The 288,358-nt window shown below is 40.6% G+C and overlaps 1 protein-coding gene and 2 non-coding genes across 4 annotated transcripts; 2 read left to right on the top strand and 1 right to left on the bottom strand.

Annotated features, from left to right (window-relative positions):
• The first annotated feature begins 36,324 nt into the window (after positions 1 to 36,324).
• LOC126005055 (small nucleolar RNA SNORA51) lies at positions 36,325 to 36,457 on the top strand. Its single transcript, XR_007494237.1, has one exon. It is a non-coding gene; the product is annotated as a small nucleolar RNA SNORA51 (small nucleolar RNA).
• An 81,928-nt stretch (positions 36,458 to 118,385) lies between these two features.
• Positions 118,386 to 278,012, bottom strand: AUH (AU RNA binding methylglutaconyl-CoA hydratase). Of its 2 annotated transcripts, XM_049769573.1 has the most exons (10): positions 277,780 to 278,012; positions 262,006 to 262,073; positions 261,810 to 261,897; positions 216,531 to 216,617; positions 183,397 to 183,489; positions 180,805 to 180,861; positions 125,782 to 125,969; positions 123,746 to 123,796; positions 122,447 to 122,494; positions 118,386 to 119,008 (listed from the first exon to the last, which is right to left on the bottom strand). In XM_049769573.1, exons 1-10 carry the CDS (start codon positions 278,003 to 278,005, stop codon positions 118,931 to 118,933), a joined length of 984 nt encoding a protein of 327 aa, XP_049625530.1. In that variant the 5' UTR covers positions 278,006 to 278,012; the 3' UTR covers positions 118,386 to 118,930. The 2 variants fall into 2 exon arrangements, with proteins under 2 accessions (XP_049625530.1, XP_049625531.1); XM_049769574.1 differs by lacking the exon at positions 180,805 to 180,861.
• Positions 259,545 to 259,648, top strand: LOC126004809 (U6 spliceosomal RNA). Its single transcript, XR_007494058.1, has one exon. It is a non-coding gene; the product is annotated as a U6 spliceosomal RNA (small nuclear RNA).
• Positions 278,013 to 288,358: the final 10,346 nt, after the last annotated feature.

Here is a 288,358-nt window from a genome sequence, read left to right as displayed (position 1 = left end):
TGATTCCAGGAGCCATTTCCCTTAGACTCCACAAAGCCAAATCACAGGTTGAAGCTGTGCTCTGGATCTTACCCCTCCGATGACTATTTCAAAAGACTTAAAGGGGACATATACATCTCCTTTGAATATTTCTTTAGATATATTTATTCAATAGGCATAACCATTATTGAATATTTTCTTTTTTTTTTTTTTTTGGTTTTTGGGTCACACCCGGCAGTGCTCAGGGGTTATTCCTGGCTCCAAGCTCAGAAATTGCTCCTGGCAGGCACGGGGGACCATATGGGGCGCCGGGATTCGAACCGATGACCTCCTGCATGAAAGGCTAACGCCTTACCTCCATGCTATCTCTCCGGCCCCTGAATATTTTCTTATGTAGTTGTAATTTCCCCCATCCTCAGGAGATAAGTTTCTGTTTAAAGTTCATGTAAGATAAAGGTTATGGGGATTATTGGTCTTGATACCTCAGTCCTCACATGTACCAGTAGTACCTTGTGGCATTGCTTTTTTTTGCATAGACACATTAAAATGGGAAAAGTTTACACATGCAAACAGGTTCTTATCTAACAGAGATAGGAACACACACAATTTTACACTGCGTTGGGACCTTACACCCTGAGTATTTGGCATAGTGACTTGGCTTAGACTCCAGTAGTTCAGACATTGACCATTAACCCCTAAACCATGGTACCATCTATGAAAACAAACAGGGTTTTCTACACCAGCACCAGGAATAAAAGTTTTACCAAGGAAGGCTCCACTACTGACGTGGCACCAACTTACTCCAAAGATGGTTTTTATGACTCCCTGATGACCTGGTAACAGCAACAATCTGCTTTTAAACCAGGATTCTCTGCAATACTACCAAATGGTGAGATGAAACCAGAAGATGTTACAGATCACCCAGACATCGACATACAACCTGTACAGAAACCAGAATCTATAACTTCAGAAACCTGTCAGCAACAATCATAAAGGTGAAGAACTCTTAATGGGAACACAGAGAATGACTATGGGGTTGGACAACCTGGAGTTGGTCTTATGTAAGAATACTTCAGCGGTAAAATTTCTGTTTTTAGGCCAAAGGTTTTTTCTTCCAATTTCTTCCATATTTTGCTGTGCCTGTGCAAACAGCAACAACTGCCACAGACACACACACACACACACACACACACACACACACACACATCTTTTACTTAGTGTATTTCTGATCTAAAAATAAAGGGAGCTTACTAAACCTTCTGCTATTGTATTAATGACTTTATTGGTGATACAATAATTTTCACAAATATACCTACTAATGACTCTTCTCTTTTTCCTTTCATTTTTTTCTTTTTTCGATTTTTTATTTACTTTTTGTTTTTTAATAACTTTGCCTCCTGTCATCCTGAAACAAATGTACTATGATTAGCTACGTCAACTATGTAATGCATTTCCTTTACATAAAAAAGTAATGTTGAGCATTTTTTCATGTACCAAAGTAATCTGTATGCCTGTAATCTGTATACTTTGGTGAATTATTTTCTCAGAAATTCTTTTCATTTTTCAATGTTTATTTGCTTCATTGTTATTGTTAGAGTTAAGGTTTTTTGTTTTTTTTTTTTTTGCTTCATTGTTATTGTTGTGGTTGGAATGTTTACCTTTTTATGTATCTTGGTCTTTGTCAAGTATGGGAATATTTTCTCCCATTCTACAGGATGGTGTTTTTGTTCTAGTAGTAGTTTCTTTCACAGATCAGAAATGTTTAGTTTCATGTAGTCACACTTATTTTTGCCATGTCTTGCCTTTGATTTCCTTGACAATGGACTCAAACCACTGAAGACACCACTGAGGCCAGTACCATGAAGATTTTGGCTATGATTTCTGCAATGTGTCTTATGTATTAGGGAATAATCTCTAAGTCTTTAATTCACATTGAGTTAACTTTTGTGCATAACGTTAGTAGTCCAGTTTCATTCTTTTGCATTTAATTCAACAGTTTTCTAGAGACTTTCCTTCTGTGTCCCTTTGAAGTTCACTTCTAATTTCAGTGCCTTGTGATCTGAGATGGTAGTCTGTACAATTTATGTCCTCTTGACTTTACAGAGATATGTTTTATGGGCCAGCATGTGATCTATCCTGGAGAATGACCCATGTGCATTGGAGAAAAATGTGTATACAGTTTTCTGGGGATGGAGTGCCCTATATATATCTACTAGTAAACTTTCCTCCATTTCTCTTTTCAAAGCTAATATATTTTTGTTGGGTTTCAGTCTGGTTGACCTATAAATGGGATACAAGGCAGTGTTGAGGTCTCCCTCAAATATTGTGTTGCTATTGATATCTTCTTTCAGATTTATCAACAATTGTATTAGATATTTTAACAATATGTAAGCCACTATGATCAAAATAAAAATTATATTAAAAATATCTTGCTGGTTCCTCATTGGGTGCATATATGTTTAGGAGTATGATTTTTTCCTGTTGTACATTTCCTTTGATTAGTACAAATGTCCATTTTTGTCCCTTATAACTTTTCTGAGTCAAAGGTTAGTGTCATCTGATATTAATATGGCCACTCCAGCTTTTTTAAGGGAATGTTTGCTTGGATGGTTGTCCTTCAACCTTTTTTGAATTTATGTTTTTATGACTATTCAGATGTGTTTCTTTTAGGCAGCGAAATGTTAGGTTCAACTTTTTGATTCATTTTGCTACTCTGTGTCTCTTAAGAGATGCAATTAGTCCACTGATGTTAAGAGAGATAATTGTCATGGGATTTAATGTTATATTTGTGTAGAAGTTTGGTGTGTCTGTTGGTCTGCCTTGTCTTAAAGTAGACCTTTCAGTTTTTCTTTTAAGGCTGATTTTGAGTCTGTAAAGTTTTTGAGCTGTTGTTTATCTGTGAAGCTATATATACTTCCTTCAAACCTAAAAGTGAGTCAGGCTGGGTGCAGAATTCTAGGCAAAGAATTCATTTCTTTCTAATATTGAACTCACCCCTGCTTTTTTCTCAAGTAGTTATACAAAAAGGAACCTTGAAGGATCAACTGGAGGATGGGCATACTCTGTATCATTGTTATATCAACAATAACTTCATTATGATACTGAACTATTTTTTGCAAGCTGCTAACATTGGAGAAAAAGGGTATATGGGTTTTTTCTGGATTATTTTTTACAATTGCATTTAAACCTAAAAGTATCTCCAGAGTTAAAAATTGTAAAATTTAATGTGATTAAACAGAAAATTTAATAAATTTCAACCAATAGATGACCAATTTACATGTGAAAAATGCTTATTAGTACTTATTGTTAGGGCAATCCACATTAAGAGAACAATGAGATATCATCTCACATCAGTGAGAATGGTACATAACAAAAATATTAAGAGCAATCTGTGTTGATAGGATGTGGTGATAAGGGAACATTCATCCACTGCTGGGTGAATTGTTGACTGGTTTAACCTTTAAGAAAAATAACTGTAGAAGTCTCCTTAAACTTGAGCTATGATCCATAAGTTCTACTTCTGACTATCTACTTCCAGGACAAAAATGCATTCATTCAAAAAGACATATGCACACCATTACTCATTTCAGCATTTAGTACAATAAATGCTGGGAATTACTGATAGGGAATCAATAGACAAATATATCAGGAAGATATAGTATACATTCACAATGAACTACCACACCAGTATATAAATGTGCTATGTGTTGCAATGGAACTGGAAGATATCATGTTAAATGAATTAAGTTAGAAAAAGGACAAAAATAAGATTATCTCACTTACCTGTGGTATATAGAATAAATGGTCAAGGGAGGGTAATATATAAAAGAAGTGATATCTAAACCACCATTGGCCATAGAGTACAGGGAGGAGAAGAGAGAGGGACAAAAAAAGAAATAAATCAGGATGGAGAAAAGAGATATATGAGAAACAATGAGGAACAAGTGTCAAGATAATCTAAGTACATCAGTGCTGTAGAGGAATGTTACAGCTAAATATCCAAACCATAATAAAAAAAAACACTGAAAACAAGAGATCCAAGCTTTAATGACCAAACTAAAGAAATGTATCTGCCAAAGTAGCAGATTGGGTCAAGGGGGACAGGGAGAAAGGAACCTGGGATTCCTAGTAGAAAAAAAATAAAGTGTGTGTGGCTATTGGTTCTAGAACATGGTATGTCCAAAAACTAACTATGACCAACTTTTAAAATATGGTATTTTCATAAACTTTAAAAGAATAAGTTAAATAAATTCAACTATCATGTTTATTAAAAGGGCAATCGTTTTCTGAATATTACTATATAATAGCAGGAGAAAAATAAAAATTGTTATGTGAAACAGACTATCTATAAACAATAGCTACTTAATAATTGTCAACATCCTTTTTAACTCTCAGAAAAATTTAAAAGGCTGTTTTATTTACCCTCAAACTTAAAGAAATACTGTTTGTCAAAGCCTGTATCTGTTTCTACTATAGAATTCTAGATCGTTTCTTTAATTATTGGTCTCACTACATGAGAAACTGAGCCAGATTGTCTCAAACAATACAACATGCTCAGATTGCCAGAAACATTACTAACTTCACATGACTTCAATCATTTCACCAATAGGTCTTGTTTTACAGCATTATAGTTGACAGCTAGGAATGTGAAATCAGAGTAAGGCCCAGTTGAAAGGCAGACAACTGAGGAATTCTACTTACCTAGGGATGTATGTTTTTAATCTATTCACACTTTCAACTGACTGAAAGAGACCACAACACTACAGAAAGCATCCTGCTTAATTCAGTCCACCAACTCAAATATTGATGTCTATTCAAACCACCAAGAGATTCATTTGAAATCAAGCTGGGACAAAAATCTGAGTACTAGGGTTGGAGTAATAGTATACCACATAGGGCAATTGCTTTGCCCAGGGCCAACTCAGATTTTAACTTCAGTATTACATTTGGTTCCCTGAGCCTTGCAGGAGTGATCACTAAACACAGATCCAGAAATAAACCCTGAGCACCAATGGGCATAGCCGAGAAACAGACAAAAACTATGGATGCGGAGTGGCCCAGTAAAAACTGAAAATTATCTATAATGACTACTATTTCTCTATAATACATTCATTTTAATAGATTTGTCTTCCCACTGAGGCATTTTACTTTGCATCCACCATCTGTAACCACGTGTAATTTCTCAAATATACCCACAACCCTGCCTTCATTACCTTCGCCATTTCCTACCACTGAGTACATAAACACCTGTGTTTAAAGAAATATTTAATATGCAAATATTTTAAAATAAAATATTGGGGCTGGAGTGGTGGCACAAGCTGTAGGGCTCATGCTAACCCAGGATGGGCCATGGTTTGATCCCCCAGAGTCCCATATGGTCCCCCAAGCGAGGAAAGATTTCTGAGTGCACAGCCAGAAATAACCCCTGAGCATCACCAAGTGTGGCCCCAAAACCAATACATATACTGTATTTTCTGGCGTATAACATGACATTTTAACCCATGAAAAACTTCTTAAAAGTCGGGAGTCATCTTATATGGTGGTATAAGGCATGCTAGAACTTACTCCAGCTTCAGGGACAACTGATCAGCCCCCCTCTTACCACCACATCCCATCCAGCAGCCAGACGTCAACACTCAGTCCTCTACTTGTCCTGATCAATCTGTCAGGGCACACAGAGGAGCAGAGTTACTGAGCACTGCATCCCAGCCAGCCTCCGGGTGTCATCGCTGGTATGTGGCTTTCCGACTTTCTGGTGTTCAAACCATATATATATCTTGTTTTTTAAATAATTTTTTATTTTGACCACAGTGGATTACAAATCTTTCACAGTAATATTTTAGGCACATAGTGACATTGAATCAGGACATTCCCACCACCAATGTTGTCCTCCCTCCACCCCTGTTCCCAGCATACATCCCATATCCTCCTCCTTTGTCTCCCCGGGCTGCTAGTTTAAATGGTCCCCTCTGTGTCTAGCTTGTTGTAAATTGGGTATAGATTCTTTTGTCATTGGCTTTGGATTTGGTGTTTAAGTCTGATCACTTTTTATTTAGACTCAATGTTCATACGACTGTTTGGTCTTGGTACCATCCATTATTTCTCCCTCAATTTGTGAGGCAGAACAAGATGATTCAAGTTATGTGGTTCTGTTAGAAGGAAAGAAAAAAGGGGGGCAAAAATCAAACAAGCAAAATAACGGGAGTAGTCCTTCTAGAGGATATAAATACTAATTTAAGAGAAGAAAGGGAAAAGGAAAAAAAACATAACACGAATACAAAAAAAATCAAACAAACAGAAAAAGAAAACCCAAAAAGCACCACAGCAATAAACACCACAGCAATAAAGACAACAACCAAACAATAACCACAGTCCTGAGATAAAAACAAAACAAAGCACAAACACAAACAAAAACAAGCAACAACAATAACAAAATTTAATTTGTGCTTTTTTTTTTTTTTTTGCATAGGCACAGAAATGTCCTTGGCCTAAGAAATACAGAGTTTCTCCATCCTTGAAGTATACTGTCATGGGAATAACTACAGGCTCCGTACATGCTCTTATTCTATCCCCTAGGTCCTTTTGTGATGTCTGCAAACTTTCTGCTCAGTCGTGGATGATAGAATCAGGCCTCTGTAACTAGAAATCTTGGTATTTGCACAGGTCATAGGATGGAGTCTTTATGGTTCTAGAAGTTCTGTTGCATCACTGTTGTTTTAATCAGTCTTCTGTAGTTGGTAGTCTTGGATTTTGCACCAATCCTAGGGTGAAGCCTACGATAGAGTCTTTTATTATGATCTACTCAGTTGCAGTTGTCACAGTCAGACCTCTGGAATTAGAGATCTTGGTTGTTGTACAGGTAGTAGGCCAAAGCCTAGACTGTGGGTCTTTTATATTGGTCCCGGGATAGGTTCTGCCTAGTCCTGGTTATCATAGTCTTCTATAGTTAGTGATCTTGGCTTTTGCATTGATCAAAGGATGATGTGTCTGTTGATTTCATCTTATTGTTAGGTGGTGAGGTAAAACAACCTGTCTTAGACCAATACAAGGGCACCCCCCACATGAACATATGTCATGTGGTCCCAACTTAGACTTCAAGTGGTTAGACAGCGACCATCCAACCCCAAAATTTAGATCTCAGACATAGTACTGACACAGTTCTCCGCAACAGCTCCAGGAACCAAACTCCCTCTGGGACATTCTTAATACTGCTCTGACACCAACAAGCACCAGTTTTGATATGACATCAAACCCTATATTTTAACAGGAAAAGTAGGGGGTCATCTTATATGCCTAGTCATCTTATATGCCAGAAAATATGGTATATATTGCTGTATCTTCTCTTCCAGTAATCCTCAGCCAGTTACTAAAGGGGTCTCTTTAGATGTCGGATCAAGTAGTGTTTACCATGGACCCAGAATTCAGCACACACTCTAGCTTGATTAAAATATTTTCTCCATAGTATCCTAAGATAATGTACATGATCATATTGTCTATGGTCAAGTATGTCCCAACATAAATATTTCATTATTTTTCTAGTCAATGTTATCTTCTACTGTCCAATGTTACTTAGTTATCTAATGCTAATTTCTTTTTTTCATTTAAACATGTCTTTAAAAAAAAGTGTTGGGTGCTTATAGTTGCCAAAAACGAAAGTTTTTGGAAATTCACTCAAATATGCTCATTGATACAATTCACTGGGTTCATTGTGCTGAGTATTTTCAGTATGCAGTGATCTTGCACTGGCACCTTTGCTGTGTCTTGTCCATCCACTTCCATTATCTATTTTTGTTATTAATTTATTTCTATTATTGGTCTAGCGTTTCTCACTCAGAACTTCTCCTTCCCTTTGTGAGGTTAGTTTCACTTTAGCTTTCAACCAGATTCAATTCTCACTAAAAGTTATTCCTTTATTATTCACTGAAGTCCTAAAATATTGAAAACCACCATTTTATTTTCAAGATCTCTTGTGAAGAAATCTGATCTTTAAGAAAAGCTCCTATTTTTCTGGTTTTATTTTTTTCTTTTTTTGGGGGGGAGGGTCACATCTTGTGGTGCTCAGGGCTCACTCCTGGCTCTGCACTAAGGAATTATTCCTGGCCATGCATAGGGGATCATATAGATGCCAGGGATCAATCCCAGGACAGCCATGTGCAAAGCAAGTGCCCTATCCCTTTTATTAAAAAGTGTTATTGATTCATTTGTTTTTTATGCCATACCTGCTACAGTGGCACATAGAAGTTACTCCTGGATTTGCACTCAGAATCACAGGAACCATATGGTTTTTGGGGATCAAAACCAGGTGAGCCAAGTGACAGTAAGAGTCCTACCTGCTGTACTACCATGTTTCCCTGAAAATAAAACATCCTCTGAAAATAAGACCTACTACCCCTGAAAATAAGGTTCCCATAGGCTCTGTCTCGGAATCCTGATGTCACTGCTGTGTGAAGGCAGAGCTGAGGTCGGGGTGAGCCATGAGTGGAAGAAAGGAGGAGACTTCCACAGATGTGTGTAGAAGAACAGGAGGATCAGAGTAGATGGGACTCAGCAAAGGTGTGAGTAAATTCTTGATACTGTCGGATTCAGTTTGTCTGTTTTTTGTTGACAACTATCATACTACCATACAATATACAGGTAATAAATCTCCCTTATTTTCATTTAACACTAAATGTGTATGGTATTCTTCTTTGTGGAAAAATAAGACATCCTGTGAAAATAAGACCTAATGTATCTTTGAAAGCAAAAATTAATAAAAGACACTGTCTTATTTTCAGGGAAATGAGGTATCACTCTGGTCCCTCCTATTTTTTTGTTTGTTTTATTTAGCTTTGGTCTTGAATAGATAATATACAGTGGTACTTGGAAAGAACTCTGGGATCAGTGCTCAGGAATCAATCCTGGCAAGGTTGGGGTCTATGTGACCTCATGGTCAAGTCTGTGTTCTTGTATACAAAAACATGCATCCCCAGACCTTTAATCTGCCTGCCTGGTTCAGGACTCTTATGCTTAGGAGGTCTTTGAGTGATTCCATCAGTTCTCCAGAAAATCATCTTAAATGTTCATCATGATCTTCAATTTCCTCTCCTTGTTTCAGCAATAATATGCTTTCAGGGTTATGTATGGGAGTCCCAAACTGGAAGAATTCAGTTACAAAAACAGAAACAGGGTCTCAGGTGCAGAGAAAGCTGGCCCCTTGCTGTGTCCTTCAACTCATCACAAAGCTCTCATGACAAAATCTAAAACTAGCTTGTTTGAATGTCCCATTGAAGGAGCAGAGGATGCCCTGGCTGTTTGGACCAGATTTCTCCTTTGTGAAATACTAGTTTTTAGAAGAATTTGATCCTTTTTAGCCTTGCAAACAAATCTCCTTGAACTTGACTTTTATACCAGCTTCAGATCAAGGGGCCTACACAGCGCACTCACAGTCACCTCCCACAGACATCCCTGTGAATGGATGAGACTGTTGAGTTGGGTCCAAGTGAGGGGAGCATCCTGCAGGACTCAGAAGACACTGTCTGGGGACAGATGTGCTGGGAAGTGGGAACCCATTTCCAGCCCATGTTCAGCTTCGGGGGAGATTGTCTGTTTCATCGAAGAAGAAAAAAAAAAAGACAAATAGAGCCCTGCCCTCATTTTAAACAAAAGAAACCTAAGAGTAGAAGCCCCAAAGGGGGCAGTTGAGTCTGGGTAACATGATATAATCATGGAATTTATCCAGGATGGCCTTGACATGGTCATAGTCTCTCACTTTGTATACTTGGTCAGCTGGGAAAGTACTCAAGATACATTCATGTCTGAAGTGGCCAATATCCTGCATGGTAGATGATATGTTTGAGAATTTCTGCTTCTGTGCTCTCCTGCCAGCTTCCTGTAAAACCCAGTCCCCATCAGATATTCTATAAAATGTACTTCGCATCTTTGTTTGGGGCCCAGTTTTGGAGCAGAAACTCTGATGTATTCACTTGTTTAATAAATCAAATTCTCCCATTTCTCAGAACATGCTACTTAGTATTTTGCTTGCTCTCAGTGGAATTTCTACAACACCTTCACCCAAAAAGGGCCCTCTTTCTTAGCAGACATGTAGCTCACCTATGCTAGTCAGGCACCTTTGTCTTCTTTCTGACATTTCCTTCAGAAAGTGGCAGGGATACTAGAGCTTCACCACCAGCCAAAGAGACAGTGGTTCTACTGTCAGATGATGATAATGCATGTAACTGGCTCTAAGAGTTCAGGAACATGAAGATGTACAGTAGAGTGCCCCTGTGGCTTTGTAGCTGACCAACAGCTTATCTCCCCAGGAGAGAAGGTGGGGGATACTGGGTCAGGGGTCTCTGCACATGCCCACAATCAGTTGCAAGGGTGAGACAAGTTCCCTGGTGACCTAAAAGAATCATCAATGGGAAGTGAATTTGAATTTTTATAAAAAAAAAAAAAAATAGAGCTGCAGCACAGCCTTCCCTAATGTTGCAACTGTTGAAAAATATCACTCTCCAGTCTGTTTTGCAAGGTGTCCATTAAAAAAAAAAAAAAGATATTTCGGAAAAAGGCCTGGGCGGGTCCCTGCTCCCTCACGCGGGCGCCTAGCCCGGCACATCCCCCGGAGACCCCAGAAGCTGGCCCGAGAGGCCTGGGCGCCCTTGAATACAAAGGGCGGACAAACTAAGATGGCAACTCGGGATACCACACGAGATACCATACCTTGCTTGCACTACGAGAGGGCCACAAGAAAACTCTCTAACATACACTTTATCTCTAGGTTATACCTTCTTGTAGGAATTGAAGCACGTGACCAGTCAGACCACCGAAGCAGTGCCTGCGATGTACAGACTTAAACTACAGGCTCTATTCTTCGAACACATTCAACCTAACCAGCATTCCCTTGCTATTCTCTCCTCTCTTCTCACTACTTTTTTTTTTTTTAATTCTATTCTTCTCTTTACTTTTTCCCCTTTCTCTTCTCCTTTTCTTTCTAAGGTATTTTCTCTTTTCTCTCCCTGCATACCCCTCCCATATACCTTCCCCTGTCTCCCCTCTGGAAATCCAACTATCCCTTCACCCCTCAATTCCATCCAGATCTCCCACCATATTAAAACTCTTCACCCTCAGTCCTTAATCTATTAGGCATCAAGATCGACCTCCTACCCAACGAACCAGTACCCAGCACCCAGGCGAGGGGACACCCAGTTAAACCCACACCTCATCTCCTGCAAGAAAAGACAGCCAACTCCCCTGCGGACTCATGCTGCGAGGCCCTCCCTACCAACTCCCCCTAACGCGGACTGTTTCTTGAAACCGAACCTAGGTCCAAAAGTATCCCCAACGCAAGAACTCTTCCAAGACCTCCCTGCCGCAAATTTTTACCAATCTGAAGAAGGTCAGGGGGTGTGATAGGAAGATGCCTGGGAACCCACCCACACACCACAAGAAAAACCCAAAAGACAATGGGAAAAACTGTACCTCCAACATAGGCATAAGACCGGTAATACACCACCTCTTTACCTGCTCTCCCCCAAATGTAAGGTAGTCTTTTGCACCATTTTGGTCCTTTAAAAACCTCACTAACTCACTTTATTTCTTTTTTTTTCTTTTTTTTTTAATTTTTTTTAAATTTATTTATTTTTTAAATGTTTGTCCTACATATACATTTGTGAGCACATACATTTTTATTTCTTTTTTTTTTCTTTTTTATTTTTTTTTCCCGTTTTTGGGTATGTGACCTGTTTCTGTTATCCCCTCTGTCCATCCACAGATACACCGACATTATAATGTAGCACCACTTCCCCCTGCAAAGGCACACCAAATAAAGGGGAAATCTTACATATAAAAAAAAAGAGCTCTTATCTACTAGAGATGGGAACTCATAGTTGTTTACAATACAGGGATATCTCCTACCTTGAAAATATGTCATGTGGAATCAACTTAGACCTCAGGTGATTAGATACCATTCATCCAGCCTTGAACCCTGGATCCCAGACATAGAAACGGCACAGTTCTTCACAACAGCTGCAAGAAACAAATCCCAACCGGGACAGCCTTAATACTGCGGGGTCAACAACAAGGGCCAGCTCTAACATGATATCCTGACAATGAGGAAAATGCGAACAACCTGACCTTAGAGCAGATTAACCTACCTTACCAGCTAACGACAAGACAAAACCAGAAGTCTTGGCACCCTTTGGTAGGTCCAAAAGCCAAGATAGTGATTTATAGATGACTGGCTGCTAGAACTATGACCAGACGGTATACATCTTGGGACCAATAAAAAAGCCCTAGTTTAGGGTTTGAACTATGACCTGCACAATAATCAGGATCCCCAGTCCCAAAGGTCCGGCAGAGAAAATTGTAACGGAACGGGGCTTTTGGAAGCACAAAGAAAGACGCTATCCTAGGTGCCACCCTAGGTTCAATGCAAAGACCAAGATCACCAACCACAGAAGATGGATTAAAATGACACTGAGGTAACAGAACCTCTAGAACCACAAAGACTGACTTCATCATAAGTCCCACCTCAGGATCTGTGCAGATACTGAGACCTCTAAACACAGAAGCCTTCCACACACCAAAAAAAAAAAAAAAAAAAACCACCACCGGGAGAGTAAAGGTTCCTGAGCAAAGTCTAGAGTTGATCCCATGACAGTATGCTCCAAGGACGGAGAAATCCCATATCTCTTAGGCCAAGTGAATTCCTTTTCAAATGACCCTAATATTTACTGTGCCAGGGCAGGAGGGAAAAAACAAAAATACAAAAAGCACAAAACCTTGGTTATTATATATATTTTTTTACCTCCATTTATTATTGTTATTATTATTTTTATTTACCTATCTATTTTGGTTGATTTCTCTGTTTGGGTGTGAGTATTGAAATTGTCCCCAATCATACTTATATTTTCTCTTCCTTTCTTTTCTTTCGTTATGAGCTATGCCATGTTTCTCATTTCAAGACCATGGCATGTTTTTTTGTTTGTTTTTGGTTGTTTTTTGTTTGTTTTGCTTTTTTTGTTTGTTTGTTTGTCTGTTTTGTTTTTTTTTTTGTGGTGCTTATCGATATAGCTCAAGCCCTCTCTGGATATTTGACACTTCTTTTGGTACTGGTGGAGTGTTTCACCTTCTTGTTCTCCATCTCTCAAATCGATGATGAGAGCCTCTAGAAGGATTCCGCCCAGTTTCGGGGTATTAGACCCTTACCCCAGTTTATTACTTTTCTCTTTTTCAAACAAAACCACGCAACTTGAACTAGCTAGTCCTGCCTCCAGTTAGAGGGGGAACTAAGGGAGGCATCAAGACCAAACAGGTGCAAGACTACTAAGTTGTGGGTTAGATACAGAGGGGACCACATATTCTAGCCGCCCTGGGGTGAGGGAAGAGGAAATGGGAGGTAGGACAGAAACGGAGGTGTAGGGAGGACAATTTGGTGATGGGAATCCCCCCTGATTTTATGTAAATATGTACCTAAAATATTATTGTCAATACTATGTAAACCACTATGATCAAAATAAAAATTAAAAAAAAATTAAAAAAATAAAAAAAAGATATTTCTTAGATAAATTAACTGAAGTTAAACTGAGGACTCAAACTTGAAGACTGTTTTCAAATTTCTCTGATTGCCATATCATCCCCCATTTCATTGGTCTATTTATCTGGGTAAATTACAGGAAGAGAAGGAGAACATCTGGGTCAGAAAAATCATACTGGGTGAGAACCTGAACCAACTCATCAGACCAGCTTAAGCCCAAGATTTGGTCTCTAGATCTCCTAGCTGGGAAGGTCTCAATAAAAGAGTGAGAGAGAGAGAGAGAGAGAGAGAGAGAGAGAGAGAGAGAGAGAGAGAGAGAGAGAGAGAACGAGAACATGAAGAAAGGGAACATTATTATTTTGTCAACAAATAAGACTTGTCCTTAAATTCTAACACTTCCAATTAACGAAAAGAGATTGGTCTATAACCTTTTGGGTTCAGGGTGAACAATAAAACTATTTCATCATCTCAACTCAACGAGAACTGTCTACACACAAGAAGATGTAAGGATGAAAGGTATCTGAATATTTTGTTTTGCGTTGGGATTTTGGTTGGTTGGTTAGTTTTAGGGCCACTCTGTACTCAGGAAATACTCCTGGTAGTACTCAGGGAACTGGAATCAAAACCAAGCGGACCACATGCAAGGCAAATACCATATCCACTGTACTATTGCTTCAGCCCAACACCTGATTTTTTTTTTCCTTGCAAATATTCCTCCAGCTGTGAAGGCCAAGCAATGTAATAGGGTGCATAAGCCATGCTTTTTTCTGTGTTCAAATGCAACAGGAGAGACTCAAACTATGGGATTTCCTAGTTTTTCTTGCTTCTTACCATTAAGCTTGAAATAAAACTTTTTTTTTTTTTTTTTTTTTTTTTTTTTTTTGCTGATTCAAATTTCTGGAGCAGGACCTGTCAAAGCCGAGAAGATATTTCCAACTGAAAATACAATTTTTTTTTATTTAAACACCTTGATTACATACATGATTGTGTTTGGGTTTCAGTCATAAAAGGAACACGACCCATCACCAGTGCAACATTCCCATCACCCAAGTCCCAAATCTCCCTCCTCCCCACCCAACCCCCGCCTGTACCCTAAACAGGCTCTACATTTCCCTCATACATTCTCAATATTAGGACAGTTCAAAATGTAGTTATTTCTCTAACTAAACTCATCACTCTTTGTGGTGAGCTTCCTGAGGTGAGCTGGAACTTCCAGCTCTTTTCTCTTTTGTGTCTGAAATTTATTATTGCAAGAATGTCTTTCATTTTTCTTTTTTTTTTTTTTTTTTTTTTTTTTTAATTTTTTTTTTATTTAAACACCTTGATTACATACATGATTGTGTTTGGGTTTCAGTCATAAAAGGAACACCACCCATCACCAGTGCAACATTCCCATCACCCAAGTCCCAAATCACCCTCCTCCCCACCCAACCCCCGCCTGTACCCTAAACAGGCTCTACATTTCCCTCATACATTCTCAATATTAGGACAGTTCAAAATGTAGTTATTTCTCTAACTAAACTCATCACTCTTTGTGGTGAGCTTCCTGAGGTGAGCTGGAACTTCCAGCTCTTTTCTCTTTTGTGTCTGAAAATTATTATTACAAGGGTGTCTTTCATTTTTCTTAAAACCCATAGATGAGTGAGACCATTCTGCGTTTTTCTCTCTCTCTCTGACTTATTTCACTCAGCATAATAGATTCCATGTACATCCATGTATAGGAAAATTTCATGACTTCATCTCTCCTGACAGCTGCATAATATTCCATTGTGTATATGTACCACAGTTTCTTTAGCCATTCATCTGTTGAAGGGCATCTTGGTTGTTTCCAGAGTCTTGCTATGGTAAATAGAGCTGCAATGAATATAGGTGTAAGGAAGGGGTTTTTGTATTGTATTTTTGTGTTCCTAGGGTATATTCCTAGGAGTGGTATAGCTGGATCGTATGGGAGCTCGATTTCCAGTTTTTGGAGGAATCTCCATATCGCTTTCCATAAAGGTTGAACTAGACAGCATTCCCACCAGCAGTGGATAAGAGTTCCTTTCTCTCCACATCCCCGCCAACACTGTTTATTCTCATTCTTTGTGATGTGTGCCATTCTCTGGGGTGTGAGGTGGTATCTCATCGTTGTTTTGATTTGCATCTCCCTGATGATTAGTGATGTGGAACATTTTTTCATGTGTCTTTTGGCCATGCGTATTTCTTCTTTGTCAAAGTGTCTGTTCATTTCTTCTCCCCATTTTTTGATGGGGTTAGATGTTTTTTTCTTGTAAAGTTCTGTCAGTGCCTTGTATATTTTGGAGATTAGCCCCTTATCTGATGGGTATTGGGTGAATAGTTTCTCCCACTCAGTGGGTGGCTCTTGTATCCTGGGCACTATTTCCTTTGAGGTGCAGAAGCTTCTCAGCTTAATATATTCCCATCTGTTAATCTCTGCTTTCACTTGCTTGGAGAGTGCAGTTTCCTCCTTGAAGATGCCTGTAATGTCCTGTAGTGTTTTGCCTATGTGCTGTTCTATATATCTTATGGTTTTGGGGCTGATATCGAGGTCTTTAATCCATTTGGATTTTACCTTTGTACATGATGTTAGCTGGGGGTCTAAGTTTAATTTTTTGCAAGTGGCTATCCAATTGTGCCAACACCACTTGTTGAAGAGGCTTTCCCTGCTCCATTTAGGATTTCCTGCTCCTTTATCAAAAATTAGATGGTTGTATCTCTGGGGAACATTTTCTGAGTATTCAAGCCTATTCCACTGATCTGAGGACCTATCCTTATTCCAATACCATGCTGTTTTGATAACTGTTGCTTTGTAGTACAGTTTAAAGTTGGGAAAAGTAATTCCTCCCATATTCTTTTTCCCAATGATTGCTTTAGCTATTCGAGGGTGTTTATTGTTCCAAATGAATTTCAAAAGTGTCTGATCCACTTCTTTGAAGAATGTCATGGGTATCTTTAGAGGGATGGCATTAAATCTGTATAATGCCTTGGGGAGTATTGACATTTTGATGATGTTAATCCTGCCAATCCATGAGCAGGGTATGTGTTTCCATTTCCGTGTGTCCTCTCTTATTTCTTGGAGCAGAGTTTTATAGTTTTCTTTGTATAGGTCCTTCACATATTTAGTCAAGTTGATTCCAAGATATTTGAGTTTGTGTGGTACTATTGTGAATGGGGTTGTTTTCTTAATGTCCATTTCTTCTTTATTACTGTTGGTGTATAGAAAGGCCATTGATTTTTGTGTGTTAATTTTGTAGCCTGCCACCTTGCTATATGAGTCTATTGTTTCTAGAAGCTTTTTGATAGAGTCTTTAGGGTTTTCTAAGTAGAGTATCATGTCATCTGCAAACAGTGAGAGCTTGACTTCTTCCTTTCCTATCTGGATTCCCTTGATATCCTTTTCTTGCCTAATCGCTATAGCAAGTACTTCCAGTGCTATGTTGAATAGGAGTGGTGAGAGAGGACAGCCTTGTCTTGTGCCAGAATTTAGAGGGAAGGCTTTCAGTTTTTCTCCATTGAGGATAATATTTGCCACTGGCTTGTGGTAGATGGCCTTCACTATATTGAGAAAGGTTCCCTCCATTCCCATCTTGCTGAGAGTTTTGATCAAGAATGGGTGTTGGACCTTATCAAATGCTTTCTCTGCATCTATTGATATGATCATGTGGTTTTTATTTTTCTTGTTATTGATGTTGTGTATTATGTTGATAGATTTACGGATGTTAAACCAGCCTTGCATTCCTGGGATGAAACCTACTTGATCGTAGTGGATGATCTTCTTAATGAGGCATTGAATCCTATTTGCCAGGATTTTGTTGAGGATCTTTGCATCTGCATTCATCAGTGATATTGGTCTGTAATTTTCTTTTTTGGTAGCGTCTCTGTCTGGTTTAGGTATCAAGGTGATGTTGGCTTCATAAAAGCTATTTGGAAGTGTTTCTGTTTGTTCAATTTCATGAAAGAGTCTTGCCAAGATTGGCAGTAGTTCCTCTTGGAAAGTTTGATAGAATTCATTAGTGAATCCATCTGGACCTGGGCTTTTGTTTTTCGGCAGACATTTGATTACTGTTTTAATTTCATCAATGGTGATGGGGGTGTTTAGATATGCTACATCCTCTTCCTTCAACCGTGGAAGATTATAAGAGTCCAAGAATTTATCCATTTCTTCCAGGTTCTCATTTTTAGTGGCGTAGAGTTTTTCAAAGTAGTTTCTGATTACCCTTTGAATCTCTGTCATATCAGTAGTGATCTCTCCTTTTTCATTCCTGATACGAGTTATCAAGTTTCTCTCTCTCTCTTTCTTTGTTAGGTTTGCCAGTGGTCTATCAATCTTGTTTATTTTTTCAAAGAACCAACTTCTGCTTTCGTTGATCTTTCGGATTGTTTTTTGAGTTTCCACTTCGTTGATTTCTGCTCTCAGCTTTGTTATTTCCTTCTGTCTTCCTGTTCTTGGGTCCTTTTGTTGAGCATTTTCTAGTTCTATTAGCTGTGTCATTAAGCTACTCAGGTAAGCTCCTTCTTCCTTCCTGATGTGTGCTTGCAAAGCTATAAATTTTCCTCTCAGTACTGCTTTTGCTGTGTCCCATAAGTTCTGAGAGTTTGTGTCTTTATTGTCATTTGTTTCCAAGAACCTTTTTATTTCCTCCTTGATTTCATCTCGGACCCACTGGTTATTGAGCATGAGGCTGTTTAACTTCCAGGTGTTAAAGTGTTTCTTCTGAGTCCCTTTGGAGTTCACAAATAATTTCAGAGCCTTGTGGTCAGCGAAGGTAATCTGCAAAATTTCTATCCTCTTGATCTTATGGAGGTATGTTTTATGTGCCAGCATGTAGTCTATCCTGGAGAATGTCCCATGTACATTGGAGAAGAATGTGTATCCAGGTTTCTGGGGATGGAGTGTCCTAAATATATCCACTAGGCCTCTTTCTTCCATTTCTCTCCTCAGGTCTAGTATATTCTTGTTGGGTTTCAGTCTGGTTGACCTGTCCAGTGTTGACAAAGCCGTGTTTAGGTCCCCCACAATTATTGTGTTGTTGTTGATATTATTTTTCAGATTTGTCAGCAGTTGTATTAAATATTTTGCTGGCCCCTCATTCGGTGCATATATGTTTAGGAGAGTGAATTCTTCCTGCTCTACGTACCCCTTGATTAATATAAAATGTCCGTCTTTGTCCCTTACAATCTTCCTGAGTATAAAGTTTGCATTATCTGATATTAGTATGGCCACTCCAGCTTTTTTATGGGTGTTGTTTGCTTGGATAACTTTTCTCCAGCCTTTTATTTTGAGTCTATGTTTGTTCTGACTATTCAGGTGCGTTTCTTGTAGGCAGCAGAAGGTTGGATTGAGTTTTTTGATCCATTTAGCCACTCTGTGTCTCTTAACTGGTGCATTTAGTCCATTGACGTTGAGAGAAAGAATTGTCCTGGGATTTAACGCCATCTTTATTTCAAAATTTGGTGTGTCTTTTGGGTAGTCTTGTCTTAGATTAGGTCTTTCAGTTTTTCTCTTAAGACTGGTTTTGTGTCTGTGAAGTTTCTGAGCTGTTTTTTGTCTGTGAAACCATGTATTCTTCCATCAAACCGGAAAGTGAGTTTTGCTGGGTATAGTATTCTGGGTGAAGCATTCATTTCATTCAGTCTTGTCACAATATCCCACCACTGCTTTCTGGCATTGAGCGTTTCTGGTGACAGGTCTGCTGTAAATCTCAGGGAAGCTTGCTTGAACATGATTTCCCCTTTTGATCTTGCTGTTTTCAGAATTCTGTCTCTATCTGTGGGATTTGTCATTGTGACTAGGATGTGTCTTGGGGTGGTTTTTCTGGGGTCTCTTTTGGTTGGTACTCTTCGGGCATGCAGGATTTGATCACATATATTCTTTAGCTCTGGAAGTTTCTCTTTAATGATGTTCTTGACCATTGATTCTTCCTGGGAATTTTCTTCCTGGGTCTCTGGGACTCCAATGATTCTTAAGTTGTTTCTGTTGATCTTATCATAGACTTCTATTTTCGTCTGTTCCCATTCTTTGACTAATTTTTCCATTGTCTGCTCATTTGCTTTAAGTTTTTTGTCCAATCTCTCCTGCTGTATGGAATTGTTATGTATCTCATCTTCCACAGCACCAAGTCTATTCTCAGCTTCTGATACCCTGTCCCAGAGCTTATCCATTTTGTCATTCACTTCGTTTACTGAGTTTTTCAGGCCTGTTAGTTGACATGTTATTTCAGTTTGGAGTTTTGTCATTTCTGCCTTCATATTTTCTTGGTTCTTATTAGTGTTCTGTTCAACTCGATCCATGGTTTCTTGGAGTCTGTTGAGCACCTTCCATATTGCTAGTCTAAAGTCCTTATCTGAGAGGTTGATTAGTTGTTCAGTCATTATCTGGTCCTCAGAATTGTCATCTTCATTCTCTATGTCTGATGCTGGCCTGCGCTGTTTCCCCATTGTCACATTTGTATTGTGGGTTTTTCTACGTGTTGTAGTGGTATTCATTGTCTATATGATGTAGGCAGCACACTCCTCTGGCTCCTCCCTTTCTGGATGGGCTGACTTGCCTCTAAGGGAGGGGAGTCCTCCGTGGATGAAGCCTCACACTGGGTCAATTCTTAGGCCCGAGCATGTAACAGAGAAGACAGTCCAGAGAGAAATGTTTGCTTCTGTGATATAGCGCCGTTCTTAGTGTGATTTTTCCTTCTTGTTGTAATGGAGTTCTTTCCTTAGAAAGAGTGCACGGCCGCGTAGCGAAGCGGAGCGGCCGTGCTCCTCTGAGCCTCTTTTTGCCCCACTCGCAAGAGTTTCACGCAAGAGGACAGTAGACAGACATAGACAGGTCACACTCACAGTCTTTCACAGCTGAGCCCCACTGGGCCGGTGTACTTTCGCGGATTTTCCCCGCCTGGTGTCACACACAGGGAGCCAGCTTTTGCAAAGGATAGCCGGTTTTTATGCTCTGAAGTCCCTCCCTGAAAATGGCGTCTGGGCGAGCGAGGTTTCTGGAGGCTCTTTTTGCCCCACTCGCAAGAGTTTCACGCAAGAGGACAGTAGACAGACATAGACAGGTCACACTCACAGTCTTTCACAGCTGAGCCCCACTGGGCCGGTGTACTTTCGCGGATTTTCCCCGCCTGGTGTCACACACAGGGAGCCAGCTTTTGCAAAGGATAGCCGGTTTTTATGCTCTGAAGTCCCTCCCTGAAAATGGCGTCTGGGCGAGCGAGGTTTCTGGAGGCTCTTTTTGCCCCACTCGCAAGTGTTTCACGCAAGAGGACAGTAGACAGACATAGACAGGTCACACTCACAGTCTTTCACAGCTGAGCCCCACTGGGCCGGTGTACTTTCGCGGATTTTCCCCGCCTGGTGTCACACACAGGGAGCCAGCTTTTGCAAAGGATAGCCGGTTTCTATGCTCTGAAGTCCCTCCCTGAAAATGGCGTCTGGGCGAGCGAGGTTTCTGGAGGCTCTTTTTGCCCCACTCGCAAGAGTTTCACGCAAGAGGACAGTAGACAGACATAGACAGGTCACACTCACAGTCTTTCACAGCTGAGCCCCACTGGGCCGGTGTACTTTCGCGGATTTTCCCCGCCTGGTGTCACACACAGGGAGCCAGCTTTTGCAAAGGATAGCCGGTTTTTATGCTCTGAAGTCCCTCCCTGAAAATGGCGTCTGGGCGAGCGAGGTTTCTGGAGGCTCTTTTTGCCCCACTCGCAAGAGTTTCACGCAAGAGGACAGTAGACAGACATAGACAGGTCACACTCACAGTCTTTCACAGCTGAGCCCCACTGGGCCGGTGTACTTTCGCGGATTTTCCCCGCCTGGTGTCACACACAGGGAGCCAGCTCCAGGGCCCAGGAACTTGAGTAGAAATAACGGTGGCGGTCGATAAGCATCAATCAGCCTACGCCCTAGGGGAAGAAGCAGTGGAGCAGTCTTCCCCTGGGGACTGACTTAAGGCAGAAGCACCTTCCTGCAGGTCACCAATGACACCCTGAGTGGAGTTGGCTCTCTGCCTGCCAAGGCCAGTCCTAGACTTCAAGCCCAGGCTCCGGAGAACCCGAGACTCGCGACTCCATACACACACACACGCACACGCTCCCATTTTTCTTAAAACCCATAGATGAGTGAGACCATTCTGCATTTTTCTCTCTCTCTCTGACTTATTTCACTCAGCATAATAGATTCTGTGTACATCCATGTATAGGAAAATTTCATGACTTCATCCCTCCTGACAGCTGCATAATATTCCATTGTGTATATGTACCACAGTTTCTTTAGCCATTCATCTGTTGAAGGGCATCTTGGTTGTTTCCAGAGTCTTGCTATGGTAAATAGTGCTGCAATGAATATAGGTGTAAGGAAGGGATTTTTGTATTGTATTTTTGTGTTCTTAGGGTATATTCCTAGGAGTGGTATAGCTGGATCGTATGGGAGCTCGATTTCCAGTTTTTGGAGGAATCTCCATATTGCTTTCCATAAAGGTTGAACTAGATGGCATTCCCACCAGCAATGGATAAGGGTTCCTTTCTCTCCACATCCCCGCCAGCACTGTTTGTTCTCATTCTTTGTGATGTGTGCCATTCTCTGTGGTGTGAGGTGGTATCTCATTGTTGTTTTGATTTGCATCTCTCTGATGATTAGTGATGTGGAGCATTTCTTCATGTGTCTTTTGGCCATTTGTATTTCTTCTTTGTCAAAGTGTCTGTTCATTTCTTCTCCCCATTTTTTGATGGGATTAGATGTTTTTTTCTTGTAAATTTCTGTCAGTGCCTTGTATATTTTGGAGATTAGCCCTTTGTCTGATGGGTATTGGGTGAATAGATTCTCCCACTCAGTGGGTGGCTCTTGAATCCTGGGCACTATTTCCTTTGAGGTGCAGAAGCTTCTCAACTTAATATATTCCCATCTGTTAATCTCTGTTTTCACTTGCTTGGAGAGTGCAGTTTCCTCCTTTAAGATGCCTGAAGTCTCAATGTCCTGGAGAGTTTTGCCTATGTGTTGTTCTATATATCTTATGGTTTCGGGTCGGATATCGAGGTCTTTAATCCATTTGGATTTTACCTTCGTACATGATGTTAGCTGGGGGTCTAAGTTCAAATTTTTTTTTTTTTTTTTTGGTTTTTGGGCCACACCTGGTGACGCTCAGGGGTTACTCCTGGCTATGCGCTCAGAAGTCGCTCCTGGCTTGGGGGACCATATGGGACGCCGGGGGATCGAACCGCGGTCCGTCTCCTAGGCTAGCGCAGGTAAGGCTTACCTTACCTCCAGCGCCACCGCCCGGCCCCCTAAGTTCAATTTTTTGCAAGTGGCTAGCCAGTTGTGCCAACACCACTTGTTGAAGAGGCTTTCCTTGCTCCATTTAGGATTTCCTGCTCCTTTATCAAAAATTAGGTGATTGTATGTCTGGGGAACATTTTCTGAGTATTCAAGCCTATTTCACTGATCTGAGGGTCTATCCTTATTCCAATACCATGCTGTTTTGATAACTATTGCTTTGTAGTAAAGTTTAAAGTTGGGGAAAGTAATTCCTCCCATATTCTTTTTCCCAATGATTGCTTTAGCTATTCTAGGGTGTTTATTGTTCCAAACAAATTTCTTTTTTTTTTTTAATAATAATAATATTTTATTAGCATCAAAGCTAGCACTAGAGTAGCCAATTCTATAATTCTCACATAATGGGACCTGATAGGTATAATTTACTGTTTATTTTTTTTTTTGCATATTTTTTTTATTTAAACACCTTGATTACATACATGATTGTGTTTGGGTTTCGTCATAAAAGGAACACCACCCATCACCAGTGAAACATTCCCATCACCCAAGTCCCAAATCTCCCTCCTGCCCACCCAACCCCTGCCTGTACCCTAAACAGGCTCTACATTTCCCTCGTACATTCTCAATATTAGGACAGTTCAAAATGTAGTTATTTCTCTAACTAAACTCATCACTCTTTGTGGTGAGCTTCCTGAGGTGAGCTGGAACTTCCAACTCTTTTCTCTTTTGTGTCTGAAAATTATTATTACAAGGGTGTCTTTCATTTTTCTTAAAACCCATAGATGAGTGAGACCATTCTGCGTTTTTCTCTCTCTCTCTGACTTATTTCACTCAGCATAATAGATTCCATGTACATCCATGTATAGGAAAATTTCATGACTTCATCTCTCCTGACAGCTGCATAATATTCCATTGTGTATATGTACCACAGTTTCTTTAGCCATTCGTCTGTTGAAGGGCATCTTGGTTGTTTCCCACACAACATCAATAACAAGAAAAATAAAAACCACATGATCATATCAATAGATGCAGAGAAAGCATTTGATAAGGTCCAACACCCATTCTTGATCAAAACTCTCAGCAAGATGGGAATGGAGGGAACCTTTCTCAATATAGTGAAGGCCATCTACCACAAGCCAGTGGCAAATATTATCCTCAATGGAGAAAAACTGAAAGCCTTCCCTCTAAATTCTGGCACAAGACAAGGCTGTCCTCTCTCACCAAACAAATTTCAAAAGTGCCTGATCTACCTCTTTGAAGAATGTCATAGGTATCTTTAGAGGGATAGCGTTGAATCTGTATAACGCCTGGGGAGTATTGCCATTTTGATGATGTTAATCCTGCCAATCCATGAGCAGGGTATGTGTTTCCATTTCCGCGTGTCCTCTCTTATTTCTTGGAGCAGAGTTTTATAGTTTTCTTTGTATAGGTCTTTCACATTTTTAGTCAAGTTGATTCCAAGATATTTGAGTTTGTGTGGCACTATTGTGAATGGGTTGTTTTCTTAATGTCTATTTCTTCCTTATTACTATTGGTGTATAGAAAGGCCATTGATTTTTGTGTGTTAATTTTGTAGCCTGCCACCTTGCTATATGAGTCTATTGTTTCTAGAAGCTTTTTGGTAGAGTCTTTAGGGTTTTCTAAGTAGAGCATCATGTCATCTGCAAACAGTGAGAGCTTGACTTCTTCATTTCCTATCTGGATTCCCTTGATATCTTTTTCTTGCCTAATCGCTATAGCAAGTACTTCCAGTGCTATGTTGAATAGGAGTGGTGAGAGAGGACAGCCTTGTCTTGTGCCAGAATTTAGAGGGAAGGCTTTAAGTTTTTCTCCATTGAGGATAATATTTGCCACTGGCTTGTGGTAGATGGCCTTAACGATATTGAGAAAGGTTCCTTCCATTCCCATCTTGCTGAGAGTTTTGATCAAGAATGGGTGTTGGACCTTGTCAAATGCTTTCTCTGCATCTATTGATATAATCATGTGGTTTTTATTTTTCTTGTTGTTGATGTTGTGTATTATGTTGATAGACTTACGGATGTTAAACCATCCTTGCATTCCTGGGATGAAACCTACTTGATCATAGTGGATGATCTTCTTAATGAGGTATTGAATCCTATTTGCCAGGATTTTGTTGAGGATCTTTGCATCTGCATTCATCAGCGATATTGGTCTGTAATTTTCTTTTTTCGTAGCATCTCTGTCTGGTTTAGGTATCAAGGTGATGTTGGCTTCATAAAAGCTATTTGGGAGTGTTTCCACTTGTTCAATTTCATGAAAGAGTCTTGCCAGGATTGGTAGTAGTTCCTCTTGGAAAGTTTGATAGAATTCATTAGTGAATCCATCTGGGCCTGGGCTTTTGTTTTTGGGCAGACTTTTGATTACCATTTTTATTTCATCAATGGTGATGGGGGTGTTTAGATATGCTACATCCTCTTCTTTCAACCGTGGAAGATTATAAGAGTCCAAGAATTTATCCATTTCTTCCAGGTCCTCATTTTTAGTGGCATAGAGTTTTTCAAAGTAGTTTCTGATTACCCTTTGAATCTCTGTCATATCAGTAGTGATCTCTCCTTTTTCATTCCTAATACGAGTTATCAAGTTTCTCTCTCTCTCTCTTTCTTTGTTAGGTTTGCCAGTGGTCTATCAATCTTGTTTATTTTTTCGAAGAACCAACTTCTGCTTTCGTTGATCTTTCGGATTGTTTTTTGGGTTTCCACTTCGTTGATTTCTGCTCTCAGCTTTGTTATTTCCTTCTGTCTTCCTATTTTTGGGTCCTTTTGTTGAGTACTTTCTAGTTCTATTAGCTGTGTCATTAAGCTACTCAGGTAAGCTCCTTCTTCCTTCCTGATGTGTGCTTGCAAAGCAATAAATTTTCCTCTCAGTACTGCTTTTGCTGTGTCCCATAAGTTCTGATAGTTTGTGTCTTTATTGTCATTTGTTTCCAGGAACCTTTTGATTTCCTCCTTGATTTCATCTCGGACCCACTGGTTATTGAGCATGAGGCTGTTTCACTTCCAGGTGTTAAAGTGTTTCTTCTGAGTCCCTTTGGAGTTCACAAATAATTTCAGAGCCTTGTGGTCAGCGAAGGTAGTCTGCAAAATTTCTATCCTCTTGATATTATGGAGGTATGTTTTATGTGCCAGCATGTAGTCTATCCTGGAGAATGTCCCATGTACATTGGAGAAGAATGTGTATCCAGGTTTCTGGGGATGGAGTGTCCTATATATATCCACTAGGCCTCTTTCTTCCATTTCTCTCCTCAGGTCTAGTATATTCTTGTTGGGTTTCAGTCTGGTTGACCTATCCAGTGTTGACAAAGCAGTGTTGAGGTCCCCCACAATTATTGTGTTGTTATTGATATTGTTTTTCAGATTTGTCAACAGTTGTTTTAAATATTTTGCTGGCCCCTCATTTGGTGCATATATGTTTAGGAGAGTGAATTCTTCCTGCTCTACATCCCCCTTGATTAATATAAAATATCCATCTTTGTCCCTTACAACCTTCGTGAGTATAAAGTTTGCATTATCTGATATTAGTATGGCCACTCCAGCTTTTTTATGGGTGTTGTTTGCTTGGATAACTTTTCTCCAGCCTTTTATTTTGAGTCTATGTTTGTTCTGACTATTCAGGTGCGTTTCTTGTAGGCAGCAGAAGGTTGGATTGAGTTTTTTGATCCATTTAGCCACTCTGTGTCTCTTAACTGGTGCATTTAGTCCATTGACGTTGAGAGAAAGAATTGTCCTGGGATTTAATGCCATCTTTATATCGAAATTTGGTGTGTCTTTTGGTCAGTCTTGTCTTAGATTAGGTCTTTCAGTTTTTCTCTTAAGACTGGTTTTGAGTCTGTAAAGTTTCTGAGCTGTTTTTTGTCTGTGAAACCATGTATTCTTCCGTCAAACCGGAAAGTGAGTTTTGCTGGGTACAGTATTCTAGGTGAAGCATTCATTTCATTCAGTCTTGTCACAATATCCCACCACTGCTTTCTGGCATTTAGTGTTTCTGGTGACAGGTCTGCTGTAAATCTCAAGGATGCTTGCTTGAATGTAATTTCCCCTTTTGATCTTGCTGTTTTCAGAATTCTGTCTCTATCTGTGGGATTTGTCATTGTGACTAGGATGTGTCTTGGGGTGGTTTTTCTTGGGTCTCTTTTGGTTGGTACTCTTCGAGCATGCAGGATTTGATCACATATATTCTTTAGCTCTGGGAGTTTCTCTTTAATGATGTTCTTGACTGTTGATTCTTCCTGGAAATTTTCTTCCTGGGTCTCTGGGACTCCAATGATTCTTAAGTTGTTTCTGTTGATCTTATCATAGACCTCTATTTTCATCTGTTCCCATTCTTTGACTAATTTTTCCATTGTCTGTTCATTTGTTTTAAGTTTTTTTTCCAATCTCTCCTGTTGTATGGAATTGTTATGTATCTCATCTTCCACAGCACCAAGTCTATTCTCAGCTTCTGATACCCTGTCCCAGAGCTTATCCATTTTGTCATTCACTTCGTTTACTGATTTTTTCAGGCCTGTTATTTGACCTGTTATTTCAGTTTGGAGTTTTGTGATTTCTGTCTTCATATTTTCTTGATTCTTATTAGTGTTCTGTTCTATTCTATTCATGGTTTCTTTGAGTTCTTTGAGTATATTCCATATTGCTACTCTAAAGTCCTTATCTGAGAGATTGATTAGTTGGTTGGTCGTTAACTGGTCATCAGAATTGTCATCTTCATTCTCTATGTCTGATGCTGGCCTGCGTTGTTTCCCCATTGTCACACTTGTATTGTGGGTTTTTCTACGTGTTGTGGTGGTATTCATTGGTTATATGATGCAGGCAACACACTTCTCTGGTTCCGCCCTTTCTGGATGGGCCGACTTGCCTCCAAGGTAGGGGAGTCCTCCGTGGATGAAGCCTCACCCAGGATCAAATCTTAGGCCCAATCATGCAGCAGAGAAGACAGTCTGGAGAGAAATTCTTGCTTCTGTGATCCAGCACAGTTCTTAGTGTGGTTTTTTTCTTCTTGTGATGGTGTTCTTTTTTTAGAAAGAGCGCACGGCTGCATAGCGAAGTGGAGCTAAGTGCCTTCTGGAGCCTCTTTTCAGCCCACTCTCAGGAGGTTCACGCAACAGGATAGCAGAGAGACACACACAGGCAGCACTCACAGTTTTTCACAGTCGGGCCCCACTGGTCAGGCGTAGTTTTCACTCGCTCGCTGGGCAGCTTCAGAATGCTGTATTTTTGGGGTTCACTTCCCAGGACTCTGAGGAGAGTCACTGGCTCGCTGGGTAGCTTCCGAATGTAGTTTCTTTGGGGTTCGCTTCCCAGGGCTCTGAGGAGAGCTTCCAGAGTTCAGGAAAGACAGAGAAGGGTAGGACAGGGCTCCCTTCCGGTGCTCAGTTCCTCAGAAGAAGCACAGCCCGGTGGAGACTCTGCAGGTAGAGCAATCAGCACTCTGCCTGGAAACCCCCACCTGCAGCCATTTCTCACTCACTCACTGGCTCGCTGGGTAGCTCCCGAATGTAGTTTCTTTGGGGTTCGCTTCCCAGGGCTCTGAGGAGAGCTTCCAGAGTTCAGGAAAGACAGAGAAGAGTAGGACAGGGCTCCCTTCCGGTGCTCAGTTTCCTCAGAAGAACAATTTTTTTTTTCTTAGATCACACTGTGAAGAAGAGGCTTGGTGCCTTCTAAAATTGGTCATATTTGCTCTATCACTTCAGCCTGGGCTGATTCAGATTCCTGCCAACCTAAATCCAGAAAGCCAAGTACATTTATTTGTGATCAAAGAATTCCAAGAATATAGATTCAGGTAGAAAACCTGGAGCATATTTCTCAGAGGGACAAACCGAGGGATTCTTCTGGGAGAAAGGAGGAAAATAAGGTAAGTCATTACCTTAATTAACCTTAATTAGCTTCTATCTTAATTAACAGTGTTCATTAGTGCTAAGAGGCTTAAACTATTCTTAGCTATATATAATTGGCTACTAATTCCTCAAAATATGAAAAGGAGCTGAATGACCTTTCTGTTTGTGAATATCTCCAAGTCCCCATTCTTAGGGCCCAGTACAGAGGTGTCTGGTCCAACAACTTATCTCCCTAGGAGAGAAAGTTGGGGGTCCTGGGGGCAAGTGGGGGGTCTAACAGGGAAATCCCTGTTCCCTTTGGAAATGGTGCATTGAAGTCAATTTTCACCCTATATTCCATCTTCCCTTTAGATGAGTCATTTTTGAGAGTCCATGACCTGTGCTAGAGATATGAGTTCCTGGTATTCTTAATTTTGGTTCCAAAGTGCCTGCTCTCCATCCCCAATAATACTGGTCTCAGGATTTGTTCAGGACAGAGCTATATGTGGTTCAGCGACTGGCCTCTCAAGTTTTCCAGCTGCCTAAAAGCTGGTTTGCACACTCAAAGGGCATATTTTATTTCTTCCTATGCATTTTATTCTAATTCAACATCTGATTCTCTTTTAGTATTCATTTGTTTAGGATTCCAGGGCCAGAAATTCAATCAAGAGATTCATAGATTCCAGGCAATTACTTTGCCAATGAGCCACATACTCAGACCCCTGATTATCTCTATTTGAAGAAAATATTCTTCTAAAGATCTTATGACCCCTTATACCAATCAAATAATCCCATCCCTCAGCATCACTGGGTCTGAGCACCAAAACACTGTCAAACCTACATCTGAGTATTTCTGGTCCTCCCAGAACTGCTGGGGTACCAACACACACACACACACACACACACACACACACACACACACACATACCTCCACTGCCTGCAAAATTCTTTGCACTTCACCCTGTGTGATATTGTACAAATTCAAGACTAGGCCACAGATGTTTAAATTTTCCCATTCACAACCCCCTTTTGCCAAGAAAAAGCACATCAGAAACACCTCTAGAGATACTCAGGTTCACCACACCTGAGTACATTTATTTTAGGATCACTGGACATTCAGAAGTATTTTACTACATTGGGGCTAGAGTATTATTATAGAGAGTAGTGTATTTGCCTTTATACAGCCAATCAGGTTTGATACCCAGCAACCCAAATAGTTCCTCAAGTCTGCCAAAAGTGGTTCCTGAGCACAGAGCAAAGAGTAAGTCCTAAACCATTGATGTGGTTCATAAAACAAACAAACAAACAAAAAAATATTTTACCACTGAATTGAGCTCTCATAAGACTCAGAAATCCCTCTTCTGGGTATCTGCTGCCCTCAAGTCACAAAACATTCTTTCAAAAAATACATACATGCACTATTATTTATTAAAGCATAAAGTACACTAGCTAAGATAGAATCAACCCAAGTGTCCAATGATTAACAAGTGAATCATAAAGATACTATGCAGTTGTAAAAAAGATGAAATCATGCAATTCACTGTAACTTGGATGGCACTAGAGAGTATTATGTTAAGCAAAGTAATTCAAAAGAAGGATAAATACAGGAAGATCTTATTTATAACTGGGTGAGGGGATGCACAATCTTAAAAGGGGATACTTAAATTACCCTTAACCCTGAAAACAGGAGGAGACAAACACAGAGGAATCAAGAGAGCAAGAAATCAAGGAAGTAAGAAATCAAGGGAGGAAGTAAGAGGAGGAAGACAAGAAATAAAAAGGTAGAGATTGAGAGCCTCAGACATATTGGTGGTACAAAGGTTGATATAACTATATGCCAAATCACAGAGCTCACAAAACTGAAAGCATGAGATCCAACTAAACGTAACAATGTTCCTGTCAAGAAGGCAGGCTAGGGGAGGGAAGGTAAGTGAGGACATTGGTGGAAGGAAGTTGTGGGATTGGTGCTAAAGTAGTTTATGCCTAAATAACTTTGTATAAATAACTTTAAAAAGTATCTTGTGTCTTGCAATTTCTCAAAGAAGAAATACAATTGCCCAGAGGTACGTGAAAAAATGCTCCACATAACTCATCATCGGGGAGATGCAAATCAAAACAAAAATGAGGCACCATCTCATGCCTCACATCACAAAGAACAAGAACAATCAGTGCTGGTGGGGTTGCAGAAAGAAAGAAACTCTCATTCACTGCTGCTGGGAATGCTGTCTAGTCCAGCCTTTATAGAAAACAATATGGAGATTCCTCAAAAAAACTAGAAATTGACAGAGCCAGAGAGATAGCACAGTAGTAGGGCATTTGCCATGCAAATGGTGTTTCAAATACTAGCATCCCATATGGTCCCCCATGTCTGTCAGGAGCAATTTCTGAGCAGAAAGCCAGGAGTAACCCCTGAGTGCTGCCAGGACAAAAATAAAATGAAAATTGAGCTCCCATATGATCCAGCTATACCACTCTGGGGATATACCCTAGGAACACAAAAATACAATACAAAAATCCCTTCCTCACACCCATATTCATTGCAGCATTATTTACAATAGTCAGCTAAGGTGTCTTTCAACTGATGAATGGCTAAAGAAACTGTGGTACATATACACAATGGAATATTATGCAGCTGTCGGGAGAGATGAAGTCATGAAATTTTCTTATACATGGATGGACTTGGAAACTATTATGCTGAGTGAAATAAGTCAGAGGGAGAGAGATACACAGAATAGTCTCACTTACCTATGGGTTTTAAGAAAGATAAAAATATTATTAGAATAATGCCCAGAGACAATATGAGATGAGGGTCAGAAGGACTGACTGATGATATGAACCTCACCACAAAGAATGGTGAATGCAGTTAGAGAAATAACTACACTAACAACTATCATGACAATATTAATGAGTAAGAGAAGTAGAATGCCTGTCTTGAATACAGGCAGGGGAGTGGAGGAGGAAGGAGATGGGAGCATTGGTGGTAGGACTGTTGCACTGGTGAAGAGAGGTATTCTTTTTATGACTGAAACCAAACTACAATCATGTTTGTAATCATGGTGCTTAAATAAAGATTTTTTTTGGCGGGGGAGGGGAAGCGGGGATTTTGGGCCACACCCAATGATCCTCAGGGTTTACTCCTGGCTATGCACGCAGAAATCGCTCTTGGCTTGGGGGACCATATGGGATGCCGGGGAATCAAACCTAGGTCCCTCCTAGGCTAGTTTGAGCAAGACAGATGCCTTACCCTTGCGCCACTGCTCTGGCCCCAATAAAAATATTAATTTTAAAAATATTGTGTCTTAAAACATTTTTAAAGAAACAAATTCTTCTCTGCTGCCAATTTTCCATAGCCTCTATATTCAGCTGGCATTCTCATTTTGGGTTTCTATCCTTAACTATGGAGGTCAGGTACAGCGCTTCCCTTGGAAACAGGGAGAATTAAACTATATTGATAAAGAATCTATAGTCTATACACAGAAGAAATGAGTCGGCTCATTTCATAAAATTCTGCAGATTCCTGATACATGGAAGGTGCTAGATGGAAGGTGCTGGGGGAAGCTAGTGAGAATCAGATAAAGAATATACTCTCTCCCTCTCCTCCTCCCCCTCTCCCTCTCCCTCCCCTTCCCCCTCTCTCTCTCCCTCTCCCCCTCCCCTTCTCCCTCTCCCTCCCCCTCCCCCCCTCTCCCTTGTACAGCCCATAGAGAAGATGACAAGGACAAGGTGAGGAAAGGACATGGTGAGAGTGGTGGAGGGAGCTGGAATTCTGGTGTGGGTTTCATCTTGGAACATATAATGCTGGAAACTCTCCTATTAGCAGTGCCATAAACCACAGTGCCCAGAAACAAATGGAAATAAAGCAGCAAAGACACTAACAGCTCCCCTATTCTCAAGTGAGAATAGACAATCAAGATTCAAGATTTCTTTACAAGGCCCGGAGAGATAGCACAGTGGTGCTTGCCTTGCAAGCAGCCGATCCAGGACCTAAGGTGGTTGGTTCGAATCCCGGTGTCCCATATGGTCCCCCGTGCCTGCCAGGAGCTATTTCTGAGCAGACAACCAGGAGTAATCTCTGAGCACCGCCGGGTGTGGCCCAAAAACCAAAAAAAAAAAAAAAAAAAAAAAAAAGATTTCTTTACAGTCTAGGTGAAATTGGTTGGTTAGAAGCCAGTTGGGGGATTGAAGCCTGGGAGAAATGAGAAGTGAGAGATGCTCTTGGCCCCAACCTGGGCAGGCAGCATGGGAACCCATTTTTAAACCATTTTACCCATTTCAGACCCTGGACCAGCCCTCCTCCTTCAAGCTCATCTGCAGCCTCAGAAGACACACAGAGCAGTGAAGTTTATAATGCATTCATGGTGAGAAACAACACCAAGTATGCCAAGTAGAAGCACATGTATATATGCATGTACACTTAAGTGCTTACACACATGTGCACATGTGCATACATAGGCTCCCCCACTTGCATACAAACTCAGATATGCTCCTAAGCATATCAACCAGGAATGAACCTATGAGGCAGGGGTTCTTTCCAAACAGTCCATGTGATAAAAAGGAACCTCCAATTCCCCAAAAAGATGACATTGTTATCTATTATTCTGGAAAATTAGAGCAGAGGAGGGCTAGCCAGAGGATCCCTGATCTCATGTGAAGAGGCCCAGTGACCCTGCCTGAAGCTCTTTGAAAAGCTTTCTAAGCTTTGATTAGAAAACATTCATTTAAAATGTCTCGCAATTATTGACACATTCATTAGCTCTTGGCAGGACTAAGGCATCATTCCCTTTGCATGTATTTCCCAAAAGAACTGCAGAATTTGGAGAGGAGTAAAACAAGAGACAAGGATATTTTGCTTCAAAATGCCTATCATGGAAAATTAATGACTCCAGAAATAAAAGAAGCCTAGATTTTGTTTGTTTGTTTTTTTGGAACACATTAGGTGACACTCAGAGATTACTCCTGGCAATGCGCTCAGAAATCCCTACTGGCTTGGGGAACCATATGGGATGTCAGAGGATTGAACCAAAGTCCGTCCTAGGCTAGCACCGGCAAGGCAGACACCTTACCACTCCGCACCACCACTCTGGCCCCAAAAGAAGCCTAAACTTTTATTACCATATCGGCATCTGAATCTGAGTTATTCTCTCTCTCTCTCTCTCTCTCTCTCTCTCTCTCTCTCTCTCTCTCTCTCTCTCTGTCTCTCTGCCTCTCTGTCTCTGTCTATCTCTCTGTCTCTCTCTGTCTTTCTCTCTCTCTGTCTCTCTCTCTCTCTGTCACACACACACACACACACACACACACACACACACACACACTTGAGCTCAGCTGGGCACCTATCCAAGTGATTCATATGAAATTCTAGCTATATTCAGCACAAAAGTCATCTAACATCAGAAGATCAAAGTTACATCAACTAACAGGCACCAGGGAATTGATAAGCAGCTAAAATTAGGTCATGGCTCTGCAGCCGTGTTTGATGGATGGAATGAAACTCAGCCTTGGATCTGCTATTTAAAGATCTGTAACAGCGTCCTTCCTTGCAGCCCAAACAACCAACGCACAAAAAGGGCTGAGGTTTGGGAGAAATATACAGACAGGGATACTGCATTCAGGAACTCTGAGAAGAATTCAGGGGTTCTGTCACCATCTGTGCCCACTAAATTCTCCCCGGTCACCTTAATGCACTAAAAGTCACAAGCCAGGCCCTCAGACAGGGCGGCAGCAGCTCCTCCTGGGAAAATCCTGTGAAGATATTTTCATTGCATTTAAAGGCTGTCTCCCCAACACTTCAGGCTTCAAAACTTGGTTCAGCTCAGGCTTTAAAAATCCTTTTTCCGGGGCCAGTGAGGTGGCACTAGAGGTAAGGTGTCTGCCTTGCAAGCGCTAGCCAAGGAAGGACCACGGTTCGATCCCCTGGCATCCCATATGGTCTCCCCAAGCCAGGGGCAATTTCTGAGCACTTAGTCAGGAGTAACCCCTGAACATCACATGGGTGTGGCCCAAAAACAAACAAACAAACAAACAAGAAATCCTTTTCCCACTCAGAGCAAACAGGATATCTAGTGCCAAGAATAGCTGTCACCTATCCCAGTGACCTCTGTTTTTCTGCTTCATCCTTGGGTTAGAGAATCACATGCTCTCCTGCATTGGTTCTGTCTTTTCCTCGCCAGTTTATTTCTGGACACTTCAAGAGGAATCTTTCTTGATCAGATGGTGGTGTGAGGTTTATAGGCCTGTCCTACTATGGTTACCACTCTGGTGAAGAGCCTGGGGTGGATTGGGGTGCTGAGGCCTGCAAGGGTCAAGGGCCAGTGGGTAGAGCTAGGGGTGTGGCAGGTAGCACAAGACCCTTTCACCTCTGCTCCAAGAATTATACTAAGTGAGGAAAGATGTCCAGGAAAGATGTTCGGAAAGGCTGAAGAGGACTTTGAAGGAAAATACCTGGGCCATCTTGGAATATGATGGCTCAAGTCAGGCAAGGGTGGCCTTGGTAATGGCCCTGGATTGAGGATGGCAAGGACAGGACAGTGTCTGCAGAGTGGCTGCCCTAGACCTATACTCTCAAAAGCTTCTAGGCCTTTGATAAGTACAGTAGGGACAGTGGGGATGTCTACAGTTCTCACTGAGTCACCTCTCCCAGCTTCTCTTAGGAGGAGAAACACCATTCCTGGGTCTATCCTCATTGACAGTGTAGACACTCAGATATCCATGTCTGTCTTTATCCCCAGACTATACCTCTGCTCTCTTTTCTAACCAGACATCACTGCTCAGGAGGAGAAACTGAGGAGAAACCCTGGAGGAAGCACCCATGAGTATGAGTAGCAGGTTGAGGTCCTAATAAGCTCTCACCACAGAGGGTGTCTGTCACCCTGGCCAAGGATATCCTGGAATCGAGTACAAAAAGGTCAGCTTCCTGAAAACATGAAGTACAAGTAGATCATTTTTCTCTTAAGGATCTTGTTTGTAGCTGCCACATGGGTGCCAGGGATGGAAGCCAAGGCCTTGTGCACTGAGACCTTACCTAGCAAAATGGCATGTTTGTGGTTATTCATGAACCCTGGGTGGAGATGGTACATGCACATGAATTATGTGACACAGGAAAATCCCTCAGAAATCAGGAGGCCACAACAGCTGATGCAGGCTACTGTGACCTTGGACCCAGAGGGAAAGGCCCTGAACAGGAGGTACAGAAGCTAGAGAGCAGGGATCAGCAGACCCTGCACTTCCGGGAAGGAGCAGTGGATTCTAAGTGAGGGCACAGTAAGGGCTCTGCATTCATTTTCAGGCTTTTGTAACTGTTTTAGTTTGGGAGCTACACCCAACAGTGCTCAGAGCTTACTCCTGGTTCTTGCTTAGGCATCATCATTTTTGGTGGATTCAGGGAACCATATATGGTGCTGGAGGTCAGACACAACTTAGCTGTGGGTCAACCCTGCCCACTGTACTATCTCTCCAGCACCTCCTCCTGCAATCTTTATGCAGGTCACACTTTCCAGCACAGTGCCTCCTCACCTTTCTGCAATACTCACTGAGATTTACAACCTTTCTGTTGGTCAGATGCACATGTATCTGTCTTCAAACAGACTGGAAATGACTTGGGGGTCCTCAGACTTATGGGGGAAGGCCAGGCTCAGGCTCAGGCTCAGCACATGTAGTGGCCCTAAGGCCTAAATTTACATTTGAGTAGTCCCTGCTCACCTGCTCTGTGTGTTTTCTTTTTCTTTTTATAAAATCACCATGATTCGGCCTCCCAATGCTTACCACAGACTGTGTTCTTTACACTGACTGTATAGAAAGAGGAGGTACAGTAAATGTACCCCATATACACCTCAGCCCAGGCCCTTTGCCTGGTTTGTATTGTGAATGGGGGGACATGGAAAAAATCACCGTGATTTACAAAGTTATTATAGTTGAGTTTCAGGCATACAATGTTCCAACACCAATTCCAGCACACATGTTAACTTTCCTTCACCACTGTCTCCAGTTTCCCTCATACCACCTAGCCTGCCTCCTTGATAGGTACATGTTTCAATTTGATTGTTGTAGTTTGGATTCTTGTGTTTTCATATTTGTGGGTTCTGTGGTTCCAATATATAAAATAACACTACCCTTCTACCTCACCAATATGTATGAGGCTCCTGCCTCCAATCCGTCATCTCCTGTCCACCTTTTTCTACTTTTCCTTTCATCCCTTCAATCCCCTCCAGTTTCTTTCCTTTCCTATTCACAGTTCTATAACCCAAGGTACAGTATTCCTCCCTCTGATACTCTGCATTCCCTTGTTTTATTAGTCTATATTCCACAAATAGTGCACTCTTACACACATAGCAGAGTTATCCAATATCTGATTTTCTTAGTCTGACTTATTTCACTTAGCCCTTAAGATGCTCTGTCTCCTATGGCTACAGTGGCTTTGCTGAGTACTCTCTGGTGCTACTCAGAAATTATTCCTAGATCTGAATTAGAATTTACTCCTGTCAAGCTCGGGAAACCATATGGGATGTCAGGGATTGAACCCAAGTAAGCTGTTTGCTAGGCAAATATCCTACCCACTATGCTATTGTTCCAGCCCTGATACCAATGAGCTTTTAACACCCATTTGTTTGGAGTTGGCCACCTGCTCTATCACCGATGTCATCATGGTGTTTGGGACTTCCTCATCTTTTGCTGCTCTGATTGTACTGCAGGGTGGGATGGAGAAGCAGAGGGAAGCAGAGGAAACATTTCAGAATTCCCTGTAGCATCCCTCTCAGCATTTCTCAGGCTCTTCTTGGCCTTGGTTTGGAATTTACCTCGTACCTCTCCTGGAAAAGAACTGAAGTCATTAAAAAAAGGTCAAGTTGTTTTCAGAAAACTTCTTTCAGACAGGAAGGAAAAGCAGAATAAAACTGAGGAGTTATTTGTTCCCCTAATGCTTATGCTTCCATGCAATGTGAGACTATCTGGAACTTTACTAGAAGTGTAATTCTCCTGTCTCGAGGACTGCATAGGGGGATAAGCGTATGTGTGTTTGCAGTCAAAAGTTCCCTTTACAAATGGGACATATCAGCGCTCCTGACTCCTCAATCCCATGTCTTAGGGTTTACTGAAGAAAGTCAGACAGGGCATGCTGCTGGCAGTTCTGTGTAAGAGAGCTGAGGAGCAGAATCTGAAAGGATGGTGGCCATAAACAAAGTAGGGACAGGATGCCTGGAAGAGAAGAATAACCAGCCTGTCTATAAGTGGAAGGTAAAAAATGATCACTGGCTTTGAACGTAGAGAGTCTTGGGCATATCTGCTCCCAAGAGAAGTTCAACTGATAGTGAGGCTTGAGGGTAATAGCTACAAGGTGGAGAGGGAGATTATGGAGAGTCTGGATGAGATAGGAGCTGCCAGGAGCCAACATCAACCCACTGTGGGGTCAATTACAGAAACAGTTTATAAAATCTGCACAGTGCTGAGAGAGTATAGCAGGTGAGGAACTTACCAGCCTGCAGCCAATCCCTGTTTAAATCCCCATTACTAAAGAGGGTGCCCGGAATCTTGCCAGGAGTGATGCTGGAGCATAGAGAAAAGGGTAAGCTGAGGATGGTCCCCAAAACGAAAAGGTAAAAATAAAAGCTGTAGCCCAGAGAGATAGCACAGCGGCGTTTGCCTTGCAAGCAGCCGATCCAGGACCAAAGGTGGTTGGTTCAAATCCCAGCGTCCCATATGGTCCCCCGTGCCTGCCAGGAGCTATTTCTGAGCAGACAGCCAGGAGTAACCCCTGAGCATCGCCGGGTGTGGCCCAAAAACCAAAATAATAATAATAATAATAATAATAATAATAATAATAAAAGCTGTAAACAAGTGAGAGAGGTTGTCCTTGTCCAGATGATCAGGAAAGCACGTTCTCTTGACTGTAAGACCAAACCCTGGGCTCTGGTTCTAGAATGATGGCAGAATGTAAAATTTGCCCTATATGTAGAAGCCTCCCAGATGCAGACTTCAAGGCTTCAATACAGCATGACCAGGAATCTAGTACCTGCCAGTGCTGTTGTCATGTTTGAAGGGCTTGCAGAAAGCCAGTAGGGCTGGAGACACATTTGTTGTCAGAGATGATATTTCCCCCAGACCTCCTTTGGTTCCTCTGGCTAATGCAGTAATAAACTGGCATCAGTAAAGCATTCACCTTGCACATGACTGAACCAGGTTTTATCCCCGGTACCACATATAGGTCCCCCAAGGACCACCAAAGTGACTCCTAAGCACAGAACTAGAAATAATCCCTGAGCACACTAGTGACCCCCAAAACAAAACAAAACAAACTGACACAAGATAGATAAACACACACACACAGAGGCTAATTTTCTTCATGTAAATGTCCTTGAGAAATAATGAATGAGTTCACTTCTAGAGCTTTTAGACAAGAGAAGCTAGATTTGTGAAAACAAAGACAGAACAAAGACTTTCTGGGAAGTTTAGGGTTGAAAGATTCATTCAGGGGCTAGGAGAGCATGCTGATACCGCCTGTTCTCTAGACTCTGAAGATAAGGTATCTCTATGTCTCTGTGAGGAACTCTTGCAGTGAGATATGGTACCTGCTTACAGGAAGATAGTCAGAAATTTCCCATTTTGCTGAGTCCCATTTGTCTAAAAGACACAACTAGCAGTGCTCAGGTAATACTCTAAATCCAGTGTTTGGGAACATTCCCAGTGGTGCACTGGAGCTCAGGCGGTGACAGGAATTTGACTCAGACTCCCTGCATACAAGATGTGCACCCCAGTCTACTAAGATCTCTCTCCAACCTCCAAAGCTCTGGGGATTGGGTACTGTTGCTTGCCTTGGAAATGACATGTACTGCTGCATGGGCACTTGTTGGGGAGACCTGTCCATGAATACCTGCCACCTGGAAGCTGTGAGACCTGGAGCAGGTGCCCAAGCCTCAGTTTCCTGAGCATGTACCAGTTTCCTGGTATAATACCAGTTTCCTCAGCATGCCATGAGACTAGAAACAACCAAAGTATGCTCACTTATATAGATGTTGATTTATTCATTGACAGGACACAGTGTGCTGGGGACCTCTGGGCTTTATCTGCCATAGATTCCCAAGGCCTTGCACCAGTGAAGCCCACCTCTACATAAATCATACAGGGGGACAGGTATTTGTACAGCTAGTGCCCCACAGAGAAGCATTGCCAGCCAGGTTCTGTCAAGCGGGGACAAAGTGATAGCACAGTGCTAGGGTGTTTGCTTTGCATGCTGCTGATATGGGAACGGATCCAGGTTTGATCCCCAGCATCCCATATGATCCCCTGAGCCTGCCAGGCATGATTTCTGAACGCAGTGCCAGGAGTAATCCCTGAGCACTACTGGGTGAGCCCCCTAACCCCAAAATGTCTGGTGCTCCTGTGCAGGAGCAGTGGGAAGGTGAACTTTTCAGTTTTCTCTCCCTATAAGAAAACACCACAGTATTGAGAGATGAATGTACTGATGCTTTACATATTATATGATCATTGCTTTTTCTTGTATTCTTAAGAGGGGTCCTGGGCCACTATGCTGCCCCTACCCCTACTATATTGTTCTTATTTTCTTTTCTTTCTTAACTTTATTGGGGGGGGGCACTCCAGCAGCACTCAGAGGTTACTCTTGGTTCTTGGAAGGCTTGAGGACCAATGGGATGCCAGGAATCAAACCCGGGTTGGCCTGTGCAAAGTAAATGCCCTACCCATTGTGCTATTGCTCTGGCCCCTTAACTTTTTTTTTATGAACAGAGGGTACTATCATTTACAATACTGTTAATAAAATGATAGTTTCCCAATTATTTTCCATAATTCCAATACCACATCCCCTTCCCCCAATTCAGTTGTGTGAATCATTTCTCCCATTATGTTGTCTTTTAACCCTTGTTGCTACCTTGCTGAATCTTTAAATCCCACTAATAAGAGATCATTCTGTGTCTATCCCTTTGCTTCTGACTGACTTCGCTCATCATCATACCCTCTAGTTTTATTTACATCGTCACAAATTGCATTATTTTGTTCTTAGAACTGAATATATAGATCACAAGCTCTTTTTTTATTTGTTTGGTTTGAGATCACACCTGGCAGTGTTCAAGGCCTATTCATGGCTCTGCACTCGGGGATCACTCCTGGTGAGGCTTGGGAGACCCTATAAGATACTGGGATAGAGTTCCATGTTAGCCACATGCAAAGCAAGTGCCCTCCCCACTGTACTCTTCACTTTAGGACTATAACTGCCTTATTCATTCATCTGCATGTAAGCATCTTGGTTATTTCCATCTCTTCACTATTGTCCTAAGTGCTGCAATGAACATAGACTGTTTGACTACAGTCACCTTGATAGGGGCTGGAATCCTGTCCAAAGATCCTTCACATGCCTGTTTGTGAGAAGTGCCAGTTGTCAGCTGGTGAGGAATCTGGATGAGATGGGTCCATAAATCAGGAGACCGTGGGAGTATGGGATGGATGAACCGCTGTGTGCATGTAGCCATACACACACAGGAAAAAGGAAAGTTCATTTTCTCTTGGATTTTATGAGGCTGGGCCCTAGATATGGTCTACACATTATGGGAATTTCTCCATTATATTCTCAGCCATAGCTTCCCCAAAACAAAAGGAATCTATTTATTTTCTGTGAACCAACATGTCAAAAATCCTTGAAGACTTGTAAATATCTAAATACAATAGTTAAAGCAACCCTGGTGAAAAAGAATATGGGATGCATCACTTTCCCCAACCTTAAATTGTACTACTAAGCAACAGTCATTAAAACAGCATGGTACTGGAATAGACAGACTTTCAGATCAATGAAATAGACTTGAGAATTCAGAGAATAACCTTGCCTACCAACCGGGAGGGCTAGCCAGAGGAGACCACTGGAATTCGGGTTTTCTAGCACCTTCTATGCCTCTTACTAAGGGTCTTATCTGAGAAAAGGAGAACAGAGGTCAATTTAGCACAGCATTTTATCTGAGGCTGCTTTAAGCTGGCTGAAAAAAGGAATCTTTAATGCCTATGTCAGGAATGTTTTACATTGTGTGTATGTGTGTTGTGTATGTGTGTGTGTGTGTGCAGCCACATACTGCAGCCACAGTGAACATTCACTTTTTCCCCACCGGGACTCAGGTGGACTAAGTCCAGGAATCTGTTCCTGGGGTTCATGACTCCAGAGAAGGACCACACTTTATGTGCTGTTATCTCCCAAATGTTACCTTGCTCTGTGCCTCAGTGACACTGGTCTCACATAGAGATGGACCTCTATTTTCCTTCTAGCATAAGGAATGATTTCTAAGAATTTTCTAGAAGTCCTAGAAAGGTGACCTTTTCCAGCTCACGACATGAATCTCACCACAAAGAGTGATGAGTGCAGTTAGAGAAATAACTACATTGAGAATTATCATAACAATGTGAATGAATGAGGGAAGTAAAAAGCCTGTCTCGAGTACAGGTGGGGGTGGGGTGGGGAGGAGAGAGAATTGGGACATTTGTGATGGAAATGTTGCACTGGTGAAGGGGGGGGGTGTTCTTTACATGACTGAAACCCAACTACAATCATATTTGTAATCAAGGTGTTTAAATAAAAATATTAATTAAAAAAAGTAAAGAAAACAATTCACCTAAAAATAAAAAAAGAAAGATGACCTTTCATAGAGGTGATCTCTTTAGAAGAATGTGTTAAATGTCACCAATGCCCCAGGCCCAAGATCAGAAGGCAAAACTTCATCATATCCTTATTTCTTTCCTTAGATGCCTCCTATTCCCTCAGCTGGAACAAGGTCGTTCTACCTCCTCATAAAGACCTCCTCATTCCTTGACAGATTCGGGCGCTGCTCAAGCCTGCCTAGATCAATGGGGTACCTGAGTTCCTTTAAAACAAACCAGGTTGAGTTCAAGGGAGGAAGAGGTTTTTCCTCTCTCCAAAACTGAGAGAGGAAAAATCTCAGGCAGAAGAGGAAGGAGGCAAGACCCTCTCCACTCCACGCTGGCAATCCCTGCAGAGGCTGTTGCTTCTCATTTCCATCCTAGTTGCTTATTCTATTTTGAGATCCTCTGGGGGATTTAAGAAATGTTGAAATATGCCAGTTGTGAAGCTGAAGTACTGGAGGCAGCAGGCATGGAGACAAAACATTTGTCAGGACCCCCCTGCAGCTCTTGGTACAAAGGCTGGAGGTTCTGAAAAGAAGGTCTCAGAGGGCCCTGGATTTACAATTGGTGAGTAAGGAGGATTGAGACCCAGGGAGCTAGATTTGGGGGGGGGGGGGAATAAGCCTATAAGTAAGGGCAAGCCTATAAGGGTAAGTTGATACTAGTGGTATGATGGAAGTTGGAACATGGTCTGCCCAAAACTCAATAATTATGGATGCACACATTTGTAAATCACAGAACCTACATTAAACAAAATTATTTGACAAATAAATAAGGGTACATTTCCAAAGTTCCTAAACAGAGCAGGGGGTCCTTTCAGTGGAAATAAAGAACCACAGTGTTACTATACAATTGCAAAACTGCAAGAAGTAGATTCTTGGGCCCGGAGAGATAGCACAGCGGCGTTTGCCTTGCAAGCAGCCAGTCCAGGACCAAAGGTGGTTGGTTCGAATCCCAGCGTCCCATATGGTCCCCCGTGCCTGCCAGGAGCTATTTCTGAGCAGACAGCCAGGAGTAACCCCTGAGCACCGCCGGGTGTGGCCCAAAAACCAAAAAAAAAAAAAAAAGTAGATTCTTCTGGGCAAAGAAAGCAAATTAGCAATCAGGTTCCAGAGGATTCTTTTTCACTCACTCCCAGAGCTGTAGGAAGAGGAAGACAATGACAATAGAAGAAGGAGGAAGAAGGGGATATGGAAGAAGATAAGGAGAAAGAAGAAGAGAGGGAAAGGATAAAGAAGAAAAGAGGAGGAAGTGGAGGAAGAGAAGGGAAAGAAGGGAGAGATGGAGGAAGAAAAGGAGGCAGAGGAAGGAGGAAGAGGTGAAGAAGTTGAAGTAAAAGGAGAAGGAAGAAGGGAGGAGGAGAGGAGAAAAGGAAGAGTGAAGGTTAGGCTGTGAAGACTGAGAGACAGACTGAGCCAACCAGCAGTGTTTCCATCTGAGATGACAAGGTTTCTTGTAATGACAAAGCCTCTAACATCACTGCCCAGGACTTGTCCCACTGCACCTCTTATAAACCCCACTGCAAAAATCAATACAAAAATGGTCTGAAATTGATAAGCAGTATAAGAAAAGTACATGATAAAAAAAGGCCTCTTTTAGGGGCTTTTCAGGCATTTAAGCATGTTTTTCATGCTCTTTTTTTAAACCACCCCCGAGTCCCCCTTAGGCTCTGTAGTATATTTCTGCATTCCATGTAACCTCGGAAAATATACAAAAAGTGTTTCAAACACCAGAGAAGCTGCCAGGCATTTCTTAATTTGTATTTCTTTCTTCTTTTTCACTGTTTTGTTCTTTTGGAGGGGGTGACAGATCATCAAATGAAAACCCAGTTGAGCCACAAAGGAAGTGACATCTTACATTTTCTTGGCTAAAAGCTGACTTGTTAGACTCACCGAGTTCCAGGTCTACTTGGTCAAAAACCAAATCAAAGGGAGACATGAATTGAACAGATGCTCTCCGGTTGCTGGGAATTTCCCAAAATCTTCAACCTGGGGTGGTAATTTAACACAATACAGACAATCAGATCAGCACCTTAAACCTCTGTCTAGCAGGGTTGGTCGTTGGTTGCTAAGAATGAGACAGACCAATTCTGTGGCATATCTGGACTGCCAGCTAGCTTCAGTATCCTCTGAACTAGGGGACAGTTCTGCTTCCCATGTGAATTCTTGGCTTCATTCACCTTAGCCATTATTTAAGTTGACAGATACATTAAGGACAGTTAGTACGCACATTAAGTACATTAAGAGCAGAGGATGTATACTTATGTAGCCCATCAGGAGGCATTTTTAAATTATAGTATAAAGTCTAAAGTCATGATAATTTCCTATTCTATTTTTGCCTAGGCACGCATTTGCTGCCCTTATTATCTAAGCTACACTAAATCTGTTTTATTCTATTTTTGCCTAGGAGATTTGCTGCCCTCATGTCTTATTTTGTTTGTTTTGTTTGTTTGTTTTTGGTTTGTAGGCCACACCCAGCGGCACTCAGGGGTTACTTCTGGCTCTTTGCTCAGAAATTGCTCCTGGCAAGCTCAGGGGACCATATGGGATGCAGGGAATTGAATCCAGGTCCATCCCTGTCAGCTGCATGCAAGGCAAATGCCCTACCACTGTGCTATCTCTCTGGCCCCAGCCCTCATGTCTTAACAAGCTAACCTGGTTTTACCCTATTCTATCTCAAGGTTTCTGTTAGGGGGTGAGTTCCCACAGCTTGGGGTTCTGTATTTGCCCCCATTTTTGCTACTAGGCCCCAGATAAAACTGATAGACACCCCTTCACACACACACACACACACACACACACACACACACACACACACACACACCACTTCTCTTTAAGAGCTTTGCTTGTCAGAGAGACAATGAGTCATGAAATGATTGGATTTAACTCACTTGAGGCTAACGCTGCTTTCGCATTTCCAGTTAGAGACTGGAACCCTACTGACATAAAAAGTCCCTGACTGCATCTATTCAGAGCTATGGATTTCCATAATACTAGTGTTTCTCTTTTCTTTAGAGAGAAAGTGCTAAATATTTAAACGCTAAAAGTAGACAAGAAACCCATAAATGCACATCCAGAAATAATTTCATTCCATTTTAAAATTAGAACTGAAGAGAGTCAAGAGAACTCAAAACAAGTTGTTCAAAGGAATCCTGATTTGGGATCAAGTCTTTTTTTATTTGTTTGCTTCAGATTCATTTAATGACTCTTCACAAGCCCAAAGTGGAGGTGACTCATAGTCCCCCCCACACACACACACCAACTTAGGTGATAAAACCAGGTTCTGAGGGTGGGATCACTTCCTCTAATATGGTTCGCACAATAAGAAATACAATCTGCTCTTTTGAGCTGGCCCCTCACCAACCATTCTGGGAATGCAAATGGCCTAGATGATACTTTCATGCTTTGGTGTTGGAAGAAGCATTCAGGAAATGTTCCTTAGTCATATTTGGTTTGTTGAGAATGCCACAAATACGGTTGGGCAATGGGAACTTAATATAGCATTGTTGTTTTTCTATGGAGCTGAATGGTTCTTGGATCTTAACAGCTCTCTAAAGGAACAACAAAAGGCAGTATATTTTTCATTTTCTAAAAGGCAGAGAACTTGGCAATGATGCTATTTAGGGAAAAAAACAAGACTGTCAATAAACCCTCAAAACAAGATTCAAATAATATACAAGTTCCTGAACAAATAAATTGTTACAGACACTGCAGAAGACCGACCCATGTTCCCATGAACCTCACACAACTGGGCTAGGCATTGGCCATGTGGACACAGTAATGAATTTACCATGTTCTTGGTGCTTTCTCTGAGTTCATTACATCTATAAATGCATCTTTTTCCATAAGTGGATGGAACCTAATTTGTTTAACAATTCTCCTGTTGAAAAAAAAAAAACAGTTTTTAAGATAGTTCCCAGACCAGAGAGATAGTAAGGTGGTAAGTACTTGCTTTGCATGCAACTGACCCTTGTTAGATACCTAGCAATGCATATAACCTGAGTCCTCCAGAAGGGAGCCTGGAGCACAGAGCTAGGAGTAAAGCCTGAGAATTGCCTGATATGGCCCAAACATGCTGCTTTCCTCTCCCACCCCCAACTTAGATTAAATTTTAGTTTCCATCAACAAAACAAATTATGTCTTATTTGAATCTGCCATTCAAGAGTTTACACATCTTTATCTTTTGTCTATTACCCACTTACATTCCTTTTTCTGATTATGTTTATTTTGACAATTTGGTCCTGTAGACACTCTTCTATATTGGATTTATTTCTTCATATATGAATACACTTAATTTTTTTTCCTGTCACATATCTTCTTTAATGGTTTCAGAGCACCTATTCTGCACTTCCTTTTACACATAAACTTGAAATGTTGTCAGTCCCAACTTGGACTTTGATTGTGGTAAAAATGTTTTTCTTTCTCCAAAACACTGAGTGAATTTCTGAGAGAGAGCAGAACAAAGGGGATTCCTGAGTGTGGAAGTAAGCATATGTAAAACAAACCATAATAGGGCCTGGAGAGATAGCACAGCGGTGTTTGCCTTGCAAGCAACTGATCCAGGACCTAAGGTGGTTGGTTCGAATCCCTGTGTCCCATATGGTCCCCCATGCCTGCCAGGAGCTATTTCTGAGCAGACAGCCAGGAGTAATCCCTGAGCACCGCCGTGTGTGGCCCAAAAACCAAAAAAAAAAAATAATAATAATAATAAAGTGAATTTATGTTACCTGGAAGAATGGAAATCTTTATCATTTTGTGACAACTTTTTAGAAAAGTGATATACTGGTTTAATGTCTGTTCATTTCTTCTCCCCATATTTTATAGGATCCATAGATTTTCTAATATTAAACTAATCTTGGCACTAATACAACTCGAACTCTACACGCTATTTTACTCCTCTAGTAAACAGCTGGAATCATTAATTTAAAATTTATTTTATTAATTTTAAAATTATTTCCTATTTTCACACTAAAGTTGAGACCTATGTCTCATTTTTTATTTATGGAAAAAACACATAAGGCAAGGATTACCTCTTCCTTGTAATCTTGATAAAACGGACTTGCATCCATTTTCTCAGTCTGATGCTATTTAGGATATAATAACAAAATACCACCAAATAGGTGGTTATGAACCAAAAAATAACCTTTCTAAGAAATACAGAGGCTAAAAGTAAGATTCATAGAGCAAGTGGTATGAACAGGTAAGACCTGTCCAGAATGAATCTTCTCCCCATGTCTTCACCAGGAAGATGGAGGAGTAAGCTCTGGTCTTTTGTAAAGTTAGTCATTTAATCCACTAGGACCTAAGACCCCACCCTCAAAACCTTAAAGCTCAGACATATACCACACACCCACACCCACACCCACACCCACTCACACACACACACACACACACACACACACACACACACACACACACAAACAATACCAGCTCATTGGGCATTAGAATTTCAATTTACATTGTCAAGGGAGAGCCAAAAGGAGGTACAAATGTCCACTCTTTTGAAAGGAAAGGACCACTGTAAATTGGATGTGCTAGCAGCCCATTTTCTCTGTTTACTCTTGCTTTCATGCTCAGTGCTAAATATCTACCAGAGGCCTACAGTTTTAGTTCCCAAATCTATTTGGGATAAGTGTGGCTATTGAAATAGTTAGTTTAAAGGACTTTTATAGAAGCCAATGAAATAAGTACCCCACCCCAGAAAAGATTATTTTTTGAATGAATAAAGAAAATTTAGGAAGATAAGAAGAAACTGAATCATAGTTGATTTAGATTTGTGTGCAAATAGTGCTGGAAATATGGGTAAAGGGGTCAAGAATTATAATTCTTGAGCCCCCTGGCCAGCTTTTGGGACAGTCAAGCCTGCAATGCCTGCTGTCTCTTAGAGAGTCAACCCCACTGAACTTTCTCAGCGGCACATGGGTATTTTCAACAAGATGCCTCACCGACATAAAGACACATTCAAATTGGGAGATCTCTAGTTCAGAAGGATTCCACAATTCTTTGCCTATGAACATTTTGACAGTATACTCTGCATTTTACAAAGAGAAACTGAAAGGATGGAGGTGCAGTGTGGGTGCAGTTTGTGAAAGAAATAGAAGGCAGACAACTGCACAGCAGCCCATCTTCAAAGAAAAGGCTGTGACTTGACAGGAAAAGAATAATGTATGGGTTTCCATGCTATTGCAAAATAATGCAAGTCTACAATAGCATGTTATCATGGTAAAGTCACTTTTTCACTTCCCAAGACACTGCAGGTTTGGACTTTGCAGAAGAGGTGTGCTGTTATAATTGATGTTTTCCTAGGTTGTCATTCATTCTATTCATCCAGAGTTTCAAAAATGAGGCACAGAGTGAAATTCAATTATATAATCTTTTCCATAATTGCAGTTTTTATATGTTCATTTCCTCCTTTTTTGATAGTTTGAGCCACATCTATATGCTTAGGAGCTACTTCCAGCTCTGTAATCAGGGGTCACTACTGGCAGTGTTCAGGGGACCATGTCGTGCTAGGGATGAAACTGGGGGACTGCATGCAAACCACATGTTCCAGTCTCTTAAGCGGCCTCTCCTTTCTGACTTTTTCTTTTCTGAATGTAAATTGTCTAAAATATGATGTTTTTATATTTTCATTTGTGATTTTGGTGGTAGGTTTTTTTTTTTTTTACTTATTTAGGCTAACCCAAGATTTATTTTATTTTTTATTTTCAAAGCACCACCATTAAAATAGGGATTTAAATTTTCACGAGTATCATTTTATGTTTTAAATATTTTTGTTGATTTATAATTCTACCTGTTTAAGGAGTGCATCAACACACCACAATAAGATGTAATGAAGCACCCACTACCAGAGTTCTAGTCCATTCATCACTGTTCAATTCATCACCACTCATTAGTCCGCCAATTCTCTTTCTCCTATATTTTCTTATGCTACCATCTTTGATTTTATTATCTTTCTGTATCTCCTGTTTTCTTCTACCAGTACTGAGAGCTACAAATGTTACTCAGATAACTGCTTAATCATGTCTTTCATTATACAGTACTCTCCAACTCCACAATTTTTAATTTTCTTTGTACTTCTAGGATTGTTTTTAAACTTCAAAGGAAAATTGTTTTGCCAAACTTCGTATTTCCATGCTATTTCCCCCAAATTTTCCCAGAGGACATAGTTCATTTTATTTCTACATTTGGGCATTAGATTACATTAGGTAATCTTTGTGCTTAAGGGAACAATAATCTTTGTGCTTATTTGTATTGGAAATATATGTGTATACACATATATATAGCTTCTGAAGCATAAAAGACATTTATAAACAAATATTTTCTAGCCAAATATATTCTTGCTAATGCAATATTCAATATTTTCTATGTTCCTTTTAATTTTTGTCCACCATTTTAGCTGCTCTCCCAACCATTCCACAGCATGCAATTTTCCCAAACAACATGTTTTTCTTTAGATTATCAATATTTACAGATGAAAAGATAAATCATGATGAATTTGGGCCAGATTTCTTTTTTTATTCTTTATGTAAGCCCCATGATTGCATACATGATTATAGTTGGGTTTTAGTCACAAAAAGAACACTCCCCCCCTTCACCAGTGCAACCTTCCCACCACCAATAGGGCCATATTTCTTAACAGAAGCTGAGCTTGACATGCTGGTATAAGAATATAAAACCTAGAGCAATGTCATCCTTCTTGTAACCCCTAGGTATCTTTATTCATCCAAGTTAAGTAGTCCAGTTGCTTATTATCATTTTTATTTATCTTAAACATATATTTTATTTTGCTGGTGTTTTAAAAAATTACATTGTTTTAAAGAGTTACTCACAACTATACCCAGGGGTAATACATTTTCTCTAATAATTTCTGCCAGTTTCCTATTATTCCATCTCATTGACCCTTAGCCTGATTTCCCCTAGCCCTCCTGCCTATTTTTTTCTCCACTATTGTTTGTTTGTTTTTTAATTTTTATTGTGGCCAAAGTGAATTACAAATCTTTCACAGTAATATTTAAGGTACATAGTGACAATAAATCAGGGGCATTCCCACCATCAGTGATGTCCTCCCTCCATCCCTATTCCCAGCATACATCCCATATCTCCCTCCTGTACCCCCCAGAATACTAGTATAACTGGTCCCCACTTGTACAGCTTGCTGTGGGTTAAGTATAGATTCTGTTATCATTGACATTAGGTTGATGTTCAGGTCTGATCATTTTTTATTTCTACTAAATGTTCATGTGAGTGTCTGGATCTGGTACTGTCCATTTTTCCCCTCAATTTATGAGGCTGAACAAAATGATTTAAGCAATGTGGTTCTGTTCGAGATATACAAAAAGGAAAAGAAAATGAAGAAAGAAAAAACTAGGAGTCCTTCTAGGTGTTATAAATATCAATTTAGAAGAGGGAAGGGAAAAAAATAAGTAAAAGATAAGAAAACAAATAACAAAAAACACCAAAGCAATAACAAGAAAATTACAAAAAAAACAGAACCAAAAATACAAACAAAAACAAAACAAAATAAAAAACAAACAAAATAACAAACACAGCACCTATGAAAAAGATAAAAAAGTAGAACATAGATAATAATCTTCTGAAGTAGATAGAGAAATAATAACTCCATCTGATCATGTAAATCAATTATTGATATTCTGTGCTTTTACTTCTTAAATTATATTTCAGATTATATACTATGTTATATATTTAATACATAATATACATTATATTATATATTTCAGAATATATTATATATCTTTCAGGTTATTTACTTCTTGGTTTATATTTCATCTGAACCCCATCATCTGATACCCTTTAAACTAAACACCTTTTTTGTAGGTAGGTTTGTAGCCAAAACAAAAAGACAGAGCATGAATACCCATTACACCTGAGAACACTAGGTCTGGCATCCAAAGTTTCCTGCCTTAGGTCTGCATTGCAATCTATTGGACAATCTCATCTCAATTCCAGATAATAATTTCTGAAAGCAAAAATTCATTCTCAAAGGTATGTCCCAAGTAGACATACTTAAGTAGACATATTTAAGCTGGAAAAATGTGGCAGGGTCATGAGGCCTCTCTGTCCTCACTCTACAGTTTACTTTTATTTTGTTAATTTGCCATTCTTCCTGTCTTCGGGGATCTAGCATGAAGAACTCAACATTAGAGCCCACTGTAGATTCTGGGATTTAGATTTTATCAAAACATTCCAAAATGTGCCTTTCATCCCCTGGAAAACACCATATTCCCACAAGTGTGCCTTAGTGAACATTGTGAGACCAGCCAGAACATGAGTCAGAAAAGCGAGCCCATGTAGTTAAACATCACAGTTAAGTGTATGAGCCCCACAACCAGGCACTTGAGTAGTCCCTGATCATCACTACTACATAAATAGCAATAAAAGGAATGAAGGGAGCTCAGAAAAAAATCCATTGAAAACAAACAAACAAACAAAAAGCTTGGGACCAAATTGATAGATAGTACAGCAGGTAGGGGGTCTGCCTTATAAACAGCCAACAGAGATCAATCCTTGTCATCCAATATGTTCTCCTGAGTACTGCCAGGAGTGATTCCTGAGCACCGAGCCAGAAGTAAGCTCTGAATATCATCAAAAAGAAACAAAATGCTGCCATATTTTTGTGTTATCAAATAATATAAGGGGTTAGAGAGATAGCCCAAGGGATAGGATACTTGTCAAGCATGTTTGGGAAGCCTCAGTATGACACCCAGCACCACATGTATCCTTCCTGAGCCCCCCAAAACTGCTGGATTTAATGTTACTCATAAAAAAGGCTTTTAGTACAGTTGCGAGTTGTTTATTCACCTACAGTTATTGAGTTTCAACTTAATGTTGCTCAAGAGTAAGAGTGAATAAAAAACTCCACAAACATGAGTGTAGTCTTGGAGCCAGAAATGATTCAATACCAGTAATTGCTGATTCTAAGATGTACATTTTAAGACCTGAATGGGAAAAGAAGGGTGTAGGCATCTATATCTACAAACAGACATATGGAGACACACAGTTATCTACAAACAGGCAAAATATAGACATATGCTTGTCAAACTATGTAACTGCGTACATGTGTACACTCATTTTTTTCTTATTATGTGTGCATGTGACTCTGTGTACACAAGAGTTTGTGTGGATGGGAATGTGTGTACATCTGTAGGATCACCTTAGGTGCATATGTATTCATTTGTGCACATTTTATGTACATGTGAATATAGTTGTGTCAGTATGTTATGTTTGTTTACATCTGACTCATGCATGTGATGATACATGTATTTTACATGTACACAGATTGGTTTGTACATGTGTATGGGTATCCAGGCATAATCCGAAGCAGATGACTGTGTATCTCCATATGTTTGGAGAGTTAGCACATGGTATAGAAAAACCACTTCATACCTTCAGCCAATCTCAGTCTTACAAAGTTTCTCAGTTTAAAAAAAAAAAGCGCTAAAACTCTTTGTCAAGAAAAGCCATGCTGACATTCATTCAGTGTCCAAAAGGATGTTCCAGTTGTCTTGACAAGGTTTACATTAGCATAAATATGACATTATCGGTGCCCTTTAGAATGTGCTGATCTCCCAGAAGACTCTGCAACACAATCTTGAAACACTTAAGTCTGACATATGTGTACCACATTTAAATAAAATGCAGAGACAGCTCAGTTATGTGACAGATAGAGAGGGGGTGGGAGGCACCAGATTACCATTTCTTATTCAAGAATTTATTCTTCAGATATTTACAGCTCAATTTTCTATACTGTTTTATGTTTATAGGGAAAATTCTTTTAAACATCTTTCATATCAATGTCCTAAAGCCATATCAATTTTCTTTCCATACATTTCAACAATTCTTCAAGTTGGGATGATTTGTAGAATCTCTCTTAATCTCTTCTCTCTCTTAGAATTATTATAAAATTCAATTATGATCTGATATTCAGTACTTTCTGTAATTAGAGAAGCTGCCCACAAAAAGTCAGACTGAAATTTGAGTATTACATTTATCAATTAGTAACACAGACCTCTCAGCAAAGCAGATATATTTTAACTGTAAGTACAATCCAGATCATCATATAAAACAGGTATGTATAAGCAAAATATTTTAAAACTGTGCACTTGATGAACATGTGTTATACATACCTGAACAAAATAGAACAGAAGGTTTTTTTTTCTTGATTCATTGGGCTTCCACAGACTGGGTTTATGTAAAAAAATGTTTGTTTCTATTTGTCAACACACAGGTCTAGATGCTAGAAGTCTAAGATCAAGAGAATAGAGAAAATCAGGTCTTTTCTCAGACTCAAATACCACCATGGGGCCCTACTTCCAAGATCTCATAATACTATTACCTCCAACAACTCCAAATAGCATGACATTGTATTTTAAGAGTTCAATATGAGGGCCCGGAGAGATAGCACAGCGGCATTTGCCTTGCAAGCAGCCGGTCCAGGACCAAAGGTGGTTGGTTCGAATCCTGGTGTCCCATATGGTCCCCCGTGCCTGCCAGGAGCTATTTCTGAGCAGACAGCCAGGAGTAACCCCTGAGCATCGCCGGGTGTGGCCCAAAAACCAAAAAAAAAAAAAAAAGAGTTCAATATGAATTTGAGGTTACCAAAGATTCAGCCCATTAACACATGTCAAGTTTATTGTAGCTTGCAAATCCACCGTATTTGTTCATGTTGCAAAGAAAATAATTAAGTCACATTACTTTAAGTAGGCATGGCAAAGTGAAAAGGTGAGGGGACTAGCTTCTAGAAGCTAGCTAGAGGACTAGCTATCTACCCTAGCTTCTGAGAGCCATGATTCCTCTACAACAGAACCAGAACATACAGCCCACATTCAATTGACAGCTGCCAAATTTGATGCTCATGGCAATCCCTTGAAATGCAGAGAGTAACCTGCATGTTGTTCCAGAAAGTCAGCATTCAATAGAATCAGTACCCTGAAAATTAACCTCTTCCCTGCTGGCCTGCAAAACCAATTCCTTCTCTTCTGACTCAGGGCCAAGTGAGTCTTGGGAGCCTCAAAGAAATGAATGGCAACACCAGCATTCACCTACAACTTCTGCATCTACAGAGAAGTCTAAAAGAACCCATTTTCTCCATCTGGCCATATTCTAGGAGCCAATAGAGGCATTACCTCTGGGACTGTATACAACCATTCCCTTACAGATGCTAGTGTAACATCTAGGAATGTTATAAGGGACAGAATGTAGAATGTGGCACCATGTGATAATGCTAACTATGCATATGGCTTGGGTGTACCTGAAAGGGATCAGGTATAGGTGAGAAGTTCACATCTAATTCCAAAGACAATAGTGAACAACACCTCTCATGAACAGCAGCTACACTGATGACATGTTGAAGTAAACAAATGTAAGGTGTATAGAATTAAAGAAAATGTGTTATTCAATCAATTTTATGCTCCAAAGAGATAGGACAGTGGGTAATAAGATGCTTGCCTTGCATGAGGCTGAACCATATTTGATCCCTGGTAACCCATTTGGTTCTCCATGCCATACCAGGAGTGATCCCTCTGCAGAGAGCCTGAACACTGCCAGGTATGGCCCCCTAAACAAAACCCCAAATATAAATTTTATATCAAAGTGGGTAAAGAAAATAGAGTAATCAATGCAAATATGATTCATCCTGTTTAAAAAGAAAAGAAATCTGGACACTTGCTGCAGTATGCATGTCTCCAAAAGACACTACATTGAGTGAAATAATCTGTCATTTTTTAACTCTCAAAATAAATTGTTTTCCATTTTATGGGATAGGCCAAAGTTTTGGATGCTTTTTTGGATATTTCAAAACTATAAGGTTTAAGAATACTGTTTTTCTTTATTTACCCCCTTTTAGCAATTTTCCCCTTTTTAAATATTTTTTTCTGCTTTGTTTCTTGTGTTTTGAAGTGTCCTTCAGGGAACTGACTTTTATTGTTAATAACTTTAAAGGACTATTCCTTAGATGGGATCACTTTATGTTTATGGCAAAGAATTCTTCATAATCATGAAGGCATTGTTATTTGAAAAGAAAATTCTTTAGTTTTCTTGGAATGGGTTTATGGGAACCTTCTTAGCACGACTGGGTTCTATCAGACTGCTTCCAGTCAACCTGGCTGAGTGGCACAGGATGGCAAACTTCAGGTTATGATGGCCATACTAGGGCCTTATTTGGCAGTGTTGGGAGAGGTAGTGGGTAGTTCTGGGGATTGAACTCTGGGCCTTGCATAAGCAAAGAATATATTATCGTGACAATAAGATGTGCCACTATAAGTCTTATAAACTATATCACTTACATATTCTCTCACTCTTGTACAAATAAGGAGATTTAAGAGGGTAAAATTTCTAGGGAGGAAATGTTGCAAAGACATTAGGAGAGCCCTCTAATAAGCTCTTGGGAAATAATAAAAACTTTAAGAAAAAGTTCCCTAGCCCTGAAGCAGCTCAGAGATCTGAAGACCATGCATGTCACTTTAAGAATCAAATTCTGATTCATTCAACTGTTTTGGACATCTAGATTGATTCCAATTTTTAGCTATTGTACTGAGTACTGTGACAAATAGTGGTGTACATATGTCCTTTTGGATGAACATTTTTCTGTCTTGGGAATCTATACCCAAAATGATCCATATGTTGGGTCATATGAAAACTTGATTGTGAGTTTATTGAGAACCCGCCATACTGTTTTCCATAGCAATTGAGCCAGACAACATTCCCACCAGCAGTGGATTAGAGTTCCTACAATATATACAATGGAATACAACATGAATGATTGGAAGTAATGATGCAATCATGCAGTTCGAAGCAACATGGGTGGAACTGGAAGATATTATGTTAAATGAAGTAATCCAGAAGAAGGATAAATGCAGAGAGATGTCACTCATATGTAGTATTTAGAATAACTGAACGAAGAAATGCAATGTTTTTAATGGGGATTGTCATGAATACTCTTGGCTCCAGAGTAAAGTGTTGAGAAGGAAAGAAAGTGAGTAGAGAATGAGAAAGACAAATGTGAAATACTAGAGACAGGGGCCAAGGGAACTCAGGTGCATAAGTGGTGTCCAAAAAGGATAAAATTAAATATCCAAGACACAGAATCAAAAACAATAAAATCATGAGCCCCAAACTTCAACAACTAAAATTTAAAAAATGGGCCTGTTTTGATGGTAGGCTGGGGCAGGCCCTGCTGGCATGGGAAGAACTCTGTAAAAACTGGTGGAGAGATGTTGACACTGGTGATGGGGTTGGTGATGGAAAATTATATGCCTATAACTCAACTATAAATAACTCTGTAAATCACAATGATTTAAATTTAAAATAATTTTTAAAAAGAAGAAAATCCTGAATTCTTTCTTTGGATATGAAAAAACTCAGGCCCTACTCAAAGAAAGGTGGGCCCCTCAGAAAAGAAAAAGCTATCGGAGAATCTAACAGTCATTATTAGGATATGAATGATCCTTCAAGACTGCAAGGAGTTCCCTGTGACATTTTTATGCATGCCAAGAACTTCAAGATAATTTGAAGAAATTATATCCAACCTTTTGCCAAAAGGTATTTATTGATCTTTTCTTCCTTCTATTATCTTGCTTGAACACATCTTTCTTTCTCTCCTCTCACACTTCTCTGAATTTCTTTCATAAGCCTGTATTTATAAGAAAAACATGAAGGGATGAAGGAAGGAAGGAAGGAAGGAAGGAAGGAAGGAAGGAAGGAAGGAAGGAAGGAAGGAAGAAAGAAAGAAAGAAAGAAAGAAAGAAAGAAAGAAAGAAAGAAAGAAAGAAAGAAAGAAAGAAAGAAAGAAAGAAAGAAAGAAAGAAAGAAAGAAAGAAAGAAAGAAAGAAAGAAAGAAAGAAAGAAAGAAAGAAAGAAAGAAAAAGAAAGAAAGAAAGAAAGAAAGAAAGAGAAAGAGAAAGAAAGAAGGAAGGAAGGAAAGAAAGAGAGAGAAAGAGAGAGAAAGAAAACAAGAGAAAGAAAGAAAGAAAGAAAGAGAAGGAAGAAATAAAGAAAGAAAGAAAGAAAAAAGAAAGAAGGAAGAAATAAAGAAAGAAAGAAAGAAAAAAGAAAGAAGGAAGAAAGAACAAGAAAGAAAAAAGAAAGAAAGAAAGAAAGAAAGAAGAAAGAAAGAAAGAAAGAAAGAAAGAAAGAAAGAAAGAAAGAAAGAAAGAAAGAAAGAAAGAAAGACAGAAAGAAAGAAATAAAGAAAGAAAGAAAGAAAGAAAGAAAGAAAGAAAGAAAGAAAGAAAGAAAGAAAGAAAGAAAGAAAGAAAAAGAAATAGAGAAGAGAAAAAACATTCTTACAGAAGATTCTAAGATGAGGAAAATAAAAAAATTTTTTTCTGGGGCCGGAAGGGATAGCATGGAGGTAAGGCATTTGCCTTTCATGCAGAGGGTAATTAGTTTGAATCTCGGCATCCCATATGGTCCCCTGAGCCTGCCAGGAGCAATTTCTGAGCATCTGAGCGTGGAGTCAGGAGTAACCCTTGAGCGCTGCTGGGTGTGACCAAAAACCAAAACATACATTTTTTTTCTTCTTTTTATGGGCCACATCTCATGATTCTCAGGGATTCCTGGATCTGTGCTCAGGAATTACTCCTGTAAAGCTTGGGTAACCTTTGGAGTGCAAAAAGGGATCAAACTTGGATCAGCCTTATGCAAGGCAAGCATCCTACTACTCTACTATCTCTCTTACCCTAGTTTACAAAATCTATTTCAAGCAAACAACTTGGCTTCTTGTTCCAAGCAAGCTCTGCCAATTGTTCACAGAGTAAAGGACATTTGTAAACTATCAAAGTATCCTCCAATGCTTATTAATTACAAAGGGAACGATAGTAATGTTTGTTCTTTCTCATATTTTCTCTATAACTTCTTACTCTTTATTATGCATATCAACCCCCAAGCCCCTGGACACCAATGGGTGTGACCCACAAACAAACAAAAGAATTGTAATCTCCTTATCAGTCAACATCCTAAATTCTGAAGAACTGGTCTCTAAATGAAGGGGGGTTACTAAGACAAGAAGATACACATTTCTACCTGAATCAACACTCTCATTTTACTTTCTATGACTTTTTAGCAACCTGTCCTCCTGTTCACTGCTTTCCTTTCAGCAGGGAATTGAAGCAGAAGCCTCAGGCCCCAATCCCAGGGGATTGGAGGAAAGCAGAGATGGAAGCAAACTGACACAGGAAATAGTCCACACATGATTAGACTGATAAAAACATTTCAGGGACTTCCACTGCAAGCTTCTGTTCATTAACCCTAAGACCAGCAAGCAGGAAGTTCACAGTAATGAAAAACTGAAAACTCAAGCAGCTTCTCCCTGAGACCCCAGAAGCTTTATTGGGAAACCAAAGACAATACCCAGGGGAGGAGAACAGGTGGTCTAAGACACCAGTCCAAAAGATGCTTCAAATCAAAGGTGCTTCTATCCAAAGGTACATACCCTGAAACTGATGGAAACCAGTTAATCCAAAGGGAATCTCAATATAGAATATTCCACTCAATTAAATTGTTTCATCATATATTACTTTTCCAGATATACCTGATCCCTATCTGGCACATTATTTTGTCTCATTCGGTTCCCCCTGAATTCTAATCTGTTTTGATCACAGTAACTTTTCCTTAAAAAATATTTTTAACTGGCATAATAGTACAATGGGTAGGGTGTTTGCTTACACATGGCCGACACAAATTAGATGACCGGCACCCCATATGGTCCCCTTAGTCCCAAGAGAAGTGATTTCTGAGTGCAGAGCCAGGATTAAGGCCTGTGCACCACTGAGTGTGACCCAAAACAAAAAAATAAAATGACTATATTTTGATTGATATTCTCTAGTTTATAACACGATTAAAATGGTTTCTCATGCACATAATTCCAACACCATGATCATCACTGGTGTACCCATCTACCTTTTCAAGAACCCAAACACTTCTCCACTTCAAAACCCCTAATCTCAGTTGTATGAGTCAATGCCTTTGGACTTTTGTTGGCACCTTGCTGTGTATTTTGTTGTTGCTATTTTGGGGGGGGGTTGTTGTGTGTAGGGGGGGGGATCACACTGGGCGACGCTCAGTGGTTACTCCTGGCTCTGTGCTCAGAAATTGCTCCTAGTAGGCACAGGGGACCATATGGGATGCCTAGATTAGAACCACCATCCATCCTGAATCGGCTGATGCAAAGCAAACTCTCTACTGCTGTGTTATCTCTCCGGCCCCTTTGGGCCACACCTGAGGATTCATTTTGTATCACCTCTTTCCCACTGACTAACTTCCCTTAGCAGGCTATTCTCTAGTTTTATCAATGGTGGGACAAATAGCATCATTTTGTTCTTTCTTACTTCTGCAAAGCATTATTTTGTGCATATACCAGAACTTCTTGATCCATTCATCTGTAGTTGGATATTTTCCTAAGTGTGGCAATGTACTTAGGGATGCATATATATTTTCAAATTAATAATTTTGTATTTGAGGGTAGATGCAAAGAAGTGGTATCACTAGGTCATGTGGAAGTGAAATTCTTATTTTTTTGGTCATATTAACTTTTGGTTATGTTTAGCAACATATGGCAATATAACTCCTTTCTAAAATCTTCTTTTGGTATCTCTTACATATTCATTTTTTTAAGAGAACTAAAATAATACTACCAATATCAACCAAACTCACTGAGTTTTATTTGGAATTTCATAGTATCATAAAATTGATGGAGAAAATGTATTGATATTTTTGGCATATGAAACATTATTTATTAATACAAAGTCTAGTTATCCAAAATATATATACAAATATCAAAGAATTGTATTTTTAAGATTGTAACACTTCTCTGGAAAAATGCTCTGTCTCTCACTTTCTTTGAGAATTGATTCAGATCCTAGAACAGAAATAAATAGCTTTCTTTGGCTATATTTTGAATTTTTACTGTAGCATTTGTTTTTTTTAATCACCATGAATTACAGATCTACAAAATCCTTCATGACTGGATTTCAAGTGTACAATGTTCAAACACCAATCCCTTCACCAGATTCTATTTCCCTCTACCAATGTTTAGTTTCTCTGGCTCTCCTAGCCTGCTTCCATGGAAGGCACTTCCCCCTCCACCATTATCCTAGTGTTTCCTTCCCTAACTTCTTTTTTTCTGTGATTTTATGCCTTGAGTGACATTAGATCTCAATCTCACAAGAAAACTAGTTGCTACTAAAAAATGAGAATCTACACTTGTTTTTAGATTAGTGATTTTCTTTCCAGCCATCTTTTCAAATGTTCTCATTTTTTTTAACAGACAACTTTAGATTTTCTTTTTTTGGTTTTTGGGCCACATCCGGCAGTGCTCAGGGGTTACTCCTGGCTGTCTGCTCAGAAATAGCTCCTGGCAGGCACGGGGGACCATATGGGACACCGGGATTCAAACCAACCATCTTTGGTCCTGGATTGGCTGCTTGCAAGGCAAATGCCACTGTGCTATCTCTCCAGGCCCTAGATTTTCTAAATATATAATCTCATCACCTTCCAGAAAAGAATAAAAGTTCTTTATATTTTAAGTATTCAGTTCATATGATATAAGCTACTTGAGGGCAAAAACTTGTGCATATGAGCTAGAACAGAAATTAGGGTTCCATGTGCCTGTTCTGGGTTTAATTATCAGCACCACAAAGGTGTCCTAAACTTTGCAAGAATAGCTCTGGAGGCCCTCAGCACCATTGGAGTGGCCCCACTGGTTCCCACTGCAAATCTAAGAAGTATCCCATCCTTGGGTTCTTGCATTGAACAACTAGAGTAGTTAGAGAATAGTTAGCCAAGAATAGTTAGAGAGGTTCCCAATCACCTGGTCACTGGTTGAGGTTCCCCAAGAGAAATGTGTGCCTGATTTTTCAGTATTATATACTAAATTTGGTACACTAAGGGTTCAGAATCCTCCTCAATAAATATTAGTCCTAAGAAAGGGAGGAATATAAAAATAGAGGAGGTTTAGAGGGAGGGAAAATGAAAGAAGCTTGAAAATATCATTTTCAGAAGTGCTATCCGTGGTTTTAACAAGTTGTTTTATCTTCATCGGATACAGATTAAGATGAATTTAGCAATGATAGAAAGTCATCTGCGCCTCTTTTCTTAACAGGATGAACGTTCATCCCCACACTTCCTGCTTGCATCTTTCTTTTCTGGAATTAAATAGAAAATAGAGCTCATTCTCTATGTCTTAGCTCTGTACTAGCTCTGTCCTCAGTGAATATTCTAAATCTCTAATTCTCACCTAAAAGTCTGCAAGGTAGCTCATATTCTGGTTCGTAAGTATTTATTCTTGGAGCCAGTGACCACTTTGATTGGTATTATCAGTTTCAGAAGAGTACTTAACTAGGAGAGATGACACAAAAGAGAAAAGTCACCTTAAATGCTTCTTCACATTCTCTCATTGACCTTCTACCTTCTTCACCAGATTTGCTTCCAATGATGTCATTATTTTAAAAAGGAATCCAAGATAACAAAAGTTATCCTTTTGAATTAAGTCTAAACAACAGTTCTCCTTTTGAACTTAGTCTAAACAAAATCTTGCCCCCCTAAAAGCATTTTTGTATTTTTCAATAAATTTCTTTAGTTAAATGCCATGTACTACATAGTTGCTCATAACATACTTATTCTACGACTAATCCCACCATCAATGTAAAACCCCTTCACTATTGTTCCAAGATTCCCAACCATTCCCAAACCCATTTCCTTGGCAGATATAAAATAATATATTTTATATTACTTGTTTACAGATACATGCTAATAAAATTATTTTTTAGAAAGTGGTGCAGTAAGAAAATTTGTAAAAAATTAATATATCTCGCAATTAGGTCACTATATCATTGTTAGAAGGTTTGCTAAGCGATTTGTTGCTAGTTTATTTTATGTTATTTTTGTTTAGTTTTGTTTCTGAACAAAACATGGCTTTGAATTTATATTGGTATGTTCCTACAAGAAATTACAGTACTAAAAAAAGTTGGACTATATATAGCTGGATGGCCCAGGAATTCCAAGCTCTGTGGCTAATATGGCTTTTGTGAAGGTGTGGTTTCAGCTGCCAGGGCTTCCAGAAGTACAAAAAGGTGAGGTAAAAATGCCTTCACTTACTCTAAAAAAATTCCTGAAGATGCCAGCACAAATACTGGCATACCTGGAGTATGGTTGATTTGGCATCTCTGCAGAGCTCTGTGGTTGAGTAGTGAAACTGGGTCATTGGTAAAGTGGTGGTCGTGGGTGATGGGTGCAGCTGTTGTGGCTTTGCCAAGGCTCACCTTCTCCTCTGAGATAGCCATTTTCAGCGATATGGCCAGTGTACCCATAATTTTTCTTGACTTGGTATACATCTATTTTGAGTATATAGTGACTTTCTGGAGCTGGCCAACTGAAAGCATTTTAAATGCCACATTTTAAAACTAGTTGAATATTCTTCTAAAAACAGAATTTCTATCCAATTCAGCCATTTCACTTCTGGGTTTTGCCTTAAGGAATTGGAATAAAGGATATAGGTATTTGCACAAAAACTGAAAGGCAGAAAATGGGCTGGAGAGTTCATCCAGGGGTTAAGAAATTTTCCTTGCACACACTAACCCCAGTCAGATTTTTGGCCCCATGATTTCCTGAAGTGATACAATATGGAGTCATTGCATTGTTGTGGTATGTTGAGATTTGTTGCTTCATTCTACGTATTTCTAGTAAATGGAGTTAATCTGGAGCTAACCTTATAAACATTCCATCAAACACTGCTTTTTTGTTTGCATGGATTGATTTGTGTGTATGTGTGAAGAATATTGAGGCCACACCCTCAATGTATTAATATATATCAGGGCTCTGCACTCAGAGATCACTCCTGGTGGTGCTTTGAAGGTTGAGGGGCATACTGGACGCTATACGTTAAACTTGGATTAGCCATGTGCAAGGCAAGTGCCTTACCCACTCTACTATAACTTCAGCTCACATCAAATATTTTTGCTGAAAAATGTTAATAGCTAATGCCATAACCTTCAGTCCCTTCACAGTGCATCACATGGGAGTGAGAACAGCATGCAACATGGGAAGCAACTCTTCTTCTAGGCATAAAATGGCACTCTAGGTATGAGTCAGTGAGCATACCTCCTTCCCTCCCTCCTTCCCTCCTTCCTTCCTTCCTTCCTTCCTTCCTTCCTTCCTTCCTTCCTTCCTTCCTTCCTTCCTTCCTTCCTTCCTTCCTTCCTTCCTTCCTTTTCATGGTTGGGTTCCATTAGATGGGAATGATTGATCTAACAACTAGAAAACTAAGTGGACTTCCTGGAAATGGGGACATTTAGATTTGGACATAGAGCTGATTGTCAGGCAGGTTGGGCACTCTGAAGCTCTGAAAAGTGCAAGTTACAAAGCCACCAGCAAACAGGGGAACTGAATTAAGATGAAACTGAGTGGTGAGGAGTAAGGAGTTTACGCTCAAGAAATAAACTGAAAAACATGTCATAAAATCAGGCATGACCATAACTTGAGGAGAGATGATCTGAGCACAGAGATGTGTCACTCCACCAAGCCTTCTCTGCCCTTGGAAAACTCCTTCCTGGGCATCCCTTCATCTGTTCAGGAGATCAGACACTTATACAAGACAGATGAAACCCAGGAGAGGCATAATGAAAGACCAAATGCATCTGCACCCCAACAAAATGCCTTGGGCTGGTGACCTTGGGGGTACTTGCAGAGAGATTTCTTTTCTTTAATGTTTAAAAATATTTTATGGGGCTGGCGAGGTGGCGCTAGAGGTAAGGTGTCTGCCTTATAAGCACTAGCCAAGAAAGGACCGCGGTTCGATTCCCCCCGTGTCCCATATGGTCCCCCCAAGCCAGGGGCAATTTCTGAGTGCTTAGCCAGGAGTAATCCCTGAGCATCAAATGGGTGTGGCCAAAAAAAAACAATATATTTTTTTATTTTATTTATTTACTTTGTATATTCATTAAATTGTTTTTTTATTTAAACACCATGATTACAAACATGACTGTAGTTGGGTTTCAGTCACAAAAAGAACACCCCTCCTTCACTAGTGCAACATTCCCACCACCAATGCACCTCATCTCCCTCCACCCGCATCCTCTTTATTTTTTAATATCTCTATTTAAGCACTTTTATTAGACATGATTAGGTAGTTGGGTTTCAGTCATATAAGGAACACCTTCCTTAATCAGTGCAACATTCCCATTACCAAAGCCCCAAATCTCCCTCCCCACCCCTCCACTTATATTTGAGACAGGCTTTCTACTTCCCTCATTCACTCACATTGTTATGATAGTTGTTAGTGTAGTTATTTCTCTAACTGAACTCACTACTCTTTGTGGTGAGCTTCATATCATGAGTTGGACCTTCCAGCCCTCATCTCTATTGTCTCTGGGCAGCATTACAATAATGTATTTTATTTTTCTTAAAACCCATAGATGAGTGACATTATTCTGTGTCTATCAGAGAGGAGCTTTCTCATTGTTTCTTTTTCTTTCTCTCATGCCTGAAAGCAAAACCAAGAGGACAATAGAAGCAATCAGAGGAGACATTGGCCCCTCACAAAATCTGGAGACTCAGGTTGATCAGGTTGGGACCCTTTATCTCACCACATAGTGAGAGGTTGTGGGTATCCTAAGAGAGAGAAATTTTCCTCTTCAGTTAAGGAATGAGATATTCACAGCTTTATGTTCCATTAAATGGGAAAGATGCTGTGTATCTTCATGTATACCCCAACATGGGACCTAGAGAGAAACCCAGGACATGTCTCCAACAGCCCTGTAACTCATCTCGGGGCTGAACTGGCCCACAAAGAGATGCACCAGTTGCCTATCCCAGACCTAAGGCACCAGGACATTTGGTACCTGGGTATCATCATATGAGAAGAAATATAGCCACCACTGCCAGATTTTATGAGTAAATTTCTACTGTCACCAAACCCATCTGCTCTATTGTCCCTGCTTCTGGTACAGTAGCAAAGTAGCTCCTGGGTTGTTTATTTTTGTTGTTGTTGTTGTTTTCTTTTTTTGTTTGTTCTTGAGCCACAGCTGTGGTACTTCGGCTTTCTCCTGGCTCTCAGAAATTGGAAGACTGTATATGGTGCCAGGAATCCAATCTGGACCATCAGCATGAAGGTAAGTGCTTTACCTGCTGTACTATCTCTCCAGTTTCTCCAGTTGTTTCTTGTAATAGATGTTATAACTGCAGAGCCTAAGATATTTCTCTGGTGCCTTCTCACAGAGTTTGCCCAACCCTATCTTCCAAACAACGAATATTTTTTTGTTTTTTTTGTTTTTTTTTTTTGGGGGGGGGGCACACCCGGCGGTGCTCAGAGGTTACTCCTGGCTGTCTGCTCAGAAATAGCTCCTGGCAGGCACGGGGGACCACAGGGGACACCTGGATTCGAACCAACCACCTTTGGTCCTGGATTGGCTGCTTGTAAGGCAAACACTACTGTGCTATCTCTCCGGGCTCCCAAACAACAAATTTAATATTAATAATTTTTAAAGAAATAGTTTACCAAGTCTGAACCATAAAGCGAAAAAAGTTTTTTGATAGATCACAAGAAGAAAAACTAAAACAGTAATCAAAATTCTCCCAACAAAATTCCAGAAGCAGGTGGCTTTATGAGTGAATTCTACCAAAACCTCAAAGAGACTGTGCCAGCTTTTCTCAAACACTTGCCAACAAACAGGAGAAGGACAACTTCCAAACATGTTGGCTAGCATTACCCTAAAGCTGGAACTAGACAAGAGCTCTACAAACAACAAAGAACTGAAATCATTAAAAAGTACACCCTACTTCACCAGTGCAACCTTCCCACCACCAATATCCCCCAACTCCCTTTCTCCCACCCCCTGTCTGTCTTCAAGGCAGGCATTCTATTTTTTTTTTCTCTCTCACTATCATTGTCATGATAGTTGTAAATGTAGTTATTTCTCTAACTGCACTCACCACTCTTTGTGGTAAGCTTCATTATGACTGAAACCCAACTACGAACATGCTTATAACCATGGTGCTTAAATAAAGATATTATTAGAAATAAAACTAAATAAAATCCAAAAGCAGTTAGGTTTCAAAAAGTACAGTTCCACAGAGACCAGTATCTCTACACACACACACACACACACACACACACACACACACACACAATTTATTAGGGACTTATTAACACCAATTTACATTCCAGTAAGTTCTATGGCTGATTTTATATATTTAATAAAAAATGAGATCATTGTTTTGATTTGTATCTCTCTGATAATTAGTGATGAGGAGCATTTTTTTCATGTGCCTTTTGTCCACCTGTATTTCTTCTTTTTTTTATTTCTTCTTTTTTTAAATTAATATCTTTATTTAAACACCTTGATTTCAAACATGATTATGGTTGGGTTTCAGTCATGTAAAGAACACCCCCCTTCACCAGTGCAACATTCCCATCTGTATTTCTTATTTGAGAAAATATCTGTTCATTTCTTCTCCCCAATTTTGGATGGAGTTAGATGTTTCTTTCTAAGTTCAATCAGTGACTTGTATACCTTAGATATTAACTCCTTATATGATGGGGATGGGTATTGGGTGAAAAGTTTCTCCCATTCCGTGGGTAGCCCTTGTATCCTAGTCACTACTTCATTTGAGGTACAGAAGCTTCTTAGTTTAATATAGTCTCATTTGTTTATCTTTGCTTCCACTTGTTTGGCCAGTGCTGTTTCATCCCTTAAGATGCCTTTAGCTTCAATGTCATGGAATGTTCTGCCTACATTTTCCTCTATGTATCTTATGGTTTCAGGTCTGATATCAAGTTTTTCAATCCATATTGATTTGACCTTTGTGCATGGTATTAAGAAGAGGTCTAGGGGCTGGAGAGATAGCATGGAGGTAAGGCGTTTGCCTTTCATGCAGAAGGACAGTGATTCAAATCTCGGCATCCCATATGGTCCCCCATGCCTGCAGGAGCGATTTCTGAGCGTGGAGCCAGTAGTGACCCCTGAGGGCTGCTGGGTGTGACCCCCCCAAAACAAAAACAAAAAAAAAGAAGAGGTCTGAGATATATATATATATATATATATATATATATATATATATATATATATATATATATTTGTACGTTGCTGATCAATTTTCCTAGCACCACTTGCTAAAAGGCTTTCCTTGTTGTTACACATTGTATTTCTTGTTCCTTTCACTGCTGGTAGGAATGCAGACTGGTCAGCCTTTCTAGAAAACAACATGGACATTCCTCAAAAAGCTAGAAAACTGAGCTGCCATATGACCTAGCAATACCACTCCTACAAATATATCCCAGGACACAAAAACACAGTACAAAAATACCATCTGCACTCCTATTTACAATAGTCAGAATCTGGAAACAATCCAGGTGCCCAACAACTGATGAGTGGCTAAAAAAACTATGGTATATCTACACAATGCAATACTATGCAGCCATTAGGAAAAATGAAGTCATAAAATCTGCTTATAAATGGATGGACATAGAGACTATTATGCTGAATAAAAGGAGACAGAGGGAAAGGGATATACATAGAATAATCTCAATCATTTGTGCTATATAAGAAAAACAAGAGATAGTATCGTAATAATACCCAGAGACAATAGAGACAAAGGTTAGGAGGTCCAGAACAGGGTAGAAAGCTTACCACAGAGAGCCATGAGTATGGCTAGATTAGAGATGAGTCTACTAAGTCAATGATAGATGTAACTGATTGCTCTGGACAAGAACTAGGCACTTAAAGTACAGAAACTAACAGGCAAGGCACCTCTCTATTAACAATAGTGTAAACCGCAGTGTATAAAAAACCGTGCACGAGAGAGAGAGAGAGAGAGAGCGAGAGAGAGAAAGAGAGAGAGAGAAAGAGAGAGAGAGAGAGAGAGAGAGAGAGAGAGAGAGAGAGAGAGAGAGAGAGAGAGAGAGCAATTTGTCTCCTCTAGACCAAGGCAGGGCTGGGGGTTTAGGGTAGGAGGGAAATGGGAGACATCCATGACTAGACGGGTGCACTGGTGAAGGATGTTATACATTGTATGACTGAAACTAAACAATGAACAATTTTGTAACCACAGTGCTTAAATAAAACAATTAAAAAAATAAAATCACATGCCAGCATCCCTGGGTATAAAATGCCTTGAGCTGATTTGCTGGTTGAGAAAACTCACAGTCCAATGCAAAGACTCCATGAAGGCATTTGGGGTCACTGGGGTTACCCAGAGTCTTGTGTCCCAGTGCCAGAAAAAGGGCACTAGACTATTCAAATGGGATGGCCTAAAGATGCAGGCCAAAGGGCATCAGTCACAGAGCTGGCAAGAAAGATCACTTCAAGTCACTGTGCTTGCGTGATCATTATCCAAATCAAACTGGAATCTATGCCACCTGTGTCACCCCAACTCATTGGGCTGTGATGATGAAGATGGAAAGAAAAAAAACCAAAGACCAAGGAACAATGGACCTGAAAGCAGTGGCAAATTCATCTGCGAAGCTGCCCAATAACAGAACAGAGCTATCTGCCTGCCCTGTTATTCTGGAGAAGCAGTGTCACTCATCCTGAAACCAGCTTCACCACCACAAACTTCTCTTTCCATCCTTGCACACGTCACTCTGCTCCCGGCAGCAGCGTGACCACATTTGGGTGTGTGGGTTTTTGCCTTTCAAATGAGTTTTGTCATGATGAAGTGTGTACTGACTGGACAGGATCTTCTCGGCCTGATCAAACTCACTGTCCACTGACAACAGATCATCTCTTTCAATGCAGCAAGACTGGGTTCTGAATTCTTGAACTTCTTTGGAAAGAAATAAGACACCTTCATCAATATCTGGAGTTCAAAGTATCTCTGGCCTCAAAGAGACAAGGTGCTGCACCCTGTCTGTGGTCATAGCACTCTGCTCACTGAACATCACTGAACATCAACTTTCTTGTTTAGATAGAAAGTGAACATTACCTTTAACCACCTTTTGTGGCCAGTAGCAAAAGCCAGACTCATGTCCTCCAACCTGTTTGGGGGGGTCGTTACCCACAAAAGTCAGGTGATTGGTGAGTGGACGTTACAGGAATTCCCTATAGATGGCAAGCCAGTGCTAGAGTCCTTCCCCAGATGTGAAACATCAGGCAGAAAGAACCCCTGTTGAGGTAACGACAGTTGAACCTGGACACCCCCCTTAGACATACCTCCTTGTTATGCTGAGTATAATTGGAAAAACTTGAACCTTTGCGGGGGGGGGGGGGGGCGGGGGTGGAAGGGCATGATAGTGACCAGAGCAGTGCCCGTTAATCTTGGGGGGGGTAGAGATAAAGCATCAGAGAGGTGCTGCCTACTTTGTATCTATCTATTCCTTTCTTTTTCTTTTTTGAACCCAGGCTTTCCTCCAGCCACCTCTGGCTGGTGAATTTCCATCTACCTCTCCCTCTTTCTCAGAAACCCCCAGGTAGCTGAGGAAAGCCTCACTCTCCAGTTGGACTATAACGTGTACTTAGTTTCTCTTTCTCTCTTCTCTCTGTGTCCCAGCAAGCTGTTGCTACCTGTTGGCATCCCTGGGTGGGCAAGAAGCCCCACCTGGCAGCCGGGCCCCATGGGCCTCTGCGAGCCTTACAGCACTGGGCCGTGATATCCTTGGGCCTCTGCTGACCAACATGCCTTTGCTCTAAAGCTAGAGCCTGCGGCTGCTCTGATTCCAAAATAGGCCCCTCTAGGTTTGGTTGTGGTTTCAGGGTTCGAGGCCATGAGCCTGAGTGTACACTGAGCTTGCTGGGCGCAGGCTGGAGCAAAGGATACAAACCTGATGCAGTAGATCTTCAGGAGCTGCAACCAGCTAGTACACAGCAGCAAAGGGCAAGTCAGCTGGACCTGGGACTGGGAACAATACACCTAGTGTCCTCCAGAGAGGCTATGGGAGTCAGAAACTCCCATGACATGGCCTAGGCAGGAGAAAGTCTGCATGTGTATGATGTCCTGCCCTTCCTGGGATCTGTCTGGGATCTGCCCTCCTGCCTGGGGGTCACCCTTTCTTGCCTGGGATCTACCTTCACATGCCTCATGATCCACAGGCCCCCATGATTCTGGGGTTGAGGAGCTGTCTCTAATAAACACTTTGTTTTTGTTTTTGTCAAAAGGTAGAAAAGTTTATAAGAAAGTAGAGAAAGAGGAAAGAACACCCACATCCATTATTGGGAGGAACTTGGCATAGGATTAATTTCACAACTACATTGTTTTAGGTAAAAGTAAAATGCATTAAAATTCACTGTACTTTCCCCACAAATCTACTTGCCTTCAAGATGTTGTCTGTTCTAGAAGTTTCCATCCTACACTGAGAACTAGTGGAAGCGAGGATTATCATATAGTCATCCTCACAGTATGGTCCTAGTGGTCCTAGGAAAGGCCTCTTTATTATTAGAGTTGAAGACCTGTAGCCCAGAGGGATTTCAGAATGCTTCGATCCTTCTCCTCGCCCACCTGTGACTTCTTTCTCACCCATATTCCACCTCTCTGGGCATTCCTCTCATATTCCTCTCATAATTCCACCTCCTTCCCTTCTACCCAGCACAGACAGCACAGTCCAGAGGTGACTGTCCACTCACCTATGAAAACTAACAAGGCCCCACAGCATAGAGGCAACATGCACAGAGGTTTCTAGAGTTAACACTGTGTTTCATTATTTTTAAATAATATATTACTTAGCTTGGGGCCCAGAGAGATAGCACAGCGGCGTTTGCCTTGCAAGCAGCCGATCCAGGACCAAAGGTGGTTGGTTCGAATCCCGGTGTCCCATATGGTCCTCCGTGCCTGCCAGGAGCTATTTCTGAGCAGACAGCCAGGAGTAACCCCTGAGCACCACCAGGTGTGACCCAAAAACAACAACAACAACAACAAAAACCCAATATATTACTTAGCTTTACATTTGCCTAAGGGAGCAAATGTTTGAAAAGGTGATAAACACAGATGAGAAAGAGCCTTCATTCCTGAAAACCTGGTACAGTGTAAAGGAGTCTTTGAAGCCAACTAAGCCAGTTCTTTCTGGGCCTGAAACTCCACCCAGAGAACATTTAAACTAATAAAAAGCTCAATTTACAGACTGGCATCTACCACAGTCAGGCATGAGGCCCAGGCATGATGCTCTTAACTGTGCTGTATCTTCCATTTGTCAATTGGGTCTCCCCCTGCAGTGTTTGGGCAGTCTTAGGACTTGCTCCAGTTGTTCTGTCTAAGGAAGTGGACCTGATACTGTTCTGTCTTTGGGTGTGGCTCTGGGATATTGTGCTGCTATATATGTGCTGGCCTGGGAGCATGCAGTGCTGGGAATCGAACCCAGGGCCTCATGCACCTAGACACAGGTTCCACTTATAGCCCTGTTCTGGTTCTTTTTTTTTTTTTTTGAGGGGTGGTAATTTTGGGCCACACCTGGAAGCTCTCAGGTGTTGCTCCTGGTTTTGCACTCAGAAATTGCTCCTGGCTCAGGGGACCATATGGAATGCCAGGGATTGAACTTGGGTCTGTCCCAGGTTGGCCGTGTGCAAGGCAAAAGCCCTGCTGCTGTGCTATTGCTCCAGCACCACCTGCTCAGGTTCTTAATCTCCCATTTACCTCCACATCACTTGGGGAGATCCTGAATTCTTGAAGAAATGTGCTGGGGCCACAGGTGGTCCCAGGATTAGTTTAGGGGAGATAGAAAACACAACTGGAAACTGGCTACTTTGTGCAACTAGCTTTTGTCTAGGCCTTTCTGGCTGAGGTACCCAAGTCAGGGCAGACCCCAGGCTGAGCTATCTCCCACTCATTCATACCCTTCAACCTGGGCAGGTCAGAGGCATAAATTCAACTTCCTCTTCCTTAGCTTCCTGCTAAATGCTCCATGCTCAGCCAAATGAACAGCTGGCATGGGAAAGACACTGACAGAGCAAGGGAACCCCGGAGTTGAGCTGAGACTTTCCAATGTTCTGAGCAGGGATGGGAGGGCGCCGGCAACAGCAGCCAGCAGGCACAAAGCTTATGAGGCCCTCTGCACTCATTTCTTGGATTATTGGCTGTTTTGTTTTTGTTTGTTTGAGGGACACTGCCATGTCTCAGGGGCTATTCTGGTTCCAGAGTTGAGGATTACTCAGGATGCCATGGCCTTGATATATGAGTGGGACTTTGACATTGAACTCATCTCTAAACCTTTCTGCCTTGTGACCCTCACTCAGCCCCATGTCATCTGTGTTCCCTGAGGGAGGCATATGGTCCTCTGCAGTGGGGCACATTCCTGACAGTGAGGGATAAGAACAGGCTGCAGTTAAGGGCATGGGTCTAACCCTATACTGGTGACTCACAGATGTAGGTATCTCAGGCTTCCTAGCCTCAGTTGGTCCAATTAGTGCTCAGCAACACCCGTGATGAGAAGAACCAATGCTGAGAGGCAGCACAAGGGCCTGGTCATGATCCCACGAAACCTGATTCACAAAAACCACAGAGGGTTGCACAAAGCCACAGGTTGTGATTTCTGACCCTGGTCTAGAGCAATGCTGCCCAAGATTTCCCAGTTTGCCATTTGTCCCCAGAGATCTTGAGCAAATGAAGATTTGGAGTGAGAGCCAGCCAACAGAAATGACAGACTCTTGCACAATTCTAAATTTCTTGGCAACCTGTTTTACTGTATGTTTTTGTTGGTGGCCGTTAAGTTTGGGGTCACACCAAGAGTGCTCATGGGCTACTCTCAGCTCAGGATTCTGGGGCTCCTCCCAGTGGTGCTCAGGGCACCATGCTGAGCTGGGAATTGAACCCAACCCTTGTCTTTGCAAAAAACAGATTCAGCCCAGCTCAGCACATTTGATTTAAGTTCAAAAAACAAGTGACCTTCATATGAATAGGATCTTGGCGTTCAGCTAATAGATTCAAAATATCATAATTTCATTATGGGACTCCATTTCAAATGACACCACTTTGGAGTTGCTCACAATTCCGTGGCCTGTAGTGTGGCTCAGCGACAGTAGTTGTGATGGTTCCATCACAGTGAACTGAGGCCAGGAAGCCCAAGGGTTTAGTGTGCTGGCTTCTCCCAAGGCCACTAACAGTCACAGAGCTTTCAATCCCTGTTCTGAAGATTTGACAAATTCTACAGGTGTTGGACCATGATGTAAGTGTTTTCTCAGAGCTCAAGAAGCATCAGATCCCTGCTCCCATCATTATGTTAAGAGCCACTGATGTGTCTCCAGCTGTCTTGGCTTTGTCTCAAGCACAGGCCAGGAAATGAAATTCCTTTTTCTCGAGGTCACAGAGAGGCATATGGCAGTGAGTGGGGTACACATGACCCACAGCCATGACTCCGACCCTACACCTCCCCTCTGACTGGCCAGATTCTCTGAAGAAGCAGAGGCTGTTGACTACATACACATGGTTCATGATGAGAAACTGAGTTTTGTGGATTGGAAATTGGAAGAGGAGTGCAATCTGTCATCTGCAGAGGGAAGGCCTGTGAAAGTACAGGGGACAGTTCTAAGAGCCAAGGAGATATGTCTAAAAGACTATGCCCACCCAGCATACTAAGACAGAGCAGTAGCCTCCCTCCTCTGTTTTTCTAGGTTTGCAGCTAGTTAGATGGGGCCATTGGAGAGGAGATATGCCTTATTGCCTACCGATTCAAATGTACCCCCATGGACACACCCTTACAGTCACACCCAGAACCACTTAGAGCAAATAATCTGAGGCCTGGTGACCCCATTAAGCTAACACATATAATTCAGTAACAAGCAAAAAAAAAAAAAACCATGAGTGACAATCCCCACCCAGTGAGAGTGTCCAGACTCCAGCATCACTGGAGGGGAGGCAGACAAACAACTGACACAGACACAGCTGGAAACAATATGCTGTGCCTGGGCCCCTGTATATGTCCATTTCCGAGGGGCATATCAATGAGATCCTTTGTGGTCTAAGCACAGATGTTTTTATTGTAGCACCTAAACCATTTCTGCAGCCTGCTCAGGTCCAGCCCATTAAACTTGTGCTCATCGGCTCAGCTAAAGCTTATTTTAAGTGTGCCAATGTGGTTTCCACTCTACACACTGCACCCTGGGTTTCAGGGTCTTTTTACAGCAAGACTGACATTGTAGACTATTCTCACCAAACTTGAAATTACGGGGTACCCTTCCTACCTCCACCTTCCTTCTTCACCGACTCACCTCCAATCTTACTTCCAATTCTGACTTCACTTGCATCCATCTGTCACCTATCTCTTCACCAAATCCCATGCATGTTAGCTCTGTGGCCCTTTCTCAGCTAAACTGTGGGACACTCAGTAGCCCCCCCTTTTATCGCCCCCCTCTCACAAACTGCAGTCTCCTATGACCAGCATCTCTTCCTTATGCATTTCTCATATACGTGGTAGCAACTCTGTGCTTGGCTCTCAGCCTGAAGATTTATAGAAGAATCAGGGCATGGGAGAAGACCCCCAAAAGTAACAGCTATGGTGCAAGATGAATTCATCCCCTCCTAAACAATTCAGAAAGCTACTCTTCCTAGTTTTACAAGCAAACAGATATTTGAAGAAGCTTTTATTCAGTGATTCAAACATATAAAAGTCTCTGACCAGCACCAGCCAAAGTTCTGTTTCAGCTACTCAATTAGTGCTGGTGTGAATACAGGGTAAAGGCCCTCTTATTCACTGCTGGTGGGAATGTTGACGAGTCTAGCCTTTTTGGAAATCAATATGAACATTCCTCAAAAAATTATGAATTCAGATTTCATATATCCCAGCAATTCTACTTCTTGGAATATTTCCCAAAAGTCCAAAAACTCTATTCAAAAGAGACATTTGATTGGAGTGATAAAAACAGTGTGTGGGGCACTTGCTTTGCACACAGGCAACCCAGGTTCAATCTTTAGCAACCCATATGGTTCCCTGAGCCTGCCAGAAGTGAGCTCTGACCATAGAGCCAGGAGCAAGTCCTGAGCATAATTGTGTCCCCAAACACCATCCTTCCCCAAAAAAGACATTTACACACTTACTATAATACTATTCACAATACCTAAAATCTGAAACAACTCAAGTGCCAAGAGGAGATGAGTTGATAAAAAAAACTATGGTACATATACAAAATGGTATATTACTTGTCTCTAAAAAAAATCTGATGTCATGCAATTTGCTCCTACATGGATGGATCTGGTGAGTTTCGTGTGAATAAAGTAAATCTGAAGTAGAGGAACAGACACAGAAGGATCTCTCTCACATTTGGGATATAAAGAAACAATGTAGGGGTATGACAAATGCCTCAAGGCAACAGAAACAGAGAACTGGCCTTTATTGAAATATTTACTACTGGAAAGAGACGGGGGATGTGAGGGTGACAGCAGTGGAAGTGAGTCTGGTGGGAGGTGTGTTGCTGGAATGATTTATGCATGAAATCCTTCCATTAACAGTTGTAAACAATAATACCTAAAATAAATATTTTTAGAAGAGGCTAGCCTGTATCGCCCTTGGCCCCAGAGCATATGAAGAAGAAATAAACAGGGTAGAATTGAATGGGGGAAGAGACAGATGAGAAGAAATGTAGGTAAGGATCAAGGGACTCAAGCACATTGGTAGTGGTGCTAAGAAATGCTAGACCCTAAATATTCAAACCACACCATCAACAACACTGAAATAATGAGACCCAAACTTAGCAACCAAACTTAAAAAGATGTCTGCAAGATGGCAGACTAGAGATGGGGTTTGGTAGGGAAACCTGGTAACATTGGAGGAGGGAAGTTGGCACTGGTGGATCAGTGCTCGTATGTCTAAAACAGTTTAGTATGTCTAAAACACAACTATAAAGAACTTTGAAAATCATTGTGCTTTAACAGTATTTTAAAGCATAAAAAAGAGGCCAGAGTGATAGCACAGTGGGGGTTTGCCTTGCAAAAGGCCAATTCGGCTTGTTCCCTGGCAACCCACGTAGTCTCCTGAGCCTGCCAGTAGTGACTTCTGAGCAGGAGTAACCTCTCTGTGCTGCTGGATGTGGCCTCAAAACAAAACAAAACAAAAATATAGTGATTTCTCTAATAAATTATTTTGTTCTCTGGATAAAAAAAGAAATTAGGTGAAATGACCGTGATGGACATCTGGCACAGCTGTTTTCCACCCACTGCTGCTTCTATGCCAGCCAATTCATGAGCCATGCATAACCCCGTACAGGCACTGAGATATTCAACAGGCTAAATACATTTTCTGCATGTGGAAAATTCAGGTTCCTACCAGCAGATTTCAGCACTGCATGGTTCCCTAAGCACTGCCAGGAGTCACCCCTGACTATGCCAGGGTGTAGGTCCCCCCCAAACCAAACACACCTTCATGAGGGGCCCTAAACTCTCATTCTGAGGAGTCACAGGTCACTATTTGTCTATACAGCCATGCTCAGGGGCCACTCTGTCCAAACTGCTTGTGCCTCAGAAACATTCTGACTTTCAGAAAAGCCACAAGGGCCTCCTGACAGCCAGATGTGATCAAAAACCCACAGCAACAGCAGTCCTAAGAGTGAGCATTGGCCAGCAAATGCCAGAGATCTCCCCAAAGTAGTCCTCTAACTGGTCTGTCATTTCTCATAAGAACTGGGGTACTATTTTTCTTTTGGGTGGGGGAAAACTCCCAAGCAGTGGCCAGGTGCCAGGGAGTCATTCCTGGGGATACTCAGTCAGTCTGCTGGATGACTTAGTATCCAGACCCAGCCAGTACTGCTAGGGCCACCTGGACTACACCGATCAATGCTTAAGGAGAGAATTCAAGGTCTTATGTATGCAAAGCATGTACTCCTGCTGAGCCCTGAGCTACTACCCCAATCCATTGGTCTAAATTAAGATACTTGGCCTTTTCCTTGTGTTGATACCTGGTTCTCCAAAAATGCTTAAATCTGCATTTGCAGATTTCTTTGCTAGTGAATATGGCCATCTTGACACCTGCAAGCTCTCCATAACATCCAAGAAATAACCAAGTTATAAGGGGAGCACTTACCTGGAATTAGGACTGGAAAAGGGTCCATAGCCAAAGGATAGTCCCCAAGGTCAATAAAGAGTGTTTTTTGTGGGTGAAGTCCATAATGGTGGTAATGGGGGCTTCATCCTACTTCTGTGCTTAGGGAATCACATCTAGTGTTGCTGAGAGGACCCGGTGACTCCTAAAGTACATCTCCTGGGGGCCGGAGAGATAGCATGGAGGTAAGGCGTTTGCCTTTCATGCAGGAGGTCATCGGTTCGAATCCCGGCGCCCCATATGGTCCCCTGTGCCTGCCAGGAGCAATTTCTGAGCCTGGAGCCAGGAATAACCCCTGAGCACTGCCAGGTGTGACCCAAAAACCAAAAAAAAAAAAAAAAAAGTACATCTCCTGCTACCATAGAGGAGTTTTAAAGGGTCAACCAAGGCGGTGATCTGTGCTCAGTTTATTTAGAAGTTTTTTCATTTTTTGACCGAAGTGTTCAGTGGGAAGCTGTAGAGTGGGGTAGGGTGTCTACCCATAGCCAGGATTTTCTGGCCCCTGGAGGCCTTTGTCTGACAAAGACTTCTCCTTTGAATCCATTGATACTTCCCTGGCTAGTTGATTTCCCACATAAAAGTTCTCTTTCTAGGCCCACAGAAGTAGCTCAAAGGGTCAGAGACTATACTTTGCATGACATAGGTCCAGATTCAATATTTAGGATTGCATGGTCTCCTGAGCACTGCTACGAATGACCCATGAGCACTGTGCCAGGAGTTATCCCTGAGCAACACTGGTTGTACTGCAAATAGTAGGGGCAGCAGAAAATTCTCTTTCTGCAGGCTGGTGAGCTGTGCCTTCTTTCTATAGATCTTCTCTGTCACTTCCTCTTCCCTCCTTTAATTAAGGGAAAATGACGATAGGACATGACCCCGTCACTCAGCAGGCTTTTTAGCCTGCTACTGCATCTTTCTGTGAACTAAGGGAGTAGGGGGCCTCACTGGCTTCCTCTCAGTTCTTCCCAGGCTCACAGCAGTCCATGACTTAGGCCTCTCCCAATTGACATCCCTTCTAACATCACAGGGGCCTGGCAGGGCCAGAGCATTCAGCATGAGTTCATCTCCACCTAAAACAAGGGGAAGGTGCTTAAGTATTGGGCTGAGGTCAGCAGCAGGCACCAGAATTCCCACAAGTGCCCCTCCTCCTAACCATGTGTATTGTTGAGATTGTCAAAGGCTTGTTCACTGCACCTCTGTGTCAGGAGAGAATGCACACAGAGTGGTCAAGGCCACCTCCCCCCTCAGCTCCCACGGCCTGAGAACAGGACACAGCATGCCAGTGTTCAGAAGGGAAACTCAGCCCACACTCCCAAACCACAGCCTTGTTCTAGAAGCAGGGACACAGATTTAGCTAAGGATGTTTGTGGAGAAATCAACATTTTGCTGTAAATAAAATTCTGCAAACCAGAGAGTTTAAGCTGAGCAAGGCAGAAACTTAATTTGCCTGTTTATTGGCAATAGAGCTATTTTCTTAAAAGCAGTACAGAATGACTTTTTTTTTTTTTGAAAGATATCCTTTATTCTGGGGGTCTGGTAGTTTTTGGCAAAAGGGTTTTTTCAGGAAAGAATGTAGAGAAAAACAACCTAAAGAATGTAAAAATTTCCCTTGCAAATCAGTAGTCTGTCCTGATTTCCCCCAGGTAAATGGGGTAGTTTCCCAATGGTCACTCTGAACTCTGCCACATTTTTTATGTCTATGGGAACAGGCTGCCATTTAAAAGAGTTGTGTGTTCATAGAGGTTTAGAACTCAGATTTACAGGGCTAACAGCTGATTCCTGCTTTGGGGCTGACCAGTAACAACTGCCTGTACTTCAAGTCTTGTTACAGACACAGCAAACACATTCCTACATTGCATGCCTCTGTGTCTAATTGTACTGAGCTGTACTTTGACTCCCTCAGCTCTCAAATATGTGTGATCGGCTATGTGCTGGCCATGTTTCCAAATAGCCCAGTGAAGAGTTGAAACCGTTACTCAACAGAAAACAGAGGTGGAGAGAGCTTTAGGAGAGCACATGTGGTCTGTGTGCACAGGTGGAAGCTGTTTAAGTTCTGTGATACTCTTGACACAAAAAGGAGGGATCTAAGTTCTCGCCTCATGACCAACAGAAGTACTGTGTTTTGACTTATGTTCTAGACTCAGTGACCAAAAACTATCATGCTTCTGAGATGACTTAAAAGGCCAATTCATCTGCTTCGCATAAGAGAAGCCATGGTTTAATCCCCAATACCACATGGTCCCATTAGCACTGTAAAACTGCAAGCATTTTGTTATTGTTTAATCTCTTTGTTGTTCTTTGTAAAGGAAACTTCATCATTGGCTTATATGTATAGGGAAAAAGACAGTTTAGAACAGTTTTTCTCCCTTTTCCCCCACCAGAGCCCTCTTCAGACTTTATTTCTTTCTTGTGAAATAAATTTATTTATGTTGTGATCCCTAACTCTTTTGCCTTACTCCCTTCCATTTACAGGATCTCCGCATCTTGGAATATCCTGGCTCACAGAGGGTCACGTGTGCCCCAAGAACATGCTAAAAGCTGTATGAAAACAGAAATACTGGTATACATGGCAAGTTTCTGTTCTACTCATAGATTAGGAAGTTGTGCTACCAGCAGCTGTTTACCTGCAGAGGGGCTTCGGCATAGGCAGGGCACTGCTACGAAGGTCCAGGCACAGCTCTGGGCAGATACATGAGCTCACTGAGATTTGGAAAATCCAAGACGTGGGAAAACCAGGTCATTTGACAGGTTTATTAAGAAACTGTCAAGCTGTTTCTGACAGCATTTGTCCTTCTTTGATTCCCACTGAGACTGGCTGAGTCTTGTTGTCTTTGATTTCAGCTGTCCTGGTGGGGGTGTATATGGTGGCACCACACAGAGGTTGTGTTTGCATTTCCCAGACATGTGATGTCAAATGTCTTTTCATGTGTTTATTGACCAGTTACAGACCTTCCTTGGTGAAATGTCTGCTCATCTTTTTTTTCTTTTTCTGCAACCATTTATTGTGTCATTTATCCCTTTAGCAATTCTGTTGTAAGTTCTAGTCGCATAATCTGTTTACAAGTCATTTGTCAAATGTAGATGCCGCTATTATTTTCTTCAATCTGCAACTTGTGATTTCATTCTCTTTAGGCTGTCTTTTTAAGATTTTTGCTAACAATCCAGTCTATTAATATTTGATGGTTTGTTCTTTTAATGCTCTCTGTCAAAAAAAATTCCAACTCAAAGTTTCAAGAATTTTCACTTCTATTTTCTTCTGAAAGTTAATGTCCACAATATTTCAAGTTAAGAGCAAGTTAAGGTTTGATCTTTAATTTTTCTGGAGACAAATATACAATTGTTTAAGACTTTCCTGTCTCCGTTGATTTTTTCAGAGACCCTTGTGAAAATCTGTTTGCTTACTATGCTGAATCAGTCTAGGCCTTGTCCCTCCTCACACCCAGCAGACCAGAACCAGATTAATTGTCTACTGTTTTTTACAAGAATTCTTCAGTTGATCCTGGAGGTGATGGTCCTTCAACTTTAGGGGTTATTTTCCCCTGAGGAAGTGGGCACATTTATAATGCTCAGAGATTATCCCAGCAATGGTCAGATGGTGCCAGTGATTGAAACTGGGTTAGCAGTATGCAAGGCAAATGCCATAGCCCCTGTATTATCTCTCCACCCTCAGTTCCATTTTAAAAACTTTCCTCAAAATCTAAATTTAAAAATTTAAAGATACCTAAATGGTGTGTGAGTGTGTGTGTGTGTGTGTGTGTGTGTGTGTGTGCTTGCATACAGAAGGCCAGTTTTGTTCTCTGCCACCTCCTGATCCTCTAAGCACAGAACCAGGAGCAGTACATGGCAAACCTGTGAGTGAGGTTCCAAATCAACAAATAAACCAAAAAATTGCCTTGATTATTCCATTTCGATTTGCCTTCAAGTACATTTCAGAATTATGTAATTTGCTTAATTTTTTGTACACAGTACTGCTGGCATTTTGGATGTGATTAGCTTGAATCTTGAGATGAATCTGAAGAATGATGGTCCCCACTGTTCAGGGTCCTTATACTGTCCTATCTCTTGATATATTTCTCTATGCACGTTCCACTGTTTTCTGTAAAAAGCATTTGTATAAAATTGAGAAGAAAACAAAAAGAATAGGGGCCAGGGGTCAAGTTGTCTCAGATGTATTGGTGGAGATAAAAAAAGAACAGAACTAAATACCCAAGCCAAAGTCAACAATAATAAAATCAAGAGATCCAAAGTATAACAATCTATACTTAAATTGGGCCTGTTGCTCTGGCAGGCCAGGGGGAAATGGGTGTAGTTATAGATGCACACTGGGAACTTTGGTGGAGAGAGATCAATACTGGTGGTGGGCATGGCCCTAATTCACTGTCACTAAATGCCAATATCCAACTATGAAGGATTTGTAATTCACAATGGTCTCAATAAAATCATTTTTCATAAAAGCATTTGTATATCATTTGTTAAATGGACCTGCAAGCACCACTTGAACATCACTTGGTGCTGTTTAAGTGGGGATTTTTAATGTCAGTTTCCAATTATTTTTAATACAGACATGCAAGTCACTTTTGTCTGTTAATCTCTATTCTGCAAGTCATACTAATGATTTATAGGTTAACATTTTTCTGTTATACCATGTCATATGCCAATTACATCATGCCAAAAAACAGTATTATGTATTCCCACCAAACAATGCCTTTATATCTTTTTTCTCATTTTACTGTGATACCTGATTTCTCAATGTAATAATGACAAGTGACAATATGTCCTTATTTTGTTCCTGACCATCCTTGGGGTAAGATAACCAGTATTTCGATATGTTAAAATTATTTAAACTTCAAGTTTCTTAGATATCCTTTATCAGATAAAATGAGTCACTTCTTTATTTAGTTCGCTGATGACAAAAACAATTCTACAACCATATTAAGAGAGATTAATATTCCTTTCTTAGAAAGTTATTGTGTAATTAGGAATAAATAACAGTAGACAGATAAAGGAGTTGAACATTATTATTATTATTATTATTTTTTTTTTTTTTTTTGGTTTTTGGGCCACACTCGGCGATGCTCAGGGGTTACTCCTGGCTGTCTGCTCAGAAATAGCTCCTGGCAGGCACTGGGGACCATATGGGACACTGGGATTTGAACCAATCACCTTTGGTCCTGGATCGGCTGGCAAGGTTTGCAAGGCAAACGCCACTGTGCTATCTTTCCGGGCCCTGAACATTATTTTTTAATTTATTACTTATTTTTAGTTTTTGGGTCACACCTAGCAGTACTCCTGGCTCCAGGAACTATTCCTGGAGGTGCTTGGGGGGACCATATAGGATGCCAGGGATCAAATTCAGGTTTGCTGAATGCAAGGCAAACACTCTACCCACTGTACTATCTCTCTGGCCTAACTTTACTAAATAATTAACATTATCTTTTATCTTAATTGCCTATAGATACCAGATATTTTTTTCAACTACACAAAAGGAGTTCACCCAGGTTGACTTATGCTTCTGGGATAAAAGCAAGACTCAGAAATGTTAAAAGATTTGAAAAACCAGAGCAGTGGCAAAGCATAGGGTATTTGCCTTGCACACAGCTGACCTAGGATGAACTGCAGTTCAATCCCCCGGCATCTCATATGGTTCCTCCAAGCCTGGAGCAATTTCTGAGTGCAGAGTCAGGAGTAACCTGTGAGCAACACCAGGTGTGGTCCTCCCCCCAAAAAAACAAATTTGAAATCATATGGAGCAGATTTTGCAGAATTAAATTTATAAATCAATAGCAATAGGATAGCCATGAAATCTTACAATATTTTAAAAATTTGAATACCATGTATTTATAAAAGAATCACAAAGAATTATAGATATTTAATAGTGAATAATGTTGAAAATATATCACATCCAAATGTATGGGGCTCAATTAAAGCAATGCCCAAAGGAAAATCCATCATTTAAATGCTTTGTAGGAAAGAGAAAATGTCTAAGATCAACAACCTAAGATTCCATCTCAAGAGGCTAAGAAAGAATGATAATGTAAATCCAAAAACTTCTTAGTAGAAAATTATTCATAAAAATTAGGAAAGACATAATAAAGATCAGAAATCAATACCATAAAAAGTAAATATTACAAAGAAATTACAAAGTTAAATCCCAGCATTTTAAAAGTAAATAGAGTTTTCTTTTCCATTCTGGACAAGCTAGTGTTCTCTTCTGAATATGCTTCTCTAAATAAAATCTATAAATAAAATTACTTATTTAATTATATTTTTAAAATGATTGATCATGAATGACAAAGTTCTTCATGATTGAGTTTCAGTCATACAATGTTCCAACTCCAATCCCTTAACCAGTGTCTCCTTTCCTCCATCAGTATTTCCCAAACTATTTTTAATTAAAAAACACAAATCTATAACAAGTTAAATAAAAAAAATAGCAACAGAACACAAAATCATCTAAATCAAGAATAAAAGATGATGGATTACCACCTCAACAGGAGAGGGGATCTGGGCCAGCCAAGCTAATCTTACTCAATTTGGCATTTAGTGCAATGGTTAATTTCCTGGAATAATACAGAAACGGTCAGATTCACACATTTAATATGCAATGAATGTAATACTACCACAACAAAAAGGCTTTCTGTTTTGGAGCCATATCTGGTTATGCTCAAGGGTTACTTCTGGCTCTGCATTCAGGTATTAACTCTTGGCAGTGCTAAATGGACCATAAGGGTTGCTTGGGATCAAACCAAGGTCAGTGGGGGCTGGAGGGAAAGCACAGCAGTAGGGTGTTTGCTTTGAATGCGGCTGGCCCTAGGTTCAATCCCCAGCATCCCATATGGTCTCCCGAGTCTTCCAGGAGTAATTTCTGAGCACAGAGCCAGTAGTAAACCCTGAGCACTGCCAGGTGTGGCCCAAAAGCCAAAAAACAAACAAACAAACAAACAAAAAAAAAAAACCAAGTTGACTGTGTTCAAGGCAAGTGCCTCACCTACTGTACTATTGCTCTGACCCCAAACAATTTAGCTTTCTCCTGCTAAAATGAGAAGGGTAGCTTAAGGCAGTGAGAAATAACTTTACGTCTTAATTTCATAATAGCAAACCCCACCCTCTCATTTCCTTCCAGAATCTTTATTGCCTTAGTTGGGAATACATTAAAGCAAACGACAAAATTTAATTCTGGGCAAAGAAACAGTAAAACCACATCACTGGTTTAGCTCAGATCCAAAGATAGTAGCTCAGCTCCTAGAAAACCTCTGTGTTGAAAAGGGATTTTAAAAAGACAGTGACGTAGGTAGAAAACTCCAAGAGGGAAATGGCGGCCAAGCAATTTGGTTAGCCTTGTCATGCAGAACACTGTTCTGGCACCTTCCATGTCCAGCCCTGATCTAGCGAGCATCCAGCCCTGTCAGTGGCTTTTGAAGCAGGCATTGCTGTTCTCCCCACTTCTCAGCTCAGGCAATTGTGTCTGGTAGCAGAGCCATGACCTGCCTAAGAATCCATGGACAACATTATGGCCAGAAACCTGGCTCCAAAGTACTAGCAAACACAACAGGCAAAATTCTTCAAGATTCTTTGCTTAGGACCACAGCATTTTTTTTCTTTACTTTTTGCATTTCTTTTGTAAGTGTTGTTTTGTTTCAAGCTATTCCTTTTAAATGATGGAAGAAGTGATACTTTGCCTTCAGGGTAAGAAGGTTTGTGGGGTTTCTCCTCCTCCTCACGGGGTGATGTAAGTGGGTCTGATGGAGAAACACAATGTAATAATGCCACAGCAAGTTATGCAAGCAGGTGTGCATTTCACACAAATCACAGAGCACCTGGAGACACTGATGAAATCTAGGGTGTCAAATGCTGTCAGATGCGGTTTTCAAAAAAACGAAGAGGAATACACCAGGCCCACACCCTGACTTTACAACCTATAATTAATTAGGGAAAAGAGGGAGATGTGTCTGGTTTCATGACTTCAACTTTCCACCTGGCCCCTGCCCACACCCTTTTTTTCCCATCCTTTCCTGCTTGCTCTTTCTTTTCCAGGCCTTTTGCTTTCTATTTTCAGGACTGCTACCAACATGCAAATGCAAACAGACTACTCTGCATAATTCATAAGCCGTAGTACAAATGCTCAGTGGCACTATGGTAGTGCCACCGCACACACCAGCACATAGGGACAGCCAGCTGCTGTGTCTATCACTAAGTCAGCCAAGCTTGCCTTCAGCTACATCCACATCAGCCTTCGTCCACTGCTGAGCTCAGTTTCCACATTTATTTCATGAATCTGGAGAGATGAAGCTGCTATCTCATGTGTTCCATGAATGAGAACTGTTCTTTTAGGGAGACTGGCTTCCAAAGACTCAGTCCATTCCTATGCCTTTTCCTAGACTGGGGACCCAACACCTTTCTTGTTTACAGCTGAGTGTGAAAAAAAATTAAAAGACTTGTGTTGACATTAAACTCCTCATTCACTCACTCACTCACTCACTCACTCACTCACTCACTCACTCACTCACTCACTCACTCACTCACTCATTCGCTCATGATCCTTCCTTAGAGCTACTCTGATAACTTGGGATGTTCCAAACTATCCCTGCCTGCACCCCTAGAGACAGGGTCATCATGAGTTTGAAACCTCACCCTACCCCTGGAAAGTTGGGAAGATGGTACAAACAGTAGAGTGCTTCCTGCCATGTGCTCCTATCCCCAGCACCACACACATCCCACAGGCCCATACTACCTATGTGAGAATCCCTAGGAATGATCCCTATGAAATAATCTTGCCAGAGGCCAATAATTTGCAGACAAGGACCAGAGGTTTTATGGAAGGATCCCCTGGAGCAAATGTCCGAACTGGAAGTTGTTGGCTAAATACAGGCAGAGAGAACCAACACCATGTGCCACATGGTGGCCCTGTGGCTATGGGCCAAGAACTTTTAAGAACCGTATGTCACTTCAGATATGTCTGCCTGTTTCCAGAGGCATGGAGCTTCTCCAATAAAGTAGAGAAAGGGACCCATGCCTGGCAGACTAGGTCCTGGCATAATTTTTAAGATTCTTGCTGCCTGAACTCACCCAGGTCACTTAAACCAGAGCCTGGGTTGGTTTCCAGGCAGAGGAAGTTTACTAAAGTCCCTGAGTAATTGGCATGGTGTAGCCACAAGAGTGATGGATATTAAACATTGTCATGTATGTAATCCCTATGAATTACCAACTTGGGGTGAAGTAGAATGGTTTTACTTAAAGAAATTTACTTAGATAAACATGAGGGATGGAGGGAGGGAAGTAAGTAGGAAGGAGAGACAGAGAGACAGAGAGTGAGAGACAGAGACAAAGAGAGAAGATACACTTTTGAGAGAATACAGGCTTCTCCAGAGGGGAAATAACCTAAATAAGCATTTTTACAAGTCCAACTCGGGGCCAAAGAGACAGTAGAGGGGTGCCTCTCATGCTATGTCTGCCACTGAAACCTGTTCAATTCTCAGTACCACAGGGTCCCTGTAGTATCAAGGGTGGCTCTTACTGCCCTGAGGGGTACACTGGAACCCCAGCACTGCAGGGTCCAATTATTGAGACTTCCTTAGGCTCTTGCATATAACCAATGACCCAAATGGCAGAGAATTGTTCCTGAATACATCTGGGGGAGTATTAAAAATGTAGACAAGAAGGCCAGAGCAATAGTATAGTCGGTAAGGTGCTTGCTTTCATGCAGCTGACCCAGTTTTGATCCCCAGCATCTCATATGATTCCCCAAGCCCTGACCATAGGTTTCCCTGAGCCACACCAGGAGTGATTCCTAAGCACAAAGCCAAAAGCCTAGCATTTCCACCCCTAAACCAAATCATAGTAATAGCAATAACAATAGTGATAAAATACTAAAATAGAATGTCTTAAACTCTGGGGTTGAAAATGGAAAGCCTAAGTAACCATTTTTTTTAAAATTCCACAACCAGAAGCTGAAGTTACAGTACAATAGGCAGGGCAACTTTGCATGTGGCTGACCTGGGTTCAATATGTGGTATCCTATATAGTTTTTCCAAGCCTGCCAGAAGTTATTTCTGAGCACAGAGCAAGGAGTAACTCCTGAGGAAACCCCCCCCCCCCAAGTAAAATAAACTCCTACAACTAAAAGCAACCCAATGAGTGATTCATAAAGCCATTAACAATAGAGGCTGCTCTGCTTTCTTCAGTGTCTGCAAGAGTTAGCTCCTATGACATCAGCCTGGGCCAGAGCCAAATGCCACATCAGTGCTCTTAGCAGCTTGCTGCCTGTCTGTGTCCAACACAGCCACCCCAGGTGCTGGAAGGTTCCACCACACCTTCTCTCTACCCAGGGTGGAGCATTGCCCCCAACACAGACCACAACAGGGGACATGGAGGATACAGGCTTGCCACCTCTGGCAGCGAGAGGAAAAGGTCTGGCCCTCACCTTACAGCCTTCCTTCAAATTGGCAGCTTGGTCTATAGTTTTAATGTCCACAAAACCTGAGTCTGAAAAAGGAAGTCACTTCCCCCTCAGCTCTGCTGCTGGTGATGTCTGACATGAATCTTCTATAGTGAAGACAATTGAAGGATCAGAGTTTCTCTGTTCATAACAGAAAAAAAGGAGAAAACAGGGCCAGAGAGACACCAGTGGGTAAGGTACTTGAAAGAAGCTGAATTGGATTCAATCCTTGGCACCGTACACAGACTTCTGAACTTTATCAGGAGTCATCTCTGAGCACAAAGCCAGGAGAAAACCCTGAGCCCTGCTAACAAAGGGAAAATACAGTTTTTAGCTCCACAGGTGATCTGAAGTCATAGCCAGTAACGTTTGGAGAGGGACTGAGGGGCTGATCACAGTGAGACATGTTCAAAGGCCCTTTATGCTCCATTTGAGGCCAGAACCTCAGACCATGCCCTGTTCTGTGAATAGAACCAAATGGTTAAAAACAGATGTGGAAATCCAGAATAAGAAATGAACAAGGATGAGACTGAGTTAGTTTCCAAGAATGATGGGAATCCCAGGAATGACAGAAATTCCTGGTTGTAGAATTGAAATCGAATCTTGTAAGCTGAACTCCAACACCATGGAAGGCCAGCACTGCTGCTTTTCCAAGCTCTAGTTGGCTAGTGACACCACATATGGTCTTTCTTGAGTACCACCAGGTGTGAAACTAGAGTACTGTGCCAGGACTTATCCCTGAGCACAGTTGGATGTACTCCCCCCACAATATCCAAACCTGAAGCAATGGTGCTAAACAGCTGACCTTAGAATAGGGGTTTCTATAGGAAAGTCCACTTGCACCACACATGAGGAGACCACAGAGGACTGAAAGGGCATGGGAAGGGACCTCAGAGGAGCCATGGAGTGATCACAAAGAAATCATGGGGAGGCTGGGGCTACTATGGAGCTAAAGATTAAACATGAGCATGGTGCAAACTGGTTAGTGAGTGAATAAGCAGCTCACAGGACTGTGGGAAGTGCAGATGCCTCCCAAGCCACCAATACTAGGCACCACAGCAGCATTGAGGCCTTCAGAATTAGCTGTGACTGAGCCAAGCAGTGTCAACTCAGATGCCAGGCCCAGTGGTGGCCTCCAGGCCACCACTAACACGAACCACATCTTCCTTGGCCTCATCCCAGAAGGCAGAACACCTCATCCCAGAACACCGGTGTGTGTGTGTGTGTGTGTGTGTGTGTGTGTGTGTGTGTTTGCATGCGGGGGGGGTGTGTTTATGTGGATGCGTGTGACTGTGTGGGAGAGTATAAGTAATATTTGAGCATGTGGATGTGCGTGCAAGACAGAATGTGAACGTATGAGTATAGGAGAGTGATGTGATAGTGTGTGAATGTTTGAATGTGAGTAGTGAGAATGGATGTATGTGATGTGTGGATGTGGATGTGAGTTTGTGAATGTGAGTTTGTGTATGAATGAAAGGATGTGTGATGTGAATACTTGGATTATGTGTGATATGTATGAATGAGAATATGTGGATGTGTGAGTGTTAAGTATGTGTGAGAGTGGATAGTGTGAATGTGGGTACATTTATGGGGAATGTGGGTGGTATGGTATGAATGTGCAGCTTATTTATATGTGGCATATATGCCTTCTGTGTGTGAGGTGTGATAAGTATGGGCAGCATGTATGTAATATACAAAGTGTAGTGTGGGTGTATACAAACATGTATGTGTTACATGTAGACATGTGAGGCAGTAAGCTCTGTGTGTGGCCTCCGTGTGCAGATATGTGATGGATGTTTTTATGCAGTGTAGGATGCAACAGCTAAAAGTGGTGCGTGTGCATTGTACATAGGCTCTGCTGTGTATGAACTGCATTTCATGGGGGAGATGAGGGATGTGGATGAAGTGATATACACGTGAGTGTGTGCTATATGTGTGGCATGTATGCTATTTTGTATTGTATATATAATCATGTGTCTTTGTGGGGGGTTATATATATGCACACAGTTCGGATATTTTAAATGTGTTATGAGGTAGAAATAGTTTTGTTATTTCAAGAAAGAGGGGTTTAAATGCAGAGAGGCTTGGGAGACAATACCGCAGAGAAGGCGTGTCAGGTTCAATCCCCATATATTATCCTCCAAATATTCCAGGAGTGATTCCTGAGCACAGCCAAGGTGCGGCCAGCCTCTGCTCCAGATAAAGTTGAATAAATGCAGAGAGGCTACAGCCTCGAAAGTGGCAGAAGAGTTAGAGAACACATCAGTATACTCCTGGACTGAGTGCAACCCTGGGCACCATATGGCCTAGGCAACTGCCAGAGTGGCCCTGGTATCTATGACAACACCACACCCTGCCCACCAGAAGAACCCCATCACTGGGTAATCCAGACCCTTGAACCCTCAACTGTGGCGCCATCAAATACATATTCCACTGTGTTCAAGTGAGACTAAGGTGAGCCTAAAGCAGGGACTTAGGTCTCCCTGGGAGCTGCATGGGGGGAATGCTGGAGGGAAACATTTAAGAGGTACCCCACACAGGAGACCTTACAGAGATGCCACAGGATATTCCACAGGAGACTTACCTCCCAGAAGAAATTTGGGGAGACCTCACAGGAAACATGGAGGTGGGAGTCAGGGTAGTGTGTATCGGTCCTTCACCCCATTCTATCAATCTCTTGCCCCTGCACCTGCTTTGCCTCCGCATTCCAGGTGGTGTCTGCCTGGAGCTGGAGTCTCTTCCTGAGTTGGTTGTGGTTTGAACTAAACCTTCACGCCAGAAGGGTCACCATGGGAGAAAGATTTCTTTCCATACCTTCTCTGATTCAATTAGGCCCTCTCCAGTCTGCCTGCTCTCTAATATCTGTTAGCAGTGGGGCTACTTTATAAAGGGGTACTGTAGTATCAAATAATTAAAGATGGGGCTGGATGGTGATGGATGGTGAAGGATGGAGGCCTTTGTTCTTAGGCCCCGGCCACGTGGCTTCATCCCCCATCTACCGGCGGGTCTGGGGTTCAGGAAAGCGACGGGTATTGAACTCACTCACAGGCAGGCATCAGGAAGCATCAGCTTTATTCATCCCTATCCACCACATGTGTGTGGCCTACATCATAACCTTTCAAGCACTAGTTATTCTTGGCCCTGCATCTTAACTCCTTTTAGCCATCTTCCTTTGACCTCCATGCTGGTCAAAGACCAAAAGAGGCAAAGACCCCAAAAGCCAAAAAGCCCAGCAGGGCAGAAAAACTAATCCCCTGGCTCAAAGGCTTATCTACCTTTTCCAAGACCCCTCCCAGGAATGGGCGGGGTCTTTCAGGTAAGGTCACACATAATATCTGGTTCCCAAGACCAGTTACAGGGTACCTTTCTAAGATGGCTTAGTCATTCTAATGTCCCTCCACTGCATTTACATCCACAACCTTGCTGTGGCAGATCATATAGGTGGCAAGTGGCACAGTTGTACAGTGGCCTGGAACTCCCATCATTCCACCTCCAAGTCCATGTCTCTCCCAAGAGGGGTCACTGCTCCTGGACCTGCCTCCCCCTGCCCTACCCAGATTGGGACCAAATCCTGTGGGCTGGGCATTGGTCCCTATCCCCAACCCTGGCTTCCCCAGGGAGGTGGCGACTGTGAGCAGGCACAGGGCCTGATAACATGAGAATCTCTAAAACAACAGACAATAATTTGTTGACACAGAGAGATTCCGAGGCCTCAATTACAATCCTACTGAAAAGCTTCCTCTAAAATAAGAAAGCATGCAGATTCCTCAACCCATACAAACTGCTGACAGCTTTGTTTTCAACCCAGCAGGAGTAAAAAGAAGCTGACAACTTATTTTTTGCAGGTTATTATACTCATTCAACTCTATTTTTAGTCTTTTTTCCTAAAAAAGAGCACCAGAATAGCATGCCACTTGAAAATCACCATCTGCTCTGAGAAGAGGGCCCCTCCGCCTGCAGTGCTTGCAGTGGACATGCCTGGCTGGCCCAGGGCAAATTTCTGGGCAAGAACCAGGGGCAGGGCTGGAGCCGGAGAGATAGCATGAAGGTAAGGTGTTTGCCTTGCATGTAGAAGGTCGGTGGTTCAAATCCTGGCTTCCCATATGGTCCCCTGAGTCTGCCAGGAGCGATTTCTGAGCATAGAAGGAGTAACCCCTGAGCACTGCCAGGTGTGACCTAAAATAAAACAAAACAAAAACAAAACAAAACAAAACAAAGAACCAGGGGCATCTTCTATCTGTCTCTCCAGCAGCATGGAGCTGGGGGTCTAGAATCACAGGTGGTTGGTGTTTTCAATATCCATTAAATAACCAGAAGACAATTTATTTGTAAATTAAATGCTTCAAAGAAAGTTTACTGAGTTTAAAAACAAAGTGCCAATAATCCTTTGTATATAAATCTTTTGTTTGTAGGTCACACCCAGTGGTGCTCAGAGATTACTCCTGGCTCTGCGCTCAGAAATTGCTCCTGGCAGGCTTGGAGAACCATATGGGATGCTGGGAATCGAATCCAGGTCCGTCTGGGTTGGCTGCACGCAAGGCAAATGCCCTACTGCTGTGCTATCTCTTCAGCCCATATATAAATCATTTTTATAAGATCACCCCACCTGATCTGGTTTAAGATAAGAAGAACCCCAGAAAAAAGAAAGGAGAAACATTCTTCTTCGTGGCTGCCCTGTTTGCCCTTTATCCCAAAGCGGCTCCATTCATCTAAGGCCACTTGCAAACCAGCAGAAGCCAATCCATGGTGACACATGCTTCTCTGTGGCAGTGCACAAACCACATCATGAAAGGGATAAGTGAGAGGCGAGGAAGGGTCTCAAGGACCAATGTGTGGGAAGTGGCCTTGAGAGTCTGGGTGAGGGGCCGACAGTCCTTAGGAGAGACACTGGCCTGCCCTATTGCTATTTTTAAGCAGCGACTGAACTTAGCATGCTCCGCCCTCACCAATAACCCAGCTGAAAATGCCACCCTTGGCTCTGGTGACAGGAACTCTGCAGGGGAGACTTTATTTGGCCTCTGAGCTAAATGACAGGAGTTCAGGGTGAGAGAAGCAAGATAAAAGCCATCCAGGTATTGGGGCTGGAATGAGAGTGGAGCAGGTAGGGCGCTTACCTTGCACATAGTCAACTTGAGTCCTCTATCCATAGCACCCCACATGGTGCCCTGATCAACATCAGGAGTGATTCCTGAGTGTAAAGCCAAGCATAACCTCTGAGCATCACCCATTTGTGCGCCCCCCCTAAATCTTGCCCAAATGAGTGGTAGGGAAAAACCCAGGCTTTCAGGAGTGAATGCTGCTGTGTCTCAGAGCCATGCAGCTGGCCCATCGAGTCCCTGTGACCTGCTCAAAGTATACAAAAAAGCCTTTGGCTAGTCACTATTTCTAGCTTGTGAACACTTTCCAAAATAAATAGCCACCAAAGGAAATTCCACAGTATATTTATTCTATTTATTCTCTCTCTCTTTCTCGCCCCCCTCTCTGTCTTGTTTTTTTGACAAAAAGACTCACAACACCCCAAGTGCAGTTATATGTTATGACATCAAGGTTTGCACTTACACAGTATAATTTACCTGAAACCTGAGCACAACCAGCTACCTCTTATCTGCATTGCCCCTTTTCAGGAAGAGGCCTGTACTTTGTCACCACCCATATGGAGCCGTTCTCCCTGCAAACCCCAAGTAGGCAACTTCAGGCAATTTAAGACTCTGCTTCTTACACCTCTCAGGATGACCCCAAATACCTGTCTCCCCACTCCACTGGTGGAGGCAGAGCTGGCTGTGAAAAGTGGGTTTGGATAGAAACTTGCCTTAGACAGCATGGAGTGTGCAGCATTTGTTCAAGCCCTGCAACATTAAGTAATCAGCTCTCTGCTGAAAGGAAAGCAAGTGCCTTTGGGCTGTAGTGTATACTGTAATGCCACCACCACTTCATTCCCCACACCTCACCTGGGACAGCTGTCACATGAATTGAGCCAAAGCAACCAGGGTCCACATTATTGGAATATCTGTTATTTGGGGAAAAGCCAAAACCACAGAGGAGAAGAGAGTATAGGTGGGCAAGACAGCCAGATCCTGCATTTCCTCCTTTTCCAGCTCTCACTTGGGGGCTTATGGAAGCACTAATTTAATTTATTTTTAACTTTTATTGATTGAGGTTCTGGATTTACAATACTACTAATGATGGTTTCTTGTGCATATAATTCCAATAACTCCGTTCACCAGTGAAACCAAATCCCTCCCTCAAAGATCTCACCCCTCTCCTTTTCAAACCTCTTCCACAAACTCATTATGCAGTTTATTTTTCCTGTTTTGTTGCCTTTGGATCTTTATTGGTACCTACTGTAAATCCTTAAGTCCCACAAATGATAAAGATAATTCTGTATCTATCCCTTTCATTTTGGCTGACTTCACTCAGAATGATTATCCTCTAATTCCACTCATACCGTGGCAAATGGTATGATTTTGTTCTTTCTTAGATTTGCACCAGTATTCCACTGTGTATGTAGATCACAGCTTCTTGATCCCATTCATTTGTATTGGGTTATTTCTGTATTTTGACTTTTGAGCTAAGTGCAGCAATGAACACATGTGTGCATATTATCTTTCAAAGTAATGTTTTTGGGATATGTGTCAAGGAGTAGTAATTTGGGGTTGCATGGGAGTTTTATTTATTTATTTATTTATTTTTTGTGGGTTTTGGATCACACCCGGCAGTGGTCAGGGGTTATTCCTGGCTCCAGGCTCAGAAATTGCTCCTGGCAGGCACGGGGGACCATATGGGACACCAGGATTTGACCCGATGACCTCCTGCATGAAAGGCAACCGCCTTACCTCCATGCTATCTCTCCGGCCCCTATTGATTTATTTTTATAAATTTCTATATTGCTTTTCAGAGAGGCTGAACCAGAGACCATTCCCATCCACAGTTGGAAAGGATGAGAGCTCCTTTCTCACAATTCTGCCAACACTGGCTATTTCCAGAATTTTTAATACATTCTATTCTCACAGGCAGGAGATGATATCTCAATGTTTTGATTTGTATTTCTCTAATCATGATCACTTTTTCATATGCTTGTTGTGCATGTGTGTATATTCTTTGAGGAAATGTCTGTTCATCTTCTTACCCCATTTGTGGATTGGAATCACTGAATATTTTTGTTGCTGAATTTAGTGAGTGCTTTATAGATCTTAGATATTAGCCCTTTATCTGATATACAGTGTGCAAATACTTTCTCACATTAGCAGGGTATCTTTTTATTAGAGCTTGAGTTTCTTTCTCTGTGCAGAAGCGTTTTAATTTGATGCTGTGCCATTTGTTTGTTTTTGTTTTTGTCACATGGTCATCTTGTTGATGCCATCTCTGCAGTCAGTATCTTTGAGACTTCTGCCAATGTTTTCTTCCATGTATCTTTAATCTTCAGATCTTTAATCCACTTTTTTTTGTGTGTGTGAATGGTATGATGTACAGTGCTACTTTCATTATTTTACATGTGGCTATTCAATTTTCCGAACATTTATTAAAGAGGTGTTCCTAGGGGGGGATTTTGGGCCACATCCCAAGTCATGCAGGGGTTACTCTTGGCTCTGTGCTCAGAAGTAACTCCTGGCAGGCTTGGGGGGATCATGTGGGATACCAGGGATCAAACCCAGATCCATCCCAGATCAACCATGTACAATAATTCTATCATTGTGCAACTTCTCTGGTCCCTCTTAAAGAGACTTTGTTATTCTTCAAATACATAGCTCCTTTGTCACAGATTAAGAACTAGTTTTAGGGTTTCAGACAAACAAATGTCAGGTCATTGAGAAGAAAGAGAGCTAAATGTAATCTTCTCAACATGCTGAATTAGGGAGTAGAATGTGTTCCTTATAAAAATCCCATTGTGTTGTCCACTTTTGATACCTTCTATGAGGCTGCTAATATGGGATGGGGGTCACCCATTGATAGTGGAATTCAAGATATCTGAAACCCTATTATAAACAACTTTGGTAGTCATGGTGCCTAAATCTACAAAATAAATTAAAAAAGAAGAGGAAGAAGAAAAAGAAGAAAAAAGAAGATAAGAAAAGAGGAGGAGCCAGAGCAGTGGCATAGTGGTAGGGGGTTTGCCTTGCACGCGGCTGATCTAGGACAGATCGCAATTCGATCCCCCAGCATCCCATATGGTCCCCCAAGCCAGGAGCGATTTCTGAGTGCAGAGCCAGGAGTAACCTCTGAGCATCACCAGGTGTGGCCCAAAACAAAACAAAAAAGTAAGAAAAGAGGGGATGGGGAGGAGGAAGAGGAGGCTAGGGATGTGGTTCATATTGTAGAGCAGATGAACTATATATGTCCATGCCTAGATTTGATCCCAATTGATCTCATGTTCATGCTCCATTACTCTCACAACTTGTATGAATTCATATATATCTGTATGTATAAAATATGATATACTTATGCATGCTCACATCTAATAAAGCAAATGTAAAAAATACAGGTAGGGGTGGGGACATTGGTGGTGGGAATTAAATTAAAGTAAATTAAATTAAAAATTGCACTGGTGAAGGGGGTGGTCTGTTTATGACTAAAACCCAACTACAATCACGCTTGTAATTGTGGTGCTTAAATATTTTATTAAAATAAATAAATAAAAAATTGAGAAACTGGGGCTGGCGAGGTGGCACTAGAGGTAAAGTGTCTGCCTTGCAAGCACTAGCCAAGAATCAGGACCGCGGTTCAATGCCCTGGCATCCCATATGGTCCCCCCCAAGCCAGGGGCAATTTCTGAGTGCTTAGCCAGGAGTAAACCCTGAGCATCAAACGGGTGTGGCCCGAAGAAACAAACAAACAAAAAAAAATGAGTAACTCACTGGCTTGCCTAGTCATCAACAGAAATTAGAGCAAATGGGGCTCCCTTTTTTTCTGAATGTGGACAACAAAATAGTTGAGGCACCTTTCATGACATTGATGGATACCTTCTCATTCTCTAAAAGAACAAATAGGGGCCGAAGAGATAGCATGGAGATAAGGTGTTTGCCTTGCATGCAGAAAGACAGTGGTTCGAATCTCAGTATCCCATATGGTCCCCTGAGCCTGCCAGGAGTGGTTTCTGAGCATAGAGCCCCAAGGAACCCCTGAGCACTGCTGGGTGTGACCCAAAAACAAAAAAAAAAAAAAAAGAGAGAGAGAGAGAGAGAGAGAAAAGAATATAGTGATCAAGTGCAATAATAATGATCAGCATGTTGGTAAAGACATATGTCTACACTTGAGTACTGATCGGTACCTCCAAACCAAGCAAGCATATGGAACAGCTGGTAGCAACATGGATCTGAAGAGCCTTACTGATATGAACTGATTTCTGGGGTGACAAAGTCCTAGCACCAGTGCAAAGGTGGAAGAAGAAAAAAAAGAGCAGCCTACTGACATAAGCATCTGGCCTGTCCAATGAGAGAAAACAAAGTGAAACTCTAGCTGTCTCCCCTGCTGCTCATAGAATTCCAAAGAGAGCAGATAAGCACCTTCTCTCACCCTAACCCTGAGTTTCAATCTTTCTCAAAAATCTCCAAATGAAACGTAAGCAAGTTTGTCTGCTCTTTTGGACAGAATTCAAAGGCCTTAACTGCCTAAAGAAGCTTGTGTGTGTGTGTGTGTGTGTGTGTGTGTGTGTGTGTGTGTGTGTGTGTGTGTGTGCGTGCTCTTTTGGACAGGTGTGTGTGTGTGTGCTCTTTTGGACAGGAAAGGCTGGGTAGAATTCAAAGGCCTTAACTGCCTAAAGAAGCTTGTGTGTGTGTGTGTGTGTGTTTGTGTGCGCGCCTATATACACATGTGTGTATGCATGTGTGTATGTTTGTGTGGGTAAGGAAGAAGTTTTAAGGCAGCTGTTTTTTCCAAAGAGAAATATGAAATGCAAAAGTGGGACTATTGTGGGAATACCAGTTTCCTTGGCTGCTGTGATTACTTCTCTCCAGAGATGGTGCCCTTTGCCAGTCATGGCTGCACTTTCCTAGCCCAGTCTGGGAATGTGTCTGTCAAGGTCCAGCAGAGACTTCCTGGGAGGTTTCCTGTTTGTCGGAAGTGAAGAGATGTCCCTTATACCTGTCAAGGTGGCTGGGAGTGGGGGCAGCAGGCTCAGTGGATCCGTTCTGGAGAATAAAGCTACGCACTAAGAACAGGAGAGGAGATGTCTCTCAGCATTGAGAGTTGACTCCACGAGTCCCCACTAACATGCTCCCCTTCTCTGTCACAGACTAACTATTGGGAGGACTACAAAACACAAATCTTTACTTGTTCCATAGTATCAACTCAAAATGAATCATCACTGCAACAATCACCCAGGAGGGCATGACTCTTACTTATGTGGCCTCTAAACTGTTTAATGAAAGCAACTGTATATAAAATATTTAGTTCACATGGTAGAATGCTGACAGGGCTGATATAGTCCATATTCCATGAGAATCACAGAGGTAGGTGCCTTTAAGCTTCTTCCTTTCACATACTATACACAAACAAATATGGCAGAAGTGTTCACACAGTCTCCTGAAATGCCTATTCCTCATCAAAGATCCCAAATGGCCTCCTCTGATTCACAAGGAGATTTTCAAACAGTTACTAATCAAGTGCACATTAAGAAGCCAAAAGACATTTGGTTATTTCTGAAGAGCATTACGTCGAAGCTGTCTGACTCTTCGTTTGTGTGATAAGTTATGTCATGAAGTTAATAATTCCCAGGACGCTTGCATTCAGGGTAATGAAAGCTTCTTGTGCAAGCAGCAATTAATCAGTGAGTGGAGCATTGCGTAATGGGCTCTGAAGCACGTGTCGGCCGGGCAGTGCTCATGCTGCGTAAGGCAGACCAGTGTTGATACCTCCTGCTGACCTTTTCTGAGCAGAACTGGAACCATGTGACGCACATTCCTGCCAACAGTCACTTATTGCCAATAATTAAGCTGGATGATATGGGGAAACTGACATTTTACTTCCTCCAGAGTTCCAAAAAGAAACCTCTTTGAAGTCTGTGCAGTCTGAGTGTTCTGAGCGGTACACATGTGTTGCTCTTGATCATTTCATTAAAGAATTACCCAGGAACATAGAAACAAATTATTCTGCTCCTGCCAGTGTGTTAGAAACAACAGTCATAGTTTTGTGATGAAATTATTTTATAGATAAGAAAAAACAAAGATTGAAGACTAGGAGCCCAAGACAGAAGCATAACTTATCAACTCTCAATCCATCACATTTGATGCTCTTGAGCAACAGTGTTAGCGAGAAACTATTACTTAATCTTGCCAGGATTATCCAAAGAGAACACTTGCGAAATCCTCAAGACAAATATGCTGTAATTATTACATGAATAAAGAGCCTGTGTCACATCAACTGTTTTTGTAACATCCACACAGCCTCTCTGGAGTAGAGCAGTAATTAGCACCATGAACAACAATAGTCCTGTGTCTGAACAACTGCATGCTTGGCCACACTGATGGACATCTCTCTGCTGCGGCCAACAATTTGAACCTTACCCTAAAATACATTCTTCAACACCACTAGAATAAAGTATGTTCCCAGACATTAAAAACGATAATGTGTTCAATATGTTCTTGACCATGGTCAATTGACAACTTATTTTCTTTTAAGAACTTGCATTTCATCATTTTAGCCAGTTCTGACAATATTTGAGATCCTGTCCCATAACTGTCAAGTTTGAACTGATAAACTGTTGGTTCCTTATGGACTTAATAGTCAACTACAGGAATGAATTAAAGCATGGAAGCAGAGCTAGTATTTTTTCTAAAATACAAAACACTTAGAAATTTTAGGATATTTAATAAGTAGATATATGTTTTTATTTCCTTAACTCTGTAATTCAAGACTGATTTGCTTTGATTTAGAGCTACCTGTTCAGCTGCTGAGGGCTAAATGAAAACAAATCCTCCATCAATCAAACAACCATTTGATGATATAGGGGCTATCTCTGTGGAAATAGCAAATTAGTTTCTGAGGCTACTCTCAGAGCATCCACAGAGACAATACATCTACAAAACCTATTTTTTAACTGCAAATAAATGAGTTAGCTATATGAATACTATTTATACTACCAATATTAATCATAATTGATCATGTATATATTATTAGTGATGTTTTAGTATTCAAAACAGCCTTTGTCCAATTAACAATCAGTATCTATATACCAGGAGTCAGAAAGGTTTGCTGACTACCTTATTTCTCAGTTTACATCCATATCCTTATACCCAATTTCTTATTAATGGAATACTTCATTTAGTAATATCAGTGAGAAAAGTGCAGTGAGAATCTCCAAAAATCTGTTCCTTCATTTAATTCTCACTGAGAACACTGTCAATAGCTGTCCAAAAAATATACTTTTATAAGAAACTAGGATATCAACCAAAAGCTTGCAACAATTCTCAATAAGAACATCACGTTCTTTGGAGTTTTAAATTGCCCAATTCAGCTCCTTCAAAGTTCTTTGAACAACTGACAATCAACAGTCTCAAAGTTAGGATAAGACAACAGGTAAGGCGACTGTTGTATGCTACTCAACTGAATTTGATCCCTGGCACCTACCATGAGTGATCCCTCAGAATAGAGCCAGAAATAAGTTCTGAGTCTTGACAGCTGTGGCTTAGAAAACAACAAATAAAATAAAAATTAATTAAAAAATCCAAGCAGCATGATTTAGATACAGATATTGCTGTATCTACAGCTTCCCTGAAGACTTGTTCCTAGAAATGTGTTATTCTCTGACCTGTCTAGCTGTTCCCTGGAAGACTGATTAGTGGGGAAACCCCTTTTCTCAGGGCTTGCCTTGATTTACTCTGACTCATAGATCCCTCACCAGGAATAAGGTGAGGAAACAATCAATGACAACTGGTCGGTATCCAGGATACTGGAGACAGCACAACAAGGAGACTAAAAAAGAAATCAGGCCCACATTTCAAAGACCGAGCAATGTGATCTCCAAAATGGGTCATGAGAAGGTTTGACATATCCCTAGGAGTATCAAAAAGATCTAGGGCTGAATGTATGTGCAGTGAAAATCGGAGAAGGCCCAAATGCTCACTCTGGATGGCCTTAGGGTACTCAATGGTAAGGAAGCGACATGTGTCAAGACACCAATAGTCTCAAAGCACTGAAAGCATGTCCCAACATGTGCACAAATCCTTCCACAAAGCTGAAGAATTATTATTGGTAAGGAGATCATGATACAATCATTAGCTAGTTACTAAAGTCACTAAGCAAAAAATTCCAGAACTACGGGCAAAATGATAGCAGAATTAGTTCAGACAAGTCAATAAGTAAGCAACATAGTAACAATAACAAAGAACAACCAGAGACTGGAGAAGAGGTAAGAATCTGATTTTCAATGCTGACAGCATTATGCTTTTTTAAATGTTCACGATTTAATTAATATTATAATATATATGAAAGTAAAGTGTGAAAAGGAAAAGAAGCAACCAAGAAAAATTCAAGGTATTGACCTTACCAGAAAAGATTTTAAACTATTTTCAATGTTTAAAAAGTGGGTCAAGTACTAAAACATTAAAGTATGAATAAGAAATTGTTAATAGAAGAAAAGAAGAATTCTAAAGTTGAAATAATAAACAGAAAACCCGATCCCTAAAACATCTCAAGAGTATATGTCAAGTGGCAGAGAAAATCTGTAAATCTGAAGTCATAGCAACAGAAATAATTAAATTTGAAAGACAAGAAGGAAAAAAAATATCAAAGATCAGGAGCTTTCTGTAACCACTAGTAAGTGTTCTTATATGTGTGTGTGTGTGTGGTGTGTGGTGTGTGTGTGTGTGTGTATATATATATATATATATATATATATATATATATATATATATATATATACACACACAAATACAGTTAGAGCTGTATGACAGAAAGGGGTAGAAAGACTAAGGAGTTAATGGCTTGAGAGGGAGAACATATAAGAGATAGGAGACATGCATGCAGTATATCCTGGTTCATTTCCCAGGACCACCTGGCTGCCCAGCATAGGCCAACTGCAGTCCTGGAGGCCCTGAGCATCTCAGGAAGTTGAGCAATCCCTTACACCACAGGTCTGCTGAATTGAGCTGACATTCCAAAGCAAAAAATTGACCAACTGGTCAACAATCAGGAGGAGTGGCCCCTTAGCACCCCAGGGGGTGGGAGGGGAGGACAAATAGATACCCTTTTCAATTTTGGAAAACAAAAGAGATAATGGCTCAAAAATTCTTTCATTTGAAAAAAGACATGAGCCTACACATTTAAGAAGTTGAATAATTTTATTTAGTTGGAGCCACCAAAGAAATCCACACCACTATGTCAGCTGCTTTATTCTCTTTGGAAAACACTACGGACATTTTTCAAAATGCTAAGAAATCTTTGAACTTCAATATGATCCAGCAATTGTAATTCAGAGTATTCACCCCAAAAACACAAGAACTTATCAGAAAACAATTGTGCTCCTATGTTCATTGCAACACTATTAGCCAAAATCAAGAAAGTGGCTGGGTTTAAGAGCTCAGACCCATCCTATTAAGGTCAGATCTCTAACAACACCTTAAGAATAGATTACTAATGTATGTCTTTATGTGGGCATGAGTATATAGACAGAGGACTCCTTTCTGAGAGCCAAACCTAAATTGTAAACAATCCATGCCTATAGTGTATATAGATAGCCCTTTCTATATACTATCCCTTCTTCCCCCCTTTAGAAATCCTACTATCCCTTCAACCCCAATCCCAATCTGATATCCCTCCTTATTAATTTTCTTTACCCACAGTTCTTAACTCATTAGGTATCTAGACCAACTTCCTGCCCCAACAAGCCATCACCCAGCTCCGAAACTGAAAGGACACCCTCTCAGCTCCACACCTCGTCCCCTGCCAAGAAACTACAACCAACACTCCTGCTGACTCATGCACTGTGGCCCTCCTCACCCCCACACCAAATGTTGACTGTTGCTTGATACCAGATTCAACTCCAGAAGGACCCCCAGTGCAAGAACTCTACCCAAGCCCTTTCTGCTGCAAATCACTTCTCAAACTCAACAAGACCAGGATGTGTGAAGAAAATATGCCCTGGATTCCACCCCCCAACAAAAATATCACAAAAGACAATGGGGAAGCCTATATTTCCTTTATATGTTTAATACCTCTATAATACTACCTCTTAACCTGTTTATTCCCAAATGTAAGGTAGTCTCCTACATCACTTTTTTTCCCTTAATTACTTTTTTAAATTCTTTTTTTTTTCTTTTTTTGGTTTTTGGGCCACATCCGGCAGTGCTCAGGGGTTACTCCTGGCTGTCTACTCAGAAATAGCTCCTGGCAGGCATGGGGGACCATATGGGACTCCGGGATTCGAACCAACCACCTTAGGTCCTGGATCGGCTGATTGCAAGGCAAACGCTGCTGTGCTATCTCTTCGGGCCCTTTAAATTCATTTTTATTTCTTCCTTTATATATATGTATGTGTATTTTTATATGTGTGTGTATATATATATATATATTATATATATATATATTTGTCTTGTTTTTGTTATCTCTTCTTCTTTAACGTCACCTGTTTTGGTTCTGTTGGTACAAAAACCTACAAGAAAAAGTCTTGCCTGGGATAAAAGCTCAGGTCAAAACTAGGGAGCAGAGATAATGGAGCTTGACACTGTCACCCCCAAATGCACCAGCAATATAATATAGCACCATTTCTTTTTGCAAAGGCATACTATAAAAGGGGAAATTTTACGTATAGAAACGGGCTCTTATCTACTAGGGAAAGAACTCATACATTTTACAATACATTTTACAATACAAGGTGGGGCATCTCCCACCTTGAACTTATATCATGTGGACCCAATTTAGACTCCATGTGATTAGACAGCGGCCGTCCAATCTCAAAGAACCGACACAGTTCTCCGAAACAGCTCCAGGAACCAAACTCCCTCTGGGACATTTTTTTGGGGGGTGGGGAACACACCTGGCAGCGCTCAAGGGTTACTCCTGGCTCTATGCTCAGAAATCACTCCTGGCAAGTTCAGGGGACCATATGGGATGCTGGGATTTGAACCACTGTCCTTCTGCATGCAAGTCTAATGCCTTACATCCATGCTATCTGTCCGGTCCCCAGGGCATTCGTAATACTGCTCTGACACCAACATGTGCCAGTTTTGATATGATATCCTGACAATGAGGAAATGACAACAACTTGATCTAAGAGCAGGTTGTCTTATCTCACCACCTAATAAGATGAAATCAGAAAACATATCATCCTTTGATCTGTGCAAAAGCCAAGAGCACTAACTACAGAAGACTGACTGTGACAACCATGACTGGGCAGAACTTATCCTGGGACCAATAAGAAAGATTCTAGCCTAGGCTTTGGCCTAAGATCAGTACAACAACCAGGATCTCTAATTCCAGAGGTCTGATTGAGACAACTGCAACTGAGCAGAACTTCTGGCAACATAATAGAAGACTATCTTAGGCTTCATCCTAGGATTGGTGCAAAAACAACAGTCAAAGAACAGAACTTCTAGAACCGTAAAGAGACTAGACTCCACCCAGAACCAGTGCAAATAACAAGATCTCTAATTACAGAGGCCTGATTTTATCATCCACGACTGAGTGGAAAGTTTCCAGATACCACAAAAAGACCTAGGGGAGAGTAAAAGAGCATGTACGGAGCCTGTAGTTATTCCCATGACAGTATGCTTCAAGGGCAAAGAAACCCTGTATTTCTTAGGCCAAGGGAATTTTTATCTCCCTGTGTCTATGCAAAAAAAAAAAAAAAAACCCACAAATTTTATTGTTGTTTTTTTCTTTTGTTTTTAAGTTTTGATTTTATTTCAGGATTGTAGTTATTGTGTGGTTGTTGTCTTTATTGCTGTGGTGCTTTAAGGGTTTTTTTTTGTTTGATTTTTGTTTGTTTTTTCTGTTCTTGTTTCCTTGTTTGTCTGTTTTTGGTTTTTTTTTTTTTGTACTTTTGTTATGTTTTTCTTTCTTTTTCCCTCTCTTCTTTTAAATTGATATTTATGACCTCTAGATGAACTCCTCCCCAGTTTTTTGTTTATTTGAGTCCCCCCACCACCATAATAATGGGGATAATGGATGGTACCAAGACCAAACAGGCATATGAACATTGAGTAGAAATAAAAAAAATGATCAGACTTAACCACCAAATCCAAAGCCAACTACAACAGAATTGATACCCAATCTATCCCAAGCTAAACACAGAGGGGAGCACTTATTCTAGCAGCCCAGGGCAAAGAAGGGGGATATGGGATGCATGCTGGGAACAGGGGTGGAGAAAGGACAACTCTGATGGTGGGAATGTCCCTAATTCAATGTCACTATGTACCTAAAATATTACTGTGAAAGATTTGTAATTCACTTTGGTCAAAATAAAAATGATTTTTTTTTTAAAGAAAAGAACAAATGACTGGATAAAGTAACTGTAGTCTATATATACAATTGAATATTACTCAGCTATAAGGAGAGATAAAATAATGCAATTTGCTGATTTGTGGATGAAACTGGCAGGTAGCATACTGAGTAAAGTCAGTCAAAAGAAAGAGACATAGAATGATCTCCCTTATATGTGAGATATAAAAAAAAAGAGGAAGAGAATAACAAATGGCCCAAAGCAGCAGAATCTATGAACTGATCTATATATAGTATGAAGTTTACCATGGTGGTGAGATGCATTGGGGGAATGGAGAGAAATCTGACTTTGGTAATATCATGCTGTTGGAATGTTGTATGTATAAAGTCCTACCACTAACAAATACTATATATCAGGGGTCTCAAACTCGAGGCCTGTGGGCATTTGCAGCCCTCCGTACAACATTTTGTGGCCCGCGGCCGGCCTTCAAATATCGCAGTATTCACGATTATTCGCTTACCGAATAATCGCAATAAAAATCACATTAGTAAGAAAAAAATCGCATTAAACATTCACATACCCCGAGCAGTTCCGTTAGGGGTATGCAAATGTTTAATGCGATTGTTTGAGGTTTTTTTCTTACTAATGTGATTTTTTATTGCAAATATTTGATAAGCGAAATCCCTTATGCGGCCCTGCCTCACCCTGACTTTGCCTCCTGCAGCCCCCAGGTAAATTGAGTTTGGCATCCCTGCTATATATAAATCATGCTGACTAAAAACAAAAATTAGGTAATTTTACTTAAAAATTTTTACTTAAAAATAAATTGGCGGGCCCGGAGAGATAGCACAGCGGTGTTTGCCTTGCAAGCAGCCGATCTAGGACCAAAGGTGGTTGGTTCGAATCCCGGTGTCCCATATGGTCCCCCGTGCCTGCCAGGAGCTATTTCTGAGCAGACAGCCAGGAGTAATCCCTGAGCACCGCCGGGTGTGGCCCAAAATCCAAAAAAATAAAAAATAAAAAAATAAATTGGCAACCAATCTATATCATATTTATAGCCCTATCCATATCATCTCATATATAGTCGATCCATATCATACACATCTATATGTGAGTGTGTATATATATATATATATATATACACAGAGAGAGAGAGAGTCTAATTGCTCAAAGTAAAGAACAAGAGAATCTTGAAAGCTTCAAGAAGAGTGATTTGTCATTAACAAGTGGGTCTTAATGAGAGTGACAGCCAAATTCTCATCAGGCCAGTCCAGAAAGGTAATAGAAGGTGATACTCAAAGTGCTTAAAATTAAGAAAAGACTGTAACTTTTAAAAATCCTATATCTGGGCCGGAGAGATAGCATGGAGGTAAGGCATTTGCCTTTCATGCAGGAGGTCATCGGTTCGAATCCCGGAGCCCCATATGGTCCCCCGTGCCTGCCAGGAGCAATTTCTGAGCCTGGAGCCAGGAATAACCCCTGAGCACTGCCGGGTGTGACCCAAAAACCACAAAAAAAAAAAAAAAAAATCCTATATCTAGGGATGTTTTGCGCACAGCTGGCATGGGTTTGATTCTTGGCATCCCATATTGTTCCTGAGTAGTACCAGTAATAATTCCTAGATCTAGAGCCAGGAGTTAGCTTAAGCATTGCTGGGCATATACCCCAAAACATAACAAAGTAAGGGAGTTTTTTATTTGTGTGTTTATATATATATATATATATATATATATATATATATATATATATATATTTATAAAGTTAGGTCAGTCCCCCAAATGAAGAAGAAACATGATATTTTAGGAGAAACTGAAAAAAATCTGTCACTAGCAGAACTTATCAGTAAGAAATATGAAAAAAGAAACCTTTGGGTTAAAATGAAAGAACAGTAGAGAAATCCACCATGTGAAACAGTGTATACACTGATGGTAAAACATCAGAGATATTATGCGATATTTACATGTATAACTTCATTTTTTCCACTCAAGACTTAAAGACTTCATAAAACATTCATTCCAAAGATGTTCTTGTGAATGCATCAAGATTTCATTCTTTAAAATGCATAAAGATTTCATTTGCATAACAATGATAGAATAAAGAAAGGGAAGAGGGCACAAAGCTACATAGGAACAATGTTTTTATTACTAGTGACATTAACTTGGTATGTAGAAGACAGGTAAGTAGCAAAACAGCAGATACAATAACTAGATTGTCCAAAATTGCATTAAGTGACTAAACTCTCTCAACAAGATCAAATAGGTAGAGTGAATTTTGTTTGTTTGTTTGTTTGTTTATTTGCTATTGGGGGAGCCACATCAGCTTTGCTCAGGGACTGCTCCTGGCTCTGTGCTCAAGGAATCTTAGTGATTTGGGGAACTGAACCCAGGTCGGCTATATGCAAGATGAACTCCTTACCTGTTGTATTGTCTCTCTGCCCCCAAAGTGAATTTTCAAAAACATAATCCAACTTACTGCTGTCCATAAGAGGAAAACTTTAATTTAAAATGTTGAAATAATATGGCATGCAACAAAAACCAAGTGAATGAGAAAATTGGAATAACTCTGCTAATATCAAACAAAGGACTCTAAGATAAAATTTTATAGAACCTAAACCATATCAAATTTTGTTTTGTTTTGTTTTGTTTTGGGTCACACCCAGCAATGCTCAAGGGTTATTCCTGGCTCTACACTGAGAAATCACCCCCCGGCGGCTCGGGGGACCATATGGGATGCCGGGATTTGAACCAGTGACCTTCTGCATGTAAGGCAAACGCCTTACCGCTGTGCTATCTCTCCGGCCCCAGTATCAAATATTTTTAAAAAGATAAAAGTGGTTACCAGAAACAAAAAGCTCATTTTATAGTGACATGATGGATAATTCTTAAAGAAAACATAATACCAATAAGTATATTTTTACAGCACCAGAGTCCTAAACGTGACAAAAACTGAATTGAAGGAAGGAATATATGATTCAGCAACAATAGCTATTGGCTTCAATATTTCCCTTACAATATTGACCTGAAGGTCATGATGGAAATAAAACGAATAAAACAACACTACAAACCAACCAGACCTAATATAACACATGTTCCTCCATGCTAGAATACATATTCTTCTCTCATGCATATAAAACCTCCTCTAGAACAGGCCAGAGTTAGGTAGTAAAACAAGTCTCACTACAGTAACTGAGCTTTATATGTATGAACAAGGCACCAAAGGCACCAAAAAAACCCTCCAAAATTAAAAGTCTATTCCAAGACCAAAGATCAGTTGGGATAGAGATCAGAAGTATAGAAGCACTTGCATTGCATAAATGTTTGTGCATCAAAGAATAACATCAAGAAAGTAAAAAGACAACCCACAGGAGAAAAGATGTATACATAATATCCAGTAAGAGTTTTATATCTAGGGCCCGGAGAGATAGCACAGCAGTGTTTGCCTTGCAAGCAGCCGATCCAGGACCCAAGGTGGTTGGTTCGAATCCCGGTGTCCCATGTGGTCCCCCGTGCCTGCCAGGAGTAACCTCTGAGCACCGCAGGGTGTGGCCCCAAAAACAAAACAAAACAAAACAACAACAACAAAAAAGAGTATTATATCTAGAGAACAAATCAATGGTACATAGGGTAAGATTCTTTTCTTTTTTTGGTTTTGGGGTCATACCTGGCAGTGCTCAGGGGTTACTCCTGGCTCTATGCTCAGAAATCGCTCCTGGCAGGAACGGGAGACCATATGAGATGCCGGGATTCAAACCACCGTCCTTTTGCATGCAAGGCAAATGCACTACCTCTATGCTATCTCTCTGGCCCCCGGGTAAGATTCTTACCTTGCACATGGCCCAACCAATTTTATTCCCAGCACAATATATGTTCTTCCAAGCCCCATCAGAAGTGATCTTGAGCACAGAGCGAAGAGCACCACTTGTGTGGCACCCAAAGATAACACAAAAGAGTCTAGAATATATACTTATTACTCAGTAATAAGTGAACTACAATTTATTTAAGTACAGCAAGAAATTTAATAGATATTTCTCCAAGGAACAAAAACAAGTGAAAAGCACTTATATGAAAAGAGCTTCATCATTAGTGATTATGAAAATGTAAACCAAAAACTAAATGAGCTCCCATTTTATGCCCAGTATAATGACAATAATAAAACACAAGCATTGTCAAGGATGTGAGGGAATCAGAACTTGCACCTTTTGCTGGTGGAATTGTAAAACTGGCACAGTCACTGTGAAAACATTTTTGTAGTTTCTTAATAAATTAAACAAAAGTTGTCTTATATCTCAGTAATTCCCTGTCTAGATCCATTCCCCTTGAGGTAGTAAGACATATCCACACAGATATTAGTATGCATATGTTCACAGATGTATCATTTAGAGAAGTCACACAGTGGAAACAATCCAAATGCTCCTCTATTGACAGCAAGCACATTCAGCTCAAACAACTTAAATATAGATACAAGCTATACCAGATAAGCCCCTCAGGAAATATTAATGAGAAAAGGCAGAATCCCAAAAAGTCTAGCTCTATTTATATGAAGTAGAAAATGCAGTAGGAATCTAGTAGGAAAATCCAGACTGTTAATGAGAGATTGTCAGGGACAGAGGGGAGGGTCAACAGGGAGTGACTTGGGGAACAGGACTTCTTTAGGGCGTGTGTATGTGATGAATATATTCTAAAATTAAAGCGATTTCTTGGTTGCACAACTCTGGAACTACAGCAAATCACTAATTGTACATTCTAAAGCTTGACCCTTATGGTACAGTATATGATTCAGATCTAAAAGAAAATAAACAATATTTGGTTTTGTTTGCAATACCTAGTCAAGGGCTCCAAACACAGAGTATTTTTAGAAGTTCTGGAATGGAGCCTCAAAAGGCATATGGAACAAACAGTCTAAGACAATAGAACTAGAGTTGGTCCCAGAACAGAACTTATGGTGGGGGGTGAGGAGGTCACAGATCATGATGGGAGAAACATGGGGCATTGGTGGATGGAAGTTGGCACTTGTGGTGGATGAGGTGTTGGAGCAATATATACATGAAACTATCATTAATAATATTGTAAACCATAGTCTTAGAAGTGACACAAGGAAGGTCCTTATGTGGGCATTTTGGTGGCGGTAAAGGTGAGTGACTTAATGGATCAAAACAACAAATGCTGACACTGTTGGAACCATAATACCGAAATTACAAGAATAACTTTAAAAAACAACAACTCCTTTTAATCTGCATTCTGTAGATTCCTTTTCCAGGAGCCATCAACTTTGGCAATCCATTTTCAGGTTTGACAGACAAGAAGTGCTTAGATTTCAGATCCAGCCTTTACTCTGGGTCAACTCTGGTCACTGAACCAGTGGGGCAGAGCCTCTGCCTGATCCATCAGCTTTCCAGATTAGCTCATTTAGAAGCAGAGATGATTTTGGGGGGGGGGGGGCAATTCAAGGCACACTTTCCTGTCTACACATACAAACATTTGGGTAAACAAAAACAGCAAGAAAGAGTTTGCTGGGGCCAGAGAGATAGCACAGCGGTAAGGCGTTTGCCTTAGATGCAGAAGGATGGTGCTTTGAATCCTGACATCCCATATGGTCCCCCAAGCCTGCCAGGAGAGATTTCTGAACATAGAGCCAGGAGTAGCCCCTTGCACTGCCGGGTGTGACCCAAAAACCAAAAACCAAAAAAAAAGAGAAAGAGTTTGCAAAGCTGGTTCTCACTTTGCTTGTGCATGAATAGTGAGTGGTCCCAAGCTAAACTAACTGCACAAGTCTCAGCACAGACCAGCTAGGTGACATACAATAACAGAACTGTTAGCTTTCCTCTATGAGTTTTTTGCTTTTAGTTTGATGACCAAACTCAATGATACACAGGACTCAGACTTGGCTCTGGACTCAGTGATCATTCCTGGTGGGGCTTGGGAAAACCTATGCAGTATCAGGGACAGAACCTGGGTCAGCCATGTGTAAAGCAAGTGACTTATCTGCTGTACTTTCTCTCCAGCACTTCTAAGAGCATTTTGCCATTTTAAGTCACACAGACATTTCCACCAGAACCAGACGCAATGATAGTTTTGTTTTGTACAGCCCCTTATCAGGGGTCCCACAAGCATTAAACAGAAACATTAAGAGGGTCTGGGGACACTAACTGCTCCCGCATCATCAATCATCCTTTCTGCAAGGGCAGATGTGGCAGTTTTGCCCGTCAAGACTTGGACTGCTGGGACCAGAGTGATAGCACAATTGCAGGGCATTTGCCTTACATGCTGCTGGCTGGGACAGATCGAGGTTTGATTCCCAGTATCCCATATGGTCCTCTGGGCCTACCAGGAGCGATTTCTGAACGCAGAGCCAGGAGTAACCCTTGAGCTTCGCTGAGTGTGGCCAAAACAAAACAACAACAATAACAAAACCACCAAAAAACAGAAAGAAAAAAAAAAGACTTGGACTGCTAAAATACCCTATTATGGGAACTCAGATGTTCTAGGACCAAAAAAGTGTTTTATAAAAGTGTGAAGAGGCAGCTAAAAAGAAATACTACCATGTAGGAGCGGCTGGAGAAGCCCTGGCTGCCATGCTTTCAACCTCCTTACTAGCATTTCTGTAAAGTGCTCAGAATTCATTCAATGTAGCTCAGAGGTTGGAAGCGAAAGTGACGCAGACTTTTCAACAAAGGTCAATAAAGGCCACTTGCCTTCTTTCACATTCCTCTAAAACCTTTTTCTGTGAGCATCACAGGAAGAGACTATGGCCTCGAGTTGACAGATGCTGATCCTGTGCGACTTTCCTGCTGTTCTGGACGCTGTATTGGGTTAGACAAGTGCTAAGTCACTTGCCTTGCAGGTGCTGCTCCAGTTCCACTCCCTCACCACCAACACCGGCTGGTATCCCAAGGACTTTAGGGTTGACCCCAGAACATAGAGGAAGCAGTAGTCCCTGAGCACTATTACCCAATAGTGGCCCAACTCCCACTGACCCAGAACCCAGCAGACAAAGTGCTCTGTGCAACAGACTCAAGAGAGGCAGCAATGAGTTGCCATTGTGAAATAATTTAGCATGGAGCCTTGGTAGCAAACAGCTGGGTCAACCAGGCGAAAGTTAGCATCACTTTTCTGGTCTGAAGATTGGACACTACAGTAGCAAGCTACCTGTGACAGTTATAAAGGTTCTGGAAAAAATGGGGGCCCTTCTTTCAGACCTCAGAACTGGAATGAAAATTGGCATTTCAGACATGCTGATACTTTGTTATACGATCTAAGGAGCAACTGCTAGAGCTCCAAAAAAATCTCAAGGGCCACTGCAATTATTGCCATAGTCATTCTAGGTGAACTCTGTTTCTGGTATGTCTCCGGACTCTCTCATGTTCCCTTGCATCTACATGTTCCCTCCAGGAGCAGTATCTGAGGCCTATAGTTCCCATCTGCTTTGCCAAGGGCTATGTGGTCCTAGATTCCCACCTCCTACCTCTCACTGTTCATATCCTACATTTATCCCAGTTTGGAGGCTGCTTGTCATGCAAATGGCTGATCCAGGTTCAATCTGACACCCCTCAGTCCCACCAAGAGTGATCCCTGAGCCCACAGCCAGGCATAAGCCATGAGCACCTCCAGACCCCCAAAGCCCAAAAGTAATGCTAATAAAATAAGAAGCTTATGACTATGTCTGTCTCTACACAGACAAACACAGAGCAGTGAGAAGGGTACTCCTGGGGACTATAATGTCTTGTCCAGCTAGTGGCAACCTCAGAGGTTAGTCACCAGGTAACCCTGGATTTCTCTTGTTCTGTACCAACAGCCCCTTGTCCCCGCACAGCTGTGATACTGCCTCCCTGTCCCAACTGGTCTCTTCTGAGCATGACAAACATAAAGCAGAACCTTGTCTGCACAGCACCAGTTCACTGATTCCAAGTTCAACAAGACTTGCTTTGGAGAAATCATGAACAATTTCTTGGTTCCTCTACAAGAGAGTAGCAAGTGCCAAGGAAGGATTTATTTTGTCATATGACTTGTTAGCGAGTTGTAATTTGTATAAAGACTTAAATGCTTTCAAGAAAAGTAGAGTGAAACTACAAGCACTTGAGAACTAAACATAATCATCAAGATGAGACTCAGAATACAGAACAGAACAAGGTACTGGCCTCACTTCCCCAGAGACGTGCAGCACCCTTCACCATATTTACTTCCTTGGTGGTTTCTTTGTTTTGACAGATCAATAGAGTTATGGGCAATGTGCAAACAGGTTGGAAGATGTGGACAGTAGCCTTTGTTTGCATGGTCACAGGAAGAAATTTTTATCGGAAAAGAACAGGAAAGAAAGGGTAGGGACCAAACAACTCCTTCAATAAATCTGTTCCTGAGCCAGTTTCCCTGACACCTTATCCTATTTACAACCTAAACACATTAAAGACAATACAGAAGTGCCATACTCATCTTCAGGCTTTTAGGAGGCAGGGGAGTAAGACAGACTTAAGTGTCCTTATCTTAAGAGTTTGCTGTTTCTAAGTTCTTTGAACTGGTTTCAAATCCCCATAGTCAAGATGCTCATTTCCACAATCTTGTGGGACACATGGTGCAGTATTAGGTCTGGCTACTTCCTGCTGAACAGGGCACCAAAGTAGAGGGTGTGTGGAACAGAATGAAATGGACAGGTGGGAAATACAGTACTACAAAGATAAATCACTTTCTACATAAATAAACAAAAATACCACAAACACTTATCCAAGGCATATTTCAAGGAGATATTTTTGCTGCTTCATAATCCCAACTGTCGGGTGCATTAATTAGTTTCCATAACTTAGAAGTTATTTTGTCCAATTACTTAAAGCTTTATTGGCAATATGCTTACAAGGATGTAAGATGGCAGATTCATGTCCTCAACACAATGCTTCCCTTTCTTTCTGCTAGAAATCACTTCCAAACCACTCACCCCAGACTCTTCCAGAAGCTGTTATCAAGGCAACTGGGAAGCAAAGTCATATATAGTTGGTCATGATTAACTACATTTTCTGTTGTTAATCAAGGGCTTGATGCATCCTTCTGAGCTACCAAGATTGGCTCTGGCCCTCCAGAAGCAACAAAGACATGGGGTTCTCCTGCAAATCTAGCTTTTCATGGTTGTCTCCATTGGCATTATCAGCTGACAAACCCATTCCATAAGGTTTCAGAGTACCAAAAGTAAAAATGAAGGAAAGTGATAAGAAGCCATTAGAATGACACAGTCCATGCCACATGTCTGCTTCTTGTAATTAGTTACTGCATTTGCACACCTCCATTTTTAAGTCACAGAAGCAGGCTGATCCAATCAAGGTCTGTTGACACCGGATATGCATCAGTGCCTTTGGGCACTTTCCATTCTGCAGCAATGACAGGCCCACAAGCAGATTTAAATGCCAGCTCTGCCACCTACCTGTGGCACTGGATGTGTTCCACTGGATCTCTCCTCCCCAGGGCCCAGGAACAGCCAACTGCAGGTGGGATGATTTGAAGAGAATATGGAATGCCTGCATTGACCAAATAGTATTGTGATCCTAATGAAGAGTACGTAGTATTTTCAGTATTCATCTTAGTTACTTCTTGTGATCTTGATAAACATTTCCTTGAGTGAAAAGTGTGATAGTTTTTTCTGCTATGTGCAGGAAATGATGCCCAGGGATGCTGCTTGGAGTGAACTGCCAGCTCTGAGATGGCTCCATGTAGCCTCCTAAAGTTCATGCTGTGTGGGCATGGTCTAGCTTAGGGACCCTGACCAAGCTGAGGTGTGGATGTCACCAGCCTTCTGTATTTTATTCACAGTGGGTGCCCAATTCTCATACTTCCCTTCAAACTCATCTGAAACACCAACACTACACAGAGGAGCTAGCTGTGGTGGAGGATCAGTAGACACCCATCCCTTCCAGGACCCAGTAGAAAGCATGAAGGGCCCTAAGTTCTCAAAATCTCAACCTAAGCTTATAGTTGAGGGTTCCACCCCTTTACTACCACACCACAACAGCTGAAATTCATGGTTCATACCCTATGTCATCTATGCAGAAAAATGGTTGTTAGAGGTTAACTTTAAAACGCTGTATTTGGGGCCAGAGAGATAGCACGAAGGTAGGGTGCTTGCCTTGCATGCAGAAGGACGGTGGTTCGAATCCCAGCATCCCATATGGTCCCCCGAGCCTGCCAGGGGCAATTTTTGAGTGCAGAGCCAGGAGTAACACCTGAGTGCTGCTGGGTGTGATCCAAAAACCAAAAAAATAAAATAAAACAAAACACTGCATTTGGGCCAAATTGGTAACACAGCAGGTAAGATGTTTGCCTGCATTGCAGGTGACCAATTTGAGTTCACACCCTAGCACCTAGCAGGAGTAATCCTGAACAGGAATAAACCCCAAACACTGCTGGGTGTGGCACCAAAACAAACAAAAAAAAGCTTTTTTTTTGGTGACCCTATTTACTTGGTGGTTTCTTTGTCTTGACAGATCAATAGAGTTGTGGGCAATGTTCAGACAGGTTGGTAGATGTGGATGGTAGCCTTTATTTGTGTGGTCACAAGAAGGGATTTTTATCAGAGAACAGGGAAGAAAAGGTAGGGACAAAACAACTTCTTCAATAAGTCTGTTCCTGAGCCAGCAAATATCCTATTTGCAACCTAAACACATTAAAAGCAATACAGGGAATGCCATCCTCATCGTAAGGCTTACAACTATCCTTTAAAGATAAGAACTTCCACTGTTGTTTTGGTAGTGTCCAATAAACACTAATATACATTCGTTAATATTTAATCAGGTGGGTTGACAAATATAAATATTTGATTTATACTAATTACAGCAAGATTAAATATTAAAAATCTTTGCCTGCCAGAATTTCTAGACCCCATTTAAGAAACAATGCAGGGCTTATCACCAGAAGGGTGAAGGTCAAGTGAGGAAAAGGGTTAAGGGCTGGTTGCAAGTCTAAAAAACAAGTCAGCATTTTTAAGCATGGCATAAATGCAATCTATCCTACTAGTTCAGACCATGTACAAAGCTGTCAGGCAAAGTAACACTTTGTGACAAGCCCATTTCTTGACAGCTGGGGGGAGGGGTGTAAAAAGAACTAGACTGACAGAAAAACTAGTCATTTTATTATTATTTTTTATTAGAAACAAACTTAAAATGATTCTTTAAATCACCAAAAAAAAAAAATCACAGAACACCCTGTCTCTTATTTTAGACACTCTTAATTTTTTTCATGTCTCCAAATCACAGTAACTTGAAGGATTCCTTTTTTTTTTTCTGAAAGAAATTAACCAGCACTGGTGATGGGATGGATGTTACAATAGGGATGAGTGTTGGAACATTGTATGACTGAGCTCAAACCATCAACAACTATTTAACTCTATCTAATGACTATCCAGCAAAATAATAATAATAATAATAATAATAATAATTTAAAAATTAACCAGAACAGGAGCTGGAGTGCTGGCACTACACACAAGGCGCCTGCCTTGCAAGCGCTAGCCTAGAATGAACCGCAGTTTGATCCTCTGGCATCCCATACAGTCCCCCCAAGCCAGGAACAATTTCTGGGCGCATAGCCAGGAGTAACCCCTAAGCGTCAATAGGTGTGGCCCAAAAACAAAAAACAAACAAAAAATTAACCAGAACAAGGTAACATCAAGACCAGTAAGATAGAATGGAAATGCTTTTTCCTGAATGAGCTCAGCTTATCCATCTCTGAGTCTTCTTTGACTTAACCTGCTTTGCTATATAAATGATAGTGTCAGCTTCTGATGGATTAGATTTTATGGGAGCACACATGGACAAACTGGTGCTGGGAAAGGCAAGCAAAGGTACTGCTAGCCAACAAGTCTGATGAGGCGAACCTGCAAGAAGATACCTCTTTTTTACAAGGGGCCTTCACCCCAACCCCAGTCCCTCCTCTTAGGTCAAGATTAGCCCCACAAGATTGTGTTGCTAAGGAAAGTCCAGAGAAAAGATGACATGGTACAGACTGATGAATACACACTACTCTGTGGCTCTATGTCTACACTATTTTAAAGATGATGTTTTCCATTACAGTACAGGCAAGGATTCTATCACAACTTTGTTAGAATAAGATCTAAATGACAATTAGCAACGATTATGAGATCTATTTAGGTTAGACAAATCATAAGCACATTCTAAGGACTTTCTCTGCATGAATATAATTATTTCCTCATGAGTGAAAACGAAGCAGCATTTGAAAACAGGCCAGACAAGACAAAATGTTCCCCAAGCTTTCCGAGGAGTCTGAAAACATGGACCCACACATCCAGCATGAAAAAAACAGCACAGTGGAAACGCAGTGTTCACAATGGCAGCAATCCTCATGGCAGAAGGGCTAAATATGAACTCGCAGGAGCCTCTTTCATAGGACGCTCATCAGCTATGCATCGCCACAAAACTCAGGCTCAGCAAAAAGGTGAGGAACAACAGCTGCTCAACCACCTGCAGGTGGACTTCAGCTGCTAGCAAGTCCACACTTGCCTCCTGTAAGTCTTAGACTGAGATTTCAACTTCCCAAATTAAAAACCAACAAACAAACAGCGATTGAAGAATTCAAAGTCTACCTTCGGGGCTTGCAGTTCTGAGAAGCCGAGTTCTCCAGCTCTGTGGTTCAAAGCTGAGAAGACAGTCTGGTTTGATCAGCTATGCACATTCAACCAGTACAGCTCTGCTGAAAGCTGGGAAGCAGCTGTCCTTTTCTTACCTAGTGTTCCATTTCCTAGGCAATTATCTCTTCTCTTCACAAGGCTTAATGAAGTCATGTATGTCATGTAGTATGGTACATGATGAAAGCCTGCTTCTCTAGCTGCTCTGTCTGGTCCCAACTGTGGCTACTATTGGGTACTGCTGTGTCCATAATCTTTTTTTTTCTTTTTGGGAGGGTCACACCCAGTGTCACTCAGGGGTTACTCCTGGCTATGTGCTCAGAAATCGCTCCAGCCTTGGGGGACCATATGGGATGCCGGGGGGGGGGGGGTGTGTGTCAAACCAAGATCTGTCCTAGAACAGCCACATGCAAGGCAAATGCCCTACCGCTGCGCCTGCTCTGGTCCTGAGTGTCCATACTCTGTACTGACACCGGGAGCAAATGGCTTCAGGGAAGAAAGTGGAGAGCAGAGTATGATCTCCAGTCACCCCTCACCTGTCTCTGTCTGTAACCTCTTCATTTCTAAGTTGGACCAAGGGCCACAGTGTTTACTAGGTCTGAAGAAGATCAGAGATACAGGTGGTTCAGCAGCCTCATGAGGCCTCGGCAACATCTCTGGCTGGTTCAGTTCTCCATTGGCCTTGCTGTTTTCATAACCACATGGGGGGTGCCTGAGATAAATGGTGGGGGGTGATGTTTTCCTCTAAAATCCAACATGGAATGATTCATTGAATTAGAAAAGAATGGGCCCAAGAAAAATGTCCATTTTCATAAATTTTATTAATATTTGGTCACTTTCACTCAAAATAATGATTCCTTGCTTAGTTTGAGATATATTTATATATATATAGGTGTGTCTGTGTCAATATGTATAATCCCTTAGGGAGACTATTTGGTTTAACTTCACATTTTTGGTATATAGAAATAACTTTATTTTTGTATTGCAGCACAGTAGGCATTCAATTAATAATATTATCTCCTAGAGTGTGCAATATATAAATTATTCACATTAAAAAGTTAAGGACAGAAAGCTTCATATGCAAGAAATATTTAAAAACATAAATCTAATTCTGGGTCTGTGTTTTGACAGTATACACCATTAATGTTATCAACCTGGATGAAGATGGCAGGACAGGACATGAACAGAACACACCAATGTCTGTTTTAGACACTTAATGTACTAAATGAAACACTGGCTCTTCCCTTTGGTCGATGGGATTCCCAGTGTCAAGGCATACAGCAGATCTGAAATATACTTCCAAAAGTACATTTTTTACACTGACATTTCAGAAATTTCTTTTTTCTTCTATTCTCCTTTATAGCGTGGAGGCCGTTTCTCTTTAAAAGCAAGAAGACCTTCAAGTCTATCTTTAGTTGGAATAGTCTAAGAGAAACAAAATATTGTATTAGTTGTCAAAAATCACATACATATTCAGGTTCCAAATCCCAGCAAACATAAATATTGGGAATTCATTAATGTAGACCTCTTAAACAACAGAACGTCCACCCACAAATTGCTTAGACCACACAGTTCAAGATCTACTTGTTCAATGATCAATTATACTTTAAAAAGACAATCAAATAAAAAGTGCAGAATAACTGTATCTTCCCTTAAATGCCCTGATTATTATTAACTCCTTGCATTAGTCTGGTATACAACTTACAAATGATGGGTTAGTATGTCATTATTAACTAAAAAGCAGTTTCCAGGGTTCAGGACATGGATGCATACTGTCACATAGTCAGCAATATAGTGTCATATAGAATAAACTCATGATTCACATCCTGTGTGCTCCAATTAGTCAATCCTGCCCCTTAGCTACTTAAAATATTATTTTTTCTTATAGTTTACAAAATAATAGTTATGCTTTAGGCACAGTATCAACTGTGTCACATCTACAACTAAAATGCCCATATTCCCTCCACCACGGTTCCCAGGTCCCTCTTGTCTCAACCAGCTCCTAGTTTTGGGGTGGCTAGGGTCTAAATCACATCCAGCAGTGTGCAGGGGACCATACGGTGTCAAGAAATGAACAAGAGTTAGCAGCATGCAAGGTAAGTCTTCAAGTGTTTAAGTCTCTTTACTTTCTCTCCAGGCACCCAGTCCATCCTTTTTTTTTTTTTTGGTTTTTCGGGCCACACCCGTTTGATTGAGAAATTGCCCCTGGCTTGCAGGGACCCTATGGGATGCTGGGGGATCGAACCACGGTTCTTCCTTGGCTAGCGTTTGCAAGGCAGACACCTTGCCTCTAGCGCCACCTCACCGGCCCCCCAGTCCATCCATTTTTATACATCTATCACCACTGGTACTTGGCAAACTCAGTTCTGTTGACAGAATCGTAGGGTTTGTTTTCATTGGTCATTGTCTATTCCCTTGCTTTACTTATCTTCCACAAATGAGTGACATCATCCAGAATTTGCTTTCCTCTTTATTTCTTTTAACATAATACTGTCTAGTTTCATCCAAGTTGTAGCAAAATGCAAGATTTCATCTTTCTTCTAGATAAGTAGTATTCCATTATATATAATTGTGTATTACATATATATGTTTGTATATACTTAAACACACAAATTGTGTATATAAACCACAATTTCTTTACCCATTCATTTGTTGTTGAGCACTTGGGCTATTTCCAGATCTTACATACCATAAATAGCACTGCAGTGAACATAATGTGCATATACATTTTCAAATTAGTGGTTTTGTGTTCTTGGTATAAATGCCAAAGAGTAGAATTACTAGATCACATGCTAATTCTTCAAATTTTTGAGATCTTTCCATACTGTTTTACATAGAGGCTAAACCACATTACATCTCCACCATCAACTTGCCTCACAGTATTTTGTTTCAGCCTATTTTTTTTTTTGAAATAGGCCATTCTCACTGGTATGTGGTATTATTTCAACTGTTATTTTGATTTTCAATTTCTTAATTATCAGCGATAAGTATATTTTTATATAACTACCATCCATCTGTATAATTTCTTTCTCTGTTCTCCCCATTTCTGGATTTTTTTTTTTTTTGGTTGTTCAGGTTTTAAGTTGTTTATTTTGGTGGGGGGTATTTTTGGGTCACAGCAGCTGTGCTTAGGATACAATCCTGACTCTGCGCTCAGTGACTGATCCTGGCTGGCATGGGGTTATGATATAGGTGCCAGGGGTGGAATCTCAATCGGCATATACAAGGCAAACACCCTACCTGCTGTACTATCACTCCCACCCCAGTTGTTGAGTATTATGAATGCCAAATGTATTTTGGATATTAGCTCTTTGTCAGATGCATAAAGTACAAGTACTTCCACCAACTCAGAAGGCCTTTATTTTATCCACAGTTTTGTTCATAGAGCACAAGTTTTTAACTTGATAATGAATAAATTTATGTTATTCATATTTGTGTGGGTCCTTGTTAAGAATTTCTGTTTTAAAAAAAAGAATTTCTGTTCTGCTAACAAATCTATCTACATCTTTTGTCAATATCATACTATCTTCATTACTGCACTTACAGTAAGTCTTTATTTGAGTCTGTCTCAATCCCTGGCATTTTTTAATATTCTTCTGAGTAACCTGGTTCTTTTAGAGTTTCCATATAAACTTCAAGAAATAAGTTTTACCAACAAAAAGTTTTGCCAATAAAACAAGTAACCTGCTCATATTTTTGAAATGTTACCATATCTCTGATCAAATTAGGAAGAACTGATACCTTAATATTAAAACTTCCTATCCATGAAATATAAAATTTGGTCACAAAGCTCATGATTTTTCTCTTTAGCTTACTTTGTATTTACCAGTAATTGCTTGTCTTTTTCTACTTCCCTAAAACTAGAATCTTATTATTGATGTTAGATTCAAACTCTTCTCTAACATATATTTATTGAATACTATCAACATTTCATTCTAAGCATGGGTTTTGAATTTCCATATATATATTTGGATATTGTGCTTTACTTTTTAATTCCTCCTGTGATTTCTTTGGCACCCATGTGATTTAACCCCAAATACTTACCGTCTGGCTAATATGATTCTATTGTGGCAAGTCAGAATACTCTGCATGATTTCTGTTTACTTACACTTGATAAGGTTTATAGTCAAATGTGTTTAAAATGATCTTTCAGATTCTAAGTTCATTCATCCATTTAAAAGAGGCTTGTCTCTTACTTCTTTTACGGCAAGTAGTCACCAATGAGAAATGGGAATTAATTAACAGAACCAGGTAATGAGGAACACTCTATAGAATTCCTAATTTATGACACTGCCATCCCTCAACTGGAACTGATGCAGTGGCCAATTCTCACAAAGATTAGAATGATTATTTTTACTTTTCTATTTTAGAATCCTTTAAACAAAGATAAGGAAGGAAAAAGAAGACAGGGGAAAGAAGATAATTCATTCTTCTACAGTAACTGTACTAATGTGTGTATAAAAAAAGAAAACTATAATTCAGCTGGTAAATTCTCAGTGGGTAGGAAGACACAAAACACTAGGGAAAGCCAGTGAGTAAAAAACACTCATGTCCCATGGTGGATTGACTCACTTGTGTCTTTCTAACTCTTGTCTTTCTAAGTCTTGTCAGGACTCAAGTTCAATGGGACTAAACTGAAGTGTTTTTGTAATTATGCAGGCAAATAAATAGTACAAAGAGCAGGGTCTGATATCAGAGTTGGTATCAAATTGGAGAAATAACAAAATGCAATCAATCCATTGGTATGATTTTAGAGTGGGAGGGAGAAGACTCTTTTCAGTGATGGATTCTCATTTGATTTTAGAAAGAAAGTCAAGATTGCTAAGGCAGTATTCCCACTGAATCTGTAATTTTATTACATACCTGAGCGTAACAAGCTTCTTCTATGGCTAACCCTGTAACCAAATCAACCTGAGGATAAAAAGCATAAATGACATTAAAAATATAGTAAGCTCAATAAAACATGACTAAGAAGGTGGGAGTGCAATGAGGTAGTAGGTAGTCTGATTGTCAGCACTGTAGGTCCCTATAGCACTGCAGGGAGAAACCCCAACCCCACTCCCATGCAATACAACCGTAGGCCGGAGTATATCATGAAAAATGTCGGGACATATCCAAGAAAAAACAAAAATGCAAGAATACAAAAAAAAATCTAACTATTCCTATTTCTAAATAACAGGATCCTCTAATATAGTGTTATAAGGTATTCATTGTAAGTGTCGGTATCCTTATGCAGAATTTTGAAAGAATCAATAAGCTACCACTTAAATATTTAACACTGCATTCAGTGATAACAAATCAATCCGTAGACTGCTATCAAGCCCAGGAAGATATAGTGATCTTTGGATCTACAAAAAAAAGTAAAGTATTTTTCTTCAAAATTTCCACATTTTTACCAAATTCTTAATTAAAGTTCACCAACATATGTGGTAGCCTGTGCTACTACTTTGTTTTGCACACTTGTCTTTGGCATGGGTCATCTACCCCTCTGAAATCATTCCCAAAGTTTCTCTGACCCCTAACAGACTCACTAGGTTTCTAGGCCACTCTAGGGAAAGTACAAAAAAGAATCTCAGGTGAGAAAACCGGGCTAAGTTGTAAACTGGCCAGTTCTCCACAGGTGCTTTTTATTTTTTAGCTCAGTGCTGGTGCTGAGAATATGCAAAATGCCTCTACTCTTTTGCTTTGCTTTGAACCACTGGCCAATGAATCTATCTATTAACTCAATAGAAAAAAAATGACAAGTATATCATATATTGTAAATTGCAGGGTATATGTGGAATTATAAAATTCACCACTAAATCTACTGTAACTATTTGCATGTTAAAAATCCATGTTACTCACAGCCACCTCAGCAGCTTTCAACAATGTGCACAGAAACAGCTATATTTTAGAGCATTAAAAAATAATGTAAAATCTCATGGGGCCAGAGTGATTAATACAGTGGGTAAAGTGCTTGCCTTGTATGCAGGCCAGATCCAATCCCCAGTATCCCATATGGTCCTCTGAACATCGTCAGGAGTAACTCCTGATTATAGAAGCAGGATTATTCCAAGTACCTCTGGATGTGGGTACATCCAAACAAAACAAAACAAAATCAATGTAAAAGTCCAAATATAATCTTATCTACTCCAACAACAAACTCAAGCACAGGGAACTTACCTCCATCCCTTGATTAATGGCTAATTTTGCCACTCGCATTGCGACAGGCCCCTAAAATTTAAATTAAAGACAGATTTCAGTTGTTATCCTTGCACATGATGTTCTAAATCTCAGTAAAATTAAAAAATTCCCATTGCTAATTCAAGGCATAGGAATAATAATGACTGTGAAATAACTAACGGAAGTTTTCATTTATGAGCCTCTTGGGTCTTTATGAAGTGACAATTGTAATGACTCTAATGCATTAGCAAGTGATGTCGATTCCACAGCACAATGCAGTATTCAAATTCTAGATGCTAGAAGGTCAGCAGGTGGTATGTGTCCAAGATACATGAGTCCCAGACATAGAGAGAAGAAAAAGCAGATAAAGATTTTGGCATGGCACAATATACCCAGGAAAGCTAGCACTGAAAATAAAGTGGGTGTTAACTGATGTGGGGTTTGGACAGTGCCTGGTTCAGATATTACTGGTTTTGGATCTTCCCTTTGTGGCACCCAGTAAATAACCAGGCCACAGACAGGTTAACAAAGAAAACTCCTTTAGGCAATGGTTCAAATAATTGTTTAGAATGTGTAAGGGTCAATGAGGAAAGAACTGAGTGTTCTTAACTTAGTTCCTCTTTTGAAATACAAAACCAATGTCATAAAGTTTTAAAGCAAAGAAAGATAATAAACTAATAGTTAAACTATGACTTGTGACACTTACCTTTAATCCCTCTCTATGGGTATTTCCAGTATGGACATTTCCATGGGGATATGGATATGGATATTTTCATCGAGAAATATCTATTTCTCTGGATATTTCTATGGATATCTATGGATATTTCCGTACTGTCCTGGGTAAATATTAATACCAAAGTTATAGTGAAATTTTTTTCTCTACCCCCACCCCCACCCCAAGGCAATGAAACTCTTTACTGTGTGTGCTATCAATTCAATGTATCTTATACAAAGAAAAAAATAACATAAAGACTCTGCTCTGGAAAAGTCTGGAAAAGACCCTAGGAGAGTGGTGGTACATGAAGCAGTATCTACAGCAGTTTTGTTTTAGACATTACTCAATGGTGAGACCTTCTCTGGCAGCTTTCAGAGGACAAGGCATATCACCACAGACCCAGGACTTTGTCAGCAAATTAGTCTAAGTACCCCTTCTGAACTGTCCATGGAACCAGTAGCTGGGGCTATGCATTCCTTTAAAGAGTGATCTCATGAAATTGCCATATGCATACAATTTCTGGTTGAGTTTAATGACTTTGAGTTTAGAGGAAGTTATTTTGACTCCAGAAATGATTAGGAGACTATAAAGCTGTAAAAATTATTGGGATTACAAATTCCATTACAGATAAAAAACACAGCAAAAGAAGACTCATCAAGTGAAGATCCTTTTATCTATAATTTTTCAAAGAAAAGAATACTTTAAAAATTCACCTGAGAAAGCTCCTTACACTATTATTAGTACACAAGATGACAGCCATCCCAGAAGAAAGAACTAAGTCTCAGGTTTTGGAAGTGCAATTATGAGAAAGTACACTGTATGAAGGAGTTAAAATACCACCTACATCACTATAAAACAAACACAACCGAACAATTACTGTTGTTTAAGTAGTTTGTCTCAAATTGAGCTGTAGCTCTGAGTTGCACTGAAAATACTCTAAAGTGGTCATATTGCTAAAGTGACTAAACTTACTAAGTTTAAGTTTACTAAGTCACTGAAGTGACCAACTGACTAAAGTGGTCATTTTACTAAGCCAACTAAAGTGACTCACCAAAGTAGTCATCTTGCTAAATTGACTAAACTTATTAATGCCTGAAATTGTTTCCTATGGAATTTTTCAAGCCTTCACAATCCAGCTACCAATATGAAGTCTAAGTCTGAAGATTCTCTCATAGTCAACTAGTTGCTATATTTAGTTTTACAAGAAAAATTAACTTCTCTACTTGCCAAACAAGCCACACACATCCTGAGTGCATGAGATGGTTGTTTCTGATGAGTTGTTACAAAAATTCTCTACAAGAATAAAGATAACTAGGCATACCTGAGGTAAAAACTCTTTGGCTAAGTCCAAGGCTTTTTTGTAGGCAGCATCCCCCTCCTGGTTCTGTTCTAGGACATGACTGATCAAGCCCACTGCCTTGGCCTCCTGGCCATCAAGAACACGTGCTGCAAAGATGAGCTCTTTGGCCAGGGACATCCCGATGGCACGTGGTAGCCGCTGAGTCCCCCCTGCAGGGTGAGTGAGAAAGCACAAGAAATGGCTCAATGATCACTTGTAGTATTCTAGGGTTTCACTCTTCATCTATCAAAATCAGCCAGATGCAGAAATTTATACATCAACACTGGTGACTGGGAAACCACTTGAATGCAGAATTTCATGTATCAGTTTATAAAATGAATAACATGATTATTTTTCTGCACAGACATGGAACCTGTGTTTCTGAATCAAATCCATTACTATATATAAAGTGCACAGTGCTGGGCAAGCTCCACTCTCCATTAGAAAATTCACCAGAAGAATGGTGGTTGCGTTAAATTTGGGAATTTTTTTTCTTAGCTTAGACACTACTTAAAATCTGAAATTCAACTCAGAAAAGTTTTAAAAGAATTGGACATGGTAAAATAAACTGTAAATGAAACCTAATGCAATAAACAGGAATATAGACAGTACTCATGAAAAGATTTTTATCTTTGTAATATTTTTTTTCAGTAAAAATAGTAACGGGTCTCTGATATTTTGCTCCAATGACTCCATTACCTACTGTCAGATCATTCTTCTAGTGATAGGACAAATTTCATTAAAAACACAAACAGGACAAAAGCTAGCACCAGTCTAGCTTCAATTTCTATATACAAAACACAAAAATAGCTGTAACATTAGAAATCATTCTTAACCATCTCAAACTGGACAGAGACTATTCTGGACACTGGTGGCCAGGAGTCAGAGGAGAGTCTAACCAGGAAATCTCATAAAAAAAGTAAAGTCACCTTCACAGTGTGTATATTTTCTCTTTCTATATTAATCAACAACATATAAAAACTAGGTAAGTGATTTCTACAAAAATCACTTTATACCTGGAACTGCAGCTGAACCTGTTAGCTGCAACAGTCATTTGTTAAAAACTCTTCCAATCTGTAATATTAACATTTCAGTTGAAGTTTTACTTTTAAATAACTTTAAAATAAATAACTAACTTTAAAAGGAAAGCAAAATATTATTCTTTCAAAAGTGAGAAAACTGAACAAGATGCAAGAAGGCCCATTTCCCATCAGTAATAAAGCACATTCCTACAACCTTAATAAACTTTGCATCCAGAGAACAAAGAGCTTAACAGTAAGGAAGACAAAAGAATCTGTAAAGTGAAAACTGTAATAAACTGCTTAAAGAAAAAGAAGTGAAAAGGTATTTACAAACTGGAAAACATTTATATCAAAAAATCCAAATACTGGGGCCAGAGTGATAGCACAGCAGTCTGCCTTGCATGCAGACTAACTGGATTTGATTCCCGGAATCCGACATGGTCTCTGAGACTGCCAGGTGTAATTTATGAGTGCAGAATCAGGAGTAACTCCTGAACACTGCTGGTTGTGTCCACAAAATAAAACAAACAAAACAAAACAAACAGAAAACCAAATACTAATACTGTCCACCAACAGCCTAGATTTAATGCAATTCACAATAAAGCACCAATGGAATTTTTTCAGGGAAATAGAACAATTCTAAAAAATGAATGGAAGCAAAAAGATCAAAAGTAACCAAAGCAAACAAGTAATCAGAGAAAAGAAGAAACATGTAAGTATTATATGCCCCTAATTTCAAACTATACTATCAGGCAATAGTAACCAAAAACAGTGTGTTACTGGGGCAGAAACACTCAGGGGCTAACAGAATAGGAGAGCCCAAAAAATACACCAACACAAATTGAACATCTACACTTAAGACAAAGGAGTCAAAAATATACAGTGGGATAAGGAATGTTTCCTCAACATATGGTGCTGGGAAAACTGAACATCATTGGCAAAAAGACAGAAAAGGCTGGAAGAATCCTCTGAAATCAGTGATGCGAGGCTTATTGTTGAGTGAAGATTAGGGCTTTGAGGGAAAGCTACTGTAGGTCACTGTATACCAAGAGAATGATTGAAGCAGGTAGAAGTCTATTTGTGTGGCGATAGATCGCCGAGCCAATGGCAGAAGTATTCAAAGGGAAAAAGGGTGACATGAAGTCAGACAGGCAGGGTTGAGCTCTCAGAGATAGTATGGGTTTGCAGCTGTTTTACTTCACCTAAGATATTGGAGGGTGGTTACCATAAGAAGTGATGTGAATCTTCCTAGCACTTTAAAAGACTATAGGCTTGAGAGAGAACAGGCACAAGGCTAGTTTCCTGCTGTCACTCAAATACATTGTAAAGGCAGATAAGAATAAACAAGAGAACATTAAAGATCAACGGAAAGCATGAAACTAGGGTACTGCCCAAATCACTCAGGAAATGCATGCGGGGAAAAGGAAAATCCACCTTTCTTTGGAGTGCCTGTGAAAGATGGGAAATAGGACAGCAGGAGTCGGGTCCCCTGCCCATGAAGTACCTGATGCCTCTCAAATTCTGCCAGAGAAGCAGACATATTTCTGAATATACGAAAAAGGATGTATGGGCATGTCTGTGTATACAGATAGCATTCAGAGCCAGAGGTCTAGAGGAACTCACTCAGGATGGCTCTGGAGACAGAATGGAGCAAAGAAGTCACTGCGACCATGATAAATGCCCATTGGAGTGAGCAATCTGAATCCATGCTCTACTCCAAGCATATCTTTCTTTCTATTCTGGGGCAATACCCAGCAGTGCTCAGAGTTTACTCCTGGTTCTGTGCTCAGTGATCACTCCTGGTGGGGCTCTGGGGGCACTTGTGGTGTCAGGGATTGAACTTGGTTTGACCACATGCAAGACATTACTCACTGTACTATCACTGCAGCCTGTAAATCACCTCTGTCTGACAGCAGACACCTCACTTGTGTGATCTTATTAGGTCTACGCACATCTTCCAGGAATAAATTTGCTCTAAAACACTTCCTGCAATAACCAGAATACTATCATGGTTACACACGAAACTTGGAGCTACATGATGGAAGCCGCAGAGAAAACTCTTCAAGCTCTTTTTCTTTTTTTTGGTTTTTGTTTTTGGTCCACACCCGGCATTGCTCAGGGGTTACTCCTGGCTGTCTGCTCAGAAATAGCTCCTGGCAGGCACGGGGGACCATATGGGACACCGGGATTTAAACCAACCACCTTTGGTCCTGGATTGGCTGCTTGCAAGGCAAACGCCACTGTGCTATCTCTCCGGGCCCTTCAAGCTCCTTTTCAAACTTTTCAAGTCTTGGAGGAAGAAAAGAGCTGGCTACACTGAACTCGCACAAATTTGGAACCACATAGCACATGGTTTGTTGTTATTGTTTAAACTATGTAGGATATAATTTCCAGTACCAAAATGACTTTAAGTATAAAGATGGATTAAAGAAAGAGGCCTCAACATACTTATTGGAATTTGGAAAGAAAATATACTAAAATAGTCTGGTAAAAGTACTGGACAGAATTAACTATTCACTTGAGACCTACAGTCATGAGTTAGCAGGGCTATCTATTCCCCACCCCTCAGCAACTTTTTGACATCATGTGCCAGGCACTAGGTAGACAGACTAAACAAGTTTAAGGGTTGAAGTGACAGCATGAGATGACATTTGGTAGATGAAAGGAAGTGAGACTATGTAAACTACATGGTAAAATACTTCCTATGCAGTAACTCATTTGATTTTTACAATTACACAAAGAGGTTCTAGGCAAAGGTTGTGAGATCATTTTATAATACAGTCATATCTTGACTTGGGGAGGAGTGGAAGGAAGCTGACAGAGAAAGGAACCATAGACCTGGTAATCCAATGAGACTCTACAAGAACTGGAAGACGAGGGTGGTGTAGAGTGCAATTCAGAACAAGCAGTGACTGACGAGCACAATCATGGTTATAGGCTAAGCAATGATGCAGAGGAAGAAAAGATACAGGCACAGAACCAAGGCTGGAACTCCAGTTTGATGGATATATGAGACACCATACATAAAATAATTCTTCCCACGATTTCTGGAATAGGTTCTCTGTATTTTAAAATTTGTTGAAAGATAGACATCAGTATACACAGGGAATCTACCAATGTACTAGACAACAGTATGCTCAATCCAATTAAAACTACAATTTTCCAAAACATCAAAAAAAAAAATAGCTACGGGTAGTTCTTCAAACTGGTATGTAACAACCAACCTATTGTGACCTCTACATAATATTTCACATTTTAAACACCAACTACCTAAACATTTAATATGAATGACATCTTTAGAAAGCATGCCTGCATGTGGAAAACAAATCTATCAGGACAGGATTCTGTTTCCTTATTCAACCTAAAATATCATAAAAGTAAAGAATTTATAATCTTTTTAAGGGTCAAATAGGACGTCGATGAGTGGAGCCTGGGGGATAGCAAGGGCGTTATGGGCACTAGGGGAAACTGAGTCCCCCACAACAGGCTGGGACAGTGTGAAGTGAGCAGAGGCCCAGAGAATAAAGGGCCCAAATTCTGAGATCAGGTCACTGAGAATCTGTGTCAAAGCCACAAAGTAGCAGGAAGCAATCCCACAAAATGGTGTCTGTCTGGTTTCTTCTGCTTCTGATCAACCAGATAATAATTTTACCAGCAATAAAAATGGAAGTTTTAACTTTGGTTTTTATATAATTACTTATGTTCCTTTACTATTTTCAAATAACATCTTTTTCCTAGGATCCTCCAAAAGAAACTGGTGTATTTTCAATCTGCGAAATTCCCATAAGTTTACATATTCTAACATAGTTCAGGTATTGTAAACTGTCACTATTCTAATCACTGCTGCTCAAATCACTCCACCTCTGGCCATAAAAAACCCATGAAGACTGACTCTTGGATCCTTTTGGCATGAAAGTAGTTCAACAACAGTGACTGTTAATTCATTCTCTGGTATCACCAACATTCTCAGTTCACTACCCAGACTTAAACAAGGAACCTGGCATCATCTATAGAACTGTTCTTGTTGCTGTTATTTTTGTTTTGGAAGCACAGTGATTTCCAGTACTGCCAATGATAGAACTTGGAGTTGCATATTTTATTTATTTATTTTATTGAACCATTGTAATCTACAAAGTCCTTCATAGTTGAATTTCAGATATACAGTGCATCAAGACCATTATCACCACCAATATTGACCTCCCTCCACCAATGATCCCAGAGTGCATTCTATATCGCCACCCTTTGCCCCCTGGCCTGCCAGTATAACAGGCAGTTCAGACTGCTTAAATCTCTTGATTCTATTGTTGTTGACTTTGGCTTGAATATTTAGTTCCGCATTTTTAAATGTAACTGTTCTGATCAGACCCTGGCCAGCCTTATTTATCGCAACAACTGTGAATTATTTTCATTTGCATCTTCTGTATGTCTTTGAAAGACTACACACTAAGTTTCAAGGCTCTCCCCCACCCCCAAATCATGAGGAACACTGAGGATGAACATTAATAAATACATTTGGGGACTCCGTCCTTGGCCATCAGGATGCCCAAATGATACTATCAGATGGTCAATTTTTTCCACTCCACTTTTTAAAATATGGCTCTATTATCTATGTTTATTACTTTGATTTAAGTAAGCATGTCCTTAAAACTTCAAGCATCATCCAAAAACACTAGATCTATTTCTCAAACCTTCAACAAAGATCACAAATGGCTATCCTATCCACCCAAGATGTGTTTCACTTTATTGTGGACAAGCCACATCTTCAATCTTCCAGGAAGGACACTAAAGAAAGCTCTTCTTGACACAAGTCTGCAAACCCATAATCAGGAAGGAAGAAGAGCGAAGGACAGAGGGAGCTGTCTTCAGTGTCATCAAGTCTAACCAATTATTTCTGTTTCTACCTTGCTGGTGTGGTCACATCTCATTTAAGAACAGGGAAAAGTGGTCTTCTTTCTAGTAAGTGATCTGTAACTACACAGGACATACAACTGTGGAAATGAACAATGGTACAATATGTGTGATAAAAATATTTGCATGCTTATGTTTTACTTGGAAAGAATGAAAATATTTTTAAGTGTTTTATTCTAAGCCCCCAAATCTCAACCACTTAAGCTACTATTTTGAGAAAGCACCAAGAGCACAATTTCTACTTAGAAGAGTAGTCTCTTAGGGTTACACCACTTAAAACACAGTCCTTTCAAGTAGCAATTTCTATAGTAGCACAAGATTAAACAGCAGTAGATTAGTTTTTGCCAGAGAAAAGAAATGAACATTTTTAAACTAGCCAGTTCCATCTTTCCTACTGCCTCTTAGCCATGCAGATTTTTAATACCAGGGGAAACAACAGGTCATTTTCTACTCTCCTGGAGAGTCTAAAGCCAAACATGCTACTTTGTTTTGCTACAGTTACTACATGCATTTACATGATTTAAAGCAAAGACTGATGTGTCACAATCAATAACAATGCAATATACAGATGACCTCAAATAACTGGGATAAGAAATTACGTTTCTGTAATATTGACAAGGTAGAAAATACCAAGTTTTGTTTTCATGCTGGGATTTTTCACATCTTAACCTTTCTCTTTATTCTGCTAAAGATTTTATGAAGACATAGCCATATTAGGCCGAAAACATTACCAATATTAATAAGTAAATAAAAAAAGAAGACCCCACAACTTGGGGAAAGGTGATGCCGATGGCATTCTTCAAATTTGGGGGGGGGTGGGCCACACCCAGTGATACTCTGGGGTTACTCCTGGCTATGTGCTCAGAAATCGCTTCTGGCTTAGGGAACCATATGGGCTGCTAGGGAATTGAACCGCAGTCCGTCCTAGGTTAGCACGTACAAGGCAAATGCTCTACCACTTGTGCCACTGCTACGGCTCCTAAAATTTTTTTTTAAATCAACTAATTGATTTAGCTGAGGTCTCCAAGCTCAAAAGTCTGGGGCAACTGCCAGCCATTCTCAGCCAACAACCAGGACACAGAGCTAAAAGCTATGCCCAAGCAATTAGCTTGGCTCTGCTAGATGCTACACCTCCAAGACTCCACCTACAGTGTTCCGGGCTAAGACAGACAGGAGATGGATGCTAGGGTCATGCAGAGGCAAAGCAACTGACCACTGCTACTGTTTTCCCAGCTCAAATCTGATCTCTCATTTGCGCTTGAAGTCACCTTCTCTTTACCCTTGCAGAGGCAAGAGCAAGTCTCACCCTCTGAGAGGAGGGAGCACTTGTGGAGGGAACTTCTTAGAGGCTCTGACCAAGAAACAAGCTTGCACCTACCTTCCTCCACTGCCTGTCCTTGACCCCAAAAGCAAGTTTTTGGGCTTTTTTTCCAAAAGCAACCCCCCCCCCCAACTTCAAGATCTTCCTTCATTATCTTTAAACCAAAAGGAGATAAATATACAAAAGAAACTTCATGGCTCAGTGTTGACTTTTAAAACAAAGAGTAAAAGGGTAGAACATTAGGGTGAGGCTGGTGGGAGAAGGAATGTTCTGGTGTGTGGCCCCAAATTCCAAGTGTGGAGCCCCAACAACATAATCCCTGATACACCTGCATCTAGTGTGCAACCCTGGACACCTCAGCAGCTCTCAAGAACATTCATTCCATGACAGAAGGTGGCCTTGACAACTACCTTAGGAGGTAAAACCATCAGATTCCACACACCACAGCCCTTTCTAAAACCCACTAGGGCCTGGTGGTATTGGTTAAAGGTGCATATGCTTCAAATGAATTTTCTGAAAATCGACTTTTGCCGTCTTTATTAAATGAGGGTCTTTCTTACAAGGGTTGTAGGTGCTGGTGCCAAGCCTGAAAGTGCAGGTGTCTTCTGTGAGAATATTTGGTTGTGAGCAGGTGTTGCTAAGACAGAGAGAGGATGTGAAGACATGAGTACTTTTGGTGTTCCTGATCCAAAGCAGGGCCACTGCTGAAACCAGGCCCCCTTGCTCCTCGATAGATGATAATGAGCATTTGGGAACACTTACTAATACTGAATGTGTGATTTAACAATTCTTTCTTTCTGGAAGTTTCTGTGAGAATTCAAAAGAATCACGACTATTCTGAACAGCTCGGCACCCCAAGAGGGAGTTATTGGCCCTGCAGAAGACGGGGTATATCAGGCTGGAGAGATAGCATGGAGGTAAGGCATTTGCCTTTCATGCAGGAGGTCATCGGTTCGAATCCCGGCGTCCATATGGTCCCCCGTGCCTGCCCAGGAGCAATTTCTGAGCCTGGAGCCACGAATAACCTCTGAGCACTGCCGGGTGTGACCCAACCACCTCCCCCCCTCCAATGGGATATATCTGAACTGGCAGTTCACCTGCTCCCTGCCTCCTGAATAGACCCAAGGAAGATTCTGAATAGGACAGAGCAGTGCTGGGGATAGGCAGTCTGAGAATATAAGTGGGGAATAGAAAAACAGAATCAATCCTGTGTGTGGGTATCTGAGGCAAGCACAAGGGCAGGGCAGAAAAAGCTTTAAAACCAAAGCTCAGAAAAGTAAAAATCCACTAAGAAAGTGGTCTCCAAGCTGTGCAGCACACTAGCCTCTGATGCCCTTCCCAGGCAAATCCACCCTTGCATTCCTGTTAAGATTTCAGGGTTGGTGCAGTGGGAAGAGGTAAAGGTACAAGCAACACGGAACTGAGGGAAGGTCTGAAGGCTGACAGGAGGGAGCCTGGACCAACATGTCACCCTCTCTCTAGGCCCATCATGGTTGACTACTGCACCTAGGGTTTCTTCTTGTTCTCTTCTCCCTCTTTCCATTTTAAAAAATTAAAACAAGCATGAATTTTCACAGAGGGTGGAATGACCAAGAAGTAATTGGTATTTCTCTAGATCTGAAGGGCTACCAAACATTCAGGAAAACTGTTTAGAAAACAGTCAATAACTGTTTGCTATAGGAAATAGGAATGCACCCTTTTTTAGAGCACATCCAGGTAGGATGAAGCAACATTATATTACAGGAAACAAATTCATTTTGTAAAATATATCCTGTACCCAACCTGTTCCCAAATTTCTACTCAATATCCATAAGAAAAACAAAAAGCATAACAAACACATAACCATTCCCTACAGAAAACTCATAACATAAAACAACTAAGTCTTCTAAATGCACTGGGGGAAAGAAAGTGCACACAATCATAATGACAAGATGCAATTTTCAGCTATATCTACAGCTTTTTCACATTTGGCTGGCTAACATAAAACTGGTCCAATGGGCATTTGAAAATGTTTGCTATATAGCCCTAACAGAGAGTAGTGACTAAACAGTCAGCATAAAGCACTGGGGTAAAAATCTCCCTAACATTAGCTGCCTATACTCTTCCTAGTTATTCGTTTTGCTCAGTCAATCCAGCTGCTAATAAAAGGAAAAAAAACTTTCCCAGAAGGCTTAAGAAGCATGATTTTTCATCAATGTGTTAGAGCAAACTATAAAGCTCAACTAGAAAGAAATCTACATAAATCGATAGGTCTAAAACAAAACGAAACAAAACAACAACTCACACACACAAACAAAACGGGTGCTGTCTAGTCCACCAATTTCTCACAGCTGGGGCAACTCATGTGTGAAGCTCTTCTAGGCAGCCCCTGTCTGTGTCCTGCTTCAAACACAAGAGGCCTCAGCCACAGAGGCAGTACCCTGTCCCTCCACCCTGACTCCAGAACACCCCCAAATCCAGAACTTTTAGAGCCAGCAGGAATTCAGTACTGCTACTCCAGTAAAGAGCAGTCAAAATGCTATTACCATCACACTAGAAACACACCTGATGCCCGAATGGAATAGAAAAGGATAGTTAAAGACAAAAGTTTGAGATGCAAATAGAAAACCAAGACTTATGATATTATTTCTAATTAATAATAATTTTTATTTTGACCAAAGTGGATTACAAATCAGTCACAGTAGTATTTCAGGTACATAGTGACATTGAATCAGGGCATTCCTACCATCAATGTTGTCCTCCCTCCACCCCAGTTTCCAGCATGTATCCCATATCACCCCTCCTTTGCCTCCAGGCTGCTAGTATAAGTAGTCCCTTCTGTGTCTAGCTTGTTGTAAAGGAAGCTGTAAACACTAAAACCACACAGTAGGTATTGACTATAAATTTGAAGCATAGTGCTGATTTCTCTAAGGTATAGAATTGCCTCTCTTTAAAACCAATAGATACAACATAAACTAAGCTGAAAGACCAGTGGAGGAGAGAAAGGTGGGTGGTGAGGGGACAAAGGAAGTGGTACAGTCACACAGTACGGCTGTGGGCAAATAGGGTCACAAAGAGAAAAAGCACACAAAATTCTTTAGCGGCCACCATGGGAGAAGAGAGGCAATGCTGTACTGGCTGGCCATTTCAGAACACTTCTGGACTGATGGCCCAGGAGCAGGAGGATGAAGAAGTAGCGTGATACAGTAGGTGTAAGCTTAAGTGGAGGTGAGGAAGATGAGGGAAGCTACCCACTGTGGATGTGGAGATCAGAGAGCTGCTGGCTGAGGAGAACAAGCTTGCCAGCCTCATGCCAGCAGAAGAGGCTGCCCTGGAACTAAAGGTTTTTGTTTTTTGTTTTTTTTTTTGGGGGGGGGGCACACCCGGCGGTGCTCAGGGGTTACTCCTGGCTGTCTGCTCAGAAATAGCTCCTGGCAGGCACGGGGGACCATATGGGAGACCGGGATTCGAACCAACCACCTTAGGTCCTGGATCAGCTGCTTGCAAGGCAAACACCACTGTGCTATCTCTCCAGGCCCATGCCCTGAAACTAAAAAGAAGCACAGAATGACATAGAGACAGGGACCAAAGGCTCCTCTGGATACCATGAACACAAAGACTGGACATTGGGTTCTGCTGCTCCACAGCTGTACTGGTCACTGAGGCAGCAACTCTGATGAGGATGCCATGCTCACACAGATAGGAGCATTTGGGAAACAGCACATACTGCAGGCAGAGGGCCCCAAGCAACACTCAGGGTACAGTTCAAGAGACAAATAGAAAAAAGGAGCCAAGAACAGGCATCATCAAAAACAATACATGAGGCAGAAAAAGACCCACACATACTGTCAACTGAGTCCCTGTTACAAGTTTTCAAACAATAACCTTTAACACACAGGGGAAAATAAAGACAAATGAGTATAAGATGGGGAAGAGGACACTAGAAAAATGAGGGAGTGCACATATAAAAATGGACCTGAATTTCTAGTAAGGGGAATCATACATATAACAAAAAGCCCCACAGAAAAACACGGGGTAGACTTAGTATTACAAAACAAAAACCATACGCAAGCTGAAAGATGGCTCTGAAGAACTAATAATCAAAGTGCAGAATACAGAGCACAGTGATAGCAGAGCTGGGTTGTACATGGCCTCTGAGAAGATAGAAACTGAAGCCCAAGTGAGACAATACTTTCAGAAATATGACTACTACTTCCCAACACGAGAGCCAACATTCCCTCACATCACACCATGCAGTGAAATCCACAGCTTAACAAAGTATAATAGACTGCAGGAAGCCAGAAATGAAGATGAGCTCTTAGGGCAATCAGGAAGGAGGATTCATGTTATCCTCAAAGGAGCAGAGCCTAGACCAGAGTTGACTTCTCTGTAGAGAAATCAATGAGCAGTAGGGTTGCTCGGAGGACAGGGAACAATGCACCCACCTGGGGCACAGCATCTAATGAACTCGTTCTTGAAGAAAGAAGGCAAAAACATGAGAAAAAAGATGAAGCTACTGCCACTGTTCACAGATATCAGGCTATCTAAAATAGAATAAAAGCATTCAAGGACTCAAATATGGGGTGAATTCTTAATAACCTGAGTCTGCAACTCAAAATGTATAGAAAATAAGGACTAATACATTTAAAAACCTATAAGAAAAAAAAAGAACTGTAGGAATTATATATGTATATATAAATATTTATTTAAGCACCATGATTACAAGCATGGTTGTAGAACTGTAGGAACTTTGTCGTTTTTGTTAAATCACTGGTTAGAACTGGTTCTTCACCTCTTTGGGGGGGGGAGGGGAGTTGGTTTCTGATATGCAACCTGTGATACTCAGGCTTACTCATGGCTCTGCTCTCAAGAAACACACTCCTGGTGGTACTGGGATACCACAGTATGTAGCATATAAGGCAAGTGCCTACTTGCTATATCATTTCTCTGAACCTAAGAACTACTTCTTAATAAATAACAAATTACCGAGAATTGAATAATAACTCGATCAATGCAAAGGAGGTGAAAGCTGTGGACAAGTAAAAATTCAAATAGCCTGCGAGGACTGAAAATGTTACTTCACAAAGTGCCACTGCCACATACAGACTACTTTTAAGTTGACATGAACTGAGGAAGAGCAACACTAGGATGAACTCTACAGCACAAATGTTCCACCTGCAATGGTAGCGGTGGATTCTAGAAGGATCTTCCAGGTATAGCAAAGATGACACCCTTTCCACAACCAGGAAAAGGAGGCTTGGCAGCACTGGAAATGTACTAAATACCCATACATTTTCTAATCATTTTTCATAACCACATCCCCCACAAATCGGAAGTCCACCCCCACTTTTTTTTGCTTCCTGGATTGACACATAAGCCTTCAAATTCTAGTCACTTAATTCCCCCCCCCCCCCCCCCCCCGTTATGTGGTGTGTGTTCTTAAGTTATATTTCTCTTGCTAATGTCCTTTGTCATTTTCACTTTCAGTGCTCAACCAAGAACCCAGGGGGAACAGAAGGTGAGACTTCCTCCCCTGAAGAGCAACATTTAAATACATACGAATTATCAACTTCACTGACCAAGAGAAACTCTGGGTCCACAATCTCAAACGCCCTTTCTTTATCTGTCAGAGGCAAGTGTGTCCATGGTAATGCTAGCCTGGACAGGCGGCTATAAGCAAACTGCTGATTCCCATGTAGAAAGGGTGGCCATATGCTCTGCCCCATTGTCTTACATTTAGATTCTACTCAGATAAGATCTAGTTTTAAAAAACAAAGTGAAATGACATAAGAACAGAAGAGGGGGGATTGATTGTGCCACACCTGGCAATATTCAGGGCTTCTCCTGGACTGTGAGGTGTCAGGTAGACAGGAAGCAAGAGGAACACCTTAACTCCTTTAATTGCTATGCTTTCTTTCTCTCCAACTCTGCCTAACATTTTTTCACTAACATCAAGTTTGTCATTAGAAAGAATAAAAACAAGCCAAATGAAAACAATCAGAGGAGGGCTATTGTGCACAGGGGGAAAAAAAAAAAGACTATTCATCTGCAAAAACAAACATACTGGATGTCTATAAACTGCAACCATGTCCTTTCCATCTGGATCATGAAGCACTTTTTAAGATGCTAAACCATTTTCTAAATCGATTGTTCCAATTCTGGTTCCCATGTACAGTGTGAGAGTTCTAGATGTTCGACACTTGTGTCAGCACTTGGCATGATCTGCCCTTTTGACCACGTGTCAGTTACATCTGCATTTCCCTAATGGCATCTCACATATTCTTTTTTTTTTAACTAATGTCTTTATTTAAACACCTTGATTACAAATATGATCGTAGTTGGGTTTTAGTCATGTAAAGAATACTCCCCTTCACCGGTGCAACATTCCCACCACCAATGTCCCAAATCTTCCTCCTCCCCACCCCAACTCCACCTGTACTCTAGACAGGCTTTCCACTTCCCTCATTCATTCACATGGTTATGATAGTTCTCAGTGTTGTTATTTCTCTAACTGCACTCACCACTCTTTGCATCTCACATATTCTTCTGGGTATATTTACTAGACACACACCACCTCCAATGGAAGTGACTTCTCAACCTACTTCAATTAATGCTGTTTTATTTTCTTTTAACTGAGTTTCTAGAGTTCTTTATGGCATCTGAACACAGACCCCTATTTCCTCAGACTGAAACCCATCTTTCTATTTTCTTAACAGATATTCTAAATTTTAATGTCTGGTATTTCCAATTTTTCCTCATAGATTTGGTGATTTTTAGCACTTTTATTTTTGTTTGTTTGTTTTTTCCTATTGAGGACATGCCTGGCTGTGTTACTCCTGGCTCAGCACTCAGGAATTACTCCTGGGGGTAATTAGGACATCATAAATGGATGCTATCGATTGAATCCAGGTCAGCTGTACTACCTGTACTGTACTACCTGTACTGTACTACTGTACTACTGTGCCTGCTGTACTACCTCTCAGGCCCCTTACTAGAGAAGTTTTATAAGTCAAGACACAAAGATTGTTTTCCCTAAATTTTGTCAAGGAAGTTTTCTATTTTCAGGTTTCCTAGATGGGTCACTGATCCATTTTGATTTATACTGTGTGTGAGATGGATCCAAGTTAGTATTTTTTACAGCCAACCAATATTATTAGTTAAAGAAATTCCTCCCCAGTGGGCTGTTTTACATCCAAGTTTTATCATTTCTAAATTGGTCCTATTTATTATTGATACATTTAAGAAAACTACACATAGCCTTAAAATAAAATATTTTATTTTATTTTATCCTAAAAACACCTCAAATTAGAAGTATAAGGGCTCAGAGGTACAGTTCAGAAATTTAGAACTTTTCTTGCTTTGCAAGCATATGGACATAGGTTCAAACCCAGCCACTGCATGTTGGTACCACACATGTTTGCCATGCCTGGCAACACCCTACAAAAGCCTCCCAAGGTGCCTAACCTTCAGAGAACACATGAAATTAAAGAACGTGGGAACACGACCAGAAGTCACCTTGGCAAGGACATGTGCCTAGTACCACCGAGACCCTAGCAGGTCCTGACTGTGGGCCCCTTAATGGAAGACAGTGGCTCACAAAACTTATAACAAGTGGAGTCAAAGTTTAGTGAGCACCATAGCCAAGTGTATGAGCACTATGGCCTGTATATAGGGTCTCTCTGGATAAGCCCCATAGTTACATCTCTGTCTTCACAACACCAACACTCCTGATGAGAAAGGAGAAGAAATGAACTTAAATTGAAAATAGGGACTGAAGAAAGAGTAAAGTGTGTAAGATGCTTGCTCTCCAAGTTACTGATCAGGGTTCAATTTTGGCATCTCATATAATCAATCCCCTGAGCCCTGAAAGGAATGATCCCTGAGCACAGAACCAGAGTAAGCCCTGAGCATCACCAGGAGTTGCTTGTTCAAAGAAATCTGATAAAACTAAATAAAAGTATAAATTCCTAATCTTGTTGAATTTTTGACAAAGGACACTGAAGTCTAAGAGTTGTAATATAGAAGAAGCTGGCAAAAGGCAGAAAATGTCGGACACAGAATTTCAAAAACCGACAAAAACCCTGCCCCCCCCCCTCACTGATGCAATACAAGACTTTTCCCCCACTGGTTCACATTAAGACAGGAGCTTACACATGGGCTCACATGTCCTAGTGAGCAGGCAAGCGTAACGGTATTTTGTGGTTCATGGTCAATAGCATAACAAAGCATCTGTGTCAGTAATCAATAATGGCAAGCAAATGGTAAGAGAAAGAACCAGAAGTTAAAAAAGCAGTGTTTCTAAACACTGGCCCAGAGCTCTGATGAGCACTGCAAACTCTAGAACATTCTAGTTGAGGAAGCAGGATCTATCACATAAATCATCTTTGTCAATCCCCCTTTTCTGTGGCTGTTCTTTCAGCTCGTCACACAGAAGTGGTTTATTAGGTTGGATACTTTAGCATCTAGTTAATTCTCAAAGACTGTCAGTACCTTTGCTCATGATGAGGCATGTGTCAGATGAAAATATCCTTAAAGAATGTGTTCAAAATATGTTTATCAACCATTACTTTGGCTCATTTTTAAACAAGCAAAGTATTTAAATTTGAGCAAAATTAGGAATTCTTTAATTCCTAATTGTTCTCTTCACTAATCTTTTTATTTAGAGAGAAGAAAAAGTTATGAGAACTAAGAAATTTTTACAGGTCAGATGTGAAAAGACAGAGAAGCAATAAAAAGTGTCACCTGAACTGCCAGGTTAACTATGGGCATGCAGAGACCTTTAACCCCTTCCCACACATGCTCTCTGCTGATACAGTCAAGCTGGTATTTCTTACCCCTATGAAAAATACCTTTAAAGATCCAACTACATCTAACTATTCTGCAAAAGGTCACAACAGCCAGTTTCACTTAACAAATATTCATTATGCCTGTGGTGTTGTTATTTTTCTCCTGGACCCATTTAAGAACTGGGGCCTACACAAGGACTTTACCCAGAAGCAGCTAAGTCTTTGGTCCGCTCCCCCCTCACCCCCCCCCCAGAGAGCCAAATTAGCTTCAATTGCACAGTTTGCTCGTATTTGCTTCTAAATCACTATATATTATTTTGTCACTGCTATGTATTTGCAGTCACTTGATAATCTAATTTCCCTTCTTATTCTACTATCAAAGCAAGTAATTAAAAACCTAAAAAGAATTTGAAGACATATTCATTATGCTCTTTTATTTCTGGAAAACAGAGCCCTTAATTTTAAATTCATTAAACAAGGGGGTTAGGGGGAAATGCAAGTTTGCAAACTAATGAATCACTGAGTCCCTTCCCTATGACAGAGAAGCACCCTAGTATCTGCTTCCAACAAGGTCATGGTCTACCATGCCAGCAAGGGCTGCTGGCACACAACACAGCTCTGTTCCTTTCACTCAGATATTATCAAAGGTAATATCTTGAGGTTGTGAGGGTTGTGAGGTTCAGTAAGTGCTGTTAACAACAAAATAACTCTTGAATGAAATGGTACCTCCCTCGATTATTGGTCACAATAAAGCCAATCCAATTAACACTTTCCACCTTTGTCCAAATGGTAGTTGCAAAGAATAAGACAGACCAACTCTGTGGCTTGTCCAGGTTGCAAGCTAGCCTGGCTGACACCAAACAAAAGGATAATCAATTACTGAACACAATTTCTGTTCTCCTAACCTGGCTCCTGGCTCCAGACACATGAGCCACTGTTCTTGTTAACAGAGACATTAGGGACAGAGGGCAAGTACATTTGAGCAACAGGTACAGGCTGAAGAGACAGTACAGCAGGGAGGGCATTTGTCTTTCACAGTTAACACAATTCCTGTTCCCTAAACCCTGCATGGTCCACTGTGCCCTATCAAGGCGTGATCCCTGAGTGCAAAGACACGAGTAAACCCCGAGCACTGCCAGGTGTGGTCCAAACACCCCACCTTCCCCCCAAAGAGTGAGCAGGAAAATTATTGAAGTGGCCCCCTCTATGGACCAAAATAAAATTATTCCTTCAATACTACTATACTACTACTCTAAATTTTTTAAACCATGATTCTCAAGGACTCTCAGCTGCACAAAAACATGCACAACCCCAGATTCCTTTCAAACCTTTGCTATAACTGGCAAAGACCACAGAAATTAATAACATGAGGGCATGGCATGCATGTATATCACCAGAATAACAAATGGTTCATATTCCAGCAAGAAGAGTAATTCTCCAATGAGAATTCTCCTTAGTTTGGAGGAGCAGATGAGATGCTGTGTTACACTGATGGGCTGTCCACAGAGTCTGGACACAAGATTACCAGCCCCATTGGAACAACAAGCTACCTTGAGCAATATTAGCACCCCCAGATAAGAAGAAGAGAGGGCCTTACTACTGTCAGTATCTCTGGGAGATCAATCAGGTAGTTTCTAGCCAATCCCTCTACCTGAAGCTACAGAGTGCTTAGGGGTCTATCATCAGCAAGAAAGGGCCTCCCTTTCACACACATGTAAGTGTGGAGTGATCATTTGGTTTAGTTTGTTCATAATGACAAGGATCAACTGAATCTAGGGTTTCACAGTTGTGAGGGAAGTTGCTCTATCCCCATCTGGAGGTGCTAAACTTGTAAGCCAGAATGGAAACCTGAGTCCTCCACCCTTAGCTCAACGTCATAGCATCTCCACTACAGAATGTTCTCTCCCTCTCACAGGTCCTTCAACAGGGCATAGACTGCCAAGGTGCTGTGGGTTTTAGGGTGTGAACACTCACAGATGTACATGAGCTGGTCTTTACTACTTACAAAGTAGCTGCATTTCTGAGGAGTCACTTGAGAATGGTAAATACAAATCAGTCACTGGCTGATCGTATTTAAAAGCCAGAAGCTGTGGTTTCCACTCAAATAAGCTCCCAATGAGCCTGTAAAAGAAAAAGGAAAAGGGCGCCAAATGTCGACTACATGCCAGGACAGGGTAAACTTTTCATTTTCATTCCATGGATTTCCTGGTCAACCTGGCGTCTTAGTTTGATCAGCAGATCTGTAAATTCTAATCAATACCAATCAAGAATGAGTAACACTGCCTCCCCAAACATTACTATTGTGTCATTAAAATGTGGTATGGAGCTCTGAAAATATTTTCTTTTTTTAATTAATATCTTTATTTAAATATTTATTTAAATATTTTCACCATTCCAGATCCTTTCAAGTTCTTTCTTCCCTTTTACATCTAACTGAGTCAACCTAAATATATCTTTTCTTTCCTTTTATGGGGGGAGGGGTGGGGCAAGAAATCCCCCCACATTTTTGGCCTATTATCAAAAACAGTTATAGTGAAATAGTGGTGTTCTGACGGGGGGTGTGGTGGGGGAAGTGCTGTCCTGGGGAGGGGGTTAACAGAACAGTAAGCCTAGGCCATGGTCCAGATACTTTGTAGAAAACAGAAACCATTGTATGTGAATTAAGTTTTCACTAAAAGTACCATAAAATGGGGCCCGGAGAGATTTGTCTTGCAAGCAGCCGATCCAGGACCAAAGGTTGTTGGTTCGAAACCCGGTGCCCCATATGGTCCCCCGTGCCTGCCAGGAGCTATTTCTGAGCAGACAGCCAGGAGTAACCCCTGCGCACTGCTGGGTGTGGCCCAAAAACCAAAAAAAAGAAGAAGAAAAAAAAAAAAAGAAGAAAAGTACCATAAAATACTCAAAGCAAATAAAGACATAGACTTTTTAAGTTGAGGTTCCAAAATAGTCTTTATTCTTACATTTTCACCACTAGACCATAATTTAATCACATAGGTACAGATGAGTTTTTTCTGAGGACAGGTCAAATTCTGTTTTTATGTACTACCTGTTACTTCTAATGTGCTTTACTTTTTTTCCCTTTAAGTTCAATGTATGACTGTTAATTTTAAAAGTACTTTAGGGATGGTCGAGGATAGCACTTGCCTTATAGGCAGCCATTCCCATATGAATCCCTAGTACTGCATCTGGTCCCCAAACACCAGGAGTGATCACTGAGCAGAGAGCAAGGAATAAGCTCTGAACACTATTGAGTATGGCAATAAACAAACTAACAAACAAAACCTGAATGCCTCCCACATACATATACTACAACCTATGACTTTCTAAAATTACTGACCTCACAAGTTTTTTTTTTAAAAAACAGGCCTTTGATTGCTTGAAATGATTAGTTTAAAAATATTGTGAAACAGGAAACTTGGGGTGAATAAACTTGATATTCACCATTCTCCTATTTAATCCCAAATGCAAGTAAGGGCACTACATGAAACACACGAGCAACAATAACCTTTGGATTCTGATTTCAGATATTCTGCCTTATGTCATATTCGACAAAATGAACCTAAAAAAACAATGCTTCCTTTGTACTAAGTTTACTTATGTAGGGGCCCGGAGAGATAGCACAGCGGCGTTTGCCTTGCAAGCAGCCGATCCAGGACCAAAGGTGGTTGGTTCGAATCCCGGTGTCCCATATGGTCCCCGTGCCTGCCAGGAGCTATTTCTGAGCAGACAGCCAGGAGTAACCCCTGAGCACCGCCAGGTGTGGCCCAAAAACCAAAAAAAAAAAAAAAAAAAAAAAGTTTACTTATGTAAAAGCAAAAAAAAGAGTTTCAGATACTGTGATCAAAGTCTCAAAAGAGAAAAGTCCAAAGACTATTAATGGGATGGAAAGGCCTTGTGCCTGGTACAGTGCATCCTATCCAGAACGGACACCTTTGCTTAGATGGAAGCAGATTCTCTGTACACGTAGCGAAGAGCTGGTTTCCCAGATCACCAGTAATTCCAGATCTTAGAGGCCTGGAGAACTAGAGGAGGTAGCACAGACACAGAAGCACTTCCTTACCCGCTGCAGTCTCTTAGGATTTCTGCTCAGAAACTGAGTGTCTCAGCCCATTGGGGCTAGCTAAGCATGGGGGTGATCTCTGTGGTCCCTAATGTGTTTGGAAAAAATTGTATAAAGGAAGTTTGAGGTTATATTGTATACCTCGTATTATACTGCATACACGGAGCTTGAACTACTCCGTAATAGTAGCACCAAACAGTGTGAGTCATTTGGTGGAAGCTATGATTGTGCAAGAAAACATTAGCATAAGAAAGTCACATAAGCTAAACATGGCAAGAATCACATTTTCACTACTTTAAATGGAAATATAACCAATAGTCTTTGGGGGTAAATTTAAATATCTCTAAACAAATCAAATTAAGTAGCAAGAATGGAACAAAATAAGAAAAGCACACAGAGGCAGAGATCACAGACATTAGGGAACTGAGGGGTGATCTCTGGATAGAGAACACAAAGTGGGGATACTCAGAGGGGTTTAAACCAAATGATTCTGGATGGGCCAAGAAGGTGTTCTAAGGAGTCTGGGAAGAAGGGTCATCAGGAGAGGCTTGTGACCTGTGCTCACTTCACAAGTTCCCCAACTTTAAGAGGACCTTAAATTATTTTGGTTTTGGTTTGGGGGTCAGCACACAAAGAATCACTCCTGGCATGGTCAGGGAATCCTATGAAATACTGGGAATCAAACATGGGTTGGGTGAGAGCAAGACACTTTCCTTACTTTACTTACTGCTGTACTATATCTCTGGCCTTTTCATTTTTCTAAATAAGGCCCAACAAGCCCAGAGATATTCAGGTCACCTGGGGGTTCAGGATGGGGTAGGGTGATGGAATGTAGTTGATAAAATTAAGGGCCTCACTTACACTTGGCATATGCTCTACCACTAGAAGTATCTTTTTGGATCATTACTAAGGATTTTAACTAGAACTAACATAGCAATCATCACTTAGAAACACATTTGTGTTGAAGAGAGAGGACGGAATCCCAAGAGATTAATGTGTAAGATTTTGCTTAGATGAGCTTGGGCAAAAGGTAATGGAAGACCAAGTGAGCATAGTGGCAGCAGAAACAAATAAGACATGTGACATGACAATATACTGAAGCAAAGAACAACATATAGGAAATAAATTTTCATTTTAGAAAGGTTAGAAAACCACCTTAAATAAACAGTGATACTGAATGGTAGAAAAACTTGGCTCTCCATCTAGGATCAGATCACTTTCAGCAGCGATTATGTAGAGAGAATATTCCAGGATTCAATTTCTGTACCTGTAGGATGGAAGCAATGTAGAAATGAAGAAAGATGAAGAAAGACGAGTCAAATGGGTAATTCCTATACCCATGACCTCAAGGCCACCTGAATCTATCTTATTATGCTTGCAGCCAGAAACTGACAATGTTTCAAACTGATTTAAATAAAAGCTGTAGCAATAGTTTAATTTAGGTTCATAAAGGGATACTTATATGACAAAAGTATTGTCACTTGGGCCACGTATCTGACAGTCTTATGAAAGCACTGAACCAGAGTGAAACCTGGCATAGTAAATTTCATGTTAAAAAACAAAAACTAAGAATAATAATCCATATATTTTTTAATTTTTTTATTTAAACACCTTGATTACATACATGATTGTTTTTGGGTTTCAGTCATGTAAAGAACACCACCCATCCCCAGTGCAACATTCCCATCACCAATGTCCAAGTCTCCCTCCTACCCACCCAACCCCCGCCTGTACTCTAAACAGGCTCTCCATTTCCCTCATACATTCTTGTTATAAGGAAAGTTCAAAATGTAGTTATTTCTCTAACTAAACTCATCACTCTTTGTGGTGAGCTTCCTATGGTGAGCTGGAACATCCAGCTCTTTTCACTTTTGTGTCTGGAAATTATTATTGCAAGAATGTCTTTCATTTCTCTTAAAACCCATAGATGAGTGAGACCATTCTGCGTTTTTCTCTCTCTCTCTGACTTATTTCACTCAGCATAATAGATTCCATATACATCCATGTATAGGAAAATTTCATGACTTCATCTCTCCTGACAGCTGCATAATATTCCATTGTGTATATGTACCACAGTTTCTTTAGCCATTCATCTGTTGAAGGGCATCTTGGTTGTTTCCAGAGTCTTGCTATGGTAAATAGTGCTGCAATGAATATAGGTGTAAGAAAGGGGTTTTTGTACTGTATTTTTGTGTTCCTAGGGTATATTCCTAGGAGTGGTATAGCTGGATCCTATGGGTGCTCGATTTCCAGTTTTTGAAGGAATCTCCATATCGCTTTCCATAAAGGTTGAACTAGACGGCATTCCCACCAGCAGTGGATAAGAGTTCCTTTCTCTCCACATCCCCGCCAACACTGTTTGTTCTCATTCTTTGTGATGTGTGCCATTCTCTGTGGTGTGAGGTGGTATCTCATCGTTGTTTTGATTTGCATCTCCCTGATGATTAGTGATGTGGAGCACTTTTTCATGTGTCTTTTGGCCATTTGTATTTCTTCTTTGTCAAAGTGTCTGTTCATTTCTTCTCCCCAGAATAATAATCCATATTTTATCTTCTGCTGTAATTGTTTCAATATTTTCCCTTTTACATTATTCCAGAAGAGTATACCTTCCAGAGAGAACCACGAAACAGTGATGCCATGTATTTCAGCTAGTTCTAAGGTTTACTTGCTTCTAATTTGCTGCCCAAATCTGTAATGTGTGAGTGAGGGCAGCACTACAAAAGAATGTCATTTTTAAAAGAAAAGACTGCACAGCTGCTTGTAATCAAATAACCAAACCTCACAGCAAGGGTTGATTATATAAAGATAAATATAGAGACACATGTCTAAGTCTGAAATAGATCGGAGAAAAACTGTTACAAGGGTCATTTCCATGATTGTCCTGAGAATCAATTTTTATTAATTAAAAGTGCCCGTGCATGTTAGACATTTTATATAAAAGCTAATTAGAATAATGAATTACAACTTGAGTCAAACTACTCTTTTTAAACTTTAACCTACCAAATGCTAACTTGGCATGCAGTAAAACTATTTTTAGAAATAACCTCCATATTTAAAATCAAAATAGAAAATCATTTTAAAAATTTCAAAATCAGGGAAAGTGAGGTATTACAAATTACTTAACTCTGAAACACTGATAAAAAAACAAGTTATGTACAATATGACTATATCTTCAATTTTACAACAAATAAATAAACTAAATGTAAATAATGCCAGGTAAATATTTTATCTTAGATTCATATTTTTCTAAACACAAGCAAGTTCAATTTTTGTAATAAATGGAGTTTTTTTTAAATTTTTTATTGTGACCAATATGAATTACGAGTGTTTTACAGTTATACTTAAGGTACATAGTGACAGTGAATTAGAGCCATTCACCACCAGTGCTGTCCTCCCTCCACCCCTATTCCCAGTATACATCCCATACCTACCCCAAGTGCCCCCTTGACTGTTAGTGTACCCAAACTTTTTAAACAGGGGGCCAGTTCACTGTCCTTCAGACGAGGGCCAGATTATAGTAAAAACAAAAATTATGAACAAATTTCTATGCACACTGCATATATCTTATTTATAAGTGAAGAAACAAAATGGGAATAAATACAATATGTGGCCCACGGGCCATAGTTTGAGGACCATTGGTGTAAAGGATCCCCTTTGTATATCATTTGTTGTAGGTTAGGTATCTTGATTCTGTTGTTGTTGACTTTGGGTTTGATATATATATTTGGTTTTTTGGGTCACACCCGGTAACGTTCAGGGGTTATCCTGGCTCTATGCTCAGGCTTGGGGGACCATATGGGATGCCGGGATTCGAACCACCGTCCTTCTGCATCTAAGGCAAACGCCTTACTGCTATGCTATCTCTCTGGCCGCTGGGTTTGATATTTTTAGGTTTTGGGTACACCTAAAGTTACTTAGGTATCAATTCTGGATATGCTCGGGGAACCATATGTGGTGCTGATGATCAACCTCTGCTTGACAAAAGGCAAGCACCCTGCTCACTGTACGATCTCTCCAGCCTCTAATAGAAGTATTTTAAATTATTTTTTGGCTAGTCCATTAAGTCAGTTGTTGGTGCTTAAAATGCAAATATATATGTGTGTATAAATATATATATATATTTCTGCACATACCCAGATTATAACAATTATGCTGTTGTCTTAGTTAATGGTTTAAAACAGCACTTCATAAGACATGTCCTGAAGTAACATTTGCTAATAAAACTATGGTCAAGATTGTTGTAGAATAATATTAAACTCTTGATACTTCCTGAGATAACAAAAGTTTTATTGAAGATATTGGCTTCCTAAGTATGAGCTAGTTTTTGGAACTTAATTCTGTGCATGTAGTCTCATGGTAGTAACCACCTTGAATTTTCCATCTTTATAGTCAGTATCAAAATCAAGCAGTGTAATTTAGCCAACTTGCTTCCTTTTATATCAATTAAATTTCAGAATTACTTTGCCATGTTACAAAAATACTGCTGGATAACTAGGTTTTTACTGAATCTACAATCAATTTGTAGAAAACATGTTCATAATACTTATTGAATCTTTTGACACACGAACATGACATGCCTTCTCAGTTATTTAAGTCTCCTTCATTTCTCTTTACCATGTTTAATAAAATTATGTATACAGATCCCATACATATTTTGTAATTTATTTCAAATTATTTTTAAAATGTATTATAATGGGAGTGCTTTTTAAAAATTATTTTATACACTGCCCTTCTACTCAGACAATCTACTAAATTCACTTACTAAATCTAATAGTGTTTATCTTGATGCTCTATTTGAACATGATTATGGCACCCAAGAATAGTTTTAATTCTTTCCAATTTGCTTTCTTCTTCATGCTTTACTGCACTTGCTAGAATCTACAGTACATGTTGAACAGTGATGGTCGTAGACATGCTTGCCTTGCTTCCATGACTAAGGGAAAGGTTTCAGATTTTCATTATATATGGTAACTGCAAATACTATAATGATCTTTAGTCATGATACAAAAGTTTCCCCTCTTTTCCAATTTATTAGGAGGCTTTGAATTTTATCAAAGCAATCTTGTTTTTTATTACATAAACTTTAGAAGTATAACATGACTATTTTAATATCTGCATATGCATTATAATCACCAAAAATCTAGCTTTGGGGTCAAAGAGATAGTACAGTAGATAAGGTATTCTCTTGCATGAAGCAAACCCTGGTTCAACCCCCAGCTCTGCAAATGGTACCCTAAGCCCAACAGTACTGATTCCTGATCACAGAGGAGGAGTAAGCCATGAGGATATTAGAGTATGGCCCAACCTCCCCCTCCCAAGAAAACAAAAATATAAAACCCTAACATCTAATTTTCACCAACCACAAAATTAGAACTCTTTACCCGACATATTTTTAATGTATGAATCAATACAGAATCTTGTCAGATGCCTTTTATACAAACACTGAGATGATCACAAAATCTCTTCACTGTCTCTGCAGTTTGTATACATAGATGCTAAATTATACCAATTGAACGATAATTGGAATACAGTTTGCCCATAATGCCCATAATTAACTACTGACTGAGGACTGGTTCATCCTGTCACTTTATTCAGTTGAATTAACTGCATGTAGTTTAACCAAGGCAAGGGTGTGATGGAGCTCCAGTTCACAATGCAGGGAAGGGGGCAGGGAGCCTGCAAGACATCAGGCCATAGCTTTATAGAGGTTTTCCAAAATCCATGCCAGCCCCCATTCCCTCAACTACTACTCCAATATAGACCTTTCGCTCACCTTGTGGTGCCAACATTAATGTCCCATAGAGGCAACTACAGTTTTGCAACTTCTACCTATTTGTATCTATCTAATTTAGAAAAGCCACGATGACTCCAAGAACACGACTGTCCCTCATCCCTTCCATGGCAACATTCCTGAGTGAACATCCCTCCGAGCTTCACTGACACACAGAGTGACCATTACTCCTCACCCAGTTAATCTGTTTGGATAGAGCTGGGTTTGAGGGGCTCAAATCACGGCTTCAATGTGTGACCACTTTTTCTATCTGTTTCTCAGATCCAGCACACAGGTCAGCAGGCTGTCCTCCCGATGAACTCTTTCACAGAGAAACAGAGAACGTCAAAAACCAAAGCAAACAAAAAAAGTGCACTTTAAATAATGGACACAGCTAGTATCAAGTGGTTCTGCTGACTAATGATCGCCCGAGTCCTGGTGTCTAATGTTAGTCATGGATGTGGGGAAAATAAAACTGCTTTAAAATTTGCCAAGTGAGGGGGCCAGAGAGACAGTATGGAGGTAGGGCATTTTCATTGCATGCAGAAGGATGGTGGTTTGAATCCCGGCATCCCATATGGTCCCCCGAGCCTGCCATGAACCGTTTCTGAGCATAGAGCCAAGAGTAACCCCTGAGCGCCGCTGGGTGTGCCCCCCGCAAAAAAAAAACCAAAATAAAAATTGCCAAGTGATTCAAGCTGAGTAAAAACTATATGAAACCCTACTGCCTTAAGAAACCTGTTGAGCACAATTAAGTGTGCCCTATAAATTTAAGAGTATTTGCTATAAAAGTATTTATGAAATTTCTGTTAGCTTTACTCACTACAAAATTCTAGCTGAGAAAGGCTACTTTAGATCAAACACTTAAAAAATAAAAAAATAAAATGCTTAGAAAATGTTCAGCCTCGGGCCCGGAGAGATAGCACAGCGCGTTTGCCTTGCAAGCAGCTGATCCAGGACCTAAGGTGGTTGGTTCGAATCCCGGTGTCCCATATGGTCCCTGGTGCCTGCCAGGAGCTATTTCTAAGCAGACAGCCAGGTGTAACCCCCTGAGCACCACCAGGTGTGGCCCAAAAAAAAAAAAATAAATAAAAAATAAAAATAAATAAAAAAAAAAAGAAAAGAAAATGTTCAGCCTCAAAATAAAAAAATTGGTAAAGGGCAGAGTGAGGGGGGGAAAAGCAGAGGGGCATAAGGGGCTGGAATGATGGCATTTGCCTTGCATGGGGCCAACCTGGCACCGACCCTGGTTCGATTCCCAGCATCCCATATGGTCACCAAAAGCCTGCCAGGAGCGATTTCTGAGCACAGAGCCAGGAGTAACTCCTGAGCACCATCAAGTGTGACCCAAAACAAAACAAAAAGGGGGGAGGGAATAAGTATCAATGTCAGAAAATTTAAATCCAGTCATCTGATAATTAGCTTAAATGTACTCCCACCCCTAATAATGCTATTAAGTGGCAGAGAAATTGTCAAAACTGTTTAGAAAAGACCCAAGTATACTCAACATTTATCCTGCACGTGTGAGGCCTGGGATTCTATCCCCAACACCATAAATAACAATAAAAATCTAAACTCGAGTATATAAATTATAAGAGATATACTTTAATCATAATTATATATTAAGTAAACTAAAAAGGTGAAGGATTGTGTATCCTGCCAACAGTGAGTGAATGTACTCTCTTATTAGTGCCAGAAAGTAATGTTTCAGCACAGAGAATATGAGGGATAAATAGGGAAATTTTACGATTACTAAAATGAAAATTTATAAAGAAGACATAACAATCTCAAATGATCATGTAACAATAAATAACTTCAAAATGCATGATGCAAAAGTTCTTAGAACTAGAAGGAAAAATAAATATACTTACTACTTCTTACTGGAGGCTACATAATTGATGGAAAAGTGAAAAATATAGTGAAGATACAAAAAACTTGAAGAACACTATGAAACAATTTGACCCAACTGGTTTTATTGTTTTTTTTTTCCTCCAGACCAATGGAATCACAGGCTTTGAAATGTCAGGTAATAATGTCTGTACTCCAAGAGTAATGAAAAATTCATAAAACCACAGTTGAGTATTTGATTTCTTTGAGAATCTAAGAACAACATGTAACACACTGCCAAAAATATATGCAGATTACCAATACTGGAATGAAAAGAAAGCTTATCATATAAATTTTATAAATACTAAAGGATAATGGGAGTAAATTATCAACATCTTTAGGCCAGGAAATTCATCAACTTGAAAGATGTGTCATTACCAACACTAATACTAAAAGAAAAAAAATTTTTTGAATCCCTTATGGCTTTTTTGGAATTAAAATGTGTAATTAAATTAAAGAAAACTTTGGGCTTACACTGCTTAACTGGGGGAAATACACAAAACATTTTAGGGACAACTATTACCAGTATTACCACAGAAACATTGTCAGAAAATAGGGAAGAGCTGGTCCTGACTCACCGAACAGATTCCCATTCTTCCACTGTCCTTGGCGTGTCCATTCCACCTACTATTCCCATACACAAGTAGAAGCACACAGTCTTGGGAGGGGATGTGTTACCAAGATCATCTGAATACACATACATGGCTGGACCTTTACAACCTAGCTATAAACTCTAAATATATTCTGGTGGGTGGAAGCAGAGATTTCTCATCTAATGCCATTAAAAAATTTAAAAATATATATTTTTTATTTTTGTAGTATCACTGTATCTGTATAAGCTATTTCCTTAAAGCAAATAGGTTGTTGTTTTTTTTTTTTTCCTTACTCAGGCTATAATTCTCCTCATAACTTAATGGCCAGTTGGTGGTCTGCCAGTTGGTGGCATGAGTAGAAATTGCTCTCCACTGTTCTTGTGTCAGCCTATTTTAAGGCTGTCCTCTTACCTAATTGAAAACTCTGAACTAGTCTTGACATTTGACTAGAATAGACAAGCTTTCCTTGCATGAACAGAAAAGAACCTGAGTACTGAACAGCAGTCCTCAAGTATGAGGAGGGCCCTCACATTTAAATTTAGCTTCATGCCTATGAATCGTTTTTGGCTACTTTGCCAGAGAATACACACCAACTGCCTCTGCTTCCAGTGTGAACTGGGAGAACGGGGTGGAAAGCTGAGCTATCCTGCAGTTTTATATAGGCATATGTATATAATTTAAATGTCTAAATATATTTATATTTATATACATATATATGTGTGTGTGTTTATCACCCTTTATCTGTTGGGGAAAACCCAGCTCTCCTAAAACAACTTGGAATCTATTTGCTAATGATTTCTCTCCTTAGCTTTGCAATCTGAGGATCAATGACAAAAACGAAGTAGTTTTTCCTTGGACACTGTTTATAGAGGCCTTAAAATGAAATCAAAGAAACGTGTGGAGGGCCTAGTTCATTTCCAAACCAGAAGCATAAATAATCTTAAGCTTATAATGGAAAGTTACAATCATGAAACTAAAGAAAATGACACAATGAAATGTCAGGTACTGATAACTAACTTTCAAGAATCTGTTTATTTTTCTGTGGTGCCAGTGATCAAACCCAGGTCTCGTGAATGCAAGGTGGGCGTGTCTCAGTTGAAACACGTTTCTGATACCAAGTATGTTTCAGCATGAAGTCTGAAGTCTGATCATTTGTGGTGTCACTCTTCTAACACTGGCCTAAGAATTAATCAGTATTGAGAAGAGGTTGGGGTCAACATGGCCAAAAAGTAGCAGTTTATTGAGGGCTCCCGTGGCTCTGAGACAAGCATGCAGATATCATTGAAACAAGCACAGCAGCATGCAGAGGGTCTCACTGGAGTAAACTTACTTTGTGGACAAAGAACTACAGACAAGTTTGGAGGTAAGTAGTGCTTCCCCTTAGTACTGTGCAGATATATGCCCTGAATACCACCAAGAGTGGCCCCAAACCAAATACAACAATAAAATATTGTTTGGAAATATAGGCAGCCACATGTAAAATAATGAAACTGCAGGTGTACCTTACTATTGTATATGAAAATTAAAAATCTCAAGATGAGTCAGAATTCATTAAATACATTGAGAAACCAAAGGCAAACTCTCCAGGATTTAAAATTCAGAGGTATTTCAATGATTTGACTCCACTGGCAAAAATGAAGAAAAATAAAATGAACAAATGAGAGAGACTATATCAAACAAAACTCCATGCAAGGGAAAAGAAACTACTGCTAAAATAAGATTAACAGGTTGAAAATATTTTCACACCATAGTAGAGAGTCTAATTCTAAGAGGGGCACTTTGTATATCTAAGACATATGGTCAGTAACCATGTTAAAATGAGTGTGTCACATAATTTGATTTAATCATCAGAATTCCCTGCAATGTCCACTAAACGGGATTTCAGAATATAATTGCCAAGAAAGGAACACAGGAGTCACTAAACTCTTCCTTTTATGTAAAAGGTCAAACCCAAGAGTGGGATGGATGAGTGCCTATGTCTTGGAGTATCTGAAACCATGAGCAACCTAGTCTTGCCTATCAATTGAAGGAAAAGGCAGAAGCCTATACCTCCTTTTGAACATCTAAGTCACAGATAACCTAAAATGTATGTGGTTTCATGTACATGCTGTAAAAGCCAGCTGTGCATATTCCCTGAAATGAGATTCAGAGACGCTCCAGGCATATGCCAGGCCCACATGGCACCATACACAGGTTCCCATAGATGTGCTCTGGTGGGAAGTTTGAGAAGCACAAAGCCAGTGAGGAGCAAAACCTTAACTCAAGCACAGAGTACATGGAGCTGAAGCGATAGCACAGTGGTAGGGCATTTGTCTTGCATGTGGCCAACCTGGAATGGACCCCAGTTCAATTCCAGGCATCCTATGTGGTCCTTGGAGCCTGCCAGGAGCAACTTCTGAGCTAAGAGCAAGGAGAAACCCCTGAGCATCACTGGATGTGACCCCAAAATCAAAAATAAACAGACCAAAAAAACTGAGGCCTCTGGATTATCAGTCCAGACAACAGCGCATGCTTCTGAAGGGTACCTGAGGTTATAAATATGAACACCAAGGAATAAAAATGGAGGGATAAGCATTTATAAAGAGTGTTAGGGAAGAGGAAGATACCTTTTCAAAAGGTGGCAAATGGAGTAAATCTCACAACAGCTTTTTAGGATAAGTTGCCATCACTCACATTTTACAGAGAGCTAGTCCTCAACTAGAAACTTCCCACAAAGTAAATGATTTCAACACAATCCCCACAACTTCATAGTTGTTCTTCTGACAATTTACTTGCTCCTTCGTTTGGTGTTTTATTCTTGCTTAATGAATATAAAAGCCAAACACTCTCCTGATGCCTTTCCATGTACATTTTCAGTCACATGTATTACTTTTTGACCCACTTCCTCTATCACTCCACTGGTGGAAAGTCAATGTGAAATTAATGCTGGACATGCACCCTCTTCTTCTCCTGGATCAAAGACCAGGTACATTATCATTCAACTCTGGGATCTCACATCAGGAGCATCTGGAGGCCCAGGTACATGGAAAGGCAAGCCAGTGGGATAATCAAAGGAAGTCATCACCCCATTCTACTTTCTAGTTCCTCCACCCATCACTACCCAAAATCTCTACTTCTTTTTTTTTTTTGGTTTTTCAGGCCACACCCGTTTGATGCTCAGGGGTTACTCCTGGCTAAGTGCTCAGAAATTGCCCCTGGCTTGGGGAAACCATATGGGAAGCCAGGGTATCGAACCACGTTCCTTCCTTGGCTAGCGCTTGCAAGGCAGACACCTTACCTCTAGCACCACCTTGCTGGCCCCAAAATCCCTACTTCTAAAATCATAAATAAGCCTCAATCAGTCATCTAAAATTTATTTGGTTGTTTCTCTTGCCTGCCAATATGAATTCTACATGGGTAAGAGGCCTCACTCCTTCAGAAAAGTAAAATAAAGTCCAGAGTAGGGGGCAGAAAGTTATATAGCAGATAGAGTGCTTGCCTTGCATACAGCCAACCCAGGTTCAATGTCACGTACTGAATATAGCATCCCCTTAGGCCCACCAGGAGTGATCCCTGAGCAAAGTCAGTATGCCTGACTACTGACAGTGTAACCTAAAGTAAATAAAGAACAGATTAAAACGCTCTTGAAAGGTCAAAGGATAAAGTCCAAGCCCTGCATGTATGCAGCCCTGAGGCCTACTACCCCAAATTCACACAGCCCTGACCACTGGCTAGTTCCATTATAAGAATATCCTCTGAGTTGGTATAAATAATTTTCAAAAAACACATTCCTAAGGAGTTGGATAGATACTGCAGGGGTTTAGGCACTTGCCAGACACACATGTAAACTGCATCTGATACCTGGCACTGCATACAATCCTGTATCCCACCAGTGGTCCCTGACTAGAAAGCCATGAGTAACTCTGAGTAACATCTGGTATGGACCAAGAACAAAAATGATTGATGATGATGATGATGATGATGATGATGATGATGATGATGATGATGATGTGATGGACGACAACAATGATAGTAAGAGATTCCGTGCTGGAAAAGGCATAGCATTTCAAGTCTGCAAAACCAGTGAGTAGGCAAGGAACAAACATACTTACACTGTGATGAAAATGAAACATTGTATTTTTAAAAACTCCAAATGTTTTGGTTTTCATGCTCCATAGCTGCTTCACAGTCCTATTTTGTGGTCAATCTGTAGATATTTAGTTGTATGTTCAACTACATTTGAAACTATCATACAGAGAAAAACATTTAAGCATAGACAACAGGGAATGAAAGCTTCCAGTAATACAAGAAATTTAAATCTGATGCCAAGCAGACTACTTTGCTCCAGGTGGTTTGTTTGGTTGAGTTGTTTTGTTTGGGGGAGCCACATTGATGTTGTTTGGGACTTATTCCTGGTTGTGCTCAGAGATCATTACTGGCAGGCTCCATGAACCATATGAGTGTCGAGAATCAAATGTGGATCTATGTAAGACAATAAGGCAAGCACCTGAGCTAGCTCTTCAACCCCAAGGTTTATTCCACTGAGGTGACAGAATGCAAATCATTCACCTTTTCCAAATGCAAGTTGTGCCTCTGAGCTCCCTTGTAGATAGATCCATCAGTAAAACATTAAATTGCTCTGAAGGATTAATATAAAAGTTTGAGAGTCAGAGAATGATATAATACAAAAACCATGTAGGAACCCATCTAAATATAAAAGCTCAGTTTTCACTTCATTTGGTTCATATTCAGATAAAGTAGGGAAAAAAATCTCACTTATTTTCATAACATAATTCAGAAAATATTTTTCCAGCAATATTTTAATTCCAGTAAGAAACAAATATCTTCGCAAAAAGGGAGGTAACTCATTCTATATGAGTAAATATGAAGATGCAAATGCTTCAAGTTTAGTCATGTTATACTTCTAACTTAAAACTGCCACTTCAAAATTACAAGAGGGAAAATGATGTAATTATTCTGCTTATTAAAAAAATAACCTAGGCAAGGAGACTAGACATTACAGGGTTAAGTCCTTTGTCTTATAACTCCCATGTTCTCTGGTTTGAATCCCATCTCATATGGCCCCCCCTTTAGCAGCACAGCCAGAGTTTACTCCTAACACAGAGTCAGAAATAGTCCATGACATAACTGGGTGTGCCCGAACAAAAACAAAACAAAATAAAACAAACAAACAAAAAACACACAAAAACAAAACAAAATCTCCAAAACTACATGCTATAAAAACTCAGTTGCAGTCCTCCACATGCCACCAAATTGTCCCAACTAGACTGATATCTGATCTTTGGCCTAAAATCTTTGAGGCTTCTCAGGATGGGGGCAGGCAGATTCCCTTCCTTCTGACTAAGCCCAGCAGGCACCACACCTGACATCCTATCATTCAAAATGGGCACAACTCTACAGCTCCTGGAATGTGTGGTTGTATAAAACAAGCACAAATCCTCCAAATTTCACAGTACTGACAACCCAGTCAGAGCACAGCAATCTAATAGGAAAGTTGAACAGAACCCCACGATGCTCAATAAGCAAAATAAAAAACACAGAAGGCTCAACTAGTACCAACCAGCTCCATAAAGCCTCAATGACTTTTGACTTTAGGAACACCACTGTGAAATATAGCAATCATCACAAATTGACCTTTATTGGTCTATTTTCTGATAATTCTATTTGCCATTTTGTTGTTATCAGCAGTGTAAATAAAAAATTATACTGGAACACCATTGGCTTGAAAACACCTTTATTAGGAGAAACTTTGTAAGTTATGGTGTTCTAATTTAAGGAGAAAAACACCAACTACAGATATACTAAATTTCAGTAACCCCATGGATGAGGGGGAGGGACATTGGTGGTAGGAATACTGTACTGGTGAAGGGGGGTATTCTGTTTATGACTGAAACCCAAATACAATCATGCTTATAATCATGGTACTTAAATAAATATTTTATATATTAAAATTTTTTTCATAAAAAAAATTTCAGTTACCCATTCTACACACCATCCAGTAACTGACTTTAGGTGTTATACACTGGTCCAAGTATTTTACATACAATTAACTCAACAAACAGAAAAGCGCTTCCAAGTCACGTTACTGCTTGCTATCCACATCTGTCCAAACCAGGTTTTCGAAAGCCCACTACAGACACAGATGGTGTAGTCAAGGCCGTGTAGCCAGAGCAGATCCCGTGTCCTCCCTACAGAAAAGCCCACAGACATCACCCACTCTGCTTTCTGAGCAACAGCACACATCCTGGAATCACATCTTCAATTTGGACTTGCAAAAGAGTCACTTCTCCAGCCAAAATATTTCTTGAGAAGGGTTGGTGGCATAGCCAAGACTAACATGCACCAGGCAAAAGGGGTTGATTTCTGTTTGATTAGTGTTTAATTTTGGAGGGGTGGGGATATCCAGGGATGCTCAGTGCTTACTCCTGACTCAAAGTTCAAGGATCACTCCTGACAGGCCTCGTGGAACTATAGGATGCTAGGGATTGAACCTGAATTGGCCAAGTGCAAAGTAGGTGCCCACTTGCTGTACAACTGCTTTGGTACCAGGGATTGCTTTCTAGAAGAGTCTCAATGGTGGCACTGAAAGGGACAGGCAGAGTCAGCGCAGTGGTCCCTGAGGGTCCTGTGTAAGAATCCCTGTGAGGAAAAGCAAGGTTCCATTTTCCTGGGAGGCGAGCCTTAGGTTCCCTCCTTCATAGGAACAGAAGGCTTCACAAATCCAGTATTCTTGAGAAACACATTATGGACAAGTAACCACCAACCATGCACTGTGGATCCTTGGTGATCTAGTAATGAAGAATTGCTTCTCAGAGGGAAAAGTAAAACCAGTGTCAGCCACTTCAGGTACAGCTCTGAATGAATAGGAGCAAGGTGTTCCCCTTACATAGGAAACACTAAGTATCTTCTGTTTGGGCTCTTCCTAGAAATCTGTTCAGTTCAGACTGAACTGCAAGTCAAGAATGCAATTGTGATATACTCAGGTGCAATCCACACAAGGCCATCTGTGGTGGCTATTACTGAAGCCTTCCACAAAAATGAAACTTATGCTGCAAAATCGCAACAACTCACAAAATAGGAGGCAGTACTGATACTGCAGAAATAGGCTTTGGCACTTTCAACAAACTTCAAGTTCACGAAGACTAAATGTTACTTAATGGAAAGAACTAATTGACACTACTACTGCTACGAAGAAAACATAATGATTAAAATATAATCATAGTGCCTTTAGAATGCTGAAGAACAATGGAATCCACATATATAGAAAGTAGTGAACAGTTCAGAAGGGCAAATTAATCCACCTTGAGAATCTTGTCTTGGTTTATTCTAAAATATCTTTAGTAGGCAAAGGCAAGTTCATCAAGAATAGTCTTGTTTTAAATTATTCTTTCCATTATACAAAAATGTATTCGCAAAGACTGATTTAAAACAGTAATATTTATAAGCTCTTCTCCAAAATACTCAGTGTTACAAATCTTGGAAATACCGGTTACATAGAGGTGATTTAGGATCTGTCTCAAAGGACTTTTGTTTGCTTGTTTGCTGGAAATGAAGCAGAAAAATAAATCTGAACACACAGTAGTGATCATCCAAACCTAATCATAAAATACTTTACAACAAATTAATACAAAGAGTGCGCCTCCAAAGGGCTGCATGTGCTCATAGACAATTAATGTATGCAGCTGGCGCTAACCTTCAGTAAGTTTCCATCAAACTGACAGCTACCAGTTCTACTTTGCACGGGGTAATTATAGCAAATGGCATTCAGGCTTAATGTTCTGCCATTTCTTTTTCTTTCTGGAATGTAATCAACAAGATATTAAGATTGCTTCAGCTCAGCTCTGTTTTAATCTTCACACTGACAAAATAAATATTCAATCATAAGGCATTTAGTGAAAAGTAAAGGTGAGGGAAGAAGTCTCAGTGTTCGATAAAATTTTCCCTACGACAATTATTTCAGCAAATGATATATTTATCACTATTCTGCAAGAAACACTCTATTAGTCCTTTCATAACACAATACAAAAATTTTCATTGTGCTTCTCATTTTCTAGTTCCAGGGCTTTTCAAAACTAGTCTCAGCCTGACTACAAAACAGTGCCCTGAGGTGATGCTATTCTAAAATCTGGTGCTCCTATATTCTTCGTACGTGGCTTGACAACCAACACAGATATAAGGCTAAACATATGGTCCAGACTTAATAATCCACATGCTTTCATTTGTATGTGAAGTATTTTAAAGAGTTCATTCTCATACCTCAATGTACTTTGTAAACTACATTCTGAAACAACTGAATTTATATGTAAATATAAATTTACTGTTGCACCAGGGTTAGGTTCTGAACCACGGGGTCTTGTAGTTGAGTCCTTTCTCCAGTCCCATCAAAAATGGAGGGATCAGAGTGATAGTAGAGCTGATAGGTGTTTGCTTTGCAAATGGCCAACCAGATTTGATCCTTGGTATCCCGCATGGTCCCCCAACTGCAGAGTAACTCCTGAATACAGAGCCAGGACGTGACTACCAAACAGACAGAACCCCATGAAGTGGATGTAGGAGGTCCTACTGTAAATGCTTCAGCTAACAGTTCCAGTCACTACCCTGAACCAAATAGCTCTTAGCAGAAGCTGCAGCATGTTGGGAGGCAGGAGAACACTGAGTGAGCTTGTTCCTGCCTCGGTCCTCAAGTTCTCAACAAAGATGAATCAAGATGCCAGACAAGCCCATAGTTAGAGAACCCACACTCCCCTCTCTCTCTTTTCCTCACTCGCAGACCCTTTACTGCAGCACTTCTCTTGCTGAACCATATCACCACTATGTTCACCACCATCTAGCATTACTCCATCTAGCATTTTGCAAGCATCACAAAGACAGGGACAAGGTCCCCTTGCTTACTGCAATACTTTTCCTAGTCACAAAAGTGTCTGGAGCGAGCCAGAGTGAGAGTACAATGATTAGGGTGCTTGCCTTGCACAAAACTAATCTGAGTTTGATAGACTGCTTCCCATGGGGACCCCAATCTCTGCCATGAGTGATTCCTGATTGCTGGGAGTAAGCCCTGAGCACCACTGGGTGTGTTGCCCCCTCTGAATCCCCACTCTTCCCACCCAAAAAAGTATCTGGAACACAGTAAGTATACAATAAAGTCCAAGAAGGAAGTATACATCTCAGAGATTTATAAACCAAGAATATGGGTGTAGAACTGAGACATTAGAAGAGGAAAATCCTGACTACTACAAAATTGCACCTTACTATCTACTGTAGCCGTCAGACTTCTTAGATGCTGGCAATGGAAACCTTTGGCCGGTCTTACAGGAAAGGTTTCTGCAGGACCCCAAGAACTACCAGGAAACCTGAAGGTAGTGTTTGAAAGGTAGGAACCTAGATTCCACAGAGTATGGTGGCAGTCCTAGCCCGAGCCAGAAAGGGTATTTTTAGTAAAGGCTTTGTTGCCTAGGCCATGGACAGAGCTACCACACCAGGTAAAAATCATTCTTTAGCTTCTCTGTTTACTGTGGGGTGGCCTCTATTAAGGTTCACTGCTACTCCCAGCTCTGTGTCAGGACACTATGTGGTACCAATCTCCTATGTTCAAAGTAAGTACACAGTCCATGGTGCTGCTTCTACCAGTCTTCTTCTGAATATGGAGAGTTAGTCCCCAAAACCTGGCCCGCAAACTCCGCTAACAACCACCTGCTCAGATCTGGTCAGTATTAGACAGCAAAAGTGTCCATTCTGAGGCTAAGGGGTAACAGTGCTTTGTCAAAGCACCACCACTTAAGAATTCCTTACTCCCAGGCCCAAATTGAGAGGAGCAGTCACGTATTTCTCAGGGGACCAGCCAGAACCTTGTACATTTCAGTGGGTTTAGATCCAGATCCCAGATGAGAACTGACAACAAATAAGATATGCATCTAAACTTTTTGTTTGTTTGTTTGTTTGTCTGTGCCACACCTGGCAGCGCTCAGGGGTTACTCCTGGCTCTCTGCTCAGAAATCTCTCCTGGCTCAGGGGACTATATGGGATACCCAGGATCGAACCGGCATCCACCTGGGTCTGCCGGGTTCAAGGCAAACACCCTACCACTATGCTACCACTCTGGTCTATAATTTTTTTCTCTTCAAGTCCAACATCCAGGTATAAAACCAAATAAATCGCTAACCTTCATCTTTCACTTGTCCTTCTGTTCAGGAGTAAAGGTCTACTATCTTTATCTTTGCAAGTATCCGGTTTCTCTAATAAACACTTTGGGGGAAGGGTGGGGAGAGAGAGATAAGTTGAGGAGGCATTTGCTTTCGCAGACATCTAATCCAGGTTGATCCAAGCAGCCATAGGGGTTCTGTCAGGTGATCCTATAAAATGCTAAGGATCGAACCTATATTGGTCACAGCAAGGCAAGCACCTTAATTGCTGTACCGTTTCTCCAGTCTAATGGATGTATTTTAAGCCCACTGTGTTGCCACTGATACAGAAATAGCTTTAAAATAACATTCATGTTTTCACATTCACCAGGTCACTTTTCAAAAATTAGCATAATGTTCTGAATAATGGAACTGGATGTGGTAACTGCTCTCGCAACAGAGATCAGGGATGAGAAATTAAAATCAATGTTTTGTATTTAAAAGGGGCCTGGGCTTGGACCAACACTCTGGTCATTTTTGTAGCTTTAATTTTGTGTGGCCATAATACAATTTCTGGATCCCTAAGACCCTTTCCTTTCTGAGGACTGCCAGATGTATGGAGAGACACAATCTCTTCCTCTCTTCTCCGGCCACCTTCAGTCCCAAACGGCAGTATACAAAGCACTCTCCAGGGCTGTGTTACTTCAAGTCTGGACATAGCTTGTACATGTCTTAAAAAAATTGTCCTCAGGGGCCGGAGAGATAGCATGGAGGTAAGGCATTCGCCTTGCATTCAGAAGGTCGGAGGCTTGAATCCCAGCATCCCATATGGTCCCCCTAGCCTGCCAGAAGCAATTTCTTAGCATAGAGCCAGGAGTTACCCCTGAGAGCTGCTGGGTGTGACACAAAAACTAAAAAAAAATAAAAATAAAAAAATTTGTCCTCAAAGACCACTAAAACTAAGTTGACTTAACTCTAAGAAAAGCAATAGAAACAGAACTCAAAATGCACGCAATGTACTTAACATATTTATCTAGCAGAAACTATACCAAAGAACATGCAAACATAATTTTTAGGCAAGCTTCCTCTAATTTTATTAAACAAGTGATTTAGACAAAGTAAACTGATTTTATCCAACATATTTACAACTTATTACAACATATTACAACATGTTCTGGGCTAGACACTGTCAACGAAATGGAGAAATGGAGTACCCCTGCATTGCCAGCCAAGCACCAAGATGACACAAGGAAGACAAAACTACAGAGCAAGAAAGAAAGTTGCTGTGTTATTTAAAGCAAGAGGATGAGAAAGAGGAGGATTTCATGCTGCTGCTACAGACCTAAGCAAATCCAATCCAGTAAATGCCTCAAAGTTACAAAATCTAAATTCTGAAAGTGGCTAACCACAACTAACCAACCAACCAACCAAGCAACCAACCACCAACCTCCTTAATCAAGTTTCTTTACTTTGCTCCCCCTTTTCTTTTATTAACGTATCTCCCCAGGTCCAATCAATGGAGCATTCCTGCATATGCCCTGTTTGAGTTCTAACCAAGTCAGACGTAACCTCTGAGTATTACCAAGTATGACCTCCAAACAAACACAACAACAACAAAAAATTAACTGTTGGGACAGGAGTAATAGCACAGCGGTAGGGCCTGTGCCTTTCACGAGGCTACCCAGGACAAACGTGGGGTCAATCCCAGCATCCCTGAACCAGGAGCGATTACTAAGTGCATAGCTAGGAATAACCCCTGAGCAGCACCCGGTATGGCCCCAAAACAAAAAACAAAAAAAATAAACTGTTTATAGTAAATCAGGAAAGACAGACTGGAGATTAAATACCCTGTCTTAAACATGGTAGACCATGGTTCAAATACCGGGCACCACATATGTTCCTCTAACCCCCAAGGACCAGAGAGTACAGGCCAAAATTCAGAGGCCATGGTAGGGGGAAGCTTAAAATGTTAAAATGCTTTTTAGTAGTGTTTCTTTTTATGTCAGCCGAAATAAATTTTCATTTTTGTTTTGCACACAATAGATCATATAAAGGACTAATAAACAAAATATATAGAACATTCAAGAAACTCAACAAAAAAGGACCCCTAAAGGAATGGGACAAGAAACTGAATGGCCACTTTCCTTTTTTTTTTTTTTTCCAGCCACACTCATTTGATGCTCAGGGGTTACTCCTGGTTAAGCGCTCAGAAATTGCCCCTGGCTTGGGGGGACCATATGGGACGCTGGGGGATCGAACCACAGTCCTTTCTTGGCTAGCGTTTGCAAGGCAGACACCTTACCTCTAGTGCCACCTCACCGGCCCCTGAATGGCCATTTTCATGAAGAAGACATGTGGATGGCTAATAACCATATGAAAAAGTGTTTGCCACTCATCAGGAAATGCAAGTCAAGATAATCTTACCAGTAAGAAAGAAATATATCAATAAAACTGAAAATAATAGAGCTGGTGATGATTCATTCACTGGTAGTGAGAATGCTGTCTTTATCAACCTGTATGGAAACAGTATGCATATAATTCAAAAAATTAAGTTCACAGGGTTAAAGTGTTAATACACATTTGCCTTGCAAATGGCCAACCTTGGTTCAATCCCTAGACTATATATGACCCACAGATCCCTGACAGGGTTTATCTGTACTGGAGTAACCCTGAGCACTGTGGTGTATGGGCCTCAAGAAGAAAAAGCAAACAAAACAAAAAAAAAAAAAACTTTTTCATTTACAAGAGAGCTCTCATATGATGGACTGATTCTACTTCTTGGTACCCACCCCTCAATGCAAAAGCAATCAACTAGAAAAGATTTATAGACACATATGTTTATTTAAGTGCTTACTTGATATAACCATTTGGATATGGAAAGTAACCCAAATGCCCAACAACAAAAAAGGGATAAAGAAGTTGTGGGATACATACACAGTGGAATACTCTGTGCTCATGAGAAAAAATAAAACATACAGTTCACTGCAACCTGAATGGAACTACTATCAAGGACAGAAAAATAAGTCAGAGGGTGAAACAAAAACACCAGATAATCTCACTCATCCATGTGTGGTATACAGAGAAAGAAAACAAAGGGACTGACAGTTGTCAACTGATAACAAACCTTGAGTACTGGAGCACAAACTGAAAGCCCCAGACTACAGAGTCAATGATGTGGTGGACTGGAGATGACACACAGCTTGAGTGGGGGGGAATCTTAGACACTTTAGTGGAGGTGAGATGGACACCAAGAATGTTAACACTTTTTTTTTTGGTTTTGGGTCACACCCGGCAGCACTGGAAGTTATTCCTGGCTCTACCCTCAAAAATTGCTCTTGGCAGGCTCGGGGGACCATATGGGATGCCGGGATTCGAAACACTGACCTTCTGCATGAAAGGCAAATGCCTTACCTCCATGCTATCTCTCTGGCCCTGAATTTTAACACTTTTATAAAAATATAACCAAAATGAAAACAATATTTTGATTTCATGCCTGTTCATCTTTTAACAAATCAAAAACTGATTCTTCCTTATAACACAACTTAAATGTATAAAATATATAAGATATATAAAAGTGTTATATACCTTATAATACAACTATAATACACTTAAATAAAAAATTCAAATCCTTACAGATTTTAGACTTATTTCTTACTGACTTCCTAACAGCTTATGAATAGTTAGTAAAATTAGCATAATTATAAATTAGCATTTGTTATTGTTACATTATATATTATATATGATTTATATATAATTATATAAATTATTGTCTATAAATTATTGACAATTATTATGGTCATGTTCCCAGGAGGCCAGAGGGAGGACCTTGAATGCCCTACTCCCAGTGGTTTGATGACAATTCTCAAGATTTCAGACTCTTCTCCAAACACTGAATGAAATCACAACCAAGCAGCTCTTTTCAAATATCAGATATAATAAGTCTACAAGTAATTAATTTGAAAGAAATAACTATGGTTATTTTTACTACAAGTACTTTACTTCTAACCAGATCCAAACAGAAAATTTCATGAACACGTCTGCAGTAGGTCATAGTGAAAATGGAATTGAAAACTCACATACATACCAGATGACCTTTCTTAACCTTAATGAGTCAAGCAAATCCCAACATGGCACCAGAGTACCGTTAAAACAAGTTTCTCAATATTAACTATCAACTAAAGTGTTCAACAAATCAACTTTTCCACTAAGCCCTCTGTGAAACAGAAATCCCATAAGTTATCATATAATGGAGTGACAATGACCATTTCCAGAACTTACTCTGTTTCTAAAACACTCATGACCAAGTGAAATTAATTATTAACAGGTCAAGGAATAAATTAATTCCAGGATATTGGGAATTATGTTCATGAAATAGAAAGTGGCCTTGCTGACATTGCATCACTATTTCTAGACAGCACACTTGAACATCAAATAAATCTCCCATCATGGAGATATGCCAAAAGCCAGTGACCTACTTTCGTTTGGGGTGGGAAAGGAATAGCAACCTGTCCTTTGAGACTAGTACCAAAATAGCTTCCTAAAGCACAGCATCAGGCTTTTAAAAGTTTTAAATAATTTTTCCATGCAAGGGCAAAAATAACAGTCGGAGCTAAAATCAAGTATGAATTTTCTTTATATACACCCACAATATTAAAATGCTAGCTCTCAAGATAGTACCTTCATTTTTAGCATTTAAAGTAAAACTAAGGATCAGTAGAACTGAATATTAAACTATTCCATCAGCTGATTTTTGGTATTACTTTTTATATATCTGGCTTCCTAATAAAAGTTTTTAGTTTTACTATCACCTGTTCAGCTAATGTTTCAGAAGCACTACTTTTCCCAAGTGACAAAAGGTACCGGTAGTTTCATTTTGGCTATTAATTGCTTGGGTCAATTTTTTAACTATACACCATGTTTTTTTTTTAAAAAAGAAAGTATCCTTTTTTACTTGCAGAGTTTAGAGAGTTTATTTTATTCTTAACAAACTTTGTTCTGGGGGCCGAAGAGACAGCACAGTGGTAGGGCATTTGCCTTGAAAGAAGCCAACCTGGGAAGGAAGCAGTTTGACTCCTACATCCCATAAGGTCCCCCAACTTGCCAGGGGTGATTTCTGAGTGCAGAGCCAGGAATGACCCAAGTGCTGCTGGGTGTGGCCCAAAAACCAATCAATAATAAAGTTTAAAAAAATAAAACAAATTTTTGTTCTTGTGAATATTTTTATTTTTTTTTTTATTTTTGGGCCACACCCGACGGTGCTCAGGGGTTACTCCTGGCTGTCTGCTCAGAAATAGCTCCTGGCAGGCACGGGGGACCATATGGGACACCGGGATTCGAACCAACCACCTTTGGTCCTGGATCGGCTGCTTGCAAGGCAAATGCCGCTGTGCTATCTCTCCGGGCCCTCTTGTGAATATTTTAAAATTTATGTTTAAGTATCAACTACTATTATCTGTTAATTTCCTGCTTCAAACAGTTATACCACACCATGAAGTTAACACTATTTTTGAGAAGTTCAATGGAGGTTGATAACTCTGACAATGTCACATCCAAAGAAAACTGCAAGTAATGAAACAGAAAACTTTCAAATGCATCTTTGGGGTGGGGGGGATGCGGGGCCACACCTAGTGGCACTCTGAAGTTATTCCTGGTGCTGCTGAAGCTCGGGGACCATATAAGATGCTGGGGATCAAACATGGGTCAGCTGCATGCAAGGCAAATGCCCTGTCCAATGTAGCCCCTCAAATGCAACTTTATAGCATATGTACAATCTTTTTAAAAGACACATATAAAGAAAATCTAACTCATACATGACACTGTGGTAACCAAGTCTGGCACAATGTATATATAGGTCAAGCACAAGTACAAACGTGTGGTAGAGGGCAAGTAACAAGTAAAGGACATCAGATCTATAAATATTTACTGTGGGGTTTTGCACACACCAAAGAATGTGAACAAGATATAATGACCTCTTAAAATAATGCAACATTTTACATGTGCAAACTATAGAGAAACATAACAGAGCAGCTTCAAAAACAGAAAAAAGGAAAGACATACCAGGCAAATGACATTTAAATAAATTCAGGACTAATTTATCATCAGCAGGAATTTAAAAAGAAAAGTGTAATGGGAAATAGAAATATTGCAATGATGAAGTGGCATAAACCACAGTGAAGAAGCTGGTAGAAAAGCAAGAAACTGACAGAAGCACATAAGGGGGGGGGGAATAAATTTACAACCTCTCTCCATTATGAAAAAATGGGAAAAATATATAATAAAGTAACAAACTGCCTGAACTCTACAAAAATGAGACTTCCTTTCAAATGTCAAGATACATATTTACAAAAATTGGCCAATGAAGCTATTACACAAAATGAAACTTCAGTCACTTCCTCCAAGTGATGATGTGAAAATATTAACTGAACAGGTTACAGTGAAACTGAGACTTATTAATAGAAACAGGAAGTAACAAAAATAACTGGAACACTAAAATAAGCCCAGTAACTCTTACATTAAAAAAAAATGAATAAATGTACAAATCTAGAAAATAGTAACACAGAAGCTATCTAAATCTGAATGGTAATCAATAAAGTTTGTTACATTTCAAATAAAAAAAAATCATGTCAAAGAGCAAAGTTACTAGAAAAGTAAGATCACGCTGATCTGGAGGATATGACCTACTGAGGGGACTTGGGAGATACGAAGAATCTGGGGGTCTTGAGAGATGCTCAATGAAATACACTGCCTATCCAACATGAAATCACAATTAAGATGCCCAAGATCACCCCACACATATGTAGTGCAGTCCTGGAACAACTTCGTCTCCACAATGTGTAATCCCAGGCACAGGTGAGTATGAGAAACACCAAAGCAATTCCCAACAAGTATCACACTGTAACAGTGAGGGATCAGAGAAAACAGCACAGATTGGAAAACAAGGGGAAGTAGAGAAAGAGAGTAGTCCAACACTGTTACAAGCTCCAAGAGCAGCTACATAGGGAACCAGGAACATAGTCATGAATCATCACTAGCAAAGGAAAAAAGAAAACAAAGAAAAGGTGACGTGTGTGACTATAGACATATGTGCTACTTTCAAAGTATCACTTTAAAAGGACAAAAAACTTTGAGTAAAACTCCGTGTTATTACAGAGTAAAGACAAGAAATCCAAATGATGGCCCAACCTTCTCCCACTTTGCTTACCACAATCATATTAGATGGTGTTCACCTCCAGAGGACAAGAAACTGTAAACTGCTAAGGATACTTGCATGGAAAAGGGAGTTATTTCAGCTACTCATGCCAAAGGCCTTTTAAGATTGCGTCTCTATGTCTGATTTCACCTCTGTGGGCAATACATTCCTGGAACTAGTTTGATGAGATCTCAGAGAAAGGAAAAAAATAGTCAAAAGAAGTTCTCCTAGTTTGGCAAACATAATGCAATTAAAGATGAGAGCATTTGTATTCATTTTAAAAATGTCAGAACTTGGGGCCGGAGGGTTGGTGAAAGCCGTAAGGCATCTGCCTTGTGCGCACTAGCCTAGGAAGGACCACGGTTCAAACCCCTGGCGTCCCATATGGTCCCCCAAGCCAGGAGTGATTTCTGAGCGCCTAGCCAGGAGTAACAACCCCTGGGTGTCACCGGGTGTGGCCCAAAAACAACAACAACAAAAAGTAGGAACTTTTAGCAAAGGTCTAGTAGATTAAATTTACCTTCTTCCTAAAATGTCAAATAAATAAGTAAGCTAACAAACATTGACAACATCATATGACATGTAAGTTTTATCAGAAAAATGGAAACCAGAAATTAGGAGACTAGAGAGACCACATAACTAAATTGCAAAGATAAAAATCAAAAAAACCTAAGAGTACCTACCCCCTGCCCACTGCGCACTATGTGTGTCTGAAAAGAACCTGAATCTCTGAGGCCACAAAATCATCAGAAAGCAGACATTTAAGCTCAATAAATGCCAAGCAAAAGTATCATGGGGGGAAAAAAAGGCAATGAAGTATACTATAAGTTAGACTGCTCAAAGACAGTGATAAGTAAAACCAAAACCAAAATATGATAGATACAAAGGTAACAGAAAATTCCTTGTAAGAAAAACATGCTAACTTGAAATCTATAACCAGCATAACTACTTTCAAATACAGAGATGTAAGTCAGTCACGTGTCACTTAATATCTGGGCCAAGGACACACTTCTACATATGTACAGCCCATAGCCTTACCTCAATAAGCACTAAAACTATTCCATCAGTTTAGATAGATCGACACTCTGACATTTGCACATTCACAAATAATCAGTGGCCCACCGCTCAGAATGTTACTATACTGCTACACAACTCATGACTGGTATTCTGATGTACCCAAGAGAAATACTCAAGAAATTCCACCTGCAGAGAGCAATAATAACAGATGGGTCATGGGTCGGCTCAGAGCAAAAAAAAATTAGAACTTAGAGGTAAATATAAAAATACTTTTCCAATTAAAAATTATTTAATAAAATTAGCCATGCAGTGTGGATTTTATTTAAAATGTTGAAATAGCATAAAGGTCAGAAAAAAGAATGAAATACTAAGTACATACTGTAGCATTCTCATAGGTGAACTATTTATTCACTTGGCAAAATGCCATTATGTAATTACAGTATACAGAGAAAAGAATCATAAGACAACAAAGGAAATAAATCAGAATAAAAATATATTCAATTAACACAAACAATAGGGTAAAAAGCAAAGGAGATAATAAAAATAAAATAAAATTTTAGGGGACAAAGAGATAGTATAAAAGGTAGGATGCTTGTCTTGTACACAACCGACCTGGCTTTAATTCCTAGAACCCTAATGGTCCCACGAGCCTGCCAGGAATAAATCCAGAGTGCATAGTCAAGAGTAAACCCGAGCACAAACAAGTGGGGCCCCCCCTCAAAAAAATAGAAACAATCACAGATTATTATTATTATTAAATCTGGGCACAAAATGAATAAAGTACATATAACCCCCGAGACTGCCAGGAGCAATTTCTGAGTACAGAACCAGGAATAAACCCCTGGCCCTCAGATGTGCCTGAATTCTTTAAAAATAGTTTCACAGAAAATATGTCCAGATTGGTATGTATGTGTATGTATAGATTTTTTGGCCACAGCTGAAGGTGCTCAGGAATCACTTCTGGAGAGCTAAGCTCTCACTGTTTGCAAATGACATGCTGCTATATTTAGAAAACCCTAAAGACTCTCTCTATCAAAAGGCTTCTACAAACAATAAATTCATATAGCAAAGTGATAGGCTACAAAATTAGCACACAAAAATCAATGACCTTCTTATACACAAATAATGATAGAAAAGAAATGGACTTTAAAAAGAAAATCCCCATCACCATAGTGCTACAGAAACCAATACTTTGGAGTCAACTAAAGAGGTGAAAGACTGATACATAGAAAACTACAAAACACTGCTTCAAAAATTAAAAGAAGGACACAAGGAAATGGAGCCACATACACTGTTCATAGATTGGGAGAATTAGCATCATTAAAATGGCAATATTCCCCAAAGTACTGGATAGATTTAATGCAGCCTCTCTAAAGATTCTCTGACATTCCTCAGAGAAGTGGATCAAACATTCTGAAATTCATTTGGAACAATAAACACCCACGAATAGCTAAAGCAATCCTTAGGAAAAAGAAGATGGGAGGAATCACTTTCCCTAACTTTAAACTGTATTACAAAGCAATATTCATTAAAATAGCACTGTCTTGGAATAAAGACAGACCCTAAGTTCAATGGAAAAGACTTGAGTATTCAGAGAATGTTCCCCATTCAATTAATCTTTGATAAAGGGCAAGAAGCATAAAACTGCTTTAAAATAGTTTGAAGTTGAAAAAAGTGATGTCTCCTGTCTTCTTTTTCCTAAGTATTGTTTCAGTTATTGGGGGAGGAGTGTTGTTATTGTTAAAAATTAATTCCAAAGATATTTTCTCTATTTCTTTAAAACATGTTATAGATATCTGTAGAAGAACTACAATGAGTCTATACAATGCTTTGTGAAGTATGCCATTTTGACAAGATGTTAATCCTCCCAATCTGTGAGCAGCAGATGAGTTTTTAATTTCCTTTAACTTTTAGTTAACCCAATTCCAAGCTTAATTTTCTGAGGCACAATTATGAATAGGTTTAATTTTTAATCTCTATTTTATTAATTGTTTATAAAAATGCTATGAACTCCGTTGTGTTGACTTTTTAACTTGCTACATTACTGTACAAATCTATTTTTTTGTAAAGTTTTTTGCAGGCTTTAGGTTTTTCTATTGTCTGCTCATTTGCTTTAAGTTTTTTTTCCAATCTCTCCTGCTGTATGGAATTGTTATGTATCTCATCTTCCACAGCACCAAGTCTATTCTCAGCTTCTGATAACCTGTCCCAGAGCTTATCCATTTTGTCATTCACTTCGTTTACTGACTTTTTCAGGCCTGTTAGTTGACATGTTATTTCAGTTTGGAGTTTTGTGATTTCTGTCTTCATATTTTCTTGGTTCTTATTAGTGTTCTGTTCAACTCGATCCATGGTTTCTTTGAGTCCGTTGAGCATCTTCCATATTGATAGTCTAAAGTCCTTATCTGAGAGGTTGATTAGTTGGTTGGTCATTATCTGGTCATCAGAATTGTCATCTCCATTCTCTATGTCTGATGTTGGCCTGCGTTGTTTCCCCATTGCCACACTTGTATTGTGGGTTTTTCTACGTGTTGTGGTGGTATTCATTGGCTATATGATGCAGGCAGCACACTCCTCTGGTTCCGCCCTTTCTGGATGGGCTGACTTGCCTCTAAGGGAGGGAAGTCCTCCGTGGATGAAGCCTCACACTGGATCAAATCTTAGGCCCGAGCATGCAACAGAGAAGACAGTCCGGAGAGAAATGCTTGCTTCTGTGATCTAGCACAGTTCTTAGTGTGATTTTTTTTCTTCTTGTTGCGATGGTGTTCTTTTCTTAGAAAGAGTGCACGGCCGCGTAGCGAAGCGAAGCAGCCGTGCTCTGCTGGAGCCTCTTTTCGGCCCACTCCCAAGAGTTTCACACAAGAGGACAGTAGACAGACATACACAGGTAGCACTCACATTTTTTCACAGTTGGGCCCCACTGGGCAGGCGTAGTTTCGTGGATTTTCCCAGCCTGATGTCACAAACAGGGGACCCGGCTTCTGCAAAAGCTAGCCGGTTTTTATGTTCTGGAGTCCTGCCCTGAGAATGGCCTCTGGGAGAGCGAGTTTTCTGGAGCCCTTTTTTGGCCCACTCCCAAGAGTTTCACGCAAGAGGACAGTAGACAGACATACACCGGCTTTAGGTTTTTCTAAGTATGGTCATCCACAAATAGTGAACTTTACTTTTTTACTTTCTCATCTGTATGCCCTTGATATCTTTTTCTTGCCTAAACTGCTACAGCAAGAACTTCCATACTATATTGAATAGAAGTGGTAAGAGTGGGCAAACTGTTGAGCCTGATCTTTTACCCCAAGTTGCTGGGTTTGTTTGTTTGGTTGGTTGGTTGGTTGGTTGGTTGGTTGGTTGGTTTTAGGGCCACACCTGGTTACTACTGGCTATGCACTCAGAAATTGCTCCTGGCTTGGAGAACCACATATGGGACATGGGGGATTGAACTGAGGTCAGCAGCATGCAAGGCAAATGCTATACCACTGAGCTATTGATCTGCCCCCCCCCCCCAGTTGCTGTTTCATAAGGGAAATTTCATTTTTCGCTATTTCTTCCCAGATGGAAGAAAACAGAAAGTTTAGACAACTCCCTAAATTCAAAAATACTAGAGAACAGAGTAGGTTTTTTATGTACTAACATGCCTGGTATAATTGAGAGTACTGGCAGGAAGAAAGGTTCTATATTTTAGTTACTTTTAAATTAACTAGAACTTCAAACTATTAACATTACAATTTATGTATTATAATATTTTCTTAGTCAAATAAATATATGTATGTAAACAAAAGTACCAGTTGATTATACCTCTTTTAAAATTATGTCTCACATTTTCACAAAAAAAAATACAGAAGGTCAAAAAACACATTAAAAAATGCTCCACATCACTATTTATAAGGGAGATGCAAACAATGAGGTATCATCTCACATCACAGATACTGGCACACATCACAGAGGGCAAGAACAACCAGGGCTGGTGCAGATGCAGGGAGAAAGGTACTCTCTTCACTACTGGTGGGAATGCAGACTGGTCCAGCCTTTTTGAAAATTGAGCTTCCACATAACCCAGCAATACAACTCCTAGGGAAATACCCTAGGAATACAAAATACAAAACAAAAATGCTATCTGCATCTAGAAACTACCTGAGAACAAATGACTTGCTAAAGAAACTATGGTACATTAACAATGAAATACTATGTAGCTGTTAGGGAAAAAAAAGTCATGAGGGCTGGAGCAGTGGTGCAGCGGTAGAGCATTTGCTTTGATGTGGCTGACCTAGGACAAACAGCGGTTCAATCCCCAGGAGTCCCATATAATCCCCCAAATCAGGAGCTATTTCTGAGCACATAGCCAGGAGTAACCCCTGAGCATCACAGGGTGTGGCCCAAAAAAAACAAAAAAAAAAGTCATGAAATTTCCTTATTCATAGATGAATATGGCAAGTATTATGCTGAATGAATTGAATCAGAGGGTGAGGGATAGATATACAGTAATCTTACTCATTTATGGCTTATAAGAAAAATAAAGGTATGGTAATAATATCCAAAGACACTAGAGAGAAGGGTCAGGAGAAACAGTCCATTGTAGGAAGCCTGCCACAAATAGTGGAACAGTACAGTTAGGGCAAAGAAGAGACCACTATGACAATGATAGAAGAAACGGAATACTTGAGACAATAACTGGGTATTGAATGGAGATAAAGTAATATGCACAGCATCCCTTAATTAACAATAGTGCACACCAGTGTATAGAAAGGAAAAAAAGGAAAAGAGAGTGAGGGGGAGGAACAAATGCCTGCCCCAGGGGCACACAGAGGGCAGAGTAGAAAAACCAGAGTGGGGGGGGGGGGAGAAACCAGGTGTATTGGTGGTGGGAAACATCCATGGGTGAAGAGTGATATATATTGTAAGAATAAAACAATCATGAACAACTCTGTACTGACAGTGTTTAAATATAATATTAATAATAATAATAAATAAATATAATATTAATAATAATAATAAAATTGTACTTCATATCTATCTTCATGTTTTTGCTTCTCCTAAGGCACACAACTGACAGTGCTTGGGCTCTGGGCTCATTTCTAGCAGCATTTGGTGGTGGTTAGCCACTGTCCATCCAGGTCTCTCAAGATCAAATCAAGGTCTTGCACATGCCCTACCATGTGGCTATCTCCCTATACTCTGCTTTCAAAAGTTTTTGTGTTACTATGGTTCTACATTTCTTCACACCTTCCTTTTCATCTACAAGTTACTTCCAAAATTCACTGGGTATTAAACAGTCTTTTTCTAATAAAGAACAAAATTTAGAACACTAAAAATTACTTTATAAAAATGATCCATTGAGACCCGCCTTCAATATGAATCCTACTCTCTTCCAAACAATCATTTTTCTATTTAAGAAAATCTGTGACTTAAAAATAATTTTTAAGATTCAAGTGTTTTGTTTTTTGGTTTTGGGGCCACACCCTGTGATGCTCAGGGATTACTCTTGGCTCTGCGGTCAGAAATCGCAACTGGCTCAGGGGAACATGTGGGATGCTGGGGGATCGAACCAGTCCATTCTAGGACAGCTATGTACAAGGCAAACGGCCTACCACTTCACCACTGCTCAGGCCCCAAGATTCAAGTTTTTAAGACCCAACTTCAAGTTAAAAAATAAACTTGGGCTGGAGTAATAGCATGGCAGTTAAGGTGATTATCTTGCATGCAGATGATCCAGGTTCAGGCGCCTGCATCCCATATGCTAATTAACTATGCCAGGTGTGATTCCTGAGCATAGCACCAGGAGTACAGAGCACCACCCAAGCAAAATAAGAAATTTAAAAAAGTTATTTTAGGAGCTACAGAGATAGATAAGGTAAAGTGCTTGCCTTGCAGATAGGGCTGACCCTGTTTAATCCCTGGTACCACAGATTCACTTCCACTCCAGCAACAACAGGAAATGATCGCTGGGTGTATTACCAGAAGTAAGCCTAGAGCACAGCCAGGTGTGATCAAAACATCTCTCTCCCCTCCCCTTCCCTCTCCTCCCCTCCTCTCCCCTCTTCTTTCTCCTTTTCTTCCCCCTCCCCTCCCCTCCCCTCCCCTCCCCTCTCCTCTCCTCTCCTCTCTCCCCTCCCCTCTTCCCTCTCCTCTCCTCTTTCTTCCCTCCCCTCCCTTCCCCTCTTTCTTCCCTCCCTTCCCCTCCCCTCCCTTCTCTTCTCCTCTCCTCTCCCCTCCTCTCTCCCTCCCCACAAACTAACTCTCTCTCTCTCTCACTACCACAAACTCAATGGCTACAAACAAAACCAAGGTTCCCTCCCTTCCCCTCCCCTCTCCTCTCCCCTCCTCTCCCCTCCTCTCTCCCTCCCCACAATCTCTCTCTCTCTCTCTCTCTCTCTCTCTCTCTCTCTCTCTCTCTCTCTCTCTCTCACTCTCACTCTCACTCACTACCACAAACTCAATGGCTACAAACAAAACCAAGGTTTCACCAAGATCACTACTTTTGGAAACCACTGTAAAAGCATCTATCTGTCCATATGTCTTCCCAGCCTCCTTTACCCTCAGCAGTCTACAATCCTCTGTGACTTGGAGATACCATTACTCCACTCACTCTCTCTCACATCTGAGTCTTCTCTTGTCAGGACACTCAGCATAAGATTAAAGGTTTCTTCAGATAATCCAGAATAAACGTAAGATACCTAAATTATTTTTGCTCTGTAAAGATCAGTTTTCCAGGCTAGAGAGACCAGCATGGTGCTTGCCTTACATGTAGCTAACCTGGGTTCAATCCCTGGCATCCAAGTCATCCCCAAGTCAGCCAGGAGTGACTCTTTACTGCAGAGCCAAGAGCTGTTGAGCCTTGAGCTTCAACAGGTATGGCCCCCCAAAAAAAGAAAGATGGAAGGGAAGGAAAGTGGGGGAAAGAAGGAAGAAAGGAAGGGAGGGAGGGAGGGAGGGAGGGAGGGAGGGAGGGAAGGACAGAGAACAGGAAAAAGAAAATTACCCTTTTTCCAAATAAAGTCACATTCTCATGTTCCAGATTGGGGTGAGGGAGAAGAGTCACCATTCAACTACAGCCATTGCCTTCCCAGCTACCAATACTCACTTCTCAAACAAATTTTTAAAACATTCTATATTTTTTTCTCAGCCTTTGTTTCTCAAATCTTACATACCTAAAAAAAAAAAAAACCAGTATTTTCAAAAAAAATGGCCAGACCTCAATACCAAAACCAAAGTCAATGACACTAGAATCAAGTGTCACCCAAACTATAACAAGCTATACACAAAAGGGACCTGATACTAGTAGTCCAGGGGGCAATGGGTTGGAGGTATGGGAAGCATGCTGGGAACTATGGTGGAACTAAATACCCAGCACAAAGTCAACAATAGTATCAAGAGACCCAAAATACAACAAGCTATACACAAAAAGGACCTGTTAAACTAGTAGTCCAGGGGGCTTTGGGTGGAGGTATGAGAAGCATACTGGGAACTCTGGTGGACGGAGGCCAACACTGGTGGTGGGAATGGCCCTAATTCACTGTCACTATATGCCTGAAATACAACTATGGAAGACTTATAATTCACAAAGGGGGAAAAGAGAAAACAAACAGCATTTTTATAAGTCACACTGGGCACAAAGATAAGAGCAGGTTTCACTTTGATGGTTTCTATATTAATTTCTGCCTTCCTCATCAGGATATGGATATCTCTGATAAGATGAAGCAAATGATTTAACCTCTTGAAATCAAACACACAAGACATGTTCAATGCTGCCACTGAATTTTTACCCTATTTCTCTTGTTCTCTCACATGCTTTTAAGCTTCAGGATGCACAATCTAACTTTTGAAAGAACAGCATCATACAATACCAATGTCTCTAAACAATAACCCAGCAAATGGGCAAATGTGCCAGACTTGTTGTGAGAGAGCACGAAATTTCATCTTCAGCACTAGAAATGCTTTCCTGGACAGGGTCCTAGAGAAGTGGCCACTGATTTTCTATTCAGTGACAGCATCACAAGTTAACTAGCCCTGATGCATGCATAAGCCAAGACCGGTCCTCTCTGCAGCACTATAAGATGAAAAAGGAGGAAAAGAAGCCAGAGAACTCTGAACTGTGCAGGGGGCACAAAGTTTGGAAATAGCAATATCCTCCTTCATGAAAGTGACAAGAACAATATGAACAATGATTATTAAAGTCAAAACTGCCTAGAAGAGAGCGACAGCACCTCCACATTTTCAGGGCATGCCTTTATTACAAGCAATGGCACAGGAACAAGCAAAATCCATCTGTGAACCGGAAACATTGCTGTTCCAGTTTATACCTTATGTCCTGCCCAAGGACACAAGGTCAGAGACTGAAAGGAGTGCATGGAAAAGTCCTACCTGCACCAGGAATGATCGCCAATTTGGTTTCAACCAGGCCCATTTTGGCAGAGGAAGCTACAAAGGAAGGGAGAAAATTAAATATCACCTGTGTGAGTGAATTAAAATAAGACTCGCAAAGGTAGTCAAACAAGATACAAATATTCCATTTATTAATGAAAGTTATGATGCACATGCTTTTTTTTTGAAAACCACTTCAGAGACACTGAGTTACGAAAATGAGTAAGCACACTAAGTAATACAGATGACACAATTCACTTAACATTTTCTGTTACAAATTACTTGACAGATTCACTTTTAAGCAGAAATGTCAGGGTTCTGACTATTTCATCTGACCTGATGCATCCAGATCATTTTGGAATCCTTCAGCGCCATTAATTATGCAAAATCAGGAGAGAAGCTGTGTCTGACAAGTAGTGCATTCTTCAGCTGCCTGAATAGGCCTCCAGATCAAATAGCTTAATATATCACATCAGATGTGGCAACTTCTCAAGACCAAATCTCTAGTTACCATTAACAAATGGTTTTACTACTATGACAGCTGCAACAGGTCTTCATTTTATTTTCATTGTTTACAGCTACTTTAAAACATCTTAATTATTTCTTTATCTACATATCCAAACATACCAGGACTATTTCCCACTTCATAATTCCCAGGACTCTTTTAGAAATGAATTACATACACCTGAGCTTTTTAAACTTAAAACCCAGTGATTTCACTCAAGGAAAATAAAGATCAAGACTAAAATGATAAAGAAACAAAGAATTCATGAATTGGGAGGGAAATTTCGAACATTGGTGATGGGAATGTTGCACTGGTGAAGGTGAGTGTTCTTTAGATGACTGAAATCCAACTACAATCATATTTGTAATCAAGGTGTTTAAAATAAAGATATTAAAAATTATTTAAAACATCCCAGACTCTATTTTTGGTATTTAGTTTTGCTTTTATGGGCGCACACACAGTTGTGCTCAGGTTCTAAACTCAGGAATCCCTCCTCCTTGTTGATCAAAAGGACAATATGTGCTTGGGGGTGGAATCCAGACTCTGTATGTGTTTTGGGATCACAGCTAGCTATACTCAGGGATTACTCCTGGCTCTGTGCTGAGGAAATCATTCCTGGCAGGCTTGGGAGACCATCTGAGATGCTGGGGATGTAACCCGTTCAATATGTGCAAGGCAAGTAAGTTTACTTCTTATCGCTCCAGACTCTCAGACTTTTTTTTTCATAAGCAGCTCTTTCTGCTGGCAAGGTAGTTAGCAGACCAAGATACAAGCAGTCTGAGCACTAGCTACTTTCTTTACTGCCCTGCACCTCATGCCACATGTCTTCCCTGATGATACAGATTGGTGACACCATCAAGAATGCAACGTGTGGAGTTTTGGAGTCGGAGTGACAGACAGTTGGTAGGGCATTTGCCTTGCATGCAGCCAACCCAGGACAGACCTGGTTCGATCCCTGGCATCGCATATGGTCACCTACCAAGAGAATTTCTGAGTACAAAGCCAGGAGTAACCCCTGAGTGCCTGCTGCCAGGTGTGGCCCAAAAACTAAAAGGGGGGGGGGGGGAGAACGCAGCATGTGCAGTGTTTTTGGCGGTCACAGTAGTAGGGCTGGTATGTCACAATGCCTGAGTCAAATCCCATCTCGACCACATATTTGGAGTTTGTGACATCCTTTCTCTCCCTCGTTCCTGCCAGTACCAGAAAATACCTTGGGCATTTAGATTAATAGAATAGAACTGACCATGTTTTATTATTTGCCAACAGTACTTAAGAGTCAGGAGGGGAGGCAGCGATAGTAGAGCAGGTAGAGCATTTGCTTTGCATGTGGCCTTCAAGATTCCAATCCCTAGAACCCAAAAAGATCCACCGAGTCCACCAATAGTGGACTACTGAACCAGGAATAAGCTCTAATAGAACTAGGAAAAAGCCTAAGCAATTGCAGGTGTGGCCCAAAAACAAACACAAAGTTTGAACAAAATGCGTTCTAGTGGAACTGGATAAACAGCCTAACAAGTAGGGTTAGCCTTGCACATGGCTGATCAGATTCAATCCCCAGCATCCCGGCAGGCTATGGTCCGCCAAGCCTGCCAGGAATGATTTCTGATCACAGAAACAGGAGTAATCCGAGTGCTGCCAGTATGGCTCAACCACTCCCCCACTTAAAAAAAAAAACACATCCTAGACCTACCTACTCTCCACAACAACTATCTTCTCCCCACATTTTAAAGAAGGGAAGTGACCTAAAATTGGACACCAGAATCCAAACTCACTTGCCCAAGCTCAACTTCATGTCTTGATCCCAGTTCCCTTCAGACATAACCAGACTCTTTCCTTCACTAAAATGTCAAGTATTTTAAAATTCTGAAATTGTTCCTCATGTAAGTAAATATATCTTTCTTTGATAATAAGACATACACAGGTTGAATGGAAAAAAATAAAGAATATTTAAATTATTTCTTAAGTCCAGTAGAAATTTTCTGTAAGTCTTCCAAACCACCCAAAAAGAAATATTTAAAATTGATTAAACAGTAAATACAAACTTCATTTATTTTACAAAACATGTTTGTTACAGTATTCGATCTTACCTGCTACTCTTATATCACATGCTAAAGCCAGTTCAAGACCACCTCCAAGAGCCAATCCATCTATTGCAGCAATGGTTGGAACTGGAAGATTAGCTGAAATAAAAAGGAGAAAATTATGGCTTCTTCAGTAAGAATAAATTGTTCCACTGGGAAATCCCTTTTAGATTCGTTTATTCTGCATATATTTGTCAAGTAGCATTGTGCATAGGAATTTTGATTTTGTTTTGCCATAAACAAAGTAAGCATTTTTCTTCATTACAGTCTTCAAAACTAAGTAACAAAAAATAAAAGTAATAGTGTTTTATCATACAAATATTATTAACTTTAATTATTTTGGTTTTTTTTTTGTTTGGGGGCCAAACCCAGGGTTGCTTAAGGGTTACTCCTGGCTTTGTACTCAGACCATTCCTGGCAGGCTCTGGATCCATATAGGATGTCAGGGATCAAACCCAAGTCAGCCACATGCAAAGCAAATGCCCACTGTGCTATCACTCCATACCCAACTTTGTCTTTCTACATTATAAAAATACTTTCCTAAATGCTTTTCCATAATGGAATGATAATTCTGACTTCTTGATTTTCAGACTTAATGACATCTATGAGTTTTGGGGGGATTTTCTGGTGGGATGTTTTGGTTTTAATTTTTGGTTTTCAGATCACACTTGGTGATGCTCAGGGCTTATTCCTGGCTCTGTACTTACTCCTGGATTACTACTGGTGGTCTAGGGGGAAGATACAGGATGGCAGGGATCAAACTCAGGCAAAGCAAGTGCCCTATAGCTTCAAGCAAAGGCTTTATGTTTTGTCCACACAAATCTCAAGCTGTCATGATTTAAGTATAATGTCATATTCATGGGTTAGGTTGGTATTTAGAATGACAGTCACATTCAAAGAAATGTCACATTTACTAAAAAAGAAAAGAAAGAAAAAAAAAGAAAAAGCAACAGTCTTGTGGGTGGCAGGCATAAGCTCAAATACTCTAACTCTATCATTTACTGATACATACAACAATGAAAACAAGAAAATGAGTGGTTTGATCAACCACAACACTTCAGAGAAGAAAATACTAGAAAAAGGTCTGAGGATCTGCCCAAACACAGCCGAGATCCAGAAATCAGACTTTCTTGAGTACAGAAAAAATTTTATTTTAGCAGGGACTTTTGTACAACATATAGATTTCATCTTTAAAAAAGACTTTAAAATAGCTAACCAGTTCATTATTTTAAGATCTTGGCAGAATATAAAATTAAAAGTTGCACCCTAAAAATCTCTCCCGTCAGTATTAAGATAGATTATATTATATCCTAAACACAGACAGATTCATTTCCTGATCACTTAATACCAAGAAAAATTAGTGAGGTAAACTGTCTCATTCCAGAATAAAGGTTCTGATGAAATGAATATATTCTAAGAGCAGTCTGAAAAGACTGGGAAAGGGGTACTCATAGGCTCTGTCAACTAAAGTAGGTGATTTTCAGGAGAGGAGGGAATATAAAATCTTGGGCCAGCATTTCACTATGTATGCCAAAAGGATAGGAGACACTGAAAGGTGCTCAGGCAACAAGCTTAATGGCATTTTGTTGGGGGGGGGGGGAGGTGGGGTGGGGAGAAAGCTAATGTACCAGTTTTTATAGTCAGGAAATGAGCTTTATTGAAAAATATTATCTATTTTTATGTGACAAAAAAAGAAGTCTATAAAATAAGAGTAACACGTTAGTAAGAGTTGTTCCCAAAGTCATTACTGCACGTAAAATAGAATCACATTCTCAATTAAAACAGTATGGTACTGGAATAAAGACAAACCCTTAGATTAATAGAGTACAGCTGCTTTCTTTACTGCCCTCCAGACAGACCTACAGACCCTCAGGTAAAGATCAGTCAATCTTCAATAAAGAAACCAAAAATATGGGACCGGAGAGATAGCATGGAGGTAAGGCATTTGCCTTGCATACAGAAGGTCAGTGGTTCGAATCCCGGCATCCCATATGTTCCCCTGAACCTCTGCAAGGAGCGATTTCTGAGCATAGAGCTAGGAGTAGCCCCTGAGCACTGCCGAGTGTGACCCAAAAACCAAAAAAAGGAGAGGAGGGGAGGGGAGGGGAGAGGAGAGGAGAGGAGGGGAGGGGAGGGGAGGGGAGGGGAGGGGAGGGGAGGGGAGGAGAGGAAAGAAAGAAAGAAAGAAAGAAAGAAAGAAAGAAAGAAAGAAAGAAAGAAAGAAAGAAAGAAAGAAAGAAAGAAAGAAAGAAAGAAAGAAAGAAAGAAAGAAAGAAAGAAAGAAAGAAAGAAAGAAAGAAAGAAAGAAAGAAAGAAAGAAAGAAAGAAAGAAAGAAAGAAAGAAAGAAAGAAAGACAGACAAACCAAAAATATGAAGTGGAGCAAAGAAAGTCTCTTCAACCAGTGGTATGGGGAGAACAAGTCAGCTATATGCAAGAGGTTGGGGGAAGAAGCTAAGTCTATGGGGAGAACAAGTCAGCTATATGCAAGAGGTTGGGGGAAGAAGCTAAGTTCTCTTTTTAACATCATGCACAAAAATAAGATCAAAATAAAATAAAGATCTTGATATTACATCTAAACCATAGGTACATACAATATAGGAAAATTTCTCCATAATATTTAAGATAGAGGTATCTTTAATGACAAAACACCACTGACCAAGCAAATGGGAGCAAAAATAAATAAACGGGACTATATTAAGTTGAGGACCTTATGTACCTGAAAAGGAAATCATGACCAGAATACAAAAAACAGTCCACAGACTGGGGAAAATTACTTACCCAACACTCATCTGATAAGGGGCTAATATAAGATATCAGGCACTAGTAAAACTTTACCAGGAAAAAAATCGATCACATCAGATCATAAGGAGAAACGATAAACAGAAATTTCTACAAAGAAGCAATACAAATGGCCAAAAAGTGACCTGCACTCTAGGCAGGCTTTCTACTTCCTTCATTCATTCACATGGTTATGACAGTTCTCAGTGTAGTTATTTCCCTAACTACACTCACTACTCTTTGTGGTGACCTTCAGACTGTGAGATGGTCCTTCTGGCCCTCATCTCTATTGCCTCTGGGCATTATTACAATAATACCCTTAATTTTCCTTAAAATCCAGAGAAAAGTGAGAGTGTTCTGTGTCTATCTCTCTCCCTCTGATTTATTTCACTTAACATAATAGATTCCATGTACATCCATGTATAGGAAAATTTCATGACTTCATCTCTCCTGACGGCTGCATAATATTCCATTGTGTATACGTATCAGTTTCTTTAGCCATTAACCTATAGAAGGGCATCTTGGTTGTTTTCAGAGTCTGGCTATTGTAAATTGTATGGCAATGAATATAGGTGTGAGGAAGGGATTTTTGTATTGTATTTTTGTGTTCCTAGGGCAAAACCCTAGGTGTGGTATAGCTGGATCGTATGGGAGCTCAATTTCCAGGTTTTGGAGGAATCTCCATATCGCTTTCCATAAAGGTTGTACTAAACAGCATTCACACCGGCAGTGAATAAGAGTTCCTTTCTCTCCACATCCCCGCCAGAACTGCTTATTCTCATTCTTTGTGAAATGCACCAATCTCTGTGGCGTGAGATGGTACTTCATAGTTGTTTTGATTTGCATCTCCCTGACGATTAGCGATGTGGAGCATTTTTCATGTGCCTTTTGGCCATTTGTATTTCTTCTTTCTCAAAGTGTCTGTCCATTTCTTCTCCCCATTTTTTGATGGGATTAGATGTTTTTTTTTCTTGTAAATTTCTGTCAGTGCCTTGTATATTTTGGAGATTAGCCCCTTATCTGATGGGTATTGTGTAAATAGTTTCTCCCACTCAGTGGGGGGCTCTTGTATCCTGGGCACTATTTCCTTTGAGGTGCAGAAGCTTCTCAGCTTAATATATTCCCATCTGTTTATCTCTGCTTCCACTTGTTTGGAGAGTGCTGTTTCCTCCTTAAAGATGCCTTTAGTCTCAATGTCATGGAGTGTTTTACCTACATGTTGTTCTATATACCATATGGTTTCAGGTCTGATATCCAGGTCTTTAATCCATTTGGATTTTATCTTCGTACATGATGTTAGCTGGGGGGGGGGGGGGGTCTGAGTTCGCTTTTTTACAAGTGGCTAACAGTTGTGCCAACACCACTTGTTGAAGAGGCTTTCCTTGCTCTATTTAGGATTTCTTGCTCCTTTATCAAAAATTAGGTGATTGTATGTCTGGGGAACATTCTTTAAGTATTCAAACCTATTCCACTGATCTGAGGGTCTCTATTCCAATACCATGCTGTTTTGATAACTATTGCTTTGTAATACAGTTTAAAGTTGGGGAAACTAATGCCTCCCATATTTCTTTGCCCAAGGAGTGCTTTGGCTATTCAAGGGTGTTTACTGTTCCAAATGAATTTCAGAAGTGTGTGATCCACTTCTTTGAAGAATGTCATGGGTATCTTTAGAGGAATCTTATTACATCTGTACAATGCTTTGGAGAGTTGTACTAAATGCACCAGTTAAGAGACACAGAGTGGCGAAATGAATCAAAAAGATGAATCCAACCTTCTGCTGCCTACAAGAAACACACCTGAATAGTCAGAACAAACATAGACACAAAATCAAAGGCTGAGGGCCGGAGAGATAGCATAAAGGTAAGGCATTTACCTTGCATGCAGAAGGACAGTGATTCAAATCCTGGCATCCCATATGGTCCCCCGAGCCTGCCACGAGCAATTTCTGAGTGTAGAACCAGGGTAACCCCTGAGTTCTGCCGGGTTTGACCCAAAAAATAACAAATATAAATCAAAGGCTGGAGGAAAATCATCCAAGCAAACAACACCCTTTAAAAAGCTGGGGTGGCCATATTAGTATCAGACAACACAAACTTTAGACTCAGAAAAGCTGTATGAGATGAAGATGGACACTACATACTAATCAAGGGATATGTGCTACAGGAAGAAATCACACTACTAAACATAAACACACCCAATGAGAGATAAGCAAATTATTTAATAAAATTATTGACAAATTTGAAAGAGGACATCAATAATAACACAATTGTGGGAGACCTCAACACGACCCTGTCAACCAGACTGAAACCCAACAAAAATATATTAGCCCTGAAAAGAAAAATGGAACAAAGAGGCCTAGTACTTTATATATATATATATATATATATATATATATATAGGACACTCCATACTCCATCCCCAGAAACCTGGATACATTCTTCTCCAATGTACATGGGTCATTTGCCAGGACAGACACATGCTGGCACATAAAACATACCTCCATAAAATCAAGAGAATAGAAATTTTGCAGGATACCTTCGCTGACCCAAAACTCTGAAATTAGATGTGAACTACAAAGGGACACAGAGGAAGAACGTTAACAACTGAAAATTAAACAGCCTGCCACTGAACAACCAGTGGGTCCAAGATGAAATCAAAGAGGAAATCAAAGGTTTCCTGGAAAGAAATGACAATGAAGATACAAACTATCAGAATCTATGGGATACACCAAAAGTGGTACTGAGAGGAAAAGTTATAGCTTTCAAGCACACATCAGGAAGGAAGAAGGGGCATATCTCAACAGCCTAATGACGCAGCTCATAAAATTAGAAAATGATCAACAAAAGGGACCAAAAATAGGGAGACAGTAGGAAATAACAAAGTTGAGAGCAGAAATCTATGAAGTGGAAACCCAAGAATTGGGCCAAAATATCAATAGAAACAGATGTTTGTTATTTGAAAAAATAACACGATTGATAGACCATTGGCAAAACTCGCAAAGAAAGAGAGAGAAACTTGATAACCCGTATTAGAAATGAAAAGGGGGAGATCACTACAGATATCACAGAGATTCAAAGGGTAATCAGAGACTGACTACTTTGAGAAACTCTATGCCACCAAATATGAGGAACTGGAAGAAATGGATGAATTCTTGGACTCCTATAACCTTCCACAGTTGAATAAGGAAGATGTAGCATACCAATTTTCTTAATTCTAAGGAAGAATTTAACTATTCTCCTGTATGTTTATACTTATGGAAGTAATTCTATTTGGGGATGGGAAGTTCAGCGGTTACTCCTGGCTCTGTGCTCAGAAATTGCTTCTGGCAGGCTCGGGGAACCATATTGAACACCGGGAATCAAAAACCCAAAGTGCTATCACTCCAACTCCCCCCCCCCTTTTATTTTTATTGCTTTTGTTTGTTTTTGGTTCACACCTAAAGGACTCCTAAAAGTCCTAAAGCTTATTCCTGACTATGCTGAGGGATCTTTTTGGTCATGCCTGGGACATAATATGGGATGCCAATAATCAAATCTCAGTCAATGCCATACAAGTCAAGTGCCCTACTTGCTCAACTATCTTGTGAACCCCATGATTTAAAATTTTGATAATTAAGGGGCTGAAGACTTCAGTGGCAGTTTTTGACTTGCATGAGTGAGGTCCTGGGTTCAATTGCAGATGTGCCAAACAAACAAACAAACAAAAGCAAAGAACCAAACAACTTGTTCTGGGGGGGTTTTGGGCCACACCCGATAATGCTCAGGGATTACTCCTGGCTATGCGCTCAGAAGTCGCTCCTGGCTTGGGGGACCATATGGGACGCCGGGGGATCGAACCGTGGTCCATCCTAGGCTAGTGCTGGCAAGGCAGACACCTTACCTCTAGCGCCACCGTGCCGGCCCCTCAAGGGAATATTTAATATTATCACTTATATACAATATATGCCAACACAAGTGCTTTTTTTTTTTTTAGTTACTCCCACACATATACAACCCCAAGAAAAAAACATACTTGGGATTTTTATTTTTCGGTTTTGCTACAGTATGGCAGTCAAGGTGCTTGTCTTTTACTTAGATGACCTGGGTTAGATCGAAGGCACCATATATGATTCCCAGAGGCCAGTCAGGAGTGATTCTATGACTATTCCAGAGCTATGACTAAGTCCTGACCACCACAGGGTATAGCTCCATAAGTAACAAGGACAGAGTAAAAATGAAGCAATCACTAGACAAGAAATTCAACCAACTCAAAGAACATTTTCAGGTTATGAGAGATTCCATACAAATGGAAATGAAGGAGCTAAAAACATACCACCAAGTCATAGTATCAGGATCTCACAGGAGAACCATCTAGATGAATTTGAAGACAAAATATAAGCCTGCCTGCACCTTAGGTGAAGGTTGTTGTACACTGTATAACTGTAACTGAATCATGAACAACTTTATCTGGGCAGGGGAATACTATATGAACAACTTTGTAACCACATATTTAAATTAGGAAAATTAAATATATATATACACATATATACACGCCTGCATAGGTAAGAAAGTCAAAAATAAATCAGAAACAGAAAAAATGTAAGGCACTTAATGAATAGACAAGAAGAATAATATTTGAATGATGTAACACCAGAAGGTGAAGAAAAAGGGAAAGGGGAAGAATGAGCACCAAGACATATAGTAATCAAACAGAATAAAAAATTGCTTTTTAAAATAATGAGAGAAGAAAAACTTTATGTATAAGCGAAATAACATAAAAATCACAACAGATCTTCCCTATATGAAATAGTAAGATGAGTAGAATGACATATTTAAATTACTAAACAAAGGAACTTTCAACTCTACCCTGCAAAGCTCTCATTTAGATGGGAGGGAGGATGGGGCCAGAGAGACAGTACAGTAAATAAGCACTTTTACACATGGCTGACCTGACCTGGTTCGATCCCTGACATCCATGTTGCCCTGCACATTGCCAGGAGTAATTCCTAAATGCAGAGCAAGTAGTAAGCCCTGAGTACAACAGGATGTAGCCAAAAAAAAAAACAAAAAAAAGTGGAGGGGGGGAGGATAAAAACATTCTCAGACAAATAAGAGCTGGCAATATTTATGATAACCAAATTATTCTGATCCGACTCCTAAAAGGCCACTTATATAAACCAAGTAGCAAACTATAAAGTGAAATGGCAACACGTCCCTTTTGCAGCAATAATATCCCTGAATATCAATGACTGAACTCTCCCATCGAAAGACATGAAAAGATAGTGTGGACCAGGAAATAATATCCATCCATTTGTGCTGACAGGAAACATAAGTAAAACCACAGGAGAGACACTAGCTCACAGTATAGGATGAAAAATACTTATACAAGCCAATGAAAAACAAAAAAGAAAAAGAAAAGGCGTGGGCAGCCATACTTATTATATTAGACCAAATATTATTCAATGTAGAGAAAGTAATTAGAAACAGAAATGGACACTACTTATTGATCAAGGGGACAACAGACTAATAAATCTAATCAACAAATAGTCAACAAATGTTGGATCAGCAGAGTTGGTAAGGCCTTTCTTCTCACAAACCTAACGAAACACTAGTGAAACAATAGCAGCGGGAGTCTTCAACACACCACTGTCTCCCAGGGATGGAACCACTAGACAGAGTATCAGTAAAGACACAAGAGCCCTATATGAGAAACTAGAAGAACTGGAAACTAACAGATCTGTACAGGGCCCTCCATCCTCAAAAAGCCAAATAACAACATCCTCTCGAGTATACATGGAACATTTATCAAGGAGAGATCATATTTTAGGGCATAAGTTTAAGTTACATAAATTCAAAAGATCACAATGCCACATAGACAGAAATTAATCATAAAAAGAAGATGTGGAGAAACACTGAAAATTGAACATGCTACTAAATAACAGCTAGATCAAAGAAAAATCGATAATGGGGGAAATATAACAAAAGAATCCTTGAGACGAATGATAATGAATAAACAAGTTACCAAAATCTATGGGACACAATAAAAGCAGTACTTAGGGGGAAACTCATAGCAATACAGGCAAATATAAGGAAAGAAGAAATATACAAATCAATGACCTAAATTACCTTAAATGTCTGGAGAAGCAAAAATAAATGAATCCAAAGACTAGTGGAAATCAAAGTATAGAAATCAAGAAAGCAATACAAGGAATCAATGAAACCAGGAGCTGTTGTCCATTTTTTCCCCCAGAACAAACAAAATAAACCGTTGGCTAAATTCACAAAGAAAAAAAAACAACAGAGAGTGCTCAAATAAATATGATCAGAAAAAAAAAGGGAAGAAATTATAAAAGAACTCCCAGAAACCAAGACTATATGAGAGCTTACTTCTACTGCTAAACTGTAGAAACTGTAAGAAATGGAAAAATTCCTAGATATATAATCTAAAGCTGAACGAGGAGGAAATAAAAGGCCTGAACAGGCTATTTACAAGCAGAGAAATTAAAATAGTAGTTTAAAATCTCCCCAAGAATAAAAGTCCTAACCTAGATGGGTTTATGGGTAAGTTTTATCAAACCTTCGGAAAATACTATTATTGATCCTTAAGCTCTTCTAAAATATAAAACACACAGGAATCCTTCCTCACATCTTCTATGAAACTAGCATTACACTGATATCCAAAACTGACAGAGATACTACAAAAAATAAGTTTAGGCCAATCTTTTTGTTTTGGTTTGGTTTGGTTTTTTGATTTTTGGGCCACACCCAGTGACACTCAGGGGTTACTCCTGGCTTTGCACTCAGAAATCACTCCTGGCTTGGGGAACTACATGGGACATCAGGGGATTGAACCACGGTCCATCTTAAGTCAGCTGTAAGGCAAATGCCCTACCACTGTGCCACCGCTCCGGCCCCTAGACCAATCTTTTAATGACCAACAATTCAAAAATCCTCAACAAAATCTTAGTAAACTAAATCCAATAAAAATAACACATATGATCAAGTGAGTTTCATCTCGGGGATGCAAGGATCATCTCAAATATTATACAATATCTGTAAAAAGAAAAATAAATATCACATGATCATATCAATCGAGAAAACTTTTTGATGAGATCCAACCACCATTCACGATAAAAAAAAAAAAGTGAAATAAAGACAGCTATCTCCAATAAGTCCAGAGTCAATATTATTCTTAATGGTTTTTAAACTGAAAACATTCCTGCTGAGATCAGGCACAGGTGAGGGAGGTCCACTATACTCCTATTCATCTTATTAGATGTCTTAGCAACAGCAATCAGACAAGGAAAAAAATTTAAAAACTCCAAATGAGAAAAGAGGGAGTCAAATTATATTGATAGGTGAGATGATAAGATACTGAACACCCCCAAAAAGTCCATTAAAAAGTTCCTAGAAACAATAAACCCATCCAGCAAGGTGGCCAGCTACAAGTTCAATACACAAAAACTGGTTTCACTCCTATATACAAATAATAAATCAGAGAAGAAAGAGACCAAAGAATCTATCCATTTAAAGTGTCCAAAAACATCAAGCACATGAGAATCGAACTAACAAAAGGCCTACAACATGAAAATTTCAAAACACTTCAGAAAAAAATATTGAAGAAGACCTTAGGAAATGGAAATGCTTGTGGACTAGAAGAACCAAAATTAAAAATGACCATGATACCTAAACTGTGATATAGATTCATTGCAAGTCCTACTTAAATTCAGATGACTCTTCAAGGACTTAAAACAGCCAAGACCAGACTGAAAAGTAAGGGCACTCTCCTGTACTTTCATTCTCTGTCTCTGTCTATCTCTGTCTCTCCGTTTTCTCTCTTCTCTCTCTCCTCTTGAACTCTTCCTCCCCCAACTCTCTCCCCTCACCTCTCCACTCTCTCATTCTCACTCTCTCTCTCTCTCTCTCTCTCTCTCTCTCTCTCTCTCTCTCTCTCTCTCTCTCTCTCTCTCTCTCTCTCTCTCCTTCCCTTCTTCCCCTTTTTTTCCTTTCAGAAACTTTGGTTTGCAATACTATTACTGAAAGGGTATTGTGCATATCACTGTACCCACTTCCTGTGTAGTGTTCATTTCTGACTATCATTTTCATAATTGTATCTCTCTATTCTAACTGCATGCTTCCCCTCACCTTTGTAACAAGCTTCCTGGCCCTCATTTCTATTGTCTGAAAGTCAACCACAACTTATAACTGCATAACTCATGATGATTCGATTAAATTTAAAAAAAAAAAAAAACCTTCTGATCAATGAGTTGAAACAGAAAGACAGAAAAATGAAGCAGGCAGGGGAAAGAGAAGAGGGGAAAGCAGCAGAGAAACTGGGAACATTGGTAATGGGAATGTGCACTGGTAAAAGATAAGGTGTTATACCTTTGACCAAATGAATGAAACTCAATCATGAACAACTTTGTAACTGTGGAAAAAACAACTGTATGAGGAACACTGTGTAAACCATGGTGTTTAAACAAAAAATTTTGTTTGGTTTTTGGGCCACACCTGTTGACGCTCAGGGGTTACACCTGGCTATACGCTCAGAAGTCGCTCCTGGCTTGGGAGACCATATGGGATACCGGGGGATCGAACCGCGGTAGTGCAGGCAAGGCAGGCACCTTTACCTCTAGCGCCACCGCCCAGGCCCCATAAATAAAATAATTTAAAAAATAAAAAATTTAAAATATAAAGAAGCCCCCAAAAAAGGATAAATGCTGTATAATATAACTTATATGTGGTATTTAGAGTAACTGCCTGAGGGAATGCAAATGGTTTAAAAGGGTGGATGCCTAGTTCATCCTTTGTTCCAGAATACAGGGATGAGAAGAAAGAAATAGAGAGGAAGGGAAAGGAACAAAGGCAGATGAGAAATTACAAGGGGCACTAGTCAAGGAAATTCAAGTATATTTGTGGTTTTAAGGAAGAACAGAACTAAATATCCAAACCACAGAGTCAACAACACTGAAATTATGAGACCCAAATTGAACTTAAGGAAGTACCCATCAAGATGGCAGACTTGGTAAGGGGAAATAGAGAGAAGCAGGAGAGAAATGGGATGGAACCTGGGAATATTGATGGTGGAATGATTACTGGAATGGTACATGTCTAAATCTCAACCATGAATAACTTTATATCATGGTGCTTTCCTTTAAAAAATTTAAATTAAAAAAAAATCACTCAAGGGGCCAGAATGATAGCACAACAGGTAGGGTGTTTGCCTTGCACGCAGCTGACCCAAGACTAACCCAAGTTCGATCCCCAACATCCCACATGGTCCCTGAGCCTGCCAGAACAATTTCTGAGCACAGAGCCAGGAGTAACCCTGGAGCGCAAAAGAATATGGTCGAAAACAAAACAAAACAAAACATCACTCAAATTATTAAAGAGGCTAATTACTTGATAATTTTGAGTATTTACCAATTTAACATTACTGAGGCTGGAAAGAGAGTACAGCAGGTAGGTTAGGACACTTGCTTTACATAAAGCCTATCTCAGTTCAATCCCAGGCATCCCATATGGTTCCCTAATAACTGCCAAGGATGATTCCTAAGTGCAGAGCAATGAGTAACCCCTCCAGGTATGGTCAAAAACAAAAACAACTAACTTAACAATATACAATAAATCAATAAATATTTTCCATCTAAAGAAAACAGAGCTGCTTAATTCAATAAAATAAATCTCAACTATTTTACAATTATCGTTAACTCCTAAAATTTTCAAAAATCAGTGATTTCCTTTACTTGAAAAAATTTCAGAGATAGCATGGAGGTAAAGCATTTGCCTTGCATGCAGAAGGACGGTGGTTCGAATTCCGGCATTCCATATGGTCCCCCAAGCCTGCCAGGAGCAATTTCTGAGCAAAGAGCCAGGAGCAACCCCTGAGCACAGCCGGGTGTTACCCAAAAACTAAAAAAAAAAAAAAAAAAAAAAATTTTCCCCCAGGAAAATATGACTCATCTCAAAGCATAGGTAGCCAGACTTGAGAGAAGTTATTCTCAGAGAAAATTCAATAAAATATACTTAGGAAAAGGTAGATTATCAGTTTAAAGGCACTAAGGAATATGAAAATGGCAATTGTGTAAGCATGTGAGTGAATGAAATCGGAACTGCCACAAGCAATAGCAATTCCAACAGTGAGAGGAAGAAATTATGACTCAATATGTTTCGCAACCAATGGGATCAGATGCTATTTTGAGTTAGTACCAGGAAATGAGCCAGGTATGACAAAGAATAATCCTTTGAAATGTTCCTAAAAATGTAATTAAAGGAAACAAAAGCTTACCATTTCTAGAGAAGAAAAAACATTAAAAACCCAAGAATGCAAGGAAAGGTTTCAATCTCCCCTGGAGGGTACTGGAGATGCCCAGAACAGGGCAACAAGGCAGCAGCGGATGTGAGAAACAGGAAGTAGAGCTGTGCCTGCATTCGGGACATGAACCACTTAATAAGGAAGGTTTCCAGATATCATGAGAAAAATCAGACCCATCTGAATTTAAAAGAAATATGCTAATGCCAGTCACAATTATTAACTTAAGGGTTTTGCTGGGGAAATGGTCTTCTTATATAAACAGAAAACTTAAGTACTTGAAAAAAAGTATCAAGAAAATATAGACCTGCAGTCTACTGAGAATATGCAGCTAGAAAGAAGATAAAATTTCAGGTTAACTGAAAATGAGAATATAAATGTCCCTATCATCCACTAGTGCCTATTTCAGCTAAAAGAACTTGCTCCGTTCTCCTGGTCAAGTTTCAAAGGAAGCAAAAAAATCCACAAAACCTATGAGCCTGCAGGTGGATGAGGTCCCAGAACTAATATAGAGCTTCCAAGCAGGCCTCTGAGACAGGAGTGAATGTAGATCAAACAAGGGGGCTAACATTATCACTGGGTCAGCTAAGAGCCCCATTTAGGAGGGAGGGACAGGAAGGTAGGCATCAAGTGGGTACCTGAACAAGGTGGCCTGATGCAGTCCAAGTCTGCCAACTACCCCAACAGCCTTTCCATGCATGGAAATAGCAAGCACTAGACTAGACAAAGAATATTTGCCACATCAATACTAGCTGGCCAGAGCTGACACCTGTACAGCTATCACCTGCACTCAGGCTACATCGGGCATCCAGCTCTTGTCCTGTGAGAACCACTCTCTGTTCTGGCTCCAGAGACATGTGGAAAGGCTGTACACACTTGTGGGAGGTCCAATGAACACACTGGCTCCATGCAACACCAACTCAAGAAGATGCAGAACCACTCTTGGGCCCTAGGTCCAACAGGAGATGATCTGGGGTAAAGAAAAGTGCCAGGTATCAGTGAGGTGACTAGACTTGAGCTCTGGCTCTGGCTGCAGTTTCCGTGGGACCCAGGGGTCTCAAACTCGTGGCCCGCTGGCCGTTTGCGGCCCTCTGTACAACATTTTGTGGCCCTGCCCTAGAGGAATCTTTTTCATTTTGTTTTGTTTTAGTTGTTAGGGTCACACCCCCCAATGTTCAAGGCATATTTTATAAACTGGAGAAAGGCCAGAAGTATAGTTTTATTAAAAAGCTTTGGGGGAATCAAAGATTGAGGCCATACCCACCTATGCTTGGAGCTACTCTTAGGTTCTGTGCTCAGTGGTCACTATTGACAGGTTTCAGAGGACTATAAGGAGTGCCAAAGATCAAATCAGGAATAGTCACATGCAACACAAGTGCAATTACTCCTGTACTATCTCTCTAGCCCAAGGAGTATAAAGTCAAAACTAATCAAATGATACAAATACGAGTCAATCTAAATTGACTTTTAAAACAGAGAGGAAGCGAGTGATAGATAGTAGAGAATAACTGGAGAAAAGCACCTAAAACTAGAAATACACTAAGTCTATCACCACTCATAGCATTAAGTCAGTAAAACTTTTTAAAGAACTGGGATCAAAATGAAGGAAAGAAATAATAGAAAAATCAAATTAAATTATATAAAGCTACAATAATAAAAATAATCAAGTTGGGGCTGAGGGTGTAACTTAGTGGCACAGTAGACATTACCTTGCATTGTGAAGCCCTGAATTCAACTGTAGAAACCACCAAAAACAAAAACAAAAACAAAACAAAACAAAAGAAAAGAAAAACAAAAAAGGGGCCGAGAGAAAGCATGGAGGATGTAAGGCATTTGCCTTGCATGCAGAAGGATGGTTGTTCGAATCCCGGCATCCCATATGGTCCCCCGAGCCTGCCTGAAGTAGTTTCTGAGTGTAGACAGGAGTAACCCCTGCCGGTGTGAAACCCCCCCCCCCAAAAAAAAACACAAGAAAAATAAATATAACTAACAGGTACAAAATAGAATCCTACTCTCTTTTTAAAATAAGTTTAGAAGCAAGAGTAGATTAAAATATACAAAGAGCATTAACCATCCAAATTAGGAGGCACAGGAAATAATGACAAACCTAAGACCTATCAGTTTTAGGAGCTCATTGAGAAAAAGAACTCAACTGTTGAACAAAACAAAATCCAACTACAAGCAGGAAATTAAATATCTTACTAAAAAGAAAAAATAATTTATTTTTGTTTGGTTTTGGTTTTGGGCCACACCCAGTGATGCTCAAGGGTTACTACTGGCTATGTGCTCAGAAATCACTCCTGGCTTGGGGGACCATATGGAACGCCGGGGGATCGAATCTCTGTCAGTCCGAGGTTAGCACAGGGAAGGCAGATGCCTTACTGTTTGTGTCACTACTCCAGCCCCAATTTCTTTTTAACGTGAAGAATGGGAATAGTACCTCAGAGTCAATTATAGAGAAAACAACAATACATAAGGGTAGCATTGGACTAAAAACAGCAAAGGAAACAATGAAAGTTATTTTGAAAGCTCAGTAATAAGAGAGAAATCCATAATGAAGATGGAGAAGGATTATAAAATACTATGTACCAAATTAATTTAAAAAACAGCATACACTGAAGAAAATGCAGTAAACAATACATTCAAACCAGTACCAATGGCAATCATTTTGTGACCAATAAGCTAAGAAGAAACACACTAGAAAATTGAAAACAAATATGAAAGTATGGAAGCTTAAAGACCTATACCCAAAAGTCCAGCAATCATATCAGATCTCTCACAATTAAGAAAGGAATAGAGGGGTCCAGAGAGAAAGCATGGAGGTAAGAAGTTTGTCCTGCATGCAGAAGGACGGCGGTTAGATTCCTGGCATCTCATATGGTCCCGTGAGCCTGCCAGGAGCGATTTCTGAGCATAGAGCCAGGAGTAATCCCTCAGCACTGCCAGGTGTGGCAAAAAAGGAAGGAAGGAAGGAAGGAAGGAAGGAAGGAAGGAAGGAAGGAAGGAAGGAAGGAAGGAAGGAAGGAAGGAAGGAAGGAAGGAAGGAAGGAAGGAAGGAAGGAAGGAAGGAAGGAAGGAAGGAAGGAAGGAGAGAAAGAGAGGAAGGAGGGAAGAAAAGAAAAAAGAAAGGGAGGGAGGAGGGAAGGGAGGAGGAGGGAAGGAAGAAAAAAGAAAGGGAGGGAGGGAGGGAGGGAGGAAGGAGGGAAGAAAAGAAGGAGGGAAGGGAGGGAGAAAGAAAGAAAGAAAGAAAGAAAGAAAGAAAGAAAGAAAGAAAGGAAGGAAGGAAGGAAGGAAGGAAGGAAGGAAGGAAGGAAGGAAGGAAGGAAGGAAGGAAGGAAGGAAGGAAGGAAGGAAGGAAGGAAGGAAGGAAGGAAGAGAGAAAGAGAGAAAGGAGGGAGGGAGGGAGGGAGGGACGGAGGGAGGGAGGGAAGGAGGGAGGGAGGGAGGGAGGGAGGGAGGAAGGGAGGAAGGAAGGGAGGGAGGGAGGGAGGGAGGGAGGGAGGGAGGAAGGAAGGAAGGAAGGAAGGAAGGAAGGAAGGAAGGAAGGAAGGAAGGAAGGAAGGAAGGAAGGAAGGAAGGAAGGAAGGAAGGAAGGAAGGAAGGAAGGAAGGAAGGAAGGGAGTTTCTTCATCAAATGTGTTACCTATGTAACACAAAGACAGGAATGAGCCAGTCTCAAAGTTCAGGTCAGCTCTTCTGTTTATCTTATGTCAACTGTCCACATTGTTGCATTAAGTGCTCCTTGTGTAACCTGAGCAGTGCTCAGAGGTTACTCCTGGCTGTCTGCTCAGAAATAGCTCCTGGCAGGCACGGGGGACCCTATGGGACACCGGGATTCGAACCAACCACCTTTGGTCTTGGATCGGCTGCTTGCAAGGCAAACGCCGCTGTGCTATCTCTCCGGGCCCGTGTAACACAATCTTAACTTTGCATTCCTAGTGCGGTTTCTTGTTTTCCATCCAGATCCAAGCTGAAGCTGCTGATTCCCTCTGCTGCTGCTGCTACTGCTGCTGTTTCACTCAAGTCTTAAGTGCTATCATACTTCAGGGGCCTTGCTTTATCTCTGCAGTGACACAGGAACACCACCCAGATTTCTAACCTCAAGAAGTACTTGATAGTCTATGATTTCCAAATGCATATCTTGAACCTGGACTTCTTGCCTCAAACACTAGAAACTCATTTCTAACTGCCTACTACTAAACATGTGAAAATCTACTACGTATCAACTGCCTTAACATTTCAAACTTGGAACTCTCTGGCTGTGGAGATAGTACAGTGGGAAAGGCACTTGCCTTGTACACACCCTCTCCAGCTTCGAGTTTTGTCACCCCTCAGGGACCCCCACACCCTGTCAGGAGTGATCCCTGAACACAGAGCCAGGAGTGAGACCTGTCAGGTAAGTCCAAAAAGCAAAAACCAAAGAAACAAAAATAAATGTGAACTCCTGCCCTATACCTCCCATTACATCTAGCAAAGGGGTTGTCATTCTTAGTGACTGTAGTAAATACTCTACCTGCTCTGTGGAAGTGCAATCCATTATTCTCAGTCACATGCTAAGGCAAAAACAATAACAAAATATAGGGGGGTGTAAAAAAAAGAGCCTCAGACTTGGGCAAGGGCATGATTCTTAAGACTTTGAGAGGAAGACCAGAGTGGGATTACAATCCATATGAAGCACAGTCCATCCAGCCTGGCCTCGTGTATCTGCCCTTTCAACCAGGAGTTGTTACTTAAGGCTTACCATGGCTAGATGTAATGCACATGGAGAGGAGAACAGGACAGCATCAGGGGACAGAGGTCCAGAATAAATAGCTTTCTGTACCACAGCAACAGGCATCCCAGTAGGAGGCTTCAAGAAAGATGACTCAAGACACTCAGACATTTGCTGTAATACTTTGGCAACGTAGAGAATTTAACTTTTCTACATGGCAAAAGCTTTGAAGAAAAAATGTTGAGTGGGTGTTCAGATACCGTAAAGAACACTTCACTCTATGAAATAGAACCTCACTTTCGGCTCAGGATCAAGATGACAAAGAGATGCTATAGTTCTGAAAACACTCCCTGCCTGGTCTCACTAAAGCACCTCCATAGAAGGGCAGGCCCAGAGAACTTCCTCTGACTATGTCTATTATACTGTGGCCAACTTTTCTTTCCTTCCCAAGAATTATTAGTGACCTTGTTCTGTGTTGCTTTTGAGATTTTGACTCTAAAATTCAAAAATGTGCTAGAGGTGAAAGAAATGAGGTTTCGCCCATAAGATTTATGAAACATATTTTAAGCAGACTTATTCTGTTGCAAAAAAACATTTTCTCTGTATTTGAGCAAAGAGCTTTTGCTGATGAAAAAAATGTTATATGAACAATAGATTTTTCAATCACACAAAGGAAAGTTAATCAGAGAATTTGAAAACTTTGGAAATTAAATTATTTCCTTTTAAAAATCTTACAGTATAAAAATTCTAAAAAAAAAAGCAAGATGTTAAATAGATTAAATTTGTAATCTGTCGCTTTTTTGACATAATTACCTGCATTTCAATGCAAATCTAGCTCTCCATTCACAGAGCTAAATTAAAGCTTCTGCAAAAGTACTTCATTAGAAAAAAAAGGGAAAGACGCCATTTTCAGGGAGGGACTACAGAGCATAAAAACCGGCTAAGCTTTGCAAAAGCCGGCTCCCTGTGTGTGACACCAGGCGGGGAAAATCCGCGAAAGTACACTGGCCCAGTGGGGCCCAACTGTGAAAAACTGTGAGTGTGACCTGTCTATGTCTGTCTACTGTCCTCTTGCGTGAAACTCTTGCGAGTGGGGCAAAAAGAGGCTCCAGAAACCTCGCTCACCCAGACGCCATTTTCAGGGAGGGACTACAGAGCATGAAAACCAGCTAGGCTTTGCAAAAGCCGGCTCCCTGTGTGTGACACCAAGCGGGGAAAATCCGCGAAAGTACACTGGCCCAGTGGGGCCCAACTGTGAAAAACTGTGAGTGTGACCTGTCTATGTCTGTCTACTGTCCTCTTGCGAGTGGTGCAAAAAGAGGCTCCAGCGGAGCACGGCCGCTCCGCTTCGCTACGCGGCCGTGCACTCTTTCTAAGGAAAGAACTCCATTGCAACAAGAAGGAAAAATCACACTAAGAACGGTGCTATATCAAAGAAGCAAACATTTCTCTCCGGACTGTCTTCTCTGTTGCATGCTCGGGCCTAAGATTTGACCCAGTGTGAGGTTTCATCCACGGAAGACTCCCCTCCCTTAGAGGCAAATCAGCCCATCCAGAAAGGGAGGAGCCAGAGGAGTCTGCTGCCTGAATCATATAGACAATGAATACCACCACAACACGTAGAAAAACCCACAATACAAGTGTGACAATGGGGAAACAACACAGGCCAGCATCAGACATAGAGAATGAAGATGACAATTCTGAGGACCAGATAATGACCAACCAACTAATCAACCTCTCAGATAAGGACTTTAGACTAGCAATATGGAAGATGCTCAACGGACTCAAAGAAACCATGGATCGAGTTGAACAGAACACTAATAAGAAGCAAGAAAATATGAAGACAGAAATCACAAAACTCCAAACCGAAATAACATGTCAACTAACAGGACTGAAAAAGTCAGTAAACGAAGTGAATGACAAAATGGATAAGCTCTGGGACAGGGTATCAGAAGCTGAGAATAGACTTGGTGCTGTGGAAGATGAGATACATAACAATTCCATACAGCAGGAGAGATTGGACAAAAAACTTAAAGCAAATGAGCAGACAATGGAAAAATTAGTCAAAGAATGGGAACAGATGAAAATAGAAGTCTATGATAAGATCAACAGAAACAACTTAAGAATCATTGGAGTCCCAGAGACCCAGGAAGAAAATTTCCAGGAAGAATCAACGGTCAAGAACATCATTAAAGAGAAACTTCAAGAGCTAAAGAATATATGTGATCAAATCCTGCATGCCCGAAGAGTACCAACCAAAAGAGACCCCAGAAAAATCACCCCAAGACACATCCTAGTCACAATGACAAATCCCACAGATAGAGACAGAATTCTGAAAACAGCAAGATCAAAAGGGGAAATCACGTTCAAGCAAGCTTCCCTGAGATTTACAGCAGACCTGTCACCAGAAACGCTCAATGCCAGAAAGCAGTGGTGGGATATTGTGACAAGACTGAATGAAATGAATGCTTCACCCAGAATACTATACCCAGCAAAACTCACTTTCCGGTTTGACGGAAGAATACATGGCTTCACAGACAAAAAACAGCTCAGAAACTTCACAGACACAAAACCAGTCTTAAGAGAAAAACTGAAAGACCTAATCTAAGACAAGACTACCCCAAAGACACACCAAATTTTGAAATAAAGATGGCATTAAAACCCAGGACAATTCTTTCTCTCAACGTCAATGGACTAAATGCACCAGTTAAGAGACACAGAGTGGCTAAATGGATCAAAAAACTCAATCCAACCTTCTGCTGCCTACAAGAAACGCACCTGAATAGTAGAACAAACATAGACTCAAAATAAAAGGCTGGAGAAAAATTATCCAAGCAAACAACACCCATAAAAAAGCTGGAGTGGTCATACTAATATCAGATAATGCAAACTTTATACTCACGAAGGTTGTAAGGGACAAAGATGGACATTTTATATTAATCAAGGGGTATGTAGAGCAGGAAGAATTCACTCTCCTAAACATATATGCACCGAATGAGGGGCCAGCAAAATATTTAATACAACTGTTGACAAATCTGAAAAATAATATCAACAACAACACAATAATTGTGGGGGACCTTAACACGGCTTTGTCAACACTGGATAGGTCAACCAGACTGAAACCCAACAAGAATATACTAGACCTGAGGAGAGAAATGGAAGAAAGAGGCCTAGTGGATATATATAGGACACTCCATCCCCAGAAACCTGGATACACATTCTTCTCCAATGTACATGGGACATTCTCCAGGATAGACTACATGCTGGCACATAAAACATACCTCCATAAGATCAAGAGGATAGAAATTTTGCAGACTACCTTCGCTGACCACAAGGCTCTGAAATTATTTGTGAACTCCAAAGGGACTCAGAGGAAACACTCTAACACCTGGAAGTTAAACAGCCTCATGCTCGATAACCAGTGGGTCCAAGATGAAATCAAGGAGGAAATCAAAAGGTTCCTGGAAACAAATGACAATAAAGACACAAACTATCAGAACTTATGGGACACAGCAAAAGCAGTACTGAGAGGAAAATTTATAGCTTTGCAAGCACACATCAGGAAGGAAGAAGGAGCTTACCTGAGTAGCTTAATGACACAGCTAACAGAACTAGAAAATGCTCAACAAAAGGACCCAAGAATAGGAAGACAGAAGGAAATAACAAAGCTGAGAGCAGAAATCAACGAAGTGGAAACCCAAAAAACTATCCGAAAGATCAACGAAAGCAGAAGTTGGTTCTTTGAAAAAATAAACAAGATTGATAGACCACTGGCAAACCTAACAAAGAAAGAGAGAGAGAGAAACTTGATAACTCGTATCAGAAATGAAAAAGGAGAGATCACTACTGATATGACAGAGATTCAAAGGGTAATCAGAAACTACTTTGAAAAACTCTACGCCACTAAAAATGAGAACCTGGAAGAAATGCATAAATTCTTGGACTCTTATAATCTTCCACGGTTGAAGGAAGAGGATGTAGCATATCTAAACACCCCCATCACCATTGATGAAATTAAAACAGTAATCAAATGTCTGCCGAAAAACAAAAGCCCAGGTCCAGATGGATTCACTAATGAATTCTATCAAAACTTTCCAAGAGGAACTACTGCCAATCTTGGCAAGACTCTTTCATGAAATTGAACAAACAGAAACACTTCCAAATAGCTTTTATGAAGCCAACATCACCTTGATACCTAAACCAGACAGAGACGCTACCAAAAAAGAAAATTACAGACCAATATCACTGATGAATGCAGATGCAAAGATCCTCAACAAAATCCTGGCAAATAGGATTCAATGCCTCATTAAAAAGATCATCCACTACGATCAAGTAGGTTTTATCCCAGGAATGCAAGGCTGGTTTAACATCCGTAAATCTATCAACATAATACACAACATCAATAACAAGAAAAATAAAAACCATATGATCATATCAATAGATGCAGAGAAAGCATTTGATAAGGTCCAACACCCATTCTTGATCAAAACTCTCAGCAAGATGGGAATGGAGGGAACCTTTCTCAATATAGTGAAGGCTTTCTACCACAAGCCAGTGGCAAATATTATCGTCAATGGAGAAAAACTGAAAGCCTTCCCTCTAAATTCTGGCACAAGACAAGGCTGTCCTCTCTCACCACTCCTATTCAACATAGCACTGGAAGTACTTGCTATAGCGATTAGGCAAGAAAAGGTTATCAAGGGAATCCAGATAGGAAAGGAAGAAGTCAAGCTCTCACTGTTTGCAGATGACATGATACTCTACTTAGAAAACCCTAAAGACTCTATCAAAAACCTTCTAGAAACAATAGACTCATATAGCAAGGTGGCAGGCTACAAAATTAACACACAAAAATCAATGGCCTTTCTATACACCAATAGTAATAAGGATGAAATGGACATTAAGAAAACAACCCCATTCACAATAGTGCCACACAAACTCAAATATCTTGGAATCAACTTGACTAAATATGTGAAGGACCTATACAAAGAAAACCATAAAACTCTGCTCCAAGAAATAAGAGAGGATACACGGAAATGGAAATGCATACCCTGCTCATGGATTGGCAGGATTAACATCATCAAAATGGCAATACTCCCCAAGGCATTATACAGATTTAATGCCATCCCTCTAAACATACCCATGACATTCTTCAAAGAAGTGGATCAGACACTTTTGAAATTCATTTGGAACAATAAACACCCTCGAATAGCTAAAGCAATCATTGGGAAAAAGAATATGGTAGGAATTACTTTCCCCAACTTTAAACTGTACTACAAAGCAACAGTTATCAAAACAGCATGGTATTGGAATAAGGATAGGTCCTCAGATCAGTGGAATAGGCTTGAATACTCAGAAAATGTTCCCCAGACATACCACCACCTAATTTTTGATAAAGGAGCAGGAAATCCTAAATGGAGCAGGGAAAGCCTCTTCAACAAGTGGTGTTGGCACAATTGGATAGCCACTTGCAAAAAATTGAACTTAGACCCCCAGCTAACATCATGTACGAAGGTAAAATCCAAATGGATTAAAGACCTCGATATCAGCCCCAAAACCATAAGATATAAAGAACAGCACATAGGCAAAACACTCCAGGACATTACAGGCATCTTCAAGGTGGAAACTGCACTCTCCAAGCAAGTGAAAGCAGAGATTAACAGATGGGAATATATTAAGCTAAGAAGCTTCTGCACCTCAAAGGAAATAGTGCCCAGGATACAAGAGCCACCCACTGAGTGGGAGAAACTATTCACCCAATACCCATCAGATAAGGGGCTAATCTGCAAAATATACAAGGCACTGACAGAACTTTACAAGAAAAAAACATCTAACCCCATCAAAAAATGGGGAAAAGAAATGAACAGACACTTTGACAAAGAAGAAATACACATGGCCAAAAGACACATGAAAAAATGTTCCACATCACTAATCATCAGGGAGATGCAAATCAAAACAATGATGAGATACCACCTCACACCCCAGAGAATGGCACACATCACAAAGAATGAGAATAAACAGTGTTGGCGGGGATGTGGAGAGAAAGGAACTCTTATCCACTGCTGGTGGGAATGCCGTCTAGTTCAACCTTTATGGAAAGCATTATGGAGATTCCTCCAAAAACTGGAAATCGAGCTCCCATAGGATCCAGCTATACCACTCCTAGGAATATACCCTAGGAACACAAAAATACAATACAAAAACCCCTTCCTTACACCTATATTCATTGCAGCACTATTTACCATAGCAAGACTCTGGAAACAACCAAGATGCCCTTCAACAGACGAATGGCTAAAGAAACTGTGGTACATATACACAATGGAATATTATTCAGCTGTCAGGAGAGATGAAGTCATGAAATTTTCCTATACATGGATGTACACAGAATCTATTATGCTGAGTGAAATAAGTCAGAGAGAGAGAGAAAAACGCAGAATGGTCTCACTCATCTATGGGTTTTAAGAAAAATGAAAGACACCCTTGTAATAATAATTTTCAGACACAAAAGAGAAAAGAGCTGGAAGTTCCAGCTCACCTCAGGAAGCTCACCACAAAGAGTGATGAGTTTAGTTAGGGAAATAACTACATTTTGAACTGTCCTAATAATGAGAATGTATGAGGAAAATGGAGAGCCTGTCTAGAGTACAGGCGGGGGTCGGGTAGGGTGAAGGGAGACTTGGGACATTGGTGATGGGAATGTTGCACTGGTGATGGGTGGTGTTCTTTACATTACTGAAACCCAAACACAATCATGTATGTAATTAAGGTGTTTAAATAAATTTAAAAAAAAAATAAAAAAAAAAAAGAAAGAAAAGGGAAGCTGGAAAAGCCTGGCATTTCAGAGAATTACTGAAAAGATCATTTACAAAAATATCTACATCACACTGAGTTCTACAATTGAAATTCTAGTGAAAACCCATTTAAAATATTTCTTTATCTTATATAGCAATTATTTGATGTCTCAAATTGCAAAAAAACTTGGGCTTCACCCACCCTACAAAGTTCCCTTTTGAAAGAATTGTTCTTTTTTTTTTAAAAATAATATCTTTATTATTTAAGCACCTTGATTACAGACATGATTGTAGTTGGATTACAGTCATATAAAGAACACCCCTCACTTCAATGGTGTAACATTTCCACACCAATGCCCCATTCTCCGGCCTACCCCACCCCCCACCCTGCCTGTATTATTGACAGGCATTCTACTTCCCTCACTCATTGACATTGTCACCATATTTGTCAGTATAGTTATTTCCCTAACTACATGCACCATTCTTTGTGGTTAACTTCATATGTGAGCCCGTGCTTCCGGCCCTCATCATCTCTATTGTCTCTGGGTATTATTACAATGTCTAACATTTCTCCAAAAACCCATAGATGAGGAGACTATTGTGTGTCTCTCGCCCTCTGACTTATTTCACTCAGCTTTAACAGATTCCATGCACATCCATGTATAGAAATATTTCATGACTTCATCTCTCCTGACAGCTGCATAATCTTCCACTGTGTATATGTACCACAGTTTTTTTAGCCATTCATTTGTTGAAGGGCATCTTGGTTGTTTCCAGAGTCTGGCTATGTAAATAGTGCTGCAATGAATATAGGTGTGAGGAAGTGGTTTTTGTACTGTACCTCTGTGTTCTTAGTGTATATCCCTAGAAGTGGTATAGCTGGATCATATGGGAGCTCATTTTCCAGTTTTTGAAAAATCTCCATATTGTTTTCCATAAAGGCTGAACTAAACAGCATTTCCACCAGCAGTGAATGAGAGTTCCTTTCTCTCCATATCCCCGCCAGCACTGATTGTTCTTACTCTTTGTGATGTGTGCCAGTCTCTGTGGCATGATGGTACCTCATAGTTGTTTTGATTTGCATCTCCCTGATGATTAGTGAGGTGGAGCATTTTTTCATGTGCCTTTTGGCCAATTGTATTTCTTTCTTTTTTTTTTTTGTTTTTTTTTTTTTTTTTGGTTTTTGGTTTTTGGGCCACACCCGGCGATGCTCAGGGGGTTACTCCTGGCTGTCTGCTCAGAAATAGCTCCTGGCAGGCACGGGGGACCATATGGGACACCAGGATTTGAACCAATCACCTTTGATCCTGGATCAGCTGCTTGCAAGGCAAACGCCGCTGTGCTATCTCTAAGGGCCCAATTGTATTCCTTTTTTAAGAAAATGTCCGTTTCTTTTTCCCATTTTTTGATGGGATTCGATGCTTTTTTTTTTGTTAAGTTCTGTCACTACCTTATATATTTTCAATATTAGCCCCTTATCTGATGGGTACTGGGTGAAGATCTTCTCCCATTCTGTAAGTGGCTTTAGTTTCCAAGACACTATTTCCTTTGAGGTGCAGAGAAGTTATATATTAATTATTATATTATTATATATTATATTATTATTATATATTATATATTATATATTATATATTATATATTAATTAATATATATTAATATTAACATCATATTAATATCAAATGACACAAACTTTAAACTCAGAAAAGTTGTAAGGGTCAAAGGTGAATATTTTGTACTAATGAAAGGATATGTACAACAGGAAGAAATCACATCCCTGAACAGACATGCACCCAATGAGGGACCAGCAAAATATTTAACACAATTGTTGACAAAATAGAAAGAAGATATCAATAACAAGACAATAATAGTGGGATACTTCAACACTGCCCTGTCACCCCTTGATAGGTCAACCAGGGTGAAAATCAACAAGAATATACTAGCTTTGATAAGAAAAATGAAAGAAAGTGAACTAGTAGATATATATAGGGCACTCCATCCCCAGAAAACTGGATACAAATTCTTCTCCAATGCACATGGGTTATTCTCCAGGAGATACCACATGCTGGCTCATAAAACAAATCTCCATAAAGTCAAGAGGTTACAAATTGTACAGACTTTCTTCTCAGATCACAAGGAACTGAAATTAGAAGTACACTACAAAGGGCTAAAGAAGAAAAACTTTATAAACACCTCACTACTGAACAATCAGAGATGAACAATTAGAGATGAACTCAAAGAGAAAATAAAAATATTCCTAGAAACAAATGCCGATGAAGATACAAATTGCCAGAATTACTTATGGAAATTTACAAATTACTTATGGGACACAGCAAAAGCATACTTAGAGGAAAACTTATTGCTTTGCAAAAACACATCAGAAATGAAAAAGGGGCCTATATAAAAAGCTTAATGGCACAGCTTATAAAATTAGAAAATGATCAATAAAGGGAACCAAAAATAAATAGGCAGAAGGAAATAACAAAGCTTAGAGCAGAAATCAATGAAGTGGAAATAAATAAAACAATCCGAAAGATCAATGAAAGCAAAAGCTGGTTCTTTGAAAAAAAAAAAAAAAACAAGATTGATAAGCCACTAGCAAAACTCACAAAGAACGAGAGAGAGAGAGAGAGAGAGAGAGAGAGAGAGAGAGAGAAACTTAATAAACTAGATTAGAAATGAAAAGGGGAGATCACGACAGATACTGCAGAGATTCAAAGGGTAAATCAGAGACTACTCTGAGAAACTCTATGTCACACTACATAAGAACCTGGAAAAATGGATAAATTCTTGGATTCTTACGATCTTCCATGGTTAAACCTGGAATGATCTAGCATATATAAACAGATCTATCACTCCTGATAAAATCAAAATGGTAATCAAACGTCTCCCCAAAAACAAATGCCCAGGCCCAGATGAATTCAATAACAAATTCTTTCAAACTTTTCTTTTCTTTTTTTTTTTTTTTTTTTTTTTTTGGTTTTTGGGTCACACCCGGCAATGCTCAGGGGTTACTCCTGGCTATCTGCTCAGAAATAGCTCCTGGCAGGCATGGGGGACCATATGGGACACCGGAATTCAAACCAACCACCTTTGGTCCTGGATCGGCTGCTTGCAAGGCAAACGCCACTGTGCTATCTCTCTGGGCCCACAAACTTTTCAAGAATAACTGCTACCAATCCTTTGACCAAGTAGATTTCATTCCAGAAATGCAAGGATAGTTTAACATCCATAAATCAAACAATATAATATACCATACCAACAAAAAGAAAAAAAAACATATGGTCATATCAATAAATGCAGAGAAAGCATTCGATAAGATCTAACACCCATTCTTGATAAAAGTTCTCATCAAGATGGGAATGGAGGGTCTGAAGAGATAGCATGGAGATAAGGTGTGCCTTACATACAGGATGGTGGTCCAAATTCCAGCATCCCATATGATCCCCTGAGCCTGCCAGGAGTGATTACTGAGCCTAGAGCCAGAAGTAACCCCTAAGCGCTGCGGGGAGTGACCCAAAAACCAAAAAAAAAAAAGAAAAAAATGGGAATGGAAGAAACTTGTCTCAATATAGTCAAGGCCATCTACAAGACAATGGCAAATATTCTCAATGGAGATAAACCAAAAGCTTTTCTTCTAAAATCTGGTACAAATCAAGGCACCTTGTACCACTCCTATTCAACATAGTGCTGGAAGTTCTTGCCATAGCGATTAGACAAGAAAAAGATATCAAGTGCATCCAGATAGGAAAGGAAGGAATGAAGTTCTCACTGTTTAAAGATGACATGTTACTATATTTAGAAAACCCTAAAGACTTCCAAAAAGCTTCTAGAAACAATAGCTTCATATAGCAAAGTGACAGGCTACAAAATTAAAATCACAAAAATCAATGGCCTTCTTGTACACCAATAAGGATAGAGAAGAAATAGACATTAAAATAACAATCCCATTCACATTAGTATCACAAAAACTCAAATATCTTGGAGTCAACTTAACTAAAGAGGTCAAGGACCTATACAAAGAAAACTACAAAACCCTTCTTCAAGAAATAAAAGAGGATGCAAGGAAATGGAGACACATAACCTGCTCATTGATTGGTAGGATTAACATCATGAAAATGACAATACTCCCAAAGTATTGTACAGATTTAATGCAATCCCTCTAAACATACCCATGACATTCTTCAAAGAGGTGGATCAAACACTCCTGAAATTCATTTGGACCAATAAACACTCACAAACAGCTTAAGCAACCCTTGGGAAAAGGAATATGGGAAGCATCACTTTCCCCAACTTTAATTTGTGTTACAAGCTATAGTCATTAAAACAGCATGGAATTGGAATAAAGACAGACCCTCAGATCAGTGGAATAGACTTGAGTATTCAGAGAATGTTCCCCAGACATACAATCAATTAATCTTTGATAAAGGGGCAAGAAATGCAAAATGGAACAAGGAAAGCCTCTTCAACAAGTGGTGTTGGCACAACTGGTTAGCCACTTGCAAAAAAGCAAACTCAGACCGCCATCTAACACTATGCACAAAGGTCAAATTCAAATGGATTAAAGACCTTGATATCAGAGCCAAAACCATAAGGTATATGAACAACACTTAGATAAAACACTCCATGACATTGAGACTAAAGGCATCTTCAAGGAGGAAATGGCACTCTCCAAACAAGTGGAAGCAGAGATAAACAGATGGGACTATATTAAGCTGAAAAAATTATTAAAAATGCTTCCAGATCTCCATGAAGCAGCATCTAACTAAAGCAGGCACCTTTGTCCCCCTATTCTAGACAGCTAAACTGTGTGAACGTGAATAAAGAAAGGTGCCCACCATCACAATCTGGGCAGCTTTCTAACAATTACAAAACAGCAGTCGTTATTAGGCCCAATAAATGCTTGTCTGAACATTCTGCTGATTCTTAAGATTTTGATACAACTGGTTACTGTTTTCAACAGAAAAATACCATATTTGAAGGGGATTATAACAATGAGGCAATAAATTGATTTATTTTTGTTTAGTGACCAGGCTATGTTCAGGGTTTTCTGCTGGCTCTGTACTCAGGGATCACTTCAGATTGGGCTCGGAACTATATTGGGTTCAGGGATCGAACCCAGGTCTCCTGTGAGCATGGTCAGCACCTTCCTAGCTGTATTATCTTTCCAGTCACTGATTAATCGTATCTGAGAATGCATCATTCCTTTAGATCAATTTATCTCAGAAAGAGATAGTCATCCTTTTCCTTTTAAGAAGTACAAAAGAACAAAATGTCATTCCAGCATTTGAAGAAAAATGTTTCTAGAAAGTAAAGTAGTAAATTCAGATCCTCTCTCTCTCTTTTGCCCTTGAATAATAAACATAAACTTTCCTCTGATCTTCATTTTAATAAAAAAAAAGTTTTCAGGTAGCTTTAATTCCCTTTCATTAAAATAGAGCAGACTCTTGGCCAAGAAAAGACCATCTTTCCTTCAGACCCTGAAAAGGATGCACCAATTGTAGAAAATGCAAACCTGATGGGGCAGGGGTAGCAAGTGCATTTCACCGGTAGGATGAATCCTCACTGGCATGTTTACTGACACTCCACGTCCTCACTTACCATAGTAAACAGAAGAAACTGGGAAACTGCAATCTTAAACAATGAGGGCAATGGAAACAGATAACTTCTTTCTATGTTCAAATGGGTATGATTGTTTTTCCTCAACATTACCAGAAAATAATCACAAGTGGAAATAACATCCTTCCAAGACCAGTTGTATCACTAGTTATCAATGTCAAGATGTCAGTGACACCACCTCAGAAAATGCCCCCAGGAGCTGGAGCGATAGCACAGTGGGTAAGGTGTTTGCTTAGCATGTGGCTTATCCAAGTTGGATTTCTGGCATCCCACACAGACCCTGAGCCTGCCAAGGAATAATTTCTGAATGCAGAGGCAGATCTAACCCAGGTGCCACCAAGTACGACCCAAAAACCATAAAACAACGAAGTTTAAAATATTTTAAATCTTACAAATTTGGGGCCGGAGAGATAGCATGGAGGTAAGGCGTTTGCCTTTCATGCAGAAGGTCATTGATTTGAATCCCCAGAGCCTGCCAGGAGCAATTTCTGAGCATAGAGCCAGGAGTAACCCCTGAGCGCTGCTGGGTATGACCCAAAAACCAAAAAAAATTATTTTTACAAATTTAAAAATTATCTCAAGTCTTGTAAAAGCAGGACACGTGATCCCTGAAAAGTTTGTAAAAAAAAAAAAAAAAAAAAAAGTAAGCGCATACAACTCATGTGCCAGCCTCCATTACCACCTACCACTGTAGCCATTCATTGTTTGCCACATGTACAATAATTCCAAGAAACTCTTCTTTTTGGGGAAGGCGATGGGGGAACCCACACCAATAACACTATTGGGTTACCCCTGGCTATGCGCTCAGAAATTGCTCCTGACTGGGGGACCATATGGGACACTGGAGATCAAACCCAGGTCTGTCTTGTTTGGGCCATAGGCAAGGCAAACCACTGTGCTATCACTCCATCCCACTGTGCTATCACTCCAGTCCCAAGAAGCTCTTCTTTAATGAACAATGGGCATACTGGTGGATAAGAACCAAGAAGAGAGCTGGAAATGCACAGATGGAACCTGGCTCCCTAACCACATTCAATGGGTTTATCCTCTCCTTGAAACTCCTTAAAATGAGAAAATAAAATACTGTTAATTTTAGCTTCTCTTAAAATAAAGAAAAAATATACACCTAAGAAAATTATTCAAAATATAGCCCAAAATAGGGATCATAGCAGTGGCATAGCGATAGGGTGTTGGCCTTACACGCGAATTACCTAGGATAAACCACATTTCAATCCTCTGGTAGCCCATATAGTCAGTTCCCCGAGCCAAGAGCGATTTCTGAACTCATAGCCAGGAGTAATGTGTCAATGGTGTGGCCCAAAAACCAAAAACCAAACCCAAAACAAACAAAAAATAGCCCAAAACAAAGTCTGCATAACTGAAGGCACATGAGCCTTTTAAAACTATCTAATTTGGGGAGCTGGAATGATAGCACAGTGGTAGGGCATTTGCCTTGCATACTGCCAACCTAGGACAGACCCGAGTTAGATCCTCGGCATCCCATATGGTCTCCCTAGCCTACCAGAAGTGATTTCTGAGCACAGAGCCATGGGTAACCCCTGAGCACTGCTGGGTGTGGCCCAAAAACAAAACAAAAAAACTATCTAATTTGTCAAATATAAAGAACAGATGTTGGGACTAGAGTGGTAGCACAGAGGTAGGGCATTTGTCTTGCAAGCAGCCAATCCATGACGGAAGGTGATTCGAATCCTGGCATCCCATAAGGTCCCCCGTGCCTGCCAGGAGTGACTTCTGAGTGCACAGCCAGGAGTAACCCCTAAGTGTTGCCGGGTGTTGGTCCCCCATAGATGTAAGAGCCGGGGCAATAGTACAGCATGGTAGGGTGTTTGTCTTGTACTCAGCCAACTTGAGTTCAATCTCTAGATCCCATATGTTGCCCCAAATCCTACCAGGAATGATCCCTGAACACTATTATTACCATTATTACTATTATTATCATTTTACATCAAGTCAAATTAATCCACCAGCATATTAGAAATCACCATAGCTACAATAGAGGCCAATTCTAGTAATACAAGGAGAGTGCAAAATGAGTAAACCCATTAATTAGAATCCTGACATATACCCAAAGAACAGCTGACAAACAATACAACTAGAAAATGGGTAATAAATTCCTAACAAGGTCAAAGAGAACTCCCTGAACTTACTAATTTGGCAAAATAACAAAAGCATCAACCAAGTTACCTCTGGAGTTCTGGGGTGGGGCTCAGAAGCTACCCCTCACAAGTGGGGGTACTCAGCATCTACCCTGTGCTCTGTACTCTGGACCACTCTCAGTGGTGATTCAGTGACCTTGTGCTGATGCAGCACCAAGCAGGGCTAGAGCCATGGATCTCTCTTGGCCCTAAATATTCAACATGAAAGAGAGGGAGGAAGGAAGGAAAAGAGGAAGGACCTAAATATCATTAAAGAAAAATAATTTTTAATTTTGAATAGAACTATGCTGTGGATTATTAGAGAGCAATATATTTTAAAGTAGTAATAGTGAACTAGATTATAATATACTGAGACGTGATATATATGAGAAGCTATAATACTAAGAAAATAGCATTATCCTATTGGATGAAAAAAATTAATGGAAATGAAGGGTCACTGTGATGCTCAGTAGTACATGGCTTTGCATGTATGAGGCCCTGGGTTCAATCCTTGACACCACCAAAACAAACAATAGCCTTATGTACTATTTTTAGATAAATATTTTAAAGACTTATACCAAATTATTCTTCATTTTCTGTAAGTACCTTCATATGCCAAGTCATCATACACCAGGGTCATCTACAATTTTATTTTCATAATTCTTCAAATAAATTATATCCTGTTTACTGTAATCATCTGTAAGTCATTATCTAATTATATGCCAACTTTAGCCAAAGTTTATGTTTAAAATTACCATGCAGAAAAAGCCACAAGGAGAATTTTGTTGTGCTTACCAATTTCGTTAATCATTGTTCTTATTTTGGAGACAAAAGGACCAACTTCACTGGGGTGCATTTTCGCTCTTTCCTTAAGATCAGCACCTGCAAAATATTTATTTACATATGAAATCTAGTTATACACAAAAAGTTCAGACAATACATTGAGATTTTACATGAAACTCATATAATACAAGGAGATCAAACAAATGTGTATGTATAGGGAACTATATTATCTACGTATTCTTTCTCAGTGACCAGCACCAAAGAACGTTTGTTCATTCAAGTGCTTCAAGAAATGGTTGTGCAAAAAAAAAAGAAATGGTTGTGCAAATCTGGTTTCTGAATTTGTTTGCTCTTAAAGGAAGAAAGAGACTGTTTGGGGCCAGAGAGATAGCATGGAGGTAAGGCATGTGCCTTTCATGCAGAAGGTCATCGGTTCGAATCCCGGCATCCCATATAGTCCCCCGTGCCTGCCAGGAGCAATTTCTGAGCATGGAGCCAGGAGTAGCCCCTGAGCACTGCCGGGTGTGACCAAAAAAAAAAAAAGAAAGAAAGAAAGAGACTGTTTAAATTTCAATTCTCAATAATTATGAAAAATTGAATATATTTTAAAATATGTATTCATTTAATAATAAAAACAAGTCTACTATGCTAACATAAATGACCTTCAGTTACACCTCATCCTTGGCTCTGACCAAAAAGATGGCAGCTTTGCCCACCATTGATTTTGCCCCAGCAGAGCAAAAACCTACTCAGTGAAAGAGGTACTTGTTTATGTGTTCATGCTGTGACAGTCTCTGTAGTGACCACACTGTCACATGTGAGAATCACTGGCTTTAATTTTAAACAAACTGACAAGTTCATAATTGAAATTTATTGCAGAATCATAACTTCGGAATAGAAAAATAAACACATCTAATTCCTTACGGGATCATTTACTTTGTGGCTCAAAGGCATTCTTATAATAAAGTTAATTTAAATTCGGAACATCACACCATGGAAAAGAGACCCCCCACAGCAGCAGAGAAAATAACAATAAAGTAAACATGGTATAAACAAGTGTTCACTCGGTTACTCCTTGTTATCCCACTCTAAATTGACCTTCACTAGACATAATAATCAAACGTCTATACACCTCTTGTGAGTACAACGAATACAAATGACAAAGAACATGCCTAGCAACCCAGCAGATCTTAGTATCATAGTGTAGAAAAATTTCATGTTCTCAAGAAAATATAAATACCATTCTATACAATATATAAATATGAAATAGCAAACTAACTGGCACTACTCTGGCTATTAAGATGATTAGTCTCTCTGCTGAGCCTGCCTACATCCAAGGACTATAGCCTCTTCAGGACCCATCCCCGTAAGATGTCCCCACCCAACGCACGCACGTGGGGCCAATTCCTGCTGTGATTGGGTACCCAGAGACTTTTAAATCACAGCGGCCTTGCTCTTTGCCTTTTCTCTGCTGAGCCTGCCTACATCCAAGGACTATAGCCTCTTCAGGACCCACACCCGAAACGCTTATCTTGTAACCCCTGAATTCCATTTCTGTACATTTTAAGAAGCAATCTACAGCCTTGCCAATGGAGTAATTTTGCAGTACACCCCCATATTTACAGAAATCAAGATGGCTCCTCTAATAATCTAAAAAGTAGGAAACAAATAGGTATCCTCTCAAGAAGTTTAGAGTAGAATTATGGAGAATGTTCAGGGAGCTCAAAAAAAAAAAAAAAAAAAAAAAAAAAAAGCATCGATAAACTTGACTGGAGCAAAATTAAGCATCAAGAAGTTTTGTCGGGGCCGGGCGGTGGCGCTAAAGGTAAGGTGCCTGCCTTGCCTGAGCTAGCTTTGGACTGACTGCGGTTCGATCCCCCGGTGTCCCATATGGTCCCCCGAGCCAGGAGCAACTTCTGAGCACATAGCCAGGAGTAACCCCTGAGCGTTACCGGGTGTGGCCCAAAAACCAAAAAAAAAAAAAAAAAAAAAGAAGTTTTGTCAACTGAAATTAGAAATTTTCACACTAAACTAAAAGAACAGAAAAACTGAGCTTACCGGGACCCTTATTCCTAGCCTGAGGAGTGCTGGGAGGCTTGACAGGCCCCCAGCCATCCTTGTCTTTTTCCCCTGACTCCAGGCCTTCCCTGGGTGCCAGCTCAGATGGCCAGAAGTGGGTTCAGGTGGACTCTTAGTGGTCCTCAGGGTCCCCCCTCCCTTCGTACTCCAGGGGGTAGGTGCATGGGGAGGAGGGAGGGCAGACATCTGGCTTCCGGTTTCCTCTTTGATTCTGGAGACCAGCTCTTGCCAGGTATGGGGTTTGGGAAGGACCCATACCAGAACCTTTCTCCCTAGCCTGGGGAGTGCTGGGAGGCTTGGCAGGCCCCCAGCCATCCTTGTCTTTTTCCCCTGACTCCAGGCCTTCCCTGGGTGCCAGCTCAGATGGCCAGAAGTGGGTTCAGATGGACTCTTAGTGATCTTCAGGTTCCCCCCTCCCTCCGTAGTCCAGGGGGTAGGTGCATGGGGAGGAGGGAGGGCAGACATCTGGCTTCCGGTTTTGTCCTTGATTCTGGAGACCAGCCCTTGCCAGGTATAGGGTTTTTCTCCCCTAGACTTCAGTCTTTCCCTGGACACCGGTCTAGATGGATTCTATAGGAGTCAACAGGCTTTCCCCCTATCTCTCCCTACACTAATGGGAATGCACTCTGGGAGGAGGGCAGGCTGTTCTAGCACTGGTTTATATTGGGACAGTCAGTGGAAATTTTTTCTCTTTTTTTTCATATTGATATTATTGTGTGCATATATTCTATATATCCATAATATCCATCTTGTATTGGGACCTTGATACTGCCCTACAAAGCTCATTTCTAATATTTTACTGCCTCAGTCCCAACCCTTACTTCCCCCCATCCTCCCATGTAGGTGCAGCTAATGACATGAAGGTCACCACATAGAATGTTAAGTGCAGTTAGAGAAATAACTACACTGAAAACTATCATAACAATGTGACTGAATGAGGGAAAAAGAAAGCCTGTCTCGAGTACAGGTGTGGGTGGGGTGGGGAGTAGGTAGATCTGGGAAATTGGTGGTGGGAATCCTGCACTGGTGAAGGGGGGTGTTCTTTACATGACTGTAATCATACAAGTACAATTATATTTGTAATCACGGTGTTTAAATAAAGATAATTTAAAAAAAAAGATTATTAGTAAACTTTATCCCACAAAGATGTTATAGCATTAAATGAAGGAAATAAGAATATGAATATGGCTAGATCTAACACTGCTGAAGAACATAGTTACATATAAGGCACTTGTAATCATATTAAAAATGGATACAATAATAACCACTGGCCTAATTAAGTGTGGGCTTCAGAATAAAAACATACAGGACAATAGTAAGGAGCAGATTCCAATTGTGGGGTCCTCTGTTAGGAAGAAGAGTAAACAGTTTGTGAGAACAAGGCTCCAATCACACTTATTTAGATGGGAGGCACTCAACAGCAGTCTTTAAAATGTTTTTAGATCTTCATAATGAGCTTTTTACAAAATATTTATTGAACAAGGAAGAAAACTGCTAATAAAACGAAACGCTCTCTCTAGTATTAGATGTCTTCCAATGATAGAGAATATTCCCCCATCTGTTTGAGGCTGTAGGTTGATTCCAAGCTCAGGGAAGACAGAAAGGAAGGACAGCAGGCAGGTAAGCAAAGGAATAGGAATCAGAGGAATTGGAGGTTTCTAAACATACTTTTAGCAAGAAAAAAATGAGAACTCAAGTCTTGCAAAGGAGTAACACTAGAGGCTTTCCCTTGAGACTTCTTGCGGTTAAATTTAAAATAAGGGACACACAAAGAAAACCATATCAAGAGCAAATGCTAAAAACTAAAGTCAAAAAGAAAACCCTGCAAACTGCCACAAAAAAAAAAAAAAAAAAAAAAAAGAGATTTTTGCCAAGAAATGGACACCTCTACAGTGGGAGTGTCAGTCTCAAAATTTAAATCAAGCAATTCCATCATTCTTCCAGTGACAATAAAACAAACAAACAAAAAAAAATTATCAGGTCTACCCAGCAGCTTTCACAGTACTCCGGGTCACTCAGTCAAGCAGTGCAACTGAACATTTGGGACTCAGAGCTAGTGCTCAAAGTGGTACTGCAATGATGCTCTAGCTCAGTAATACCAAGGATCCATCTCATTGCTTATCCCGAGCAAGGCTAACGCTCAAGTCCCTTTGGAGGTTCCTCGGGTCAAAAGGCTTTTTGGATTTTGTTCAAATACAAAGATCAGAAGATTGTCTATAGTGGGTGACTTAATTATATATAAATAGCCAGGTTTTAATTACATATAAATAGTCAGAAGAATTTACAGACAATAAAAATACTGGGACTGAAGAGACTGTATAGCAGGTAGGGCATCTGGCTTTGATGGGCTGACCTGGATTAAATCCTCAATACTACAATTGGTCCCCCAAGTTCACTAGAAGTGAAATCTTAGCACAAAGACAGAAATAAGCCCTGAGCTTCACCAGGTATGCCCCCAAATAAACAACAACAACAACAAAAAAAAACAGATATATATATGTGAATTTGATAAAACAGGTACTTAAATATCAATTCTATATGCTTAGATAAATAATTGAAAATATAATTTTACAATGATTCTGCTTGAAGTAGTAACCAGAAGTCAAGGAGGCAAAGAAAAAAAAACTAAAATACACACAAAAAGGGGTTTACCTCTGCCAGTGGAGATACCTACATTCTCTGCTGGATATCTTTCTCTCCTCTCTCTTTCTCTGTCTTTCTTTTCTTCCTTCCTTCCTTCCTTCCTTCCTTCCTTCCTTCCTTCCTTCCTTCCTTCCTTCCTTCCTTCCTTCCTTCCTCCCTCCTTCCTTCCTTCCTGTCTCTCTCTTTCTCTCTCTCTCTCTTTCTCCCTCCCTCTCTCTCTCCCTCCCCCCCTCTCTCTCAGTATCTCTCTCTATCTTGCAAGAGCTGAGTGGTATTCAATCCCTGACATACCTATTGTAATGCAACTCTGTCAAAATTGATCCCTGAGCACAGAGACAGAAGTATTGAGCATCACAAAATATGCCCCCCCCAAAACAAAACAAAGTAAGCTATAAATACTTCCTAAGATAAATTGAGTAAGCCCTAAATAAATTGCAGAAAACAATCAATCGTGTTCATGTATTAGAAGACTCCAGATTAAAACATAAATTCAAACTGAGGCAGACAAACAGACAGGAGGGAATGAGAAGCACCAGGACAGGGGAGGGATCTTCCAGCCACACCAGCAAGGTTCTACCCATGTGAGTACACCCTGAGAAGAGCAGGGCCACTCCTCTTAGCTCTGCAGCTAGGCATTTCTTTTAGTCAATGAACTCCACTACAAAAAATAAAAATACCATCATACTGCAAAGGTCACAATGAGAAAGAAATGCAAAGCACACTACACTTAGTAAATGAAGATGGTAGTTTTAAAAAACCAACCATTATCTGTCACCTATACAGTCTCTCTGATATGGACTTTAGAAAGGAAATGTTGAGAATGTTCAAAAAACTCAAAGAGGGGAAGCACAGCGGTGGGACGTTTGTTTGCCTTGCACGCGGCTAATCCAGGATGGACGTGGTTCGGTCCCCGGCATCCTATTTGGTCCCCCAAGCCAGGAGGATTTCTGAGCACATAGCCAGGAGTAACCCCTAACCACCACCAGGTATAGCCCAAAACCAAATAATAATAATAATTAATATTATTATAAATCTTGGTATAACAGCCAATAAGACTTAAAAGGATATTAGAAAAATAAGAAAACTTCAAACAGAAATGGAAAACTTTGTAGGCAAAATGAAAAAATAACTGGAAAAGCTCAGCAATAGAGTAACACCTGCTGGGACAGAACCAGTGAGCTTGAAGATGAGCTGCATAACACTTAAAGAAAACAGCAGAAAATGAAAAAGTCTTTTTTTCTTTTTTTCTTTTTCTTTTATTGGTTTTGGGTCACACTCATCAACGCTCAGGGGTTACTCCTGGTTCTACACTCAGAAATAGCACCTGGCAGACTCATGGGACCATATGGGATGCTGGGATTCAAACCACCGTCGTTCTGCATGCAAGGCAAACACCCTACCTCCATGCTACCTCTCTGGCCCAAGAAAATGAAAGAGTCTTAAAAAAAATAGAGGATGAAAAAATTATCAAAATAAATGAACAGACAGCAAAAGACTTTAGGGTTAAACTGAAGAGAAACAATGTAAGGATCATTGGGGTCCCAGAAGTAAAAAAGAAAGCCCCTATGAAGAAGCAATAGCCAAAGACATTATTACTGAGAAATTCCCTAAGCTACTGACCTGGAACCACACCACAAGAGGGCGTTTGCCTTGCACCTGGCCAGGTGGTTCAAATCCCAGCATCCCATATGGTTCCCCAAGCCTGCCAGGAGCAATTATTGAGCACAGAACCAGGACTAACCCCAGTATGGACACTCATGATGGCATTAAAAAAAAAAAAAGTAGGTTAAAATCCATAAGGAGCAATAAAATCCTATGAATAGCTAAAGCAATCCTTGGGGAAAAGAAATGAGAAGCATCACTTTCCCCATTTTCAAACTATACTATAAAGCAGTAGTTATTAAAACAGCATGGTATTAGAATAAAAACAGACCATCAGATTAATGGAATAGGTCTGAATATCCTGAGACAGTCCCTGAGGTATATGATCAATTAATCTTTGATAAAGGGGTAAGAAATACAAAGTGGAGCAAAAATTTGGTAAACATTTGAAAATAAAAAAATTTTAAATTATACCCCTAAAGACTTTTAGAAGATAAATTAAAACATCTATTATCAGGGGCCAGAGAAACAGCACAGCAGTAGAGTGTTTGCCTTGCACACGGCCAACATAGAATGGACCTGCATTGGATTCCTGGCATCCCTACGGTCCCCTGAGCCAGGAGTGATTTCTGAGCACAGAGCCAGGAGTAACCCCTGAGCATCACTGGGTGTGGCCCAAAAACCAAATTAAAAAAATCTATTATCAAACAAGAACACTGTGATTGGGGGCAGAGAAATAGTAGAGCAGATAGGGTGCTTGCCTCACACGGGAATGATCCCAAAAACAAACAAAAACCATAATATTGTGAATATAAGTATAGAACAGTGTAGAAGCTGTCCAGACTCTATCATGCACAAAAAGAGATAAAAAAAAAAGCACAATTTGAATAATCTCCAAGATAAAACAAATTAAAAGCACAAACATATTTCTATTTCATTTTATTCTTCTGGCCATATCCAGCAGTGTTCAGGACCATAAAGTATCTTGTGACCAAACTGAAACTTGCCTAAGTGAGTCTCTTGTCTCTAAAATCAAGACTAGTTTTATCAGCATAACACAGCCAACACTGATGAGCTAAAATAAATAAATAAATAAATAAATAAAATTTGATGTTTCTGTGCATAAAAGCGGTTAAGAAAGTTTCCACTCCAAAAATTCAATAGTATACAAAAGTATGCATGCAATAGAAAGGTAAGACGTGAACTAAAAGGCAATCAAGTATATTAGCAGAATCATTATTGTGTTAATCATAGTCCCACAGAACTATGATGACAGTACTCAAAGATGAGCAATACAGACTGAGTCCCAAATACTGACTAAGTAGAAGACAACATTAAAAGTATTTAAAGACATGGGGCCGGAGTGATGGTGCGGAGTGGTAAGCATCTCTGCCTTGCCAACGCTTGCCTAGAACGGACCGCAATTTGATCCCCCAACGTCCCATATGGTCCCACAAGCCAGGAGCGATTTCTGAGTGCATAGCCAGGAGTAACCCCTGAGCATCACCAGGTATGGCACAGAAAAACAAAGTATATAAAGATATGCTAGCTCATACCCATCATTGCTGCACTTAAGACAGCAACACCATGCTCTTATTAAAGATCAATACCAAGTGACTTTAAGCACATCGTTAAAATATTGAAGAAATATTTATCATTCAATTTATTTTCTATCTAAAATGTCCTCCTAGGATCAGAAAGACAGATGCATGGCTGGTGTACAGATGTTATATGAGTGAATCCAGGGGTTCATCTTCAGCACATTGGGAGGAAAACCAAGCACTGTACTGAGAGTGGTCTGATCACAACTGGATATAGCCTCTCACAGAACGAAAGGGTCAATAAACAGAATGGCCTCTCCTAAAAGCAGTGTAATTTTTCAATAAGCCCCTTTTGTATACTTTATATTTAGTATGCATTATTAATTTCTAACAATTTTTATTTCTACCTTCTGTGAACTGATTAGTAGGATTTTTTTAAAGTTATGGGCAACAATAATACTCTTTATTGCACATTTCATTATAACTTAGATGCCTTGGCCCCCAATAAACAAGACAGTAAAGTTCTCCATCGCTGTGGTAACAGCACACTATACCTGGCAATCTATATATCAGAAGGGTTTGTCTCTCAAAATCATCCATGTCTAAAACATGCAACAAATGATCTTGTCTGGGACAATAAAATTATACCATTTCTTTTCTTAATGAACTAGCATTTCTAGCCTGTGGCAGAGTGAAGCATAAATAAACTAGCAATCTATTACATAGAGTAAACTTCTATTGCAAGCAAATCTCAGTAAGACTAGTGAGAGCTCTCCTTCCATTATTTCATATAGCTGAGACAGGGTATATTAATAATTCTATTCATGCTGAAAAGACTCTCATATCAACAAGAGTCCTACTTTAGTAACATCACTCAATTCTTTTACCAAATTTTTATAGCCAACTGTTAAAAAAATAATTCATACTGTATCAAGAAACATTTAACAATTTCCAAATAACTCAATTAAGTTGTCTGTAAATTATGCTGAATACAAGAAACTAAAAACTACCAGAATAAGAATAACATCCCAGTTGAAATTCTCAAGGTTCTTATTGAAAAAGACACCCCTCACATACATTTTTGACTAGTCAAAGGCTCCCCGCTCCCAACCTTACCCTTTTTGGAACAAGGAAAGTAACATTAAAGATGATTCATGCTGCAAAAGCAACTATGACAGGGAGATGGTAAAAGGTAATTGTGACATATGGCTCAGCCTCAAGTCTTACAAATAGGGACATGCACCAGCTCTGTACAGGCCAGAGATGCCCCTTTAAAACTGTGTGTTCCTTCTAAATGCCCAAAGCTATCCCGGACTGTAGAATCATTGTTTTAAGTAACTTTCCTCAAGTGAAATTGCTGGGTCTTATGGAATAAAATGAGAAGCTGAATGTAATCCCAAATTGCTTTCCAAAATAATTGCCACTCCTTACTCTATTTTGCCAACAGCAATGCATATCACCAGTGCAAGGCACTGTCACAGTAAGTTTTGGAAATCTACTGTGTGAAAATGCATTTTCCGTGGTAGTAAACTCAAGAGCCTAAAAGCCTGTTGAGCACTGTCCAGCAGACACTAAGTTGTCTCGGAACTGTTCACATACGTGTGATTTTGCACCAACACTCTGGTCTCTTATTCCCACCCCAAGCAGCTTTTATCAGCTTCAATGAGCCCTAATATCAGGTCCAGAAGTGGCTGCATCTGAAATGGGAATCATTCTGCTCAGTCCTGGGAAGGTTCCCACCTAACAGCAAAGAAACCGGTCCTTAATTCCCACACCCAGCAGGTGTTCTAGTTCTATGATCAGGGATCACTTCTAGCAAAGGTCATGAGAAGCCTGGAATCAAACCCAAAATGCTTTGTACCATGACTGACCCTCTATTATTCTTTGCTTGATTTTCTTTGGGGTTATACACAACAGTGCTCAGAAGTTACTCTGCACTCTGAACTCAGAATTACTCCTACCAGTAGTAACTCAGTGTTTGGAAGACTATAGAAGATACCGGGATCGAACTGAGTCAGCAAAGCAAAGCAAGCAGCCTACCTATCACTCCAGCCCCTCTGTGCTTTTCTCAATTGGTGGTAAATCCCGACAAAATGAACTAGGAAAAACTTCTTTGCCTTTTTTTCTTTTTCACATAGAATGTAGTTAAAAATATTATGTTATCTCTAAATGGGTAGACTGTTCCTATACAGGCATCAAACTAAATACACTGTTCTTATGATTATGTTGTTGTTCTAAGATCACCAAATTTTTTTCTTCTTGCATCAGTTTTGGTTATCTTTCTATTCTACCCAAAATTTCAGATATATCAACATAATTATTCTTAACTATCTTCCTAGCTTAATATCTGTGAACTCTACACCCATGGCCTTCTTTGCAATCTTTTTCAATCCTTATCCTTGATTAATCTTGCCAGGAGATTTTTTGGTTATCTGACCTTTCATCTGAGGACCAAACCTAGGTCATCCATCAAACCCAAGTGTTTCACCTGCTATACTGTCTCTCTAACCCTATCTATTCTCCTGACTTCATAAATGTATTTCTCACACCCAAAGTTTAGACTCTTCTTTCCTTCCTTCCTTCCTTCCTTCCTTCCTTCCTTCCTTCCTTCCTTCCTTCCTTCCTTCCTTCCTTCCTTCCTTTTTTCCTTCCTTCCTTCCTTCCTTCCTTCCTTCCTTCCTTCCTTCCTTCCTTCCTTCCTTCCTTCCTTCCTTCCTTCCTTCCTTCCTTCCTTCCTTTGGGGGGGGGGGGTCGAGCCACACCGGCAATGCTCAGGGGTTACTCCTGGCTCTATACTCAGAAATCAGCCCTGGCAGGCACAGAGGACCATATGGGATACCGGGATTCGAACCACTGTCCTTCTGCATGAAAGGCAAACGCCTTACCTCCATGCTATCTCTCCAGCCCCTCATCTTTCTTTCTTTTCATGCTATTTGGGTTATGCCTACATTATTTTTATTTTCTCTTAATTTGTTTATATTAGCCTTTAGAACAGCAATTAAAACAAAAATTTAATACAAAATATTTTCATACAAAGGATTGTACTCCATTCTGAAAGTACAATCTTAACTATGTTCTACAGCTTTTTTTTGTTGTTGTTTTTTTGTTTTTTTGGGTCACACCCAACGGCACTCCTGGCTCTGCTCAAAAATCAATCCTGGCAGGTACAGGGGACCATATGGGATGCTGGGATTCGAACCAACATTGGTCCTGGTTCAGCAGCTTGCAAGGTAAACGCCCTACCACTGTGCTATCTCTCCAGCCCCTATGTTCTACAGATTTTAATGTACTCAAAGATGAGCAATACAGACTGAGTCTGTATTGGAAGGCCAGCGCAACAGCACTGTGGTAGCATAGGACCAGACCCAGGTTCGATCCCCGGCATCCAATATGGTTCCCCAAGCCTACCAGGACCAATTTCTGAGTGAAGAGCCAGGAGTAACCTCCTCCTTCTAGCGCGACCAAGTGTTGCCCAAAAACAGAAACAAAAACGAAAAGCAAACAAAAAAAGTTTGGGACTAGTGAGATAGCACAGCTGTAGGACAAATGCCTTGCACGCAGCCGAAAGAGGATGAATGGTGGTTTGAATCCCAGCATCCCATAAGGTCCCCCATGCCTGCTGGGAGTAACCCCTCAGTCTTGCCCCGTGTGACCCAAACCCCACCCCAAAAGTACTTTTGTTAGACTTTAGATTTGAATATGTTTTAATATATAATGATTCCTCTGAGTGTCAGAGATAATACTGCAGGTGAGGCTTGGCTGAGCAGGTTCAATCCCCAGCACTGCATTTCATCCCCCAGAATCATCAGGAGTGATCCCTGAGCAAACAGTGAGGAGTAACCTGAGTACTGCTAGCTGCATCCCCCTCAAAAATAAATTTCCATTTTGAGCTATTATTTAGAAGTTATTTAAATTTCCCAACATGGGGGACTTTTCTAATTTTCTTTGTAAATGCCTTCTATTATAATGCCAGCAGTCACTGAACACAGCCTTTGAAATCTCTGGAGGTTTAATATACTAGTAGAGTATTATTTATGAAAATATTCCATGTGTGCTTTAAAGTAGCAAAGTCATCAGGTGCTGAAGGCAAAGGTACACATGGTTTTATTACAGTAACCCTTTGAAGACCAGGAATAAAGAAAATCAACACACCCTGGGCCAGAACAGTGGTGCAGTCTGCCTTGCGCACACTAGCCTAGGACGGACTGCAGACCGCGGTTCGATACCCCTGCATCTATATGGATCCCCAAGCCAGGGGTGATTTCTGAGCACATAGCCAGGAGTAACCCCTGAGCGGGGTGTGAGGCCCAAAAAGAAAAAAAAAAAGAACAACAACAACAACAACACCATCAGCTCCAACAATGGGCAACTTGTTACTTTAGGTACTGTTCTGCTCATTTTATAAATACAGAAAAACAAAAGAACAGTGAAACAACTATTGTTGTCAAAGTTTAAAACCAGCATACTTCTATCCCTATTTTCTATCTTCCTGTTACATATATGTATATACATAAATGCACACACACCCACAAATATGCACATAGACATGAGTGAATAACAAACACTATACACAAGCATATATACTATATAAATACACACAATAAATGAAACTATTCATCAACTGACTGCAGAGACCTATAAAACTATAAAAACTGATTCCAGAATCCAAAGATATCTCTAATAAATTACCATCACCTCTGGTTCTTTTTACACTTGCTTTGCAGAATTACAGTGCCTTACAAACTTTTGTGAGCTCATAATTTTGCTGAAGACAGCTATATTCTTTGTTCCCTAGTTATAAATAATTTCATCTTTAGATTTGCAAACAGAATGATCAAGCTGTTAATTTGGCTTCATCCTATGTCATCTATTCCCTTTCTATCACCATATGCATACCTGCCTTCCAGACTAGTAGTTTATAAGCTATCTCAAGTAAAGGTTCATATCAAACATATAAAAGGTACAAAAACTGTCACATTTTTTTAGCAAAACTGAATGAGCGACATTTGTGTCACAAAATACGCATTAAGTTCTTTTTCCAAATGATTAGTATAAATACATATTTCCTTTTTATGAACTAGAAATATTATTCATGGATCAATTTGTGTTCAAGAAAATCATCTTCTGGACTGGAGCAATAGTGCAGCAATAGGGCATTTGTCTTGCACACAGCTGACCCAAGATGAACCTGGGTTCGATCCCCAGTGTCCCATATGGTCCAGAGCCAGGAGCAATTTCTGAGCGCATAGCCAGGAGTAACTCCTGAGTGTCACAGGGTATGGCCCAAAATAAATAAATAAATGAATAAAATTAAAAAAATTAAAAGAGACCAGAAAAAGAAAAGAAAATCATCTTTCAGAATATTGTTTTCTGATGATTCATTGTCTGAAACTTCACTTAAATTATCAACTTCACCATCTGATTCATGCTTTCAGTCCCACTTAGTTCTTTTTCATTATAATTTTATTCATTTCATAACCATAATACCTTCTGTCAACTATTCTATATCTGGCCATTACAATTAAAAAATTCTAAATTCTAAATTAAGTAAAAGTTAAAATAAGATCACTAATATGACCTCCATTCCTCATTTCTATTTTCTTTTTTTTTTTTTTTTTTTTTTTTTTGTGGTTTTTGGGTCACACCCGGCAGTGCTCAGGGGTTATTCCTGGCTCCAGGCTCAGAAATTGCTCCTGGCAGGCACGGGAGGACCATATATGGGACGCCGGGATTCGAACCGATGACCTCCTGCATGAGAGGCAAACGCCTTACCTCCATGCTATCTCTCCGGCCCCCATTTCTATTTTCTTAAGAGATGATATTGACACAGTTGTCTATTACATCACCTGGGAGCAATCCTCTACCACAGAAGACACTACTGCTGCCCCCACATCGACCTACTCCAAAGCGAGGTCCCTTAACATGAGAAGACATAACAACAGCAACAAATGGGCTATCCACATTGCCCTCTAATTGTGAGATGAAACTAGAGGACGCTCCACACCATCCTGACCTCGATGTAGGACAAACACAGATTCCAGAATCTTTAACTATAGAAACCTGACACCAACAACAGCGACTGTGTGAAAAATAAGTGTACTGGCACTACAGACAATGGCTTGGGTTGGACAACGTAGTATGCCTGGAGCCTAGAGTTGGTCTTATGCCAGAAAACGTCAGGGGTAAGGTCTCCTTATATTTAGGCCAAGGCTTTTCCTTTCCATATCCCCCATCTTTTGCTGTGCCTATGCAAACAATAATTGCCACACTAACACTGTACTTTTTGTTTTTTGCTGTACTTCTTTAATTCTTATCGAAGAAGAGGGAGAAGGAGGAGGAGGAGAAAAGCTTATTAAACCTTCTGCTAGGCCTTTAATGAGTTAATTGGTGATTCAATGATTTTCAAAAATATACTTGCTACTGAACCTTTTCTTTCTCTTCCATCTCATTTTCTTTATTTTTTATTATTTTTGTGTGCTCAGGGCAGTGCTCAGGAGTTATTCCTGGCTCCAGGCTCAGAGATTGCTCCTGGCAGGCACGGGGGACCATATGGGATGCCGGGATTTGAACTGATGACCTTCTGCATGAAAGGCAAGCACCTTACCTCTATGCTGTATCTCCGGCCCCATATTTTCTTTATTTTTTAAATAAGTTTGCCTTTGCTCTTCCTGAAACAAATGTATTATGATAAATTGTGTCAACTATGTGATATATTTTCTTTAAATAAATTTTAAAAATATGAAAAAATATAGATAAAATAAAAAAGAGAGAGAGATGATGTTGGGGCCAGAAACAGTTGAGAGAAGAGCACTTGCCTTACCCTCTTGAATAGGGCCAGGATATGCCCCAAACCATACATACACATATAAACACATAAACCCCTCACTGTTAAAAAAAGAAAAAGAAAAAATATGGTATTAAATATGGAATCAAAGATAGAAACTCTAAAAGTCTTTCTCCACACAAAAAAACAGAGTAAAGCCTATTAAGACTTACTTATGGTATATAAGTATATATATATATGGTATATACTTAAGTATATGTTTTCCTCCTCTGCTTAAAGCAGCCTGGCTCTCTTCTCAGAACAGAAGTCAAACTTCCATGTGCTGGAGACTCCCACAGAACATCAATGCTTCCACCACCAAGTGAGCTTCCTTCCACTACTGTGTGCTCCAACATTCTGAATCTACCATTCTTTAGGTCCGATGGCCCCTCTAGTTCTGCACCCCAAGCCAGCTTCTCTAGGTCCAACTCACACTTGCTCACTGGAACCCTCTATTTCTACAGATCATCTGGAAGGCCCCAGCTCTGTCAGGAGCATTCTTCCTCCTTCCTGCCCAGTTTTATTTGCAGGTTATTAACACAGAAAACTTTTCACATATTTGTTCTCCCCTCCACCCAACACCTTGACCCCTGTCCATGGGGCCTCCTTAGCAGCAGGCAATTCTGTTTCAATCCCAGATTCAAGAAGAGTACTCAGTACGTAAAAGGGTCCCATGGTCCCTCCAAAACCCTTGAATAACTGAATATAGGAAATCCATAATTTTTTATATGTGGGTCCCAGTAAGAGTTTACAGTCAGAATTTTTCAATAGAAGAACACTCACTATCTGAAGAGTGCCCATTCCTTCTCCCTGTTTCATGTCAGCCATAATGTGTCCTGGGGTTTCCCTGTACCTCACTCCTCATACTCCATGTATTTTGAAAGATTTCACGCAGCCTCTCTCAGAGCAGGACGAGATTCCAGGCTACCTTAAGCTAATCATCACCTGAGCAGCCAAATTAGTATCAATATGTGGATTGTGTTAGATTTGGGCTAAAGACTTCTTTTACTTTAACCATAAGCATACAGGTATAGAGGTATAGAACATCTGAATTCTCAGGCTACGATGCTAAGAATAAAGCTGAATTTCATAAAAACTCAGAATATCTAAGAGTAATCCCAAGAATTTGAGAGCAATCTCAGAATTTAAGTCAATTTGTGACGCATTATCCTAGAAAATGAAGCTGAGATCATCTGGATTAGTGCTTACTCTCTAGTACAGGGGTGGCGAACACAGAGCCATGTGTGGCTCCTGGCAAAATGAATACGGCTCTTTGCCTCTTACCAAGATTTTGTATACTGTGGCTCTTTGCCAAGTCTGGATTTTGTTCTGCTGTTTTTGAGGAGGGATCTCTGAGGAGAGATCTCAGAGCACCTAGTCCCACCCCCAGGCTGCATCCTCCAGTCTCCCATTCCTCGGAAACAACTGCACGGGTTAGCAAGCAGGTGGGGGGAGGGGGGGGAATATCCATGTGTCACATGTTGGGTCACATCTTGCCGTTAGTTCTTAGTGTGGAGGACGCAGCACACCCTCACCATCACCGTATGATTTTACCCTCATTCAAAATGGCAAAATGCAGTATGTGTTTAATAGATTATTGTTAAAATTAGATGCTTTTGTGTGAGTGCTTCTCTGTTTTGACAGGTCACTGCATGGTGTGGCTCTCTGACTCCCACAGTTTAACAAAATGGTCTTGCTTCAGCTTATCTCCCAAGAGTTGAGATCTCAATTAGGAAAGCATCAGATGTCAGCCTAATTAATTAATACAGGTAATTTTTGTACAAAGTTTGTGGGGGAGCATATTCAGAAACATAACCCTGTGATTCCTCCCTGAATAGCCTCATGAGTTTTAGAACATCAACACAAATTATTATTTGCTTTAATTTTTTTCTTCTTTCTTTCTTTTAAAACACTGTGGGGGATGGAGGGTCCTGAGGTGCCTGGAATCCACAACAATGACTGACAAGTGTAGGAGGACCCAGGGGCATTCGATACCAGGGGGAAACTCAAGGCCATGAGCCTTCTAGGACATAAGCCATATCTCCAGCCCACAAAACAAATCCTCAAATAGTTACAGCTCAGATTCTTCATCTAGTCACTTTTATATGAACTCAAACTATCCATTAAGACTGCATCTACAAACAGGTACAGATATGTACAAGAGGAGCTCAGTGGTTCCAAAGCCCAATGCCAGCAAATGCTGCACGTTCTCCGTCCAGGGCTGCTGTGAGAGCAGAGTGAATTCTCAAAAGCTCACCTCTCTGTTCTCTTTGCTGCATGCACAACTTGCAGTCACAGGCAGGGCTGTGTGAGCCCCACCATGAAAGGGGGTGCTTAGCACCACAACTGAGTTGTGCACTCAGCCTGTGAGGGCATCCATAGAAAGCACTGAGCAATGTGCAAATATTCGGCCCATTAGTACAGCCACGGCAAGCTCTGAAACTAGAATGTGGATGCAATCGTGCTTATAGGCATCTAATCAAGAGGAACAGCTTGGTGAGCATCATGGATAAGCATGCAAGTACTACCAATTACTCTCTGAGCACTGCACCTATATGTGTAAATACTATGGCCAAACATGTGTGCCACCCCAGCTCATCTCCCAACCACAGCAGAGGGAAAGGACAGAGGAAATGAAAACAGATGCAAATAGTTCCACTTTCCAGAATTCTACCTTCTGGAATCCTATGTATATAAGCTGCCACTCTATCCCAGGAACAAGTGAAAAGATGAACATACTGGGGAAGGAGAGGAGGGGAGAGTGTCAACAATTCTAAGATCTGGGGGGGGGGGGGAGGAGTATGCACACAGGGGAAAAACCCTGGCCCAAAAGTCAAACATGACCCAAGAGTCAGACATGGCAAGCCATGATGTTGCAGACTCATTGGGCAGGGTCCGGTGCTGAGGTTAAGAGAGCCTGAAGTAGAATTGATGAACTACTTAAGGAATATTATTAGAAATAACTATATTTCCAGAAATATTATTAGAATCTCCTCTATATAACTAGAGGGAAATCTGGTAAGGGAAGAGAACAAAAGCCATCTAAAATATCTGAGTACTTTGTTCTCCTTGGCCACACATGCGAGGGCAAACAACTGAGCCAGAATCTAGCTGAGCTGAGATAAAATGGAGCCTAACTCAAGGACAGCAAGACAGTGAATGCAGCAGACAAGTAAGGTACCTGCCCTGCACGAGGCCAACCCACATTTGATCCCCAGCACCATTATATGATCTCCGAGTCCCACCAGGTGTGATCCCCGAGAACAGAGCTCTGTGCACAACAGGATAAGGACAAGGTGAGGTGCCAAAACAAAGAAATAGTGCTTAACTGATCTAGAAAAGGGAAATACCAACTCTAGTCTCCCCCAGTCATTTGATTCTACCTAAGAAGGAAAAGAAAACTGAGAAATGTGTGGATATCACAGCTCACTAATAAACTTGATCATGAGTTAAAGTACCATATCTGTGGCGGTCCCCACAAGTGAAAATCACATAAACTGGGTGGGGAGACCTAATACACAGGTTACCAAGGAAAGAAGGTGGGAAGGAGCTGCAGTCAGAGAAGGCTAAGGAACACTAGGCTCAAACACTAGGCAGATCATTCCTGCGTGCAGTATGGCCACAAAGTTGCTAGGGGCCTATTGACAACTGCTCCCTCTCCAGGGGTAATGAAAATATGTAAATTTCAGCTGAAAGAGATACAAGTATCAAAGCCAAAACAGAAACATTTTGGAATAATCTGATGAGTTAGTTTTTGGTTTTGCTTTTTTGTTTTGTTTCCTTTTGTTTTTTGGGCCACTCTTGGCATTGCTCAGGGGTTGCTACTCGCTTTGTACTCAGGAATCACTCCAGGCAGGCTCAGGTGACCATATAAGATGCTGAAGATGAACTTGAGTCGGCTAAGTGCAAGGCAAATGTCCTCCCCACTGTGCTATCGCTCCAGCCCAAATGAGTCATTTTAAAGCAAAATTATTAAAATATGCTATGAGAAATGCTATGAGAATTTGTGATAAAGCAGACCACCTAATAGCTGATGGTAAATATAAACAGAAAAATGAAAATCTAAGAAAGAATCCAAGATGGCAGGTATCAAAACTCTGGAACTGAGATCAAGTGTCTTTTATAGGCCTCTAACTAGACGGGACATTGCTGAAGAGATAAGAGCTGGTAATTAAAGAAGATCAGAGCTGGTAATTAACTCCACAGAAACCACCAGAGGTGAACAATGGAGAAGAAAAATATCCCAGGGCTGTGACTCAACCATAGGCATGGCGGAAATAGCAAAGAAAAGAAAGTCCGTATTTGAAGCAATGACCAATTTCATCAAATCAATGTGAGATACCAGACCTGAGGCCTAGGAAGCTCAGAAAATAAAAGGAGATAACACTAGGGACCAGAACAGAATATCTAGGACTATTGTTTTCAAACTACAAAATATCACAAATAAGAATAAAGCCACAGGCCCAGAGTGATAGCACAGCGGTGTTTGCCTTGCAAGCAGCCGATCCAGGACCAAAGGTGGTTGGTTCGAATTCCGGTGTCCCATATGGTCCCGCATGCCTACCAGGAGCTATTTCTGAGCAGACAGCCAGGAGTAACCTCTGAGCACCGCCGGGTGTGGCCCAAAAACCAAAAAAATAAAAAATAAAGCCACAAAATAGGGGGAAAAGACTTTAACTTATAGATTATACAAGAAGAAAAAGAAAAATGAAAACTGTTCTTTCCTCAGAAATCATGTAAGCAGGAAGACCAAGGGAGTGAAATATTCAGTGTTTCAGAGTTGTAGGGGAAACAAAGCAGGCTGCAAAATTATCCTTCAAAGGGAAAAGAGAAATAGACTTTCTCAGAAGATAAACTTGATGAACTGTGTTGCAGAAAATGCCTAAGGAAGAACAGAAAACTCTACAGGTCAGAAAATCTGAATCTGTAATAAATGGAAAAATAACCAAGAGTAAATCAAGATCAAATGAAGATTTTGCTTATTTTCAAAATGACCTAACAGGTACCACTTTGTTGGCAGATTCTGCAAGTTTGCTGATGACGCAGATGTAGAATCCTCAGATACGGAGGGTCTGCTATGAAGGATAAGAGTACCTAGATTTGAGTCTTGGGTGTTGAGATCAATAAAGTAATGCCTCGCAGATCTAGGGGATGAATAAAACTAAATTTGAGGGAATGTAGTGGAAGTCCCACAGTACTGCATCCTTCAGTTCTCTTGAAATATCACCATGGTCAGTTGAGAAATGCTTGAAGGACCTTCCTAGGCAAAGTTCAGGAGAGCTTATATACATATATATACACACAAACAGATACATAAGAAAAAAGATCTAGAGTCACTATAAATGAACTGCAACAATAAAAAAAGAGTACAAAAAGAAATTATGAATTGAAATGAAGAGACAGTAGAACAGGTAGGGTACTTGCTTTGCATGCAATTAACTATGGTTGAATTCTAGCATCCCACAGTCCCACACACTGTACGCCTCAGCCCTCTTTAACCACCACTGTGAGCAGTTGAGAAATGCTAGAAAGGGATCTCCGAGGAAAGCTTATATACATATATAAACATATATATTCACACATCTACATACAGATACAAATATCTATAAGGATCTCAGGAGAGCGTATATACATATATACACACACACATATATATATATATATTCACATATAATACAAATACAACTATCTATAAGGAAAGACCTACACCAGGAGTAAGAGAAATTCTTGAGTATAGAGTGGAGTGGAGAGGGAAAGGGAGGAAAGGAAAATGGAAGAGAAGAGAGGGGAGAAGAGAAGAAGAAAAGGGAGGGGAGGGGAAGAGAGAAGAGGGGAGGAGAACAGAAAAGAGATGGAGAGGAGAGAAGAGGGGAATAGAGGGGAGAAGAGTAGAAGAGGGGTGGGGTGGGGAAAGGAGGGGGAAATGACTGCTCCAGGGCCCACAGTTGGCTCAGAGTCTGCAGTGCACAGCAAATATTGTGTGCCCCAACCCCATGCCAGGAGAAGCCCAAGCTTAGTCAATATGGCACTCAAACTAAATAAAAAAGGAAAAAAGAAACAAAATGGAAAAGCAAAGTATAACTGCTCTATTCAGAAATGTGAAAAGGTCACAGGGATTTGCCTCAAGTGGCAGAGCACAGGCTTTACATGCACAGGGCTCTTGGTTTGATCCTTGGTCCCATGTGGCTCCCCAAGCACTCATGACTCTGGTGGTCCTCACAGGAGACAACCAACAAATGTAAAGAGCAAATAAAGCTAGTATATATGTTCAATTAAAACCACAATGGAGGGCTGGAGAGATAGCACAGCGGTAAGGCCTTTTTGCCTTAGATGCAGAAGGACGGTGGTTCAAATCCCGGCATCCCATATGGTCCTATGAGCCTACCAGGAGTGATTTCTGAACGTAGAGCCAGGAGTGACCCCTGAGCACTGCCGGGTGTGACCCAAAAAAAAAACCCACAATGGTAGGGGGAATGTAAAACAGAAAAAGAAACAGATAAGGAGAACAAGTGCAAAGAGTAACTAATGAGGCAGCAATTTATCAGGCCAGCTCAACGATCAACTTCAGCATCAATAACAAAGGACATGAATAACTAAAAGAGAAACTACCTACCAAAAATCCACCTTAAATATGAAAGCACATAGAAATAGAAAATCAAAAGGACAGAGAAAAATATTCCCTTAGCAATAACTGAAAGAAAACCACAGAACCAATAATCATTTCAAACAGAGCAGATTTCAAAAGTCATCATCAGAAAATTTGCACCAAAAACACATAACAGATGTACCTAAAACAGTAAAACACCAGAATTAGGGAGGCTATTGATCTGCACAAAGAAACAGATAAATTCAGCATCAGAATTGAAGACAGAAATAAATTTTCAGAAGAAATACACAAGACTTGCAGGTGAAACACAATAGGGACATAAATTAACTCAACACCACCACAACTGGATGTAACTGAGCTCAGCAGACGACTGCGTCAAACAGTCATCCTCTCAAACTCTCTTGGAATGCACGTTTAAAAGGAAGCCAGACTTGGGCTCATAAAGTACATCTTCCCAAACGGAACTGAAATCATACCGTGTCCCCTCAAACTATGCTAATATTAAACTAGAAATCAAGAACAGAAAAATAACTGGAAAATCCCAAAATACAAGACAGTAAGAATAATACTTGTAAATAACATATTAGTCAAAAAATACCTCTTGAGAGAATATTTTCTTTTTTGGTTTTTTAGACCACACCCGGTGATGCTCAGGAGTTACTCCTGGCTCTGCGCTCAGAAATACTCTTGGCTTGAGGGTCCATATGGGATGCTGGGAGATTGAACTGCAGTCCGTCCTGGATCAGCGCATGCAAGGCAAACGCCCTACTGCTGCGCCACCGCTCCGGCCCCATCTTGAAAAAAATTTTTATAATATCTTGACTAAGTGAAAAATGCAAACAATAGATCAAAAATATAGGGCACAAAGAAAACAATACTTCAAGAGAATGTTTTAAAATGCATATATTTTAAAAATTATATAATCAATGACCTAGATTTCTACTCCAATGAAGTAAAAAAATATTTTAATCCAAATCAAGAAAAAAAAGAGAAATTGCTAAGATTGATAAAAGCGAATTAATGGCGAAAAAATTTAAAGAAAATCACTGATTTAACACTATCAATACAATATATAAGCTTCTAACTAAGCTAAAGAAACGAGAGAATAAATAATTATACCAGCCTCTGGATATTAAGGAATAATAAAAGAACACCATGACAAAACTGAGAAACTCTATGAAACAGATCAATCTCACAAAAAAAAAAAAAACAGATGAAAAATAGGAGGGAGGGGAGGGATGGGACAGGGAGGAAAGAAGAAGGGAAGAAAAAAGTATTTAGCTATTAAAGAAATAAAACAAATAGTCAATAACCTTCCAAAAGAGAAAATACCAGGTGCGGAAAAAAAAGTCTACGCTTTTGTCATTTTTATCAAGATTTTATTTCAGAGCCAGAACAACAGAACAATTGGCAAGGCACTTGCAGGCAACCAACCAAGGTCCTCCTTGATCTCCATCATCCTTTATGGTCTGGCAAAAGTGATCCCTGAGTGCAGAACCAGGAGTAATCCCTGAGCACTGCCAGTACGCCCACCCACAAAAAAAATTATTCTAATTCTCTCTAGTTGTCCAGAGAACAGCAGGGGGAACGCTTCTGAACTCATCCTTCAGGACAAGCAATAGCCTCAAATCAAAACCAGACAAAGGTATTTATACCAATGTCCTGTCATGAAGTTCAAAGAGCTTCAATATTAAGAATATCAAATACAGTAATAAAAAATAAATATATGTATTTTAAACCAAATAGAGGATTTATTACAGATAAAAAGGCTATTTAGGGGGCCAGAGAGATAGCACAGTGGTATTTGCCTTGCAAGCAGCTGATCCAGGACCTAAGGTGAGCAGATAGCCAGGAGTTACCCCTGAGCACTGCCGGGTGTGGCCAAAAAAAAAAAAGGCTATTTAGCAATAAAAAAACAATTTATATAACCAATTAAATCATTAGGCAAAAAAAAAATCACAACGGAATCTTACCAACACGTCGAAAGTGTTGGATCTGGGGCCGGAGAGATAGCATGGAGGTAAGGCTTTTGCCTTTCATGCAGAAGGTCATTGTTCGAATCCCAGCATCCCATATGGTCCCCCAAGCCTGTCAGGAGTGATTTCTGAGCATAGAGCCAGGAGTGGCCCCTGAGCGCTGCCGGATGTGACCCAAAAACCAAAGAAAAAGAAAAAAAAAGAAAGAAAAAAAAGTGTTGGATCTATTCAGGTCTGATGAAGACCCACAAAACAAGAAATCAAGGTAAAAGCCTCCTTGACTGACAAACTAACTAACATAACTAATGGGCAGAAAACTTGAAACTTCCTGCTGTGGACAGGTAAAAAGCAGGGCTGGGCCTCACAGAGCTCTTTCCACTGCTGACCTGAAAGTTCAGGGTAATCATAGGTGACAAGGGAAAGATGAAAAGGTTGTTCCTACATACCCATCTATGTAAAAAATGTCCAACTAAAATCACCAAAATAAAAAACAAAGACCAAAAACAAACAAACAAAAAACCAACAATGAAACCGGAAATAAAGCAATTAGGGCAAAATTGCAGGACTCAAGGCTACTAGACACTAGTAGTCTATTCTTTTTGCTTTTGTTTTTGTTTTGTTTTCGGGCCACACCCGTTTGATGCTCAGGGGTTACTCCAGGCTAAGCACTCAGAAATTGCCCCTGCTTTGGGGGGACCATATGGGGGGTATTTGAACCGAGGTCCTTGGTTAGCGCTTGCAGACAACTTACCTCTAGTGCCACCTCGCCAGCCCCTAGTAGTCTATTTCTTACCACATAATTGCTGCAAATTTCATACCAATTTGAGATGGGTTGTTTTTTGGTTTTTGGTTTTGTTTTGTTTTGTTTTGGTTGGTTGGTTGGTTGGTTGGTTTGGTTGGGTTGGTTCTTTGCTTTTTTTTGGTAAAGAAATGAGATATCAACCAGTAAGTGAAACTTCCTTTAAAATAAAGTTATGGCCAGGGCCAGAGTGATAGCGCTAGCAATAAGTCTGCCTTGCAAGTACTAACAACCTAGGATGAACTTCGGTTTGATCCTCCGGCGTCCCATATGGTCCTCCAAGCCAGAAGCGATCTCTGAGCGTCACCGGGTGTGGCCCAAAAAACAACAAAAAAAAAAGTTATGCCGGCATTACCTTAAAAAATGCATTATTGCAAGTGACGAAGCCAGTTCAATTTCTGTACCTGATATGGTCCCCTAGTCCTGCCCACAGTAATCCCTGAGCACAGAACAAGAGTACTGTTGGGTCCCCCACGCAAAAAAGAGAGATATAATTTATTATTGAACTATCTCTTTTTCAGTACCTGGCAGTACTCTGGGTTACTTCCAAGACCATGCTGGATACATGTTTACTCTTTGAAGAGCTTAAGGGACTATGCATTATTGAAAGTCAGCCACATAGAAGGAACGTGCCTTAACTCCTTACCACTTCTCTGCAAAATTAGAACGCACTGAAAATAGATTAAAGAGAGCTTGTCCAAACTGACACTCATCATTTCTTCATGACAGCTGAATGAACATTTTCCTAATCTTTAAAAACTAAAAGTTAACATACAATCTGCTACTGATTTGTGCACTGCAATCAAAATACTAGACTTGAGAAAATATACTACAGTGTTGTGACTAACAGGCTTACAAAACTACAACTTCTATATCAAAGATTCTGAACCACTGACCCTGTTTTGCCATCTGAGAGACCATCTCAATAATGCGCACACTTGGCTGTTTACTTCCTCTCTCAAACAGTGCATTATTAACTGCTTTCCTACAGGTCAGCAAGTAAAATTTGCAATGAACACAATACCATTTCCATTAGCAATCTCCAAAAGTAGAGCATGCAGGAAGAAATCTAATAACAGAGGTATTTTTTGGAGGACCACAAAAGTGAGCCAAAGAAATATAAAAGAACTAAAAAATTGTGGGAAGATATTTCAAGTATATGGATAAAAAGACTCATAGTTATTAAATTCTTCTCAATTTAATCAACATATTCAATTCAATCTCCATCAAAACCCCAGCAAGTTAGTTTGTAGATACCAATAAACTGATTCAAAAATCTTTATGAAGAGTGGGCCGGAGCAGTGGCGCAGGCAACAGGGCATTTGCCTTACATGCACTAACCTAGGACAGACCACGGTTCGATCCGAAGCATCCAATATGGTCCCTCAAGCCAGGAGTGATTTCTGAGTGCATAGCCAGGAGAGCATTACTGGGTATGACCCAAAAAAAAAAAACAAAAAACAACAACAACAACAACAAAAAAACTGTATGAAGAAGACCCAGAGGAAACGACACAATATTTAATAAAGACAAAGGTACAGACCTGATATAACCCATCACCAAGATTTACTACAGGGGCCAAAGCAATAGTACCTCAGGTAGGGTACTACCAGGTATAATTCCTGAGTGCACAGTAGAATAACCAAAACAAAAAAGACTTGCTATAAACCTACTCAGTGTGGTACTAGCAAAAAAATATACAAAGCAGTGAAAGTCATGGATTAATACAGAAATAGACCATGATAAATATTTCAAGTGATCTTTAACAAAGCAGCAACGAAGATAAAATAGAACAATCATCTTTTCAATAAACGATGTTTGAACAGACATTCACATGCAAAACAAACTAACAAAACTAGACACAGCCTAATAGTCTTCACAAAATAATTCAAGGTGGATCACAGACCTAAATGTAAAATGCAAAACAATAAATCTCCTGGACAATAACATAAGAAAAAGCATACGTAGGGCCCGGAGAGATAGCACAGCGCTGTTTGCCTTGCAAGCAGCCGATCCAGGACCAAAGGTGGTTGGTTCGAATCCCGGTGTCCCATATGGTCCCCCGTGCCTGCCAGGAGCTATTTCTGAGCAGATAGCCAGGAGTGACCCCTGAGCACCGCCGGGTGTGGCCCAAAAACCAAAAAAAAAGAAAAAGCATAAGTAATGTTGTGTATGTAATAACTTCTTTAAAAGATGTGTGTTACTGGCTGGTTTGGGGCAGTGCTCAGAAATCCAGGGTGTTCAGAGGGCCACAATGTGGCAAGGGGGAACAGAACTTGGGTGAGCAATGGCCGTACACCTTAACTTAACCTGTACTATCTCTCAACAGTTAATAACTTAATACCACCAAGAAGCAAGACCCATGAAAGAAAGATTTCTTACAAATGGAAATACTTGTACTCTGGCAAGATACTGCCAAGAAAGGAAGCTGGCTAGTCATAAAATTAGGGGGAAATATTTGCAGAGACATGTTTGATAAAGATGTGTTATATGCAATATTCAAGGAACTCATAAAACTCAACAATATGTAAAGGGATCAGAGCTAGTATAGCAGGTAAGATGATGTACAGGTGACGTTGGTTCGATTCCCAGCATCGTATATGGTCCCCTGGGCCTAATATATCCAGAAAATGAGATATTATTCAGCACTAAAAGTAAATGAAATTCTAATGCATGGAAAGATAAAAAGAAACATATACAAATTACAATAAGAAAAATACCAACCTGCCGACGGTGCGCTGGGAGGTATAGGTGCCTGCCTTACCTGCCTAGCCTATGGACGGACCGCGGTTCGGATCCCCCGGGCATCCCATATGGTCCCCCCAAGCCAGGAGCGACTTCTGAGCGCATAGCCCAGGAGTAAACCCCTGAGCGTCACCCGGGTGTGGCCCAAAAACCAAAAAAAAAAAAAAAAAAGAAAGAAAAATACCAACCTGAAATACTCTGAGCTATACACAATTCTAGCTTTAAAATTCTGGAAAACAGAACTTAACAAGAATAAAACATCTAACCCCATCGAAAAATAGGAAGAAGAAGTGAACAACTTCTCAAAGAAGAAATACAAATGGTCAAAAGGTACATGAAAAGATGTTCCACATCACTATTATCAAGGAGATGCAAATCAAAACAATGAGGTACCATCTCATGCCACAGAGACTGGCACATATCACAAAGATCAAGAACAATAAGTGCTGGCTGGGATGTGGGGAGAAAGAAACTCTCATTCACTGCTGGTAAGAATGCCATCTAGTCCAGCCCTTATGAAAATCAATATGGAGATTCCTCAAAAAAACTGGAAAATGAGCTCCCATATGATCCAGCTATTCCATTCCTAGGGATATACCCTATACACATAAATGTACAATATAAAAATCCCTTCCTCACACCTATATTCATCGCAGCACTATTTACAATAGCCAGACTCTGGAAACAACCAAGATGCCCTTCAACAGATGAATGGTTAAAGAAACTGTGGTATATATACACAATGGAATATTATGCAGCCGTCAGGAGAGATAAAGTCATGAAATTTTCCTAACATGGATGAGTGGACATGGAAACTATTATGCTGAGTGAAATAAGTCAGAGGGAAAGAGAAAAACACAGAATAGTCTCAATTATCTATGGGTTTTAAGAAAAATAAAAGACATAACAGTAATAATGCCCAGAGATGAGGGAGGACCGGCTCATGAAAAGAAGCTCACCTCAAGGAGGGGTGAATGCAATTAGAACACTAACAAGTACCACGCCAATGTTAATGAGTGATAGAAGCAGAATGCCTACCTCGAATAAGGGCAGGGGGTCTGGGTGGAAGGATATGGGGTGCATTGGCAGTGGGAATGTTGCACTGGTGATGGGGGGGGGGTCTTTTTATGACTAAACCCCAACTACAGTCATGTTATAATAATGGTATTTAAATAAAGATAAAAAATTCTGGAAAAAAAACACAAAATATATGGGAACAGTAAGAAAAAATTTTGTGTGGTTTGGCCTGAGAGAGTACAGAGAATATTGTGTTTGTCTTGCAATGCAGCTTGACCTCCAACACCCTATGTTTCCTGAGTGCCCTAGGAGTGACACTGGAGAGCAAAGCTAAGAGTAAGCCCGTCAGGTGTGGGTTTGGATCAGGGCAATGAAAAAACAATGGCTCCTACATGTCATTATACATTTGTCCAAACCATAGTATATACATGCTGATGAAGCTCTATCGTAAGCATCAGACTTTAGGTGACTATATCTGAGGCAAGCGCATCTGCTCTATTAAATATTTCACTCTGGTGATGTTCTTTTTTTGTTTGTTTGTTTTTGTTTTTGGGGCCACACCCGGCGGTACTCAGGGGTGACTACCCTGGCTGTCTGCTCAGAAATAGCTCCTGGCAGGCAACAGGGGGACCATATGGGACACCGGGATTCGAACCAACCACCTTTGGTCCTGGATCAGCTGCTTGCGAAGGGCAAACGCCGCTGTGCTATCTCACTGGGCCCATCTGGTGATGTTCTTATGGACGAGTTAATAAGGCATGGGTGAGGGAACATAAGGAAAAAATTAATCTCTGTGCAAAATCTTTGCTGCAATTCTTCCACCAAGGCTAAAATTGTTTCTTAAAGATACAGACTTACAATTTTTAATTAGCAATTTTTTTCAAAGTCACTGAAAGTCATTTAGAAATAGGAAGCTGCTCTATCAAAGGGCTTATCATGTAAATAAGGCTGAATTTTTTTTCTCAAAAGTAGAACACCTTTTCATGAACTAAAACCAAAAAATGTTGCATCCAGTACCTTATCTAGTGCCCCCAAGCAGAGAAGATTCTTTTCTATCAACAAGTAAACTGTAGTCATATCTCCATCTCCATAAAGTCCCCTGGCTCTGTGTAACACTTACCATGAGAGATTTTATAGGCTATAGGAATTAAAACACAGATGCAGAAAATGCTATTTGTATATGAAAGAGTGAAAATATAAACAAATACCTTTAATAATGCAAAAATAATAATAATAGAAAAACTAGAAATAAACTAAAGGTCAAGTTTTTAAGGTGGGGATCAGATGGAAGGAAGTGAAGTGATAGGGGGATACAAACACTTTTGCATTTAGTTTTGTTTTTGTTTTTGTTTGGGGGGGGTCAGACCCGGCAGTGCTCGGGGGTTACTCCTGGCGCTCAGAAATCACGCGTGGCAGGCTTGGGGAACCATATGGGGATGCCGGGATTTGAACCACCGTCCTTCAGCATGCAAGAATTACCTCCATGCTATCTCTCCAGCCCCTGAATTTAGTTTTAGATTTTGAAACCATGTTAGTATTTTACATATTAAAATGAAACAAGAAAGGGGGCCGGAGAGATAGCATGGAGGTAAGGTGTTTGCCTTTCATGCAGGAGATCATCAGTTCGAATCCCGGTGTCCCAAATGGTCCCCCGTGCCTGCCAGGAGCTATTTCTGAGCCTAGAGCCAGGAATAACCCCTGAGCACTGCCGGGTGTGACCCAAAAACCACAAGAAAAAAAAAAAAAAAAAGAAAGAAAAAGGAAAAGGGCCCGGAGAGATAGCACAGCGGTGTTTGCCTTGCAAACAGCCGATCCAGGACCAAAGGTGGTTGGTTCAAATCCCGGTGTCCCATATGGTCCCCCGTGCCTGCCAGGAGCTATTTCTGAGCAGACAGCCAGGAGTAACCCCTGAGCACCTCCGGGTGTGGCCCAATAACCAAAAAAAAAAAAAAAAAAGAAAGAAACAAGAGAACAAATGAATCAAGCAGAACTTCACTGAAGGAAGCAGTTTTTTTTTTATTATGGTGATTTATTACATGGTGATTTAGCAAGTTGTTCATAATATAGTTATTTCAGGCATTAAATATTCAAACACCAATTCCACCGCCAATGTCCCCAATTTCCCACCCACCACCCTAATAAACAAATTTACTTAATACTCTTTGTAATACAAAAGCAAATGAAATTATCAAAACTTAAATCAACAAGAGTCAATTTGAAATAATTGTTCTATCTCTCCATGGTGTTACTAGCTCACGTGTCTAAAGATTTACTGGGCTGTGGTTGGTGATAGTTGTGCCTTCTGTGTTATTGTTCAGGCTTACTGAGCTTGGCATACTTCTATGTAATTTTCCCATCAGATTTCCTGTGAAACTACTGGGCTAACCCTACTCTGAAATGTTGAGGTATCCTTGAGGTCCAGAAAATAAATTTGATGGCTTGGTAGTTTGATAAGGTTAAGTTATGGAGCTGGGCAGTTTCTGTCAGAGGGTATAGTGTATGGCACTGAGCTGTTGTGGTTCATGCAAAAAAGAAGAATCTGCCCACACCCATTCTGAGAAGGCCATAAAGAAATCAGTCCAGACCAAGCTACAAGGGAAAAGCCAGTGGGCAATACTTTCTTTTGGTATAGGAGTTGGGCCATTTTTCTACTGGAAAGATGGCAAGTCTGGGTGGAGGCTATTGAGTTTTCCAGTGGTGGAGTGAGGACTCAGTCCATTCCCATTCCAAAAATATCCCAGTTTTCAGCCATATTCTGGTACAACCTGTGAAGGTCCAGCTTCAGTACTACATGTTTATGCTATCTCCTCTAAAACTATAAAGATTCTCAACATTAAATTATAATTTGAATATGTTTACTTTATGAATTTTTTTCATTTGGGGCCACACCAGATGATGCTTAGGGATTAACTCCTGGCTCTGCACTCAAGAATTACTCCTGGGGCAGGGGCTAGAGCCATAGCACAGTGGTAGGGCATTTGCCTTGCATGAGGCTGATCCAGGATGAACCTCAGTTCAATCCCCGGCATCCCATATGGTCCTCCAAGCCAGGAGCGATTTCTGAGCACATAGCCAGGAGTAACCTCCTGAGTGTCACCAGGTATGAGGTGGGAAGAAAAAGGGAAAGGGGAAGGGGAAGAGGAAGGGGAAGGAAAAGGGGAAGGAAGAAAAAAGGAAAAAGGGAAAGGGAAAGGAAAGGAAAGGAAAGGAAAAGGAAGGAAAGGAAAGGAAAGGAAAGGAAAGGAAAGGAAAGGAAAGGAAAGGAAAGGAAAGGAAAGGAAAGGAAAGGAAAAGGAAGGAAAGGAAGAGAGAGGAAGGGAAGGAGGAAAGGAAAGAAAGAAAGAAAGGAAAGAAAGAAAGAAAGAAAGAAAAAAGGAAAGAAAGAAAGAAAGAAAGAAAGAAAGGAAAGAAAGAAAGAAAGAAAGAAAAGAAAGAGAAAGAAGAAAGAAAGAAAGAGAAAAGAAAAAGAAAGAAAGAAAGAAAGAAAGAGAAAGAAAGAAAGAAAGAAAGAAGAAAGAAAGAAAGAAAGAAAGAAGAAAGAAAAAAAGAAAGAAAGAAGAAAGAAAAGAAAGAAAGAAGGAGGGAGGGAGGGAGGGAGGGAGGGAGGGAAGGAGGGAGGGAGGGGGGAGGGAGGGAGGGAGGGAGGGAGGGAGGGAGGGAGGGAGGGAGGAGGGGGAGAGGAAGGAGGGAAGGAGGGAGGGAGAGAGACGGAGAGAGGGAGAGGGGGGGAGAGAGAGGGAGGGAGAGAGAGAGAGAGAGAGAGAGAGAGAGAGAGAGGAGAGAGAGAGAGAGAGAGAGAGAGAGAGAGAGAGAGAGAGAGAGAGAGAGAGAGAGAGAGAGAGAGAATGAATTACTCCTGGGGCTTCTTGAGTCCTATATGTCAATGAAAGCCAGTATAATGGGTTTATGAGATGTGACTAGCCCTTTTTCCCTCAAACCATCTGAATTTTCCTTTAGCTGTTGAATTTTAAGTTAATGATGGGGTGTCTAGGTGGCTGACTAGTGTCATCTACAGGCCCATTGTAGGTCAGAGGGCAAAACAGGACACAAAGGCTGTGTGGAGTTGAGAATAGAGTGAAACTACAAGGTTGATTTTGCGGGACAGGAAACCTGAGAAAAGAAGCCACCAAAAAGAGTTCAAGTAGTCTTCATAGGGGCTCCCTTAAGCTTCAGGCTGACTTGCTAAACTGCCCTTTCATAGGCGATTTAATCAGAGAAAGAACATCTCCAGGGAGCAGCGGTATGAAAAACTTCTGGTATTCACATAATAAACATCAGGAATCCCGAGAATGTGCAGAGCACCCCAGGCATTGGGTAAAGATAGCAGGAAGCTTTCAAAACAAGTCTCAAAGGGTCAGGAGATGCTCCAGGAGAGAGTAAACTGCCTGCTGGAACACAACATAACAAAAGCTGCCAGGAAGGGCTGCCTGGTCCCTTCATCTTCATCTAAATCTGGAGAAAACAAAACCGGATGGAAAACTAAGGCTAGCAAAGGAGAACAAGTGAGCATGTAATCGTCATTATTATATCTGTTTTTAAACAAGTGAATTATATTACTTCTTTAATCCTGGCTTTATTTTAATTTTAGAAAAGTGCAAGTACTATTTATTTCTAAGACTTTACTTCCCCCAACCCTAAAATTACTAAATTTAAATATGTGTGTGGGGTGCACTGGTGACTGGTGAAAGGTGTTGGGTGTTGTATGATTGAAACTCATTCATTAACAACCTTGTAACAGTGTATCTTATGGTAATTCAATTAAAAAATTTTTTTCTTAATGGGAGAGACACATCCAACAATGTTCAGCTCAGTATTTACTACTGGCTCTGTCCTCGGGGCTCTTAATGGGACTTAGGAAACCCTATATTATGCAAGGATGAAAGCTGGGTCAGCTACATGCAAGGTAGATAGCTTACTTACCCATTGTATTATCTCTCAGGCTCTAAAAGAAATTTTTGGGGGGGTGGGCCACAACTAATAGTGCTCAGGACTTACTCCTGGTGCTCAAGGATCACTCCTGGTGGGCTCAGGGTGCTCAGGATCAAACTTAGGTCGTTGTGTGCAAGACAAGTATCCTACCCATAACACTATGTTTCCAAGCCCTTGGATTTTAGGCATCTTAAATTTCAACGTGATGCTGGTTGTTAATGGCTGTCAAATTAGTGCTCACCAAAATGGCACCAACAGCAAGCAAAACTGAATCTACAATTGTAAATTGCAAAACTCTCTGGAGAATGACTACAAAACGTCCCAGTAGAGGATTGGAGACTGGGATACGAAAAGACACAAGTGGGCCTCAGATTTCTAGCATCTTCCTGTGGAAACACTAGAGCATCCTCAACTGTTGGTGAGGAACCAGGGCATGGCCTAGAACTAACAAAGAAAGAAGTTAGTGCCAGGAACAGCACCCTGCCAGCTACTAGGCAGTCTGGCAGTCTAGATTGTTTCCGTAAAGAAAATGGCCTGTAAAATGATGTTTAAATTTAAAAGAAAATAAACATATATACACACAAAGAAGAAGCCTATGCATCCTAAAAAGTCTGGTCCTTTACTGGAAATATTTACCAATCCTTGGCTAGTCTCGATTAATTCTGCTTCCCAAAGAAATCCCTTGAAAAGCAAATTGTGGTGTAAGTATCAATTGCCAGAAGGAGATAAATAGAAATTCAGTTGGTTTTAGATTTTTCTCCTTTTTCCAACTTTGGCCATCTAACTGCAGGCAGACTCTGTGTGGAATATACAATGGGGCTGCACTGTACTCACTTTCCTCTCTCAGAGGACCTCTTCTGGCATCCTGGGCCCACTAGGGCAGGCCTAGAATGGCCTATCCTCTGGAAAGGCAAATTCCCTGCTCACCCCCCCCCCCATCCTACCCAGAGGCAGGCCTGATCCCTACAAACATGCTTGCAGTTTAGAATGATATGTTTCATACAGGGTAGGACAGGGAAAACCACACTGAAACAAGTCATTCTTCTGAACCATACTGTTCACCTACCCAGTTCCACCATCTAAGGACACATTTTTCTTGCCATGAGAAGCTGCTATGTTTATGCCTTTACAATCCTGTAAGTCCTCTGCCCTGCAGCTAATTGCTAAAGAGTGCCTTAAAGGGGCCAGAGATTATTATGACAGGGTTTCCAATTCTGGTGAATAAGCAACTTCAGAGGAGAAGCAGACTGATATCAAACAACAAGAATCCAAGGGCAGGAATGATCAAGTGTGCAAAGGAGACTAAAACAGGAGGATGTGCCAGAGAACAGAGGAACACAGGGACCTACTTTGCCATAATGACAAACACACAATTTAAGAAAGAGATGTGAGAAAAACTCAGCTCACTCCCTGGTCCCTCACATCATCCTTCACAGCAAAAGTCTAAATGTGACCCTTGAAGGCTGGAAATAGCCAAAGATGGTCGTTCCAGTCACTTTCATTCATTCCTCTAGTTGAGGATCTAAGATTAAGATTAAATACAGCACACATTGGGAAGGAAGAAATAATACCCTACTAGATGGTCTGATTGCACAGAAAAACCCCAAGGAATCTAACAAAACAAGATTCCAAGACCTAAAGCCTCAGTTAAACAAGAAGACAGGAAAGAAAATCAATGGGGTAACTTTGTTACCCTATACTAACAACTAAATACTGGGAGTATGAATCCAGGAACATTAGTTACACTAGCACTAAAAACAGGAAAGATTTAGGAATATAGTCATATATACCCAAGCTTATTCACAGTAATTCAGTGAACAGAATAAAGTACCTGAGCAGGACACAGAAGATATGGCTAAATTATTTATTTATTTATTTATTATTTTTAGCAAAGCCCTAAGATAATTCAACATTTCCAACTTGGGAAATCCCTGAGGCCCACTCTATATGGTGTATGGGTTTTTATGGGGCTTTCATTATGTAGGCACACTTGATTAGATCAATGATGGGGGATACTCAATCTCTGTCTCCCACAACATCTGTTCCCTGGAGGCTGGGAGCTCCAAGTTAAAACCTCTAACAGCATCTTGATTTTTTTTTTTTTCCCAGAAATGAGCCCACATCAGAAAGCTATGTAAGGGCCCAGCCTTGATCATTTCATTAGCATACAAAAGTAACTCTTATCACTCAGGAAATTCCAGCACAGAAACTCCAAAAGAGGCACTCCACAGAGACAGAGAAAACAGTTGCAAAACACTCAAATAGATAAAGGCCTTTTTATCAAGACTATAGAGAGCTTGGTCACTCAATTAGACACTAATAAACAGACAAAAGATAGGATGAAAAACCCTTGGCCAAAAGAGTCCGTTCTCTCCCCGGTGTTGGAGGAAAAAAGCAGCTCCAGCTCCTCAAGAAAACTGCAGGCAGTTTTGCACAAAACCAAACACAATTATGAGGAAACCCAGGAATTCCATGCCAGAGGATTTAGCCAAGAGAGTATGTGATTCTTCGTAAAAGTCGTATTCCTAACAAACAAATAAAACAAATGGCTCTCTTTACAAATTGCACCTTCACAATTCAACATGTAATATGATTTCTTTGATTTCTTAGCTAAATAATAAAAGACACTCAATAAAATCATTCTACTGAGACATTCAACATGGGTGAACCTCAAGGTCTTAGGTGAAAACAGCGAGTCCCAGAGGCTTCATGGAATAGGATTCTACTTATAAAAGGTTTAAAGGGCAGTGTTCTGAAGAGGCTGGGACACACCCGCAGCAGGGGACGATGTAAGAGAGCTTTGTAAGTGAAAAGCAAATACTACAGCACAGCTGAGTCACTACTTATTCATTAGTCAAAATTGAGGTCTGCTGGGGCTGGAAAGACAGTACAAGGGGTAAGGTACTTGCCTTGCATGCACCAGCCCCAAGTTGGAGCTTCAGAATCCCATACAACCCACCAACACCACCGAAAATAATTAATTCCTGAGAGCAGAGTAAACCAGGAGTAAACTCTGAACACTGCCAGGTGTGAGCCAAAAACATTTAAAAAAAAGTGAGTTTAGACAGTACGGTGGGGAAGTTGCTTGCCTTGCACACAATTGACCCCAAGTCTATCCCTGGCACTCCATATCCCCAATCTATCCCTATCCCCAACCCCAACTTCAGGATGGATCCCTGAGACAGGCAAGTGTGACCCAAAAACCAAAAAGAAAAAAAATGTAGTCAAAACTCCTCACTGTTAAGTCATTCATTTGTATCTCAATGTACTTTTCCAAGTCATTCCATTTCAAACTACTCTATCCAAGAATCCTATTCTAAGCCAAGGCAAATTTGTGGCTATCTGTCTCCCTTTACACATCAGCTCTCTAAGGGTAAGACTGAATAAATAACATCAGTCAGAGGCCCACGTATATCTGTAATACATGGACCTACTAAAGCACACAATGCTCAGTAACATGCTGAATAACCGTAGTGAGATATTTTTTGTTGGAACACAAGTGACTAGCAAAAGCAGAAGCAAAACCACCTCTACTTTTTTTAAAAGTCCATACTAGTATAATTCAATGAAGCACTCCATTTTAGGGTTCTAAGTATAGAGATAAATTACCAAGAACTGTTTATAATCTATTTCAGGAATTTCAAAAGAAAAAAGTCCTGTCATTTCTCATAAAATTTCATCTAGAGTGTGATGCAATATATTATTTTGCAACTTAGTATCATACCAATAAAGGAATGAAATAACTACCTGACTAAAGGTTAATAATAATGCTCACACCAGACACAGAACTTTTGCATAATTTCAACCATTGGCTATATATTCAAGTTGATAACCTAAATTTTGGGAGGGAGAGCCACACCTGGCAGCACTCAGGAGTTATTCCGGGCTCTGCATTCAAAAATGACTCCTGGCAGGCTTAGGGACCATATGGGTTGCTGGGGATCAAACCTGGGCCGACCACATGCATAGCATACAACCTACCTGCTGTGTATTGTCTCTGGCCCTGGATTATCTAAAAAGTTTTTTTGTTTTTTGGGGTTTGGGGGGGGTGTGGTTTTTGGTTTCTAGGTCACACCCAGCAGCGCTCAAGGGTTACTCCTGGCTCTACACTCAAAAATCGCTCCTAGCAGGCTCAGGGGACCATATGAGATGCCGGGATTCGAACCACCGTCCTTCTGCATGCAAGGCAAACGCCCTACCTCCATGCTATCCTTCCGGCCTCTATCTAAATAGTTTTTAAAATCTCAATTGTCAAGTTTTCCTCCAACTCTTTGTTCTGTGCTCTCAGTGATGATGAGGGAACTTTATTTAGAGCAGGGAATAAATCACTTCCAAGCCAAGTAAGTACCTGTCTCTCAAGTCCAAGATAAAATTTCTAAGTGAAAATTTTCTAGGATAAACACAGAAGGCAACACACATTCAGAATTATCCCTTATATCATCTCTATGGTCTGTACTTCGATAAAAAAAACTTTGACTATCAAAGAGGTTTGTTTCAGTACTTTAAGGGAAGTACAGGCAAGCCATGAACCCAGAAACTGTGTTACAATTTATAAGCAAGAGTACACAACAGGGATTCCCAGTGTATCCTTAGTCATGCAAGAAAAACTACCACCAGGGCTTGAAGAGATAGCACAGTGGTAAGGAGTTTGCCTTGCATGCAGCCAATTCAGGACAGGACAGTGGTCGAATCCCGGCATTCCATATTGGTCCTCTGAGCCTGCCAGGAATAACCCCTGAGGGCTGTCGGGTGTGACCTAAAAAAAAACTATCACAGGGGCCGGGCGGTGGCGCTGGAGGTAAGGTGCCTGCCTTACCTGCGCTAGCCTAGGAGACGGACCACGGTTCGATCCCCCGGCGTCCCATATGGTCCCCCAAGCCAGGAGCGACTTCTGAGCGCATAGCCAGGAGTAACCCCTGAGCGTTACCGGGTGTGGCCCAAAAAAACCAAAAAAAAAAAAAAAAAAACTATCACAAAATTGTATCAAAAAAAAAAAATCAACCTTGTGTCTAGATATTGTTGTAGTCAGCAACAGAAGAGTCCACTAAATACACTGCTATCAAAAGAGTGAGATTTTGTCATTGTATTTCTTCATGCAACCAATTATTATGTGTATGCGTGCATTAGAAAAATAGAGAAGGGGACCCGGAGAGATACCACAGCGGTGTTTGCCTTGTAAGCAGCCGATCCAGGACCAAAGGTGGTTGGTTCAAATCCCGGTGTCCCATATGGTCCCCCGTGCCTGCCAGGAGCTATTTCTGAGCAGACAGCCAGGAGTAACCCCTGAGCAACGCCGGGTGTGGCCCAAAAACCAAAAAAAAAAAAAAAAAAAATAGAGAAGGGTGTATTCCTTGAGGATTAGAACACACCCAGCAATGCTCAGGATTTATTTCTGTTTCAGGAGTCTCTCAGGCAGTGCTCATGAGACCAAATGCCAGGATCAAATCCAGAGCAGAGGCATGTGATATGAGCATCATAACTTCTACCCAGAAATGCATAATATCTTTTAAAAATGGAGAGCTCACTTCAACCAGAAATGACATGTTTAAAAAAATAAACAAACAAACATAAAACACCTACCTAGCAAGTCAACATTATAAGGAATAGTTTCTGTAAAGTTACAGTTTGTGTCCTACTCACTGTACTCCAGGTCATCAAGACATTTTTCAAAAGGACGCACGTGCCATATACTGTCTTGTATTCTTGTTCATATAACTAAATGCTATGACAGTTTAAAAGTGGAGAAAAGGAGATGTCATTCATAACTTATATTCTTTTCTGCAGACCCAGCAACACAGCTAGTCATAATAAGCATGAAATGTTGTATGATATGTGACGCACTACAAAGCCATCATCACATGTGTCACTTGAAATAGCTGCTTGTACCCTAAGTACATTTGGACACAATAAATATCAATGGACATCTAATAAAATACTAGAGGCTGCAAACTAAGACTGAAGCAAAAGGTGGAGAGTAACTATGAGACTTGTCTTTCTGTATACTTTTTTGCACATTATTTCATTCATTTTGACACACTACTTTTAAAAAAAATGAAGTTTGCTTTAAAATTTTAAATGTACTTCCTCAAAAAAGAAATACAAATGACCAAAAGCACATAAAAAATGCTCCACATCACTAATCATCAGGGAGATGCAAATGAAAACAACAATGAGGTACCATCTCACACCACAAAGACTGGCACACATCACAAAAAACAAGAACAATTAGTGCTGGCAATGATGTGGGGGAAAAGGAACTCTCATTCACTGCTGGTGGGAATGCTATCTAGTCCAGCCTTTATGGAAAACAATATAGAGATTCTTCAAAAAACTGGAAATTGAGCTTCCAGATGATCCAGCTATATACCTCTCATAGGGATATTCCTAGGAACACAAAAACACAATACAAAAATGCCTTCTGCACACCTATATTCATTGTAGCATTGTATACAATAGCCAGAATCTAGAAACAACCCAGATGCCCAGCAACAGATGAGTGGCTAAAGAAACTGTGGTATATATACACAATGGAATACTATGCAAATGTCAGGAAAAATGAAGTCATGAAAGTTTCCTATTCACGGATGGACATGGAAACTATTATTCTGAATGAAATAAGTCAGAGGGAGAGAGACAGACACAGAATAGTCTCACTCATCTGTGGGGTTTAAGAAAAATAAAAGATGACAAGCCAAAAAAGGCCCCAGCGAACATAATCTCTTCAGGGCTCTGCACACTGTAGGCTGACTCCACACAAGAAGGGTGGAGGCTGATTCTTGCCATATGTTTGGGCACACAAAGCCTGGTTTCCTGCTTTTCTGCGTGAAGCAGCAAAGAAAGGCCCCAGCAGACATCATCTCTTCAGGGCCCAGCACAAACCAAGAAAGGCCCAACAGACATAATCTCTTCAGGCCTCTGCACAAAGTAGGCTGACTGACTCCACCACGAAGGGTGAAGCAAGTGGAGTGTGTCTGCTCTGCTTCACTTTGTGGCCACACACCTCGTCTACCCCATGAACCCCACAACACATAGTAAAATCCATGCTACAAGCATGTCAATGGGGAAGCAATGCTAGACAACATCATGCATAGAGAATGAAGATGGCAGCTCTAATGACTCGAAAAGTACCAACCACCTAGGTAGCCTCCCAGATAAAGAGTTTAGAGTAGAAATATGGAGGGTATTTGTAGAACTCAAAGAAAGCAAAGATCAAGCTGAATAGACCGCAAAGATAGAAATAAAAAACTCCAAACTGAAAAAACAGGACTGAAAAACTCGGTAGGTGAAATGAAAGCCTCAACAGAAAATCTCTCCAACGGAGTAAGACAGAATCAGCAAGCTGTAAGGTGAGATGCAAAACAACTGCATACAACAGAAGAGATTGGAAAAGAACCTTAAAGCAAATTATCAGAAAATGGAAAAATTGCTCAAAGAATCTAAACAGATGAAAATAGAAGTCTTTGATAAACTTAACAAAAACATAAGATTCCTCAAAAAACTGGAAATTGAGCTAACACATCATTCAGTTATACCACTCGTAGGGCTATACCCTAAGAACACAAAAATACAATTCAAAAATGCCTTCTGCACACCTACTATATTTTCCAGCATATAAGATGACTTTTTAACGCATGAAAAACTTCTTAAAAGTCGGGAGTTGTCTTATATGCCAGTATATGGTATGCTGAAATTTACTCCAGATTCAGGCACCAGTGGTCTGCCCTCCTCTTAACACCACATCCCATCCAGCTGCCAGGCATCATCACCCAGTCCTCTGCTTGTCCTGATTCATCTTTCAGGGCACACAGAGGAGCTGAGTTACAGAATGCCGCATCTCATCCAACTGCCAGGTATGCAGTTTTCTGGTGCTCAGTCCTCTGTTCAGTTTTTATGGGACACAGAGTGCGCACTGTCTCCCTCTAGCTATCCTAATAATCACTTTATCCAAGCCAGATGCTCTTGGAGGAGGCCCCTCTCCCTGCTCTCAGTGTAGATCACAATTAAAAAAATCACAGTCACTCACTACAAATGACAAATGTAAAATGACTGTTGGCATTCCAAAGTCTAGATTTATTAAACATATACTGTTAATCTATGAGGGTTCTACTCTTTTTTCCTCTTATGTTTTTAATTTCTATAAGAGAGGTAGTCTTATACGGCGAATATAGCCCAAACCCTGTAGAAGTGAGGAGGGGGAGTTGTCTTATATGCCCAGTCATCTTATATGCCAGAAAATCAGAAAATATAATATATTCATTGCAGTACTATTTACAATAGCCAGAATCTGGAAACATCCCAGATGCTCAATAACAGAGGAGTGGCTCAAGACACTGTGGTACATATACACAATGGAATACTATGCAGCCACCAGAAAAAAAATGAAGTCATGAAATGTTCCTATATAGATGGACATGGAAACTATTATGCTAAGTGATGTAAGTCAGAGGACAACAGATGCACACAGGATAGTCTCACTCATCCATGGGTTTTAAGAAAAATAAAAGACATTTTGTAATAATACCCAGAGTCAAAAGAGATGAGGCCTGAAGGGACCTTTCTAACCTCTCTTTCTCTGTTGAGAAATAACTACACTAACAACAATCATGACAATCGTAGTGAGCGAGAGAAATTGAATGTCTGTCTGGAATATAGGCAGGGAGTGGGGGAGGAATGAGATGGGGGGCATTGGAGGTGAGAAGGTTGTACTTGAGAACTGAAATCCAACTACAAATACGTTTGTAATCATGATGCTTAAATAAAATATTATAAAAGTTAAATCACATTAAAACCTTTACAAATAAAAATATTACACACTAAACATTTTCATTTACATCTAAAGGAAGCACATGTAACCAAACTAAATGTAAGGAAGATAATAATAATAATAATAATAATAATAATAATAAAAATTTAAAAGGGGAAAAACATAACTACATGGGAAGTCAGTAATTACTCAACTTCCAGCTCAATATTTGAGATCTGGGCTTTGATTTTGGACACTGCAAAAGAAAAAGAAGATGGGCTGGAGAGATAGCACTGCAGCAGGGCGTTTGCCTTAAGATGCAGAACAGTGGTTGGAATCCCATATGTTCCCCTGAGCCTGCCAGGAGCGATTTCTGAGCATAGAGAAGGAGTAACCCCTGAATGCTGCCAGGTGTGACCCAAAAACCAAAATAATAATAATTTTGACTTTGGGGCTGGAGAAATAGCATGGAGGTAGTGTGTTTGCCTTGCATGCAAAAGGACGATGGTTCTAATCCAGACATCCCATATGGTCCCGAGCCTGCCAGGTGCGATTTCTGAGCATAGAGCCAGAAGTAAGCCCTGAGCGCTGCCAGGTGTGACCCAAAAGCCAAAAACAAAAAAAGAAAGAAAAGAAAAAGAAGAAAAAGTATACACAGATAATTTTATTTTATGGAGCTAAAATTAAATAAAACAATAAATTTAAGTCTAAGGTAGAATAATATCAGGAAGAAGATGGTTTGTTTTTGTTTTTGTTTTTGGCCACAACTGGTAATACTCAGGGGTTACTCCTGAGTAACCTATACTCTGGAATCAATTCTGGTGGTCCACAGGGGACCCTATAAGATAATGTGTAAGTTGGGGGTGGGGTAGAAAAACTGAAGCAATTAGAGTCATACAATAATAATGAATAAAAGAATGGTGTAAGGCCATTCAGAGAAAACTCTCCATACTTAAACATGGAATTAAAGGTTGACTAATTTTATAAAGGATGACATATTTTATACTGAATTTTAGTATCTGCTGTGTTTTAAGAATATAAAAAAAATATAAAAAGACAAAGAAGTTCCCTCACTCAAGATATATGAAGAAAGACCACTTAGAAAGCTTAAGTTTATGAACATAAACAAGGTGCCACTGGAATACAAATACACAGAAAAGAAAAATTTTCTAGGAAAAATAAAGAAAAAATAGGAATGATTTAAGGGGCTGGGAGACTAAAATAATTAAACTCAACAAATGAATACAGTGAGTTTTTGAAAATTTGTTTTTTTAAGTATTACTTCTTCCTAACAGGAATTAAAATTCTAATGATGGAATGACTATATTCTTCCATAAAAATCAAATGAGACTTGATTACCATTTTGCAATTTTACATGAATATAGTCTCTGATAAATTAAACTAGCTTTAACTTGATTTCATCTAGTATTTAATATTTAATATATTTTAAATTATATTTAGTATCTATATAAAAATATAGATCTACACTGCCTATTTTCAAAATATGTAAGAAAAACTTTCCGTGCTCGCTTCCTTGGCAGTACATATGCTAAAATTGGAATGATACAGAGATGATTAGCACGGCTCCTGCAGAAGTATGAAATCTGTGAAGTGTTCCATATTTTTTAAAAAAAGAACAAGAAAAAAAGAAAAACTTTCAGAGGCAGTCAAAAGAATAACTACAGAAGAGTTACTAAAGAAATTACTTGTTCCAATGCTTCTACAATGCATTCTCTTTACAAAATACATTAACAATGCCTTAATAAAGGAGACAATTATGCTGATCATGTAAAAGTTTAAAGGCACATAAAGCAAACAGATCTGATTAGCTCTTCAAACAAAATACTATAAACACATGCACTGACCTTGTAAAAATAAAATTGGATGGTGAGCTGAGGAGGGGTCTGGCAGATGGCCAAACTAGTATCAGCAAGACTGTACCCTGATATATACAGGAGGTCTCCCCAAGCACTGGCAGGAGAGGTGCCAGCACACCCTGAGGGTAAGCCCAAACCCCTAGCAATGGATCCCTATCCTAAATTATCCCGCCACCCCGTTAAAAATAAAAAAAGCACTTCATACTTGATATACTATTTAATAGGTCTCCAAGAAGGCTACACTGACACAGAGGCATACAGGGAGGAAGGTGGGAGAGAAACTGGGATCATTGGTGGTGGGAAATGTGCACTGCTGAAAGAAGGGTGTTGGGCATTGTTTGACTGAAAGTCAATCGTGAACAACTTTCATGAAAACTGTAGAAAAAGAAAATTGAAAAACCTAACTGTATTATGAACGATCTTGTTTAAATGGCATATAAACTAATTAGTTAATTCTGTTTGTTTGTTTTTGGGCCACACCCAGTGACGCTGTGGGGTAGTTACTCCTGGTTATGCACTCATAAATTGCTCCTGGCTTGGGGGAGCCATAAGAGACATCAGTGATCAAACCGCAGTCTGATCTGTCTTAGGTCAGCCACGTGCAAGGCAAAAGCCCTACCGCTACACTACCACTCTGGCCCCAAATTCATTTAATTTTTTTTTTTTTTTTTTTTTAGTTTTTGGGTCACACCTGGCTGCACTCAGGTGTTCCTCCTGGCTCTACGTTCTGACATCACTCCTGGCAGGCTTGGGGGACTATATGGGATGCTGGTATTTGAACCACCATCCTTCTGCATGCAAGGCAAACACCCTACCTCCATGCTATCTCTCCAGCCCCTAGTTAATATTTTTTTAAAAGGCAAACTACGAAAGAGAACAATAATCTGTGCTAAAGCATTTAAGGTTCTTCAAGGACTATTGAATGTTGTGGGAAGCAAAATAAATGAGCAACAAAAACATAGGTAAAATAAAAAGAATTTTACCAACCACTACAGAATTATAGTTAAATATATAACCAGGACCAAATATACAGTACAAGGATTAGGGCCCAGTCTGTCATACGCAGCCTGGTTCATTCCCCAGCACCATGTGGTCCTGAGTCTTCCAGAATGGCCCAGGTAATCCCCGGCACCCCAGGAATCGAGTAGCCTCAAATTCTTAGGCCCTTAAAATGACTGGCTAGCTGAGTTGGCAGACTGCAAGGAGGGGACCACTGGACCTACTTGGGAGACCCCCCCCAAAAAAAAGGCAAAACCCTTTTAAGCAGCACACAGGCTATTCCAGCACCCCTAGAGGATAGCACTGCTCTCTGTAAGAAACAATGTTCTGAAAAACTCAAAACCCCAGAGTGTAGTATTCATGCAGTTCCCACAAATGCACGACTACCTTGGAGGGGATTATGCTGCCTTTATTACTAAACAAAGTGGTATGTATCCACTTCCACCTTCACCTGCTTCTTAGTAAATGACTGATGATCCAGCATAGCAACAAACAGCATTATTTAGCTTATTTTTTTTCAAGAGAAAAATAAGCTGATCTCACGGCTTGAAAATACTTATAAAAAATTAAATAAAATATGGTCAACTAAATCTTTAATTTTGCTAATAAAGTACAGATGAACAACTGTAGATATCTTGCTATCATAGATACCAAGTTAAAAATCCAATCACCAACCATCAAAAAACTTTGAATAAGTATTATTCACATACTACAAACAAGTATTTTATGGACTTAAATCATCCTTACAACTTCCAATACAAGTCACATGTTGAAAAATACAAATTATTCATTTTTTCCTTGGACAAAATTTAAGGTATCCCATGCAAACCACAAAATACTGACAAAGAAAGGGATTAGTAATCAGAAAAAATTAGACTATGGTTGTTTCATAACAAAATGCATTTACATACCAGCACAGAATATCCCTGGGACTTCACTCCTGACGATTATAGTTCGGACTTTCTTATCAGATTTTAAAGCATCTACTGCTTTTGACAGCTAAATGCAACAGGCAGAATAAAGAGAAAAAGGGAAAAAGCAATTTTCAGACTGATGTCAACATTATCTCTTAATATTAGAAGCAAATGGTTTTATCTCTATACTCACCATTTTCATAAGATTTTTACTGATAGAATTTTTGGCATAAGCTCTGTTTATTCCAAGCACCACAATTCCTAGTTAAGGAAGGGAAAAAGCACAAGCACTTGAGTTAGTGCAATATTACTTTACACTCTCCCCAACATACATATCTACATGTGCTCCAAAATACATACATGCGTACACACACACACACACACACACACACACACACACACACACACACACACACACCCTTGACAAACATTCATTGTAAGACTTTAATCTTTATTCCAGGTTTAACCTTCAACTCTGAGCAGCCTTCTTTTAAGAACCTATCATAACAGGTTTATGAAAACAATCCAGTTTTTTCTTCAGTTTTCAGCCTTTTTCTTCTCAGTCTTTTTTTTTTTTTTTTTTTGGTTTTTGGTTTTTGGTTTTGGGCCACACCCGGCGGTGCTCAGGGGTTACTCATGGCTGTCTGATCAGAAATAGCTCCTGGCAGGCACAGGGGACCATATGGGACACTGGGATTCGAACCAATCACCTTAGGTCCTGGATCGGCTGCTTGCAAGACAAACGCCCCGCCCCGCTGTGCTCTCTCTCCGGGCCCTTCTCAGTCTTTTTCTAATCCTAAACCCATCTACCTTCATTTTCTCCCTGTGATTCCCTGTCCTAAAATTTGGCTTGTAGTGGCCCCCAGGATACAATTTTCATCACCTATCCTGGGGCCCACACAAGGCCATATAAGCACTCTTGCTGACAATGCTATTTTATCGTTTGTTTTTTGTTTTTCGGGGACCAAACATGGTGGTGCTCAGGAGTTTACTCCTGGTTCTGCACTCAGAAATTACTCCAGGCGGTACTCAGGGGACAATATGGGATGTCGAGATAGAACCAAACCCACTGTGCTATCGCTCCAGCTCCACAAATGCTGTTTTAGAGATCTACATACATTGTGACCTCTGCAGCTCAGCTATTCAAAGCAACATCAAATCATTCTGCCAGAGCTGAATAATTTACCTCCTTAAATCATACTAATTAGAAGGAAGACCACAGGTGTTAGCAGAAATTTTTAACCAGAGAACACTAATTCAAATGTGGCTTCACAGCCATTGCAAAATACACAGAACGGCAAACAAGGCCTCATTCTGAAGCAAGTTTTTGTTTTGCTTTGTTTTGTTTTGTTTTGTTTTGTTTGGGTTCTACCTAGCAGCGCTCAGAAATCCTGGCTCTGCACTCAGAAATTACTCCTGGCAGGCTTGGGGGACCATACTGAATGTCAGGGATCAAACTCAGGTCGGCCGAATGCAAGGCAAACGCCCTACCCACTCTGCTATCACTCGGACCCCAAAAGCAAGTTTTTCTTACAGGACCTTCAGTTTCCCTACTTTACCAGGTGCTTGTACTGCACTGAATCTTTCTGTGCTACCAGTTTTCCACATTCCCATCCCACCTTTCTCTCCAGGTGTCTGCCCACAGTTTCCCCAAAGATGAAAGAAGTTATCATGCAATCCATTCTACAAAAACATTTACATCCGGGCCGGAGAGATAGCATGGAGGTAAGGCATTTGCCTTTCATGCAGGAGGTCATTGGTTCGAATCCCGGCGCCCCATATGGTCCCTCGTGCCTGCCAGGAGCAATTTCTGAGCCTGGAGCCAGGAATAACCCCTGAGCACTGCCGGGTGTGACCCAAAAACCACAAAAAAAAAAAAAAAAAACATTTACATCCTCCCCTAAATTCACTTTCCCTATCTTTCCTGATTTTATCAAAGAACATCCTCTCAATCAGTCTCCCATTCCTTCCCATTCCAACTAATGCAGTCAAACTGCTTTCCTAAAAAAAAAAAAAAAAATTGTGCACAAAATTCACCATTTTAATATTCCTTTTCTTTGTTTGTTTTTGTTTTTGGGTCACACCCGGCAGTGCTCAGGGGTTACTCCTGGCTCTCTGCTCAGAAATCGCTCCTAGCAGGCTCAGAGGACCACATGGGATGCCAGGATTAGAACCACTAACTTTCTGCATGTAAGGCAAATGCCTTACCTCCATGCTATCTCTCCGGCTCACCATTTTAATATTCTTTATCTCAAAAATATTTTGAGTTCAAAGACCTTTATTTGCTATTTAAAATCCTAATTCTCCTGTACTCAAACTCCTCTCCTGGGGTGGACCAAATAGTATTTATACACCACAAATGCCTATCTCCAACAGGGGTTAAGGCTGGGTAAGGTCCTTACTTGAAAGGTTAAACAGAAGACAATTAAAAGTACACATGCCTTTTCTATGGGAAAGCCTGCATATCCATTTCTTTAAGAATGTACAAATATGAACTACAGTTCTGAGTAGAATACTTTTAAGAATTCCAAATGTAGGGTCCTGAGTGCTGCATGTGGGCCAACCTGGATTCGATTCCTGGCATCCCATATGGTCCCCCAAGCCTGCCAGGGTAATTCCTGTGCAGAAGCCAGGAGTAAGTTTTGAAAGACACCAATGTGGCCCAAAAACAAAAAAAAAGGGGGGGGGGGTGAGTGCAGTGGGTAGGGCTCTCACCTTACACAGTCAACCTTGGTTCAATCACCTGCACCACAATATGGACCCCTGAGCCCCTGTCAAGAGTGATCCCTGAGCACACAGTACAGTCAGGTGTGATGCAAAAAAAAAAATAAAATCCAAATGACCTCAGTATGGAGAAAATCATGAAAGAGAACTGGAATCTAGAGCATGTTCTGCATTGAACAGATGAATGATGACCTTGTCATCAAAACTAATGACAACAGCTGCCACTGATAAGAGATCAAGCATATGCAGTCCTAAGTGTTTTAAGCTTAGTAACTCATGGAATCCCACAACTAGCCAAATGATATAGTATTTTTATTCTTTTTTGGTTTTGGGGGGTGCCACACCTGGTGATGCTCAGAGGTTACTCCTGGCTATGTGCTCAGAAATCACTCCCGGCTTGGGGGACCATATGGGATGCCGAGGAATCAAACTACAGTCCGTCCTGGGTCAGCCGCATGCAAGAAGCTGGGGTGGGTGGCAAAATATGGAATTACCTTCAGCTAATAATTGTTAAGGTAACTCCACACTGACTGAATGACCACTCTACATTGCTACAGTCCCCCCTGAGCCTGCCAGGACTGATATCTAAGTACAGAGCCATGAGCAACCCCTGAGCACCACTGGATGTGACCCAAAATCAATCAATCAATCAGTAGTTGGGGTCCGAGTACAGCAAGTAGGGCACTTCCCTTGCACATAACTGAGTTGGGTTCAGTCTCCAACACCCCATAGGGTCCCCTGAGCCTACCAAAAGTGATTACTCAGCACAGTCAGGAGTAAGCCCAGAGCACTGCTGAGTATGGCCCAAAAGCAAAAAAGCAAAATAAAATAAAATAAACAGTGAGGATATCTATCAGGTATAAATACATATAAATGCAGGGGGCTACCACACCTATATGCCTAGATTTAGAGATCAGACCACAGGAGCAGAGAACCAACACACTGCAGATCAATCAAGAGAAAAAAAGGTCTGACTGAGACAGCTGACACAGATATAAAAGGAAGTAAAAGAAATTAAGAGCTACTCAAGAGGGAAATATTAGAATGAGTTAGAGTGACTGAATTAAGACTGAAAGGCATATATCTGCCACTTATAAGCTATGGCCATATAACCTCAAGCAAACTACTCAGTCTCTCTATCCCTTGTTTCTACCTGTTAGCAGAAAATTCTCCATAGGGGCCGGAGAGATAGCATGGAGATAAGGCATTTGCCTTGCATGCAGAAGGATGGTGGTTCAAATCCCGGCATCCCTCCCATATGGTTCCCCGAGTGATTTCTGAGCGTAGAGCAAGGAGTAGTCCCTGAGCACTGCTGGGTGTGAGCCAAAAACGGAAGGAAGGAAGGAAGGAAGGAAGGGAGGGAGGGAGAGAGGGAGGGAGGGAGGGAGGGAGGAAGGAAGGAAGGAAGGAAGGAAGGAAGGAAGGAAGGAAGGAAGGAAGGAAGGAAGGAAGGAAGGAAGGAAGGAAGGAAGGAAGGAAGGAAGGAAGGAAGGAAGGAAGGAAGGAAGGAAGGAAGGAAGGAAGGAAGAAAATGCTCCATAGAACCAACAAAGGTAAAGCTTGCAACATGAGGCATTAAAATAGCATCATTTCTTACATACAGACACTTAGATAATGTAGAGAAGCATTTCCTCAATACATGCTCACCATGTTACTACAACAACTGCTGTCATGAAGACAAGCACTTCTCTCATGGGTAACAATAGACGGCTGGCTCACATCCTCCAGGCTTCAGGACTGGGTACTTCCACCTCAGAAAGTTGGAAATCAGCTGTCATTTAAATAAATCACAAGCACCATCAGCTGTCTCCATAGGATACTGATACCCCCTAACTGAATAAAACTTGAGTTGTGGGCCCAGAGAGATAGCACAGTGGCGTTTGCCTTGCAAGCAGCCGATCCAGGACCAGAGGTGGTTGGTTCGAATCCCGGTGTCCCATATGGTCCCCCGTGCCTGCCAGGAGCTATTTCTGAGCAGACAGCCAGGAGTCACCCCTGAGCACTGCCGGGTGTGGCCCAAAAACCAAAAAAAAAAAAAACCTTGAGTTGTATTCAGCAGAGTCTGTCATTTTCTGTCTTGTCACTATTCCATTCTTTCACAATTCAGACTTCTTGAGAACTGAGTTAGCCTGGATTAGTCTCACAGAACCTAGTCAAAACAAGGTCACCCTGATGTAGAAATGCTGAAACTTTCAAGTGCTAAAGATTCTTATAGCCTGGTATTAGTCCTCTCATTGCTTTTTGACAGACACATCAGGATAGCTCGATGGATAGTGTAGGGATAAGACATTTGCCTCACTATCTCATAGTACTCCATATGAATCGCCCAAGCACTGCCAGAAGTGAGTCCTCAGCAAAGCCAGGTGTGGCCCCAAAACAAATGAAAAAGATTTGGGAATCTGTAATAAATTCATCTTCCCATCACTTTTTAATGTTCTATTAAAGTGCAAAAATGGACATAGGACAAGGCAAGAAAAAAGGGAGGAAGGGACGGAGGGACGGACGGACAGATGGACGAACGAACTCTATGAACACAGTTTGCCTATACAGAATAGACATAATGCATTCACAGACTTCCTCCTGGCCTGAATACATCTCCTTGCCTGGCCCAGAGGCAGCCAGAATTCTCTGTGTATATACAACTTTCATGTAAAAAAAACATTCACAAAGATATGAACAGATGCCTGAGTCAGCCGCAGGATAGACATACATTGGCTCTGAGGCTGCCATGGTCCAGCCCACCTGTGTCCCTGCCACAGTGGTACACAGGGCGCCTCCTAAGCACCAACACAAGCCCACATGCTCCAGAACAAGCACAACAAAGTCCAGTCCCACTGGGTCTGATTCTTCTGAACCATACAGTGTTTACTGGATCATACAGCATTTTCCAGATCATACAGAAGTCAATATTCTGCCTAATTGGGCTCATATGTATTGCCTTCATTTGGAAAGCTCTTTCTAGATAAAGAGACAGTATCTCCAATTAGTAATATTCTGGAACCAGGGTTCCTATATTTGATTTGTTTTACAGGCCTTAAGGAGATGAAGCAGCTCTACCATTGACTGACTGGCCAACTTTATTTCTCTGATAAAGCAGGAAAGATAGCTCAGCAGGGAAAGCATTTGCCTTGTACACAGCTGACCCATGCTGGCTCCCTGGTACTCTAGGTAGATCCCGAGCCTCACCAGAATGTGCCTTGAACACAGAAGCCAGGAAGTGGAGGTATAAGTCCTGAGCACTGCTGGATGTAGCTCCCCAAAATTTAATTATTGTATTTCTCTGATAGATGTGTCAAGAAGTCAAAATTCCCATTCTTAGTTTTAACTGATAACCACCACCACCACCAACCCCCCACCCCCGATTTCATTCATACTTACTGCCTATGCAGAATATCAAAACTTATTTGTTTACCAAAGTTACCATCAGTGGAATGAAGAACCTATTACAGCACATGGGGAGATTTCAAAAGAACACAGACTGTCATCAGAGCTAGATCCAATGTTTGAAGACTGTGGTTTCTAAGACTTAGAACTCCTTGTCAAAAAAAGAACACAAAATTATGCACACAGAATTAGAGACAAGCAGGACCATGGAAACCTTTAGAACTTTAAAGCTTGAGAAATAACCTTCTTCCCAGTTATGATTGCGACTTTCACAATAAGTCCTTCCCAAATATTTGAATTTTGTACTAAGAAACCTATGAAATATATAAAGTTTACCTGAAATAAAGGTTGAGTGCGTGCATGTGTGCATGCGTGCATGTGTGTGTGTGTGTGTGTGTGTGTGTGTGTGTGTGTGTGTGTGTAAAGAGATGGGGTTGTGTCACAACCAAACATGCTCAAGGGTCGCTGCCAGTAGTGCTCCAAGGATTATGAGGTATTGAGAAGTGAACCCAGACCTACATATATAACACCGATATATATCGGTGTATTTTATACATATTTTATACATATATATCTCGGTGTATTTTATTTTTTATTTTGAAGCCACATCCAGCAGTGCTCGGGGCTTACTCCTAGTTCTGAGTTTAGGGGACCCTATACAGTGCCAAGGACAAATTGAGGTGAGCCACTCAGAAGGCAAGAAGCTCCAGCCTCTGAACTCTCTAACAGACTGCAAATACATTGTCAAACCACCATCACTACCTCGTACTGAGCCACAACTATGCCAAGAATCTTAAACTACACACACTAAATTCAATTATAAAGACATGAGGTGGTCACAGTACTTTTTGCAAATAAGCTGACACTGTCAACTGACAGTGGGACTTGTAATTCAGAGCTCTAGATAGAGCTGGGAAGAAATTCAAAGGGCTGCACAGTTGCTTTGCATATACAAGGGTTGAATTCATCACCAGCACTGCATGGTTCACCAAAGAATCAAGCCAAAAATAGTCTCGTAATAGGCCTGGTATGGCCCAAAAGAAAAAACAAAAAATTAAATAACCAAAAAAATCCTAACTTTATGCAAAGACACATATGTTTTTCTTCATTTTCAAACTTATTATTGACCTGAAATCAGATAAATAGTGCTAAATTCTGTTGCCACAACAAATTATATATATAGTCTGCTCCTACTGCTGGGATGTAAAGTGTTTCTCACGACAACACTTTTTTTTTATGAGCGCATCAATCACAATGGTATAAATGAATAAAACAAAAATCATCAATTTTACCTTTAAAAAGAAAACCTTTTCAGCCTTCCCGGACTCCAAATCTCATAAAATGATTGCAAGAACCCTGGCACAAGTATAGGAGATGGCAAAGAGAGATACACAGCCCATTCCACTGTCCTGATATCTGCACACTGTTTGCACACCTATCTCACTGTGGGGTGAGGGGCAAGGCATATAAGGGGATAATGTAACCACAGCACAACACAGCAGCACGGCTACAAAGCCACACTGACTGACACCAGCTGGGCTTTCAGTCTTTTAACATGAACATGCAAACCTTCCAAGGATTCCTAGGACCTCCCTCCTCCCCCAACCCCCACAATAAAGGAGGCCTAGAAAAAGCAGCAGGGAAGCTGCTCAGGGTTTAATGCCAGAAGTGCAACCCCAGTACTCCCCATGAACCACAGGGTAGGGCCCTGGAGGCCCCCAGCTTGCCCTAAGACCAAACAGCACCAAGCATATAATAGCCTGAGCACTGAGAAGTGAAATGTCAGAGCCCCAAAGCAGGGAGTATCAGGGAATGCCGCCCAGAACCCAGAGCACCATTTAATAGACAAAAAAGCAAATAGGAAAAAAAATAAGAATAAACTTACTTAAAAGTATTAAACGTTCTAAAAAAAAGTATTAATAATTAAAGGGGAAACAAATATTACCATCATGAATTAATAAAGCAGAAACAGGTAGGCCAGAACAGGGTAGTATAGCGGGGTTGCCACTGCTTGAATGAAGTTGACCCAAATTCAATCCCAGGCAGACCATAGGGGTCTCTAAAACCCTACCAGGGATGATGCCTGACAGAGCCAAGGTGAACACTGAGAGGTATGGCCCAAAAGCAAGAACAGATCCCACAATAAAAAAATAATAATAATAAAATAAAATGGGCCCGGAGAGATAGCACAGCGGCTATCTTGCCTTGCAAGCAGCCGATCCAGGACCAAAGGTGGTTGGTTCGAATCCCGGTGTCCCATATGGTCCCCCGTGCGTGCCAGGAGCTATTTCTGAGCAGACAGCCAGGAGTAACCCCTGAGCACCACCGGGTGTGGCAAAAAAAAAAAATAATAATAATAATAATAATAAAATAAAATAAGGGCCAGAGAGATAGCACAGCAGCGGTTGCCTTGCAAGCAGCCGATCCAGGACCTAAGGTGGTTGGTTCAAATCCCGGTGTCCCATATGGTCCCCCGTGCCTGCCAGGAGCTATTTCTGAGCAGACAGCCAGGAGTAACCCTTGAGCACTGCTGGGTGTGGCCCAAAAACCAAAAATAAATAAATAAAATAAAATAAAGTAAAAATTTTTAAAAAAAAAAAGGACCCCACACCTAACTCCTATGAAAAGCAGAACCTACAACCCAAGCACATCTCTGTATCTGTGACCTTTTGTCTTGTTATCTTCCCCTCACCCCCAGGGAAGAGCACTTGAGAGTGATTTTTTTAGGTTATATAAGTACATAAGTGGAGAGGGCAAAAGGGGGCTGGGAAGTGATTTCCAGGTCATGTAAGTAATCCACTTATTTTTCAATTTGAAGCTATATCCAGTGGTAGTCTCAGGAATCATCCTGCTATACTGGAGTACAGTGCTCTAGGTACAAGGTGGTGTCAGGAATCATCCCTGGCCCCCTCATGCAAAACATACGTTCCAGCCCTGTGTGCTATCTTCTCTGTCCACTTTTTCTTCCCCAAAGTTTCCTATGGTTAATACTCAAAGACTTCTCACTATCATAAAGAAGACAACATTAGTTAGTCTAACATCACGACATCTTTTTCAGAAAACAGAAGGAGGCACTGCCTAGCTTGTTCCATGAGAACAGGATCAATTACCCTTTTACTCAAAATCACAGAAATGTTAAAAATGGAAAATTAAAAACCAACAATTCTCAAGGACAGTGATGGAAAATTGAAAAAAAAAATAGAACCAATCAAGGATAATTTATAAAAAGAATTATACACTAGAACCAAGAGGGATTTACTCCAAGAATACAAGACTGGGTCAATACATGAACATCAGTCTATGACATCAATAGGTTACATAAGAAAATTCATAAAACTGACAGATACAGAAAAAGAAAGACAAATTAGACATGACTAAAAACATAAATGGGAATTTTTCAATCTGATGATAGGAATCCACAAATTGCCTATATCTAATTAATATCAGACTTAATATGTAATGGTAAAAGGCTGGATACGGGGCCGGAGAGATAGCATGGAGGTAAGGCATTTGCCTTTCATGCAGGAGGTCATCGGTTCGAATCCCGGCGTCCCATATGGTCCTCCGTGCCTGCCAGGAGCAATTTCTGAGCCTGGAGCCAGGAATAACCCCTGAGCACTGCCGGGTGTAACCCAAAAACCACAAAAAAAAAAAAAAAAGGCTGGATACTACAAACTCAAAATCAAAACAGGATATCTGTCTGCTTTTGATACTTTTGTGTACTGCTATAATGGGGATGCAAATCAGGGAACATCCTGTTTGTTAAAACTCTTAAAAACAAAAACAAATAAAAAGGAACAAAATAAACAAAAAGTTGGAGAATTCTCATACTTACTATGAGGGCATCATAATAAAAACAGAAAAGAACTGGTATAAAGGCAAACATGTAGAGGCCAGAGTGAAATGCACAGCAGGGCAACAGACCCAGGTTCAATCCCCAGCATCTCATGTGGTCCCCTGAGCCACATGAGTAATTTCTGAGCCAGGATTAATCTCTGAGCACAGAGCCAAGAGTAAGCACTGAGCGCTGCCAGGTGTGCCCTCCCCCATAAATAAATGCAGATAAGTAGATAAATGTAAGAGAAATAAAAGTCTTGTTGTTTGTTTTGCTTTGTTGTTTTATCTTTGGAACCACATCCGAAAGTGCTCAGGGCTACTTACTCTCAGCTCAGTGTCCAGGTGTCACCTCTGGTAGTGCTCAGGGGTTATACAATTCCAGAGATCCAACCCAGGCCTCCTGCATACAAAGCATCACTTCAGCCCAGTGAACAATTCAAAACCCACTCTTAAAAGAACACAGGTATAACTCTGAGAGCGTGGGTTGGACAATAATTTTTGAGACACCATCCAAGAACACAGCAAAAGAAAAAACAAAAAGAAACAAATACACTGAGCTACATCAAAAAGAGAGGGAGATGGGACCAGAGAGATGGCACGGAGGTAAGGCGTTTGCCTTGCATGCAGAAGGACGATGGTTAGAATCCCAGTATCCCATGGTCCCCCGAGCCTGCCAGGAGTGATTTCTGAGCATAGAGTCAAGAGTGCTGAGTGCTGCCGGGTGTGACCCAAAAACGAGAGAGAGAGAGAGAGAGAGAGAGAGAGAGAGAGAAGAGACAGAGAGAGAGAGAGAAGAGACAGAGAGAGAGAGAGAAGAGACAGAGAGACAGAGAGAGAGAGAGAGGAGAGACGGAGACGGAGAGAGAGAGAAGAGAGGGAGAGGGAGAGGGAGAGAGAGAGAGAGAGAGGAGAGAGAGAGAGAGAGAGAGAGAGGAGAGACGGAGAGACGGAGAGACAGAGAGAGAGGAGAGATGGAGACAGAGAGAGAGAAGAGAGGGAGAGGGAGAGGGAGAGAGAGAGAGAGAGAGGAAGAGGGAGAGAGAGAGAGAGGAGAGAGAGAGAGAGAGAGAGAAGAGAAGAGAAGAGAGAGAGAGAGAGGAGAGACAGAGAGACAGAGACAGAGACAGAGACAGAGAGAAGAGAGGGAGAGGGAGAGGGAGAGAGGCTGGAGAGATAGCACAGCAGTAGAGCATTTGCTTTGCATGCAGCTGATCCAAGACGGACAGTGGTTCAAATCCCAGCATCCCGTGCCTGACAGGAGCAATTTCTGAGTGCAGCCAGGAGTAACCTCTGAGCATGGCCAGGTGTGACCCAAAAGCAAAAAAAAAAAAAATAAGAGGGGGGAGGGAGGTTCTTCAAAATACACCAAAAGAATATAAAAAGGTTGAGTCACAGAAAAGAGAAAATATCTGCAAATCATGCCTGAAAAAGAACTTGTATCCAGAATGTAAAAAGGATTCTTATAACTCAACTACAAAAAAAAAAAAAAAAAAAGACAGAAACTTTGAATAAATATTCCTCTAAAGATGAGTTCACTTGAACAATATGTACATGAAAAGACGTTTAAGATCAAGAGATGTGGATCAAAGCCATATAAAATCCACTCGGTCAGTTACAATCAAGAAAACAAAAAATAGCTTGGGCTGAAGAGAAGTCAAAAATTCAGCATGTAGCTGACCCTTGTTCAATCAGCACATGGTCCCCCAAAACTCCAACATAAACAGTCTTGTTTCACTTAAAAAAAAAAAATAGCAAGCATCAATTGATACACTGAAAGCCAATACCACTTTGGAAAAGTTCAGAGTTCCTCAAAACATAAGTCATACAATTATATAATCTAGTAATCCCACTCTTAAGTAGAGATGAAAACGATGCCCACAAAAGTGTATAATGTTCTAAGCAGCATTGTTCACAATATCCAAAAAGTAAAAATGCTTCACACATACAGCAAATAAACAAAATCTGTATCATAAAGATCCCATAACAAAAAAGAGAAAAACTGAAATAATAAATCATTCAGCTACAAATAAACAAGACTATAATATTGCATAGAAGAACACTGACAACACAATGCCAAGAAATCACACGGGACAAAAGAACTGCTTTCTCTGAAAAGTCCAGAGTGCAAAAATCTACTGAGCTAGAATAGTTACCAAGACTATGGAAAAGACAAAGGAAGGAAAAAGTCGAGAATGAGCAGGGCTCAAAAGAATAGGGTTTCTCTGGGACTGGAAAAGTTCCCATGTTGGCCTATCATGCTGACAATACAGCCCCACAAATACACTAAACACAACTGTGAGTCATATACTTTATGGTAGAGGAGATTCATACTGCCAAGGTTTTCAAACACATGCTTTTATCTCAATCTACATCTTTACTGGGTTAAATTCACCTGCTGTAAAAACTCACAAATGAAAGAAATGAAGCAGTTAAAGACATTCAGGGACCTGAGCAATATATAGTACAGTGGTGAAAGGTACTTGCCTTGCATGTGGCTAACCCCAGTTCGATCACTAGCATCACATTTGACCACCACCCACCACCAGGAGTGATTCCTAAGTGCAGAGCTATGAGTAATCCCTAGGCATTGCCAGGTGTGGCCCAAAAAATAAAATAATATAAAATAAAATAAAATAATAATGATAGTGATAATTTAAAATAGGAAGTCCAGCAGAGACAGGAGGACCTATCAGTAGGTCTCCAACCTATACCCATGAAAACCGATGTTGAGCTGGTCAGGAAGAGCACCGAAGAAAGTGTCAATGATCCAGAGACTCCAGAAGACTTGACCCCAATGAAGGAAATGAGGAAGAACCAGTGTCAGAGATTGACTTGCAATCAGTATTCACTTGGTCATTTCTACGTCTATCCAGAAGCTGTTCCAATGTAGTCACAATGGGTCACAATTGAAGGAGACAGGTGTAGTGCCTCCAGGAGACGCAGGCAAAAGGTCTTTGGAGGTGCTAAGAAAGGAAAAGGACACTGACAGGGCAGGCAAGGAGTTTCTTGGTTTGCTTCAATGACAAATCAAAAATATGGAATCTGTTAGCAGACAAAGGCATAACCTCTGCCAACAACCTGTAACACCTCAGCTCCTAAAACCTCTCAGAGTCCCTCAGGGCATCCCATTTTGGACTCACCTCCAGAGAAGGAGAGGCGCCAGGGTGTCCTTTACCTGCTGTGTCCTTCCTTGACCTCATGCTTCTTTCTCACTGCACTGCTTACTGCCCGCTCCACAGTAAAGCAAAGCATAAAGAACTGAATCAGTTCCTGTCAGTCCTCTGAGGAGGCTGAGCTCTTTCTTAAGAGTTGAAGTCAGAACAGCTGATTCTTACATATTCTTAAATACTAGACATCTAAAAGCAGCTAAACTTACTAAATTGTCCTACAGACTGGTTTCCTCTCTTTCCATTCATTCAAACATAAGCACTCTGCAGACATTTTATACAAAGTTACATTGATTTTGCACTCACTTATGTCATAAAGACAAAAAATAAAATACAGAACATAGTGCCCATCATGATCCCAGTATACCTGGAAGTGAAAGCCCAGAGAAACTAAGCCACTATCCATACACTGCACTCCAGGGCCGGTACACTCTGCAGCAGAACTACTCTACCATACAAAATACACAACTGATTGCGATTCTTCACACACACACACACACACACACACAGCCCTTTCATGCCTTTGCCCAGGTTCCACATTCTGCCTGAAAAACCAAACAAGCAAAGAAACAAAGAGACTCAGAGAGCAATTATAACAGGTACCATACATGGATTCAAATCCATAGTTATACACAGGGTACCCCAAACCCCACCAGAGGTAATCCCTGAGCACAGAGCCAGGAGTAACCCCTGAGCCCCGAAACCAAAAAAGAGAGGTCAAAAGAGTGGATGATACTGGATCATCATCTCTGAGCTAGACATTTAGTAGGCTAGACATCTAAATAGACAAACTCATCTGATCAAAGAGCAGCCCAGGTTGGCTTGCTGGCTTGTTACTGTTCTTCATTTACTTATGAGAGGATGAGGCAGAGGGGCATGTGCCCAAGAGAGCACACCAAGGGGAACGGGTACCCACTGAGGAATGCCTTGCAATTCTTTCCCACATCAGACCCTAACGTGCAGAATCCCTCAAAACCATCCCTCTGAAACCACAAAACTAATCTAAGCTCCTACAGCGATGGCTCAGGCCCTTTGCTCCAACCAACCTCCCTTGAAAATTATTACTGCCTAAGAGAAAGCAGACTAGTACGGTCCCCAAATCCTGCCAGGGAGTTAGCCTTGGGCCTCAAATCCAAAATGACAGGGGGAATGGGAAGGGAAAAGGGAGAAAAGAAAAAAGCATTGAGGCCATTCCTTCCTCTCTTCTCACTGGTCCCTTCCTTCTGACCCAGGTGCTGCGAGCCAGGTGCTGCTAAAGAGAAGCAATTCTGAGCCATAATCCTGCTCGTTTTGCCCTTGAAGCTGAGAGAGCATCCATGTGCATCCGAAATGATGGTGCTCGGATGCGCTTCCGATAATCCTGCAAAGACCCGAACACGCGGAGCCTGCAGCTGTCATGGCCCACACTGTCCCTCACCTTCAGGGCTGCCTCCCAGCCAGAACCCTCCAAGCAAGGCCCGCAGAACCCCACCCCCCAGATAGCAAGCACCGCCCTGCACCGCTCTGCAAATGCTTCTATGCCTGCACCCGCTAGGGCCCGCACGGCCCTGCAACCCTGCACGGGCCTGCAGCTGCCTCCGCCCGGGCTTGGAGTTCAAGGGCAAAACAAAAAATAAAAAAATAAAAAAAAGATCAAGCATCACACGGGCACTGCAAGTCCTCGAAGCTCGGCGCAAAGTCAGAGAATCAAAAAAAGCTCCTCTAAAAGCACTGTCTAAAAACTTCAGTCCTTCCAAAGGAACTCTACAAGAGGACTAGAGTAGGAAAGGGGGAGAAAGCCTGAGTTGGACGCAAGACAGCCGCTGTTCTGATGCAGGGGTCCTCGAAGGATCAAGGGCAATCAGCAGCCAGGCAACTGCCAGCCAGCCATCCCAACCCTCGTCCACTGGACCTGAGGGGGTGTAAAAGGCGATGAGGAGGAAGCAGGGACAAGTGAATAACACTGTCACTAGTCACTTGTCACTGTCATTAGCAGCACTTGCATGCTGCACTGACTGACCTTGGCTGAGGGGACCACGACACCTCAGAGCATCGCTCACCCCAGGACACTTGCAAGATGTTGGGTTACTGATCCTACCCTAATCGATAATTGCATCCCACCCTGGGATGTGACCTACTGATAGTATATTGCATTATTCCTTACTTGGTATTCTGCTCCCACTTAGGGAGTACCTGATTCTTGTCAATAAAAGCCAGGGTCTGAGCAAGGCTGGGGCTCATTTCTCCAGTCTTCTTCTTCCACTGAGCTGCATTCCATCTTAGGAGCAGAAAAGCTTTTGTGCTTTGAATTCCTGGCTTGGGCACTGGATTTCCTGAACCCATTCTGGTACCTTTTTCACCGTGTGAATTATTTTCCGCGGACCTCTACAACTGGAACTGTTCCCCCCTGATCTAATCAAACAGGGGACTGGGAAACTGCCTTTCAGAGAGTCATATAATAGATAAAACAGAAATATTTTTTTTTCTGGAGTGGAAGCATCCGCACCCAGCAAGCTGTTCTTGCGAGATTTCTTGACCCTGTTCTGTGGTGAGTGAATTCAGACAGTAATATATAATTAATATAATAATAAAGTGAAGAAAATGCATATGCTACCAAGGTTTTCTGCTCGCAAAGCAAGCACCTTCATGTGTGTGCAGAGATTGCTGGAGGTTTGCTTCCCACCTTCCCACCATCTGACACCCAGAGCTGGGAAGGTGGGAAGCAAACCTCCAGCGATCTCCTAGAGAACTTGACACTTCACAGACAATAAATGCCAGCCCAACTCTCGGGCCGTGCCCAGAGCCCTTGCAACGGGGGATCCGGGCCCCGACGGCCTTCCCGACCCTCGCAAGCTGCAAGCCGCCCCGCGTCTCACCTCGGTGCTCCTCCTCCAAGTACCGCACCCGCAGCTCGTCCTCCGTCTTCACCTCCGAGCTGTAAGCCCTGCGCGCCGCCGCCACGCGCGCCCAGCCTCCGGACCACATCGCCGGGCCCGCGCCCGGCAGGCGGCTGAGCCGAGCCCACACGCACGCAGCTGCGGCGGCCCAGCGCGCACCGCTGCCCGGCCGCAGGCGGCCCAGAGCCCCCGGTACTGCCGCCATATTGTGTGTTTACGGCGTGCACCGCGCCGCGCCCCGCCCTCTCCCCCGCCGCGCGCAGGCGCACAACGGCCGCTGGGCCGGCCGCGCCCGCCTGGCCACGCCCTGGCCACGCCCTCTCGGTAGGCCACGCCCTTTCCTGCGTCCTGCTCGGTCCTTGCCACGCCCCCCCGCCGGGAGACTAGTCTGGCTGCGTCTATTTGAGGTCTCAAGCCTGCCAGGACCGATTTCTGAGTGCACAGCCAGGAGTAACCCCTGAGCACTGCCGGGTGTGACCCAAAAACTAAAAAAAAAAACAAAAAAACAAAAAAACAGTAGAGTGGTGGTGCAAGCGGTAGGGCATCTGCCTTGCATGCGCTAGCGTAGGATGGGCCATAGTATGATCTCCTGGCATCCCATTTCTGAGTGCATAGCCAGGAGTAATCCTTGAGCATCAAAATAAAAAAATAAAGTAATTAAAATAAAATATAAAATAAGGGGCCAGAGAGATAGCACGAAGGTAAGGCGTTTGCCTCGCATGCAGGTCGGTGGTTCGAATGCCGGCATCCCATAGGGTCTCCTGAGCCTGCCAGGAGCTAGATCTGAGCATAGAGCCAGGAGGAACCCCTGAGCCCTGCTGGGTGTGACCCCCCCCAAAAAAAATAAAACAAAAAAGAGAATTTAATGTCATCATCTTCAGCACCAAACCCAAAGTCAACGAAAACAGAATGGATACCCAATCTACAACAAGCTAGACACAGAAGGGAACAGTTACTGGAGGGGGGGCACAAAGGAGGGAAATATGGGTGGGACACAGACTGGGAAAAGGGGGTAGAGGGAGGACAACCCTGGTGGAGGGAATGGCCTGATTCATTGTCACTATGAACCTAAATCAGCGTTTTTCTTTTCTTTTTTTTTTCTTTCTTTTTTCTTTTTTCTTTTTTTTTTTTTGGTTTTTGGGTCACACCCGGCAGCACTCAGGGGTTACTCCTGGCTCTATGCTCAGAAATCGCTCCTGGCAGGCACGGTGGACCATATGGGACGCCAGGATTCAAACCGATGACCTTCTTCATGAAAGGCAAACACCTTACCTCCATGCTATCTCTCCGGCCCCTAAATCAGCGTTTTTCAACCACTGTGCCACTGTGAGATCATATTGTCTGGTGTGCAGTGGGAAAATAATTCCAATTTCATCCGTAACATGAGGCTTCGGCTCACAAATAGAACAATCATTAGATTCTAATGATTTATTTCATAATAAAGTGATTATAAAATATTTATTTGTGTTTATTTGATTCCTATTTAAGAGAATTACTTTATATACAGTCAATATAGGCACAGAGTTAAATCTTTTTAACATTTTCTAATGGTGGTGTGCCATGAAAAAAGTGTACCTTTGCACAAAAAGATTGAAAAACACTACCTTAAATATTACTGTGAAAGATTTGTTATTCATTTTGGTCACAATAAAAAATTATTAAAAAAAAAAAAAAGAATTCAGTGTCATCATTTGTGAACACGGTGTAGAAGAAGTTCCCCCACAGCAGCTATTTGCCCTTCTTTGCCTATGTATTCTGGGATCTTGTTTTCTTTATCAAAGATACTCATGGTCATAAGCAATAGCTCTGCAGTAGGGTGTTTGCCTTGCACCAGTTACAGCCCGGGTTTGATCCCCAGCATCCCTTATGACCCCCTGAATCTGCCAGGAGTGATTTCTGCACGCAGAGCCACAAATAAACCCTGAACGCTGCCGGATGTTGGCTCCCCATCCCAAAAATATAATATGCTTGTGTCAGGACTAATAGCACAGAGGGTAAGGACTTTTCCTAGCACTGATTCCAGGTCACCAAAATACAGAGCCTCTACTGCAGTGGTCTTCAAACTACGGCCTGTGGGTCACATATTGTATTTGTTCCCGTTTTATTTTTTCACTTCAAAATAAGATATATGCAGTGTGCATAGGAATTTGTTCATAGATTTTGTTTTTACTATAGCCCGGCCCTCAAACGGTCTGAGGGACAGTGAACTGACCCCCTGTTTAAAAAGTTTAAAGTAGAGCTTCGTGCATGGGTAGCTTCCACAATTAGTTTTCTGTCTCCTACAGTGCCCTCAGAGTGTCCTGATTTGGCACAGAACATGTTAGACAGTTGTGACTGAACACCTTGACTGTATGCAGGCCTGCTCGAAGCAGTTGTAAAGGCCCACCCAGTTCTGTCACCTCTCAACCCATCATATCCAAGCACACATAAATTTCACCCTCCTGGCCTGAAGAATCAAATAATTAATGATGGTGGTGGATGGTGAAGGATTTCTCTCTGCCACCCCAGGCCACGTGGCTCTGCAACCCCCATTCAACCCCCAGATCTACCCAAATTAGTGCACTGATACACTCGGAGACCCACAGCAACAGTCAGATGACTCCAGCTTGATGCCACAGACCTTACAAAATGCAACCTCACTCCTAAGAGTGACCTAGGTCTGCTTGAGCTTGGCATTTCCAATGCTGCAGATGCCTGTAAATGCGATCCCCACTGTGCTACAGCTGCTATTGGGAACCTGCTCAATGTCCAGACCCACTTGGATTGAAAATACAGCCATAGCTGGTCACTAGGAACTGTGAACCCATTCCAGATTCTTCAGCTTGGTGCTTGAGTTCCTGCAGGCCCCCAAGACTATAAATTAGTGATGTCTGCTTAGGCCAATGAAACAAAGCCACCTAGTTCCCTGACTAAAATTTGAGGTCATGAACTGCTGCTGCTCACCCTCAGGTCTGCTCATAGACCCTAGTCCCTAGTACCAAGCTTAATGAGCCACCTTTGGAATTGAGCTGCCCTGATAGAAAATTCTGGAAAGAGCACTAAGTACCATATTTTTCCTACCATAAGAGGCACCCTCAACCCCAGGCCCCAAAGTGCGTCTTATGGAGCGAATGCCAGCCTGGAGCTGAAGCCTGAGTGCAGGGGAGGAGAGCATTTATTCTAAAAACTATGTGTGTCTTATGGTCAAGTGAGTCTTATAGAGCGAAAAACACGGTACTTCAAAGCTATTTTTTTTTAAGTTTTCTAGTGAAGACTTAAGCAGCAGTCCTCATTTGTATATTAAAATGAGATCAGTGGAAGAAAACATCAAGGCCAGAGGATGAAAATCTATTCTAAACAAATCATTGAAATATAAAGAATATAGTAGCTGGGCATCCGGGAGATCATTGAGGGGGAACTCAGGATTCAATCCCTAGCACTTCTAGGAGCAACACCAAAGTACAAAGCTAAAAGAGCCCCACCAGGATCTGGAGAGATATTACAAAAGGTTAGGCTCTTGCCTTGCACACAGCCAAGCCAGGTTAAATCCCCAGTACCCCATATGGTCTTCAAGCCTCCCCCAGGAGTGATTCCTGAGTTCAAAGCTAGGATTAGCCCTGAACACAATGGGAAGTGGCAAAAGAAAAAGAAAAGGTTCAAAGAAAAGGGGAAATTACCATTTTAATTGAAGAATTAATGGATCTTCACTTAATATAAAGGTACAGTGTTACCCCTCTCCAAGAATAAAAAATAAAAAAAAAAAAGACCATCCTTCTCCAAGGTAGAGCACTTGCTAGAACACGAAACAAGTGGAAAAAAAAAAAAGACACGAAGGTAAAAATCATATCAACGCAGAGCCATAACACAGTGGGTGCCTTGCATGTGGCTAACCCGGATTCCATCCCCAGCATCCTATATGGTTCCCCAAGCTTGCCAGGAGTGATTTCTGAGTTCAGAGCCTGGAGTAGACTCTGAGAGCTGCCAGGTATGACCCAACAAAAAGCAAACAAAAAAATAGCAAGTACCTTTTCAGATCACCATACTAAAAGTAGGAATAAACCATATATAGAAAGACAGGAAAAACTTAAATATGTATATAATAAAAATTTCTATAATAAGGTACTGGAGATAAGTGCAGGTAAGTTGCATGCCTTGCACTGACCATCCTGGGTTCAATCCCCGGTATACCATATGGTCCTCAGCCAGAAGTGATCTCTGAGTGCAAAGCCAAGAGAAAAACCTGAGTACTGACAAATGTACTCCTCCTCAAAAATAAATAAATAAATAAATAAACCCACTACCACTGCTGTTAGATTACTGGTCCCATCCTAATCAAATTCATACTCCACCCCTATGGTGTAATCTGATGATGGAATTATTGCATTATTCCCTACTTGATATTCCTCTCCTATTCTAGAGTATGGCCTGGTTCTTGTCAATAAAAGCAGAGGTCTGAGGAAGAAAAACCTCATTCTAATCATTCTTTGGTCTTCCTTCTCTAAGCCGCTTTCCCCTTAGTAGTAGAAGACCTGTGTGTTCCTGGCTTAAGTGTTGGATTTTCTGAACTCATCCTAGTACCTTTTTACTGTGTGGATTATTTTCTGCATCAACCTTTGCTTCTAGACCCACATCTCACCAGATCCTCGTTTTGGAGCCTGTCACACACATGTCTGCTACTACTCATTTGACTACATTCCAAGTTTTAAGCAAAACTCCCTCCAATGTTATAAATCTCCCCTTTGTCCAAAATTTGAAAAAACTTGATTCTACCCTTTGTAAAGTGGCATTTGGAAATTTCCCTTTAAGTTTATAAAATATCACTCCCTCTTTTCCCTTTACTGATGATCGTATTTACTCTGGCAACCAGATGGCTCCGGAGTTTACTTGTACTTTATGATGCAATAATTTATTTACTGTTCTTTTGTATCAATCTCTGTTTTTTTTTTGTTTGTTTGTTTTTTTAGTTTTTGGGCCACACCCGGCGATGCTCAGGGGTTACTCCAGGCTGTCTGCTCAGAAATAGCTCCTGGCAGGCATGGGGGACCATATGGGACACCGGGATTCAAACCAAACACCTTTGGTCCTAGATCGGCTGCTTGCAAGGCAAACGCCGCTGTGCTATCTCTCCGGGCCCTCATATCAATCTCTAATTGTTACCAATATCATTATGTTCACTCATCAATAGATTTAAATTCAAATAGCCAAGCTACAGAACACCTGACACATTGCTGTCAAACAAGGCAACCTCCTTCCCTAATCAGTATTCAAAGCAATCATGAAGATATCCCAATCTGCCAAGAAAATAGATTCTTGAAATTCAAAGTGAATACTCATTTACCATTATGACCTGTCAGGAATAACAGTTCACAGAGAATTGTGAAATACCAAGTCAGGGAAACATGGTTCTGTAACTCATTTACATAATTGCTTCACTTGAGATATCCATGTGTTGCTTAAGTACTCCATACTTTCATTTGCAAAACAGTATAAACTCTGTTTCATCTTACACACAGATTCTTTTACATCCACTTCTTCATCTATAAAACGAAAGGATTATATCCATTTTATTGGGTTGCTGAAATAATTTGGAGTCAGAAAACAAGACAAGAATAGGTGATATTCACCACCTTTATTTTTTCTTTTGTTGTTTGTTATTGTTGTTGTTTTTGTTTTTTGGCTGCATTCATATTTACTCTTGGCTTTGTACTCAGGGATCACTCCTGATGGGCACAGGGGACCATATGGCATGCCAGGGATTGATCCTAAGGCATATGCAAGGCAAGTGCCCTCCTCATTATACTAATGCTCTGGCCCTTCACCACCTGTCATAAACTCCATTTTTAGTTTATTATAATAATTTAGATAAGTGATTTTATATAATGTTCATAAAAATTTGAAAGTGGGATTATTATCCCATTTTGCCACGAGGGATATAGATTTAATTATTTAACAAAGCTTGCAGCCAGTTGAGTATAAGGACCTATTATGTAGTATCTGATTCTATTCAAACCCTCATCTATTTGAATCTAATCCCCACGTTCTTAATCATTGTTCTACATGATCTTTCAGTAACTGTAGAGCTGTGTAATACAAAGTAATTATCAGGGGTCAGAGAACAATTTAAGAGGGAGAGTATGTGGGCCCGGAGAGATAGCATAGTGGCGTTTGCCTTGCAAGCAGCCGATCCAGGACCAAAGGTGGTTGGTTCGAATCCCGGTGTCCCATATGGTCCCCCGTGCCTGCCAGGAGCTATTTCTGAGCAGACAGCCAGGAGTAACCCCTGAGCATCGCCGGGTGTGACCCAAAAACAAAAAACAAAAAACAAAAAAACAAAAAAAAAGAGGGAGAGTATGTGCTCTAAGCAGATGCAAAGTCCTAAATTCAGTCCTCAGTAGCAGGGTCCCAATTCCCCTTTCAATAGCATCAATTCATGTGGTTGTGGTGGTCCTAAGCACCACCTACTAGAAGCTAGGCTGAGGTTTGCCAGGGATGACCTGGTTCAGCACTGCCCCTCACCATTGCTATGTGTGGGCCCATGTATTTTAAAAAAAAAAAGTTTCTCTGCAGACCTCTTTCTACTTCTTCGTGAAAGTTGGGAGCAAAGATTTTGAGTCCAGAATAGAAATCAGGGTTTAGCAGATGAGGGTTGAACAGGCTTATTTTTATTACCCCTATCTGTTGGCAGATTCAGACTCTGGCCTCCAGCCAACATTCAGTTCAAGATATTTTTTGCAGGACCAGAAAAAAAGTACAGTTGGGAAGGCACTTAACTTGCATGCAGCTGATCTGGATTCAATTTCGGAGCCCAATAGAGTTTCCTAAACCCTGCCAGGAGTAATCCCTGAGCACAAAGCCAAATATTGAAGGTGAGATTATGTAAATGGTAAGCACTGTTGGGTGTGGCCCCCCAAAGCAAATAAAAATTATCTTTCTTTTTTTGTCATGCCCTGAATTTTTTCCTAAAGCTTAATTCTAAAGTATTAAGTGCCAGAAAAGCTGGTCATCACTGAGGTCCTGGAATTGATCCAGTTCTAACAAGACCGAAGTGATTCCTGACCAACACAGCACTGTTATGAGGACAGGAAATCACTAGCAACATGAAAGAGTTATCAGCATGCTATCAGTTAGCCACATGGGGAGAAAGAAACAGAGGTAACCAAACACAGTGTGAGCAGAATTCACCTTGGACTTCCTGAAAATGGGTGGCATTTGAAGACTGTTCCCCAAGAGAGCCAGAGAAAGTACAATAGTGTCAGCAAAAAAGCAGGAGATATTTTAGGAGCACCTGTGAATTTGACTAAATAGGAGAGAATGACTCTGTCCAGGCATGTTTAGGTGACAGCCTTCTTTAACAGATTCCTTCTATCTGTAGGTCTATATGCAACCTTGGAGAAAGGGGGAAGTTGGGAGGTGTTGCCCAGACCAGGTAGTGCTCAGGGTTTACTCCTGTGCAGGGCTCAGGGGTCACTTCCAGGGTTCTGGGAAAACTAGGCAGTGCTGGGATCAAACCCAGGGGTCTTGCATACAGAACTTGCACCTCAGCTGTTTGACCCATGTTGTGACTCCACCTGTGGATCTAAAGAAATGGCCCCATCTATGGTTCTGATATTATTACCAGCAAGAAGGAAAATGAGAGAGAAGTACCTAATTCTGTCAAGATGTCAAAGCACACATTCCTTCCATTACCTGCAGCCAGGGCTAGATTCCACTCTAGCATGAGTGGCTATATGTTCTGCTATAACTCTAATACTGTATACAAAAGGGGAGGGGTGATTGATGCAATTCCCTCGTACTGCAAACACCAACAGACAGAAAAGTTACGTGCCAGGGAATTACAGTCATATTTACAGTGGGTATTTGAGAATACCATCATGGCCTTTCAATTTTTGACTTTTAAATCCAAACTTTAATGAACCTTAAGATAAATATTCACAGTCTTCAGTGTGATATTTTTCACAAGAACTTCCCGGTACAAACCGAAGATATTCTTTACATTTGGGCTCCTGGGAAAGTATAATTGTTAATTATATATTATATATGCTGTATATAATAGATAATGTATAATATAATAAATAATATATAATTAGCATAATATATGTGTATATTGTATGCATTATAATTGTCCTGATTATAATTAAAGGTAATATAAAAGACAGGTGTAAGGATCAGAGGGATAGTACAAGGGTAAAGGTATTTTTCTTGTATGTAGCCAGCCCTGTTTCATCTCTGGCACCACATACTGTCCCCAGAGCTTTGTGAGGAGGAATCCTGGAGCATAGAGACAGGAATGAGCCCTGAGAATCACTGTGTGACCTAAAATAGAAAGAGAAATTTATAACTATTGAATCTGAGGATTTACCTATATAGTGATCCATAAGGACACTTGAAATCTATATGTTTTGTAGTATAAAGCTAGGAGAAATTATCCCAAAATTATGTATACAATAGTTAATGATCAAAAAAGAAAGAATATGTGTGCATGTAATTGTACTCAAGTCTTAATGGTCAACATTATGTCAGGACTCTGTTTTTTAACTGTTGTTAAAGACTAGAGAATGAACCAAATAAATGGAGTTTAAGCCTGTGTTTAACATCCTAACTGATAACATGCAACTGTGAGGGACTGAAATCTTGATTGGACAATGTGAATCATTGCAGCATCCACCTTCTTTTGTTGGGGACTAATTGGTAAGGGACACACAGGGAGCTGGGCACCAAAGATGCATTTCTGTGTGAATGACGAGTGGGAGAATGGGATTTGTCCTGATTCAAGGTACTGACTGCCTTTGTTGTGGCAATGTCAGAGTGGTAATAGATTGCAATATATTATGTATTAATATAGAGCTTATAGTATAATACATACTATACGCCGTATATATTGCATATTGTATACTATGCTTTAAGACTCCACAATCATATATTGCTTCTGTACTTTAGCTTGAATGATTCTATGAGATTCAAAAAAAATTGTTTTGGGGGCTGGAGCTGTAGTGCAGTGGTAGCACGTCTGCCTTCCATGTGCTAACCTAGGACGGACTGCGGTTCGATCCCCTGGCATCCCATAATGGTCCCCCAAGCCAGGAGCAATTTCTGAGCACACAGCCAGGAGTAACCCCTGAGTGTCACGTGGTGTGGCCCCTCAAAAAAATTGTTTTGGTATCACATCTGGTGGACTCTGGGCTTACTTTTGACTCTGCATTCAGGAATCACTCCTAGTTGGCTTGAAAATCAAACCAAGGTTGAGTACATGCAAGGCAAATATCCTATCTGTTATCCTATTGCTCCAATCCAATTCTTTAAAATTTTAGGCAGTTCATAACAGCTGTCCTGTTGGAATGAGCATGAAGGGCACTGTCATCAGTGGAAGACTAGTGGAAAAGCTGCTTAGCCTTAATCTGCAGTGAGTGTTGAAAAGTGCTGCTAACTGGGTAGTTGGGTCAGGTGCTTAAAAAATGGTGCTTAGATGCATATAGAATCCCCACTTTCTTCTTTTTTTTTTTTTTTTTTTTTTTGTGGTTTTTGGGTCACACCCGGCAGCGCTCAGGGGTTATTCCTGGCTCCATGCTCAGAAATTGCTCCTGGCAGGCACGGGGGACCATATGGGACACCGGGATTCGAACTGATGACCTCCTGCATGAAAGGCAAACACCTTACCTCCATGCTATCTCTCCGGGCCCCCCACTTTCTTCTTAATGTCTTTTAGAACTGCTGTTGCTCTCTGGAAGGATTTTTTTTTTTTTAAGAAGAAATGTCTAGAGAGTTATTGTTTTCCTGTGGCTGTCAGAAAGAAAATTAGATCCTGGAATGCCATGGACAAGTATACAAAATGCCATGCAGCGTGTACAGACAGCAAATAGGTCGTTTTAGGTTCAAGTTGATTTCATTCTGTTTAATGTATTTACTGATACAGTTTAACTTAGGTCTCCGGGTCACGCCTAGCAGTGTTTGAGAAGAGATCCAGCACAGGAAACCAAAGCTGAACTTTCAGTATCCAATTGTGGATTGTTTTCTGTTGGTTGTATCTATTTTGTTTCTCAAACTTCTTTTCTTCCTTTCTTTTGACTAAATGATTCAGTATCAACCCTTACTCTGAATTCTTTTAAATTTCTCTAAACATTTTTGTTTGCTAGTTTGTTTTCATTTTCAGCCACACTCAGCAATGCTCAGGGATTACTCCTGGCTCTGCACTAAGGAATTATCCCTGGCGAGGTTTGAGGACACATGGAATACCAAGGATGGAACCCAAATGGGCCACATGCATGGCAAACTCCCTACCTGCTACACTATCTCTCAAGGACTTGTTTTTTGTTTGCTTGAGGGCCACACCCACCAGTGCTTAGGGCTCTGTTTTAGGAATCACTCTTGGCAGGCTCAGGATGTGGGAAGGCAGGGCTCTTACCAGGTTCGGCCACTGTACAAGGCAAGCAGCCTACCTGCTGTACTATCTCTCTGGTTCCACTAGCAGCATTTTTTTTTTTTTTTTGGTTGGTTCTTTTGTGGTTGGGCCACATCCAGATATCCTCAAGGGTTACTCCTGGCTCTTCACTCAATAATCTCTCCTGGCAGGTTAAGGAGACAT

The sequence above is a fragment of the Suncus etruscus genome, chromosome 3 (assembly GCF_024139225.1).
Source record: "Suncus etruscus isolate mSunEtr1 chromosome 3, mSunEtr1.pri.cur, whole genome shotgun sequence".
In the NCBI taxonomy this organism is placed as follows: Eukaryota; Metazoa; Chordata; class Mammalia; order Eulipotyphla; family Soricidae; genus Suncus; species Suncus etruscus.
Note: the sequence above shows the minus strand (reverse complement) of the source record. Positions and strands in the feature narration are given on the sequence as shown.

Coding starts and splice junctions, on each gene's coding strand:
- AUH (XM_049769573.1), bottom strand. CDS start 278,005: ATGGCGGCAGTACCGGGGGCTCTGGGCCGCCTGCGGCCGGGCAGCGGT. Junction 180,862..183,396: donor ATGTGATATAAGAGTAGCAG/GTAAGATCGAAT, acceptor CTTCCTTTGTAG/CTTCCTCTGCCAAAATGGGC. Junction 119,009..122,446: donor AAGAAGCTTGTTACGCTCAG/GTATGTAATAAA, acceptor TGTTTCTCTTAG/ACTATTCCAACTAAAGATAG.